Source organism: Canis lupus, chromosome 12 (genome assembly GCF_003254725.2).
Source record: "Canis lupus dingo isolate Sandy chromosome 12, ASM325472v2, whole genome shotgun sequence".
Lineage (NCBI taxonomy): Eukaryota > Metazoa > Chordata > Mammalia > Carnivora > Canidae > Canis > Canis lupus.
In genome coordinates this window covers 72497813-72750880 of record NC_064254.1, presented here as the reverse complement: position 1 = coordinate 72750880, position 253068 = coordinate 72497813, and the positions used below count along the sequence as shown (strand labels likewise).

Here is a 253068-nt window from a genome sequence, read left to right as displayed (position 1 = left end):
AAAAAAAAAAAAACAGGTTGTGTCATTTTTTGCTTGTATTTATGAGCAAGAAATTTATCTGGAAAAGATGACCTTTGGTCAGCTCATTCCATGATGGCCAACCCATCTTATGAAGAAGGTTTTTGGAATTTATTTAGTCCACCCAGCTTGCCTTACAGGGTGGGTTACCTTTAAATCACCACTTTTAACTTTAAACCATCTCAGTCTTGTTAACAAATGTGAATGGAATATCTTATAATTTCTCATCTTTGCTAAGCAGTTGGAAATGGCTGTTTTGGAAAAATGTTCAAAATAAAATTACAAAAGCAAATAACCCTTTAAATGGGCTTTGTCCAGAAGTCAGCAGGAAGAATCTTTATAAACTCTTTGAGTATTAAATCTGAGGGGCGCCTGGGTGGCTCAGCGGTTGAGCGTCTGCCTTCATCCCAGGGCCTGATCCTGGAGTCCCGGGATTGAGTCCCATGTCAGGCTCCCTGCGTGGGGCCTGCTTCTCCCTCTGCCTGTGTCTCTGCCTCTCTCTCTCTCTCTCCCTCTCTCTCTCTCTCATGAATAAAGTCCTACAAAAAGTCTCAACTCTTGATCTCAGCTCAGGTATTGATCTCAGAGTTGTGAGGTGAGCCCTGTGTTGGGCTCCCTACTGGTCATGGATCCTACTTTAAAAAGAAACTCAAGACCTAAATTTTGATAGAGCTAAAGTAGTTTCTGTTTTAGAACTATTGAATACATTTTATCTCCCTATAATGTTGGAGAGGTTTTCTTGGTAGGGAACAAGTCAGATACAGCGTAGCCTAGGGGGTGTTACTGGTTTTGTGGCCTATTAACAACAGTGGGGTTTTCCTATTGGCCTTCTGTTAATTTAATTAAAATTATCAAAACCCTAAGAGATACATACTTTAAAATTTGCTGAGGAGTCCATTGATATGTCACCTGCGAGCCTGTGAGCCGGAGGCCCAGGAGAGGTGATGTGTGAGGCCCTATCTCCAGGGACAGGAGATTTCTGTCCCAGCTCAGCATTCTCCCAGCAAATTAGACATGCCCACACTTGGGGGGGGGGGGCGGGGGGGAGCAAGGGGGTGGGTGCAACCTGCTTTACTCAGTGCACCAATTCAAATGCTAATCTCACCCAGAAGTCCCCTCAACGCCCCAAAATAATATTTAGCTGGGCATCCTTTGGTCAAGTTGACATAAAATTGATCATCACAATTTTATAAACTTTTTTAATTAAAGATTTTATTTATTTATTCATGAGAGAGAGGCAGAGATACAGGCAGAAGGAGAAGCAGGCTCCATGCAGGGAGCCTGACGTGGGACTCAATCCCTGGTCTCCAGGGTCAGGCCCTGGGCTGAAGGTGGCGCTAAACTGCTGAGCTACCCGGCTGACCAGTATTTTTTTTTTTTTTTTTTTTTTAAGATTTTATTTATTTATTCATGAGAAATAGGAGAAACAGGCTCCATGCAGGGAGGCCGATGTGAGACTTGATCCCAGGACTCCAGGATCACGCCCTGGGCCCAAGGCAGGCACTAAACCGCTGAGCCACCTGGGGAATCCCTAAATTTGGTATTTTAAAATATTTGTTTCAAAGGATGTTCCATTGATTTGGGGATTCAACTTTTCCACAATTTAAAATTATCTAAATTTGTCTCGAATTTTCTATTGGGTCCCCACCTCCAAAGATATCTAGGGAAGTTTCACAATTTCATGATGTCTTCTTTTCAGCCTCAGGTATGGATTATAGTAACCTAGTATTTCTCCAGACCTTGAGTGTGGTCTCATTTGAAGGCCTGTGTTTGCAGGAGGCTGGAGTCAATTCGGCCTTGTCCAGGACACACTAGCTTGTGGGTCCTTTCAGCGCTAACTCTGACTCTAGTTGGGGCGGCTTTTATAGATTATTTAACCACAATTGCTCTCCTGAAAAAGGGAGCCTTTTAGCACTTTGGTAGATTAGAGGTTTAATTTCTAGTTAGCCTTTAAGTTTCTGGTGGAGAAGCCGCTATTACATCAAGACTTCCTTTCCTATGAATGTCAGATCTACATTTCTGCCTGCTGCACAGAGTGAAAGGGATTGAGAATCTGGTAACACTAGAGATTGTTGTAACTCTGGATGTGTTAATGTAACTTGATTTACACACCCTGAATTGGAATGTGGTGCATATGTTTGTCTTTGCCTTAATAACCAGAGCAGAAATAGGCTTCTGAAGTCTGCTCCATGGAACTCCCCTGTGGGGTTGTGCTGGCTCAGAGCTGAGCCTGTGACTGGCAGGTGCCACTCAGGCCTCCGTGTGTCATACACACACGTTTTCTGCTTGAATTGCAGAAAGAAAAAACAGGCTCTGGGACCAACTGCAAGACAACTTGAGATAAGGAGGTAGGTAAGACAGTGTCCTTATGACCAAATGTCTTGACGATCACCCTGATAGTTTTTTCCCTTCCTTTCTGTACCTAATACTAGAAGCGCCCTTCAGGACCAAGAGCATTTATTAACTTGCTTTCTGACTCGAGGTCTGCATTCCCTCTACTTGTGACTTTCGGTGTATGACAGATGGGATCGCCTGTATCAGAATTATGTAGACACTGGATCAAAAAAAATTATGTAGACACTGACTGGTTAAAAACTAATTCCTGGGCACATCTCAGATGTATTGTCCTAGTCTCTGAGCTGGGCCCTAAAAATCTCATACCCAGGTGATGCATACACAATTTTTAAAAACTCCCTTAATTCTTCCTCAGGTTCAATCAGAGAAACAACAAGGACACAATGTGAAGACACATTATTGTAAGGTTTGGCCTGGTGTGATTAAGAGGAGCTGGATCTGGTCTAGGTGCTGGAGCCTAAGGTCCACAGTGTGGGCTGTTGGGAAGGGATAATGGGTGTGAAGTGGGGCACAGGGGGGCAGCCTGGGCCCTGTGAATGGGGGCCAGGAGAACACTTGTGCCAGCCTCACTACCTCCAGATAGCCCATGTCAGTGACTGGGACAAGGGACTGGGACAAGGGACTGGGCCAAACCCTCACCAGGCCTGGAGGGAGGCAGGCAGGAGCTGAAGATGCTTGAGCCCAGGCACCGCCCATAACCCTCGGGTGGGCATGAAAGCAAGATGGCTGGTGCCTCCTCCCCTTACCTGCCAGCCCCCGCCCCCCAGACTTCCCAGCAGCTGGCCACCCCTAGACTTGGGAAGGAGCTTCAGCTTCCTTCCCACATTATTGCTTCTGCAGGGGAGGTACTGCTGGGGGAGCCTGAAGGCAAAGTGAGTTGGAGGTTCAGAAACCTTGTTCCTGCTTCCTGCTAGTTAGCTCGTTTTCCACCAGGAGAGGATATGAAAATGGTTTGAAGAGGGGATGCCTGGGTGGCTCAGTGGTTGGGTGCATCTGCCTTCGGCTCAGGGCGTGATCCGGGGTCCCGGGATCGAGTCCTGCATCGGGCTCCCTGCATGGAGCCTGCTTCTCCCTCTGCCTGTGTCTCTGCTTCTCTTTCTATGGGTCTCAGGAATAAATAAATAAAATCTTTTAAAAAAATGGTCTGAAGGGAAGTTTTCACCCACGGGGTCACTAGGGTTTGTCTGTTAATATCCTGGGGCTGTTTTCTGGCTCCCAGCGTGTGTGCATGTCGGTGGTGGCAGGCGTGGGTATGTCCAGGGAGGGGAGAGGCCCCGCCTGCCCAGGCCATGGTCACCGTCTGTGAGTGGGTGCTTCACGAGCACACGTTGTCCTCTATCCTACAGCACGAGGTTAGCTGGCCATGTGGTTCTTGGGTCGGCCTCTGGGAGCTCAGAACACAACATGGTGGGGCATCCCGGTGGTGCAGGCGAGTGAGCGCCCGACTCTTGGTTTCGGCTCAGGTCGGATCTCAGAGTCCAGAGATCGAGCCCCAAGTTGGGCTCTGCACTGAGTGGGGCATCGCTTAAGACTATCCCTAACCCTTCCCACCCCTGCCCCGTGTTCTCTCTCTCTCTGTCTCTCTGTCTCTGTCTCTGTCTCTCTCTCTCATGACTAAATAAATCTTCAAAACAGCCCGGGCTGTGGATTGCACGGCTGCCCCAGGACCATTCGGTCTCCCATCACTGGCCTGAGTTCGGGGCGGTGCCTAGAGCCCCTTCCCCTCCGCTGCCTAGTGTGGGGACGGAAGAGACTGTCCTCCCCCCCACCCCCCCCGTAGGCTCTGCGCCTCTGGGCCTCTTCCCCGACAGGCAGGCTGCCTCTAGGCAGGACCAGGGGGTCGGGCACCCATAAGAGGGGCAGACAGTACCCCATCGGGGCTGGCTTAGAAGTTGGGGGATGTGGGGGGCGATCTCCTACCGCTCGGCCCTCCGCAGACCTGCAGCGGGAGCTGCCCCGGACAGCACTGCGGGAAGCCCCGGGAGAGGGGCCTGTGGCCCCGGGAAGGGCCTGACCCGGTGCCTCGCGGAGGGTGCGCCCTCGGGGCCGCCAGGTGGCGGCGTTGGCCTCCCGGTCCAGCCACCGGCGGGAAGGCCTGGTCCCGGAGGAGACGCAGGCTGGGGCCGCCGGCCCCGCCCCGGCCCTGCACCGACTGTCCTGGCCCTAACTGTAAATCCCCTTTCCCACCCGGAAGGAGGCCCGCTGTCTGGCGCTCTGAATCCCAGATCGTCCTCATATCAAAGTGGACAGGACGGGACAAACCCAGCAAAGCTGGTAGTAATCTGTACCAAAAAATTAGCCAACAGTGATCTGTGCTGGGGACTCTGGGTGTGTGTATGGGGTGGGGTAACGAGGTGGGGGAGAAAGAGAAAGCGGGGAGGACGGTTGTGGTTTGGAGAGAGAAAAATCTCAACACAGAATTTCTTTGGAAACAGAAACTTATGAGGTTTTTCCGGACAACTGAGTGGCGGCAGAAATGAGATTAAGCTCCGCACGCATTTATTCTACTGGGTCTCCCTCTGGGTTTTCTTTTGTCTTCTGCTACCAACAAGTCCTCTTGTTTCTTGTACTTCGGTAAATTCCTCTCAAATTAACCTTGATGTTACGAAAACCTAAGGACTCAAGTCTATAAATGTCACTGAGATTCTTCGTTGAGGATTTTGTAGAGATGCTGACGAATGTATCCACGAATCATGAAGCTTAATCTCTCATCGATGAAGTTGAGGCCAGCAGGCACACTGCTTGCTTCCGGTGGCCTTCAGCTAAACCCCAAGAACATGCGGGAGAAGACTTGCTTTTTCTCTTTTTAATTTAAATTCAAGTTAGTTAGCAGACAGTGCAGCAGAGGCTTCGGGAGCAGGATCCAGGGGGTCATCACCACTGACCCACCCGGTGCTCACCCAGGTGCCTCCGCGGCGCCATCCCCCCCACCCCTGAGTCCTCTTGGGGCTTTGCCTCCCCAGAGACTTGCTTTTCTCACACACAGCTCGATGCCTTTGGCTCAGAAGGGGACGGCCCAGACTGCTTTCATTCCACTGCCGGGCGGTAAATGTACTTGTGTCTCCCGGGTCATTCTGCCTTTTTCCATTTTTGCTCAAAATAGAAATCAAATAAATCCAAGGCAAACCTACCCTACTTGGAGATGAAAGTTAAGTGTGTCATTATAGCGACCGTATTTCCTACACCAAAGTTTGACACGTGCCTAATACAGGGTGTGACCAAACATTTGAATTTAAGGCTCTCTCTGAAATATTAGCAGTTAGGAGTCCCTATTTAATTTTTCTTTCTAAATATTTATTTTTAATGATTTCAAGAGCTATAACTGGACTCCGATTTCATTTACGTTCTTGACTTTGTCAATTTGGCAGTTTTCATTTGTTGTCAGAACCGATTGTTGAGAAGCACAGGAGAGGCCGGGAAGGTGAGGACACTGCCGACCCATCTGCGTCGGTGTCGCTGCCCTTCCTTTCGTTCACAATTTTAAGAAGACTCATCTACGAACCAAGGTGTTGCTTAGCTTCTCAAGAAGCCAACCTTCTGGACGGACCCAGCTCTGCTCTCCTGCTTCCTGGGAGCGCTGCTGTTCGTGCGTTCCCTGGAATCCGGCCAGGCGGCGTGCTTCTGGACTCCGGGCCTGAAAGCCTTACATGTCATGAAGTATTCCTTGGTGGTGGTTTCCCTGTGAAACTCCTCAGAAAGAACGTCTCCTGAAAGCCATCTACGACTCTAGCAAGGCCAGCGTCTGAGGGAAGATGCTAGAAAGGCACAGAGGACAAGAAGAGGGCCAGGGATGACCTGCGTAGAGCTGAGGAGTTGGCGTATTTGCAATAGTCCCTTCTGTGGGGTCTCCAAGGAGTACAAATCGGCGTTGGGGCCAGATTGACATGTTATAAGAGCACAGACACTAAAGTATAATTTTTCCAAGAAATCCAAATTTGCCTATTTATGTTGTGTATTTAGAGGTGGTATCGGGCTATTTGTTCAGACATGCCCTGTGCTCCATCTACCCAGTATTTTGACAGTATTTTCCCAGTTCCTCCCATGTCCCAGGCACTTTCCTGTCCTGGGGATATCGCTGTAAATAGAGACACGAAGTCCCTGCTCTCTTGAGGTAGTTAGCAAATTGCCAGCACACCTCAGGTGTCTACACAACAGAAGTGTGAGGCAATGGAGTGGGCTTACGGAGGGCTTATAATGGGGTACGGAGGTGCTGACATGCGAGCTGAGACTTGATAACAAGAACACACCAGGGATTTGGGGGTCCTAGGGGTGAGCTTACAACACACATCTGTTCCCTAAATAGGAACCATCTCTGTGCCCGGCCCTGGGGTCCAGCCCTCAACAGAACGGACCCCAATCCTCCTCTCAAGAAGCTTGTGTTACCATGGGGAGAGTGAGACAACCACAACCAACACAAGACGAAGTGTATCCTCCCGAGTCACGGTGATGAGCGAGAGGGAGAAAGACAGAGGCAAGGGGCGACTTGTGGGGTGGGGCCGGGTAGTTCAGGTGTCTGGGAAAGGACCCTCCTTTCTCCAGCTGAACAGAAGTGGGACTATGCTTCTGGTTCTTTTTGGGAAGGAAATGTGGCCTAGTGATCCTTGCGTCGTCCCTCAAAAGGGGACTGAAGTCCTGACGCTGAAACCTGCCCTTCCGTCGACCTCTTGCTTCTCTTTAAGGAAGGGCCATGAGCACAGCCTGTCTGGGCTCCTCGACTAGCAGCGGTCTTGCTGGTGGGGACATGCGGCGCATCTGGGTAGGAAACCTTGTTACAACAGGGGGGATCTTTTAGTTTCAATCCTTTCTATAACCAACGATTGGGAAATGGTTAGGCCGCTTAGGAGCGACTCAGGACATGGGATACTAACCTGCCATTAAAAGTGCTTCCCACGAAGTCCTTGTGAGTAACTTGGCAAAACATTAGGGTGGAAAACTAACCGAAAAGCAGCAGAATACAGCATCATGCGCCACACGACGGGTCTGTGAGAAAATGAATATCATAACACGGAAGACAAGGCATCCCAATCAGTACAGCAAGGTGGCCAGGTGTGTGTGGTTTCCTTTTGTAGACCTCCTTAATGGACTTCTATTATCTATTTATTTTTAATTTTAGGAGAAAGCTTTGTAATTTAGGATTCTGGTTTAATAATCCCTCTTCCCCTTATTCTTTTTGTAAAGGAATCTCTGTGCCGAATGTGGGGCTCAATCTCAAGACCTCAAGATTGAGTCACATGTTCCATGGACTGAGCCAGCCAGGCGCCCCACTCCTCTTCCCTTTTTGCCAAAATTCTCAAGATATTTTATTGTAATTGTAGATGCAATACAGTAAACAACTTAATAGAAAAAAAATCTAAGTGGCAACATAGAGTTAGAAAAAAAGTCAGTTTGACAGAATATTTCGCTTTTAACCAGCCATGAAAACATTGTCTCCTAATTAGTAAAAAATAAAGACTATATTTCCATGAGTACTGTCTCCACAAGCCACAAATATTTTTAGGCAGCGTATGGGACGAGGTTGGGAAAGTGGCTGAGCCCAGCTCAGCTGTGTACATGTGTGAACCCTGCTGGACAGCTCGGTGGTGGACCGGCCGGAAGAACAGTCTGATTTATCTGTCAGATGATGAAACTGAAACCCTAGGGTTTTTATTGTATTTTTTAAAGATTTTATTTATTTATTTATTCATTCATTCATTCATTCATTCATTCAGAGAGGGAGCGACAGTGCACACGTGCCCATGAAGAGGGGCAGAGGGAGAGGGAGAGGGAGAGAGAATGAATCCAGGTGGACTCTGTGGGTCTTGACTCCATGACCCGGGATCATGACCTGTGGGGAGCCCGATGCAGGACTCGATCTTGGGACCTCGGGATCCCGGCCTGAGCTGAAGGTGGATGCTCAACCACTGAGCCACCTGGGCCCCCCAAAACCCTGGCTTTTTAGAGAGATGTGAACAAAATCTCAGTTGTCTGGAGAAAACCACAGAAAATTATGACTTCCCTTGGGCTTCATGAAGGTCAAAGGAATTTTAATCTTTATGCACATTACAAAATTCTAATAAGGCAAATAAATGATACTGAAGGGTATAGAATTTCCCTCAAAAAAAGATTGTGGGCAGGGAAAGTGACCAATGCTTTTTTTACTCCTTGGAAGCTCCTTGTAGTGTCACGTATTCCTTCTTACATTTTTCACAGCTTGCAGGGAGACATTTATCAGTCAAAACTTATCAGGAAGTTTGGTGTAAGTTTAGAGACACTTTTACATTCTCTTATCCCTTTAATAAATTTAAATTGCCCCATGTCCCTCATAATTTCCAATAAGAAAAATACTTTTCAAATTTTACAGTAGAGAACACCTAAGTAGCTGTTCAGTGGCTCAAAATTTATAGAGTTAGGCCATCCTGACACTCAGCCCCTCTTCTTCTGAACGTGCCATGGCTGTGGGCATGGGTGCTTGTGTCTGTCCTGAGTTCAGAAATTTCCCAGAGGGCAATATCTTATATTTGTTCATCATCTGAAGTGACTGCATGCTTTGGTTTATTATGAAGTACAAGCTATTTTTTTCCCTTGAATTCCTCTGCTGCTTCATCCATTCATCCATGAATTTTATTATGGAACATTTCAAGTGCACACAAAAGAAGTTGAGAGACCAGCACCGTGAACCCTAGGTTCCCCTCACCTACTTCCAAAGCTCGGCATGGCCAGCCTATGTCATCCCTCCCACCCCCCGATTACTCTGAAGCAAATCTCAGAAACTCTATAAACTTCATGTGTAAATATTTCAGCCGTGGAAGATAATGACTATATATTAAAACATAGTCACAGTATCACAATCAAACCTTTGAAAATTCACCATGATTCTTCAATCAAATATCCACTGTATTCAAATTTCCTCAATTATCTCATAAATGTCTTTTTACAGTTCATGCAAGTCTGGAGTAAAATAAATCTCTCTTTCTCATCCCCTTGAAATTTAATCGTCAAAAAGGCCAGGTGGCTTGTCCTGTAGACTTCCCTGCTTATTGCACATTACTGATTGAATTTCTGAAGTTTCTATAAATGTCTTTTCTTGTAAATTGGTAGATTTAGAAACTTGGTCCGATTCAGTTCACTTTTCCACTAGCAGAGCAATAGACACTTGTATGAGTCTTACAATTGCTTAGATGAGCAAATTGGATCTGTTTCTATTAAACTATTGCACAAGGGCACCTGGGCCTCTAGTCGCTTTTCCAGGCAATTTTGGCAGAAATGGTTCAGCAAGGTTCCCGGGCGACTCAGGAGACCTGGTCTCTTAGTAGGGTCTGGGCTCAGCAGAGGAAGGGGAACACTCAAAAGCCCAGGGTCAAAGGGGCCTTCACAGAAACAAGATGAGTGTACGTGCTCCCAATATCGGACTGGAAGACCTGCTCTCTGCAGCTGCTGATTCTACTCGGCTTTCTGGAAGCGCCGTGGGGAACGGACACCCGGCTTTTCACTACCTTTGTTATAACAAGCCTGGTTCTTTTGTGATACGACACATACCTCAAAGTATTACTGATTTTTTAGTTTATGCCATTATAAGGTATCCTTCCGTTTTTACAAAAGCCAAAGCCGTTTTTAGATCATAGGTTCCAGGCTCAGATGGCCTCCCCCTCAGGCAGGACGAAAGCCCCTTTGCACGTGGGGGAGTGTGGAGGGAGATCCCTTTGCATGTGGGGGAGGGTGGGGGGAAGGCCCATTTGCACATGGGGGAGGGTGGGGGGAAGGCCCCTTTGCACATGGGGGTGGTGGGAGGAGGCCCCTTTGCACGTGGGGGAGTGTGGGGGGAGATCCCTTTGCACGTGGGGGAGGGTGGGGGGAAGGCCCCTTTGCACGTGGGGGAGGGTGGGGGGAAGGCCCCTTTGCACGTGGGGGAGGGTGGGGGGAAGGCCCCTTTGCATGTGGGGTGCTGGGGGGAGGCCCCTTTGCAGGGATGGGGACCCTCGGCCTGCCAGTCCCTCGGGCTGCACACGAAGAGCCTCACAAGGTCTCGGCTCCTTCTTCCCAGCGCTGCCTTTCCTTCCACGGTGTTTGCTTTTTGTCCTTAACCGTGGATTGTCCTGTCTTGTTACACTGCGCATGTTAATTATGACATGTCACCTGCCTTCTCAGCACAGCCTCCAGCCGATGTGACCAACCTGCTCCTGTCAGTTCGGCCTTTGCTTCTGGGCGACTCTCGGCTCTTTTGTTGGCCCCTAAGGCGTAATAGTAATAAGGGCCTGCTGGTCTCATCTCTGCCATTATCTTCGTTATCCCTGTGTTGGGACTATTTTGGGAGGGTGCCTCAGGGACAGCTGTGGGACACATTTAACCTGCCAGCTGGAATGTCTTGCCAAATGCCCCGCATGTTCCAGCTTCTGTACGTGGCTCTGCCTGGGCACGAAGGGTGACAGGGTGAGTGTGACCGGCCCGTCTGCGGGGAGGCTCAGGTGGTCCCCATTCCCTTTTAGAAACTTCGGAGGCAAAGATATTCGTAGTGAGGGCTCCTCACCCTCCAGTGCCACGCCCGCTCCTGTGGCCTTAAAAGGAGAGGACTTGGGAGCTGCTGGCCTGAGTCAGACTGCGGCGCTTGTCTCCGAGAGCGGTGCCAGGGGAAGGGCTCCTGGGGGCCGCAGGTGTCCTCCCGGAGCCCGGCCTCAAAATAGCCTGGCTGGCCTGAGCTTCCCCGAATAGCTCGCCGCAAATCAATCACCCCCAATCGACGCGAAGCCGCTGAAAACCTATTTATATTTTATGTCTGTGCCGCCCTGAGGAGCAGCTGAATTCAAACTATCGTTCTGGAGGCATTTTGTTCTTCGGCCTCGGTTTCCCAAAACTAAAGCTGTGTTTAAAGGTTAGGGCCCTGGGACGACGCGGAATGTCCCGAGTCACATCAACTCATGGATGTGCCGCGGAGGGTCGGGCTGATTGTCACCGACACCTCCCGGTGCAGGGGCCCGCACCCATGAGGCAGCAGGGTCCGGGCACAAACTAAGCATCTTGCCTTTAGGACTAGATTCCATCTCAAAGAATTGTCCGGAAAAGGAAAAGCCTGTTTATCCCGATTTCCTTCATGACTACAGTCCAAAATCAGCTTCTGTAGGGAGGACATTCCGTGCAAATGTGGCCAAAGGCCTGGGCTGGGCCACGGGACCTCTCTGTCCACCACACTACGGCTGTGACAGATGCATGTGGCAGGAGGCCAAATGAGGGAGGATGCAAGGAAAGGCACAGGCTGCAAGGGATCTGACGTGAACGTCCAGCCAGAGGGCCAGAGCTCGGCGCACTCCGCAGCCTGCGCGGCTTGGACGCCAAGGGGAGCTCAGGGCGCCTCTGAGCTTGTGGGCAGGAGTGGGGTGCAGGCAGTGGTTTGTGGTATCTAACAGATCCTGGACGCTCACATGAAATAGGGCCCAAGAGCTGGGGAGAGCAGTGGAGCTAGGCCCTTGGGGACCCCTCAGCTTGGCGCTGAGCTCGGCCCCTCACACGCCAGCCCCTCACACGCTAGCCAGAGTGACCCCGGGACCCGCTGGGCCGGCCAAGCCCACGCTGGCTGCTGCGTCCCCCTTTTCCAGCAGCACCGTGCTGCGCCTCATGCCCCAGAGACTCCCATGGGGTTGCCGTCGAAGGCTCTGGAGTCCAGGCCCATCGCGTCCCAGCTGTATGGGCGAAGTATTGGCCGTGGACGAACTGTTGTCCCCACCTGTGAAATGAGCGCCCCCTGAGCCTGAGTCCTTCCTCAGAGCCTGGCCGCAGCACACACCCACCCGCAGGTCTGCAGCCGCCGGAGCAGGGCTTCGCTGCCAGCCCTGCGCCCACCCCACCCCGACCTGCCCCGACTCTCCTACGGACCCTTCCAGTCAGTGGGTCCTGGCTCAGGAGCACTTGGGGAAGCCGCCCCTGGCCTCCCCCTTCCCTCCCCGCCCCCACCTCACTTCGCTCTCTCGTTCTGCGCAGATGCTCTGTAGCCAGTGACTGCGTGGTCGTGGGCCTCTGGTGGCCCAGAGGGCGGGGACCTCACCCTCTTTGCACTCCTGCCCTAGATCCATGGCTACCATTATTGCTTCATAAATATATAGTTAATGACGTCGATCTAGTGGGGTTTTCTGGATAGTCTTGTTTTTTGCTTATTATTTATTTATTTATTCACGAGAGACACACAGAGAGAGAGAGAGAGACGCAGAGACACAGGCAGAGGGAGAAGCAGGCTCCCTGCCGGAGCCCGACGCAGGACTCGATCCCGGGACCCACGATCACGCTCTGAGCCAAAGCCAGACGCTCAACGCTGAGCCCCCCGGGCGTCCCTGGATAAAGCTTCGGCTGGCAACTATAAATGTCTTCGACTCTTGAAGAATTCATTGTTACTAAATCCAGTTCTGTAGGAAAACCTTACCCAACACAGGGCGGATCAGAGGGGGCGGGGAGGAAAAGATAAAAAGAATTCTTGATGGTAGAAAGTTTGAGGAACCACTGAGCTAGCATCTCCTCCCATCCCAGCGGGAGCTTGATCTCCAAATTAAGCATTCGCTTCTGAGCTTAGGGGGCAGCAGCTGCCACAGAGGTTAGGATACGGGGCCTCGCAGCTGACCAGTGCCCTTCCTGAATCAGCAGCCCCTCTGCCAGCCGAGGGCCCCTGCTGGCTTTCTCTGAGCTGGCCGGCAGCCCCTGGCCGCTCCCTAAGGTCTCTTGGGGTCAAGTTGCTGCCTACGGCCTTGAGATCTGGGAACAGCTCTTCTCACCTTCTGCCTCTGTTTAGCAGTTAAAATCCCCTACGTGCAAAATGGAGTAAATGACCCAGTAAGATGTGGTAACTATTCTCAGACCCCAAAACTTTATTTTATAGTTGGTATTTAATAACTTTGTATTTGAACTAAAATTATAAAATCCAGGCATCCCCTTTGGGGGGTTTTATATTATGAATTCAATATTAAGAGTTATAGGGCTATTCAAATGGTTGATTCCATTGAATAAGTTGTGAGAGGTTGTATTTTCCAAGAATTGGTCTATTTCATCTAAATTGTCAAATTTATGTGTGTGGAGTTGTCCATAGTGTTCCCCTATGACCCACTTGATGTCTGATCTCTTTAGTGATTATTTCATTTCATTCCTGATATTGATCGTTTGTGTCTTCTCTCTTCCTCTCTGTTTTGCTAAAGATCTGGCAATTTTATTGATCATTTCAAAGAATAACTTTCTGTTTTAACGTTTTTTTCTAGTGTTTTAAACTTCATTGATTTCTGCTCTTTATTATTTTCTTCTTTCTGCTTGCTTTGTGTTTATTTTACTCTTTTCTAGGTTCTGAAAATGGGAGCTTAGATTATTGATTTGAGACATACAGAAGGTGTTCTCCAACCATATTAGACTCAAACTAGAAATCAATAACAGAAAAAAGAAAAAAAAACAGGGAAATCTCAAAGATGAAGCCTCAAGGAGGAAAAAACAAATACATTGATCTAAATAGAAATGATGTACAGCATATCGTATTTATGTGCATGTTTCTAATTCTTCTAAATTTGTTGAGGTTTCTTTCTTTCTTTCTTTCTTTCTTTCTTTCTTTCTTTCTTTCTTTCTTTCTTTCTTTCTTTCTTCTTTCTCTTTCTTTCTTTCCTTTTTCCTCTAAGATATCTTGGTATATCTTACATGGGCACTTGAAAAGAACATTTATTCTCTTGTTGATATAAATATTGGTGAAAACGTATTGGTTGGTTTACAGTCATTGAGTGAGGGACGTTCTGGGTGGACTAACCCTTTTATCATTATATAATGACTTATTTGGGCTCTGGTAATTTTCTTTGCTCTGAAGTCTACTTTGATAGTAATAAAACCACTTCTGCTTTCCTTTGATTAATATTTGCACAATATAATATATATGTGTTTCAACCTTTATACTTTCTGCCTACTTCATTATATTTGAAGTACTTGTAAACAGCATAATGTGGGGTCACGCTTTTTAATCCTCTCTACTAATCTTTCTTCTAACTGGAGTGTTTAGACTATTTACCAAGTAATTAAATTGTTGATGTTAGGGTTTAAGTTGCCGGTTTATTTTTTATTTTCCACTTGTTCTGTCTTTTTGTCTCATTCTTTTCTTTTTTCTTACCGTTGTGTTGATTACCTTTTTTTTAGAATTCCATTTTGATTAATCTATTTTGATTTTTAAATTAAGTGTGTCTCTTTGTATAGTTTTTCTATTTGTTACATTATTTACATAATGATCCAAGATTCCTTCTTTTCTTCATTCTTATCTGTTTAGAGAACTTCCCTTAGCCATTACTTTAGGGTAGGTCAGCTGGCAACAAATTCTCCTAACGGTGCTTCCTCTGAGCTTGTCTTTATTTTCCCTTTATATTTTCTCTGGATATGTGATTCTTCGCTGACAGTCGCGAACTTTCAGAACTTGAAAAATATGCTGCTTCCTTGAGTTACGGTGAGAAATCTACTCTCATTTGAACTGTTTTCCCCTCGAGATAAGGTGTCATTTCTATTCCTGCTTTTAATATTTTTCCCTTGCCTTTAATTTTCAGAAGTTGAATTATGATGTGTCTTGATGTGGATTTCTTTGGGGTTATCCTGTCTGGGGTTCACTTAACTTTTTGAATCTATAAATTTATATATCTCTTGCTAAATTTGGGAAATAGCCATCATCATTGTCATCATCATCTTAATCATTATTTAGTACTTTTATGTCCCACTCTCTTTCTTGTCTCTCTTTGACACTCTAATAATATGAATGTTAGATCTTTGGGTATGGTCCTACAGGTCCCTGAGGGCTTTTTTTTAAAAAAAACTTTATTTTCTTTCTGTTGTTCAGATTGGATAATTTCTATTTTTCTATCTTCTTGTTCAATGATTCTTTCCTCTATCCCCTCCATTCTGCTCTTGGGTCCATCCATTGAATTTTTTATTTCTTTTTTTTTTTTAAAGATTTTATTTGTTTATTCATGAGAGAGAGAGAGGCAGAGACACAGGCAGAGGGAGAAGCAGGCTCCATGCAGGGAGCCCGATGTGGGACTTGATCCCAGGATTCCAGGATCACGCCCCGGGGCCAAAGGCAGGCGTTAAACCGCTGAGCCACCCAGGGATCCCGAATTTTTTATTTCTTTAGTGTATTTTTTTAGTTCTAAAATTTCCATTTGATTCTTCTTATATCTTCTATTTTTTCCCTGAAATTTTGTATTTTTTCCATTTTTTCAGTGCATTTATATTGCTTCCCGAAGTATCTTTATGATGATTTAAAAATAACTTTCAGATGACTATAACATCTCTGTCAGTGCTAGAAACAAATCTATATTGTTTCATTATCTCACCAACATGTGATATTGTCACACTTAAAAAAAAAAAAGCCATTCTGCCAAGTGTGTAGTGGTAACACACTGTGGTTTTATTTTATAATTTTTTTTAAAGATTTTATTTATTTATTCATAAGAGACACACACAGAGAGAGGCAGAGATGCAGGCAGAGGGAGAAGCAGGCTCCATGCAGGGAGCCTGATGCGGGACTCCATCCCCACTCAGGATCACGCCCCAGGGCTGAAGGCAGGCGCTAAACCGCCACCCAGGGATTCTCTACACTATGGTTTTAATTTGCATTTTATTAATGACTAATAATGTTGAAAATCTTTTGTTTATTTTTTATAATAAGTTGTTTATTTTCTTCTCATTGCATTTTCATTTATTTTTTAAAATCTCCCTAGCATCTAGAACAATCCTTGGCATGGCATATGGGGTCCTGTATAACTTCATCTTCCGGTTGAATATTGCCTTGATGGCTTCACTCATGATTGAAAAAGTATTATAACATCACAGTAGATCTCCTTCATATTCCCACTCCCAAATCTATACCCCTATTTACACCTGTCACTCTATTCCATCCTAATATAACTGGAGAAGTGTCTCTCCTCCTAACAAAGGTCAATTCTTTTACGGGAGCTCTTGATCCCATTCCTCCCACATTGTCTAGGACTTCTTTCCTTCCACTAAGAACTACTGATCTTTCATTAGCACTTGACCAGTCTTACCAGGAAACTAATGTGCTTTTGTATCTCCCATCACAAGGCAACAAGCGAACTTCCCTTGCCCCCTAATTCCCTTCCAGCTACCGTTTCCTTACTCTGATCCTCTTTATACTCAAATTTCCCAAAAATATTTTCTTTTTTTTTTTTTTTTTTTTAAATTTTTTTTTAATTTTTATTTATTTATGATAGTCACAGAGAGAGAGAGAGAGAGGCAGAGACACAGGCAGAAGGAGAAGCAGGCTCCATGCGCCGGGAGCCCGACGTGGGATTTGATCCAGGGTCTCCAGGATCGCGCCCTGGGCCAAAGGCAGGCGCCAAACCACTGCGCCACCCAGGGATCCCCCAAAAATATTTTCTATAAATGCTGCTCTCACGTCTTCCTTTTCTGTCCCTTCTTTCCTGCCCTCTGAGCCACTGAAGTGTTCTTGTCAAGGCATCACTGACTTACTTGGGCAAAATCTAATGAAGAATTCTCTTGCTTGACCACGGCCTTCTGTTTGGAGGCAGCCTCTTGTCTTAGCTTTGGTGATGCCATATTCCTTTGTGTTTTTCCTGTTTCACTGGCTGCTCCTATGTGCCTTCTCCTTTTCTCTCCGACTTCTAGTTGTAGATGTTTCTCGGGGCCATAAGGCTACTCGAAGAAAGTTGGAAATCCTTGGTTTTTGTGATATAATTTCTAAGATTATATTACACTGCATGAAGATATCTTTTCATTGAAAAGAAGTCCATGATTATATGATGTATTAAAATTCTATTAACCATTCACATGCAGCACGATTCTCCCCAGAACTCACTGTGTGCTGTGGGCCTATTAGTCCGCTGGCCTCTCCAGCCACCCCATGTCTCCCGGCCCCTGGCTGCCCAGCCTTGTCTCTGTGCCCAGATGAAACGTATTCGTGCTGTTAGAAAAGCTTCCCTCAGCTCTGCAGGCATCAGCTTCTATCTCTCTCAGCTACCCTGTCCAAGTATTCTTTTTCACAGCAAACTGATTATTGTGTTCCTAGTCATTAGCACCATCTGCAATTATTTCTTCATCCCACTTGAGGATAATCAGCCTCTGCCATTAGATGAAACCCTTTGGAGGCAGCAACTCTGTCCCAGTGTTTGGAACAAACAGAGCACACAAGAGCAGGGCAGTAACAGCTCTGTGAAGCCAGCATTTATGAACAAAGTCATATGTACACACACAGAGGCTTCGTGGATACATACTCATGAATACAGGCAATCCTCACTTCCCATTGATGCTGCATTTGTGCATTTGCCTGCTTGCTAAAATTTACTTGTGAGCCCATGGCGACAAGTGGACCTGGGCGGAGGTGGGGAGAGTGAGTCACCGTGTGCGTGCTCCCAGCTGACATTCTGTCTTCCTGATTTAGCTCTCACTCTTAAGAGGGACCCTTTCGGCCACCTAGATAGTGCCACATTTTCGTGCTTTTTATTTCTGATTTTCCCATTTAAAGTGGCCCTCAGCCTAGTGCTGAAGTGCCATCGAGGGGTCCTAAGTATAGAGGCTGTAATGTGCCTCATGGAGAAAATATGTGTGTAGATGGTTCGTCCAGGCCTGAGTCAGAGGTCTGCTGGCCATGAGCTCAACGTTCACAAGTCAACGATAAATATTAAATAAGCTGTCTTGAACAGCAATGCACCTAAAACAGGGTGATAGATCGATGGGTTGTTGAAAATACTGTGACCACAGGATCACAGGAAACTAGACCCGGTATTTCTTCTGGGAACAATGATTTACTCTTCACTAATTCAGTGTTTGTGGTGACTTTATAGAACATAATTACTGCAAACAACAAGCCTTGATGGTAAAAACATGTATATATTTCTCTAGTTTGCTTCCCTCGATTATCGGTTGAGAGAGAAGATGGAAAAAAAATATAGAGAGGTACCTGGGAGGCTCAATCGGTTAAGTCTGCCTTTGGTTCAGGCCATGGTCTCAGGGTCCTGGGATCAAATCCCATATCAGGCTCTCTGCTCAGTGAGGAGTCTGCTTCTCCCTCTCCCTCCGCCTGCTGTTCCACCTGCTTGTGCTCTCTCTCTCTCAAATAAATAAATAAAATCTTAAAAAATATATATATATACACATGTGTGTATGTTTGTATTTTGTCTGTCTTCTATGAATTGACTGGTTTTTTGTTCATTTTTCTATTAATTGTCTTATTCCTACCAATATAAATAATTTATCTATTATGCATATTAATTATTTCTTACATACTTTGCACACACTTTATTTTAGTTGCCACTCTTTAAACTTATGTGGTCTTTTCACACAAAGAAGTCTCAAATGTTTAAATGTTCAAATCTGCCAGTCTCTTCCTTTGTGGCTTCTGGGTTGGTTTTTTCATAGGATGACCCTCTTCAACCTATATTAATAAAATAGACTTCTCTACCTTCTCCTGTTTTTGAAGGAAGGGAGCCTTCCTTGCCACGGCGCGGGGGCCTCAGCCCAGGTCCGCCCCGGCCCCCCTGCTGGACAGTCAGCCCTCCGGCAATGCCCACCTGGAGCTCTGTGATCGCCAGTCGGCGGCCTCGCCTGTAAGCGTCTGGATCTGGGCTCACACGATGGCTGCACCTGCCGCAGACATACCTGGAGGTGAGGCCTTGGGTGGGATAAGAGAGGTCGGACAGAGCGGTGCGTGTGGGGACGTGGGGGCAGGGGCCCTCTCGGGAGCCTCCTCGGAAGTGCCCCCGCGGCCTCTCCAGGTTGGCAACTGGGTGTGAGCAGCGCGGCAGGTGGACACGGACGAGCTCCCAGGAGGGGCCCGGGCCCCAATGGGCGACGAGAGGCAGGGCTGCAGAGGCAAGGCCAGCGGCCTGCAGGCCGAACCCCCCAAACACATGGGCCGTCCAACCCCGACGGCGCCCCGTTCTGTCTCGCGGAGCAGGAACCCGGCGCTCAGCGCCCTGAGGTTCCTCCCCGAAGTCACACGAGCCGGAGGGCAGACGAGGCTGGGTCAGACCCCAAAGCCCGAGGTTACAGACCATTTCGCTCCTGCAGCCCCACCTCTGACGTCAGGTGCCGGTGTCACTGCCGCTGTGCTGCCTCAGTTAACCCACCTGTGCCTCAGTTTCCACATCTGTAAAACAATGGGGATAAAGCTGTTGTCTGTCCCATAAGGATGAGCGAATTAGTAAACATGCTTAAAACTATACCTGACGGGCACTAAGCGCCCACTATCACCAGCCGCGATTGTTACTATATTGCAAGGGTTGAGGGTTAACTCTACCTTTCTGGGTTTATCAGCTGTTGCTTATTGATGGTTTAGGATAACTTTTGGTTTCCAGGATTTTTTTCACCTCAGCATCTTTATTCACATTATGTATTAGGAAGTTTTATTTATTTAATTACTATTACTTTAAATATTTTATTTTTTTATTTTTATTTTTTTAATTTTTTAAAATTTATTTATGATAGTGACACAGAGAGAGAGAGAGGCAGAGACATAGGCAGAGGGAGAAGCAGGCTCCATGCACCGAGAGCCCGACGTGGGATTTGATCCTGGGTTTCCAGGGTCGTGCCCTGGGCCAAAGGCAGGCGCTAAACCACTGCGCCACCCAGGGATCCCTACTTTAAATATTTTATTTATCTATCCATGAGAGACGACACAGAGAGGCAGAGACACAGGCAGAGGGAGAAGCAGGCTCCACGCCGGGAGCCCGATGTGGGACTCAATCCCAGGACCCCGGGGTCACGTCCTGAGCTGAAGGCAGACGCTCAACCGCTGAGCCACCCAGGTGTCCCTATTAGGACATTTTAGATTACAGGGTATAGAGAAACCCAGCTTAAACAACAGAGGGACATCCAGCAAGGCTTGATCCAGCCTCGGTTTCCCATCGCCTCCGTTTTGCCCTCTGTGTGCAGCCCACGGCCCCACCTGGCTTGCAGGCTGCCCCGGGACGGGTCACTGTGCCCAGAACGACGTCATAGACTGGCTGCCTTCAGCTGAGGTGGGCCCCGGCTGAGGCGGGGTCAATTTTACCCAAGTGCGTGGCCCAGGAAGGAGCAGTTGTCGACAGGAGAGCCAGGGCGCTGTGGCCAGCAGGTGGGGACAGTTGGTGCCGGGTTTGTTCTGCTCCTGGTCACCCCACCGGGCAGCCCCTCTCCACGCCTCTGTGCCAAGCTTCTCCCCTCGACCCCCACCCAGCCAAAACCTGCTCATCACTTTAGGTCCGTCCCAGACCCCGACGCGCTTGGCCCTCTGCATGGCTTCAGCGCACGTGTCCTGAAGGCTGAGATTCCTGCCTCCAAAAACTTCTGATATTGCCAGCAAAACACATTTTCTGTCTTCAGAACCTGTTCGCACTTCCCTCATGGGCCTTGCCTCCTGCCTCCCTTCTGTGCTTGTCCTGATCTCTTCATTAGGCCGGACGATGCCCCACGTGAGGCCGGGGTTTTTCTCCCTTTTCTTTCCTGGTGTGAGGGGACCAGATGCATGTTTGGTGACTTACCGAACAAATGAATGAAGGACTGAATGAAAAATGAACAGAATGAGAACAGCCCTGCAGATCCTGCATGGGTTTAAAGTGCAGGAAAAGAGGTGAGAGATGCAACACCCCGGGGCCCGGAAGAGGCGGCTGAAGGCACGGCCACGGAGCAGCCGGCCGCGAGCGCGTGGCTGCCGAGCTGAGGCTGCGGGAGCTGCAAGGCGCATCAGGGACAGTGGGTGCGGGGCCCAGGCTCCATTTTCAAGAAGCTGGGCCTCATTCCGAAGGCTTTGTGAGGCTGAGCACCCATCTTCTGTAGGAGAATGAGGAGTGCAATTCGTGAATTTGGCCAATCCCCCAGCAGCTGGCAGGGGCCGGGAGCAGGGTGGGCTCTAACAAACAGGGTGGTGGTGGGGAGGGGTGGGTGGCCTGGAGGGGCTCAGACAGCAGAACAGAAACCGTGGCCATGGGCAGGGTGTGGAGGAGGAGGGGGGTCCCATCTCTCGGAGGTCCAGGATGCCTGGACCCCAGGCACTCACGCTCAGCTCCGCTGTTTCTCTCTGTGCCCCCCGCCCACCCCCTGTACTCTGGACAGACGCACCCAAGGTGGAGCCTGAAGCCCCAGGCAGGCGGTGGGTGGGCCCCCGCAAGTCCCACGGCCAGCCGCATCTACCGAGGCTTGGGGTCTCCAGGGACGCGAGCTTTGGGAGGCCTCCTCCCCTCAGGAGCCATCTGTGGGTAGAGCAGAGACTAGGGGAGGGCAGCTGTCCTGTCACAGGCTGAGGGGCAGAGGTGCCTCCGTAGCTGGCCGCCAGACGGGAGCGCGGGGGGCAGGCCCGGCAGGCCCGGCGCAGTGGTGCCCTGCCTGGGGCGGCCGTCCACAGCCCGTAGGACCCAGGCCTCCCAGGGCCCCGTGGGGGGGCCAGCAGCGCCCCCTCTACAGATGAGGACACTGAGGCACGAAGCAGGTAACCTGCTCACATCCACCTGGAGCTTTCCCTGCAGGTTAGAGACCAGGGCATGGCGACCACGGCGAGCCTGCATGCACACGTGGTGCGCTCCCCCGTGACAGGGGACGGAGAATCCGAGTGGAGGCCTCACGGGTCCTGATCGGGACCAGGGGACAGATGGCCCCGGGAGGGAGCTCTGCGTGTCCTCGCCTCTGACCCGGCGTCGAGGCGTCGCCGGAAAATGACCATATCCTCGGGCTGGGGACAGAATAAGCGGGAGGCCCAGCGGGTCCCTCAGCTTGCACTCAGCGGCTGGCCGGGCTCGGAGCAGGCCCGGATGCAGGGTGCAGGGAGGACGCAGGAGCCACCCCAGGCGGCTGCACGTCATTAGAGCACAGCGGAGTGGGCCGTGGGCCGAACCAGCAGGGCGCTGACTCCCACGGAGGACGCCGCGACGGCTCGGCCGCAGGAGACACGCGTCCTGAGGTTGGAGCAACTCCGCGCGGGAGGGGCGTCCTCGTCTACGCAGGGTCACAGTAGGTCACGTGGCCCAGTCCCCACTCCACACACTCGTTCGGGCGCCGGAGCGGACGGGGGCCCTGACTTTCGGCACAGGGTGACCGACGTCATCTGCATCTCGGTGCCCAGCAGGCAGACAGGACGTGAGGTCGTGGAAGACGCCCCCCGGCGAGCCCGGCCTGTGCGACAAGGCGGCAGGGGAGCCCATGGAGATCCGCGTTTCCCCAGTGATCACAGCTGAGGGCCGCCGTCGGCGTAGAGGGGGCTGCTTGCCAGTGTGGACACCCCGGGCCTGAGGGGCGCCTGCTTGTCCTCGGGCGCACACACTGCGCGGGGCCCTTCTCTGCCCTCGTGGGCCCGGCTGCCCGGCCTCCGGGGACCGCGGGCACCTGCCCGGAAGGGGCCCCTGTCTGAGCCCCGGCGCAGGGGCCCGGGCTCCCAACGAGGTCCGAGGACCACGCCTCTGTCTGCCAAGGGAGGCCACGCACTCAGGGTCCGAGGGCTGGTGACAGCTGGTGACACTATCACTCGCACCTGCCTGGCCCTGCTCACGGCTGTCGTGAGTCCCTAACCGCGAGGGAGCGCACACCTGTGAGCAGAGTCACTGAACCTGAGCCACGCCTGTGGCTTCCCCGTCTCGCCGCCAGGAGGAGTGGGCGACTGGGCTCATCTCCAGCAGCCGCGGCACCTTGACACACACAGGTGCATCAGGCGTGTGCCGCCGGGCCGGTCAGCCCGCGCAGTGGCTCCACACGGCAAGCACGTCACTGTCACGGCTGCGTGCGTGGCTTCCCGCACGGCCCAGGCTCCGGGTGGCCCGGGAGGCGGCAGCCAAGCTGGTAGCCAAAGGCCTCCCTGCGGCAGGAGGCGGGCTGGCGTCCGGAATCCTGTGCTGAGTGGGGGCGAGACGCAGCTCCTCACGTGTGGGCTGCTCCTCCGTCCGCGTGGGGCCCTCAGGCACAGGCTCCCGGGGGAGGAAGACGGCGACCCCGAGGGGACAGGGCTGCTCGTCCGAGTCATGAACGGGTCACGCAGTCCGTCTCCTTCCGGGAGAGGGATGGCCTTGGCCCTCACAGCGGGGAGGCCAGGAGCCTCTGCACCTGTACCACTGCCGCAACGTGCGTGGACGCTCATGCCTGAGCCCCTGGTGCAAGGCCTCCCGGCAATGGCCTCGGGCCTCCTTCCCCTCCCACTGCTGTGGGGCCCACGCAGCGAGGACAAGCAGCCCGCCGGCAGCCGTGCGGCCCGTGGGGGGTCTGAGAGGCAGGGTGGGCGGCCACCCGACTGTAGGGACTTGGGCCAACTGTGACCACGCGGTGTCAGCCGTGGAATCAGGGCCCCGGCCTGGCCCGTGGGTGGCGGGACCCGGAGCAGAGTCAGCCTCCGGCCCGGGCCCCGCAGGGCCTCCGAGGTATGTCCACGCAGCGGAGCTCCCCCCCAGATGGAGGTGGGGGGTCAAGTGTGACCAACTGCACCGTCAGGTCCTCGGGGTCAGTGGTCACCACTTGCAAAAGCAAGCGTTCTGTGGACGTGACCCCTCAGCGTGCACGTGGCAGGCGGCGACATCCCGACGGCAAGGACCCACCTGAATTTCCCGCTTACATGCGGGCCCTGGCGGCAGTGCGCCCTCCCGGGGCGCCGTGTGCGGGGAAGGAGGCCAGCAGCCTGGGTGTCGCCTGCTGGGCCTCGGGACGAGCTGCAGCGAATATAATCCCCAGCTTTGTTCTGCTCGGTGGCTGTTTGCCTGACAGATGTCCAGCCTGTGTCGGCCCCGCCGGCTCCTCTTACTGGAAGAGACCTGCTCGGCTGATTGATCTCTGCACGTCCGCGTGGCCTGAGCGCCGGGCCCGGGCCCCCCGGGAGCCCCCACCCTGGGCCAGGGCTCCGGACGGGGGGCCGCGGGGAGCTCAGTGGAAACCGGCCGCGGTGGCCACTCTTTCCCCAGGATTTTAGCAAGTGTAACAGAACCGGGGAGACAGTGTGTCCCTATTTCTGATCAGAAGATACTGTCGCCCCTCTAAGCAGCGAAGGCTCTCTCTCTGGTTCTCGGATTGTTCACAATAATAAAATTTAGGCATAAAATCTGAGGCTAACGCGACCTATAAAACCTGGAAGCAGAGTCTGGCTTCTTGCGCGTGTGCTCAGACAAGCGCCCGGGAGTCAGGGGGCGGCCTCCATGCACCTGCACTCCGAGCAAACAGACTTGGAAACTGAAAGTACTACCCCAACCTGCTGAGGCCAAAGTACAGACAGTGTGTGTCTCGTTAAACTTTTGATATATATTGATGTCAATATTGATATCTGCCCAGTGATATTTTTTGAGAAAAAAATATGACCTGGAAAATACAAGTTTATCTAGAAAGGCTAGAAAATACATGTAGGGGGATCCCAGGGGGGCTCAGCGGCATGACCCCAGGGTCCCAGGATCGAGTCCCCATCGGGGTCCCATCATGGAGCCTGCTTCTCCCTCTGCCTGGGTCTCTGCCTCTCTCTCTCTATGTGTGTTTCTCATGAATAAATAATAAAAAAATAAAATCTTTAAAAAGAAAAAGGAAAATGCATGTAGTAAGAAAAAAAGCCATGCAATATACTAACCAAAGAGAACCACTTTTAACCTTTTCTTATAGGTTCCTCTCGACATTTTCTACACACACGCACATGCACATACACACACGCACACATGTGCGTGCACACACACGGCTTCTGGCAACACGCATCGCCATTTTCCGGAGGGTACAGTGCCTTTCCAGCCGTGTACGGATGAACCTCCTGCTCCCCGAGCTGGAACTGGTTCTTGGAGGGATGAAGCCAGATGCCCGTTGGAAGACGTTGAGGTGGGTTGAAAGGGACGATATTGTGTTTATATGACTGAATATTTTTTAATATATTTAGAAAACCAAAGTGGGATCAAGCCCTACACACCATTTGAGACTTTTTTGATTCCAAGTGACCAAAATCCTAATTCAACTGGACCCAAGCAGTAATAGGATTTATTAGCTAAACATCCAGAGGTAGGGGTCCCTTCACCGAGTGGTTGGAATGAATTGGCTCCTAGTCATTTCTCCATGCTGCCGCCTGGACGGCAGGCCCCACTGCCCGCCTCCTCCCCTGAGGGTGCCGGCAAAGTGGCCACATCAGCACAGATACCATCTGGGGTACTAGACAGATCTGAATAAGGGGTCCTTCTGAGGAGATAAGAAGGCCCTTTCACAGAAGCCTTGGGACACTTTCTTATTTCCTGTGACTGGGTGTGGTGCCCACCCTTGCGGCTGGTTGGCAGGGCCGTGCCTCCTGGTTCAAGGGGCCAGTCCAGATGATGAGTCAAGCCATCCAAACACAGCTCAAATGGAAAAGGGATGGTTCTCAAAAGCAAATTTGGATGATATTCCTAGATAAAAAAAGAATAAATCACGGATAGCAAACATTTTCTTTTATACTTTCTTTTAAATTTCTAAATTTTATTGAATGCTACATCATGAACTACTCACTTTGTGTGAACAAGTGAACGTCCAGCATATTTTTAAAAAGATTGTATTTATTTCTTAGAGAGAGTGTGACTGGGGAGGAGCAGGGGGAGGGAGTCTCCAGCAGGATCCCCCCTCGCCGCACCCCCGAGCATGGAGCCGGACGGAGGCTGTAGCGCCTAAGCCCAAGATCACGACCTGAGCCCGAATCGAGTCAGCCGCTTGGCCGACTAAGCCACCGAGGCTCAGAGATTTGTGTTTTATGGGTGCGCGGCGGCTCCGCCTATTACCAAGGCCGTTCAGTGAACCGCATCAGATCATTCCCGTTGTTACACCCGTTGGTGTAAGACGCTGAAGTGAGCCTCTGGGCACTCCTGCTGGGAGCTTCCATTTACTGATTTTATAAAGTTTTGTTCTGCACCTACCACGGGTCAGTCTCTCTTCTGGGCGCTGGGGATTCACTAGTGAGTGAAAGAGGCAAGATTGTCCCTTCATACGCTTTATGTTTTAACTGGTGGTGACAAGCGATGAGGTAGGTGTGTCAGGGTGCCAAGTGCCAGGAGAGCGTGGACGAGGCAGGGGAAGCGAGTGCGAGAGCAGAGGTTCTCCTAGTCCTCCTCCTGGTGCACCCCTGGGTTGTCCCCCCCGGGCCACGCCGGGCCCACGCTGGGGGGCCTGTGAACGTGTCCGTTGTCCCGGGGCCAGAAGGGCACTGCCAAGGAGCCTTTGGTGCTGACTGAGGTCGGGACGTCAGATGCCGGTGTTAGCCACCCGCCAGGACCCACCTGCTCCTCGCGGCCAGGCGGACCTGTGCCCCAGGGTCCCTGAATCCCCAGGTGACTCAAACACGGAACTGGGATGACCTGACGGTGCAGGTGTCGGGGAGCTGGAGGAGGCGCCTGCCGCTGGTGGCGGGGGGGCAGCGGCACAGGGCCTGGAGGCCCCGGGAGGCCCGGCCGCACCAACCACCTGTCACCTCGAGGAGCTCCCGTCCACGGAGCTGGGCCAGCTGCCAGGGCGTGGCGGGCAGAGCTCAGGCCACAGCATCACAGAGCGGAACGGCCCAGAATGAGTTTCGAGTCACAGGTCAGCTTTCCACAAGCTTCCACCCACTCCCTGGGCGAGGACTGCAACACCTGTACCAAGACCGCTGTCCTCAGCCTCTTCCCGGGAAGGTGGACAAAGAGTCCATTAGTCACTCACCTGTCGGGGCAACGCTGAGTCTCAATGAGTGCGAGCAAAATCCCATCCAAATAGTCTGCAACCTGAGAAAAACTTTTATTTATTTATTTATTTTTTTTTAGAAAAACTTTTAAAATAACTAGAGGGGAAGAGAAGGGGAAAAAATAATTAATACGTGCAAGCATATGTATAGACCAGAAGGAAGAAAATGCAAAGCTTTGATAGTTCTTCTTCTTCTGTGATTTATCTTTAGGACACACTTAACTTTAGTGATTTCCTTTTTTAAGAGGCATTGAATAATTGATGGAAAACATGTCTCATGAAGTATTGTGTATCCATGAAAAAGCTGACAATGAAGGATGTCCACTGGGTACTACTGAGCGAGCAAAGCAGGGTTCAGGAGAGAGATAAAATGGTTGTGCACACAACAGGCCATGCATAGAGCCGTTCTCATATTTGTGTGAGATCATATGAGCATGGAAACACGCAGAAGAATAAGGGGTTCACAAGGTTTCACACACGCACGTCCCCTGCTGATGAATTCTTTCATCATTTATAGGTCTAAAAATGTATTTATTTTGCCTTTGCTTCTGAAAAATGTTCTCATGAGGCAAAGGATTCTAGGTCGACAATGTTTTATTTGAAATTCTTAAAATTATTTTTAAGGTTTTATCTATTCGTTTGAGAGAGAGAGGTAGAGAGAGAACATGCATATGCAGGGGGAGGGGTAGAGGCTGAGGGAGAAGCAGGCTCCCCATTGAGCAGGGAGCCCGATGCAGGACTCGATCCCAGGACCCCGGGAAAGCCGACACTCAACCACGGAGCCCCCCAAGTATCCCGAGGTTGACAATGATATTGCAAAACTTTAAAGATGTTGGCCAACCGTCTTCTGGCTCACATTGTTCCTGATAGGAAGCCGCCTGCCATCCTTTCTTCCTCTGTACATGATGGGTCATTCTTGACCGTCTTTAAGATTACCTCTTTAAAAAATAAAATAAAATAAAATAAAATAAAATAAAATAAAATAAAATAAAATAAAAAAGTATAAAAAAAGATTACCTCTTTATAATCGGTTTTAAGCAATTTATGATGGAGCCGTGGTGCGGTTCATACTTCCAGTCTGGGATTTGTCGAGTTGCATGCATTTGTGGCCTATAGTTTTCATCAGATTTGGGAAAGTTTTCTATAGCTCATCGATACACTACTCATTTAAAAAATTAACAGACTTTATTTTTTAGAACAATATTAGATTTGCAGAAAAACTGAGCAGATAGTACAGAAAGCTCCCGCATTACTTCCCCTCCCCCTGCCACCACCACCCACTCAGTTTCCCCTATTATTAACATTTGGAATTAGTGTGCGTATTTGTTACAGTTAATGAAGCAATATTGATATATTATCATTAACTAAAGTCCATAATTTACATTAAGGTTAGCTCTTTGTGTTGCACATTCTGTTTTTTTTTTTTAAGATTTTATTTATTTATTTATGAGAGACACAGAGAGAAAGGCAGAGACCCAGGCAGAGGGAGAAGCAGGCTCCCTGCGGGGAGGCCGACGTGGGACTCGATCCTGGGACCCCGGGGTCACGGCCTGGGCTGAAGGCGGCGCTAAACGGCCGAGTCCCCTGGACTGGGGTTTTGACAAGTTCGTAACGGTCACGTGTCTTCCATTCCGAGATCATGCAGAGTAGCTTCGACGCCCTGAAATCCTGCGCTCCGGGCCCTGCCTGGTGTCTCCGTCCCCTGGGAGCGTGGCAACCACATCTTTTCAGGGTCTCTGGTTTCACATTTCCCAGAATATCCCATGGCTGGCATCACAGGGCACACGGGCTTCAGTTTGGCTTCTTTCACTCAGTTAATGCTTCTCCGTGTCTTTTTGTCCCGTGACAGCTCATTTCTTGTCAGCACCAAGCACTATTCCGGGCCTGGGTGTGTCCCAGCGGGTTCACCATCCACCGACTGAAGGGCATCCTGGGTGCCTCCAGTTTAAGGTAATACGGATAAGGGGCCATAAAGATTTGTGTGCAGGTGTTTGTATGGACGTAGTTTTCAACTCAATTGGGTAAATACCCAGGAGTTCATATGTGAGAGTATATGGAAAGACTCTGTTTAGCTTTGTAAGAAACTTCCAAAGTGGCTAATCCATTTTGCACTCCCACCGCCAAAAATGACAGTTCTTGTTCTATACCCTCACCAGCATTTGGTATTGTCAAAAAATTTTTTTAGCTATTCTCATAGGTGTGTACTGTCATTTTAGGATTGCAATCCCCAAAACGTATGATGTTGAACATCTTCTCATATACTTAGTTGACATCTATATATATCTACTTTGGTAAAGTGTGTTTTCAAAACTTTTGCCTATTTTTAAATCAGGTTCTTTGAATGTTTCAGATACAAGCCCTTTATCAGATGTGTGTTTTGCAAACACTTTTTTCCAATCCATAACCTGATTTTTTATTCTTTTGATAGTGTTTTTCAAAGAGTAGGAGTTTTTATTTTTAATAAGGTCTTACTCATCCATTTTTTTCTTTCATTGGTCACAATTTCAGTGAAATATCTAAAAACCCACTGCTAACCTCAAAGCCACTTGGATTTACTCCGCATCATCTTCTAGAAGCTATATAGTTCAATGTTTTACATTTATTCTTCAACTCATTTTGAGTTAATTTTGTGAAAGTCTAATGTCTGTGTCCAGATTTATTTTTTCAGAATAATTTTCTTTTTCTATATTTTTTCATGTTCCATTTGCCCTCAACTCTTGATGGGTTTCTTTCCATGATGAGGTGACCCGAACATTCATTTCCAAGGAGTCCAGATCTCCGGTGAGTCTGTCTTCCTTGCATTACTCGGTTTTCCACTAACCTTTGGATCCAGACATCACCTCTGCGGCTCCACAGCAGCAGTCGGGTTTCCCTCTTGTAGCTGGAGTCTCACCAGACCACGACCTGCCCCTTTCTCTGCCTAGTGATTCAATGGCAGGAGGAGCACAAAAGGACCAGGTGGCAGCTTCAATTTCCAATTCATTATAATTAATATATCTTCTCTTGAGAACTAAAACATTTAAACCAGCACAGAACAAAATTACGGGGACACAAAGCAGAAGGACTCACATGAGTCATTAGGACATTGGTGACAGAGACCATGGTTCCCGTCGATCTTTTGATTCCTGGACTCTGGTTATGGCAGGGAGAGTATTGGCTGCTCGTTCAAAGGATGTGCTGTATCCTGTAGGAGACTACTCAGATTAAAACACTTAGTGGGTGGTTTTTTTTTAAGATTTTATTTATTTATCCATGAGAGACACAGAGAGAGAAAGAGGCAGAGACACAGGCAGAGGGAGAAGCAGGCTCTCTGCAGGGAGGCTGACGTGGGACTCGATCCCAGGACCCCAGGATCATGCCCTGGGCTGAGGGTGGCACTAAACCACTGAGCCACCCAGGGATCCCCATTAGTGGGTGTTTTAAACTGAATAGGGTTGTAAGTGAGTCAGGCCATCATCTAACACAGCAGGTGCTTCTGCGCGCTGGGTGCCGTGGGCGACACGAGCGTGGTACCTGGGCTCCCCGTGTGTGTCCAAGCTTCACAAGTAAAGAGACCACGTCCTGGCCAGATTCCAGCCAGCTCCAGCTTCCCTGGGCACTCCAAGGCCCCTGGCCCTGGGCCGCCTTCGGGACTGCTTGGAGGTCTTTCCCAAACAAAGAGCTCCTCAGTTTTAAGGTGATGACAGGTTTGGCAGTGGCAGGCAGCACAGGAGGAGATGCTCAAAGCTTCCCCAGGGGTCTTCTGTGGCTCCTCTAGCCAACAGCCCTGCCTGGAGGGTCTGCCGGGAGAGCAGGCACTGGCCGGCTGGCCGATGGCAGGGTTCCGTTCCCTGAGCCACTCCGGGACACTGTGCTGAAGCCATAGATTCATTTCACATCGGAGACGTTTCCTCCAGGTCTCACTCTGTCCCCCCCTTTTGCCTCAAGCCTAAAGGCCTCTTCCTGTCAGTTTGCCGTGAGATTTCTCAACTAGAAAACAATCAATTGATGCAGCTACGAAAGCTCTCAGTGGTTTTGCAGTAGGAGTATTATTTTTTTTAAAAGATCTTATTTATTTATTCATGAGAGAGACACACAGAGAGGCAGACACAGGCGGAAAGAGAAGCAGGCTCCACGCAAGGAGCCCGACGCGGGACTCGATCTTGGGACTCCAGGGTCATGCCCTGGGCTGAAGGCAGGTGCTCAACCGCTGAGCCCCCCAGGGGCCCCTGCAGTTAGATTATTAATTTGCTTGCAGGCTGTACTGTGTCTACGGCTCCTGGCCACGTGTGTGAATAGTCATATGAGGACGCACATGCACACATGCACACAACACACAAACACATGTGCACGTGCACACATGCAGCACGCACACTCAGGCACACGTGCTCACATACAAACACACGCACAAGCATGTACACATATGTGCACACACACACACACACACACAGAGGTCATGTTCCTTGCTCCCGGCCACCTTGCCCTGCCATGTCCTGCCCCTGCACCTCATAGGACGGAGAGGGAGCTGGTGGAAAAGGGACGACCAAATGTGCTTTCATTCCCAAGCCCAGTCAGGATTCAATTTCTCCAGTTTCTTCTCTAATCTTACAACTTCTCAGAAAGAGAGATTGGTTTTAACTTTATAGGGTGCCTCCTAGTTAAAGCTCTGGCCCTACGGGTGCCCATCCCCGTTGAAGGATGTAGGGAGCACCGCAGAAGAGGAGCCCAGACAACTTTCACCAATGATACGAGACCTCCCCAGGCCAGCCCAGGCAAAAGTCCTGAGCACGTGGCCTTTGATGGCGGCAAGCAGCAGGGGAGACGACGGCTGGAGACCCCGCTCAGAGGGCTGGTGGCTGCAAGCGCCACTGAGCGTTGGCCAGCAGCACCTCGTCCGGCGGTGCCGTCAGAGAACACCCTTCTCAAGACTCGAGAAAATGAGGCTGATAAACAACACACGCGATGCCCTGACCAAAAGGGTGGGGAAAGGGGAGGGGGATGGGATTCTGTTCTTTAGTTTGTGAACAAAGAAACCAATTCTGGCAATTTACACCAAGATATATGGTAAGGCTGCGAGGAGCTCCAGGAATTCATGGGAGGTTTTGAAAATAGCAAGAAGCAAGACCGCCGTGGGGGAAGCCAGGAGCCGCAGGCACAGGCAGCAGCAGGAGGGGCAGGATCGGGGCATTTGCGCAGGGGCCCTTCCAGCATTCCTGTAAGTCGGGGACCAAGGGACAGAGAGAGCTGAAGGACGCCTGCTTAGCCACTGTCCCCCTCTGACGCTGGAGGGCTCTGATGGCCCCGTCCTCCCCCTGAGGGCGGGCAGGCTGTCCAAAGATTATTAATTTACTGTGTTAGTGAAAGACAACTACCCAATGTCACATCCTAGCAAAGGACGTACAGTTCCTAGCAGTGCATGTCCACTTGGGGACCCTCCACTTAGAAAGACGGTGACCTCGGGAAGATGGAGGTGCCATGATTACATTGCCCTTGCTGTCGGGGTAAGAGGGGCTTCTCGATACCGTCTCTAATTCTGCTCCAGATGAGAAGTCGCGAGGAGGAAGTGCTCTGACGGTGGGTCCCACGAATCAGTGCTGGTGGCCCTGACGTTTCTGAGGTCTCCACGCACGAGCCTCTGAGGGCAGGAGAAAGGGCAAACCATCTAAGTCCAGCCTCCCTCACCGCCTCTCAGCGGCATCTCCTTTCTTCCGAGTTTTGCCGTCTTTCATCCAGCTGATGTGTGGCTGCTTCGGAGGACAGTCACTCCGGGGAGACCCAAGTGTCGGGGAGCGGGTCGCAGACCAACATGAGGCCGGACCCCCGAAAGCCTGGTGGAAGAGAAAATACAGCAGGATGGTGTCCCCTGCGCCGCCGGGGTCATGCAGGTCACAGGCAAAGAGGCAGCCTTCAGGTGTGCGGGTCCCGGGGAAGCAGGACAACGGTCGCCCGGGAGCGGGAGGGGTCAGCCTCAGCCCTGCAGCCAGGTGACCCTCGGGGGGAGGTGGTGACCCAGAAGCCTCAGCAGCAGCTCCCATGCTGCGTCCTGTGCCCTTCCCGCTTCCGGCGACCTGTTCTCTCTGTTGTCATTTGCTTCCCTTCCTGTTCTCGGCGGCCAGCTCCGTGTGTCGCGTGGTCCAGCCCATGCAGGGAACTGGCTGTCGCCGGCCTCTGGCCAACCCCGGCCTCTGGCTTTCAGGCTCAAGGGCCTGCAGGGGCCGGAGACAGGAGAGCATCGGGCCCTGCAGGGGCTCCTCTGCGTGGTCTTCGGGGTGTCCAGACCGTAGCACGGGGAGCGGGGGGCTAGGGAGTGACTGCCAGGGCTGGGGAGAGACACAGAGACAGAGACAGAGAGACACAGAGACAGACACAGAGAGACAGAGAAACAGACACAGACAGACACAGAGACAGACACAGAGACAGAGACAGAGAGACAGAGAGACAGACACAGAGACAGACAGAGACAGAGACACAGAGACAGAGACAGAGAGATGGACACAGAGAGACAGAAACAGACACAGAGATAAAGACAGAGAGACAGAGACAGAGAGATGGACACAGAGACAGAGACAGAAAGAGAGACACAGAGACAGACACAGAGACACAGAGAAACAGACACAGACAGACACAGAGACAGACACAGAGACAGAGACAGAGAGACAGAGAGACAGACACAGAGACAGACAGAGACAGAGACACAGAGACAGAGACAGAGAGATGGACACAGAGAGACAGAAACAGACACAGAGATAAAGACAGAGAGACAGAGACAGAGAGATGGACACAGAGACAGAGACAGAAAGAGAGACACAGAGACAGACACAGAGACACAGAGAGACACAGAGACAGACACAGAGAGACAGACACAGAGACAGAGACAGAGACAGAGACACAGAGAGACAGAGACAGACGCCCATCTCGGGAGAGGTGGAGGCAGAGGGGTGCAGGGAGGAAGGCGAAGGAAGAGGAGAGGCGACAATGTTTGCTGAAGAGCAACCTTCCCCCTTTCACCGCCTCTGTGAGTCGGTCCGCACTGTCCTGCTGAAGCGGATGTAAGACTTCTCTCATTTTATGGATGAGGACGCGGATGCTCAGGGTGGTTCAGGGGCTTGTCTGGCTCCAAACCGCTAATTCCTTATTCTTGGAGAAGTTGCAGGAGAAACTTAAAAGGAGGAGAGTGAGAGGCAAAGACCTACGACACAGTTTTCCAAAGACGGACGCAGCCGTGCAGAAGGTGCAGAGAGGCTGTGTGTCCCTAAATTAACTAGAATAAGTCGACGGGCACGTGTGACTTAGGCCACGGGGGCAAGTATATTGACTTCCCTGGGAGGGAGGGGAGAAGGCGGCTTGGGTGCGGTGGAAAGAGCTCCGTGTCTGTGTGTATCGGGTCGCGCAGCGGGGTCTGGAGGGGGACGGAGGGCACAGCAGGGCTTGCTGGGGTGGAAGAGAGTCCCCCAGAGTGCGTCATGGAGGCCTGGCCAGGACCCCAGCCTGAGCAGCGCAGGCAGCGGGCAGGCCGAGCTCCGCGAGCACACAGGGAACCGAAATGGGCGACAGGGGCCCGGGGAGGAGGCATCCCCCCCTCGGGGAAGCTGGGAGGGCGGAGGGGGCAACAGGAGCAACAGGGGCTTCATCAGCAGGGCTGTGGGCAGGGCTCGGGCCCATCAGCACCGGGACTGGCTGCCCCATCGGGGCAAGAGACATGCCAGTGGACGAGTGAGGCCTCGGAGGAGCTGCTGAGCTGGGTGTGCCCGCTGGTCAGGGGTCAGAGGAGGACGGAGGCAGGAGAGCCGCACAGGGGGTCCTGCCGTCAGATGCCGCTTCCAGTTCTGACACTGTAAGGGAAGAGGGGGGCGCAGGCCCGCAGCTCCGTGGCGGAGACCGGGGGCTTCCAGTAGGAGCGCTGAGGCCTTGCCCTGTGGCGCAGGGAAGGCGCGCTGCGGGCTCTCCTGGTTTGCTCTGCAAACAGCCCTCAGAGCTGCTCACCAGCCTGCTACAGTAACGCCACGTAACAAGTCGCCCCCGTGCTTGCTGCCTCGCAGCGATCGCGTCGTCCCACCGGGTCTGTGGTTCCCTAGGCCAGCCCTGGTTCGGGCCGTGGCTAGACTGCGTCTCATCTGGGGACGAAGCAAGCGCTTCCGATGGGGTGAGGGCAGCGGCGAGGGAGCTCAGAGCAGAGACACGCGGTGCTTTCCTGGCTGCCTCCCGCCGCTGCAAGCCCGTGGGCAGGCAACCCAACATTAGCGGACGTGGAGTGTGCCCCTCCCACCACGGGAGCCCTGGGTGTGAGCGTTCACTGAGCACCTCGTCTTACAGGTAAGAAAACACGGGGCTCAGGGTGGATTCGTTCATCAGCAGCTCTCTTGCCCCTGTGGTGAGTCACCTCCAGTAGGAGCACCGTAGGCCCAATGGCGGGCAGGGGGCAAATATAGGATTTCTTGGTCTGTTCAGTTGCAGATACGCGTCATATGACCCTGAGCCAGTTTAAGCAGAAGTTGAACACAGGGCAGGGGCACTTCCGGAAGTACTGACTCAGAGCTCAGCACCTTGTCTCCAGCCTGCGCCTCCAAGATTGCCTGGCGTTGCCCACAATCTGCACCAGCAAAACAGACGTCTGGGCTCCACTTTCCACCCCTGGAGCCACGGGGGGAAGACCAGGTGCCTTTAGTGAAGACTAACAGGTGGAAGGAAGAGACATTTGCTACATCCTTGGGTATTTAATGTCTAAATACCAACCTTTCAGAGAAAAGTTGGCTTCCTACTCTTCCATCAAATTGAAGGGGGTTCGAGCTGATGCTGACGGACACAGCATCACAATTTTTGATGATACATTATCATGTGGTTTTTGACACATAACTCTGGAGGAGCCCGAATCGTTGAGTACTGTTGCTACAGAAACACTCTGTATATGAACAGTTTCCTCAAAAATTCCATCTCTAAAAATGAGAGCTAGGAAGAGAACTGATGCTGGGAACCCCCTATTGCTTTAGAAAGAAGTATCAGGCCCCCAAGGACAAACCAACTGGAAAACCCCAGCCTCAAGCACGGTACTAAGGAAGGCATTTTAATAGAAGTTCTTTTTGATGGTATTCATCAAAATGTATGACATTTATGCTATTTGGATCAATTATGTAGTACTAGTAAATATGACGATGACTTCATCCAGAGTGAATTCACTTTTTAAGCTGAAGTATGGTTTACACACAAGGTCGTATTAGTTTCGGGTGTACAACGCGGGGACCTGACGGATCTGTGCGCGACTCCGCGCTCGCCACCTGCTACAGCGTTACTGACTATATTCCCTACACTGTGCTTTCATCTTCCACCTGGAAGTTTGTGTTTCTTTTTTTTAAAAAATATTTTATTTATTTATTTATGATAGTCACAGAGAGAGAGAGAGAGAGAGAGAGAGAGGCAGAGACACAGGAGGAGGGAGAAGCAGGCTCCATGCCGGGGGCCCGATGTGGGACTCGATCCCGGGACTCCAGGATCGCTCCCTGGTCCAAAGGCAGGTGCTAAAGCGCTGAGCCACCCAAGGGTCCCCGAAGTTTGTGCTTCTTGATCCCCTCCCTGCTTCACCCCTTCCCCTGTCTCTGGCAGCATTTTGCACATCTACACTGTTGTGCAACCGCCAGTTCCATTTCCAAAATGTTCTCATCACCTCCCAAAAGTCCCTGGATAACACCGACTTTTCTCAAACATCAACTTTTATTTTATACTTTTTTTTTCATCACAGAAAATAGGAGGGGGTGATCAATAAAACAAATAAACTTGTAAGCCCTGAAAGTTTATTACTTTAGGATAAAACGGTATTAGGGAGGGATTGAGAATATGAATTCAAGCATAGAGAAAAGCAATGGGACATTCTCCTGGATTTCAAATATTTTCTTTAGAATCCATTAGATCCGTTTAAAATAGTGATACAACAGTTTTACTTCTAAATGTAAGTTTTTACCATAGACCAGAAAATTTTTAAGTGTAAACTTTTTTTTAAAAGGAATTTATTTAAGTGGGGAGTCTGATGAGGACTCGATCCCAGGACCCTGAGGTCATGACCTGAGCTGAAGTCAGATGCTTCACCGACTGAGCACCCAGGTGCCCCACAATTTAAAATTGTGAAGGGGTTCACAATTTTAAAAAATCTTTTAAAAACTTTTACACAAAAAGCTTTATTTCATGCTGTTCTGTAGGATTTAGGAAGTCTCATGGCCTGGGAGCACCTTCCCTGCCCTCGGCTGAATCCTGGCACGTGACACCCATTCATTCTCTAGCTAAACCCCCCCTTCCTGAGCACCTGTGGCCCATGCTCCGGCTGTGGTTGCCCCTATAGGAAAGGGACACTGGAAATTAGATGTAAAAACTCCATTGAGACTGAAAAGGATGTTGCCACATTCAATGGCGAGAGGAGGGGAGCTGGGGCTGGGCAGCCAGCAGAGGAGCCAGTGTCTTCGCCCTCGTCTGCCTTGGAGCTGCCGCCTGGTGTGGGGGAGGGGTGCAGGGGAAGCAGCAGCTGCAGGTGACGCGTGACTCCTGGACCCAGCACTGAGGGTGCAGGCAAGGTCGCTAGCGGAGAGGAGGGGAGTGTGGCTTTAATCAAGTTCGAAAAGGCCTGCTAAGCTTTGCGGAAGCTGTGGGACGGAGGGAGCCCCCCAGCCTAGCAAGGACGAGCTCCGGGACACGGTGGGACCTGAAGTGGGGTCTCAGAAAACTGGATCCCTGGATGGAGAAGCAGGTGCAACCCTGGGGATCACCCGCTAGCATGGCAGGAAGCAGAGCAGGGGAGGTGAATGGCCCTGCAGGGGGAAGTCACTAGGTCACCCACACTTACAATGTTTGGGGGGCGTGTTACATAAGATTTTTCTATGAGTTTTACTTCTTAAAATGACTTTGTGGAAAGGAGTTTGCTGCACTGCAATTATTTCCAGAGGTTCCAGGAAAAGGAGAGAAAGAATATACTTTGGGTGATCTCACAGAAGTTACCAGAGCCTTCCTGTCCCTGCAGGTACTCTTGGGCCGGATGGGCACCCAGCAGGCCGCGGGGTTTGACGGGGGCGGGGGGTTGCCCCCTCAGCTGGCCCGGCCAAGGCGCAGCACTAGGTGGGGTGGCCTGGTCTGCGGGTATAGACGTCATGCGGGCAAGCAGCCCCGGAACCAGCCTCCCAGGACTCTCTGGGCGGGCCCCGGCGCTTGTTCAGCCACGAGGGGGATCTTAGAGGACTTACGAGCTCCTCTGCATGTAGCAGCCAGAAGCGGAGCATCTGCCTGGCCCAATGGTGAGCAAAGTCTGGAAATGGAGACTCTCCGGGTGGCTGTGCCACGCGTGATGCTCTGTGGGGCCGTCCAGAGTCTTGGGCAGTGACTTCGTCTGTGTGGGCCGTGCTGTGCCCGAGTGAGCACACGCGTGTGTCCACATCCGGACAATGAAAGAGCAGACTTGGGGTCTGACAGACGTGGGTGTGAACTGTGGCTTGGAACCCTAGACTCACTTCTCGTTAGCTGCATCGTTTGGGGCCAAGTGGCAGCTTCTCAAACCCGTGAAAGGGTTTGCAAGCTCGCCCTGCTCAGGCCCACTGCACGCAGATCTGAGGCGCTCTGTGGACGCGGGAAGACGCTCGGGAGCCTTCCAGGGGCCCCCGTAAGCAGCACCCTCCTCCCTGCTGGGACCTTCAAGGAGATGAGACCCTGTCTGGTCCCTGGGCCACCGCGTGCAACGTCTCTGGGAACCTCCTCCTCGTGCAGGAGGACACGAGCCCCCGCGTTTCCGCGGCTTCCCCCTGCAGGCTGCCGAACCCGGGTCTTAACCGACACCCTCATTCGAGGGGCTTGTTGTGAAGAACAAACGACATAACAGTAGGAAGGTGCCAAGCGCACGTGGCTTTCCCAGCGCCCCTCGGAGGGTCGCTAACCGTGGAGGAGGGGACGACCATGTCGGGGCGCAGCCACCCCTAGTTCTTTTTTTCTGTGGGAGGCACGTGGGCCTGCTCAGCCCCCCGCGGGGTTTCCAAGAACGACGAGGGGTGCTGGGCCGGTGCTGCGGCTGGGGAAGGGGCGGCCTTCACGCGGGCACCATCCCCCCAGACGAGGGAACCGGCTCCCCTGGGGCTGCCCTGCCCTCCTGTCGCTGCAGATTGCAGAATTCACTCAGACATGGTCATGACGGAGGAGAAAAACAAAACAGATGAGGCAAACCGTGGGGAGGTGATGGGAAACTCCAGGGCCAAGTATCTGCTGTTCTTCCTCCCAAGTTGTCAGACGAAGTTCTTTTCCCGACCGTCTTTTGAAAAACCATGAGAAGGACTTCCCTGAATTACAAGGATTTGGGGCAAAATCCCTATTTGATACGTGAAGTCCGCCGTGACTCCGAGGCCCAGCGTGGGCACCGAGGGCTCCTACGCACGTTCTCGCTCGGCTCCCTGAAACCCTCGGCCAGCAGGCTGCTCACGCGCCCACGCCCCTTGTCACCGAGGGCACTTGCAGGGCCTCGTCTGGGGCCCAGGCTTCGGAGCCCCGAGCTCGGCAGCAGGCCCCGCAGCGGCCACAGGGCGGGACACAAACAGGCCCGTCAGGCGATGACCTCAAAACGGCCATAAGCTCCGGGCGTCCGGGCGCGGGCACCACAGGAGGCGACTTCCAGCCCACCCGGACCGGCTGCCGGAGGTCGGACCAGCCCCGAAGCCCAGGAACAAATCCCACCCGGTCGGGGGGACAATCCTCTCAAGGTGCCGTTGGGTCCTGGTGGCTGGTCCCCTGGTGAGAATGTTTGCGTCCGTGTTCATCAGGGCGACTGGTCTGCAACCCTCCCCTCTGGCGGGGTCCTGGCCGGGCTGGGGAGCAAGGTGACGCTGGGCTCCGAGAACTAGTCTCGAAGTTTTCCTTCCATTTCTGTTTTTTGAAACAGCTTCAGCGGAACAGGTGTTACTTCCTCTGTGTTTGCTAGAGCTCCCCTGCGAAGCCGTCCGGCCCTGGACTCTTGTTTGTTGGGAGGTTTTCGGGTTTTTGTTTTGTTTTGTTTTGTTTTTTGTTTTTTGTTTTTTTTTTCTGCTTCAATCTCCTTGCTGGTTGTGGGGTCTGTTCACATTTTCTATTTCTTCCGGTTCCAATTTTGGTAGTTTATGCGTCTCCAGGAAGACGTCCAGCGCTTCCCGGAGGCATAACCTGTTGTCAGGTGGTTACTCGTAACGTGTTCTTGGAACTGCTTTTATTTCTTCTATGTTGGTTGTGATTCCTCCTCTTTCATTCATGATTTTATTTATTTGGGTCCTTCTTCTTTTCTTTTTGGTAAGTCTGGGCCAGGAGTTTATCGACGTTTTTAATTCTTTCACAGAACCAGCATCTAGTCTCATGGATCTGTTCTACTGTTGTTCTGGTTTCCGTTTCATTGATTTCTGCTCGAATCTTTATTATTTCTCTCCTCCCACTGGGTTTAAGCTTTATTTGATGTTCTTTCTCCAGCTCCTTTAGGGGTGAGTTTAGCTCATGTATTTGAGACTTTTCTTGTTTCTTGAGAAAGGCTTGTGCTGTGGTGTACTTCCCTCTAAGGTCTGTCTTTTTGTGTCCTGAAGGTTTTGAACAGTTGTGTTTTCATTTTCATTTGTTTCCATGAACTTTTAAAATTCTTCTTTAATTTCCTGGTTGACCCACTCATTCTTTAGCAGGATGCTCTTTAGCTTCCATGTATTTGAGTTCTTTCCAAATTTCCTCATGTAACTGAGTTCCAGTTTCAAAGCCTGCGGTCTGAAAATACACAGGGGATGATCCCAATCTTTTGGTGTCAGTTGAGACCTGATTTGTGACCAAGTATGTGGTCTCTTCTGGAGAATGTTCCGTGTGCACTAGAGAAGAACGTGTATTCTGTTGCTTTAGGATGGAATGTCCTGTGTATATCTGTGAAGTCCGTGTGGTCCAGGGTGGCATCCAGAGCCTTGTTTCTCCTTGTTGACCTTCGGTCTAGATGACCTGTCCTTTGCTGTGGGCCTCTACTACCATTATGTTATTACTGATGTATTTCTTTAATTTTGTTATTAATTGGCTTATATATTTGGCTGCTCCCATGTTAGGGGCATAAATATGTATAATTGTTAGGTCTTCTTGTTGGATAGACCCTTTAGTATGATATAGTGTCTCTCGTCATCTCTTTGGTTTAAAACCTAATTTTTCTGGTGTAAGGATTGCCACCCCAGCTTTCTTTTGATGTCTGTTAGCATGATACATGCTTTCGCACCCTCTCACTTTCAATCTGGAGGTGTCTTTGCATCTAAAATGAGTCTCTTGCAGACAGCATATCGACAGGTCTTGCTTTTTTTTTTAATCTAATCTGATACCCTGTGTGTAAATGAGCATTTAGCCCATTTACACTCAGAGTACTGATTAAAAGATAGGAATTCAGCACCACTGCATCACCTGTAAAGTCACTGTTTCTGTGCATCGTCCCTGTCCCTGTCTGGTCTATCTTACTTTTGGGCTCTCTGTTCGCTTAAAGGATCCTTCTTAACACTTCTTGTAGGGCTGGTTTGGTGATCACAAATTCTTTTAGTTTCTGTTCGTCCTGGAAACTTTTTATCTCTCCTCCTATTCTGAAAGACATCCTAGTTGGATAAAGTACACTTGGCTGTGTATTTCCTCGTGTAGCACCCGGAATATACCACGTCAGCCTTTTCTGACCTGCCAGGTTTCTGTGGATGGATCTGCTGCCAGTCTAAGGTTTCTATCCCTGTAGGTTATGGACCTCTTGTCCCGAGCTGCTTTTAGGATTTTCTCTTTGTCTCTGAGATTAGGAAGTTTCACTATTATATGTCGGGGTGTTGACCTATTTTTATTGATTTTGAGGGAGGTTCTCTGAGCCTCCTGGAGTTGGATGCCCGCTTCCTTCCCCAGATTCGGCAAGTTCTCAGCTATAATTTACTCCAACATATCTTCTGCCTCCTTCTTCTTGGATCCCAATTATTCTAATATTGTTTTGTGTTTGGTATCACTTACCTCTCAAATCCTCCCCTGGTGATCCAGTGGCTGTTTATCTCTCTTTTTCTCAGCTTTTTATTATCCATCATTCTGTCTTCCATAGCATTAATTCTCTCTTCTGTCTCATTTATCCTAGCAGTTAGAGCCTCCATTTTTTATTGCATGTCAGTAACAGCCTTTTTAATTTCAACTTGATTAGATTTTAGTTCTTTAATTTCTCCAGAAAGGGATTCTCTAATGTCTTCTACACTTTTTCAAGCTCAGCTACTATCTTTATACTTACTGTTCTGAACTCTAGTTCTGATATCTTACTTATACCCATACTAAGTTCCTGGCAGTCAGTATTACCTCAAGTTCTTTTTTTTTGAGGTCAATTTTTCTGTCTTGTCATTCTGTGCATAGAAGAATAGAATGCTAAAATGGCAACAGCCACCTCAGAGAAATATACAAAATAAAACAATCAGAAGAGACCCAAAACTGGGAGAAAAAAAAATATAATCAGACAGGTTAACAGAATAGAGCAATACACTGGAACCTGTGTGGATTTTAGTCTGTTTGTTAGAAAACAAGATCCCAACATTACAAAGAAAGAAAAACTTCTATATGTACAAAAATAAAATTAAACACAGTAAAAGCATAAAATGTAAACGTAAAAATGAAAATTGAAAGAAAGAGTACAAACAGGTGCATAGAACAGAGCAATACACTGTGTCTTGAGCGTAGTTTGGTCAGTTTGTTAGAAGAAACCACATCTGGAAACTGTAAAGGAAGAACAATTCATGTATATACAAACATGAAAGTGATACAATGGAAGGATGGAATGTAACTATAAAAATAAAACTTAAAAAAGATTCTAAAAAAAAGTCGGTAAAATAGGAACTTGGTTGAAAGAGGAAAGAGGAAAATATTAAAATTGGAAGAAGTGGGGGAACGGGCGCGGGACCGTCGGGCCTCCAAACCCTGCAGGGCGCACCGGCCCCTGGGTCACCGCTCCTGGGGGCAAGGGCGCCCCCGAAGGGCCCCGCGGAGGGAGGGGTGGGGGAGGAGGGGGAGGGCGGAGGGGGCGGGGTGTGGGGGGGCGGGGGCGCTCCCGGCTGGCGGCTTGCAGCTGCGCCCCCCGCCCCCCTGCGATGCGCGGCAGCCCCTCGGGTCCCGCCAGACCCTCGCCGAGCAGGGCCCCAGGGACGTCCGAGGTGGCTCCGCCGCGCCCCCGTCCCCGCGGCCCGGTCCCTGCGCCCCCCCCCCCCCCGACCCCCGAGCCCTCGCGGCTGCCACCGCCACCGCCACAGGCTGGTGTCCCCGGCCCGGGGTTCGGCCCTACCCCGCCCCCGGCTCCCGCCCCCGCAGCACAGTGAACAGAGAAGGGTTTGCTGTGGGAACTGTCCGGGGCGCTTGGTGCGGGCGGAGCTGGGGTGACCCCGGCTGGGCCTGCGGAGGGGCTTGAGGCCGGGGCTGACTTTCCACGTGCTCCCGCCCACGGCTACTCCCGCCCACGGCTACTCCCGCCCACGGCTACTCCGGCGCCCAGCTGCTCTCGCGCCCAGCTACTCCCACAGGCAGCTACTCCCATGCACAGCTACTCCTGCACCCAGCTACTCCTGCACATGGCTGCTCCCGCACCCAGCTTCTCCCGCACCCAGCTGCTCCTGCACCCAGCTACTCCTGCACATGGCTGCTCCCACACCCAGCTGCTCCTGCACCCAGCTACTCCTGCACATGGCTGCTCCCACACCCAGCTGCTCCCGCACCCAGCTGCTCCTGCACCCAGCTACTCCCACGTGCAGCTACTTCCCCCACTACTCCCTCAGGTGGTGACCGGAATGAGCAGGGACACCAAGTAGGACCTCCTTTCAAGACTTTCCCATGAGTCATTGTTCCATGAAGAGGCCAAACCGCAAGAATCACGTCAAGCATCAAATCATCCACGAACCATCTCCCGGGCGCCGGTGTGCAGGCTGTCGTGCAGGCTGTCGTGCCCCGCGGCCACGGGCACCCTCCGGCGGCTCCGAGCGCTGCTGACCTTGCCACCCACATGGCCGCTGTGCCCGCCGCTCGGCCGTGGAGCCCGACAACATGCAAGGCCCTGGGGCACCTGCAGCCACGGGGGGAGGACCCGGCCGGGCTCTGGGGAAGCCATGTCCCAGCTGGAAAGGCCCCTGGACGGTCACCCGGGGCCATACTCGCCGTGGGGCCGCTCATGAGCGCTCCTGCCCCGGGGCCACGGGACCCACAGGTGCAGGGAGGCACAGGCTGCTCGGGCCGCGGGGCTGCAGGCGAGAGTCGTCAGCCCCCGGTGGTGGCTTCTCCCGGGCAAGCAGGCGGGGGCTGCAGGCACTGAGCCCACGGGGCGTCAGGGAGCCGCCAGGGCCCAGTTCTCACATCTGACACGTCCACGGTCACACTGGTTTGGTGTGGAAACCTGACGCTACAGCTTTGGTTTTTAACCTCCTGTGGGCACCCCTGAAAGGCTTCAGGGATTGAGGGAAAGGGCCTCAAAAGCTCATTGACGCAGCTCCCTGCCTCCTGGCCGGCCACACCTAGAAGGTTCCAGGAGCCCTGGCCTGCGAGGCCCCCGAGCACCCAGCGGCTGCGGGCGGGAGCACAGTGACACAGGTTCACCTGCAGCCACCGGGCCGACCAGCATGTCCTCCCCGTGTTCCCCGCCTGGCGTGGAGTGTGGGCCAGGAGCCGCCACTTGTGCTGCGCGGGTGGACAAGGCCCGGTGCTGCCCAGCATGCAGGCCGTGCGTGTGCCACCGGGCCACAGGCACCAGGTGAGCATGCACACACATGTGCCCACAGGTTGGCCCATGTGTGACCCACTCCCCTCCCACCTGTGCACCGCCTGCGGCTCCCAACGCTTGTGCCGACATGACGTGACGGTCCCTTAAACTCCCTTACGTTCCTTTGCTCACTTACATTTTTCTGCTTCAGTTAAAAAAAAGTGACGAGCGTTCTGGGCGCTGAGGGGAGTATCGGCATTTCAGGGGAGGTGACGTGGCACACGCGTGTGACGGTCCAAGCCGGCCGCGTTCATCACCGGGCAATTGACCATGACCGACAGCACTTATACAGGACGCACAGAGTCACCCCCAAAACAAAGCCAAGGGCCTATGTTATTCTAAAAGCACGCCGCCGTGACGTCTGTCCCCCGTGGTGTGTTCCTCAGCTCACGGCCTCTCAGCAGGGCGGCGGGCGAGCTCATTACCGGCTGCGTCGAGCTCTGTCGTCGAATTCTCTGTGACACGTAAATGGCCTTACTTTGGAGTTCACCTTTTTGTTTCTTTTTTCTTGCAGGATTTCTGAGGGCTGCGCTGCGCCAGGCGCCGAGGGGACTCCCCGGGGGTGGCAGCCCACAGAGCGGCGGGCCCGGGGAGAGGACACCCGTGAGGACACCGCCACACAGGCCACGCTGACCCGGCACCCCCCGCCCAGCGCCCCGGCCTGCTGTGGCTCCCACCCCCGGGACGGTCCTGCGTCGCCCTGGCCCTGGCCCGCGGCACCCACCTCCCCGGTCCCAGCTCCCTGCAGGCCCCATGCCAGCCTCTTGGAGCCGCGGGCAGGCCTGGGAGACCAGCTACCCCGCCAGGCCCTCGCTGCCCAGTGCCGGGCACCCCGGGACAGGGTCAGGGACAGGCCCTGGGCTCGGGAGGGGGGCGGCGTGAGCTTGAGTGGGGAGCCCGGCAGGTCGCTCTGCAGATGACCCGGGACGAACGATGGCCTTGGGCCCCCGCCCTTCCGTCGGGCCAGGGGACCGCTCCACCGTCCTCCAAACTCCCCAAGGGGCCAAGGCTGCTTCTCTCAGGGCGCTAGGCCTCCCCTCAGCCTGGAGCCCCCCTCCACTCCCATCTCTGGGGCTCCTCCTGTGCCACCTGTGTCCCCCTGGCTCGCCCCCGGTCCCATGCTCCTTGGCCACATCTGCTTACTGGGCTCTTTGCTTTGCAGATGCACTGTTGCTGCAAAGCTCTTCTTCCTCGGAGACCCCGGGACAGTTCCTGGTTCCCCCCGGGTCACGAGCCAGGCCCGGAGACGTCCACTGCGGTCGCCCACACAGCTTGCCTCCTGCCAGCACGGGGACGACGAAGGGACACGAAGCTCAGGGAGAAGGCGGACTGGCTCCTCGTGGGCCCCCATCTCCTCGTGGGCCCCCATCTCCTCGTGGGCCCGAGGCGGGCGCTGAGCTGCAGACAGCGGCGGGGGAGGGGCACGTGCACCGCGGCCCACCGGGTGGGTGGGAGCCGGGTGCTTCAGCACCGCGAGGACCCCTCTCCCACCTCTGCGTCTTGCAGCCACCGCAGGGGAGAGGGGGACGGCCCCCGTGGCCACTGCGGGAACGTGGCGGGAGCGGCCGCGGTGGGTACACCGGAGGGCCAGGCCCTGGGGAGGCCGTGGGCCTCGTGGCTGGGCAGCCGTGGCTGTGAATTTTGGATTTGTCTGATTATTCAATGACGAATATGCCAATGCCCCGTCCTCCTTCCAGGCCCCCCGCGGACATTTGTTGAGCACCTACTACGTGTTAGGTGTTACACGTTGTCGTTTTAGAAAACACTTGAGCATTTCTTAGGCTGCCCGACCATCCCATTCGTCACCTCCCAGGCCTCCCGGGGGCTTTGCTTTCGGTCTTAGCATTTGGCCACACACCCCAGGGCCCCTCAGCTGCGGGGGCTCGGACACGCGCACCCCCGGGTTGTGGTTAGGGCAGCGGGCGCAGTGCCTACTGCCTGAAGAAGCCACGTGCCGTTCGTGCAGGGACACGCCAGCTTCTCCTCGTTGCCTGCCTCTTGGTATAAGGGACTCGACGGCTTCGTATAAATAGCTATGTGTGTAAGAGCTCAGCACGACGACGCGTAGCCAGCTCCGTGCTCCCTCCTTACTCTCCTTGGATTTGCAGCCTCTCGACACCCGTCTCCATCCACCCCAGGCCCTGAGTCCCTGGGAGGCTCCCAGGAGCCTGGGAGGCAGCTGGGACTCAGTGTTTCCAGGCCAACTCGTTCTTTCCCCAGACGCAGGTGGGAGAAAGGACACCAGCTTCAACACCCGACTGGCACCAGTTTGGAGCCGGGTGAAGTCAGCATTTCCCTGGGGCTCCACAAACCACACGTAGTGAGGGCCCTGGAATAGGACGTCCTCAGGCCCGTGGGCACGCAGGTCCTCGGCCCTGAGCTCAGGAAAAGACGGGGTGACTGTTTCTCCCTTTTTTCGTGTGTGGTGTGTATGAAAACAGAACCGTCTTCCTCCATCTCCATCCAGAGGCTGACAGTTGGGAGAAAATTAGCCTCCAGCCGCTCTCCATTTCTTCCCGTGCACGAGGAATCCCGAGCAGCCCCGGAGAGCTCCACTCTCCTGGGACATGGTGTCTCCAAATATATTCTCATTAGTGGGAGGGTTTCAGGGCAAGGGTAGCGTGGAGAGAGCCACACCCCCCTCTGCGATGATGGAACAAGTAGAGGATTAGGTTCTGGCACATTCTGTGGCTCCGGGCTCAGGGCCACGGTGCCCAACACGTTATGGGAGTGAGAGGGAAGGCCCAGACTCCTGGGGAGCAGACAGGTGAGTAGGAACACCCAGGACCCTCTGATGATGGCAATGCTCGGTGCTGTCACCAGAACAGGGACCTTGGGGGCTATTCAGACTGTGCCTGGCGCTTCCATGGCCCCTGGCGCATGACAGGTGCGCATGACAGGTGCCCCCGGGAGCGGCCTCATGGGGCAGGTGCACTCACGTACCTTTGTTTCACGCGCGTCCCCAGACTTCAGCACTGGCTTCCCTCCTCTGGGACGCCTGCTCCCAGCTCCCGCTCTGTCTGTTGAAGCCGAGGCCCAGAGGCAGAACTCAGAGAGGCGTCCCCTCTGCGAGCCGGAGGGCATCTGTCCTCACGGCTCTGCGTGCTGCCCCAGTGCCGCCACTACCGCTCCACACAAGGGGTCTGCATGGTAAAACCGCCTCAAATCCCGGTCAGGAAGCCCCTGGATGCTCCAGGGACACGTCCCGCACAGACTTCCCGCGGGCCCCCAGCCGCGGACTGTTGCCTGGCGTCTCCCCTGCGTGTCCCACCTGGATTCCTGCCTTGTTCGGGGATATGGGAGCCCTGCACGCTCCTGCAGCGGCTGCGGGCAACTGTCCTCGCAGGAGAGACGGAGCGGGCAAGCGCCAGGGCCCCGAGGCAGGAGAGCGGCGGGGCTGCTGGGTGGGGCCTCCAGGTGGGCCAGGGACCCCCCTCCTCTGCTCCTTGGACGGTGCACACAGACCCTGCGGCTCTGCTGGCCGTGAACACACTCACCTGCCCGAGGCTGTTCGACTCCGCCTGAGCCTGAGGGGTCCTTCCGGGCAGTGTCCGCGTCCCACGGGGCACTGCCGGCAGGGCTACCCTGCGAGAGCAGCCTCACCGTGTCCCTCTTGCGTGTCCACAGCCGTGTGGGTCTCACTGTCCCCGGAGGCCTGGAGCCCTTGGTGGAGTGGTTCCCTGACTGGGTGCTTCTGGTGCATCCCGGCCTCGCGGACCGTGCCAGCTTCCCCGGCCCCAGGGCCCGCCCGGGTCTGAGCAGGACCCACAGCCCCGAGGGGCTCAGGCCCCCAGCACCTTGCCTGTCGGACACTCACGACAGTGTCCGACCCGAGCAGGTGCCCCTGCGGCTCCCAGCGTCCAGGGGCGTCTGTGGCCCCCGGCTGCTCCCGGGGTAGGTCAGGGACCCCGCAGGCTCCTGGGCTCCCCTCTGGGTGCTGCCCTGGCCCAGGCCTCTCCACTCTGCTTCTCGGCCCCACACGAATCTGCGGACACGTTTGCGTCCCCAGCTCCTGGGTGGCGTGACCTGCTCTGACTTCATCTTCTGTGTCTGGCTCACGGTTTCCCTCGTGCCCCGTGACTGGCTGTGATGGAGTGACTCCGCCCAGAGCTCCGGGGACGCTGCCACCGAGGCCCCCGCTCCTGCAGGACCCACCTGACCCCCCTCCTGACCCCCCACATGACCTCCCACCTGACCCCCCCGCCAGGAGCCCCCGCGGTCTCCACTCCTGCGGCTGGTGACCCCGCTCAGCCCCAGGCAGACGCCTTAGCAGTCGGGACGCTCGCGCTCCAGCCGCGGTTCACCCCGGGTTCCCGTGTCGCTGCTACCACGCCGCCCCAGTCCGGGTGCAGCCCTCGTGTGGCTCCTGGGCGGCGGGGTGGGGCCCGGCCGGGAGGGCCCAGGCGCCAGGTGGAGGCTCACAGCTGTGGGCAGTTCCTGCTCCAGAGGCCCCAGGCCCGGGTCGTGCACGCAGACACCTGGCCTCAGGAAGGAGGCAGGCCGGCCCTCGCCCCAGAACGGCCACGGGGAGAAGGGCTGGGAGGCCGTGCGCGGCCTGGCCCTGGGCAGTGAGGAGCGTCGCCTCTGACCCCCTCCCATGGGGTCCGGACACTTCACGACCCCTGCCCCCGGGAGCACAGAGCCATCTCCTCCGCTCCAGGGAGGCGCGGGAGCTCGTGGGGACTCGGGGGAGCCCGGGGACACAGGCCAGAGAACCTGGCCCAGCAGAGGGCCCCCCTGCACCTCGAGGAAGCCCGGGCGGCCACTGCCCACCCGGCCATGCCTCCAAGGCGCCGGCACCCGTGCGGACCTCTGTGCGGGGCTCCAGGTGGGCCGGGCCGTGCTGGACACCCTGACTCGCACCCGCTCCCTCGGCTGGGCGTGGGGCTCTGCATGGGCAGCCGAGGCGTCGCCCTGACCAGTGGCCTCGTGAGTGGATGGGGTCCTGGCAGCGGGGACAGAGACCGGGCGGGTGCCTCGGTCCCCCTGGGCTGAGGCCTGGCGCAGCCGACACGCAGAGGGAGCCCAGACTGGCCTCCAAGGCCCAGAGCAGCCGCCCTGGAAGGTCCCGGGGCCCCCGGGCTGGTACCCAGAGATGACACAGGGCCACCGCTGCTCCCGCGCCGACCCCACAAGCGATGGGGCTGCAGCGGCTTGTACACGGCGCCCCGCTCCGTGGTCCCCGTCCCACTCTGAAGCCCGTGGCAGTGCCCGCTGCCTCCCCGCCAAGCCCTGCTGGGTCCAGGCCGCAGCCCCAGCCCTGGGAGCTGCCTGGAGCCCAGAGCCGGGCCAGGGCAGAGGCCCCACACGACGGGGAGCCACATGTGCTTCGCCTTCCCGGGGGGTCGACTGCACCCCCGAGCTCCCGGGGAGCAACGGGCCGGGTGCAGCCTTCGGCCTGAGGGTCTCCGGGTCTAGCCCCGTGAGCCCAGCGAAAGGCCGGAGGGACTCCGGGTCCTGGGGGTCAGACCCTGGCTGGGGTTGGGGGCCTGTTCCTCCGCAGTTTCCCAGCAAGCCGAGAGGCTTCGCGGAGGTTCCTCAGGGAACAGGCTGGGCCCCGGGGACACCCCCGGTTTGGTCTTGAGCCTGCTGACCCGGCCCGGCCACGGCTGCCCTTTCCCAGCCCCGAAGGCCGCCAGCCCCTCCTCGCCCTCCGGGCTATGCGGCCCCCGACTCCCGCAGCAACACAGGCCCTTTCCTTTGAAGGGGCCCCACGCAGTCCGCGGACAATTGAGGAAAGGTGTGACTCGCAGCCACTCCCACCTGTGCGGCTCCGGAGGCCAGGCCGGGCTGCTTCAAAGCCGAGGGCCCGCAGCGGGGGCGGCACCCCGACGCCTCTGCCGCACAGCCCGGCCTCCCTGAGCGGCGAGTCCTGGGGTGCAGCCGTTTGCAGGCGCCTCTGCTGCTAGGCCGTGGCCTCACGGCCTGTCTGGTTATTCGGCCTGAGAGCCCGGGGTCTCTGCTCCGTGGCCGGGGGCGTCTGCCGGCTGCACCCCGGGGGTGGGGCTCCGTAGCTCATGCCACAGCCTCATCCGGGAGGCGCCAGGGACCCGGGTCGGAGCTGGCGGCCCTGGGGGGCGGGAGGGACCCCGTGCTCTGGGGCCAGGGGCCTGCTGTGTCCGCGGCCGCGGTCGGTGCAAATTGCCCGTGGAGAGGCCCAGAGAAGAGCCAGCAGGTGGGCTGGGTTTTCTGTGCGACCCATCGCCACCGCCTGGGGGTCCTGGGCCCCCCGCGCACGTGGACGCCCACATCGCCGCTGTGACTGCCGGCCTGGCAGGGGGAGGCAGGGGGAGGCGGGGAGGAGACGCCCGGGCTGTGGAGGTGGGGACGGAGGGAACCCCGTCTGCCCAGCGGGGGCACTGCCCTGTGGTGGCTGGGGGCTGGCCTGGGGCTCCGCGGCCACGCAGGTGTGCAGGGCCTGGCGCCCGGAGGAGGCCGGCGAGCCCGAGGCAAGTTCACGACCGTGCGCCCGGCCTGTCCCACCTCGTCCACTTGCCCGTCGGCCGCTGAGAGCTGCGAGGACAGAGACCTCAAGCCTTTGCGGTTTCTCCCAGAGGCCAGTGGGATGGGCAAGGGGCCGGACTCCCCTAGAGCGGGCCTCGTGGCCCGGGGGGCGGCATGGGGGGCGGCATAGGGAACGGGGCAGGTGTGAGGGAGGGCGGGCCCCCCGAGACGTCCCGCTGTGCTAGGGGCGCGGCGCCAGCAGGACCCAACCTCCCCAGCGGGGTCCGCGGCTGCAGATGCAGGGGGGCCGGTACTGGTCTCCCCGGTGCCGCATGTTGTCCTGCCGCCTGGGGTTTGCACCGCGTCTTTCACGAGCCAGGGTGAAAGCCGCCGCCGCTGCACGTCGTCTGGGGTTCTCAGATGGGGCCCCTGGACACAGCACCTGCGGGTTCTAGAAATGCAGCTTCCCGGGCCCACCTGGTCCTGAACCCCGGGCGGGGCCCGGCGCCCACGGTCCTGTGCACGGTCTGAGATCCGCCAGCAGGGTCTCGGCATCTTACCCGCCCCTCTTGGAAGGAAAGAAAACGTGGCCGAAGGAGGGCTGAAGTCAGCAATCGCTGAAACACAGGTTCGGGTCACAGACAGTCCCCTTGCTCTGAGCCGAAGGCACCAGCCAGGTCTTGTCAGAAAGCAAGCGGCCCAGGCGGCCAGGGGCCCGGCGCTCGCGTTCTCCGTCACCCCCCCTCTGCTGAGAGCCTGACCCCCCGCCCGAGGCCCGAAGCCCCCCGGCTTGGCCTGAGGAGCCTCGGGGGCACCTCGCTTCCCAGAGTGGGGGCTGTTTGTGGTGCCCAGAGGACCCAGAGGTGGGCAGTGAGGACGTCACCTGGGGAAGGACGTTGGAGGCCCTGGTGGGAGGCGACGAGGGACACTGGGCCCTGCCCTGCTCCGTCTTCCCTCAGGGCAAGCAGGGCTGGGGGTGGTGCCCGCAGGAGGGGCACCTGCTCCGTGCAGAGCCCCGTGTCCTCTCTGCCTCCTCCAGGCCCCCCGCCCCCGCCCCCTCCGGAAGAGGGGGGGACCCCGTGTCCCCTAAAGTAACGGGGTCTCCTGCAGCGGACGGGGGATCGCGGTGGTTCCGAGGGGCTGGGCTCAGCCTGAGCTGAGCAGAGAAGGGGAGGCAGGTGATGTGGCAGCCGCTGGGCAGCCCCGGTGCCTCCTGCACAAGCCCCGAATGCACACTTGGCGTCAGCAGCAGCTGTCCAGAGATGCCATTAGTGCACGCGTACGGCACACAGCCACGGGCGCACAGGCACAGGTTCACACGCACATTAAGCTCACTGAATTGGCACTTTAACAGCCTAAAGCATTCTCACAATTCCTGAGTTTGAGGATCTGCCGGAAGGGTGGGAGGCGAGCAGAGAACACCGAGGCCCCCGTCGAGGGGCCGCACCGCCCTCATCCCGAGATCGCGGCAACACACCGAACCTCTGGTGCAATACGGTGCTTTGGGCACGAGAGCAGTAGCCGCGCCTCTGCCGGAGTCAGCGAGGTGACCGAGGTGGACGCCGGCCCGCGGGGCCGGCTCCTGGGGCCCCCAGCTGTTTTTTTTTTTTTTTTTTTTTTTTTATCCCCCAGCTGTTTTTGCACCCCGGAGCGGCCGCGGCCTGCAGAGGGCCCTGCTCCTGTCCTCGGGGCAGCAGCTCAGCTGACAAAGCAAGGACTGCGACTCGCCTGTGGTTCCCGGTGCCACTGAGCTGTGCTCCTGCACTGGGGGCTCCACGCGGGGCTCCCTGGGGAAGGAAGAGCCTCGTGCTGCTTGAGGGACTGTTAACCCGCTGCACGGACGTCCTCGCACGGGCCTCCCGTGGCTTGGGTCCTCCTTCCGAGCCGAGGAGACAGGCCCAGGGAGGACGAGTTCCTGGCCGACGGTCACACAGCCAGTCTGCAAGCCGGCCTGTGCAGCGGTCCTGTCGCTGGCCTTCCACGTCCTGACTGTGCTCATCCCGGCGGGTCAGCGCCAGGCTGCTCCCCCACCCGGGCCCTGGCGGGAAGACTGCTCAGAAAGCCGCAGTGGCTGGGGCCCGGGGAGGGGGCAGTGCAGCCCCGGGGCCTGGGCCATCCGAGGGAACCCTGCCGCCCTGGGAGACGTCCCTGCGGTGGCCTCGACGGCCCGGCACCAAGAACGGAGGGAGGACGTGGGTGAGAGGAGTGGTGGGAGGGCGCCCGGCCAGGAAGGACCCAGCACGTGGCCAGCAGGGCTAATGGGGCCACAGCCAGGCCGGTGGGACGAGGCTGCAGAGCGTGTATGCAGGGCCACCAGGCCGTGGCTCCTGTGCCCAAGGCCAGCCCTGCCACCCGCCCTGCGCAGTCCGGCCGAGTCGCCCGCCCCCTTCAGGGGGCACCTCCCGGCGGGAGCTGGGGTCTGCGGGCCATTCCTCCTGGTTGGTCCCATTCTTCGCTCTCCTGAGTCTCTTCCAGATGCCCGGTTTGTGTTCCCTGCACCTCCGGGCCGGCCGCACCCGTCAGCATGTGGGGCTGGGCGGAGGGCACGGGGTCCTGCGGGCGAGGCAGGGGGGCCCCAGCACGCGCTGCAACATCGCAGTGTGTTTGCCCCCCGCAGGGGCCGACCTGCTTCCCAGCGCGCGTGTGAACAGCTGTGCCCCCCCGCGGCCAGCAGCCGAGTCCATCGCCCTGGACGGAGCACAGCTGGGGGGTCGTGCAAGGTGGCGAGGCCTTGTCTCCCTGGGACCGTGACGTGGCACAAGCAGGCTGCCTGCCGGCAACTGAACACAGAAATGGGTGGGGGCATGGGGCACAGGGCACGGGCGTGCAAGGTCTGGGGGCCCGGACACAGCGCCCGGCGCTAGATGGTCAGCGGGTCTGTGCTTGGAAGGCGGCAGGGCCCACCGCCGGGGCTGGGGCCATGGAGCCTGCTGGTGCAGGGACCAGGCGGCCGGGGGGCTCCCGGCAGGGCTCAGTGGGGAGGACACGCGGGGGAGGACATGCGGGGGAGGACATGAGGGGGAGGGAACCACCGCGGCATCCCTACCCCTCAGCCATGGAGTCCAGGAAGCCACAGGAGGGAAGGGCTGGAGCCTGTCCTGGGAGGCTGCCCGGCTGTGGGCACCTGTGCGGCTGCTTGATGCGTGTGCGTGCACGTGTGTGCATCTCTGTGCACACCTGTGCGTGCTGCAGGGGCACGGAGGATGCCCAGGTCACACCGTGGGGTCCCGGGCTCCCCCATGAAGGCACAGAGGCCGTCAGCCTTGGCACAGGGCAAGGCTGGGATGGGTGGCCTGGGCTGCTCCCCGCCCCGCCCCTTACTTCCCCCTCCCACCCCCTCCCGCCCTCAGATCCCCGCACCAGGGGGCCCGTCCTGCTCCAGGTCCTAGGCCCAGTCAGACCCCGATGCCACCTGCGAGAGCTCAGTGGCGCTGAACAGCTGAGCAGCAGGTGCACCGAGGCCCGAGGAGGTTTACGTCGTAAGGAGGAGGGACCCAAGGCTGGGGTTCCGAGCGGCATCTCCCCGGGAACTGACCCTCAGGGAGACAAGGCTGCCACCTCCAAGGCGCAGCCCCCGCCCAGTGTCCCCCACGCAGGGCGGCCGGGCAGCGGGTCCGCGGGGAGGAGCCACTGCACAGGCCCAGGAAGCCGCCCACGGTTCGGTTCAATCTCCAATGAACCAACCAGGCCCGGGCCCACAGGTCCTGCCCTGGGGGTGCGTGGGGGGCGCGGGAGGGGCTGCCCCAGGGCACGAGCAAGCAGGGGTCTGCGGTCCGGGGCCTTCGGGTGTGATTCTGTGAAGGACAAAGTGGGGCCTGCGTGGCGGGCGAGGGGCCGTCCGTGTTGCCCCCACAGGCCCAGGAGCGTCCAGCGCCCAGGGGCGGGGGGTCCCCTCCCGGGCCCACAGGACGCCGGGGTCTGGGTGCCCCTCGCCCTCCGCAGGGACCCTGGGGACCATGTGTCAGGGCCGCAGGGTGCAGAAGGAGGGGAAGCCCGGGGCTTGGGTGGTGGAGGGCAAGGGGCCCCCCAGAGGCACTGCCCACCTTTCTTGCAGTGGAGCACCCCGATCCCTTCTGGCACACTCGTGGCTGTTGGGTCCTGATAAATGGAGTCTCTCCTTCCAGGGGATTCCTAGCGGGCCTTATTTCTGATTTTATACAGCCCCCCAAATTCTCTTACATGTTTGCACATTTCCTTCAGCTGTGTCCCTAGGGGTTTCGTGTGGTTCTGACACTGACACCAAGTCAGCTCCGGGGCCTCAACCCCCCGGGGAGGCAGTGGCACCGCGTGGCTTTCAGGTTGGGACACACCGTCGTGCCATTAAGGACGTGTTTATCAATCACTGTTTCACTGGGGGCATTTTAAAAAGAGAATGAACGTTGAATCCATCCAGTGTTTTGTCAGCATCTGTGGAGATGATCGTGTTCTTCCTTTTTGTTCTATTAAACGGTGGTTTACATCAGTAGGTCTGATATTGGGCTAGTCCTGCTCCACTGGAAAAAAACGCTTGGTCACAGTATATGCTCCTTTCCGCACACTGCCAGGTTAGATTTCCACCATTACTTATATATTAGATCAATCGATGCTCTTCTATTTACTGATTTCTTTGTTGTCAAAGTTCTGCTTGCTTCACTGAAACACACTGGAAGTTGAATCAGTATGTTGCACCCTGACACGCGGGACACGGAGTGTCAGTTACACCCCAAAAATAACCGAGGGGAGCTTTCTGCTTCCGTGCTTGGAACAGACGGGGAAGCGGCGCAGCCAGAACCGTACCCACGTGAGCTGGAAATGGGTCTTTGATGTGTGTCTGTTGGAAATGAAAAGATAAATGATACTGAGGGAGAAATTTATATTTTAATAGCAGGAGTTGTGTTTTTGGTAAAATTCCAAGTTTGATTGGCTCCCGGCACGTTTGTTGGTTAATTTGGAAGTTGTTTGGAGGCCAGATTTTAATTCTATTTAAAAAGCATTATTTTATGCTCATAAAATGTAATTTAATAAACAACAAAGAGTTTGCTGTATGAAGCTCAGGTTCCTACAAGACAAGGAAGGACTCCCTGCTGGACAAGCACCAGGAGGGCACTGCACATGGACACACACGCGTGCATGTGGACACCCAGAGGGAACGCAGGCGGACACACACGTGCACGTGTCCATGCCCAGATGGACATGCAGGTGCATATGAATGGGGCCCCAGAGAAGCTGGTGCGATTGGAGTTTGCAGGAGGGTTTGGGAGGACAGACCGCAGGTCACCCCAGGTGTGGGGAGGGGTGAGGGCCACTGCAGAGCTCAGGGTAAAGTGACCGTACGGGGGGAGTGGGGGACACTGAGACCACAGCAGTGACACTGGCCTCCGTGACTGAAGGGACTTTCTAAAATTAGCCACAAATGAGCCCTTAAGACCCTTAAAGGGGACTCCATGAAGTCCGGGGGCGGGGGGAGCAGTGGTGACTCGGGGCCTTCTTGCTTCCAGGCAGGAAGGGCCGTGGGAGGGCGTGGTGAGCTGCTCACTGTGACCCAAAGGGCAGCTCCCCCTCAGCCACGAGATCCCCAGGGACCCCAGGAATCCGCGCCTGAGGCCCAGAGGGCAGGGGGCTCCAGAGCCTGCAGGGGTGCAGCGGCGCCCCCAGACACACGCGCCGCCCTGGCCCAGAGGGAAGGCCCCGAGTCACAGCCCCACGGAAGCTGCTGCCGGGCCCAGGGGACAAGTGGGCTGCCCCTGCGCTGGGTCCAGTTCCCAGGACGCAACAAAGGTTTTGTCTCGCCCCAGACCTCTCACCCCTCGGCAGGTGACCGATGCCTCAGTGGAGGGGACACCTGCCTGCTTTGCGGACGGTCACCCAGGCAGGAAGCGGAGGACTCAGGAGGGCGCCTGCCCCGGGAGCCTCCAGGTGCAGGGAAAGCCCGACGGGCCCTGCCTGGTCAGCTCAACTCCCTGGGGCACCTGCTCACAGGACAGGAGAAGACCGGGCGGGGGGGGGGTGGGGGGGTGGGGGGGAGAGGGAGGAGGGGCGGGGGAGGGCAAGAAGGGGCAGGAAGGGGCGAGGGAGGGGCGGGAAGCGGCAGGAGAGCGGGAGAAGGGAAGAGGGGAACCTGCCTCTCAGTCCCGCCCCCGCCCTGCCCACCCCCCTCCTCTCCAGCCCCGCCCCGCCCCTTCCCAGGCCTCCCTCCCCTTCCCTCCCCTCCCCTCCCCTCCCCCAGGCCCCCTCCCCCACCACCATTCCGGAGCACAGATAAAAGAGAAACCTGAGCAGGGAATGTTTGTGGTGCCACCGCCAATCAAGGACTCTGTTGCCACGGTAACGGGGACACTTCATCAGCTCGGGAGCAGATGGTCAGTGAGCAACAGGCAGCATATGCTCCGTAAGCCCTGACACGGGCACAGATGGAGGGTGGGCAGGGCTCTCGGCGACGTGTCCCCTCTGCCTCTCGCTGGCTCTGTGCAGGCCGCCAGCGGTGGTGGGGCGCGGGGCCTGGCTCAGGGCTGCACCCGGGGGGCGCACATGCCGCTGCTCCTCGGGGTCCCCACGGGGTGGGGGGTGCATGGGCCGCTGCTCCTCGGGGGCCCCACCCGGGGGGCGCACAGGCTGTTTGCTCCTCAGGGTCCGCCCGGAGGGGGGGCACAGGCCACAGCTCCTGGGGCCCCCAATGAGCAGCCCTGCCGCCATCGGGCTGTCTGCGGCTCCCACCTCGTTTCCGTGGCTTTTCCAGAAGAAATCCAACATGTGGAGCATTTTCCAGGCGGGGGCAGAGATGGGCCCAGGGAGGAGAGGCGAGGGCTGAAATGCGACTCACACCAGGGCCACCGGCTCGCACGGGGCCCAGTGATGCTCCTCCCGCGCCCACAAGCCCATTTTAGTCCCTGCATCTGGCTTGGCCCCGTGAAGTGAGGTCGGATCTCAGGCTCCGCCGAGGCGCACAGACCAGCCCACGCTGGTGCACAGTCCGCAGCCGCGCAACTGAAGGTCCCAGAGACACCCTGGGTTCCCGGCCGGCCACCGGGTTGAGGGCTGGGGTCGCACGGTCACTGGGCACAGGGAGGCACCGTGTGTGGCCTGGGCGGGGAGCCCCACCACCAGGCAGGCGGGCACACTCCCCCCCCCCCCCCCCCCCCCCGTGCACAGGCGCGGAGCCGGGCCTGTGGCTCATCTCTGCGGGTCTGCAGGTTGGGCACATGTCTCACCCGCTGCGAGTGTGCGCAGAGCAGCGCCCACCGGCCCGGCCGCCCGGCTGCTGGGTGTGCCCGATGGTCCAGGGCTCGCTAACTCACTGTTCGCTGGCGTGGCTCTCAGGGCCTGTCCCTGGAGGGGACGTCCTGGGCAGCTTCCTCCCGAGTGGCCCGGGGAGGCCCCGGCGATGCCCCCAAGCTGCTTCCAGGTCAGACACCGCCAGCGACCTGCCAGCAGGAAGTGATCAGAAAGGTCAGGGTAGTTGTCCTTTCCAGGGCAAATTGGGAGACAACCTCAGTCTGTTTAAAAACAAAGGCCAATGGGCAGCCCCGGTGGCTCAGCGGTTTAGCGCCTGCCTTCGTCCCAGGTGGGATCCTGGAGACCCGGGATCGAGTCCCATGTCGGGCTCCCTGCGTGGAGCCTGCTTCCCCCTCTGCCTGGGTCTCTGCCTCTCTCTCTGTGTTTCTCATGGATAAATAAATAAAATCTTACAAAACAAAGCAAAAACAAAGGCCGGCCTCCTCCGGAGGCTGCCCCGGGCCACCTGCCAGGTGTGCACAAGGTGCTGGGGGCAGAGGCCACGTCTGTGCTCCCCTGGATTTACCAGCACGGAACAGCTCACAGGAGCCGACAGTCCCTCTGGGTGTTGTCCCTGAGGCTACTTACGTTATAACGTCCACGTCCGCATCCCTCCTGGTTAAGCCAGAACCAGAGGAACAGTCCAGGGAACAGGCCTCGACTCTCCGCGGGTCTGCAGGGGTCTTCGAGGAAGCGGGTGTGCCCCAGGAAATCGTCTGGATGAAAGCAGCGGCTGTGGCATTCGGTGGGTGGTGGCGAGCGGGCTGGGACGCCCCATGACCCTGGGGCCTCGCTGCGACACCACGAGGGCAGGACGATGGGTGGGGCTTCCGGGGGTCTCCCGCCCTCTGTGGTCTGCAGGAAGCCCACCTCCTGCACCCACGGGCAGGGTGACAGTGTGGACGGCACTCGGGGACCACCGCGGTGGGGACGGAGGGCACAGAACACCGCTTCTCTCCACGTGCACTTTGAGAATCAAAGGCAGGAACTCCCTGGCCCTACGCGTGCCAAGCGAGTCAACTGTGTCCCGGGCTGACGGGCCTTCTGAGGCCCTACAGGAAGGGCTACGGGTTCCAAGGTGTGTGTGGAGGACGTTTGTATTTCTGCTCGTCTCCACTGCTCTCGGTCTTGAGGGCCAGGCAGGGTGGGCCTGGGGCGATGGCCTCTGAGGAGCCCTTCTGTCACTTAAGAGCTGAGTGTCCCAGACACCCCTCCCCTCCAAGCTGCGCCACCACCGCCTGGGAGCCCTCCAGGGAAGCAGGACCCAGGCGTGAGGCCCAGAACTGGGCGGTCACAGAGGCTGCTGGCACAGGACACCCTGAGCGCCCCCCCACCGTCCAAGTCGTCTGGATGACCGTGCGAACGGACAGAAGGCTGCTGTGCCCGGGGTCTGTGGAGGCGCCGTGGGGCTTCCGCTCCCAGGTCTGGGGATGGCACCTGGCTGGCTAACCGCCTTCCCGCGGCTCAGAACACCTTTATGTTGTAATCTTTGTTCTCTCTTTTGGGCTTTGGAATTTTCAGTGACTATTATAGGTCTGGGGTGAGTCAGGAGCATACAGTAGGTGCTCAGGAAACAATGACCAAATTCCGTCCTTGGTGCTGATCACGTAAGACCAGAAGGTGGGGGGGCCTTTCTTTGCGCCAGAGCAACCACACATTTTTCTTTGGTTTCCTAGCAAACGCCACAGCCCTGACTGCAGGTGCCCGAACCGGTCACCGTGGCTGTGACGAGCCAGGGCCTGCCCCACGAGGCCCCCACGCGGCCCCCACGTGGCGCGCAGTCGTTGCTCAATCAGCGCGAGTGAGCGGAGCCACGACTCAGGGGTCCCAGGAGCCCCGGGAAGACGGCCCGACTACTGGGGGCCCCGGCGTTGGAAAGGCTAAGCTCGAGGGGGGTCAGACCACACAACACGGGCACAGATTCCTGCGTAAGGGCATCGGGCGGGACGTGGCCGCCGGGAGGGATGGTCTGCGCCCGCCCCGCTGGCCAGACACCGCCGGGCCCTCCTGGGGCGCAGGTTGGCGGCCGCTGGGCACGTCCCTCCCGGCTGCAGGAGTCTTCGCAGGAGGCCAAGTGCTGGCGGGCCCGGGTCTGGCGGCCACGAGGGACGGTCCCTGGGTGCCCCTGGTCGCGCCGCGCCCCGGGCCACACGCTCCTTCCCGCGATGCGCAGGGCCTCCGGGGGGGCCCACGCCCGCTCCCGGTCTGTGCCGCCCCAGATCCTGGCGCCCCAGGAGGCCGCCTCTCCCTCGGCCCCCGCGGGCCCTGCACACGATCCCCCTGGGAGTCTCCCTCTGGGCGATCGCCGGCCACCCGTGTGGGTGCTGCCCGCGGGAAGGCCGCACAGCTGGGGTGCTGCTGCTGGGGGCCGCCGTGCAAGAGCCCAGGGTGCTAGGGCTCCCCATGGCCTCCAGGCTACTGGGAGCCCCGGGCCACACAGAGCCCCCGGCCTCCCCCGTCGCCCCCGCACAAGTCCTGACGGACAAGGGGCCCAGCGGCCAGTGAGCGTCCCAGCGCCCAGTTCCTGGGGCCCCAGGGCTGTTAGCTGAGCACCGCGGGGGGTGACCTCTCCCACCCCACTTCGGGGTGCGGGACACGCGGCCACCCCTCACTGCCCTCGGCAAGGGATCTGGGGTGTTCCCGGGAGGGGGTGTGTGTGTTCCCGGGACAGGGGGTGTTCCTGGGATCGGGGTGCAGTGCGCTGGGGCTCGTCACCTGCTCTGCGAGGGCGGGTGGAGCTTATTTCCGTGGCTGACTCTCCTAACGTCCCCTCAACAAGTGCCGGGCTTTCCCAATGTGGGTACGCGGGGGGCTGTGGCTTGAAGCACTCGGTCCAATAAATAGATCGGCGGCTTAATGTACTAGAATTATTTTGCTTTTCCCATATTTTAAAGCTACAGGCACCGAGACAAGGGAGCGTGTGTCTCAAGCCATTTTGCGGGAACTTGGGGATTGAAGGCTGACCGGACACGGGACACCGGATGCCAGGGGCCGCCTGGGCACCAGGAGCAGAGCTCAGGTCCGTGTCATGCAGAATGGGGCAAGAAGACAAGGTGCACCAACTGCTAGCGAGAAAACAGAGTCCCCATGTGTTCCTAGAAGACATTCCTGGTCCCTGTTGGGTTCTATTAAAAGCTTGTAGGGGGATCCCTGGGTGGCGCAGCGGTTTAGCGTCTGTCTTCGGCCCAGGGCGTGATCCTGGAGACCCAGGATCGAATCCCACGTCGGGCTCCCGGTGCATGGAGCCTGCTTCTCCCTCTGCCTGTGTCTCTGCCTCTCTCTCTCTCTCTCTCTGTGTGACTATCATAAATAAATAAAAATTAAAAATAAAAAATAAAAAAATAAAAGCTTGTAGGGTTGTTGCCCCCCACACGGACCCTCCACTGGAGGGCGAAGGGCACTGAGGGCACAGAGACGTATGTGCCTGAACGTGAAGCTGAGGCCAGTGTGCCCTTGGGGGTCCCGCAGGGTCGTGGGGACCGAGACACGGTCAGGAGCATCAGGTGCCACAGGGCCTCTGACCTCTGCCTCTCCAGGCCTCCGGAAGGGGCTCCTGGGGACACCACACGCAAGTGAAGACCAATCTGTTTCCCGCGGCTGCGTCTGGTCTCCAGTGGGGTGCCCGGGGAGCCACACCCAATGCGCCGCAGGGTCAGGGACCGGGCGTGCTCTAGGGGCTGCCATGGGCCCGTGGTGATGGGCACGGGGAGGGTGTCCGCCTGCCCGGCTTGTGGGGGGCCCTGTCCCCGGGCACAGGGCTGGCCAGCCCACCGGGAGCTGCTGGGGACAGTGGAAACACCACTACCTGCTTCATCATCTACTTCCATTTTATTTACAGGACATCGGGGGATGAAAGCTGCACTGAGGAGCCTGACGCATGTGCGGGCAGCTACGGAGCCGTGCAGGAGCAGCGGCGGCGACTTGGGTTCCCAGGGGACTCAGTGAGGCCCCTATGTGGAGACCCTGGTGCCGGGCCCAGGGAGCGGGGGCTGGCCTTCGCGGGCCGCCGGAGGCCTCTCCCGGGGCAGGACGCTGACGGAGGTGCAAGCAGAGGGCAGGACAAAGGAGCGGGTCTCCACTGTCGCGGCCACAGCAGACGAGCCACTGATACGTGGCAGAGACCACAAGCGTGAGTCACAGGTCAGCATCAACACAAAAGGGGAGCAGAGCCGAGGACACTGTCGGCATGCTGGCCGCCTCCTTCGTGCACAGACGTGAGCACGGGAGATGGGGCCGCGCGTCCCAGTCTTGCACAAGCCACCAGGCCGGCGCCGCTTGCTCCAGATCTCACTCCGTCCCTGGCACAAACAGTATGCCACCCATCGTGCCCGTTCCCCAGGCGGCACTTCCGAGCCACCTGAACGAGGAACAGGCCCCTGTGCTGCGCCCCGACAGCCCCGAGAACTTTCCCAAGGGCCTGCCTGGACCGCCCAGAAAATAACTTGCTAAAACTTGCACAAGGGACACAAGGGCAGCGGCTCGAAGACACGGGGTCTGAGGGCAGGCGGGCAAGCCCAGGCCAGGCTGCGGCCCCCAGGAGCTGCCGCGGCCCGGCTGACACTGGGCCATCGTTTCTCGCTCTCTGCACAGGTGTCCACGTTAGCTGACGGTCAGAAGGTGGGATGGTCCACACAGCCGTGCGTCTGGGCAGGGCAGGCACTGTCTTGCTCGCCCTGGGCTCCGCCTGGTGGCCTGCTTTCCGGGGCCGTCCCTGCCCCGCTGCTGTGTCCTCCTCCCGCAGGCGGGCATCAGTTGGACCACCTGCAACACAAGTGTCGTGTGAGCGTCCCTGCCAAGTGCCTCCTGCACGCCAGCTCACAGCGGGGGGGGGGGGGGGGGGGTCAGGGGGCGGGGGTGGACCAGTCTCCCATCCCCAGGAGGGCAGGAGCGGCCGGGGTGTGCGTGCCTGTGCGCATGTGCGGCCCATTTGTGGGAGAGGAGACTGTGTGTCCCATGGGTGTCCCCCGCCTGATTCCACAATGAGCTGAGGGCACACCCTGAACTGAATGGAGGATGGTGGGTCGCTGCTGATCGTCACAGGTGCAGCCACGAAGCCCTGTCCTGACGCCACCGACCGACCGTGTGCCCCCCCCCCATGCACTCACTCACGTGGCCCCGAGTGCTGGCGCCCTCCACATTCTGGGGTCGTTCCCGCTCCCAGGACCCAGGGCACCGTGCTCCTGGCCTCTCCAGGCCTGCTGCGTGGTCTTGCCGAGATCGCCCCTTCTCACAAGTGGTGTGCAGGGCCTCAGCACGGCAGCATGTGCTCCCTGTGGGCCTGCACGGTGCAGGATGCTGCATGTGCACCCCTCCCTGACCCGGGGGGACTGACACAACCCTCAGGGGTGCCGTCCCACAGGCCGCGGGGCAGGAGCAGAGCCATGGCGAGCACTGGCTCCATGACGTCACACCCCAAGGTGCAGACACGGGCAGGCAGGGGCCTGGGTGGCGCCCGTCCCCCCCCGCCCCCGCCTCGTCCCTCGGGTTGTGGCCATCCCTGCTGAGGACACTGGCCTTGGCCCGTCGCCGGCCAGGCCCCTGCCCCCTTCTCCAGGCGTACTCCTCCGAGTAAGGAGCTGGGTCACCGTGCCCCTCGGGAGCCCTCGGGGGCGGCTCCACCCCCCACGCTGTCTTATTTCATTTACCATAATACCCCTGGGTCCACCCCTGCTGCTGCCAGTGGAGACCCTTTGTGTTACGGCTGAGCATCCTCCCTGCGAACACGTACCACACCCTCCTCACCGTTCATCTGTGGCGGGCAGCACTTGGGTTCTTTCCAGAACTTGGCTACTGTCCGTACTGCGGTGACCATGGGGATGCACACGTCTTTCTCAAATAGTGTTCCTGTTTTGTGTAAGCACCCAGGAAGAGAACTACTGGATCATATGACATTCCTATTTTTATTTTTTGGGGGGACCTCCATACTGTTTCCCACAGTGGCTGCACCAAATCACATCCCCCCAACACCGCACGAGGGTTCCTTCTAATTCCCATCCGTGCCATCACTTGTTACCTCTTGCCTTTTGGATTTTACCCATTCTAACAGATACAAGGTGATACCTCATCGTGGTTCTGATTGTATTTCCAGATGATTGGTGATGCTGAGCATCTGTTCATGTATCTGTTGGCCATTTGTATGTCTTCTTTGGGAAAGTGTCTAATTCAGGTCCTCTGCTCAGTTTTAAATTAGATTATTTGGAGGTTTTTTGGTGTTGAGTTGTGTAAGTTCTTTGTACATTTTGGATATGAGTATCAGATAGATCATTTGCAAATATCTTCTACTCAATAGGTTGCCTTTTTGTTTTGTTGATGGTTTTCTTCACTGTACAAAATCTTATTTTGGTGTAGTCTCAATTGTTTATTTTTGCTTTTATTTCCCTTGCCTGAGGACACCTATTTAGAAAAACATTTCTATGGCTGATATTGAAGAGATTACTGCCTAGGTTTTCTTCTATAAGTTTGATGGTTTCAGGTCTCACAGGTCTTTAGTCCATTTTCAGTTTATTTTTGTGTATGGTGTAAGAAAGTGGTCCAGTTTCATCCTTTTACAAGTGACCAGTTTTCCTAATGCCATTTATTGAAAAGACTTTTTCTCATTGTATTTTTCCCTTTGTCATAGATTAACTGGCCATATAACTGTGCGTTTATTTCTGGGCTATTTTGTTCCATCGATCCATCTGTCCATTTTTGTGCCACGGTCATACTATTCTGATTATTATACCTTTGTAGTATATCTGGAAATCTGGGGTTGTGATACCTCCAACATTGCACCTCTTTCTCAAGATTGCTTTGGCTATTCAGGATCTTTTGTGGTTCTGTACAAATTTTAATACTATTTTTTCTAGTTGTGTAAAAAAATGCTATTGGTATTTTAATAGGGAAAATTGAACCTGTAGACCTTAAAGCGGTATTAATTCTTCCAATCCATGAGCACAGCATATCATTCCATTTGTTTGTATCTTCTTCAATTTCTTTCATTAGTGTTTTATAGTTTTCAGAGTGTAGGTCTTTCAACCCCTTCATTAAAACCATTTATTCCTAGACATTTTATTCTTCTGGATGCAATTGTAAATAGAACTTTTTTCTTGATTTCTCTTTTTTTCTATTTCATTATTACTGTATGCAACAGAATTTTGTACGTTCATTTTGTGTTCTGCAACTTTACTGAATTTACTTACTAGGTCAGAAAGTTTTTGGTGGAATCTTTAGGTTTTTCTATGTAGAACACGTGGTCTGCAAATACTGACAGTTTTACTACTTCCTTACCAAAGTGTATGCCTTTTATTTCTTTCTGTTGTCTAATTGTTGTGGCTAGGATTTCTAGTACTTTGTTGAATAAAAGTTGCAAAACCAGACATCCTGTCTTGATGTTAGGAGAAAAGCTCTGTTTTCACCACTGAGTATGACGTTAGCAGTGGGTTTGTCACATATGGACTTTATTATGGTGATGTTCCCTAAAGACTCACTTTGTTGAGTTTTTATCATGAAGAGATGTTGAATGTTGTCAAAAGTTTTTCTCTGCATCTAGTGAGAAGATCATATGATTTTTGTTTTGTTAATGTGATACATTGTGTGTTTACTGATTTGTGGATATTGAACCATCTTTGCATCCCTGAAATAAATCCCATTTGACTGTGCTGAATGATACTTTTTTTTTAAAGATTTTATTTATTCATGAGACACAGAGAGAGAGAGAGAGAGAGAGAGAGGCAGAGACACAGGCATCAGGCTCCCTGCAGGGAGCCCAATGCAGGACTCGATCCCAGGACCCCGGGATCACGCCCTGGGCCGAGGGCGGACGCTCAACCACTGAGCCCCCCAGCTGTCCCTAAATGATCCTTTTAACATATTGTTAAGTTCAGTTTGCTAATATCTTGTTGAGAATTTTTTCATCTAGGAAAACTGGCCTACAGTTTACAGTTCATCAGGAATACTGGCCTACAGTTTTCTTTTTTTGTAATGTCTTTGTCTGGTTTTGGTATAAGGATAATGGTATAAGGATAATGCTGGACTCATAAAAATGTATTTGAAACCTTTTATTTTATTTTTCGAATAGTTTGAGAAAAATAGTCATTAACTCTTCTTTAAATGAGTGATAGAATGCATCTCTGGATTCCGTCAATTCACCTGGTCCTGCACTTTTGTTTAAAGGGGGTTTTTTGATTACCAATTCAATTTTGTTACTAGTAACTGGTCTGTTCAGATTTTCTTTCTTACTGATTCAATTTGGAAGATTTATGTTTCTAGGAATGTAACCATTTCTTGTAGGTTGTTCAATATGTTGGCATAAAAAATTTTAATACTATTCTCTTATAACTCGTATTTTTGTGGTGTCAGTTATTACTTCTACTTCATTTCTGATTTTATTTGGATCCTCTCCTTTTCTTGATAAATCTGGCCAAAGGTTATCTCTTAAGAACCAGCTCTCAGTTTCACTGATCTTTTCTGGAGTTTATTTTTAGTCTCTATTTATTTTCACTCTGATCTTTATTATTTCTTTCCTTCTCCTAAGTCCAGAATTTCTTCTTTTTCTAGTTCCTTTAGGTGTTAGGTTAGCCTGATTTTCCTTGTTTCTTGATGTGGGTCTGTATTGCTATAAGTTCCCCTCTCAGAATTGCTTGTGCAACATCCCAAAAACTTAGGACCATTATGTTTCATTTTCATTTGTCTCCATGTATTTTTTTATTTCCTTTTTGATTTTTTGTTGACCCACTGGTTGCTTAGTATCATATTGTTTAACCTCCACATGTTTGTTTTTGTCCAGTTTTTTCCCCTTGTCATCGACATCTAGTTTCATACCACTGTGGGTGGAAAAGATGCTTGACATGATTTTTAATCTTTTAAAATTTATTGAGACTTGTTCTATGGCCTAACATGCGATTTATCCTGGAGAATGTTCCATTGGCACTTGAAAATAATGTGTATTTTGCTTTTGGATGAAATGTTCTGTTTTATCTGTGAAGTCCATCTGGTCTAATGTGCCATTCAAAGAAAGGTTTCCTTATTGATTTTCTGCCTGGATGATCTATCCATGATGTGAGTGGGGTGTTAAAGCCCCCTACCATTATTGTAGTACTGTCCACTTCTCCTCTCACGTGTTAGTATGTGGTTTATGTATTTAGGTGCTCTAATGTTCACCATATAACTATTTACAATTGTTATACCCTCTTGTTGAATTGATCCCTTTATCGTTATGTAATGCCCTTCCTTTGTTTGTTACAGTCCTTGTTTTAAAGTTAATTTTTCCCAAGTACTGCTACCTCAATTTTTTTTTTCACTTTCATTCTCATGGAATATCTTTATCCGTCTCTTCACTTTCAGTCTGCATGTGTCTTTAGATGGAAGGGAGTCCTTGTAGGCAGCATATAGATGGGTCTTGTTTTTATCCATTCCATCACTTTGTGTCTTTTAATAGGAGAATTTAGACCATTTACATTAAAAACTTATTTATACATTATGTACTCATTGCCATTTTGTTGTTTTCAGGTTGTTTTTGCAGTGTTTTCCTGGTTCTTCTCTTGCTCTACTTGTGACTGATGACTTTCTTTACTGTTAGTCTTGTTTTTATCTTCACTTTTTGTATATCTATTATAAATTTTTGGTTTGTAGTTACCACAAGGTTCACATATACCATCCTCAGTATATAGGAGTTTATATTACATTGGTTACTTATATCCAAATACATTCTAAAAGAACTTTATTTTTACTCCTCCTCCAGGCTTTATGTGTATGTTGTCATATTTTATATCTCTTTGTGAGTCCCCTTTCCTTTCATAATTTTCTCACTTCTAATCAGAACTGTTTCTTTTCCACTTAAAGAAGTCCCTTTAACATTTCCTGTAAGGCCAGTTTAGTAGTGATGGACTCCTTTAACTTGTTTGTCTGGGAAACTCTCTCTCTTCTTCTATTCTGAATGACAGTCTTGTTGGATAAAGTATTTTTGGTTGCAGTTTTTTTTTTTTTTTTTTTTTTAACTTTTAACACTTTGACTATAGCATGCCACTCCCTTCTGGTTTGCAAAGTTTCTACTTAAAATCAGCCAACAGTCTTATGGGGTTTCCCTAGTATGTAACTAGTTTCTTCCATTGCTGCTTTTAAAACTCCCCTTATTTTTAACCTTTACCATATTATTTATTGTGTGTTGTAGTGGGCCTCTTTGGATACATTCTATTTGGAACTCTGTGATTCCTGAACCTTGATGTCTGCTTCCTTCCCCAGGTTAGGGCAGTTTTCAATTATTTCTTTAACTTCTCTGACCCTTGTTTTAAAAAATAAATTTATTTTTTATTGGTGTTCAATTTGCCCACATATAGCATAACACCCAGTGCTCATCCCATCAAGTGCCCCCCTCAGTGCCCATCACCCAGTCACTCCCACCCCCTGCCCACCTCCCTCCCTATCACCCCTAGTTCGTTTCCCAGAGTTAGGAGTCTCTCATGTTCCATCTCCCTTTCTGATATTTCCCACTCATTTTTTTCTCCTTTCCCTTTTATTCCCTTTCACTATTTTTTATATTCCCCAAATGAAAGAGACCATAAAATGTTTGTCCTTCTCCGATTGACTTATTTCACTCAGCATAATACCCTCCAGTTCCATCCACGTCGAAGCAAATGGTGGGTATTTGTCATTTCTAATGACTAATATTGTACACATAGACCACAGCTTCTTTATCCATTCGTCTTTCGATGGACACTGAGGCTCCTTCCAATAGTTTGGCTATTGTTCTCTGACCCTTTCTTACTGTCTTTCCTTCTAGACTCCTATAATGAAAATATTTGTTTGATGTTGTTCCAAAAGATCTTTTAAGCTATCCTCATTTAAAAATTTTCTTTCTGTTCAACTTGGGTGCTTTCCATTTCCCTTATCTTCCAGATTGCTGATCTGTTCTGCATCTTCCAATCTGCAGCCGATTCCCACTAGTATGTTTTTCATTTCAGTTACTGTATTCTTCAACTGTTTTTTTTTTTTCTATCTCTTGTTGAAGTTCTCACTGAGTTCATCCACTGTTTTGTACAGTCCAGTGAGCATCTTTAAGCCATTACTCTGAACTCTTTATTGGGTATATTGCTTATCTCTTTACATGTGCAATCTACTTATGTCTGTGAATCTAAAGTGAATCTCTCATAGAGAACCTATGTCAGATTTTTAAAAAATCTCTTCTGCCAAACTCTTTTGACTAGAGAGTTTAATAAATTTAAAATTCAATAGCATACACAAACTCTGCTCTGAGGTTTCTCAAAAAATTTAAAATAAAGCTACCTTATGACCCAGCACTACACTACTAGATGTTTATCCAAAGGATATAAACATAGCGATTTGAAGGGGCACTTGCACCCCAATGTTCATAGCAGCAGTGTCCATAATAGCCAAACTGTGGAGAAGCCCACATGTCCATTGACAAACTGAAGGTCCCTGGAGCGGAGAGGGGATGGTGGATGGGTTAACTGGGTGATGGGCATTAAGGTGGGCACTTGATGTAATGAGCACTGGGTGTTATATGTAACTGTTGAATCACTGAATTTTACCTCTGAAACTAATAATACATTCTATGTTAATTAAATTGAATTTAAATAAAAAAATTTAAAAAGTCCCAAAACTCTGCTCTTAAGTCTTCAGCTCCATGCTGACCTGTTACTGAAGTCACAATTTGCATTTTTTATACACTGTATGCCCAATAACATATAATAAAAATTGAATTTTTATGTGTTTGTCTTTCAAATCATGTAGAAAATAAAAGGTGTAATAATAGACCAAAATTGCAATATTGGCTTTGTAAGTACACATGCATTTATCTTGTGTGTCCTTTCATTTTATCCTGAAGGTTACCCTTTAGTACCTTTTGCATGGCAGGTCTTATGGTAATGACTTCCTTTACTTTATGTTTATCAGAGAATGTCCTTATTTCCCCTTCATTTTTTTCATCCACAAGTTTTTATTTTTATTCAACTATAAGCAAACAGCAAAACTAACACAACATTCCATTTCAGATTGGCTTTTCTTACACAGATGAAGAGTGACCAGGTTAAGAGGCACAGACTTCAGGATTTCTGACCCCTTCTCACCCAGCCCTGCAGCTCATCTAGAAGGCCACACCTTACCCACAAAGTGACTCCCTATTGCTTTTACCAGTACTGACGAGACCCCGCCCCCCACCTGCCTGTAACCAGTCTGAGAGGTACCAGCTCTCTACAGTGGTCTCGGGAAGAGACATAGCCATGAAAACACGATGCACAAGTGCTGTCACATGCACAATTCTGGTCTCAAGCTCACAAGGGCAGAGGCAATTAATCTTTTTTTTTTTTTTTAATGGCCCTTAAAGATCCTTTGATGTCCTGCTCCATTACTGCAGATCTAGTCTTTTTACCTGAATTTTTTCTTTAAATTCTTGGTCGCTATTCTTATGTTAACAATTTGATGACCACATCCTAGTACCAAAATATACCCCCAAATGGAGTTCAAATTTTATCAAAACATAAACTGGGGTGTGACCATCTAGGGTTGTAAAGAACAGGCATAAGGAAAAGTCTTATCTCATTATCTCATTAATGCTCAGGCCTCGCCTGTGAGAATGGGTATCAGTTGAGGACACTGCTTGAGATTTCTGGGACAGCCTCTGTCTCCTGGCATTCACCTTCTGCCCAGATAGCTGCTCAGAGTTTGGGCACACAGTCGTCCCATTCAGCCTGATAACACATGCCAGTCACCAGGGACCTGAGCTTGTACTTTTTGCAGAAAGAAGCCATTTTGAATTTGCCATGGTGGTCTCCAGGTCAGTTGCTGAGAATGCACTCTCATGCTTCAGTGACCCATTCTGCTCATAAAGCAACCTTGGGAGGCCCAGGGCCAACATAACTGGAGAGAACTGTGCTGCTGCTGCTATCGTTGACCTTCATGTTGACCACCAGGAAATGAGGCCATTCCCTGTATTTGGGGTCCTGCCTGATGGGAGCATCCAGATCTGCCGTGACCTGGATCAAGGCCATCCCATGCAACACTGGTGGGCTGGTTCTTAACCTGGGTGGGCAGCAGCACTTTGCCCAGTTCATTGACCTCTGCCCCAGTGTATTTGCTCTGCAGCAGATGCTGTGACTGCTCGTTCATTTCCTGCAGGCTCAAAGGCCCGACCACTTGCTGAGGTCCACCAGCATCATGGGGCTGAGTTGGGCATTCCCCAGGGCAGTCACAGGAGGTAAGGTACAGGGCTGTAGCACCAACTCTGAGTGATCCACAAACTGTCTCCCTCATTTTTGAAGGACAGTTTGGCCAGATATTGAACTTTCAGTAGGAAGTTTTTTTTCTTTCAGCACTTTGTATCAACCCACTGCCTTCTGGCCAATGAGGTTTTGGATAATAAGTTTATTGAAGATCTGTTGTATCTCGAGTAACTTCTCTCTTGCTGCTTTCAAGATTCTGTCTTTATCTCTGGCCCTTGATAGTTTGATTATGATGTATTTTGGTGTGGGTTGAATTTTTTCTATTTAGTTTGTTGAGCTTCCTGGATTTGTAGGTTCATGTCTCTCATCAAATTCAGCAAGTATTCAGCCATCATTTCCTCAGATATTCTTTTTACCTTTATCTTCTCATTCTGAGACTCACAATGCATATGTTGGTTTGCTTGCTGGTACTATGCAAGTCCCTAAAACTCTGTTCACTTTTCTCGGTTCACCATTCTTTTTGTTTCTCAGGCTTAATAACTTCAATTGCCCCATCTTCTAGTTCACGATTCTTTCTCTGCCCACTCAAAGCTGCTTTTGAACCCCTCTAGAAAATATTTCATTTCAGTCATTATACCTTTCAGCTCCAGAAACCTTTTCAATTTTTATAATCTTTGTATCTCTTGATTTTCTCAGTTTGTTCCTTGTTTTCTTCTGTTTATGTCTTTAGATCTTTGAGCATCTTTAAGTCTTATCTATTAAATATGACATCTGGGCTTCCTCAGGGACAGTTTCTGTCCTCTTACTTTGTCCCTCTGAATGGGCCATGCTTACATATTTCTTTGTATGCCTTATGATTTTTGTTGTTGCTGCAAACTGGACATTATAAAAATTGAATCATACTGTTCTACCTCTGGAAATCAGATTCTCCCCATCTCCTAGTGTTTGCGGTTTATTGTTGTCTCTGCTGGAGATCAGCCTGAGGGGAAAGCCTCAGGTCTTCTCACATCTTTTCTGAGCCTCCACCATTCCCTGGCCAAGCATGGTGGTTTTTTAAAGTCCCCTGCATGTGCAGTTGTTTTTGAATGTCCTGATTCTTAAGTGTCTGGCTCCCAAAAAAGCAAGAAGTTGGGGGAAGGATGCCCATTCACATGTGCTGCCCCATTCAATGCTATGAAAGATATGTCAACCAGTGGAGGTTGGAACAATGGTGGCCAGACTCTCTGCTTGCATCTCAGCAATCAAAAACAGCAACCACTACACAGAAGCCTGGTATTTAGACAAGGTCCTCATTGTTCACCCTGGCTCCAGCAAGGTACCCTCGGAATGTGTGCATGGCTGTCTGCCATGGGGCTGGAGGATGGGCAGCCAAAAATGATGGAAATTAACCACAATTTACCAGCCACACTATCCCCAGGGAACTGCAAGCCTTCAGGCTCCAGACTGTTCCAAAAAGGCTCCTTTAGACAGCTTCTGGCAGTACAATTGTTGTGCAGGTGGAGAGATGGATTTCTAGTGCTTACTATGCCCTATCTACACTGATGGCTGCCCTCTCACTAATTTTTTAATGTAGTACTGTTATTATGCTTTCTAGAAGTGATTTTGATTACCTTAATAAATATTTAGAATAGTGGATTAAATTCCAAGTGAAATATTTTTGCTTTTTATTTTTTCTGTTGTTGATTTCTGGTTATTTTCTTGTGTATTGAAAATATAGCATTGTGATTTCTACTTTTCACTAAATTGGTTGGGATTTACTTTGGAGCCAAATACATGGTTAGATTTTTGAACTGTCCATTTGTGGAAAATAAGGTAAACAAAATTACATATACTGCTCTGTATATTTCTATCAGAATAAACTTGTTAGTGGACTTGTTCAAGTATATGTCACTATTTCTGGTCTATTTGATCTGCTCATTTCTGAACAGTCCCTATCCCTGGGTCTATTTCTCCTTGCATTTTGCCTAATGACATCGGTGCACAAAGAGTATGACAGACGTTTACATATCTATCATTTATTCATCCAACCATCCACCCACCCATCCATCATCAAATCTACCTTCATCCAGCATATATCCCTATATTTTACACACATATAAACTTATTATTCTAAAAACATCAAGATTTATTTCAATTCTATCCCCTCTTTATAACAAGATACAAAACTTTTAAGTTTACTTTTTCTTTTTATCTTATTTTAGGCAAAGTTTGCCTTTTCTTTTCTTTTTAACTTATTCCCCAGAACCAGTCCTCACTTTCCTTGTGATGATCTGGGATTTTAGTCAATTGTGTTTGCATATTTGCTTTCTTACAGTTAATAACTGTTTAGCAATAACCACATTTTATTAATTTCTTTGTTCAATACTGTTTCTTATAGCCCACGAATTCATGTTTGATGAAGTGTTCCTTTTGCTAGAGTATACCTATTTTCTTTTGTAAAGGATCTGTGAGTCAGACTTTTCGGATTCGTGAAAATGTGTTAATTTTTCCTCTTATGCTAGAATGCTAATTTGGCTGACTATAGGTTTCTGGACTCAAAATTATTTTTCTACAAAGGAAAACAAAGGAATAATGTGATTTCTGGAGAGGGTTCTGTGAGGTGGGAGAATGTAGCTGATGCTCAACAGTAAGGGGGGCCTGTATCTTGAAGCAGTGATGGGGGGCTGAGTACAGCTGCGCCTTGTCTCAGGCTGAGAGCATGGCCTGTCTGTCCATATGAGTAGGTGAGAAAATAGATACTACCTCTGTTATTATGGATTTGTCCACTTCTCCTGGTATTTGGTTATGAATCTAGATGGTGCATAGATGCTTGGGGGGGGGAGAACAAATGTGGCTACAGGAATGTACAGAAAGCAAAGCTGTCAGCTGTGAGTATGATGAAGAGGAAGTGCTGGAAGGCTAGTGATGGTGGGGGTATGCAGCACCTGGACAGCAGGAAACAATGGAAGATGACCAAGCACTCACCGAGGTCAGGGAGCATGAATTTAAGTTGAAACTAGTAAGCTTGACTGTGGGTCTTTCTCTAGCCATATCCCAAATGCATAGGATTGAGTTTAACTTGGGCTTGTGGTTTTACCTCATAAACATAATAAAATGAGAAAGGCAGAGTAGTCAAGAGTATATAAATGAAGTCACTTTGATAGTGACCATGGAAGATAGTTAAGGGAGGACAAGAAGGGGTATGGGGTTCAATGAACGACGTTGGACCAATGGACTGGGAGTTCCTGATCAGATCAAAGGATCACCTGGACCTGTACTGAGCTGTGTGGTTGGAGTGTTTGAAACTGAAGTTGTGGAGCAGTTGAGCCACTGGGAATGATAAGGTCAAGGTGGAAGACCACATTGCTGGGACAGCAGGTCAAGGATTTGGTATCAGGGAAGGACTATCTACAACCGATTAAAATCACCAAAATTATAAGATTCATGGTGGGAAGAGTGCTAGGGAGCCAGGAGCCAAAATCTTGAAGAATCTGAAGGACAATGGCAGGGTAGGTGGTGGTAGCGTCAGATGACAGGAGATTTAAAGTTTGTGGTTTTAGTATTTTCCCAAAATGGCCAGAGCAATACATTTAGTCTCCTATGCTCTTGTGGAGGCCCCCTCCTTCATGTTCACCTGAATTTGGACAGGCCTTTTTGGCTGCCTTGATGAACAGAATAGAGCAGCAGAGCTCATGAATGACTCATGAAGCTCGGTTACAAATGGTGACATGGCTTCTGCCTGGGTCTTTAGCTCTTGGGTATCCAATTACCACACTGGAAAGAAGCCCAAACTAGTCCCTGGGGACCAATGGAGAGGCTCATGTGGAGAGAAACTGAGGCCCCAGGCTAAGAGGTATAGCATAAGCCAAAGATGTGAATGAATAGAACTTTGTAGGACTTTGTGTTTCCCAGCTGGGGCCCAGGCACAGTGGAGCAGAGCCAAGCTGTGAGCATACAAGATGGATGTTTCATTCCACCAAGGCTTGTGATGGTTCACCAGGTCGTGCTGCTTACTACTAGAACAAACTGGAAGCACGAATGAGGAACGCGAACGTATAGGAGTAACAGCTACGTTAAGGGACTGCCAGGTCTGCCAGAGAAAGGTAAACAGCCAGACAAGAGCTGTTGAAGGCAGAGGGGGCTTCACTGTCCATACATATGCAGCTTCAGAAGTCACAGTGAGAGGGAGACTATGATGGCAGCAGTGGCCATATTAGGAAGAGTGTGAATTCCAGATATTTTTGTGTGTTTTTTTTTGTGGCTCCATACATCGTTGTTCCCAACAGACTTTTGTCAGGACTTGGGGAAATGGAGAAATCAAGGATGATGCCTAGGTTTCTTTCTTTCTTTTTTTTTTTTTAATATTTTATTTATGAGAGAGAGAGAGAGAGAGAGAGGCAGAGACACAGGCAGAGGGAGAAGCAGGCTCCATGCAGGGAGCCCGACGTGGGACTTGATCCCAGGACTCCAGGATCACACCCTGAGCTGAAGGCAGATGCTCAACCGCTGAGTCACCCAGGGGTCCCGATGCCTAGTTCTATGTGAATAATGATTTCCAAAATGAGGAAGCCAGGAAGAAGGAAATGGTAAAAATACCTGCCATGTACATGAACATCAAAGATTTAATACCCACAAAATGAAAAAAGGCCAAATCAATATAAAAAATCATCAAAGAAAAATTTGGCCAAGGATATAAATAAGTAGTTATTAACAAAGAGAATTACAAATGACCAAGAAGTATATGAAAAAAAATAAGCTTCACGGATACTCAGAAATGCATACTAAATTTGTATTGTGTTTTTTCTGACCACAGATGGCAAAAATTAAAAGGACCAAAAACCTGCATACACCGAGGAAGTGGATTGGCCGGCTCTCTTGTGCGTAGTGAGAGCTAACCAGTGAGAGGAGTAGAGGAGATGGCGACTCCAGGTTAGAAGGCGATGTGACAACACCCAGCAACTCCACAGCTCTCAGTCTGCACAAGCAGGCAGTTCCAATCTTATACGTTGTCTATGGAGCCCATCAGGACTTCTGGTCAAAAGAATTAGCTCTTGGGTATCCAATTACCACACTGGACCCCTCTCAAATTACTTTTTCCCTTGATTATAAAAACATATTTTCTAACAAAACAGAAATGCAGGAAATGACCAGTCTTTTTAAATTTCTTCCCCACCTCAAAGATAACCACTGTTACTCAGTCTGATGCTTACATATCTGTTTCATACACATCTCAATTCTAGGCTCGCTTTTGTTGTTGTTATTGTTGTTCTTTGACCAGCTTTATTGAGGTATGATTGACAAACAAAAACCTGAATATATTTATATATTTCTTTAAGTTCAACTGCTTTAGATTTCACATACAAGTGGTATCATTCAATATTTGTCTGTGTCTGGCTTGTTTCACTTAGCATAGCGTCCTCTAAGACCATCCACATAGTCACAAATGGCAGGATTTCCTTCTTTTTTATGGCTACAATCTGTGTATATGTACCACAATTTATCTGTTCATCTGTTCATGACACTTAGGTTGTTTCTACATTGGCTACTGTGAATAATGCTGCAGTGAACAGCAGCATTTCTTTGAGATACCGATTTCCTTTCCTTTGGATACATATATCAGAAGTAGGCCTGCTGGACCATACGATATTTCATTTTTAATTTTTGAGGAACCGCCATACTGTTTTCGACAGTGGCTCTAACCATTTACTTTCCATCCATGGTACACGAGGGTTCCTTGTTCTCCACATCTTTACCAATGCTCCTTGTCTCTTGTCTCTTTGATGATGGCCATTCTAACAGGTATGAAGTAATATCTCACTGTGGTTTTGATTTGCATTTCCCTGATGATGAGTAATGTTGAGCATCTTTTCATGTACCTGTTGGCTATCTGTATGCCTTCTTTGGAGAAATGTGTATTCAGTTCCTTTGCCTCTTTTTCAATTGGGTTTTTTTTTTTTTTTTTTTTTTTTTTACTATTGAGTAGTAGTTATAATAGTTGAGTTATAATAGCTCCTTATATATTTTAGATATTAACCTCTTATCAGATATATGGTTTACAAATATTTTCTCCCGTTCTATAGATTGCCTTTTCATTTTGTTCAGTGTTTCTCTTCCTATGCAGAAGCTTTTTAAGTTTGATGTAGTCCCACTTATATATTTGTTTTTCTTGCCTATGCTTTTGATGTCATCCAAAAAATTATTTACAAGACCGATGTCAAGGAGGTTATTCCCTATATTTTCTTCCAGGAGTTTTACAATCTTAGGTCTTATGTTTATGTTTTTAATCCATTTTCGTGTAAGGTAAGGGTCCAATTTCATTCTTATGCATGTGGATGTTCAGTTTCCCAACATCATTTATTGAAGAGACTGTTCCTTTCTCCATTGTGTATTCTTGGAATTCCTGTCGAAGATTAGTTGACCATACATATGAGATTTTATTTCTGGGCTCTCTATTCTGTTCCATTGACCTATGAGTCTATTTTGAGGCAAATGTCACATTATTGTGATTACTTGAGCTTTATAATACAGTTTGAAATCAAGAAATGTGACGGCTTTAGCTTTGTTGTTCTTAAGATTGTTTTGGCTTTTTGGTGGGATATTCTGTGGTTCTATACAAATTTTAGGATTGTTTCATTTCTGTGAAAAATGCCATTAACATTTTAATAGGGATTGTACTGAGTCTGTGGACTGCTTTGGGTAATATGGACATTTTAACAATATTAATTCTTCCAATCTATGAACACAAAATATCTTTCCATTCATTTGTATCTTCAGTTTCTTTCATCAGTTTCGTAGTTTTCATTAGATGGCTCTTTCACCTCTTTGGTTAAATTTATTTCTAAAAATTTTGTTTTAAGGCTACTATAATTCTTTCCTTAATTTCTCTTTTGGATAGTCTGTTGTTAGTGTATAGAAATGCAACAGATTTTTTCATATCAATCTTGTATCTTACAACTTTACTGAATTAATTTAATAGTCTCAACAATTCTTTGATGGAGTCTAGGATTTTCTATATAGATGACATCATCAAACAGATCTAACTGCCTCCTTTTTAATTTGGATGTCTTTTATTTCTTTTTCTTGCCTAATTGTTCTGGATAGAATTTCCAGTACTAGGCTGCACAGAAGCAGTGAGAGTGGACATCTTTTTTTTGGCGTTGCTTTTAAGATTTGTTTATTTATTCATGAGAGACACAGAGAGAGAGGTGCAGAGACACAGGCAGAGGGAGAAGCAGGCTCCCTGCGGGGAGCCCCATGTGGGACTCGTTCCCAGGACCCCGGGGTCACGCCCTGGGCCAAAGGCAGACACTCAACCACTGACCCATCCAGGTGTCCTGAGAATGGACATCTTGCTCTTGTCCCTGATCCTAGAGAAAGAGCTTTCAACATTTCACCACTGTATATGAGGCTAGTTATGGGTTGGTCATATGCAGCCTTTGTTGAGATACACTCTCTTTACACTTACTTTGTTGAGAGCTTTTACATGAAAGGATGAAAAAGTTTGTAAACCTATAAAGAAAACAATACAACTGAAGGGAGAAGTAGACAGCAGTATGACAATAGCAGAGGAATCTAATACCCTACTTTCAACAATGGGTGTATCATCCAAACAGCAAATTAATAAAGACAGACTGAACTTGAATTGCACTTTAGACCAGATGGACCTGACACACATCTGTAATAAGAGAAAAATATACACTCTTCTCAAGCATACAAGAATATTCCTCAGGATAGATAATATATTAGGCTATAAAAACAAGTCTTAAAAATTTAACAAGATTGAGAGTTAGAGTGAACCCTGGGTGGTTCAGTTGGTTAAGTGTCCAACTCTTGATTTTGACCCAGGTCATGATCTCAGGGTTGACATGGAGCCCCACATTGGGCTCTGCATTGGGTGTGGAACCTGCTTAAGATTCACTCTCTTTTTCCCTCTGACCATCCCCCCTCCAATTTAACAAGATTGGAATCATGTCAGGTATAGTTTCTGATCACAATGGTGTGAAACTAGAAACCAATAAGAGGGAGACAAGTGGAAAATTCACAAATCTACAGAAATTGAACAACACATTTGTGAACAACCAAGAGGCCAAGGAAGATATCAGAAGGTATCTTGATACAGACAAAAACAGAATACAACCTACAAAAACTAATGGATGCAAAAATAATATGTTGCAACCAAAGCAGTTCTAAGAGAGATGTTTATAACAGTAAATGCCTGTTAGAAAAAAGAAACATCTCAAATAAACAACCTAACTTTACACCTCAAAGAACTAGAAAAAGAACATACTAAGCCCAAAGATAGCAGAAAGAAGGAAATAACAAAGCTTAAAAGAAAAATAAAAAATGAGACAAGAATGACAATAAAAAAGATAAATGAAACTAAACTGGTTTTTGAAAACATATACAAAATTGACAAACCTTTAGAGACTGCCCAAGAGAAAAAGACAGATGGCTCAAATAAAACAAAGCAGAAGAAATTAAAACTGATACTAAAGAAGTGACTACTATAGACACTTACATGCCAACAACTGGACAACCTAAGAGAAATGGACAAATTCCCAGAGAAGTACAACCTACCAAGACTGAATAAATATGAGACAGATAATCTGAACAGATCAATGAGAAAGGAGATTGAATCAGTAATGAAAAACCTTCCAACAAATGAAAATCCAGGACCAGATGGTTTCACTAGAGAATTCTACCAAACATTTAAAAAAGAATTAATGCCAATCCTCAAACTCTTCCAAAAAAACGAACTAGAAGGAACACTTCCAAACTCATTTTATGAGGCCAGCACACGCTGACATCAAAACCAGTCAAGGACACTATAAGAAAACTACAGGCCAAACACCCTGATGAACAATGATGCAAAAACTACAAAATACTACCAAACCAAATTCAATAGAACATTAAAAGGATCATACAGCACAATCAGTGGTATTATCCCTCGGAAGCAAGGATGGTTCAGCATATGCAAGTCAATCAACATGATACACATGTTAACAGAATGAAGGATAAAAAAAAAAAAAATCACATGACCATATCAATCGATGCAGAAATGGCATTTGACAAAATTCAACATCCTTTTTCTTCCCAAAGATCCCACTATATTAGATCGTGAAGTGTCCTCCAAATAAAGAAATGTGAAATTATATTTAATTATGAGTGATAAATATAGTTTTATTTTCATTTTTAAATTAATTCATGGACATTTTATCAGCAGACTAGGCTGCAGGGTAACTAACTTACATGACAACAAGATCACAGGAACTTCCTGCACTGGCTTTCCAAACATGAGAGAGACCGTACAAACCCAATGATGTGCTGAAGCTTGCTAATGACCACAAACACTTTACTGACAAGTTAGAGTTCAGATATTATAAAGGGGGAAAACAATTTTCATGGGGGTCTGCTCTTTTAGTCTAAGGGATGAGAAATTTATTTCAAAGTTATAAAAATAAGCAGTAAAGAAATGAAATTTCTAGAAGCAACCGTGGTCTCAAATGACCAGAAACGAAAGGAAGAGAATGTTAATATTCAGACAGGAAACTCCGTAAGTGGAAGGAGACAAATCTATTTCTAACGATGGGAAATCAGGTTGAGGTCCTACAAGACTCACAGGGGGAAGGAACGAGATATGCAAATGTCCTTCAGAAGGACTTGTAGGAAGTGGTGAGGATGTTTCAAATTAAGACCTGCAAGTAGAGCAGCTGGAGACCGTATCCCTGTTTTGGCAAATACTAGATGGGATTCTAAGGTCAGACAAAGCCAGGAGCTCCGCACACTTGAGCTGTCAGGGTAATTCATCAAACGCAGTATACGGACTGGACTGCGAATACGCTCAGGGCTCGTTTGGTTTTTACAGACAGCAACAATGGGCGTGTCTTCCAGGCACACGTGTGAGCCCTCTCTGAGCGTGTGCGGAGCCTCCAGAGCCAGGGCGTGTGGTGCGAACAGGCCGCTAACGCAGGGTCTGCCTTCTACCCTCTAAATATAGATTTCTTTCCATAGTCAATACCCCAGAAGTTGAGCTCAGTACAATTACAATTCTTGAAATTTCAATTGTCTAAGAATTCTTCCAAGAGCTTGGATGTATCCGGAACATTTTTTAAAGACAAGAGCCGTTCAGTGCTCACCGTTAGTGGCATCATAAACTGAGCTTCCTGCCACTGAGCTACGGCCTCTGCCCCGCACGCCCCTGCAGGCCGGCCTGAGGCTGTCTGTGGGCTGGGACCCAGGCCTGCCTCTCACGCTCTGCTGTCAGGAGCTCGGAGCGGGAGCTCGGCAAAAGTAAAACGGAAAGGAAGGTCGGGCAGGAACAGCCCGTGGGCCACACGCACGCCTCGAGGACTCCCAGGCAGGGCCAGGCCCCCCACGCAGAGCTGGCTCTCCCGCCAGGAAGGCCACAAGAAGGCTGTTACCTCTTTTTCTGTGTTTGTAACTAGAAACAATTCTTGGACTATCATACAGCCACGGGGCACCACGTCTGCAATCCTTACAATCTTTGCAATCCAGTGTTAAGTTTTTTCAAAAGCAGGATGTAGTAAGATTCCAACTCACTGAAGAAAAATCAACTGTCCCTCATAAACACAGATGAAGAGATTAGGGGGAAGATGCTTACAAGCGTTCGGGGCACAGAATCAAGGACAACCTCTGAAAATAAGTCAACAGAGCATTCTATATGGTATGAGGGAGAAGTCACCAGAAAGGATGTTCTTCTTTTTCACGAGGCGAGGTCTGGACCTCACAGGGACGAGGCTGCAATGCTGCTCTGGGTGCCTCGCTCCTAAGAGGGGCGTACGGGGCGGTCAGGCTGGACTGCGCACCTCCTGCTCTCCACGCTTGCTCTGAAGGAGGCAAACTCGCCTGCACACCAAGTGAGCCGGGCCCCATGCCAGGAGTCAACATCTGAATTCTTTTAAAGTTTAGCAACTGATATGAAAGATTTATGTTATAAAGGCAGATGCTCTACTTCCATGTTCGATAAAGCCGATTTATTCTGAGGACAGAGGTGTGCACTTACCCAGAGGAGGAGGAGTATCTTCTCCAGTGGTCAGGCTCATACTGTCTACTTCCTGCACCAAACACATATGAAAACCAAAACTAAGTCAATCATGTTTCTGTAACACTCGAACAGAAAACACCGCACTTTCTCAGTCGTGTAAAACGACATGCTGAGTTGTATTTGGGGGGCAGCACTGTATTTTCTTTTCTGCTGTGGCCACTGTCACAGAAGCCTGTTGCACAATTATTTCCATTAGAGTAGGAAGCAATTAATTACGAGGTGGCTCTTCCGGTACGAGGAAGCAGCGTCCAAACTGCTGCTCTGACGCCAGTGCAACCCCGCCGGGTGCCCAGTGTCTGCTGCCAGTGCAGACGGCTCCCGAGGGCGCCCCCCACCCCACCCCGTGTGGCTCTTCCACAGCTCAGGGCAGAGCGCCCGGCCCGGGGCCCTGGCCACACGTCACCTTCCACCATCAGGAGTGTTGGGAAGAGCCAAAGGGAGCCAGCCCGCCAGGAAACAAGGCGGTGGTGACTTCACATTCCCAGGGTAACACTTTTCCTACAACGCTTCCCATGCCCTGCGGGAGGCGGGAGGCGGGAGGAGGGCAGGGGCTCTGGCCAGCGCTGGGAGGAGCCGGTCACAGCAAGGCCACCATGGGGTTTGCAGCCCCACCGTGTTATCACAGATGATCAGAGACACTTTTACAACAGCCCGGCCTCATCAGGGTTACACCAACAGTGGAAATCTGAAGAAATCACAAGCAAATGCGATTTGCTACTGCCTGTGGAATTTAACACATCACTTCTCACCAACAGCAAGGAAGAGGTTAAAGTGCTCTCACTTCAGCTGCTTTGAAGTCCCCGCCCTCCCCGGCCCCTGCCGGGAGGCCAGGAGGTCTCACCTCTGCTCCAGGGGTCCCCTCCCAACTCCCAGGCCAGGAAGCAAAAGCTTCACAGAGTGGGGGCCTCGGGCTCTCCCAGCCAGCGGGGCCCCTGCTCCCCCCTCCCCTCCCCTCACAGGGGTTCAGCACACTCATTCTGAGGCAGTTGTAGTTTTACTTCAGCGTCTGGTCTGCCCAACAGGATCCAGAATATCACACGAACTCAGCTGATAAAGCAGCAGAAGCAGCAGGGTGCGAGAGGGTGGACTTCGTTTTAAAAGAAGTTTTACTGTGGGTAAAATGCTACCAAATAGCATCACATGGTGCAGAGAAATCGCCCTGAAAGAGGAGTCAATGGATGCAGCAAACGTCATTGTTGCCTTATTTTAAGAAATTGTCACAGTCATCACAGCCTTCGGCGTCGAGGCAAGACCCTCCACCAGCAAGACAGTTACAACTCGCTGAAAGCTCATATGCTGCTTAGCACTGTTTTAAACAATAAAAATATTACAACTTAATTGTACCTTAAGTACAATTTTTACCTTAAGAAAAAGAAAGAAAGAAAGAAAGAAAGAAAGAAAGAAAGAAAGAAAGAGAAAGAAAGAAAGAAAGAAAGAAAGAAAGAAAGAAAGAAAGAAAGAAAGAAAGAAAGAAAGAAAGAAAGAAAAGAAAGAAAGAAAGAAAGAAAGAAAGAAAGAAAGAAAGAAAGAAAAGAAAGAAAGAAAAGAAAGAAAGAAAGAAAGAAAGAAAAGAAAGAAAGAAAGAAAGAAAGAAAGAAAGAAAGAAAGAAAGAAAGAAAGAAAGAAAGAAAGAAAAGAGTCTTGTCTGTCAACTGCGCCCAGGAAGTCCTGACAATGTTCTCTCTAGACGACTTATGTGTCTCTAAAAAGTACCAAAGGGCAGGTCAAAGGCAGACACCCCCCAGCAAACAGTCTGTGGCTGACTGGAGACGCCGTCATTCTCTCAGTGGTGAAACCGAGGAAGTGACCACCTGACCTTAACCAGTGCCCCGTCCAATAAAGGACGTTATATGTGTGTGAACACGCATCTACCCAGAACCATCTGGAATCCAAACACCCTGGTACCACCAGTGCAATTCCTGTGGACGTTTCTCCACGTGAGCTAAGACACGCTGTCCTTGCTCAACTACTGTCCTGCCAGAGACCTGATCTCTCACGCCTCATGCCCGGACTCTTCTTTTTTTAGTTTTCTGAGCACAGGAGGGGACGTTATGTCAGCTCAGGTGGGCGACACAGTGGCTCAGCAGGCCGGTGTGTTCCGCTGTGCCCGCCGCAGTGCCCCGGAGCCCCAGTGACTGTGCTCCTGAAGCATCCTCGTCCCCAGGTTCTCCAGTCTGCTGCTGGCTCAGCCCTCACTCGACCGTCTCACCTTCGACCTGAGGCCTCCCAGGGCATGGTTTCAGCCCCCGCCCACCCCCGGCACCACCATCCCCTGGCTTCCGTGTGACCACCGTGGTCCCAGCCCTGAGCAGGGATTCCCTGCAAACCCCGGCCCCCGCGAGGCAGCCTCAGGCTCTGGCTGCTGCGTCTGATTCCCTGGTTTCTACAGAACCAGAACAGAAGCGGTACAATGTGCTCGTCTGGGCCTAGCACCCGGTCGGACAAACATCCCTGAGCCTTCCAAATGTTCCCTGAAGTTCAGGATGGTCACGTGCGTGGGGGATGCCGGGAGGGGGAAGCCCCATCTGCGTGGCGTTCACAACGGCACCCCGGAGGCCGTGGGATCCGCTCAGGCCCTAAGAGGGGAACCCGGGGCAGCAGGCTCCCTCCCTCCCTCCCTCCCTCCCTCCTTCCGTCCAGGGAAGAGGACAATCGTGAAGACACCCTCCAACAACTACTGCTCTGAGCGGCTCGACTTCAGGGGCCCAGGAAGGCCACTCACCCGGCTTCCTGCAACCTCACGCCTTGCTGCCCAGGCTGGATGCTGAGGACATGGCGGGGAGCACCACGCAAAGAGCGTCTGCAGGGACGCCGCTCATCAGAGGGCAGCCTGGAAGCGTACACGCGTGGGGGCTGCGTGTCGCACGGCACACGTCACTGCCACGGGCCAGGGGTGAACGTGCTCACGTCGCCGCAGACACACAGTCGCTTTGCACCTGTGCCCAGCCTTTGCCTACAGCCCCATCGCCCTGACTTGGTGCTGTTGCATCTTCCCTGACTTCCTGGAAACAAGCCAGGACGGAGGCCACGTGGGGGGAACACGGAGCAGGGACAGGTGGCTCTGGGGACGCCCGGCAGCCCAAGCCGCCCAAACATGCCCAGCACACCTCCGCTCGCCCCGCTCTCCCACGCTAGGAGGGGCTGGGCCAGCTCCGTGAGCCTGCCTGGGACAGGACGGACAGACAGGGCCGCGCCCCCAGTCCGCTCCAAACCCGCCAGGCACTTACGCCCCACGCAGTCTTGTGCCTGAATTCAAACCTTGTCACTATTGCAGAGAGGAGCCTAGCGCTAAGGGGGGCAGACTCGGGCCCCGGGGGGCAGTCTGGTGACCAAGGGACGTCTGTCCAGGAAGGACCTGGAGCCAACCCCAGGGCTCTGAGCAGTGCTGCGCGGCCCTGGAGCGCCTGCCCTCCGCCGCCTGCCCTCCGCCGCCTGCCCAACTCCCTTCCTGTGAGCCTCCCTCCTCAGGCCTCAGCCTACACGCCCTGTTTCAGGAGGACCCTCTGGATCCCTCTGTGAAGACTGCAGGGTGTGTGGGAGCAGGGTGGTCGGGGGGATGCTCAGGCCCCGTGCGGGAGGAAGGCTCCTGCCCCTTCCCACACAGCTCTACGCAGAGGTGCACAGGCCCCACAGGCAGGACCCCACAGCGCGGAGCCCCCAGGCCAGGGCTGTACCTGCTGCACGGATGTACCCCCAGGGCTCAGCGGGCTGCTGTCCACGAGGGTCAGCACCAAGCAGGCCGAACGCCCCCCATGTGGACGCGAGCCCACGGCAGGGGCGTCACGGTCGGAGTCTAGGCAACCTGACGAGAGCCTCGTGTTCCTGGGGGCCCCTGTCTGCAGGTCAGCTCAATCGACTGCACTACCTTCTAAATTAAAAGCAACCTCAAACACGCCTGACACGGAGACAGCATCCCCGATGGCACTCACGCTGCGCTGGCAGCCACACCCGGCGGTCTGGGTGGGGTCCCGCATGGCCATCCCGGAGGAGATGGGGGGAGCGTGGGGCGCTGCCGCCCTCACTGGGCCGACTATCTCAGAGCCCCATGTGTTAGCAGGTGGCAGGACGGGCGAGGTGGGCTCTGCACGTCACACCAGGGCAAAGCACAGCAGCTGTGACCCTTACTCGACTTCTCTGTCCCCAGGGATGAGCGTTTCAGGGGTGCTCAGTGTGAGCTTTGGTCTACCCTGAGCTAATGGCGGACCCCCAATTTCTGCCAGAAGAAGAGGCAACCCCCGGAGACAGTCTCCGATTCCCCTGAGCGGCCTCATGAGGGCAGAGGTGCAGGGCCCGCCGCACAGCAGGCAGGAGACGACGCAGACTAGGATGGGAGGGTCCACTTTGGAGCTCGCTAGAAGCCACCTTCAGTGAAGTCTGTTGCAAGGATAAAACCGTACGCCTCAGGTAATACGAAGTCCCCACAGCTACGCGTTGAACACCCTAAGGAACTCTGAACCTAAATACCAGTGAGGTGTTCCTGTGTATTTAAAATGTAAGTTGCTGCGTATGAAACTCCGCTTCACACACGGAAACCAGACACCTGTGCTACCCAGGGAGCAAGCCAAGGACGCGTTTTACTTCCTCAATCACCCAGGAGGGTCTTGTTTATAAACCAGAATGTAGAAGACGTCACAATGCTCTGTCTTCACTGGAAAGACGCGTGTGCCCGCAACGGTCACAAGAGCCCTGCTCTGAGATGATAAAGAACAGAGTCCTGACGCATAAACCAGGCGGCAGGAGCAGAGGGACACCAGCACCGGGCTTGGAGATCGCTGGTCTCCTTCACAAAGCAACCACGTGGGAGTATCAGGATGTTCAGTGTTTGCTTACGTGTCAAGGTGACCCGCTGCCCCAGCAGCAGCCCGTCGCCAGCCCCCCAGGAGCACCCCGTGGCCTCTTACCTGGTCCCGAGTCCCTCCAGTGCTGTCCTGGGTCTGCCCGGCTGCAGCCAGAGCTCGTCCTGTGGGAGCCAGATCCCTGCCTCCCCCAGCGGCCTGTGGGGACACGTCGGCACGTTAGGAGGTGGCCATAGGCCTCACCCCAGATGACACGTGATCTCTCAGAGCAGCGAGGCGGCACCAGGTCTGCGCTTCTCAAAATTCTGGTCCTTAAAGCACAGGGGAAACCCTTGAAAAATGTGGACTGAGGGGCCCCGGCTGGGATGGGGGCGGGGGCTGTGTGCATTTGAGCATGTCCTCCAGAAGACCCCATCCCCCAGGAGACCCTGTGTAGGCGACAGACCAGGAGACTGGCCGACGCTGGGCCAGAACTAGGGTGCTCTAGGCCACCCCAAAGCAGGGCCCTTGGTCGGTCATCGGTTCATCACCAGCAGTGCTCAGGCTCCGGGCGGGCAGGGGGTCCCAGGGGCTCAGGGGCTCAGGGGGGTGCCAGGGGCTCCAGTGGGTGGGGTGTCCCAGGGGCTGCAGGGGGCTCAGGGGGGGCAGGTGGGGGTCCCAGTGGCTCAGGTGGCAGGGGGTGCAGGGGGTTCAGGTGGGGGTCCCAGTGGCTCAGGTGGCGGGGGGTGCAGGGGGTTCAGGGGTTCAGGTGGGGGTCCCAGTGGCTCAGGTGGCAGGGGGTGCAGGGGTTCAGGGGGCAGGTGGGGGTCCCAGTGGCTTAGGGGGGCAGGGGGTGCAGGGGGCTCTGGGCAGGCAGGGGGTCCCAGGGGCTCTGGGCAGGTGGGGAGTTCCAGGGGCTCAGGGGGGTGCCGGGGGCTCTGGGTGCATAGGAGGATCTCAGGGGGTGCAAGGGGGCTCAGGGGGTCAGGTAGGGGTCCCAGTGGTTCAGGGGGAAGGGGGTGCAGGGGGCTCCGGGCAGGTGGTGGGTCCCGGGGCTCGGCCTCCCCGCACTGTCCAAACACCCGACCACCCAGCGTTCCCGAGCTCCGACACCTCCTACCACAGGCCGCGACCAGAACGCTGCACATCTGAGCTGCAAGGTCCCCAGTCCTGACCCCGCACAGCTGGCAGGACAAAGGGAACGGGCTGACAAGTGGGCAGGACAAGGGGGGTCTGTGACTCCCGGGAAACGGAAGGAAGCCCCTCTCTGACCCCACACTCTCCTTCCAGCACCTGGTGGTGACCTCGCGACCCGGCAGCCCTCAGAACGAGCCCCCGCGGGTGGCCGGGGGCAGGAACCAGGAGGGCTCTCTCTCTCCCAGGGAGGAGGGGCTGCGGGTGACAGGCACAGGCCCTAAGGGAGGGGGACGTGAAAGAACTGGACTCATCAGCATGAGGACGGACCCAGCCAGCTTCTCTGCCGCCGGTGGGTGAGACACGCTGCTGCCCACACCGGCCGGCGGCACAGTCGAGGGAGCCAGCAGCATAGCTCCCCGTCCCTGCTGCGGGGGCTCAGGTGACCCGTTGGGGACACTTCCCTGGAGGTGACCACAGCCGCCTGCAGCCCCCACGCTAGCTGCTCTACCTTAAGGAGCAACGTGCGTGAAATGAGAACAGAAGCACTTCCGAGCTCAACTAACTAGGCCCCCGCACACGGCGGTGGGGCAGGCCTGGGCCACCAGGGTACACGGCCCACGGGAGCCCCGCCCCACGGGAGACGGTCACCTGGGAGCCCCATCCCATGGCAGCCCTGGCCCATGGGAGCCCCGGCCCACGGCGGCCCCTTCCCGAGGATGAAAGCCTGGAAACACCGGGAGCGCCCCTCCTGCCCGCGCCTGCGGCGTCTGTGGCCTCCGTGGCCCGAGGCCGGTCCCCGCGGCCTCCGCCGGCTTCCATGGGGCTGCGTGCATCCGGGACAGGGCAGCTCCCCGTGGCCGCGGTGGTTCACGGTGCAGGGCCCGGCCCGCTCGGCCCTCCGCGGCCTCTCCCGGGGTCGGGGTCGGGGACGGGGACCGCGCCTCCACCTGCCGCTCACCTGCGGGCCGAGCACCTCCCGCCCCCGCGCCTGCGCCCCGTGGTGCCCACCTGGCTGGTGCGAGCGCCAGTGCTGCCGGCTCACGATGCGCCTGTTCTCCTTTGCGCACGCCTTGCACACGACCGACTTGAGCGCGTGGAACCTGGTGAGCCGGGACCTCTGCAAGCAGAGCAGACGCGTGAGCAGCGCGGGCCGTGGGGACATGGAGCCCCGGCCGCGCACGGCCTCCGCGCCCCGCCCCAGCCCTTCCCTGGGTTCAGCGCTCGCCCCAAAAGGGCGTGGTTCCCTGGCAACGCCCAGGCCACCACAGCCCTTCCTGGGCGTGACCCCTTGGGAGAAGCAGCTGTGGGCGAGGGACGGCCTGCCTCGGTGCGAGCTCACGGCTGACACGTGGCCCCATCGGCCTCACCCCTTTCAAGCCGCACCTGTGAGCCCGCGGTCACCTTGCATGTGGCTGTGACTGAGACATGGGACCACCGCGTGGGGTGTGCACCGCTGACCCTTTACTATTCCATGCCTGGGCATGAGCGCCACCTGAGCACCACCCTCCCTCGTGACCCTGCGGCCACCTGCACACGGCACCAGCTGCTCCTGAATCCCCGGGACACCCCGGGATGTGCTGGGCCGAGGAGCAGGGATTGCAGCACGCCTCTGAAGGTTTGCATCCGACGTGACGCTCCTGTGCTCTGTCCCCACCTGGTGGGTGCCCTCGGGCCGCAGGGTCTCTCGCACACCTGCAGCTGTCCCCACACGCTCCCAGAGCCGGGCACAAGCCCCCGGAGACCTCCCAGGGTCACGACGGCAGCCACGGCCCCTGCAGACTGGAGCCTGTAGGGAGTATTGTCAAGTAAAAGCGGCCGTGACTCCTACTGAGTTGGTCTGACGTCTGCCAAGGCAGCTCTGGGGCCGCAGTCCCCTCAATTCGAGAAGGGTGGAGAGGGCCGGGGGGACTGGACGGTGCTCCTCGCCATCGCTCAGCAGCTGGGCACTCGAGCCGGGTGGCAGGACTTGGGGGACGCCAGGAGATACGCTAGGCCTCCCCGTCCGTGCCTCTGCCTCCCTGCAGGTACTGCAGCCCTCCCTCGGAACTGTGGTGACCTCAGCCACGTCGCCAGCTGTCAGCGTTAACTGTGCTAAATTCCAAAGCCTGGGGACACGTGCGCCCTGCGCTGCGACAGCCAGCCCCACGCGTGGCCGCGGGCTCTGGGCACCTCAAACCCCTGGTTCCCGAGCAGGAAAACGCTGTGCACTCACGTTGTGCTCCACGAGAGCCTCCACCGCGTACCCCTTCTCCGACTGCAGGTACTTCTGATGAAAGAGCTTCCCGTCGAATACGTTCCAGGGCATGAAGTCACTCGTCCTCCAGGGGAAGCCGCACGCGCTGTTGACCAGGACCAGGGTGGTGAGGCCGCGCACCAGCAGGGAGCCCAGCTGCACCGCTCGGGAGTCAATGTAGTCAAGCTGCGGGGCGCAGACAGAGAACGGGGAGTCACACACGTGGGGACGCACACCCTGCGCCTCGGCGCTGTGCCCAGCAGCCCCTGGGAGCCCCGCGGGTCACGGGAGCAGCACGTGCACACCCGGACACCCGCCAGGCCTGTGGACACACACGGGCCCCGAGCCACAGTCACAGCAGGTCAGCGCGGCACGGCCAGGGCAAGCCGCAAGGCGCGTGCTGCGGGTGTGCGCACCTCTGAAAACCTAACAGCGCAGCAGAGGAAGAGGATCCAAGGTGCCATCGGAGACAGTGGTGGGTCACACTGCGTTCTACAAAACCACGCTCAGCCGTTCAATTACAAGCACTGATCCCTCGGAGGGTTGCTGAACGGATGACTTTCTATGAATTAAGGTCGTACGGATGTAGAATATTTGTTGTCAAACACACACTCTCGCTGTGCCGTGGTGAGTGCCAGCGGCCGCTCGCGCTCCCGGGGTCCTCGCCGGCAACCGCACGCACAGACTCGTACCCAGCAAGTGGCCACAGGCCTGGGTCAATGAGGTCAGCTGCCGTGCATCCGCGTCTGGCTGACCCGGGCTGCTCAGATACACCGTGGCTACCCGGACGTCACTGCGCGTCCAGTACAGGTCACAGCCAACCTAAACCGTGACCAAAGTCATGGACGTCCTACCCCTCACAGGTCACCGAAGGGAAACTGATCATCGTCTGAAGAAAGTTTCCATGAACTGCGATTACCCCAGAGTTAACCTAAGGTTTAACCAAAGTGTAAAACTACAACTTTTTAAACTGTCCTAAAAAGAGCGAGCACAGAGGGGTCTGGTCACGGCGGACGTGCTGGGCCCTGTGCTCGGCGGGCGCCTCCAGCAGGGGCAGCAACAGGGACAGGCTGCCGTCCCGTGTTCAGGGCACACGCCATGGGGCCATCGAGGGCCACGCTGCCCCCGCCAGGAGCCAGGAGCTGTGAGTGGCAGCGGAGTTTAACTGAACTGCAATCAAACACTGTTTGTCAGATGCCCTGGGCACACGGCACCGGGCAGGCACGCTCCAGAACGTCCTCGTCCTTGCACACTGCGAGCAGCCCCCTCCCCTGCCCCACCGTGGGCCGGCGCCCTGGCTCCCGGGCCCAGGGACGGCTCAGTCAGACCAGCCAGTGGGACAGGGGCCCTGACACGGAAGGGGCGGCTTTCCTCCTCGCACCCGGGCGTCTCTGAGGGCGCGGATCGTCCCCGATGGCGTCAGCTCTTGCTCGTGTTGGCGTTCGTCCTCCCGGACCTGCCTTACAGTAAGTCATGGATGAGGTGCCAGGGCCCCACGTGCCAACCGTGCAACCAGTGCCCCCGCCGGCCTCCCCCGGAAGGCAAGCACCACCCAGGCCCCCACACTCTCCAGGCCGGGGAGCTCCCCAGGACGCCGCCGGCTCTGGCTCCTGCGGGTGACGCCCCGGGTGAGGCTGCTCGTGCCCCGAGCGCTGCCCGACCCTGGGGCCGCCGTGTGGGCTGCGCGGGCAATGCTGGGATCCCGCGCACGGCTTGGGGGACTCCGGGCACCTTTACACGGGGAGTCTGCTCAAGTTAGGTCCTTTCAGAGATCTTCTGCCTGTCAATGTGGAGATTTTGTACGACTTATTTTTCGCTATTTCATGCCTTTTCTTTGACGTTAGTGTAAACATAAAATATCAGGGGTTACTTTTATTTGCTACCGTTTTATCGAATACGTGTGGGTTGTGTGTACTGACCGTGTGTAGCACCCGCTGAGTTTGGTCACCAGTGCGAAGGCCTGCTCTGTAGATACGACCTTCCGTCCACAGTCATGCCCTCCGTCAGAGATGATAAAGTTCATTGATTTCTTCCAGACCCTGTACCTTCTACTTTCTTCCTCGGCCTGCCCTTCTGGCCAGAGCTCCCAGCCTCACCGGGGTGCTGGACGGAGGTACCCCGACTCACTCCCTCTAGAGGCGAAGCTCTCAGGACCTCGCCATTACCTACGCTCTCTGCTGGAGATCTTAATCTTTCCGACGTGAAGGAAGCGCCTTCCAGCCTGAGTTTACTGAGTTTTCATCATGAGCAGGTAGTGAATTAAACCACGTACTTTTTCTGCATCCATTAACAAAAACATACGCTTTTTCTTATTGTTATGGGTAATCACACTGGTTTTCAGAGGCTGAATCGACTTTGTACCAAGTTTACATATTGCCACATTCGATCTGCTAATATTTCGTCTGGAAGTTCTGAATTTATTCTCATGCAACAGGATGGCCTGTAACTTTCACGTGGCCTCAGTCTTTGGTACCAGGCTCTGCTGGATCGACAGCCCTGACGCTGCCTCTTCCCCAGGTTTGGGGGTGCTCGCCGGGAGCTATCGGGGTCTGTGGCTTCCCTCAGAGGCGACGTCTTCAGTAGATTCAGAACCATTTAGATTCTCTACCCTCTCAGTTCAGTCATGTTATGTTATAGTTTTCAAGGAATATATTTATTTTACCTAATATCCTAAATGTATTGGTATAGTGTGTTCCTAATATCCTCTCATATCTTTTTTTTTTTTTTAAAGATTTTTATGGATTTGCAAGAGAGAGAACGGGGGTGGGGAGGGCATAGAATCCCAAGCGGACTCCACGCGGAGCGCAGGGTGCGACGTGGGGCTCGATCCCACCACCCTGAGATCAGGACCTGGGCCAAATCCAAGAGTAGCGGCTCCACTGACGACCCCTTTAGTGCCCACGTGACTACAAGGACGCCCCCTTTCATTCCTCATAGGGGCCACTTGTGTTTTCTCCTCCCCTTTATGGATTCTTGCTCAGCTATCGAACCCCCTTTGGGTCTGATCTGCTCATTTCAGGTTGAGAGACATCCACTCACAGGCTCTCGACGTCTCTTCTTTTCAAACACATTCATTTAATGCTATAAATTTACTTCTAAAAATGACCTTTGGCTTCATCTGTTAATTTCAATATTACTATTTTCACTGTCATTTGAATTGTCTCATAACGTCGACTGTGACTTTCTATTTGCACCCATGAGTCACAAATATACTATTTAACTTTCAAGTAATTGGGAGAGTTGGTTTTTGTTGTTGCTGGTTTCCAGCTCATTTGTACTGTGGTCCGAAGGCAGAGGGACGGCCTGAGCGTGCGGCTGGGACACCACGAGCACCGCAGGGTGCAGGCCAGCCATCCGCGTGCGCACGCCGTCCGGCAACTCTGGGAGCAGCTCTCTGCCCACGAGGTCTGCCCCGACGCTGGCCCTTAGGATGCCCCTCCGCTTGCTCCATGCTCTGCAGCGCCCAGATGGGTTGCAGCAGGACTCAACACGGTCTCCGTAAAGGGCCAAGACGGGATCGCTCTAGGCTCTGCTGCCTCGTACTATCTCTGTTGAACGTTCTTCTGTTAGAAACAACACTTTAAAGATGTAAAAACCGTTCTTGGCTGCAGGCCGATCTGGCCCACAGGGCCAGGGTGCTGAGCCCTGTTTTCGGGTCTGCCTCCGAGGTGTTTCTCTTCGTGGTCCCGCCAGTCTTCGTCTCGAGTGGTTTTGGAGCTGCCCATGCTGAGTCACGACGCGCTCCTGGTACCGAGCAGCTAAGTCCCCGCTCACCACACCAGTCTCTCCGGCTGACGGCACAGCTCACCCGTGCCCTCACCTACCAGCGTCTGGGTGTCCGTCCCTCCATCTCAGCTGTCTATCTGCTGGGCACTACACGGCTGGTTTGGGATTTTCGCTTTGCAGTGAGGACAGGTCACAGGAAGCTGCTGAGATCGTATGGAAGGCCCCATGGACGCAGCGTCGTTCCCCGTAGTGCTAACCCCCTCCCTTCCAAAGGACGGCACAGGACAGGCAACAGGCCCTTCCACAGGGGCAGACGTGGTGGGGTGTGTGCTATGCGACGCCTGCGGCACGTGCAGTTGTGGGCAGCACCGTCCCATACAGAGCTGCTCCACCACCGCAAAGCCTTTCCTTGTGCAGACTGGAGTCATCTGCCCCGCCCCAGCTCCCACCCTCCAGCCGTGGCATTCCGAGAGCAAGGCCGCGGGGGGAGCGGCTTCCTCCCTCCGCACAACCCCGAGGTGCGCTCACGCGGCTGCGTGTGTCAAGCCCCCCCACCCCGCAGTGTGGATGGGCCAGCTGGTTTGAGCGTTTGCCTATTTAAGGACATTTTTCTTGTTTCCGGCTCTTGCCGTCACATGTGCAGCTGCTGAGAATGCTCACCTCCGGGTTCAGGGGGAGCAGGTAGGTCTTCGTTTCTGTGGGACAAATGCCAAGAGGGGGCTGGGGTGCCGGGGCACGGGGTAAGGGCGCACTCAGCCGCTCAAGACCTGCGCACCCACCCGGAGCGGTCCCCCTCGCGGAGGAGACGGGCTGCGAGGATGCCGTGCGCCGTCTGGCTGCTCTGACACCCGCACGCTGGCCCCTCGCCCCTCGTGGTGGCGCCAGTGAACGCCGCAGGGCTGCCCACCTGCTTCCAGGCCAACACCTTTCCCAGTGAAATGTCTGTCTGTTGCCCACGTTCTGAGCGGACGGTTTGGTTTTCACTACTGAGTTTTGAGGCTCCTCGTGTTTTCTCCTCACAGGACCTTTGTCAGACGTGTGTTGACAAATATTTCCTCCCATTCCGAAGCTTGTCATTCCTTATTTTTACAGACCAAAGGTTTTTAATTTTGATGAAGTCCAACTTAATAATTTTCTTTTATGTATCATGCTTTTGATGTGAAACCTAAGAATTCTTTACCCAGGCCCAGATTCCTAAGTTTTCTGTGTTTTGCCCGAGTTCTGTATGACACATTCTGCATGTAGCTCAGTCTTCTACTCGACTTAATCTTTTGCACGAGTGGGGAGGTGAAGGTCATGACTCCTATTTTGTCCGTGGTTGTGCAACTGCCCCAGCACCACCTGTTCACAAGACGTCTGTGCTTCGCCAACGCCAGGCGGGTGGCAGGGCCTGTGTGGCCCGCTTGGGTCTCCGACGCGCAGCCACTCCAGGTCTTGACGGGTGTAGTCCCGGAACAAGCTCTGTTACCAGCTATGTTCCTCCCGCGTTGTTATTCTTTTCAGAACCGTTTTGGCTGCATCTTAGTTCTTTTGCTCTTCCATAGAAGTCTTAGAATAATCTTGTCGTATCAATAACAACAAAAGCCTTGCTGGGATTTTGCTAGGAACTGTCCACCAGCTCGGGTAGAAGGGACGCTCTGCGGGACCGACGTCCGTGAGGACGGCGTGTCCGCCTGGCTGGGAACGTAAGCCGCCTCTGACTGCTTCCGCCAGCATTTCGTGCTTCTCAGCACACAGACACTGTCCACGTCTGTGAGGAACAAGCTAAGTGCTGTTACCCTTTACATTTTAGTATACAGAGACGCAAGCGTGGTCTGTCTGTTCTGTGCCAATCTTCAGCCTGAGATCTTGCTGAACTCACCAAGTGTTCTGATAGATTCCTTGGGATTCTGTGTGCAGAGTCGTGCCGTCTGCAAAGTGGGACCGTTCTGTCCCAGGTGATCTGGATGCCTCTTATCCCTTTCCCACCTCAGGGCACAGGCCACACGCGCGGGCTCCGTGCTTATGCTCCACGGGCGGCGCGAGGGCACATCGGGCCTTAGTCCCGGGGGGCCGCCCGCGGTGCTGACTGGCGTGCGTCATGTCGGCTGCAGGGAACTGTAGATATTCTCCGTCGAGCTGGAAAGGGTCCCCTCCCCTCTTCCTACTCTGCTGGGGTTTTATCACAAATGGCTCTTGAATTCTGTGAAATGGTTTTTCTGAATACTTGATATGATCATGTGATTTTCCTCAGTAGCCGAGGACAGAATTACACAGATATTTGAATTCTGAATCAGCCATGCATCCCGGCAATAAACCACCCCACTTGCTCATGGTATATACTTCTCTTTACACATTGCTTGGTATGACCTACTAACGTTTTGTGAAGGATTTCTGTATGTTCGTGAGGGACACTGGCCTGACGTGTTTTTTTTTTTTTTGTTTTTTTTTTTAATTCATTTATCTGGTTTTGGAATCAGGGTAGTACTGGCCTCGCTGGGAAGTATTCCATCTTCTCATACTTTCTGGAAGACAAGGCATAGAACTGGTATTAATTCTTTGAATGCTAAAAAAAATTTAAAATAATTTTTAAAAATTCTTTGAATGCTGATAGGTGGATCCAGTGAAACCAACTGGGCTACAGATGTATTTTGGAGAGAGTTTTAAAAACTATGAACGAGATCCCCTGAGCGGTCATCTGGCTGTGTAGACTATTAGATAATGGGTGGGCTGCAGCCGTTGTGCTCTGGGGGCTCTGGTCCACTAAGGCTCCCCTGCTCGATCTGTGTGCAAGGCTGCCTGGGGCATTCCGCTAACCCTTCTGCTCGCGACGGCCTGTGTGACACCTGGTCTACTCCTGACCGTGGCCAGTTATGTTTTCTCCTTTCTTACCAGGCAGAGTCTGGAGCAAAGGTGACTCCCAACGCTCGGCTGATCTTCCTGGGCTTGTTTTCTATAATCTTGACTTAGTTATTCTTTATGACTCTTTTAGCCATCTGATACTTTAAGATTTATTAAAAAAAATTTTTTTTTAGGTTTTCTATTTGTCTTTAGCAGGAAAATGCATCCAGACTACCTCCGTCTCCCACTCTGGAAGGCAGCTCCAGCACTTGGTCTCTACCAGGATTCTCAATACTTTCATTATCATGAACAATTTTGGCAGCCTGGAAAAAAAAACCTACAGATCTGTCCCAGAGTAACATTAGATACAAACAATAAAATAATAAGCTTATAAGACAATTAATCATAAAGAACTATAGTTTTAAAAATAACATAAATTTACAATGTAAGAATTTACCCATTTCTTTGTATATCTTTATTTTTATTTATTTATTAAGATTTTATCCAATCACTTGGAGGGAGACAGTGAGCGAGTGCGCACAAGCAGTGGGGGCAGAGGGAGAGGGAGAAGCAGACTCCCCGGCGGAGCAGGGAGCCCCTCGTGGAACTCGATCCCAGGACCCTGGCTGGGATTGCGACCTGAGCTGAAGGCAGATGCTTCACCAAGGAGCCCCCCGGCGCCCCTCTGTATTATCTCTAGATAATAAGAGAGAGCAGCGGGTATAGTGACTAATCTGGGCACAAGGACGACGGCAAAGGACACACACTGGTTTCTACAACTATAACGAGACATGGGATCCTCCAAGATTCCTACGGGTGACACCGATGCAGCTGCTGCTATTATTACTGTGATTTGTTGACTCTGTCTTAAAGGAAATGAGGAATTTCAGTTAGAAGTTGGTGAAAATAAAGATGTATTTTTTTCCTGCTATCCCATGCACAACAGCAATTCTGGGCATGACGAAAATAAACACGCGGCGCCAGGTGAGCACTTTAAATAGATGGGCCACGAGTCCTTATGTTAACGCCGTCTTTGCCGGAAGGCTGGCAAAGCGTGCTGAGGATAATTCCACCGACAGACGTGGGCATTTTTGGAACCTCTACTACAGTTTTCATTATCAGGCACTAAAAATAAATTCTAAACCAAGAAAAACACATTAAATCAGAAATAAAGTCACAGTCCTGAAGGGCTGGGGGTGCTGATAATTTCTCAATCACTTCCCTTTGGACCCCCCACTTTGCGGTCAACTGCTCCATTCTTGGGGCTTCTCCGCAGCCCTTGGGGGCGTGCAGGGTCAGGGAAGGCCACATGAGCCCCGAGAGATGTGCACCCCGTGGGCCATACTCCAGGGGGACACGTCCTTGTCCCCCCTCGGGTGTCCGAGTGCCCGTGCCTGCACCCGGCCGGCCCTCAGCCCAGGGGCAGCCCTCCCGCCTCGCCCCCCCACCCAGGCCCCGCCGTGAGGAGGCCCCACTCTCCAGAACCTGCTCCAGTGCAAGTCCAGCTCGCCCGCCCTCATCCTTGTCCTCCTGCCTGCCCCCCGCCCGGGCGCCCTGCCCCTGGGGCCGTGTTCCCGGCTAGCTCCCTGCCGTCCTGAGGGGGCTGTTCTCAGGGGCCCCCATGGACAGCCTGACGCTAACGTCCTCCTCCCAACGTGGGCACGTCTCCCACATCCATCTCCAGCGCCAACACTCCCCATGCTCAGACGTGCAGGCCCCATGACCCACACACACCTCATATGTGACCGTGTGCCGACCAAGGCCCTCGTGTCTCCCTGGGACCCCCGACCAGGACACAGCATGCTCGCGCCTGGGTCCTTCCCTGGGCCCTGCCCAGCCCGCCTCCCGGACGCTTCTCACGGTCCTGTCTAGCCGCACCCCATGCTTGGCCCCTCGCCTCTACCTGTTGAGACCGCACATGAGGACCCAGGGCTTCCTGTCCCTTTGCTGCCCGAAGCCCTGACCACACCCCCGGGGAGCCCCAGCTGTGAGCAGAGCCACCTTTTCAGTCTCTAAGCTGCACAATGAACCCAACCAATTTCTTTGCTCCCCCCAAGGCCTTCCTGTCCTGACCCTACTCTCCCCTCCGATCCATCAAATTCCAGCCCGGAGGCACAGGCCCTCCCGCCCCAGGCCGCTGCTCACCTGTCCCGTGCCTGCTGGACCCACCCTCCCGGGATGGCCGCCTTCCTCTCCTGCACCCCCAGGCCCGGTCTGGCAGTGAGTGCATGAGATTGCTGCTCCAATACCAGAACGTGCTAGACGCTGCTGCTGCCCTGCAGATGGATGGGTGGAGGGCTCTGTATTAGGAAACGGCTTGACTCCACTCCAGAACACGGTGCTTATGGGCAAGGACAGGATCACTGCCCTCCCGTGCGCGTGTCTGTGACACGGGCGAGCTGTGACCCCACGCGGGCCAGAGGCCACGGCAGCCCAGCCTGGGCACAACCTTGGCCCGGGGTGCTCGCTGGTCCAAGCCAGGACGCAGGCCCCAGCACAGCTAACGCTGCAGCACAGCTCAGGAGGGCCCTATGCCACAGCCGCCGCAGGAGAGCCAGAGCGGGTGTCCCCGTGCCAGCCAAGGGTCGGGGGGAGATCACCCGCCTCCTGAGGCCTCCATGGTTGTCTGGGCCCAGGGAGTCAGGGCAGTGGACGAGCTGCCCGAGCGAGGCTACCGTGCGGGCCCCGCCCTCCAGGAGCTCCAGCCTAACACGACGAAGGCGGCTTCTCTGCCCCGACATGACCGACTGCGGTCCCCCCAAAGCCCTCCTCCATCAGCCTAGAGGCCGTGTCGCCCTGTGCCACGCCAGGATGGTGATGGATAACACGGCAGCGTCCGCACGTCCCCGGGCACTGCGTGGGGAACCAGAGTCTGCTCCTGTGAAATAACCAACCTCAGGTGACAGCGTTCGCTCCAGAGATTAGGATGTGCTGAACTGAGTCGGGCTTCTCCTTACACTGGGTCACATCTGTATCCAGGCCACAGTGCACAGACTCGTACACGTGGGGCTCCGGGCACGGGCCCTGACTATGGCAGCGCCCCGCAAACAGCACTGAAGGCCCACGCCGGACGCCCCTGCAGACAAACACAACGGCCACCCGGCCACATGGACGTGCTACCCCAGGGGAGTTGGCGTCGGCGGGCCTGGGGCTCCGGCTTGTTTGCAGCCGTCCTGACACCCGCTCACACTAACAAGAAGACAATTTCTCTATTTCTCCTGAGGTCTCACATGAAGGCCCCACAGCAGAGAAGCACAGCTGACTGAAGGCCGGGCCAGCCTGCTGGGAACTCAGGAGCCTGAGGAACCAGGACGGGAAGAGCACAGCCTGCGAGGGTCCCCAGGGCACGGCTCCCCGCACCCACCCCAGGGACCCCTGCAGACCCCCCACGTCTTCACCCCCCACTGAGCCATGGGGCACCCACCCCAGGGACCCCTGCAGACCCTGCACATCCTCACCCCCCCACTGAGCCACAGGCACCCAACCCAGGGACCCCTGCAGACCCTCCACGTCCTCACCCCCCAATGAGCCACAGGGCACCCACCCCAGGAACCCCTGCAGACCCTCCACGTCCTCACCCCCGCCACTGAGCCACAGGCACCCCCCCAGGGACCCCTGCAGACCCTGCACATCTTCACCCCCCCCCCCCACTGAGCCACAGGCACCCACCCCAGGGACCCCTGCAGACCCCCACGTCCTCACCCCCCGCACTGAGCCCCGGGGCACCCACCCCAGGGAACTGCTCCCCCGCCTCCACTCCTACATCATTGCACATCACGGTGGCACATCCACCTCTGCAGCGACATGGTCAGACCCGCAACCACCTGAGAGGATACAATCTACTCACAACTGTACAATTACAGAAAGAACCAGGTTCACAAGAACCGTAACACACTAGTGTTTGCGAGAAACAAGAGGAGGCAACACTGGAGGATCAGCTGTACTTCCACTGCTCTCCTTCACCGGCTGCACCTCTGCTCGCCCAGGACATCCCCCATCAGCACACACCAGCAACAGGGGCTACAGTCAGTTCTGGGTTCTGACTTTCTGACATCCTGCCCCTGAGAACTTCAGGCTCAGATGTGCCACAGGCAGCACGTGTCGGAGCAAGAGCGAGGGGTAGGCCCTGGGTCAGGAGGGAGAAGGCACAGACCGCCCCCACCCAGGCAGCGTGAGCTGTAGCTGAGGGCACGCCACGGCCCGGGGGACACACTGCGGGGCACCCCTGTCCTGTGGGGGCAGCAGGGGCAGCAGGAGACAGGCAACAGGACAAGCACGTCTCAGGGACCCCATCCCTCCACCCCGGCACACTGCTGCCAAGCTGTGCAATGCGGTTTGGAAAAGGAAGGTTAAGATGCAAAGTATGTCGGGCCCCTGGTGGCTCAGGGGTTGAGCATCTGCTTTCAGCTCAGGGCGTGACCCCAGGGTCCTGAGATCGAGTCCTGAGTTGGGCTCCCCGCAGGGAGCCTGCTTCTCCCTCTGCCTGTGTCTCTGCCTCTCAGGAATAAATAAAATTAAAAAAAAAAAAAAAAAAAGGACACAAAGTATATCCTAAGATTTGTTTCCATTGTAGAAAAATACATTTTATTTGAAGACTGATTCATGAAGACAAAGCACTCCTACAAGCCGACACAGAAGTACAGCGACGGGTGCAAGTACTAAGCAAATCAGCATCCAAATACCGTCAATGCACAGATTCCATAAAAGTAATAAAGGACTCAGCTTTCACCCCAAATAAGTGAGAAGATATTTCAATTCATGGAAACAAAACTCACTGAGCACCCGCTGAACTGAAAACAGAGAAGACCCGGGTGGAGTGAAGCCGAGTGTGCAGTCCTGAGGGGCTGCGGCCCAGGGGTGCGAGGATAGCGCGAACCCCAGGACCAGGACAGGGACCCTCAGGCAGAAGGAAGCGACAGGCCCTGCAGCAGATCTGGTGACATTGGTGAGGCGTCACCGGGCACACAGACAGCCGCCCCGCGCAGGTATCGCAGGTGAGCACAGGTCCTTCCAGCAGGAAAGGAATCCCTCGGCACAGGGTGTGCAGGAAGCCGGGAGGCCAGGTCTGGGCAGCGCCAGCCTGTCGGGGGGCTTCGGGAGGGACGGAGGACACGGAAGGCCAGGCCATGGCCCAGCGTGACACCCCTGAGCATCTGTCCTGGGCCACTGCCCCAGGTGCAAGCGACCTGCAGAGGGGAGGCCAGAGGCCAGTCTCAACATCCCGGGGAGGGGTTCCCAGGAGAAGTGCCACGACAGTGCGGCCAGGGGCAAGCGGACAGTGAGGACAGCAGAGTGGGGCGCCTGTCTGCCAACAGGTTCAGTTCTGAAGCTCCAGTGCCGTGCGGGGCCCCAGGATGCACACACGGGGCCTCTACACCGAGGCCGTCCCACCTGCGGCTGCTGCGGCTGCCAGGGTCCTGCGGCGCCGACAGACGCTGCGAGGGGGGCACGCGAGGCTGTGCAGCAAGCAGCGTCTCTGCAGGGGACTCCTGCGTCCGCCCCCTCAGCGGCAGCTTAGCTGTGGGGCATCCATGCAGCCAGGTGGATCATTTGGGCCCTTTCGCACCGTGACACCGGGAGCCAGAGATGTCCCGAGCGACGCACATGTCCTCACTCGAACGACGCCTGGAAGGACGGCTGTGGCCACTGAGGATCTGTGCTTCCCTCGGGGCTCCGCAGACCAGAGAAACGGCTCATCTCCGGCCGGGACGGCAGTGCAGGAAAGGCACCGGGTTGGCCAGCATCACGAGAGCCCCCTCCTGCTCCTCCACAAACGTGCCTGCGTCCCGGAGCTCACAGCCTCCAAAGTGTGCCCGGGGGACATGCAGTGTGACCGCAGGGCCAAGGGGCCGAGGGCCCAGGAGGTGACAGGTCAGCTCCCCGTGACCGGCTGCCGGAGCTGGGAGGGCACCTCCCCGCAGCCCCCAAGACCTGGTCAGCCGACCCTCGGAGGAGCCCATCTGGGTCCTGTGGGCACGAGGGTACCTGCTTGCCGCCACGTATCTAATCTGTCCAGGGAGTCTTCACCTTCTGTACTTGCGTCAACTTTAAGTTTCAATAGATTTGGGCGGCCCATGTGGCTTAGCACCGCCTCGGCCCAGGGAGTGACCCTGGGGACCCGGGATCGAGTCCCACGTCGGGTTCCCTGCATGGAGCCTGCTTTTCCCTCTGCCTGAGTCTCTGCCTCTCTGTCTCTCATGAATAAATAAATACAATCTTTAAAAAAATAAATAAAAAGTAAAAGCTTCAATAGATTCTACTTTTTTTTCTTAAGATGGTATTTATTTATTCACGAGAGACACGGAGAGAGAGAGGCAGAGACCCAGGCAGAGGGAGAAGCAGGCTCCCTGCGGGGAGCCCGATGTGGCACTTGATCCCGGGACCCTGGGGTCATGTCCTGAGCCGAGGGTGGACGCTCAACTGCTGAGCCCCGCAGGGACCCCTGACTAAAGATCTTTTAATGGAAGATTTCTACAGTTGCTTTTACCCAGGAGGTTGTTTGGGGAGACGACAGGAAGCATGACCACGCAGCAGCGCCCCGGCCCAGGCCAACGCCCTGAGCACAGCCTGAGTCCGCAGCCTGCCTGCACCGCCTCCAAGGTCCCGCTCGTCCTGCCTCCAGCAGACGACAGTGTCTTCAGACCTCAAACGTACCGAGCATCTGACACTTCTACAGCATCCAGCTGTGACGCGGAGGACCAACAATGAACAAGCCTCCATCGCTGACGCCCCAGCTCCCAAACCCCAAACCCAGACTTCAGCACAGGTGGGCTGGACTCCAGAGCAGACTCCAGAGCAGAATGCATCCTCACCAGCCCCGTCAGGGGGCCTCAGCCACGACACCCACCTTCATCTCTCTCACAACGTAACAGAACTTTTCTTTCTCTCTAAAGAATGGTATAAAAATTACTGCAGGGATGCCTGGGGGGCTCAGCAGCTGAGCATCTGCCTTCAGCCCAGGGCGTGACCCCAGGGTCCCGGAATCGAGTCCTGCATCGGGCTCCCCGCAGGGAGCCTGCTTTTCCCTCTGCCCATGTCTCTGCCTCTCTGTGTCTCTCATGAATAAATACTATCTTTAAAAAAATTACTGTAAAATATTTATAATCTTTCTAAAAAAACCAACAGCCTACTTTGCAAGGTATAGTGCCGTCCTCATGCCTGAGTGTGTTCTGGGCCCAGCACAGAGACCAGCAGCGTGCTCTCAGTCCTCAAGAAACGCCATGCAGTTACCTTCCTCCTCAAAGGAAAGCCCGCAGAAGCGCTAGATGAGTCTTGGAGGTGAAGGGTGGCTGTTCCAGCTGATACCACCGAGGCCCCAGCAGGGGAGGGACGCAGAGTGTGGTGAGGAGCAGCAACGACAGGACATCAGGAGAACGTTGCGCTCAGTGCAGGTGCCCAGGGGGCTGAGTGTCCAGAACAAGCGAGGTCGTCCTAAAGTCAGGTCCTGCCCAAGGCCCCCGGGGGATATGTCACCCAGGAGCTGCTACCGGCATGGGCGCCGTGGCCCGGAGCACGCATGCAGTTCACCCATCTGAGACGCCGTGTCCACAAGGACCCAGCCGTGCCCTGTGTGTGCGCGGTGCCGCTGGCACTGGGACGAGGGGCACGGCGCGCTGACACCAGCACAGCAGGTGCGCCCATAGCAGATCTCAAGTCCTCCCTGTGGCACTGGAAGAGACACTGACAACACAGCACCCTCTGCTAAGACCCCAAGAACCCACCCCAAGCTGCTGAGCGAGGGGCTTCCCAGGTCGCTTGCTCGGCGAGACTCTGCCTACTGCCTAGCAGAGTGTCCCTCCTCACTCTGCGGACACCCCAACCTCGTCCTGTCCACATCCTTAACCCCGGGTGCCCACGGGGCTGCACTAGCCAAGTGTGTACAGTACGGTGCACACGCCGGGTCCCGGGCACCGGCAGGGGACGGTCACAGCAGGTCCCCGGCAGGCCTGCCCTCTGTGCGTGGGCACAGCAAATGCCCCTGCACCTTCCTAATTACAGGTGATACCACTTCCCTTCTTCCCTTCTTCTCTCCCGTGACTGCCACAGGTTCAGTTCCTGTACTCCTCACCCCGAGAGCAGCCTCGTGTCTGTGAATGAACGCGTGTGTGCACGTAACACCAGCTGCCGTCTCCACGCGGAAAATCCCATCACGCGGATTATTAATGAATGTCACTCTGTACACCATTTTAAAGCTCTATTTGACCTGCTGGGACAAGAAAAATAATGCTGGTGCGAACCTAACAGGGCATTTGAAGATTCCCATGAGCACCAGTGGGCAGGGGCACCAGGCCCTGCAGCCGTGTAGGTCCACAGCCTGTGGTGAAGACAAGGGTGGGGGACCAAAGGCACAGCTAAGCCCCTGACGACTGCCCCTGGGCAGTGGGAGCGGAGTGAGACCCGGGGGGCCGTGCCCCGCCACCTCACGGCAGCTCCACAACCAACCCAATCCCAGGGCAGCCACGAGGCCTCTGAAATCCGTGTTTCCAGGCTCACCGCTGGTAAAACAAACCCGACCCACCCCTCCTCCTGAGACACTCGCCGCAGGGGCCCTCCGGGGGTCCCTCCCTGGAGCTGCCCAGTTACAGTCCCTCCAGGGAACCCATGTCAGTCACAGCTGCCGCAGATCTCGCTTCTGCTGGAGAAGCTCAAACAACGGGGAAGGTTCCGGCCAGCCTGGCAAGCGCAGGGCCTGGGGGAGAGGACCCCACGCAGCGGGCACTCTCCCCGCAGGTGCCCCCGCCCAGAAAAGACCCCCTGGTGGGTGTTGAGAGCCGACTCCACCTCGGCTCTGCCCAAGACAAGGCAGTGGTGGGACCACGCACGCGAGTCCAACCGAGAGCACCCACACGGTATTTACAAGGGGGAAGTCAGGCTCTGCTGTTTGTTCCTAAGAACTTGTTCAAGGTCATGCAACTAGCAGGGAGGGAGCCAGAATCAGCATCGACTCCAGTTTGTCCTACCGCCCACACGCACCAGGCAGATGGCACGACCTCCAAGTCCCCTTCCCTTCTGCCTGCTTGGCTGCCTGTTTAATTCTACCAGGAGGGGAGATGAAAGCAGCAGGCCAGTGGCAGCAGGACAGCCGTCTGGGAGGAAGGCCACGCAGCTGGGGCTACAATCTAGTGTTAAGAATCGTATTAACCTACTAATAACTGAAAGTTCACTTTTTAAAATTGTGTTTTGCCAAAAGGAGGGACAGCCATCAGCTAACATCATCCCCAGTGGTGAAAAGCTGAGAGCTTTTCCTCTGAGACTGGAAACAAGACGAGGATGTCCACTCTCGCCGCCTTTATTCAACACAGGACTGCAAGTCCCAGCCACAGCAACCAGCCCAGGGAAAGCAACACAAGCATCCACATGGAAAGGAACGAGTAAAACTCACTATCTTCAAATAACAAGATACTATACATAGGAAATCCTTAAGACGCCACCAAAAGATGGTTAGAACTAATCAATGTATTCAATAAAGCTGCAGGATACGACGTCAATACACGACATCTGTGCCATTTCTATACAGTAATAAGGAGCTATCAGAAAGAAAAATTAGGAGAATAGTCCTATTTACAACCGCATCAAAAAGAATAAGATCCCCGGGAATAAATACAACCAGGGAGGTGAAAACCTGCTCTCTGAAAACTATAAACCACTGATCAAAGAACATGAAGATGATGTGAACAAATGGAAAGACAGTCGCGCTCATGGGTTGGAAGAACAAATACTGATAAAATGTTCATACTATCCAACAAAACGCCCCACGAGCAGGTGCGCTACGATCACAGAGCTGGAGGTGTCATGTCCCCAATTCCACGCTGTATTACAGGGCTACGGCCACCAAAGCAGTAGGTACTGGCATAACAACAGACACAAATCAACGGAACGGAGTAGAGAGGTCAAAAGTAAGCCTATGCATACGTGGCCACTTACCTCTCACACTTATTACGAAGGGCCATCGCTAAAAAGACAAAAGGTAAGTGCTGGCGAGGATGTGGAGAAAGGGGAACCCGTGTGCACTGCTGGTGGCAATGCAGGCTGGTGCAGCCTCTCTGGCGAACAGCGTGGAGGCTCCTCAAAAACCCAACATGGAACTTCCCCACATTCCAGCACGCAGCTTCCCGGGATAAATCACTGTCGTGAGGAGGTACGTGCAGCCCATGCTCACTGCAGCATCACTCACAGCAGACGACAGGCTATGCAGACAACCCGATGTCCGTCACCTGGTGAGTACACTAAGGCAGTGTGGCGTATATTCCCGACGCGGCATTATTCAGCTATAAAAAAAGTGAAATCTTAAAAAAAAAAAAAAAAGCAAAATCTTGCCATTAGTGGGAACGTGGATGGACCTTGAGGACATTATGCTAAGTAAAATAAGTCCGAGAAAGACAAATACTGTGATTTCACGTCTCTGTGCAATCTTCTACACAGAGAACGGTGGTCACTGGGGGCAGGGACGGCTAAAGTGGGTGAAGGTCAAAAGGGACGTCCAGTGACGGCACTAGTAAGCGGCGGGCATCACGTCCAGCGTGCAGACCACGGTTAGCAATACTGTGCTGCGTATCTGAACATTGCTGAGAGCATAAATATAAAAAGTTCTCATCACAAGAAAAAAATTCTGTAACTCCATGCTGACGTATACTAAGCAGACTTGCTGCGTGACCACTGCACAACGTACACAAACACCGCTGCACATAACGTGTCAATTACAGCTCAGAGAAAAAGAATACATAAAGCTTCTAATAACCCAAAATTCACTTGTTAAAATTGTGTCTTGCCAAAAGGAGGAAAAAATATCCACTTTTAAAAATAACTTTCTTGAATACAATGTAACAAAACTGCTAACACACAAAACCTGGCACCATCCCTTTAGTTGGACAACTGGGAGGAGCAGTTTATGGGGTAAACCCGCATGCAGGAGTTGGGACATTAGGTCAGAAGTTATTTGTAAATGAAATGTATTAGTTTTTATCCCCTGGAAAGACAAGTGAAAACTAATTCAATTAACTAGAATCTATGGATAAAACTCCTTACTGTTACCCAATGGCATTTATAAAGCAAAGTCTTAAGTTTCCACCAACGACTGACCTGACCTTGGGTTTTCCCCTAAGAAACATCTGCTGGATCTCACAGGCTGTGGCCGCAGAAGAGCAGGTGGGGTTGGCTGCCAACGGCCAGGTTGTGAAATGAAAGGAATACCCTCCACCTTCCCCCCCCTCGTGGCAACATGCAAATAAAAGCAGCACAGGTGCGTGACCTGCACTACGCAACACTCCACAGCAGCGCCGGGAGAGGACACAGGCGGGCGCGGTGACTGGAGTCTGGGGGACCAGGCCTACAGACGGCAGACAGGACAGGGCGCGTACGGGCCAGACACTAACACCAGAGAAAGGCGTCCTAGTTTCCTAACATCAGCAAGGTACTAAGGGATCAAACCAACGACGGCCTTCATGTTGCCACAATACTGACACGGGATTAACAACGACACATTTCTCAGCGCTGGAATGAGGTGGCTCTTGTGAGCAGTGACCCAGTGTGACCAAGGTCTAGAGGCCGCCTCCACGGACGCAGGACGCCGTCTGTTCACAGCTCTGCTTGAACGTCCCTAACCCCGCAGGACTCGGCATCATAAAAGCAGCGTGATTAAATACGCCTTTTGATCTCGTCTGTGGAACACCAACCAAAACTTTAAAAAACACAACAGAAGAAAAGGCGGGCAAGAGCACGGACCCTCTGGTCAGGCAGGGGGTCTCCAGAACGGACAATCAGGCCCGTACCTGTAGGTCGACGAGCTGCACCGTGGACTTTCCTTGGAGGCACAAGGCCTGAGCAATGAAAGCATGCAGATCCTCCAGGCAAAGAGTGTCCACCTGAGAGGGAGAGAAAAGGAGAGGCAGTGTCAGCTCCGGGGAGAACGGACACTCTGCACGAGGCCCTGCAGCGGGTAGATGCCGGGGTCGGCAGGGACTCTTCACGCACAGCCCACGGTACACAATGCCCGGGGCCACGCTGCAGAGTGGCAGAGGCACTCCGCAGCAAGGCAGAAGTTCTGCAACGCCTCAGAGGGGCCACGAGCCACCGCCAAGCCGGAGTCTTAGAGCAACACAGGGGATGGTTCCAGCCACCAGGTCCCAGAGCTGGCGATGTAGGGGTTTGCAGCATGAGCTGGGGTGACCAAGGCCGGGATCAACCACCCCGCCAGCCCTGGCAACGCCTGCATACTCAGATACCAGTTTAATGGAAACAGGACCCTACATATGAACCCCTCCAATCTTCCATGGAGTCAAGGGGTCCCACCAAAATGTGAGCAAGAATGAGGAGGGCAGGGATTGGGAGACAGATGAGGAAACTCTGGTCTCAAGAATCAGGGATCCCTGGGTGGCGCAGCGGTTTAGCGCCTGCCTTTGGCCCAGGGCGTGATCCTGGAGACCCAGGATCGAATCCCACATCGGGCTCCCGGTGCATGGAGCCTGCTTCTCCCTCTGCCTGTGTCTCTGCCTCTCTCTCTCTCTCTCTCTGTGACTATCATAAATTAAAAAAAAAAAAAAAAAAGAATCGACGGCAATGAGGGCAGGGCCTAGGCACCACCTGCCCCCGGGTTCTGGGGCGGTGACCTCGCCAGCTCAGCCACCACTCTCTCAACCAGAGGGAAGCAGCACAGCGCTCCTGCTCACGGGCCCACCGCCAAAGTAACAATATGAGAACTTCTTTCCAGACAGGAATGTGTTCTGCGGCAAGTAAAGGCTTGAAGGGAGCAAATCAGGATGACGACCACAGACCCACTGGTGAGAATGTCAATTCTTCCTCGTGATAAAAAGGCTAGTGTTTATTCCTGATAGAAACGACCCCACCATAAACCAGAAAGACAGTTCCTGGGGACTCCTACTCTCCCACTGGCCTCTCCTGGAGAAGCCAATATTCCGGGAGTCACTCACCTTGGCCCCACGGAAGGCACCGGCCCCGTCACTACCCTGCCCTGCTCCATCCTCCAGGACTTGTTGCCTCTGTGTAAATGACAGCTGTGGCTAACAAAAAATCCACAGACGTGTAGTGCTTAGGACCAAGAAGAAAGCTCCCAGTCTACGGAAGCAAGACCAAGCAGAGAACACAGGTTTTTACTCCATAAACCCCCATCGCTCTCCACTGAGACTGGGCTGGAATGTAATTCTGCTTCTCCCCATGAGCAGCTTTTGAAGAAGGCTGATCTTAAAACACCAACTTAGGAGAAAAGAGAAGTATGCCGTGTGCCACAGCTTTCCCTGGTAACCAAGGTAGTTAACAGATCTCGACCACCAGAGTCTTGGTAACACCAGACGTTTTAGGATTTCACATAATGCATATGACCACTTAAAGCACTTGCTCTACTCCAGGTTAGGGAGACCACGTACCCTTGCTACAATGTAAACTCACCCTTCCAGACAAGGCTCTCAGGTAAGCCTTTAAATACAAAGTGGTGGTGGTGTCGCGGACTTGGAGGGTACGAGAGCATTTCGTTTCTCTACGGGTTCTGAATCCCACGTCACACAAACATCTTATCCATGGAAAGACAGTATTTTTATAAATTTATCTTTTAAGCCTTATGAAACCCTACGAGATTAACCCGGTGAATAATGCTACAGTTCCATCTTAATCTCAGAGCTGCCACTGATGTGGCGATTCGTTATTTTTTGGTTTCAAGAAGCTCCAATTTAAATATGCTCTTTAAGTCAAAGTAACATCATATGTCTGCCTCACGCTGACCCACACTAGAGAGATCTGTATTTAAAGGTCATCAAAAAAAATAAAGGTCATCATTAGTACTTTCAGAAAGAAGGTAAAGGTGGAAATTTCCCTCCTGACGCGTCTCTGCTTAAGGGTCACAGAGATACAGGAGATGTGAAGCTCCTGTTCTGTGCGGTGGACTTTTCCTGCTGGACACGGATTTCCATGACGGTCACCTGCACGAGTATGAACAGGTTCAACCACCCACGTCTCTTACGGGAAAGAGGAAGTCAAATGTGTGTCCACGGAGTGACCGTCCACACGCACACAGACGGAATCAACAAGCAAAGACACTTATGTTTCTGGATGAGAGAGCTCAGCTCCCCACACAGCCCCACCTCGGCTGTGGACTAAGACATGCCGGACAGAAAACATTAATTCGTATGTGCTTGCATTATTTAGCAAATAAGATTTTTTAAAAAGTGGTTTTACACTTAAAAATCCACCCTCTACTCATTTATATTGCTAAGTCTGGTATCAAAACCTCCTCAAAACAGTAGAGCAAAAACTAAAGTTTACATTGGTGCATGTGACACCAATAATGAAGCAGTGAAATCTCGGAGTTGTTGAACCATACCACATTGTCACAGAATGCAAAATCCACAACTAGCGACACACTGGCAGAGCCAAAAGAAAACAACAATCTAGGAAAGAAAAAGGAAAATCAGTATTGAGCTCCCTTGAAGTGGACTCTGGAACAAGAGTGAGATTCTTTTTTTTTTTTTAAGATTTTATTTATTTATTTCATGAGAGACACAGGCAGAGGGAGAAGCAGCCTCCATGCAGGGAGCCCGATATGGGACTTGATCCCAGGACTCCAGGATCACATCCTGGGCTGAAGGCAGGAGCTTAACAGCTAAGCCACCCAGGGATCCCCCAAGAGTGAGATTCTTAAAGACAATCAATAATTCATAAAGTAAATTCGGGTCTGAGAAACAGTCACATAAGTCTCTCTAATCCAGGCAAATGAAAATGTGATGTTTGTGTCAGAGAAGACCCAGGTCAAGCATGTGTGGAGGCCAGAGTAGAAGCCAAGACAGCTCAACGGCATCGAGGACAAGAGGTCTAAGTGGATAAAGAAAGCCGTGATGGCAAAGGACTTTGTTTTCATTGTGGTTGTGACAAATTGTGAGACAAAATCATTTCAAAATAATACAGCCAGGGACGCCCGGGTGGCTCAGGCGTTGAGCATCTGCCTCTGGCTCAGGGCATGACCCCGGGGTCCTGGGATCGAGTCCTGCATCAGGCCCCCCTGCAGGGAGCCTGCTTCTCTGGATAAATTTGTAAATATAAGATTAATGACTTCAGGGCAGCCCAGTGGCTCAGCGGTTTAGCGCTGCCTTCAGCCCAGGGCTGCCTGCCTTCTTGCCACGACACGGGGCCGCCGACAGGCCCAGTCTCCCTCACGGTGACAGCTGCAGGAGAGGCACGTTGTGCCCAGGTGCTGGGAAGCAAGAGCAAAGTGAGTGCAGGCTCCCCTACCTGCAGGGCCTCCCATGCCTTGACCCTTGTGTGCATCACCAGCCTCCGCCAGGGCCTCGGGCACGTGCGCCCACAGGGAAGCCGTGTTCTCATGAGATGACAGCAAGGGACGAGGTGACATGGGGATGCGCCGCGGCCAGCCCAGAGCCCTGCAGCCCACAGATTCATGGGAAGTGGACGGGAGTGAGGGCCGGGGTTACCTGCACGAACAGGTAGGTCAGCAGGCAGCACAGTGCCCTAAATGGGTTCTCCACCGCCTGCAGCTCTTCTCTGGACGACGAAAGGTCGAAACAGCCGAGCAGGGCCTCCACGCGCCGGGCTTGTGTCCCTGGCTCTTGGTTCAGCCACAGTAATTTCAAATTAGGTGTTCCTCCTAAACGAAAACACACACAGCCCATTTACCATGATCCCTTGCAGCAGTGACGTCAAACATGCTTCTTGGAGGAATATGGTAAAAGGATGAAAGACACTGCTGTCTTTTCTTCCCAACACCCCTGGGCTTTAAGGGTAAAAGGATGGAGAGTTCACACGAACAGCCCTTCTGGTGAACAGAAACACACCTCCCAAGGCCAGCATATGTCCTTTCTTGAAGGGCTGTGTTTTGAGGGAAACTGGGACTTTTCTCCTACGGGTGCAGCATCCTGCGGTGTTAACAACACTCTTCAGAGCACGTGTACAAGGTCCTGTGTGACTGTGGGAAAGCACTCAGCCACCAGGGAACACTGGTGCACACACCAATGTACCCTCTTTGCTTGCCCCCTTCTTCCCCGCAACCAGCAGGTTCACACCTTGGTGCAGAGACTGTGAAAAAGGCATTTTCCCGGGTTCTGCAAGCACAAAGTCTGCTGTGCCAGGTGTGATGCCAGTGGTCTGCACTCAACAGCCCGGCGGCTTGGATGCAGGGCATCTGTGCACCCATGCTTTGGAAAGCACGTCCAGAAGACTTAAAAGAAATTCCTAAAATACGATTCATTTCTGTCTTCTATATATATATATGCTAAAATTATTAAAGTTTAAAAAACACACAAAGCAAACCTTACTCATTTACTTAAAATCACAACACATGCCCCGTGAGTCTGGAGGAGGAACAACAGAGGCTCTGCTGGTCCCTGCAGAGACGGGCACAGGTCCCGGGCCGAGCCGGGTCCTGCTCCGGGCAGCAGGGTCACGAACATTCAACACCACGCCTTGAGAGCCGGAATGGCTGAGGCCTAAATGTCCCACAGGTCTACTACAGAAACAAACCTATAACCAAATGGTGTCAGAACTAAAGGACTCAAAGAAGCGGCTCTCCTCGTTTCCCTTACATTTCTCACAGTGCCATGTAATATTCTCGGCCAGGTTATCTCTCACCACCGAAGATGAAACAACCCAGCAAAAGTCACCTGCTTTCTGAAACGTATGAAGTGTTTTCTTCATCAAAAAACTTCTTCATTATTTATTTTGGAGAGAAATAAACATCACTTTTCTCTTGAAAGAAAGAATATAGTGAAGACAACCGGCAAAAAACAATCTATGGCTCCAGTTCATAAGACAGAGATTTCATTCCAATATAATCACAAGGGTCAGCCATGACTTCTTCAAAACATACTTTTCAGAAAAATAATCATCTTGCAGGGTCAGCAAACTATAGCCCATGGGCCAAGTCCAGCTCACTGCCTGCTCTTCTGGCCCATACACTAAGAATGGTTTTTATATGTTTAAATGATTGAAAAAAAAAAATCTAAAGAAAAATAGTATTTCACAACATGGGAAAATTATGTGAAAGGCTAATTTCAATGTCCCTAAATAGAATGTCCCCACAATAGCACAACACTCATCGTGTTTCGTCTGTGGCTGCCCGCGCAGTCTGAGCACAGGGCTGAGCCGCTGCAGCAGAGACCACGCTGCCCCCAAAGCCAAAAATAGAGAAGTCGGCCAAGACCTGATCAAAGGTAAGTGATGAATGTCACATTATCACAGTTATTTCCATTTACTCAAGTAGTCGAAAAACATTTTTTCTGATTCTAAAAGTCAGTCACCGTAAAACAAACAAACAAAAACCCCAGGAAAAGAAAGCGTAAGAAAAGAAAAACATTCATAAGCCCACCACCCGATACAGCCGTATTTTAAAGTACAGCTTCCAGTCCTTTTCTCAATGCATATAAAACATTTGTGCACACAGCTGAGAGGCCAAGTCCCCATGAGAGTGGGGGATGGACAGTGAAGCTGCACCTTGCATTTCATTCGCTCACACACAGAGGCTAATACGAAAAGAACGAGACCCAAGAGGTGTACTGAAGGCCAAGTACGGTGGCAGCAAGAAGCACGAGAGGTCCCGACTGGTGACTCTCCGGTGGACATTACTCCCAGTCTTGGTGTCATCTGGGGATTTGTTAGAATTGCACATTCTAGGAGGACCTGGGTGGCTCAGACCCAGTGGGCTGGGCATCTCACTCTTGGTTCTAGCTCAGGTCATGGCTTCATGGGTTGTGGGACCGAGCTCTGCATGGAGAGCTCCAACATTCTCTCCCTCTGTCCTCCCTGCCCCCACTGCTCACGCTCAGGTGTGTGTGTTTACATGCACCCTCCCTCTCTCTCAAATAAATAAACAAATCTTTAAAAACAAAACAAAACAAAAAAAGAATTGCAAATTCCTGGTCCCCACACCAGGCTTACTACTCTAATTGCAGGGGCCAGGAAGCAGCACCTGTGGGAACCCCCTCCAGGTGGTCTAGAAACAGGTCTGAATACCACTCAGTATCCTTCTGCAAAACAGCTAGGAATCATTTACACAGACAAGAATAATTCAGCAAAAACAAATTGGTTCTTGAGGTCTAATGATAAAATAGATTACAGAAAACCACCAGTTTGAAAAACCATGTCCTCATAAATCTACTATCAGAGAATTTTAATCCTAAATTCAATCAAGAATTTATTTAGTCGAGAACTAGGTACTGAACACCCGTTTGCATATTAACATAGGAGACAAGACAAGATCCTCTCCAGAGACCGAGGATCCTGGTCTTCAGTGCAAGCCAACAGACTCTGGGGTGCTGTCAATTTATGTCACATGCAGGACTTGCTGGCTGCACAGGGACCTCTGAGGATCCCACCTAATGGCCTTCCTAAGTACCGTCCACAGAGATCCACTTCTCAGTTGGCAGATTTCATCATCTTAAGCCACAGGGTGTGAATTTGTTTGAAGGATCATTTAGATTAGTTCTCTTCTCCAGCCTCCACTTTAGCTCAAAACCATTTGGCGTTTTCCTCATGGATCAGAAGGGTTTTTATTAAGTCAAACTCTTGGCATTTTTGCATCACGATGCATGTAAGCACACACGGAGTGAGCCACTCGTGTAAGGGGTCTGTAACCAAAGCAGCGCCAAGGACAACGCCCGCCGGAGCCCAGAACCTGTCTCTGCGATCGCTGCGTGCTTCCAGAGCTTATTAGAGCATTTTAGGGAGCGGCCTTTAAAACCAACTAAAATGATGATGGATAGTCACATGTTCTCTTAATTCAAACCATGAAGAAAACTGGAATAATCCCTCTTCATATTATTTTTGGAAAGATACAATAAGATGGAAATTACATACATAATAAAACATTTCTGAAAAATTATTCCGGGTATCCTTTAAAAATAGCTCTTGCTCTAAAAACAGATGTCAATTTATCTTTGTTTTTTTTCTTTTTTGATAAATACCTTTTTAGGTTTGAATATGTTACTGGCTGAGGAAATAGGGAAATATTCCCTATAGTAACTCTCCTCACCTTCCCTCCCAATACAATTCCATTTTTAAGAAAATTATTTAGCAGCGCTCACGCCCTTATTAGGAAAACTACAGGCCTCCATGATGGGAACGGCAGTGGCACAAGAGCATCTGACACAAAAATGGAATATCAAAGTTTTGGAAAAACACTTGTTCTGTGAAACAATGACAGGGAACCCTAAAAATAAACCCTCAGCACGGTCACCTTCTTTAACCTGCCTGCCTGTAGGACACTACCCCCCACCCATGGATTCTCGACTTTCCTCCGGTACTAAGAGCTCGCAGGAAGAAAGGACTTCAGCTGGTCTTCAGGTGAGCCTTGTTTTTCCTTCCCTCCCATTACAGGTTTTAAGGTAACACTCATGAAGAGACACCTTATTTTTCCAGCTGAAATAACCTTCCTTTATCTTTATCTTCCTTTCCATCAAAACATACTTTCCGTAGTAGGAGGAAGGCAAGAGCTGATTTCAAGCAGAATATCGAGCATCCAACCCTGTTAATGCGGCAGATACTTGCTGAGCGCGCCCGGGTACTGGGACCTGGGGATCAGGCCACAAGCACTCAGCCCCCCGTGGCCCCAGGGCCAGGCCGCTCTGGGTGTCCTGCTGTCAGACCCCGACCAGGAGACCGGTCCATCCATGCAACACTCATCCCTCTGCCGCTTTAGAACGTCATCACACAAATACCCCCCTGTGGGCCCAGGGATGAATTGCATATGTGCAATTCTGGAAAAATGTTTCCACAGAGGCCCCATTATTGGGCTTGCATCACATGCTGCACAAATCAGTGACTTATTTAAACCAAAGCTGTCTGTACCTGGAATGTTCATCTGCAGAGGCCTGACGAGGTCCGGGTGCCTCAGTGGGTTCCCAGAGTACACGAACCACTCCTTGACGGTGGGGCAGGTGCCGGCGCCATCTGAGTAAAGACAGCTGGATTAGTGGATGCACGCGAGTACCAACATTCGTCACCAGGCTTACAGGATAACATCCAAGGCCACCAACAGGGACCTCGGGCATCCGGGAGTGGGCCCCCTACCCTCCGGTCTCACTTCAACAAGAGCAATGACCTCTGGGGTGGGGGAGCTGGCAGGATGACCTGGGAAATACACCTGGGGCAGAGATCACCACCCAGATGGCTCCTACGAAGTCCTCCCCTCCTGGGGCCCCACACTGCTCCACACAGCATCTAGGGAGAAGGACAGCCCTTTCTCGTCTTCAATCCACTCCTCTGTGTGACTCTCAAGACTATTATTACATTAGGTAATTCAAAAAGCTAGTAGCAATCATCTACAACAAAGCCACTTCTATAGGTTAATTGCTATTGAAAATTCAGTCTGTCTTCCGTTCTCCCATAAGCGAAGGTGGAAGGTGGCTTTCCTGCACGATGTGCTCACCTAGCTCGGGGCCACCAGGCTGTTGTCTCTGCAGGACCCCAACCCCTGCCTCCCCTCCCCCAGGGCCCTCAAGGCTGTCCCCTGGCCCCTGGGGACCTGGCTTCCTACCTCACCTGGGCCCAGCCCTGCTCAGACCATCTTCACTCACCCCATCCCACGCCCTCTCCGTGTCAATGCAGGCTGTGTAGTTTTTGCTTTTTGACAATGAAAATTTGACCAGGCTGCTGGTCCTAATTGAGATCCCGCAAGAGCAGCCCATGGCGCCAGCATGTGAGTTCAGACTGGGAGCCCACAGAGCTCCCTAGCCCCCCACTGCCGCACACCATTTGCCCCAGGACTCTCCCCGAGACCTGCGCAGGGACCTGGAGGGCTCCTGAGTCTGCGGCTGGCCCCCCCCCCCCCCCCCCCCCCCCGGGAACCTGGCTTGTGGCTCACGCCCTGCTCCTCAGCAGGAATTCCGTGCATCCTGAAACTCCCCATGCCTTCTCTCACCTCCTTGGCCCAGACCTGCTTCCCTCTACCCACCCTGGCCCGCGCCCCCCAACCCAGACGTCTGTGCCATCGACCGCGGCTCTCTGGCCGACACCACACCTGCCTACTTGCTCCCCTCACTGGCCCCCCGACTGAGCTCCTGGTCCAGAACGGAGACCTCTTCACGGCCTCAGTCCCCAGCACAAGGCCGGCTAACTCTAAGCTTAACAAATACATTCAACTTACCCAAATTTCACACATACAAAAAGAAAAAGGAAAAAAAGGAAATTCTGAGCAGTATTCTTATAGCTGTTCACCAACCTCCCCCCCCCCCCCCCCCCGCCGGATGTAATCCTCTTGGCCTAGGTATTCATTACACTAAAAAAGTCAACGGAGTGAATGGTATTTTAAGTTGCTCATTCTGAAAGGAAAGACCTCTCTCACCCGAAGTCAGACCTCGTGAGGTTCAGTACCTCACTCCAGTCAGCCAGCCATCTCCTTGGGAGATTACTGAAACGTTTATAAAACCACACTTTATCCCATCTTTCATCTGGAACTGTTCTAAACCTTCAAACACCGGAGCTTAGGGCTGGCTTCTCAGAGCTTTACTTCTGTCATGTAGGAAGGTGGCAGCGTCATGATAGGCACCGGTACCGTTTATTAGACAGCAGGTGGATCTCCAATAAGACCTAGAGAGTGGACGCCTGGGGGTCAGCGGTGCGGCACCTGCCTCAGGCCCAGGGCGTGACCCCGGGGTCCCGGGATCGTGTCCCCACTGGGCCCCCAGCATGGAGCCTGCTTCTCCCTCTGCCTATGTCTCTGCCTCTCTCTGTGTCTCTCATGAGAAAATAAATAAAATCTTAAAAAAAAAAAAAAGAAAGAATATGAAGAGAAAACACATAAGAAAAAGAAAAAAATTATTTAAACAATATCTAGTTGCAAAGTTTATTCCATAGGTCCTTTTGTTTCTGCTTTTCAATTAGTGTAAACATCTTCCTCCTGTCTTCCTCGGGGCACGTATGCCTCTGGGCTGACAGCACAGGCGGGAAAGGCAGGACGAGCGAGCGGGCAGGTGGGGATGTGTCAACATCTACAAAGATTAATAAGCTTTACAGTCTGGATAATGACTTTTCCAAACGTAACTATTCAGATGATAGCATTTTCACTTTTAATCCAAATTACTGCTCCTACAGACACAGTTAAACTCCCCAGTCCTTCCAAAATCCAGGGCTAGACGCAACCTGTTACCTGAGATCTTAAACAGGTATTACTGAAAAATCCTAGAGTTCGGCCTATTCTCTGGGGTACCACATAATTTCAAAGGTTTTTCTATAAACCTCCTTAAAGAAAACAGAGGCAATAAACTCTTTAGACATTGGACTGAGCAAGTTTTTTTGGATTTGTCTCCTGAGGCAACAAAAGCAAAGGCAACAAAAGCAAAAATGAACCACTGGGACTTCATCAAACTAAAAAGCCTCTCCCCAGTGAAGGCAACAGTCAACAAAGCCAAAAGGCAACCTACTGAATGAAAGAAAATATTTATAAGTGATGTATCCAACAAGGCGTCAGTATCCAAAATATATAAAGAATTTATGCAACTCAACACTAAAAAACCAAACAATCTGATTTAAAAGTGGGCAGAGGAACTGAATGGAGATTTTTTCCAAAGAAGACTTACACATGTTCAACAGACACATGAAAATATGCTCATCATCAGTCATCACCAGGGAAATGCAAACCAAGCCACCATGAGAGGTCACCTCACACCAGTCAGAATGCCTAAAATCAACACAGGACAACTGGATGCAGAGAAAAGGGAGCCCTGTGCGCTGCTGGTGGGAACGCAAGCTGGTGCAGCCACTCTGGAAAACAGTATGGAGGTTCCTCAAGAAGTTAAAAATACAACTACCATGTGATACAGTAATTTCATTTCTGGGCATTTACCCAAAGAAAATGAAAACACAAATTTGAAAAGACATACGCACCCTTAGGTTTGTTGCAGCTCTACCTACAATAGCCACGATGTGGAAGCAGCCCGTGTCCATCGACTGATGAATGGATAGAGCTGGTGTATACACACACATACACACACACATACACACACGGCCATAAAAAAGAACAAAATTTTGCAACAACGTGGATGGACCTAGAGGGCCCCATGCTAAGTAAAATAATCAAGACAAAGACAAATACCTTATAATTTCACTTATATGTAGAATCTAAAAACAAAACAAGTGAACAAACAGAAACAGACTCATAAATACAGAGAAGAAAGTGGTGGTTGCCAGAGACAGGGGGATGGGGTGACGGATGAAATCAGGGAAGGGGATTAAGAGGAAACGGGGATGAAAGTACAGCATACGGAGCACAGTAATACTGGACTAATTTTGTATGATGATAGACGGTGACCACACTTAATAGGCTGAGTATTTTGTAATTCATACAAATGTTGAGTCACCGTGTTGTACACCTAAAACGAATATAATATTGCATGTCAAGCATAATTCAATTAAAACTTTAAAAAATTAAAAATAAAACTCTGCCTAAATAAGAAAAACAAAATTTCAGAGGTTTTAATCTGGCATGCACTTTGAAACTATAGCAGAAATGTTTGCAACAATTTGGTCTGACTGAATTAGAATGAAATAATCTTCTTAAGTGCCTAAAAATCAAGAAAAAGAGAAGAGGAAAATTGAGTTGGCAATGCCTAAAAGGAAAGGCTGATTTTCTCACTCAAACTTTCAGTTTGTTAGGCTCTATGTTCAAAGGGGTAAAGAAGTTAAGAAAAGTGCTTTGCTAGTTTAACTCCCTTCAAGCGGTGACATTTTATACAGAAAATGGAAAACGGACATAATCAAACGTGGTCTTCTGCTATTCCCAGAGGACACACACAGACACACCGACCCACTCTGTACAGTCTTCTACGTGTAACGAGGACACTTTCCCTGCGAGCAGAGCTGTGAAATGTGCACACGTGCAGGCCCTTGCCCACGGAGACGCCACGTAGCTCATGCTGGCCACTGTCACCTGGCCTGCAGGGGCGGCAGCAGGCAAGGGGGAATGACGAGAAGCAGTCAATCACCACCTCTCAATTACTGGGATTTTCAAGGTGAACAACCAACCTCAGGCTTTTCTAGAAAAATATCTGTCCTTACAGGTCTGTAATATTTTTATGCTGCTGGTATAATTTATATGTGGCCTTAGTCCTGAAAAAAATTTAAAAATTCCCCACACATACTTTTTTACACATACCTAGGATTTTCATGAGCTGATGGCCCGTCGGTGCTTTGTGAAGGCGCCATCCACCTGGACCGCCCCATGCCACCCACCAGCCTCCTGCAGCCGCGTGTTCCCACAGTGTCACTGGGGCAGCAGGAGGACAGCATGCCCTGGCCCAGCCGCGGACAGCCGCCTGTGTGCACGGCCCTTCCCCTGCCCTGCTGACTGCACAGACGTAAAGGAGAACAGGGCAGGCTCTGCCTTTGGCATCCTCCTAGTTTCTTTTCTATTTCCTGAAATTTACAAGGCTTCACAGTGACCTAAGCTAAGACTTTCACTAGGAGACAAAGTTAGAATCACTAGGAGACAAAGTTAGAATCTGAAGTAAATTAATCGTCATGAAGGCAGAGTGGGCTGTGGGTAGCACGACCGCAGGGTCTCTCCCCATTTCGGGGCCTTCCAAATAGCACACATTCAACTAGACAAAGTATGTGTAGGGGTGCTGCCGGCCAACCCGCCAACATCGCCAGCCAGACCAGCTCTCCATTGCACCCATCATCAGGGACTGAAGCACCAGCGTTCAAGTCAGTGCTTATGCCTTCTGCCTTAGACCTCCGGTGTCTGAGCCCTGAGGGGCAGGGGTGCAGCCGCTACAGTTAGAGGCCCCATGGACGCAGTCTAATGAAGCTTGAGGCAAGCCCTGAAGGGATCATGTACGTTGACTGCCTGACAGAACACAAGGCAAGGCCCTTCAGAAGTCCACCAGCAGCCCCAGGCCCAGCAGTGATGAGCTGATGGACTGAGTGGGCTAGGACTGTGCTGTGCAGAAATTCAAGGACCTAAAGGCAAGCATGAAGACCTGGGGCCGGGGGAGGAAGACAAAAAAAAAAAAAAAAAAAACAGCTGAAAAACACAGTATGTGAAATGGACATTTCACTGGATGGGTTAGTAGCAGATTAGATGCTGCAGAAGAAAGGCTCAGTAAACTTGAAATAAGAGCAACAGGAACTACCCAAATTGCAGCAGAGAAAAGAGGCAGAAAAGCAAGACTTGGAGTGTAATGGGCATCGTGAACAACAAATCAAGCCTGCAGCTGGGGGTCCAGAGTGAGAGCAGAAGCAAGAGACCCAGGAGACAGCGCTTGGTGAAATCACATTCCTTGTTTTCCCCAAATTTGAGAGGAAATGTAAACCCACTGATCCAAGAAGCTCAAGAATCCCAAGCAGATTAAACGCAGTGTATCATTCCCAAGCTTGGCTTCAACAAACTGCTGAAAACCAGTGCTTCGCAAAACCTGATGGCCAGCCAGAGGGTAGCATCCTTGTTGCAGGCGGAGAACAACAGTCAGAGGGGCCACGACACCAGAGACAAGTAACAGCATCTTCATAGCACCTGAGATTCCATATACAGCAGAATTACGCATCTGAATAAAGATATTGTCAGGAAATAAAATAAGCACCCTAAGAGATGTAAAAGCAAGTTCTCTAAAGAAAGATGATACTAAAGGACACGTGGATCTCCACAAAGGGATGGAGAGCGCCGTCTCTTCAAATCGATGCACTTGAAAGACTTCTCATCTGTAACCTCCTCTAAAAGCCACTGACTGTTTAGGATAAGGGTTGGACAATGGTAAGATAGCCAATGGGCCACATCTGACTTGGGTTCTTTCAGTCCGAAAGCTGTAATGCTTTTCACATTAAATGACTGGAAAATTATTAAACAAAGAATATTGTGACACAGGAAGAATATATAAAATTCAAATTTTGTGACATAGGAAAAGTAGATTAATCTTTATTGAAACACAGCTGTACTTCTCAGGGGACAGACGGTCACGTCTGCACACAGCAGCAAAGCTGTGTCTGTTACAGGACTAGAGGGGGCTCTCAAAGCCTAAAATATTTATCACACCTGGCCCTTCACAGAAAACGTTTGCCAGCCACTGGTTTAAAGCAAACACAAGAATCATATTATAGGGTTTTAAAGGTATGCATAATCTCAAAAGACTGCACACTACGTGTAACGACCAAACATTTATATAACATTCCTGCAAAAACCAAGATTCAAGGGGATCCCTGGATGGCGCAGCGGTTTGGCGCCTGCCTTTGGCCCAGGGCGCGATCCTGGAGACCCGGGATCGAATCCCACGTCAGGCTCCCAGTGCATGGAGCCTGCTTCTCCCTCTGCCTGTGTCTCTGCCTCTCTCTTTCTCTCTGTGTGACTATCATAAATAAATTAAAAAAAAAAAAAAAAACAAGATTCAAGAGACCAAGGATGAACTAGTGCAAATAGGAGACGGGGCCAGAGGGCAGCAGAAAGGGGCCGCATGAGAGAACGCCTTCCGGGGATGGACCACTTCTGCATCTGGACACAGAACAGAACACACACAACTCAAGGCCTGCAGTCTAGTTAATAAGGCTGCAGCAATGTTAATCTCCTGGCTCTGATACCATCTGTGAGGGAACCTGGGACAAGGGTACATCAAAGTCTGTTACTATTTTTGCCAACCCCCTTGAGTGTATGATTATTTCAAAATAAGTTTTAAAATATACAGGAGACATAAAGCAACAATAGCAAAAATGATGGGAAGACAAAAGTTGGCAGCTGTGAGGTTTTCACATCACATACAATGTGGTTGTAAGAGAAGGCAAACTGTGAAGCTTAAATGTACGTTATTAACCGTCAAGTAACCACTAAGAAAACCACAGCAAAACAGGTAAATCTAATAATCCAAAAGAGGACATAAAACAAAATACTAAAAATTATTTGATTAGTCCAGAAGAAGTCAGAAAGGGAGAAAATAAGGGAAAAAGACAGCAAAGGGCAAAATGCAAGACTTAAACCCAATCATGTCAATAATTACACTGAATATAAATGATCTAAAGACTCTCATTAAAAAGAAAAATTACCAGAGGCCCTGGGTGGCTCAGCCAGTTAAGTGTCTGACTCTGGGTGTCAGCTCCAGTCTTGATCTCAAGGTTGTGAGTTCAAGCCCCACAGTGGAGGCTTGAGGGGGAGAAAAATTAAAAGATAAATGAAAGAAAGAAAAGAAAGACTGTCAAACCAGATATGCTACTTAAAAGAGATGTACATGAAGTATAAAGAAACAGTTTAAAAGCTAAAGGACAGAAAAGATATGCCATGCACACCATGATCCTAAGAAAACCAAAGTGTGGGCAGCCCTGGTGGCCCAGCGGTTTAGCGCCGCCTTCGGCCCAGGGCCTGATCCTGGAGACCCGGGGTCGAGTCCCAAGTCGGGCTCCCTGCATGGAGCCTGCTTCTCCCTCTGCCTCTCTCTCTCTCTCTGAGTAAATAAATAAAATCTTTAAAAAAAAAAAAAAAAGAAAGAAAGAAAGAAAGAAAACCAGAGTGCATATATTAATGCCAAACTTCTAGATGAGGACTATCATCAGCTTTCTCTTTAAAGAGAAATTTCATCACATGAAAAGGGTCAATTCATTACGAGACAGAACCACTTCACTGTGTACGCACCTAACGGTGGAACTTCAGACACACATGCAGCAAAGCTCACAGAGCTGAGGGAATAAATGAAAGCGTCCAGCACAGCGCCTGCAGATTCCCACATTCCTCTCTCTGGAACTCAGGCCGCGTCAAATGGAAATCGGGGGAAAACCTGACAGCCCTATGTACCCTGCCGCCGTGCTGGAGTCAGCAGCAGCTGTAAACGTCCATCAGATTCAGGGACACGCGGGATCACGAGCTGAGGCACGCAAGCAGCGCGGAGTATGCCTCCTCACCACCACAAGCAAACCTGCAACAGCAGCATTTTCTCTTCTTACACCCTAAGAATGTAAACGTCACACAGAAAGCCAAAAAATTGAAAAAGAGAAAAGTAAAGATCAATCATGAAGACAAGTTCAATTTCAGTAATTTTTCCTGTTACGGTGGTTAAGTAATCAGGTTACCAACGGGGTTGCAGATAAATTGCATTAACAAAGTATGCAACTTAAGATAGTAAAGTTTATATATTTGAATCTCATTTAATAAAGTACTCTAAAAACAATTCCAGGCAAATATTCTACAACGTGAAAATGTTTTCATGAGTAAGAGATCTTTTTTAATCATTAGAATCAATGTGAAATCACTTATGCTGGGACGCCTGGGGGGCTCAGCGGTTGAGCGTCTGCCTTCAGCCCAGCAAGTGACTCGGGGCCCTGGGATCCAGTCCCCACTGGGCTCCCCGCAGGGAGCCTGCTTCTCCCTCTGCCTGTGTCTCTGTCTCTCATGAGAAAATAAATAAAATCTTAAAAAAAAAATAAAACACTCATGTTAAGAAAGAATATGAAGAGAAAACACACAAGAAAATAGAAAAAAATTTAAACAATATCTGGTCGCAAAGTTTATTCCATAGGTCCTTTGGTTTCTGCATTTCATTTAGTGTAAACACCTTCCTCCTGTCTTCCTCGGGGCACGTACACCCCTGGGCTGACAGCACACGCGGGAAAGGCAGGACGAGCGGGCAGGCGGGGATCTCACAGAACCTGGGTTCCAAGAACCCTGCCAGCACAGAGTAAAGGCAGCACGGTAACCCGATGATCCCTCAGCCCCCGCAGGGCTACGGACGTGCCCACTCTCCGGACTAATGCAGTCACAGGGATGGAGTTTAGGCCGAAGGACCACACACACCCAATCCCCAGGACCTTACTGCTTCCATCTCCAGTGAGACCAGTGTCCTGGGAGGCCTGTCTCGGGTGAGCAAGACCTCAGAGGAGGGAACTACCTGGGTGACACGTCACTAGTCCCTACTATGAAGTGCTCCTTCCCACGCCCAATGCCCCCAACGCCTCTGAAAAGAAGCAATAGGGGGCTAATTAATTGTCTACCTGGCACCAAGGCCGCCGCAACTGTCCTGCTCTCACCACTGACAGTCCTCTCCCTACACTCTTGCTACTACTGTACCAGTAAAACAGAGATGGGAAAAACCTAAATACTCTAAAGGAAAACTGTTTATACTTTAAAATACGATGTACTAGATTTTATGGAATTATTTTATGAAAATCACATTTTGAAGAATAAGTAGACATTGTCTTCTAATAATAAACATGCCCTACACCCCTGCAGGAGGAAAGCATTTTCAAATTTTTTAAAAACACAAATCCTTTTAGGGAATAAAATATAACATTTTATAAAAACAATGCACTCTTCTTGTAATGAATACTGATCAACTGTTTGCTAATTAGAGATGTCCCACGGCGTTTACCCTTAACGTCCTACAGATGTGAGTGGTCTTCTCAATTACAGATTTTACAGAGAAACACAACCCTTTTTAATTGTATCCATGTCCTAAAAGAATGCATTCTCCTTCATTTGGCCTGTTTCTCAGAATCCCAGTCCAAACAGCACTGCTGCTGAGAGAGCAGCCCGCTCACCTCCGCCGTCCCCCAGCAGGAGGGAGTAAACGCGCTGCCGCACCGGGCGGTAGACGAAAGCCTGGCTGGGCAGGGCTTGGTCGAGGGCGTCCTCCAGCGTGTTACTGCATTCAATCTCCCCGCTGCTCATGATGTTGTACACCAGGTAGCTCTCGGCCTGGACGTGATCTGCTCTAGCAACCTGTTCAAAATTCAAACACAGATGCTTTCTCCGTGACAACAAAACAGTTACCTTCAAAGAGAAAAAAATCAACACCTTTCTCTCCCAAGCCAGTGTTTCCAGGCTCTCAGAAATGGGGTGACTGCCCCTCAGACTCCCGACACTGGGTTGGCATCTGCCGCCTCTCCTCGCTTCCAGGCGCCACCCCATCCATTCCTCCGCCGCCACCTCGCCCAGACTTACCGTGTGGACCTCCACGGCATCTCAGCCTCTTGCCAACGGACGACAAGCACCACTAGCAAAGGCTCTAACTGAATCTAGCCCGAGTCTGCCCTCTCCCTGACATCCCGTCAGGTCACTACCCTCCTCAGACCACCTGAATGACGACCCTAACATTCAAGGCTCCAGTGGCCTCCTCCCATTACACCAGTCCACCTCCTAGAAACCAGTCACAGTGGAGCACCTTCGTGCTTTCTCAAGAACACCTGACTCTTCTCCATCCTCACGTGGGCTCCACTTCAAGTGTCACCCTGTCTTCTGCTCCCAATCCCACTCACCTCCCCCGGCCTATGGGGCTCATCCCTCATCTACCCTATAGCAGTTCTCTTGTCTCATCTCCCCCAGTAAGCCAAACTCCCTGGGATCAGAAACTGTGTCACAGTCACTCACCTGTTCAGTAATTCCTATCGGACCAAAACCGTGTGCTGCACACCCCCCGATGAGACTCAGCTGCATCCCACTTTCCCATTAAAAAAGGAGCTAAGATCAGAAGGCCTGTAACAGCCTCCATACAAGTCTTTTCCCTGAACATTCTTATTACTGCAGGAATCGATTTACCTAGATCACCACTCAAAATTCAAATCCAAACAGTCTGCACAAAAGGCATATATTAAAATGTGGTGTTAGGACAACCTGGAATGCCGAAAACTCTGAGAACCGTTGTTCTATTTGTGTTTACTTTTAAGTAGTTCTAGTTACTTTGACTCATTTTTGTAGAATTGAGTCTTCCTGTCTCCATTCCTCCCTCTCTCCAGATATACACCAGGTCTACCCTCACAGAACTATCCTGAGGACTACATGGGTCGATGCAAATGGTTAACGAGAGCTCGGCACATGATCCAGGGTCACCACTGTCACGAGGCTACACACATATAAGTTGTCTATCTCCTTGCTGAAATTTCTTGAAATCAAGCTGGCAGACAAGCCGGCAACTTTAAGGTCAGGAAGGTTAAAAAATACTTGTAAAAAGATCTTAAAGGGTTGTCATTTGATACTCTAATGGAAGACCACTGGCAACGACCTACTTCTCCATGTGCCCCTTTTGATACTAAATCTATCAGAAACACTATAGTTACAACTTCTATGATCCTTTTGAGCCAAAATAGCTTCTGACTTATTTTCCTATTCCCTCTTCCATTTCTGAGTCTTTTTTTCATTTTAAGAGAGATGGTGTTTTAACAAATATATCTAGGAAGTTGTAATAAATTATATTCACCCTACCAAGAAAACTTCAGTTCTGGCAACTGTACAGAATTTAAGATGTAACATTCCTTCCTGGGTGTATATGGGGTTTTTCAGATAAGTTTTCTACAATTGCAATTTTAATTCACTAATTAGATCAGAATCATCTAATAAGTACCTTCTACCTCTGCCCTTAACTGCAGATCTATACAGCACTCCACACTTGGAAAACCTTAACACAGTCACCTCATCCAAACATTCTAATGTAATAATTCTGCTTATTCAACATTATGGAAACCATATAGAATTTACTCTCAAAATGTAACTGATTTTCTAAAATATCCTGCTATGGACAAAACATAGATATCTGGCTGTGGTATGTGCCCAGGATAACTGCTGTGCACTACAGCCTTCTACCTAAGGGTTTCTGGGACGGTGTGGGGTTGAAATACATGTTGGAATTGGGGTTACCCATCTGATAGGACTAGAAGACTTCACTGCAAACAAATTTTAAGGAAAAATGGAAAGGGAACTGAAGACACTTCACAATTGTTTTCAGAGCCATCATCAACTCTAGTCAACGGGAGAGCTGTCGTGTAGACGACATGCGATCTACCCCTTCCAGATGGCCGACCTCCCCTGCAGACAGGCCTCCCACCACACTCCTCCCTCTTCCTCACCCATGGCTCTTCCACTGCCAAACTCCCTGAAGGAGCAATCACTCCCCACTCCGGCCTTTGCCCCTGAGGTACTCCTCAAACCCTGGCCATCTGACCTCCACCAGGCCCCTGTGGACAATGGCTCTCTCAGGAACCAAACCCTACTAAGTGCCTCCTAGCCCCAATTCTACTTTACTCTGCAGCACCTGACACTCCTGGTTATTACTCTCCTCATTCTTGAAACTTGCCTCCTTGGGTTTCTGCGGGGGGTCACGGTGCCTCATTCCCCTCCCTCTCAGTGCATTTTTCCTAAAGCTCCCTCCTACACAGTCTTCTCCTTGGAGGGTTTCCATCACCACGTACAGTAGGATGACTTCCAGAGGACGGTCTCCTGCCCAGTAATGGAAACCAAGGCTCATTTTCTAAGCATAACATGGGTCTTCCCTAGCTATCTGCTGTCAAACCATTCCCCGCCCATCCTTAGGTCAAGGCAACATCCACCCCAGATAGCAGGAGGACCTTTACCTCCGTAGCAAGACTTACTTTTGGACGTTTCTTCCTCCCCACTTGCACTGCCACTGTCCTAATTCTAGCTCTTTTGTCCCCCCACCTTGGCTCCTGCAACAGCCACATGAGTCCATTCTCTGCAGGATAACCAATGTTCAAGAAATACCTGATCACATCCCACCCCTGCTTAAAGATATCCAATACCTCCTCACTGTGTATAAAAACCAAGTCCTGGCCACCTGGGGGGCTCAGTTGGTTGGGCATCTGCCTCTGGTTCAGGCCATGGTCTCAGGGTCCAGGGACTGAGTCCCACATCAGGCTCCCTGCTCAGCGAGGAGTCTGCTTCTCCCTCTCCCTCTGCCTACAACTCTGTTTTCTTGTGCCCTCTCTCTGTCAAATAAATAAATAACTTTTTTAAAAATTTAAAAATTAAAAATAAATAATAAAAACTAAGTCCTAAATTCTTTCATGATACACACGCTGCTGCCCTCTGTGACCTGACCAATCTGTCAGAACCTCTGCAGGAAACTGGAGGAGATGGTCAGGGTGTCCAGCACAGGAGGGAAGGCCAAGGATGGGCCCTGTTGGTGTGGCGAATGCAAGTCAGGGCTGTGAAGGGCCCAAGCCCAGAGTGGACGTGGGCAAGGCCACACACAGCCGGGAAATGGGTGTGAGCTGGGAACCAGCAGGGGCCAGGTCACGACAGAAAAAGCAGAGGGCCCAGAGTGGTGCTGTGCACGGTGGTGGCTGATGCTGCCTGGTGCTTATCAGCAGTCCTAGGCAGCTGAAAGCAGAACCTCCCCCCCTCCCCCGCCCCCCGGAGGCAGTGAGGCACCCTGCATGCTCCACTTTTGCTCTGTGCGCCTTTCCCCGTCCTGTCCCTCAGCAAGCTGTTACGGGGCCTCCAGGGTCCACATCACGCACCACCTCTGGAGCCAGGCACACGGTCTGGGAGTGGGGTGGCTCCTGACAAATTCCTCCAAGCTCATGTTCTTTTTCTTCTATGAAGCACTTAAAGATGCTTCCAGGTAGGATAATTTTAACCCCTTAATATTTTTTCACCTGTAACTCTCTTAATCTATATATCACATCCTACTTTTAACTGTAATTTCTTATGTTAGTAAATTAGCTTATCTGTTATCATGTATGCAATAGAGAAAGAGGCGAAAGACTTTTCAAGACAGGAGAACCCATGTCATCGTGCAGGAGGGAGGAAGAAGTCGCTAAAGAAGAGGCCCCAAAGATACACGAGAAAGGGAATACCACCTTCAAGATTCGGTGAGCAACTATTGTGAGACACAGTGTGCAGGAAAAAGGGGCTCAGCAGTGACCAAAACAAATAAGATTGTGTCCTCACAGCACCGTCCCCAGCAGGACATCCCCGTGAGACGTGCGCCACCACAGGCACTACACCATGGATGGTCAGGGGCCATCTCTGAGCGGGTGACCAGCCAACTGTGACAGAAAAGACTCGCATAGGGGCAGGGGAGGCTTCCAGGGGGCAGGAGAGTACCTCTGGGGCCATGACAGACAAGGGACTGGCCACCTGGAGAGGTGGCAGTGGTGAGGGCATGGCAGGCCACAGCCTGCCTAAGGCGACTGTCTCTATTCCTGGGAGAGCTATGGAACACAACAAAGGGCATTAGTTCTGCACGCAACATGACAAGTGGATTGGAAGGGGCAAAAAGTCTATGCAGAAGAGTGGTCAGAGATTCCTGAGTAATCCAGAAAAGAGCTTACACTAGGGCGGTGGGACTAACTGAACAGGTACAAATAATAAGACAAGGAGAGGACAGTCATAAAACACGGAGAGAGAATTCCCAGGTTTGTACCTTGCATGACTGGATGGAAGATGGGGACACTGTCAGGAGCACCTGAGGCGTGTGGGGACCCACCCAGCACAGAACCTCACACGTAACGGGGCTTATAAACAGGAGCCCTCCATAAAAACCTCCCAAGGCTCTGCATCTCTTTCAGGATGAAGGCCCCCCTGCTGCTGGGGCACAGAAATCTTTGCAGTCTGCCTCACTCCACATTTTCCAACCTCTCTCCCAGGTCTCCCCTCAGACCCCATGCTTCAGCCTCCTGCTCTACCACAAGCCCCAAGCAACAACAATTTGCCTGTTACAAACTGCAGCTCCCGTGAAGGTCTGGCGGACTTTAGCTCTCCAGGAACTCCTCCCTGTGTGTAACCCTCACTGCTCACTCTCTTCCAATTCTGAGAGCTCTCTTCCACAACAGGCATGCAGAGTATCAAACACACTTTATAATGTGAACTCCCAGGGCACTAGGTCATACTTCCTAACACACTGCCAGGGGTCCTATTGTGTCCCCACGGTGCCTTAACTGCGACAGTCAATAAATATTCACTGGCAAATCCATAATGGGTAGATTTTCAATCATGATACCCAGGTTGGGGTGGGCACATCTACATACCTTTAGTATGTCAGGGTCTGAAACCAGGGTTACTTGTTTGACTTCAGGCTCCATATTCACGAGGTCTTCTTTAATTGCAGGGTTTGTACACATGAGTGCTTCTAGCTTAAATTCAGGGTCTGCCCCTGGAGGTAATTTTTGCTTGATTTCAGGGTCTGTGCACATGGGAACTCCTTGCTTGGATTCAGGATCTATATAAATGGGAATTCCTTGCTTGGATTTAGAATCTGTACACATGGGGACTCCTTGCTTAAATTCAGGATCTGTATACATGGGGATTCCTTGCTTAAATTCAGGGTCTGTATACATGGGGACTCCTTGCTTGGATTCAGGGTCTGTGCACATGGAGACTCCTTGCCTGGATTCAGGGTCTGTGCACATAGGAACTCCTTGCCTGGATTCAGGGTCTGTGCACACAGGAACTCCTTGCCTGGATTCAGGGTCTGTGCACATAGGAACTCCTTGCCTGGATTCAGGAGGTGTACACATGGGGACTTCTTGCTTGGATTCAGGTTCTGTGCACATGGGAACTTCTTGCTTGGATTCAGGGTCTGTGCACATGGGAACTTCTTGCTTGGATTCAGGGTCTGTGCACATGGGAACTTCTTGCTTGGATTCAGGAGGGGTACACATGGGAATTCCTTGATTGGATTTAGGAGGTGTACACATGGGAAATCCCTGGTTGGATTCAGGATCTGTAAATCCCTGGTTGGATTCAGGATCTGTACACATGGGAAGTCCTTGCTGGGATCCATAGTCTATACACATTGGAACTCCTTGCTTGCATTCAGGGTCTGAACTCATCGATACCACCTGCTTGCCCAAAGATATTAAACTCTTGGGTTTTTGGAAAAACCATGGAGATTTCTGTCCTGGCAAAAGATATGATGCCACACCCTTATAAAAAAGAGCTTTGTTTGGTCCCAAAGGTAACATGTCTTCTAGCTTTTTCTCACCTTGATGCGAGTGAAGAACTTTAGATATATGGTCTGCAACAGCTAAGATAATGTTACCTTTTTTGTCAAAATTCTCCTTTACAGAGGTATAGGAAGACAAGCACTTGTACCGAAAGCTCTCAAACATGCCCTCTGGGATTATGTCATTGCCAAGTAGGCAGGCCAGAAGAGGAAGGTCTGCCACGTTGATATTCAGACTCTCACAGAGCTTCTTTCTACAGAGCATGACAGTACTGAGACTCTCCAGGCAGAGATCACCAATTGAAAAGTAGGGACAAGTATCATAAATCAAGTAGTCAGTGTCTTCTCCAAGAATCCCAAGACAGTTATTCTGGAAGCCGTAAGATGCCACCTCATAGTCGGCCTCCTGTAAGGAACACAGAGTTTCCTGACCCAAGGCCTTCAAAGCAAATCGTGTAAAGATGGCCAGCCCCGATGGGATGAAGAACATGTTTCTGCCCGGTTGCTCCTTGTGCGATTTGATATAATGGAAAATCCTGGAAATTTCCCTATTGTTCTTGAGTCTTCGTTTTACCCATTCATCTCTCTTCTCCTGCTCCACCATGCCATCAAAGAAGAATATCAACTTGATGCCAACAGTGGTAAAAGTCTTAACAAAATCCCGCAAAGAAGAAAAATATTCCCGCCACTGGCCACCGCAGATCCAAGATTCAGGAGTATACCAGTATCTGAGACAACACATGGCATCAACCACTATGGTCGGCGTACAGCCGGGGTGCTGGTTTCGGTGGTGCTCCGCCAATTCTTTGAAGTTCACTACTGTACATATATGTGGGCAGGTGCTGCCCACGAACCCCTGCAAACCTCTCACGCCCATAACTGAACTCCTGGAAAGGATCTGGAAAGAAAAATAAATTAGTAATTATGGCAGGACCACTAGATATACAACACCTCTTAAAGAAGACACAAGACAAGATTCAACATTCACTCTCTACTTTCAAAACACTCCGGTAACTAAGATACGGAGCATGGCCTACTGGTTAGGAGCCTGAACAGTGTTGAAGACGAAGAGGTACTTTACCAAAGTGCGAGTCACTGGAGCCCGCCTTCACGAGGGCCGCTCAGTGTAGTAATCTGCTAAGATTTGTATTTAGACTATTATTCAAGGATTTCTCAACCAAATTAAAAAACAAGGCTAATAGTTTTCAAAGAAGTAATATTTCCCATCTAGGAACTCAGGTAGGATTAATTTTGAAAACCTAAAACCCATATAGATACATGCAATGTCTATGTTTCTCAAAATAATTTTGCTGAGTGAAAGAAGCCAGACCAAACAGGCATACACACCAAAGAGCCCATTTGTATGAAATTCTGGTTCACGGAGGAGGGTTAATCTGTAGCAGCAGAGAGCGGGCAGTGAGATCTGGTGCGGGGCAGGCAGCAGGAGGGACTTACACAATGGAAACTTCTGGGGTGATGTATATGTTCACTACTTAATTGTGATAATGATTTTGATGGAGGAAACAAAGGCAGAAGAGAAATTATTAAACGTCCTTACCACCTACAGCCCACGGACACGTCCTTGAAACAGGCAGAGGGACCTTCCTCTCGGAGCTCAGCTGCCTGGATGTTAATACTCTGCTGAGGGCAACTGGCAATCTAGCCCGACCCCCAGGACCCTGGTGAGTCTACTCTAACATAAAAAAATTCCTTTAGAAACTTCCTTTATGGGAACCCTGGGTGGCGCAGCGGTTTAGCGCCTGCCTTTGGCCCAGGGCGCGATCCTGGAGACCCGGGATCGAGTCCCACATCAGGCTCCCGGTGCATGGAGCCTGCTTTTCCCTCTGCCTATGTCTCTGCCTCTCTCTCTCTCTCTCTCTCTGTGACTATCATAAATAAATAAAAATTTAAAAAAATTAAAAAAAAAAAAGAAACTTCCTTTATCTCTAAACCCCCCAAGATTTGAAGGGTCTCAGGACTCAGGTTTTATTAGGTGGTAATAAATGACCTCTTCCCAACAATAGCTAGCCCCTCAAGGTCCTGGAAACCTTGCTTCCAAAACTGAGAGACTTACACTCTCCCTAACCGCCTCTCAAGTATAATGGGCCACCTCTCATGGCCCCACTACAGCTCTTTCTGCCCACGGTCCTGTCCCTGCGCTTTAATAAAACCACCTTTTTGTACCAACGATGTCTCAAGAATTCTTTCTTGGCTGTTGGCTTCAAACCCTAATGTTCTTAACTAAATCTATATGGCGCCCAAGGTGGGGCTTTGAGTCCAGAGTCACATCCGGACTCTGCACCGTGGTGCAAACTGGGTACTTCCTCTCCTCTTCCTTTACTCTCATACCAGGGGCCCGAGGAGGAGTATGGTCTTACTGGAACACTTTCACGCTGATGGTGCGGCGATCCTCTAGCCATGGCTCCTCTATGGGGACAAAGCCTGCCTTTGGGCTAGAAGTTAGTTCCCCGGCCGGGATGGTAATAAGACCCAGAAACTTGATGCTCTCTCTGTACTCCTGTCCTTCTACAGAGTAGTCTGTCTTGGGCACGGGACAGCCACCAAGCCAGCAGGATGGTGTGAGGTTCCCTCCTGACGGATCTAATGCGACCCCCTCCACATGCTCGGTTTAGCTCCTTCAGGCCGCGGGACCTCCACTGGGAGCCAGCCGAAACCAGTACCCGATGGAATTAAAACCCAGCCAGGGACCAATTCTTAGGGAAGTTGGCTATAAAGACTACATGTGTTGGAATGTCGCTTAGACCATGACGGATTTCTCTCTACCGTTTTCTGTTGATGTCCTCTGCTAACTACGTAAGCTACAAAATTGGGTAATTTCCCGTCTTAAAACTTCCCTAGTGTTTTCCATGGTTAAAACGGGCAATAACACAGCCTTCAGGGCATGGGACGACACAGCAGTGTGTCAGTCCATCCCCCAGGCACCATGGCAGCCTAGGATGCGACAGGGAGGGAGAGGGATGCCGACATCCTCCTTCATGGTAGGCAGGATGGTGATCGTTGGGATTCTGAGGGATGCTCCAGTCACTCTGGACACATGGAAACTCTGACATATCCTGCAAGGGACGCCACCTGGGAGTCGAGGGATTGTGGTGATAGACCCCCCCTCCTTCTCTGGGGGCTTGGCCTCAGCAGGACTCTTCCTTGGGATGCCTTTTAACCACTGGAAACAATTAGGATTGCCAAGTTTAGGAAAGGACCGATGACCTGTAACACGACTTGGCCTCGGGAGGATCTGTCGTCAGATCTCTGTGGGCAACAGGGCAGAATGGGTTTGCCCAAACGTGTCTGGCTAAACTCCCTCCCGACACACTGGATAATTATCTCAGGAGGCCTCCTCCCAGTAAACTCCTGGAGGCAACAGGCCATCCTGTTTCCATTCCAGATGAAGGGGACTCCCACACTGTCTCTCCTCCTAACAGATGTGGGGGCTGCTCCCTCATTCACGTCCCAGGTTCAGGGCTGTAACTGGAGCCAACTGTGGTTGGTCTACCTCGGGATGGGGGCTGTAAGGAATATTCCGGCAGCTGCCCAAACTCCCGGTCTTCTCTGGCCTGGCATGGACTGCCTACTCCCCCTTATCGGCAGGAAAGTACGGAGCTGAGGAGCTCTAGAACCAGGAACCCTTTCTCTGCCTTCTGGCAGCACCGGGCCTCCTCTGCCTCCCCCTCACCCCCCGTTCCCGCAGCAGCCCCCGGTGTGGCCTGCATAGCTGGCTTCTAGTCCATCCTCGGTCCTTCGCCCCTCACTGTCCAGCAGCAAGAAGAGCACCCCCCGGACTTAACACTGCCCATGTCAGAATTCCCCACCAGTGTCTCAGGTAAAAACTGACAATGGGGAGGATTCAGGTGGAAATAATTTGGTCTTTAAACTAACTGTTGGTTTAATCAAGATAGACGTGTCTTTAAAGTTATCAGCACTAAATGTGAAACTTATTCTACTGAGGTTTGCTGAAGATCAAATAAGCTCATGTGATCTCTGTTGCATTTTGTTAGTAAAAAGATGACTAAAAATATGGTTAATTGTCTCAAAGTCTTCATGGGTAATTATTAAGATACCTTTCAAAGTCTTTGGTAACCTGAAACCTTAAAGTTTTGCTTAGATGGTAAGTGGGATTAAAGTCTTTGGACATCTAGGTCTTTTCCAAATGGGATAAGGTGCTGGAGCATTGATTACTGGACGTCAGTTTGTGCTTTTGACGTCTTACTGCAAAGGAACTAAGGATGCTGGAATCTGCCGGTAAACATGCTTTGTGCTTAACCTGTTCATAAAATTTGGCGCCTGAGAGTTCTGGTGTGACAGTTCACAACAGGTCACAACTGGTTACTATTTAGTTTTCACTGGAGACCAAGGTTTCTTTTTTTTTTTTTTTTTAAGATTTTATTTATTTATTCATGAAAGACACAAAGAGAAAAAGAGAGAGGGGGGCAGAGACACAGGCAGAGGGAGAAGCAGGCTCCATGCAGGGAGCCCGATGTGGGACTCGATCCCGGGTCTCCAGGATCAGGCCCTGGGCTCAAGACAGGCACTAAACCGCTGAGCCACCCAGGGATCCCCTAGACCAAAGTTTCTAAGAGTTAAAATTCTGCTAAATGTAATTAAGACTGATGGGAATAAGGGAAGCAGCTCTGTGTATAAGAAAGATATAAGAAATGGGAATGTATTTTTGTTGAAGTAAAAGAAAGCAATTTTGTCCTAAATCAGACTGACTGGAAAGAAATGGGTATGGGATGGTGTGGGATAAATTCTGAATGCAAAGGAAAGTTGAGGAAGGTTTGTGAAGGGAAATCCGTGGAAAGGAATTTTAGGTGTGGTCAGGATGGGCTAAGGCTGAAGTGAATGGATTTTAAAGTATAAGGGTTAGAAGACTGAAAGTCAGCTTTCTCTCTGCTCAAAAAGACAAGTTCTCTTGAATTGTTGGTCTACTCTTGATAAGAAAACGTAAATAGTTGTTTTCTCTTTGCCTGCCCAGAAAAACCAGTTTCTACATTTTGCCTTTATCGGGTCTTTAACATCACTAACCCTATTTAGGCATGTGCTTTAAAACTTTCCAAGGTTTTAACGGACTTCTCCAAGATTTAAATCGTAAACAAAGTTTCAGTTTACTAATCAGGCTTGTGTGTTTGGTATGCTACCTTCAGGTATAAGGTGATCACTTGATAGGCTGGCTATTGAAGTGTTAGGGGTCACAGAAATAACTGTTTCCTAGTCAGCGGCATCATAATGAGCTCAGATCATTAACAAGGCCCATTTCTGAGTTTTTGTCATTTCTAATTGTTCTTATTCTCTTGCAAAATGAGTTTCATCTTCAAGAAGATCCACTAAAAGGATTTTTAGGACAAATTACAGGTATTCAATATCTTTAAGATCATAAAACTGAAATGGGTAAGAATTTCCAGAACTAAGTAAAGCTGCATTCAAACTGAACAACAGGGACTCCCGGGTGGCTCAGGGTGCTCAGGGTGCTCAGGATGGTTGAGCATCTGCCTTTGGCTCAGGGCGTGACCCCAGGGTCCTAGGATCGAGTCCATAGGGCTCCCCGCAGGGAGCCTGCTTCTCCCTCTGCCTGTGTCTCTGCCTCTGTGTCTTTCATGAATAAATAAATAAAATATTAAAACAAAAGCCTGAACAAGAATCAATAACATGGGACTAAATGACCTAAAAGATGATTAAGAGTTATGACTCTTATTTGAAACACCGCTGGTTTTCTCATGTTTGCTCTCCCGGGTTAAGGAAACCTTCTCTTAAGATTACTATGACTATAGAAATGTGATAAAGCATGCATTTATGAACAAATTGAAGCATTTAACTTTTCTCTCTACCTGGACCCCCTGAAATTCAACAGGTCTCGGTGAGCATTCCTTCTTCCATGGCGACCATGGTCAGCTGCATAACTTTACTAAGAACCTGTTCTCCTTGTAACAGGACACCCTCGGAAACACTGGTTATTTTACCAAGGCTTTGACTGGAATATCGTATCTGAGAGAGACAAGCATAGACTCGGATATGACCAGACGGCCATCAGGAACTGAGGTGGACTTTATGAAACCTGGAGCCATAAAGCCGCATGGAACTATTGGCCTGATACCTGGTTACAGAGTTCCCTGAAGCCTCATCAGGTGAGTAGAGAATGTCACTTCCCGGCAGGTACAGGAACCCCAGGATACCTTGGGGACCTCGTGAAGAGCAATCTGCTCACGTCTGCAGGTACTGCAGGGTCTGGTGGCAAGTACTGGGCTTGGCCTCTGGCGTGGAGAAGCTACTAAAAGTTCAGCCTACAGATTCCTTATGAAAGTTCCAGCAAAGCAGATTCTAAAGGATCTATATGATCAATCATTATTCTTGCTGAGCTTTATGTAAATAATTAGGCCAAATTTGTTAAAACTGGATTTATTTTTCAAATAAAGTAGTCCTGATTTGGCTATCTCTGGAAATTAGGGTTATTTTAGAGAGAAAAATTATGTTTCAATAGCCCATCTTTGTGGATATCAAATCCTAGTTGTCTTTGAATGATGTTTGCCTGAGCCACACAACTGGAGGTAAACTTCAGAAAAACTGCTACAATAGCTCATATAGACAATCTCCCTGCTTGTTATTCTTTTGGGATCCTAAGAGGACCCCACGGGCATATGCTTATTTGAACAGCTGAAAAGTGGGATTGATTCCCCCACAATTCTATAACCCAGCTAGCACCCCAACTGATTCCCTGTGGCTGGGGTGACACCATCACTCCTAAAAAGCCAGGGCGTACTTCAGTCTATGGGGTAAACTATGGGCTTATGGAGATAGCAGATGGTCCCACTTTCTTTATGATTGGACTGGATAATGCACTTGGGACAAGTGTCCTTATCTCCTGAGTCAAGTCATCTCAGTCATCTCTCACTTGCCAGCGATTCCTTATAATTAGGACATTGTTATGGCTGGACCTCAAACAAAGAGGGCTTCCTGATGGTTTCAGCCCTCAAAGTGATTATTTATCCCAGAAGCCACCTCTATTAATGTACAATTCCAGGCAAAGGATTTAGCCAAGCACATAGCAGCCCTCCAGGTAAAAAGAGCCTCAAAGCTCACTCCGGAACAATCCCTGACTGTAATGACTTCACATCAGGTCCAAAGTGTCATGTCTTAGAGACCAAAGACCACCAACAGATGACAGATGACAGGAGGCCGACTTATTAAATATCAGGCTATACTTATAGATATGCCTGAAATATACTTAAAATCTGTCAAACTTTAGGGACTCCTGGGTGGCTCAGCGGTTGAGCATCTGCCTTTGGCCCAGGGCGTGATCCTGGAGTCCCGGGATTGGGTCCCACATCGGGCTCCCAGCAGGGAGCCTATTTCTCCCTCTGCCTGTGTCTCTGCCTCTCTCTGTGTGTGTCTGTCATGACTCAATAAATAAAATCTTAAAAAAAAAAAAAAAAAAAAACTGTCAAACTTTAACCCAGCTACCCTTCTGTGTGGACCTGAGCATCATACTTCCATAGAACACAACTGTTCAGAGTGCTCTATTAATCTTGTGTATTCTAGTCGACCAGATGTAAAAGCTTCCCCTATCAAAACTGCAGATGACAGCTGGTTTACTGATGGCAACAGTGTTGTCATGGAAAAGGGAGCGAGAAAAGCTGGGTATGCTATAGAGCTCACTCGTGCTTTGCAATTGCCAAAGCCTTAAAAATTAATATTTGTACTGACTCCAAATATGCTTTCCTAGTCCTACATGCCCACAGAGCAATTTGGAAGAAAGGGAATTAACATCAAGCCATAGCTCTCCAATCAAATATGAGCCAGATTACTACTCTTCTTGAGGCCCAATACCTATCTAAGGAGGTAGCTGTAATTCAAAGGACATCAGAGGATAAGACCTTAGAACCTAAAGGAAACCATTCAGTAGACTGTGCAGCCAAGCAGTCAGAGCAAAATAAACAAATATTAAGTATTTTATCAGTCTTAACTCCAATGAAGTCCCTAAGTCCAGTTTAGTCGGACCAAGAAATGCACAAGACTGGCTTGTTAGTAATGAGAAAAAAACTCTGTACCCAATGGAAGGTAATACAGGGTTTATACCAGGGTAGTGATTTGGGTAAAAAGGCCACAGGAGGTGACAAAAAACTTTGCTAAGAGAAATTGTCCCTAGATTTGGACTCTCTTGGTCCCTACAAAGTGACAACAGACCATCTTTTATTACATAAATTCAAAAAATGGCCCTCCAAAACCAAATTGTCCTTAATACCTTGACTGCAGTTCAAGGAGGCCATGGTCAAGGCCCTAAGTGATCCTCTACAAAACAGCATGGCATTAGATGTGTTAACTGCTACACAAGGTGGAGTGTGTGCTGGCCTAACAACAGAGCGCTGTATATACGGTCCAGATTACCACAAAAGATTTCTGGGTTTCTGACATGAATTCTCAAATTCGTGCTTTAAACAATCTCTTTCTTTCCTTTAATGATTGGTTAAACTCCTGGACTGGTAAAGGATTTTTGTCAACTATCAAAGGACTCTTATTTGGGCTTCTTTTTCTCTTTGTTATTCTAATCACGTTTTGCTCTTTTCTCCATGTCTCCACTTGGTGCCAAGACACCTTCACTGCCCTAACTTCAAGCCAAAGAATGATCTTTTCCACTGGGGAAGATCCACACGTGCGGTCTCCCGTGGACTCAGCTGCCTCTGCTGTCCTAACTCCTATGTAGGTAAGCCCCAACTGACCCAAGGTGACCCACAGGCAGGGACATCTCTACACCCCTACTCAGCAGGAGGAGGTTACAAAAGATGAGAACTTCCACCCTTCAGCAACCTTAAAGATTTAAGGGTCAAAATTGTTCACAGGGGAATGATGAGGGAAACAAAGGTAGAAGAGAAATTATTAAACGTCCTTACCACCTACAGCCCATTGACACGTCCTTGAAACAGGCAGAGGGACCTTCCTCTAGGAGCTCAGGTGCCCGGATGTTAGTACTCTGCTGAGGGCAACTGGCAATCTTAGCCCGATCCCCAGGATCCTGTGAGTCTACTCTAACATACAAAAATTCCTTTCGAAGGGGATCCCTGGGTGGCGCAGCGGTTTAGCGCCTGCCTTTGGCCCAGGGCGTGATCCTGGAGACCAGGGATCGAGTCCCACGTTGGGCTCCCTGCATGGAGCCTGCTTTTCCCTCTGCCTATGTCTCTGCCCCTCTCTCTCTCTCTCTCTCTCTCTGTGTGTGTGTGTGTGTGTGTGTGTCTATCATGAATAAATAAAATCTTTAAAAAAAATAAAAAAATAAAAAATAAATTCCTTTAGAAACTTCTTTTATCTCTACCCCCACCCCCCAAGCATATGACCCACTGATAGACATCTGAAGGGTCTCATGACTCAGGTTTTATTAGACAGTAGCCCCCCATGGTCCTGGAAACCTTGCTTCCAAATTCCTTAGAGATTCACGCTCTCCCTAACCCCTCCCAACTTGAAAGTATATAAATAATGGGCCACCCCTCACGACCCCAGTGCAGCTCTTTCTGCCCACAGTCCTGTCCCCCGTGCCTTAATAAAACTACCTTTTTGCACCAAAGACATCTCAAGAATTCTTTCTTGGTCCTTGGCTTTGAACTGTAATGCTCTTTCCTACAGCAGTCTGACAGGTGAACATATGCAAAACCTTGTCAAACGGTACACTGTAAAAACTGCAGTTTACTGTATATCAAGTACACCTGAATAAAGGTGTCAAGAAGAAAAATACATAAACATTCACAATGCCATATTTTTATGACATGTGAGTTGGTAACTGACTTTGAATGGATAACTGCCCACTCTGAAATGCAAATACAAAATAGTTGAAAGAGAACTCAAAATCTGGGGGAAACCTAAGCAAAGTACTTTATACAATAAGTAAGATATCCTATATATAATAAAAGGCGTAATACAAGACATTTTTCTAGTAGCTGATAACATCTGTTGTTGGTCAGAAAAAATTCCATGATGACATCTTTGATCTTAACGGCCTATGATTTTCCCTTTGGTTTTCTGTAAGACTCATCAGGCTTGGGACGCCTGGGTGGCTCAGTGGTTGAGTGTCTGCCTTTGGCCCGGGGCATGACCCCGGGTCCTGGGATCGAGTCCCCACATCGGGCTCCCTGCAGGGAGCCTGCTTCTCCTTCTGCCTGGGTCTCTGCCTCTCTCTGTCTCGAATGAATGAATGAATGAGTAAATAATCAGAAAGACACATCAGGCTTCGCTTCCAGTGATAAAACAAACAAAAAAGTCCCTCTTAGACAGCTACAGGAGAACCCAGGACGCCTCTCCAGGCTCGGGACGGGGGACGCATCCGTCACAGAGGGCTCCTGCTTCGTGGTGCGCTCGCTTCCTACGATACAGCACTCAACACCTGGTCTCCAGTCTTTAAAACAACTTTGACAGGCAAAAACTATAAGCTCCACCTCACAAATGCAGACACTGTTGAGGAAGGGTACCCTTACACAGGACTCTCTGTTAATGGACAACTGGCCCCTGAAAAACCTGAAGTTATCTGTTTAATAGCCATTAATATTAAAAAATATATAAACATGGAGTGGACATAAATTTCACACATTTATGTTGAACTTTAGAGAACTCCTGCTTGGTAAGTTACTAAGTACAAGGGAACACACAATCCAGATTCCCCAAAGCACCGTAGAGCATCACGAGCAGAGCGTTTAGCCTGGCACCACTACCAAGTAGGAGTTTTTGAAGCAGAAACTGGACTTCCTAACATGATCGTCCCAACCACAACGTGGCTTTACAGCCCGGGCCTCGGCGTGGACCCTACGTTACTGTGTTTGAAGCCGGGTGGGTTTTCTGTGGCACAGGCCGGGAAACAGGACGCGGGGGCGCAAACGAGGGTGGGTCCAACCGGCAAAGGCAGCCCCGCTCAGGCTTCACAACTCCAGGCCGCCACTCCCGCGCGGCCTTCGCGCTTCACGGACCAACGGACCAGAGGCAAACCTTACAGACTTGGGCTCTAGCTCTCTGGGGAGGAGACCCCGCGGCTTTCGTGGGGTGCCCCGTGGGTGCCAGCGCCTGGCCAGCGCGACCTCCTGGTGAGTCACACGTGAAGATAAAGCTGGAGCGAAACAAACCTGCCTCCAGCCGCAGCTCCCCCAGACGTGGGCTCCCATTTGTGCGGCAGCTCCGCCACATTTGGGTTGGCTGCCTTCCCTCACCGATAAAAAGGGATTTTTGTTTCAAGCATTTTTCTACTAAAACTGCAAGTGACAACATTGAGTTGCTCAAAACACTCTCCTCTTTATTTTGGGAGAAGTCAGGCTCAGCCTCTGCTTTGATTTTATTCAAATGTTTTCCTCCTTTCCCACCCAGCAGTGAAAAGCTCACTATTGTAATTAAACATGTACTGGTTTTTCCTCTTTCACACTGCCAATTTCTCACATTTTGAATCACAAATTACCTCAGGAATGTTACGTTACAATGTGCTCTTCTATGGCATTTACAAAGAAAAATTTGGATAAGCAAAGACCTGGGAACTTGTGACACCGGGGGACGCCTTCCTCCCCCTTCCGGCGCTCCCGCGCGGCACCCACCCCTCAATGCACCCAGTGTGGTGTGAAAGGAAACGCCTAAAAAAATAAGTTATGTGGATATTAACTTTTTGAATCATTTTAAGGTCTCCAAAATACTGCTAAGAACATATACAGTTAACCCTCAAACAAGATGGTTTGAACTCTGGGTCCCCTCACATGTGGATTTCCCTCCACAGGGTGTAGTACTGTCAGCGTATTATCCCTCCTTGTGAGGTGGCAGCGTTTTCCTTTCCCCCGCTGACTCTATCGTAAGAACACGGTACACAATACACGTAACACACGGACTTAACCGACTGTTACCAGTAATGCTTTCAGTCAACAGGAGGCTAGGAGTCCGTTAGTTCTCGAGGGGTCAGAAGTTATTAGTGGATTTCTGGCTGTGTCTCCTAACCTCTGTGCTGTTGAAGGGTCAACCTTACTGAGGTTTTTCATTCTTTAAAGGTAGTTTCAAAGATGACTGCAAATATGTAGATACATATAAATGCATATATGCAATTTTCATTATTTAGATAGTTGTTGCTTATAGAAAGAAAACAGATGTCCCTTAGGGAGGAGTGTGGGAATGGCTTCCATTAGTGTGGGCCTCCTCGGGGCAAATGGCACCATCCGTCACATCCCCAATACCCAGCACTCTGTAGGGCACGCCAGGGGCCCAGCAAGTACTTGTGAATGAATGAATGAATGAATGAATGAATACACGAAGGCATTGATGGGCAGGGGTATAAGGAAAAATCAGGAACTAACAAGTTTACAGACTCTGATTGCAGCAAAGAAAGAGCAGGAAGGAGGGTCACTGCCCTCAGGTAGCTGACAGACTGGCTTGGGAAACAAAGCATCCAGGGCCCTGACTCCAGGAACAGCTTCCTCTGCACAGCTGGACCAACCCCAACACACTGGGCTACCGGAAAATGAGAAAGTAGAGAAAAGAGGAAGAGAAGTCCAGAAGTTCCTTGGTTCACAATCTTTCACCTGATGAACACTCAGAGAGATGAAGAGTGCTGTGCCTCAGCACAGACATTTCAACTTGTCTGCCACCTAGGGAAGGGGCCACAGTCCCTCTGGAGACAGGGACAAATGGACTTACAGCCCACGGATGGCGTGGGGAGGGCAGTTCCTGGGCAGAGAGCAGTGTTCGCAGGACAATCAGGAGCAACAGCACTGGCCCCCTGAAAGCACGCCCAGCACGCAACAGTGTCAAAGCCTCATTTCCAAAGGCTAACAGACAACCCACGCAATGTAAATGAACGCGGGCACCCCCAGGATGGGAAGCTGGCAAAGGGCACTCAAGAGCTGAAGCTGACTCACATAAGCTATTTCCAGTTGCAGACAAATCAGATTAAAGTCCTACAGAGCAGGGGCCCCTGTGGCTGTAGGGCTCAGTGGTTGACTGACTGCCTTCAGCTCAGGGTGTGATCCTGGGGTCCTGGGATCGAGTCCCACTTCGGGCTCCCTGCAGGGAGCCTGCTTCTCCCTCTGCCTGTGTCTCTGCCTCTCTCTGTCTCATGAATAAATAAAATCTTAAAAAAAAAAAAAAAAGTCCTACAGAGCAATGAAATTAAAACCTTTGGGTTTATTTTCATCAGACAGAAATAATTTGTATCTCTACAAGACAAAAACCTACAAATTAACATGTACCATCAGCGTCTGCGCTCTAATCAAGAGGAACCAGCAAAGGCAGCGAGCTAACTTGGTGAGAAGACTGAACAGCTGGTGGTGACTCTGTTGAACAGTGGCCCATGTGACAGCGACAAAACAAAAACATGCAGTCCTCTTTTTCCCTGGCTTCATGTCCAAATCTTAGATAATGTCTCTTCCACTGGAACATGCTGGCGGGGCCTGGGCCCTCAGCGAGGTCCTCCCGTGGCCTCCTCCACGGCATCTCTGCCTCCCCACGCACCTTCCTACAAAACACAAACATACGGGAACCCCTTCAACACAGCAAACCCCACGAAATGAATACGGACCCCACCCCAGCACACAGGACAGGGTTGGCCCAGTGTGTACTGAGTATGAATGCACACACCAGGTGAATATGTGAAGCAGGCATGGCTGCCCCCTGGCTCGGTCTCCAGGCTTCAGAGGACCTCCACCCACGATGCTCTCCTGGACCAGATTTCAACCAGGCTCTTCTGGGCCCTCCTCTCGACTAGGCCCAACCTCGGGCTTCCACGTACGTCCTGGCTGAGTCTGTTTGGAGAAAACCCCAACTCCTGATGGATGTTCCCTCCCCCTCAAGATCTGATCAAATGCCTCGTCCCCTTGTTTCTCATGGACCCCTTGCTTCTGCTGGCAGGCTACGCATGCAGTGTCTGCTGTGTTCAGAGCTGAACCCTGGTGCTCTCCCCTCGTGCCACAGACTTAAGTCTCCTTACTGTTTCAGCGAGCGTGGGAACACTTCTTCTTCAACACTACAGCTCTAGGCTTATTCAAGTGAGAAACGGAAAGCCTATAGCTGTGGTGATGGATGTTGTGTAGGTACGGATGCCCCGACTCGGGATGTCCTGGAGGGCCCCCCAGCAGTCAGGCCGTGACATTGGCACCGAGATTCAGAAAACTGGTGCCTGGCTGGTGCAGACACGCTGTAGTTAGTAGGGGGACATCTCTTAGCTGTGTCCTAGGGAGAAGGGACACAATGCTAGGCAGTACAACACTGTTAATAAAAGGAAAGGCTTGAGGGAGGTCAAATTCTAATCTCCACTTAATAGCAGTAAAATAGTGAGCAAGTTATTCTATAAACTTCATTTTTTGTACCCGTAAAATGAGGTTTATAAGACCTACTTCATAAATTGTGATACAATTTCATTTACATTACAAATTTATTCATAAAACATACCATCGGTTGCCTGGAGTTTGGTAAAATCAGTCCAGGACCAATCAAAATTCTTAGATTACCTCAAAATCTAAAACAAAGCCATATAAGTTTTAGTGAGGTTTTATGGTAATTACGATTTTTACAAGCTAGTTTGCTTTAGTATAAGGAATATATTTATTTGTAAAAATTTGTTTCTAATTTTAAAAGTAGCCATACTCTGCAGAAAATTCAGAGACAACACAAATGGAAAAAAAAAAAAAAAAAAACTACCCATAGTCTCATCTTCCAAATAAAACATCTACAATTTTAGAGTATATATTTCTAGCCTTTACTATGATTCAGCGCTTTATAAAGTTAGGATACTTTTTTGAAATATACTTTTGTGTCTTAATTTATGTGTGTTAATCCTCTCTTGTGGTGTTATTTGTCATGGATGCATAACGCCATAAACGTGTGTCATAGCTGCGTACATAAATCTCTAAGTACGTCCTGAGCTCTTCCTTGGGACAAATCTCAGAGAGGAAGCTGCCGAGTCAGAGCAAAAGCATACGGCGGTCCTTTTTCCTTCAACAGGACGTGTGTGGCCTATAGCTACCATCCCCGAGTGCTGAGGTCTCCTCTCGCAGGGGCCCAGCTCGGAACCCAGCCCACGGGGACCCCTCGGGCGGAGCGTGGCCGAGGCAAGGCCGCGGGGTGCAGCCAGATCCAGGAGCCGGCGGGCGTCCCGAGTGGGCGCAGCGGAGGGCGGAGAGACGGCGGCCACGAGGGGGCACAGGGCTCGCGGGGAAGGAAGGCTCCTTCAGGCGCGGAGGTGCCGACGTCATCAGTAAACGGATGTTTTGAAGGCGCTTGACACCTGTTCCGCGAAGGCCTTTAACCTGCAGCATATTTACGTCCGGAGTGGGCTCCTCGTGCCCGCAAGCTGGGACAGAGCAACCGCCCAGCTCCCAGTCCGGCCAGGAAGGCGGCCGCAGGGAAGAGGGGTGAGGAGAGGAAGCTGCAGCAGGGCCAGGAGCGAAGGGCTGGGCCACGCACACGCGATGCACCTCACCCCGGGGAAGCGTGTCGGGCCCAGGCCCCACGCACGGCCGTCTCTGAAGGGTGCCCTGACTGCGCGTGGAGGGTGGATGGTGTCAGGACTGGAGGGGGCGGCGGCTCGGGGGTGCAGCTGGGGGGGCCTGGCTCGTCCTGGCTGCACCTTGGCCAGCACTACTCTGGAAAACCCCAGGGGGGCGGAGACCTAATCCCATAGCAAAGACAAGGGAGGCAGGGACCCTCTTGTGGCCGCCACCCACCCACCCAAGGGGAGAGTTCAAAATGCCTATTTTTGCTCTGTAAATACTCCTCGAACGTCTTCCATGCTCCAGGCCCTGTGCTGGCAGCTGTGGACACAGCCACCACCAAGACCAAGTCCTGCTGAGACATGCGCCTGAGAGCGGGCGTGAAAGGCACGGAGTGTGTCAGGGAGGAAAGCCTGGCTGTGTGTACACGTGTCAAAACGCACCATACTGCACACACCCCGCGGCAGCCTCTCCGGGCCCATGGGCCACGAGAGCTTGCTCAGACTCATGGAAGGCATGCCTGCTGCGCCAGCAAGGGAAGCCAGAGAGCTGGCGCCGGGCAGCACCCGCGTGTGTGCTACCCTCGGCACCTGCGTGAGGTCACACAGGGACAGCAAAGCCGGGACTGGACCCCACCTGCCTCTCTTTCACTAGGGCCACACCCCCACCTAACGGCTGCATCTGAGTGATCCGCCTGCCGGCTCCAGTGCCAGGAAGACTGGCCTTCCTGAAGGTTCTCCTGGTCCCAAAAGTACGGCCAGAATCGTGAGGATTGAAGGGCCACCCCGGGACCCACGGCAGCTCGACAGAACCCTTCAAGGACAAGTGCACAAAGTTGAAAACCAGTGTCACCCACCGGAGACAACGATGTATGTGTGCCTGCAAAAATGTACGCTTCATTTATCCCGAATCCCACATACATTCATGATGAGTTAAGCTACCACAGATCATTCATAAGAGGCTTCTTCGGGCTTTTATTTATCATCTATGGACTATTTTTTATTCAGTACTAACAATGAGCTCCTACATCTACGATAGAGAAAAATATGGGAAGGCTATCTGAGGCCAGCACACGTATGCCCACAGCAGTAGGAACTGCCCAGGGCTGACCAGGAGATAGCAAAAGACACGAAATATCTAAACGGATAACAGGGCAACAGCTGTCCAGGCCTCAACAAATCCTATGGTTTACATCACAACATGACAAACTATGTTTAAAATGTTTACCTGAAATCGTTAAAGAATGTGTACACTACATCCTGCACGTTCTATTAAGCGTGGAAGTAATATATTGTAGAAAGACTGCTGTCGAGGAGGGATCCCTGGGTGGCGCAGCGGTTTGGCGCCTGCCTTTGGCCCAGGGCGCGATCCTGGAGACCCGGGATCGAATCCCACATCGGGCTCCCGGTGCATGGAGCCTGCTTCTCCCTCTGCCTGTGTCTCTGCCTCTCTCTCTCTGTGTGTGACTATCATAAATAAATAAAGATTTAAAAAAAAAAAAAAAAAAAAGAAAGACTGCTGTCGAGGAGGGAGATTTTTGGTGCTTAACGGGCAAAAACCCAAAACTAAACTATCCAGAAAACTCCGCTGTTTCAAAAAACACTTACTTCCTCTAATTCTGGTGAGCAGTGGTTTTATTACAAATGACTGTCCGATCACTTACTACCATGTGCTAAAGCACGATGGGAACCTCACGTGCCCACGTAGCCACTGCAGCCAGGCAGGCCGAAGGGTGTGGTAACTTAGTCCACACTAAGTCCACGTGCTACAGTAAAAGTAGTGGGTTCCCACTTACTGAGTAATATCTGTTTATAAGGAAAAGGGTGCTCAGGAGCTAGTTTTTTTGGTTGCCAACGGCTCTGATATACTGTCTGAAGACAAATCATTTCATCCCTTTGTATATCATTGATCCCCTTTCTGGCAAAATGTAGATAATGATTTACCTCTCGGTTTGGTAGATTTTAAACTGCTACTATGAAATCCTCAAAAATATTCTATCTAAATAACTTAGACCTTAAATAACATGTTTTTAGTCTCTGAAAATTTTTCCAAAAGAACATCTTATAAAGAAACAAACATCTGAAAGCAAATTAAAGTAAAAAGTTATTCGTACTTCTAAAGAGTCATAAAAGTAATTGGCAGTATCAGGGTTGCCGCGTCCTCAGACTAATAAAGCAAGCATGCTCTTCCTACGCACGGCTCTAACTTCTGTGGAGATAGGAGTTGTTTTCATGACCTCAATTAAGTAGGCTTTCCTTCTCACCGTTAACTTTTTCCAGCCCAGCAGTGGGATAAATCAATACACGCCTGTGGCAAAGGTCCCCCCAAATGCTCTCAGAGGGCGAAGTAAAGCCAGGCTAAGTGGGAACGGGGTCGGCCCCACTCACGCCGGCTTTCTCTCCGAGCCTTGACCACAAGCACACACACAAAGGACACGAGTCAAGATGGAAAGGTGGTCCGAGCTGGGGGGCCTCCAACCCACGCCCTTAGGAAGAATACAAAATCCTCCGCATCAGACCTGAGGTCTCTCCCAGGGCCCTGCAAGGGGCCGGAGAGGGAGGGACCCCAACGCCTGATCTTCGTTAGCTTTATGGTCAATCTACCCCATAAATGACGCTCAGAGTGAAGTTCAGGGACAGGGTAGGAGCTCAGGTGTCACCTACTGCAGTCCTGTCAGTCTGCAGAGGAGAAAACACGGGGCAAGAGGATTAGAGAGCTCCGCGTGTCTGTGGAGGCAACACGGAGGAGTGAGCTGTCAGACGGTCCAGAAAGTCTGTACGGAGAGGCCTCGCGAGGGGCCTGGACGGGCTTGGCCAGCTGCCGTGCTGTCAGCGCGTCTCGCCAGCACTGGCCCAGCACAGGTGGAGTTGTGACAGCGCAGGAATGACAAGGTCGGGGAGCCTGGGGTGGCAGGGGTGCCAGGAGACAGGTCACGGATCAGAGGCGGGCAGAGAGCAAAGACCAAACAGCAGGCTGCCCCGTGGGATGCAGCTGCAGGCGAGGCCGCTTCCCAAGCATCTCCCACCCTCCCAATTCCAGACCCCTGTGTCTTTCCCATCAAACTCCCCCCAAGTTCTCTCCACTACCATTTCCAGGTATTCAGCTCCAAAACCTCTTCCCACGCGACTGCAAAAGCCCCACTATCCTGACCCACAGCTTCAGCACTCGTCATCCCCCCAGATGGGCCCTAACCCTGAGATCCGACCACATCACCCTGTTCCCAAATTCCCCACGGTTCCTGCCATGTCCTATCTCCAAGCAATGTCTTTTCCCAGCTCCCCCCACACCCCACAGGAACGAGGGGCCTCTCTACAACTGCACCCAAGCCTCCACCTGCACCCTGACTCCCCCCTCCCCGCCTCTCCCCTCCCCCCACCTCCAGCCTTCACCTCTCACCTCTCTGCAATTCCGCTCAGGCCCCTCCTGCACACCGACTCCCCCCTCCCCCTGCCTCTCCCCTCCCCCACCTCCAGCCTTCACCTCTCACCTCTCTGCAATTCCGCTCAGGCCCCTCCTGCACCCCGACTCCCCCCTCCCCCTGCCTCTCCCCTCCCCCACCTCCAGCCTTCACCTCTCACCTCTCTGCAATTCCGCTCAGGCCCCTCCTGCACCCCGACTCCCCCTCCCCCCGCCTCTCCCCTTCCCCCCCTCCAGCCTTCACCTCTCACCTCTCTGCAATTCCGCTCGGGCCCCTCGTGCACCCCGACTCCCCCCTCCCCCCGCCTCTCCCGTCCCCCACCTCCAGCCTTCACCTCTCACCTCTCTGCAATTCCGCTCAGGCCCCTCCTGCACCCCGACTCCCCCCTCCCCCCGCCTCTCCCCTCCCCCACCTCCAGCCTTCACCTCTCACCTCTCTGCAATTCCGCTCAGGCCCCTCCTGCACCCCGACTCCCCCCTCCCCCTGTCTCTCCCCTCCCCCCCCTCCAGCCTTCACCTCTCACCTCTCTGCAATTCCGCTCGGTCCCCTCGTGCACCCCGACTCCCCCCTCCCCCCGCCTCTCCCCTCCCCCTCCTCCAGCCTTCACCTCTCACCTCTCTGCAATTCCGCTCAGGCCCCTCCTGCACCCCGACTCCCCCCTCCCCCTGCCTCTCCCCTCCCCCACCTCCAGCCTTCACCTCTCACCTCTCTGCAATTCCGCTCAGGCCCCTCCTGCACCCCGACTCCCCCTCCCCCCGCCTCTCCCCTTCCCCCCCTCCAGCCTTCACCTCTCACCTCTCTGCAATTCCGCTCGGGCCCCTCGTGCACGCCGACTCCCCCCTCCCCACCGTCGCCTGGTCCAAGCTCAACGCCGCCAGCGAACCCGTCCTCTCTCAGGAAAGCCCAGGGGAGGCTGGGGGGAGGCGCCCAAGCCGGAGCCGGAGCCGCGGGCGCAGGGGTCAGAGGTCAGCTGCGCGGCGGGGCAGCCCGGGGCGCGGCCCCGGAGGGGGAGGGGCGGGGGAGGGGAGGGCGCCGCCGCGGGGGGCCGGGCGGCCGGGGAGCGAGGCGAGGACAGGGGCGGAAGGGGCGGGAGGGACAGCGCGGCGCGCCCCGGGGTCGCGGAGCCGGGCGGGCGGCGCAGGCCTACCTAGAGATGCGCCAGCACAGCCACGGACGCGCCGCTCCGCCCTCGGCCAGCCGCAGCCCGCCGCGCACTTCCGCTTCCGCCCGGCAGCTTCCGCTCGCGGGACCGCCCCCGCGGGGGCGGGGCCTGCGCGGGGGGCGGGGCAGCGAGCTGCGCAGGCGCCGCGCCCGTTGCCTCGGCAACAGCGCGTGCTTCCGAGGTCGGGGTCGCGCGGGCCCGGGGCCTCCCGCGGGCGTCGGCGGGGCAGCGCTGCCTGCTGGCGGGCGGCTGGAGGCCGGCTGCCCGGGCCCGCCCCCCGGAGCCCCCGCGCCCCCGGAGCCCCCGGAGCCCCCGGAGCCCCCGGAGCCCCCGGCGCCCGCGGCTCTTCTGGTGCGAGCCCCCCCGCCCCCGGCCTCCCCTGGGCCTGCTCCCCGGCCGGGCGTGTCGCCCTCCGCCTCCCGGGCTGCACCGCCGAGCGCTCGGGCTGCAGCCCTGCGAACGCAGGGGGCGCGGAGGGGGGCCCGGCCGGTGCCCTGCAGCCCCGAGTGCCCGGCGAGCAGGTCACCTGCCTGCACGCGCCGCCCTGACCTCTGCGACCACCTTAGGACCAGCAAGGGGGCGCCCGGGGGCTCAGGGCGTGACCCCGGGTCAGCATCGGGCTCCCTGCATGGGCCTGCTTCTCCCTCGGCCTGTGTCTCTGCCTCTCTCTCTCTCTCTGTGTCTCATGAATAAATAAATAAAATCTTAAAAAATAATAATAATAAGACCAGGAAGGCTCACGCTCGGGACACGCACCCTTAGGCCCCGATGTCAGCAGCCCCTCCCCGAGCTGGGGGCCACCCTTTGCTCTACCTACAGTGGAGACACTGTCTTGGTAGCCAGGTATGATGGCAGGAGAATAGCCTTTAAACCAATCTAACTTATTTTTAAGTAAATCACTGACAAACTAAAATTATTAATGATGCCAATTTATCTAAGCTGCATCTCAGGACCTGCCCCACGTAGCCTATCTCAGCAGAGCTGCTGCAAGCCCTGCGGACCCAGAGGCTTCCGTTGAAGGGAACCGACCCAACGCTGTTCCCGTCAGAATCCCTTACAGAACAGGACAGATCAAGCCATCAAGAACCATTACCCAGCCGAAGTGACAGCACATCCGCGTACGAAGTTTCGGAAGGAGTCTCTCCACTCAGCCTACAAAGCTTTCCTCTCCTGTTGATCTTTTCTCAAAAAAGGTAAAATGAGGGGATCCCTGGGTGGCTCAGCGGTTTAGCGCCTGCCTTTGGCCCAGGGCGCGATCCCGGAGACCCGGGATGGAATCCCACGTCGGGCTCCCTGCATGGAGCCTGCTTCTCCCTCCTGTGTCTCTGCCTCTCTCTCTCTCTATGTCTATCATGAATAAATAAATAAATCTTAAAAAAAAAAAAAAGGTAAAATGAACAGTGCTCAGCACCCGCTACTGGTTGGGTGGCACACCAAGAAGGAGGTACAGTCTCTAGTCAAGGAGCACACATTGCGGCAGGGAAGGAAAACCAACATTTAATACTAGGAAACAAGTGAGACAGTAAAGGTCTGTAATGTGGATGAAGAAGGCAGCTAGGAGCTAACATGTAAACAGCTGGAAGGAAGTGGGATCTCAGAACTGGAAGAGAAAGGTCTTGCAGGCAGAGGTGCACCCCAGAAAGGGACGGGGTCGGATTTGAGGGGGTGCAGAGGGCAAGCAGGGACTCCTCTCCATGTGCAGAGCCAGACAGGACGCAGGGGGCAGCGGCCAACAAAAGCCCTCACTGGGCGCTCCTGCAAGGCCCACCGCTTGGCAGTCTTATCCACCTCATAGAGCTTCTAATAAGCTTCTCTGCCTCCTTCCTAAATGTACACATATGACCAAGGGTCAACAGGCATCTGAGAAAGACAGACAGAAAAAAAGGAGAAAACAAAGTAGGAAGAAGAAAAATACAAGAAACATTATTGTCTGCAGTCTCTGAAGATAATAGATCCATGAAAGAGACACAGAGGAGTATATGAAAGAACATCCCAAACAGAAGAGCCCTTGAAAATTATACAAGAAATGATAAATTTACAATATTTAAAGTTAGAATATAAATCTGATATCTCTCATATATTAGAACAAAAAGAATAAGAAGTGGAGAAAGAGAAAACAAGAAAATTAGAAGATTAAAGTTTGACATGGGGACACCTGAGGGGCTCAGCAGTTTAGCGCTGTCTTCAGCCCAGGGCGTGACCCCGGGGGGTCTTGGGATCGAGTCCCGCGTCGGGCTCCCTGCATGGAGCCTGCTTCTCACTCTGCCTGTGTCTCTGCCTCTCTCTCTGTGTCTCTCATGAATAAGTAAATAAAATCTTTGAAAAAATAAAATCTGGGGAAAAAATTTGACATGTGAAAAATGGCAATTACAGGAAAAGGAACAGAGAAAATGAAGAGGAAATTCCTCAAGAGGTAATTCAAGAAAACTTCCTGTACCTAAGAGACATGTTCTCCCAGCACAACGAACCTGCAATGATCTACACCAAGGCACATCACGAAATTTCAAGACAGCAGGGATAAAGAAAAGATCTTTAAACATTTCCATTGGGAAAAATGAAAAGGTCACATGTAAAGTTTAGGAAATCAGAAGGGCATAGGAATCCTCAAGGAATTTAGGAAGCTGAAATTCAATGGAGATTTAACTTCAAAATTCTGAAGAAAATAATTCTAACATGGAATTCTAATCTCAATCAAAATATTAGTTAAGTGTGAGGATAGAATAAAGACATATTGAGGTATGTGACTTAAAAATACTATCTCCCAAATACTTTATTCAGAAACCTGCTGAGGGATACTCTTCAAAATTAAGAAGTCAAGAAAGAGTAACATTTAGGACTTGGGTAGCGGAGAACCCACATGAAGAGAGGAGCAGAGTCCTAGCTAGAGACCGTGTATGTTGGAGCAGGCGGCCGGCCTCCCAGAGACGCAGTGCCAGGAGGGTGAGCCCTTGGAACACCTGATGTGTCTGAATATTTTAAAAGATCTTTGGAGTTCAGTGATGGTAAGCAATAGGTACACTGAAAAGTCAATAAGCAAATAAATTAGGCAATTATTGAATCCAGTAAAGACAAAAAAACTATACAAAAAAGAAAATGTAATCACAGCATATGCCTCAGCAATGAATAATTACATATTTTAATAAGGTAAATAAGGAATGATAATTTAATATAAAAGGATGCCATAATTACTTTTTGGAAAAAAAAGGGGCTGGGCGGTGAACTTCTATGAGTTCATAGAAATCCAGTGAAAGAGCTAAATCTTCATCCGCTGGATCTGGGACGTCCATAGACAATATACACAAGTGAAAAAGAGACATAGCATTAGAGACTTTTTAAATAAATAGACGAGTAAGGATGCCTGGGTGGCTCAGTCAGTTAAGCATCCACCTTCAGCTCAGGGCCTAATCCCATGGTCCTGGGATTGGGCTCCCTGCTCAGTGGGGAGTTGGCTTCTCCATCTCCCCCTACCTGTCCCCACCCCACTGGTGCTTTCTCCTGCCATCTCTCTCTCTCTCTCTCTCTCTCTCTCTCTGTCAAATAAATAAAGTCTTTAAAAAGAAATATGAGAGGATCCCTGGGTGGCGCAGCGGTTTGGCGCCTGCCTTTGGCCCAGGGCGCGATCCTGGAGACCCAGGATCGAATCCCACGTCGGGCTCCCGGTGCATGGAGCCTGCTTCTCCCTCTGCCTGTGTCTCTGCCTCTCTCTCTCTCTCTGTGACTATCATAAATAAATAAAAATTAAAAAAAAAAGAAATATGAGAGTAAATTTCAAAAAAATAGCTAAGAGTTAAGTTAGAGGAAGGAATTAAAAGTGGGAATGTTTGGTGTGGGCAATTGTTTTTTTTTTTTTTTTCTTTTTACAAATCTAGAAATACCATTTGAATTTTAAAATCTGTATTCCTTTGATAAAAGGAAAAAATTTTAACTTCAAGTTTTAAAAAGTTAAGTAACCTGTACAAGTGGTAGTAAGTGGCACAATTATTGCCCAAATTCACACCTGTCTAAATTCTATAAGCCTCTAAAAAATTTTTTTTACAACTATAGCGCACGAAGTGAAGGGAAGGAGAAATCAAAGATTCCTCTGCAGGCCTCTTTCCCAGGACACTAGAAGAGAAGGCGTGCGGAGATACCAGCGGAGTACAGAGAAGGAGCTGTGTGGGACTATTCGCGGCCTTTCCCCACCTCCTGCTTGACACCACACTTTTCCTAGGCCCTATTGCCCTATTGTGCACATCACACGTCAGCTTCAGAGGTGCCTGGGGGTGCAGTCAGTAAGCACCCAACTCTTGGTTTAGGTTCAGGTCCTGCTCTCAGGGTCCTGTGAGATGGAGCCGCGTAGGGCTCAGTGCTGAGTGCCCAGATTCTCTCTCCGTCCTGCCCCTCTCCGTAATGGAAGAAGGAAAGAAAGAGGGGAAAGAAAGAAGAAAGAAAGAGAAAGAAAGAAAGAAGAAAGAAAGAAAGAAAGAAAGAAAGAAAGAAAGAAAGAAAGAAAGAAAAGTAAAGAAAGAAGAAAGAAAGAAAAGGAAGGAAGGAAGGAAGGAAGGAAGGAAGGAAGGAAGGAAGGAAGGAAGGAAGGAAAAGAGAAAGAAGAAAACAGTTTGGGGGAGAATCTAAAACTGGGAGGGCAGATTTAGGTAAAAGAGAAAAACAGGAAGGGAAGGAAGAAAAAAAACTGAACATACAGAGAAGGGAGTGAAGGGGGGAGAGTAAAACGTTGAAGAGAAAGACTTCATTCACATCAACTGTGAGAAAGAGAAGAAACATGGAGCATGAGATGAGTATGGGAATGATGGGATTAGGGCCCCTTGGTCTTGATAACAAACAGCCTTCAAAATTTATTTGAAGTTACTTTTAATTCTATTTGTAATTTCTTCGAATGCAACGACCACATGGGTTGGTGCAGTTCCATTTGAATAAGAGTTCACCACCCAAAAATTGGGAAAGAAAAAAGCCACAACCCTAACGACACGCTGACCTCCGCGTGGTTGATCACCCTAAATACTACCCGAGGGTTTACTGCAGACACCAAATGGCCACAGGAAGAGAACGTGCCTCTTCCTGCACTGGCCGCCGTGGGGTTAGGGGCGACTCCGGGGCCTGGCAGCCCCCATGCCGTCGTGGAAGGGCGCTAGCCCAACGTCTCAGCCACCAGTGTGGGGACAGTGGAGCAGAAGGACGGGGCACCTGGTGCCTGGACAACGTGGTTGAGCCAGAACCTACTAACGGGGCTGCTCCACCTCCCGACTCGGATGACGTCCCTGCCTTGTGGGCAAGAGGGCTGAATTCGGATTTCCTGTTACTTGCTGCTGGAAGTATCCTGTTTCAGCTCCTGCCCATGAAGGGGTAATTCCTACAGAACTTGTCCTTCCACTTTAAACAACTAGAAAACTAGACAAAATACTTGCAATGACTATTTTCAGACAGTGGACAGCAGGAAGTGGAGGATGGAGGTTCCTGAAGGAAGGAAAACAAGCCCAGTGACTGCCCTGATTTTCTGCCGAGATCAGCAAAGAAAATCAGTGAGACAAAAGATCAAAGAAGCTGATGAGCCTGTAGCCATATTGACCACAATAAAGGCAGAGATCACCCAGCCTGGACGGAAGGTGCCACCACAGATTTACTTACGCTCGAGGGTTAACCGGAGACTGTCCGAGCAACGAGCAACGGTAGAGGACGCGGACAGATTCCTTGAGCCAAAGAAATTACCGGGGCTGACTGGAGAAGACATAGAAAATCTGAGTAACCCTATTTATTAAGTCATATATTTATTTGTTAAATTGAATGTCCAAGTGAAAACCTTCCAACAAAGAAAATTCCAGACCCACGTAGCCTCAGCGGTGAATTCTGTCAAACATTCAGGGAAGACCTATGAATCCTATACAAACCCTTTCTGAAAATAATAGACTTTTCTGCTCACTGAGGCCGGTCTAACTTGACTTTGGACCTCCAGCCCCAAAGACAGGTGAGTGCGTGAACGAATCAGGGAGTAAACGCCCGCTGTGTGCTTCGGGCAAGTGGGTCTGATGGTGGCCCAGCTGTGAACAGGGATTTCCATAAGCCAGTCACGGTTTTCCCATTTGCCTTGACTGTGGCTGGCTCAGTGGTGACCCTATCACCTCGCTGGAGCCACCGAGAAGTGAAGGTGGTGGTGGGTCATTCCTAACACACTCACACCGGGCCCTGCAATCAGCCGTATTCCTTGCCTCAAGGAACCCACTAACATAAACAGGAACAGTTCCAATTACCATTAAAAGGAAGCACCAGGTTTTGACTGTTCCTAAAAAAATCCAGACTCACCAACACGCCCCTACATCCCTTCCAGCGGTGACCAGCGTACATTTTGAAAACACTCCAGCCATTAGATATTAGTGACAATGACTGATAAACACAGCCACGGCCCTGTTCCCATTTGCCTAAACGAAGACTGTATTTTTCAGGCGAACCTTGATGGCCTGCCAGTGCCGTCCCCGTTCTGTGCCCTGGGAAGGTGGCACAGGAGAACGACTAATGATTTAATGGTGTGCAGGGGGGAAAGCGTTGAAAAGCAAGGAATGCTCTCAAGAAAGCATGCCTTACATTTTGAATTAAGAAATGTGCTGATTTGAAGGTGAAAAGACATTTGCCTAAATTTGTCCCCTCTTTTTTTCCTCCAATACTTAGGCTGTTTATTGGGGTCCCTTTCTCTCCAGCCCATTTGCTGGAGTAGGGCTTTGCAAAGCCGGTCTCCTAGCAGCCGAGTGCAGAAGGCCCATTCGTATTACAATGGACGGGAAGGAAAGAAAGAGCCTGGTCTGTTTAAACTGCCTCTGTCTTCATTCACAGCCTGATGTCCGCCTGCATTGTGACACCCACAATGGCACTAAAGGACTCATTGTGGCCGAAAACAAATCAAAACAGAATAAGGGACGCTAAGATAAAAGAGTCATGCAGCAAAATTGCTTAAAAAATCTAAGTCTTACATCTGAGATTTATGTTACCTTTTGGCTGTGTGGCCTATTGACCGGTGTTTATAATAACCACTAGAGTTTAATAAACAAAAAGATAAATGGGGACTTCATGTACATTTTTAAGGGCGCTTCCACAGAAAGGGTGGGTTTGCTGGGTTGGGTTGGACGCTGTTTAATAATTATCGTTCTTTGTTTGCACAACATTTGGGGAGCCACACTCCGCACTCTGTGTTTATTTTCCTCCTGATCAACATGCCCGAGCTATGCCCATGTGGCCCAACAGCGTCCCCCACACAGTGGCTCCCACCCACCCCCCGCCCCCTGCCCGAACCAACATCAGATGTTGCGAGAACCCACGCCCAGTTCAGCAGGCAACAGGTGGAAGGTTGAATAGCTTCACACGTTTTTCGGGAGAGGGGGTGGGGAGAAAGAGAGAAAAAAAGGGAGGGCGGGAGGGCAGGCTTTTGGGAGCCGATTTAAGGATTAGATCAGATGTTATTGCTAGTGAAAAATTAAACAGCCCGGTGCTCTGGGGAGTGCAGATTAATATATTTAGTGACTGTGCGCACAAAGGCTGCTCATTGTGGCCACGTCTGAATGCCTGTGAATAGGATGGAACATATGCGGCCTGTCACCGCAGGTGCCCACATCTGTTCTTCCCCGGGCAGATGCTCACAGAAAAGGGGAGGTGGGAGGCCGGGGAAGGACAGCGGCCTCGAAGGCCTCGCCTGGCCCAGGGCTGCGCGGTCCGGCGGGGACTCCGTGGGGCGGGCGCGGCCGCGGTTCCGGGGGACTCGGTTTCGGGGGGGGGGGGAGCCCAAAGCCCCCGGCCCCGCCCCCGCCGGCGCGTGATCGACGGGCCGCCCCGGGCACGCGGCGACAGGTGCCCGAGACCTCCCCGGGCGGGGCGCGTCCTGGAGAGCAGTCCGGGGGGGCCGGCCGAGGGGCGCCCCTCGACGCCTCTTCTTCCCTCCTCATTGTCTGCGAAGCCCCGGGCCGCGGCGTGCAGGTGCGGGCGCTCGTGCAGGTGACGGAGCCGCCGGGTGCGAGGGCGCGCAGGGCCCCCCCCAGCCCCCGGCGCGTCCCCGCCGCCCACCTGGGCCCCGTGAGGTCCGGGCCCGCGCGCGCGCCGCCGCCGCCGCCGCCGCCTCCGGGAAGCCCTCGGGCGCTGCGCCCCGCCCGGTCCCCGCGCGCTCAGCGGCGGCCGAGCTCCGAGGGGCGGCTGGGGCGGGCGCGCGGCGGCGGAGCAGCTGCGCGGTCATCCGATCCCGGACAAAGGCGCGCCCGCCGGTGCCGCGCCAGGTAAACACGCGCTTTGTCATGGAGATGAGCGCGGGGCGGCCGAGCAGATGATCCGCGGGTCCGGGCGCGGCGGCCGCGGCCGGCCGGGGGAGGGGCGCGCGCGGGGGTGGGGACCCGTCATCTGCGCCGGGGCCGCCAGCTGAGCACGCGACTCGCCCTTTCTCATGCAAATCAGCACATGCCTTTGCAACTCGCTGCAGACCTGCGGCCTCCGCCGCCGCCCCCGCCGCCGCCCCCGCCCCGGAGGTGGGGTGTCCCCCGGGCGCCGCACCCCGACAACCAGCCACGTGGGCCCGGGCAGCCCTCGCTTCCGCGCCCGGCCGCAGCCCCCGTTAGGACACAAAGGTCACGCGACACGCCGTGACCCTGCCCCGCGGGAAGGCCGGGCCCGTCCGCCGGGTGCGCTCTGAGCGGCGGGGCCTGCGCCTGCAGGGGAGACCTCGGGAAGCTGCCAGAGCGCGCCCCCCGCGCCCCGCGCCGGCCGGGGCCAGCTCCGGTGAGGGCGCCGCGGCCAAGGAGGTGGGAGGAGGCCGCGGGGGGCCTCCCGGGGTCGCTTCCCTGCGGCCACAGGCCAGCGCCCCGGCTCTGGGTGTGGGCTCTGCCCGCTTGCCCGCGGCGGGAGGCTGGCTCGGGTCACAGGTGTCTCCCCGCTAGACACCCACCATGGCTGCGTCAGGTCTCCAAGGTCTCCACCAGTCTGCAGAGCCGGGGCGGCCTGCGGGCGCCTCCGGGGTGCGGTCACCCAAGACGGGAACATCTGTGGGAGCCACCCCGGGCGCAGAGGTTCCACCCGAGGGGCCTCGGGGACTCCCAGCCAGCTGCTCCAGCCCCCCCATCTTAGCCACTCCAGGATTCCAGAACTGCCCGGGGAGGTGCGGGCAGCCACTCGCACAGGGGCCCGGGGCCAGGGGCACAGTCAGCGGTGCCCTCATCGCCTTGCTGGGCACCGAGAATAAGCTTCCCAAGTGAGGCTTATGGAGCAGGGTGCTAGGTAGGATGTGCAGGTGGGGGCGTGGTACTGACTAGGCGCCCTGGTTTCGGCCTCCGCCCCTTGTTCTTCAGGTAACCTGGCATGTTTGATCAACACCAGATTTGCTGCCTGGAAGGTTTTTTTTTTTTTATTTTTTATTTTGTTGTTCAGAACAAGGACCTTAATTCTTCTCAGCAATAAGGGAACCTCTCTGTTGGGTATACAGTATTCAGTGGGTCTAAGAAAACACAAACACCACTCCAGTCTCCAGACTTGTTTACACAGAAAACTGAACCCGTGGCTAGCTGGGAGTCTGGAGCCTATTCTGGGCATTGTGTTTTGCAATCTGCCCAGACCCTCCTCCCTCGACCCACTGCCACGGGCACACTCACACCTTGGGCACAGAACCTTTCTCTGGGCGAAAGGGGACTGAAACAGGCTTGGGTGACCGCAGTATTTGGTCACACCACCACTGAGGACTGGGGTGTTTAATTTTATAAACTGATGGCTGTGAGCTTTAACTCCCAAGTGGCCTAATGAAATGGCGGGGAAGATAGGCAGGGTCCCCAGTAAACAGCGCTCAGCTGTGGCTGTCGTGGCCCTGGTCCCAATCACACAACCTGAGCCTACCTGGGCCACTGGCGTTCTTCCTGCTACGAGCTGAGCGTGCCTGGCAAAAACAAACCACCACCACCAGGCGGCAAATCTCTCTGTCCTCTCCTGCGCCTGATGGATTGGGCACCTTCTAAGCCCTAATGAGCCTCACTTTGTACAGTAAATTTGCTGAGAAATCAAAAAGTATTTAAAAGAAAGTTTCCTCCTTTTTCCTAATGAGCAAGGTGAGGATTTATGGTGTGCAGGGAGGAGGGAATCTGGCTGCTAGGGCCAATGTGGAGGCAAGCCTTTTAACATACTCTAGCTTAAGCTCCCTCCTGCATTTAGGGGGTTCAGAGCGCTTGGTTGCGGGAGTATAGAGACATGCAGTTAGGGAGTGAAAAAACGCCATTTGGTTCGGAGCAGATGGCTGGCTAGGGGGCTGATGGCGTCTAAAGGCGTGTCATCCCCCTTCAGCCTGAATCCCTAAGGGCTCCCCTTGTCTTCCCAATCAATGAAAATTAAAGTGCAAAGAAAGGATGAATAGTTGGACCTCGAGTCTCGCCTTTGTTCATCTCAGCTACTGGTGTGTAGGAGTTAAACTACAACAGGCCCCCACAGAAACACAGAAGTTAAACAGTCTCCCGTTAGCTCAGCTTTGAAAGGGAGAGGGGGAGAGGGACCAGCGTGAGGTGGGGGAGAGGGAGAGAGGGAGAGAGGGAAGGAGGAGGAGGAGAGGAGGAGAAGATGAGGAGGAGGAGGAGGGAGGAGGAGGAGGAGGAGAGAGGAGGAAGAAGAAAAAAGAGGAAAGAACAGGAGGAGGAGGAAGGAGAAGAAAAGGGCTTTCTGCTTGATTTCCCCAATACAGAATCGCGTGGCATAAATTAAGTTGGAAAAGAATGAACGCTTTGGGCAGGATTCTGATGGATTTTACGATGCCTTTCAGTTCCGCTTTGCCGCTGTAATCGAGAAATCTGTGCCACGTCAATTTAACAAATACTTGATACTGAGGGGGGTTTGTTAAAGATTTGGGGCAAGTCTTTTTCCCCCAAGGTTTAAGCCCTTGCGCGTGGAACTTTTTATTTCCAGTTTTCTAAACAGGCATTCAAATGAGACTGTTTCACACTTCCATTTTCTAATTAAAAGGTTCCTGAAATTTCATTTCTTACTGAAATCTACTCTCGTCTCCGAGGCACAGAGGATTTAGAGCTCACATTCCTTTCTTCTTTTGTGGCTCCCCGGCTCCTGGCACCCTCTCACCTCCCCCCACCCCCTCTCTCCCCCCACCTCTCTCTCTCACTCACACACACACACACACACACACACACACCAGCTTCTATGCTGTAGAGAGCAAAGTTCTCAGAAATTAGCTTTCAGAGGAAACATGGATGTAGTGAAAAAAGGATGCTGACACTAGGTGGCAAGATTAAATTAGGATTCACGCTGCCCCGGCCCTGTGGGGATGCAGCCCGTCCTAAAGGGCGGCCACACTGGGATCGCCACCGTCCCGGGGGTGCAGTATCTTTGAAGTCTCCATTTGTTCTCAGCCAAGCAGTAGGGGTTCTGGTGGAGTCCGAGCCTGCCTTTCTCACCTCACCCTTACATGCGAGCTACTTCCCACCAATCCCTTGCTTCCCTACGAGGCAGGCGGCGGTGGAAAACCTAACGTGCACAGATCTGTCAGCCGGGAAACTTTACAGGTATTTGAAAGCCCAAGAAGCAAGGTTCTTGCCGCCTAACAGCCAGAGGGACGGCCACGGTTGACCGCACCAAGCGGTTTTTAGATTGCTGTCCGCACTTGGTAGTCTCCCTCTTCCGGGCATCGCTCCATAGATACCCTGACCTCCACACCCGCCGCAGTGCAAGTCACATCTGCCGGGACAGTGCGGTGCCCACCAAGGAGGTGGCCGTGGCACACCTGCAGCGAGGCCACTGTGGCCAGGCACCTGCGGCCGTGCCCCAAGCAGCCACACTGACTCCAACATTCACACCTCCCAGCAGAATGGAGCTGCTGCCCTAGGTGCCGCGGAGGCTGAGCAGGAGCACCCGGGCAGGGACGAGACCGTGGAGTGTGCCCGGCACAGGCACAGGCACAGGCACCGAGCGGGATGCCGGAGTAGGGCTCTGCGCCCCACCTCACTCCTGCGCGGAGCTCGGAAGCATGAGAGCAATTTGGATAACTCATTGTGTGATACGTGTGTCCTCGGCCCTCCCAATAAACTCATTTCCCTTTAAAAAAATGAAAACAAAAGTTCTAGTGTCTGACGGACGTGTAAAAACCTAATAAGGTGATGGTTGTGTAAAGATTTCGGGCCGGGGGGGCCGGGCCGGAGGGCCTTTGGAACATGTGCCGGACATTGTTGCAGAGGCCGCGGCGCGCGCGGAGGGGAGCTCTTTCTCTCGGCATTGTGCGGGGAGCAGGTGCGGTCTGCATTACCATACAGCTGAGCGCACAAAGAGCCACTGATTCAGGCCTGCACAATAACAGAGTGCCTTAATGACAGCCACGCGAGCGACACACACCAAACTCACTTTTTACCCGGCGGAGGGGGGAATGCCCAGGAGACAGGGCTGGGCGCCCGGGAGAGGTGGCGGTGGCCCAGACCTGCTCCGGGAAGGGCGCGCGCGCGGGGTGGGGCGGGCGGCCCGGGTTGGGGCGCCAGGGTCTCCCCGCCGGCGGTGGGGGGCGCCCCCCAGGCCCCGCCCGCGCCCCGCGGCCTCCGGCCGGCGCAGGGACACGCGGGCGCGCGGACGCGGGGGTCCCGGGGGCGCCGCGCCCCTCCCCGGCCGGCCCCGCCGCGGCTCTGCGCTCCCGGGCGCACGGGCGCCGGCCCCGGCCAGACCTCCCCAAACTTCCCGAAACTGCCGCGGCGCGCGCCCCCCGCCGCGCCCCCGCGGCACGGCCGCCCCGGAGAGGGCGCGACCCCGCGGCCCCCCGCCCCGGGACGCGGGCGCGCGGGGGGCCGGCGGGGACGGCGCGGCCCCGGACACGTCCCCGGGCCGCTCCCGGCGCGCGGCCCCCGGCGGGGCGGGAGGAGCGGCGCCGCCCCCGCGCGCCCCCGCGCGCCCCCGCGTGTCCCCGGCGCCTCGGCGAGCCTGCCCGGCGGCACGGCCAGGGCCCGGGCGGCGGCCCCCGCCTCGGGAGCGGAGCCGGTCCTCGCGGCGAGCGTTTCGCAGGAATGTAAATGAGCGCGTTTTGTGTGGTGCGGGGCGGGGGCGGGGGCGGGGGCGGGGCGGGGCGGGGGCGGGAGGGCCGGGCGCGGAGCGGTGGGGGCGGGGAGGAGGTTGCACATTTTACAGCTCACTGACCATTTGGCGATCCATTGAGAGGAGGGTTTGGAAAAGTGGCTCCTTTGTGACAGCGCTCGCCAGATTGGGGGGCTGCGCATTTGCATCTCATTAGCCATGCGGGCGGCCGGCGGGATATAAGGGCGGCCGGCGCCGGGAGCGCAGACCTCGGCGCGCACCCGCGGACGCGGCCGGCCCAGCGCGCACCGACGCGCCGCCGTGGCGCAGCGCCTCCCCGCCGCCCGCCGCCCGCCGCCCCGCGCTCGGACCCGCGCTCGGACCCCGCGCCGCGGGCGTGGATGGCACCGGCTGGGCTCCCCGGGAAGACGCGCGCGTCCGCGGGGGCGCAGGGGACCCGAGTGCGGGGCGCAGCCGGCGCCGCCGAGTGAGCCGGGCCGGGCCGCAGGGCGCGCTCCGCGGGGCCCCGGGGCCGCCGCCTCGCCCGCGGGACCTCCAGCCGCCGCTCGCCCCGGGCCGCAGGAAGCCTCGGCGGCGCGCCGGGAGTCACGCTGAACACCGGGACGCCTCCCCGCCCCGTGCTGTGTTTTTATTTTCGTTCAAAGAAGCTCGGGTCCAAACCAGGAAGCAGAGGACCCTCACCTACCGGCGGAGTGGAAGGAGGAGGAGGAAAACCGAAAGTTGCCGCGGCACCGCCCCCCGCCTCCTCGCCCGCGCATCCCGGAGAGCGCGTCCCCCGCGCTGGGCGGCTCCGACCCCGCAGCCTCCGCGGCACGGGAGCTCCCGGGGGTCCGCGCGCCCGGCCCCGGCCCGCCCGACCCAGCCCGCGCGGGGCGCACGGCCGCCATGGGTCGCTGCGCCCTCGCCCTGGCCGTGCTGTCGGCCCTGCTGTGCCAGGTGAGCGCGGGCGGGGGGCGCACGGGGCGGGGGGCGCACGGGGCGGGGGCGCGGCTGTCAGGCCCCCGCGCGCCCTCACGCGCCCTCACGCGCCCTCACGCGCCCCGCCCGCCCGCAGGCCTGCAGCTCCGGGGTGTTCGAGCTCAAGCTGCAGGAGTTCGTCAACAAGAAGGGGCTGCTGGGGAACCGCAACTGCTGCCGCGGGGGCGCGGGGCCGCCGCCGTGCGCCTGCAGGACCTTCTTCCGCGTGTGCCTCAAGCACTACCAGGCCAGCGTGTCCCCCGAGCCGCCCTGCACCTACGGCAGCGCCGTCACGCCCGTGCTGGGCGTCGACTCCTTCAGCCTGCCCGACGGCGCGGGCGCAGACCCCGCCTTCACCAACCCCATCCGCTTCCCCTTCGGCTTCACCTGGCCGGTGAGCGCGGCACCTGCGGCACCTGCGGCCCGGGCGGGGGGAGGAGCCCCTCCGGGACAGCTCCCGGTCCCTGCCCCCCGCGCCTCACCGGGTGTAGCCCCGACCCCTGGGTGTAGCCCCCCCCCGCGTGTAGGCCCTGGCCCCCTGGGTGTAGCCTCCCCCCCCCCGCCCCCCCTGCGTGTAGCGACCCGGCACCCTGGGTATAGCCCCCAGCCCCCTGGATGTAGCGACCACAGCACCCTGGGTGTAGCCCCAGCCCCTGTGTGTAGCCCCCGGCCCCCTGGGTGTAGCCATGGGTGTAGCCCCCTGGATGTAGCCCATGGCCCCTGGGTATCACCCTCCAGCCCCCTGGGTGTAGCCCCCCGGCCCACCCCAGACTGATGACAACCCCCTAGCCACTGACTCCTGCACGACCTTCTGTCCTTTCCTTTCCTTTTCTTTCTGTTCTTTTCTTTCTTTCGACCTGATATCCTGTGCTAACAGGCTGAAAAAACAGTCAGGAAACCACTCTTTGAAAACCTTTTCCATTTCCTTAAGGAAAGTGAAAACAGGCCCTCGCCCGCCGCCCTGTGCACGCAGATCTGCAGGGAGGCCGTCACTCCCTTGGTCCTCCGTCCCCAGTGGCTCATTTTAGGTTTTTAACATTTCTGCTTACTCCTGTGTCTCCTCCTCTTTCTTCCAGGGCACCTTTTCTCTGATCATTGAAGCTCTCCACACAGATTCTCCCGATGACCTCACAACAGGTAAAAACAAACCCCAAACTCCCAAACCGAGTAAAACGCATTCCTGTTGGTACATATTTGATTTCATAAGTCCCCCAGAAACGAGCTCCGACGCCTTTCACTCTGCAAACTCGCGCGTGAGGCTCAGGATGGAGGCTCTTTGGCCTCCTCCCCTCGTATGACGCATCGGTTCCAGCCCCCCACCTCGCGCCCCAGGCCTCTGGGTTCTTGCTCAGGACCCACGGGAGCATCCTCTTCCCACAGAAAACCCAGAAAGACTCATCAGCCGCCTGGCCACGCAGAGGCACCTGACCGTGGGTGAGGAGTGGTCTCAGGACCTGCACAGCAGCGGCCGAACCGACCTCAAGTATTCCTACCGCTTCGTGTGTGATGAGCATTACTACGGGGAGGGCTGCTCCGTCTTCTGTCGCCCCCGAGACGACGCCTTTGGCCACTTCACCTGCGGGGAGAGAGGGGAGAAGGTCTGCAACCCTGGCTGGAAAGGCCAGTATTGCACTGAACGTGAGTTCTGCTTCCCCCTCGATCGATCCGTCGTCCAGGCCAGAGCTCCCAGGGCCTGGGGGCGTGCTCTGAGCCGGTGGCATCCTGGGGCTCGAGCACCGGGGTGAAGCCCTGGTGGGGAGACTGAGGCCAGAGAGCTGGAGAAACTTGCCAGGACCTCACAGCTAGCCGGTGGCAGGGCTGGGGTCAATGCAGACGTTGTAACTTCCGCTATGGGAAGCTGCCTTTCTTAATCAGGGAGGATTTGGGAGACAGGGCCAGGGGTCAGGAAGTGAGCCTGAGGGAGAGGGAGGGGAGGAAGGAAGGGAGGATCACAGGGAAGAGTGTGGGGGGGTGGCCATGCTTTCAACCGGTTCTTGCTGTCAAGTGTCTCATTGGAAAAGAGCTTCAGTTTTCTCTGTGGGGTTGGGGTGCTTGGCCTGTTTGCAGAGCGAGGCGTTTGCACACGTTCTGCGTGCTGCACACACAACGTTAAGGGCACATTCGGTCGTGGGGCCTGTGGACAGGAGAGACTGTGTCTGCAAGGGCTGTGTGGGGAGGTGCTCGCGCAGCGCCTCGCCTGGGGCAGAAATGCCTTCACAAGAACCGAGTAGGCCCGCCTGCCCCTGCTTCGGGGGGCTCCAGGCAGGCCCGGTGGCTGCGGGGGTTGCAGGAAGCCAGGCTGTAGGCAGCGGGAGGCCCGTGAGGTCTCCACCGGGTCCTGGGCCTGGTTCTGGTTTGCAGGCCTCTTTCACCCAGGTGTCGGGTTTCCCTGTTGCCAGGGGTGGAGCGGTCCGGAGCTCCCCGGAAACCTCCAGCTTGTTCCCTGCCCTGCCCTGGGGCAGGTGAACCTCCAGGCCCTCTGCGGAGGCCCCTCTTGGCCTGGGGGCGCGGTGCCTCGGTGTGGATGGCGCCTGGGGCCAGGCGGGTCCTCACAGCCAGCCTCATTGTTTTGAGCCCCGCCTGGGCCTGAGCTGGCTCGGGGTCGGACGGACTTGCGAGCAGCTCGCTGCTGAGTTCCCTAACCCGGGAAGGAAGCCGGCCCTCCCTCCCCGCGCCCCGACCTGCGGCCTTGCAGCCTTGCAGCCCCGCTTCCCTCCTTCCTGGGCTTCGCCGCGGGGTAGCCATAAACTTAAACTTTTTTCTTCTTATTCAAACACTGGAGTCTCTCCCCGCCCCCAGCTAGCGCGTGCCGTCGATTAGATCTCTCCGGGGATAGGCGGCAGGAACGCACGCCGACTCCCATTGGTGGAAGGGCGCGCGCACTCGCGTGTGTGTGTGTGTGTGTGTGTGTGTGTGTGTGTGTGTCTGCGTGCGCGCGCGTGTGCGTGCATGTGTGTGTGTGTACACGCCGGGTGGGGGGCGAGGGGCGGGGGAGGCGGTATTGTTGCACTGGGGCAGCTGCCGGGGGAGCAGAGACAATAGAGCAGCTGTCTTGCCCTGGTACTCTGCATACCAGCTGTCCACCCTTATCTACACACACACTTTCTGGGTATTAAGAGGTGGAGCTTTGTGCATAGAATTGGGAAGTGGGGGAGGAGGAGGGGGAAGGACTTCTGACCCTCTCAGAAGAAAAGGGGATGGGGTGGGGGTGGGGGCTTCCGTGCTCTTTTGTCCTGGAGCCACTGTGTTAAGCAGAATGCTCGTCCCGGGGCCGCGTGAGGTCCGCAGCCGCTGGGCAGGAGCTCAGGCTCCCCCGGACGGAGACGCCCTCAGGCGGGCCTGCCCGTGGAGCTGCGCGGCTTCCGTCCCCAGCGCGTGTGGCCGTGGCCCCCGCCGTTGGGGAGGCACGGGGTGGGGCGTGACGCGGTGTGTCCTCTCTCCTTGCAGCAATCTGCTTGCCGGGGTGCGACGAGCAGCACGGGTTTTGTGACAAGCCAGGGGAGTGCAAGTAAGTTTGCAGAAGTGCCTGTTCCCTCTGCTGGTCGTCCTTTCCCGCTGGTCTACCTGTAAAGTGGCTCTAGGTGATTGTTCGAAACACCCTGGTGCGGTGACGGACCGAGGGGCCGGAGGTGGCCTGCGGGTGGTTCTCCTCCTCGGTAAACACCGAGGAACGGTAGCGTCCCGGGCTGTCAGGCATCCGAGCTCCTCCGCGGTCACGGGAACGTAGAGACAGCAGTTTGCAAGGAGGTGACATAGGGAGTGAGTCCAGTCCAGCGACTCTGCGGCTCCTCGGCCTGTTAGGACCACCGGGGAGTCTGGAAATGCTGTCCCGGCAGCCCTCGTAGCAGAGGGCAGGCCTGAGGCTCGGGTGGTTGCAGAGCTCCCTCGGAGAGTCCCGTGGTTCCCCCCCCCCCCCCCGGCCCCCCGAGAGCCAGCGGTGCTGATGCTGCGGGAAGGCGGCGTCTCCAGGGTGGCTGCTGTGTGACCGTGAGCCCGGGGACGCCGGCGCCCGCCTGACCGTCCTGCTGTCCTCCTAGGTGCAGGGTGGGTTGGCAGAGCCGGTACTGTGACCAGTGTATCCGCTACCCCGGCTGTCTCCACGGCACCTGCCAGCAGCCCTGGCAGTGCAACTGTCAGGAGGGCTGGGGGGGCCTCTTCTGCAACCAGGGTGAGCCCCCATCGCCTTCCAGAGCCCCGGGCTTCCCTGGCTCTCCTGTGGGGAAGGTGCGGGCTCTCTGAGCCTGACCCGGGCCTCCCCGGCCCCCTCCTGTCTCCGCCCCTCGCAGACCTGAACTACTGCACCCACCACAGGCCCTGCAGGAATGGGGCCACCTGTACCAACACCGGGCAGGGAAGCTACACCTGCTCCTGCCGGCCCGGGTACTCGGGGGCCAACTGCGAGACGGAGATCGACGAGTGTGGCACCAGCCCCTGCAGGAACGGAGGCAGCTGCACGGTGAGTCCGGCCGCGGCGGGTGCTCCCTCGAGCGGGGCCGTGCGTTGGGCCGGAGCGCGCGGGGTCCTCGGGGCGGCGTGTGACAGCTCTGTCTCCTCCGCGACACAGGATCTGGAGAACGGCTACTCTTGCACCTGCCCACCCGGCTTCTACGGCCGAATCTGCGAGCTAAGCGCCATGGCATGTGCGGACGGCCCCTGCTTCAACGGGGGACGGTGCTCGGACAACCCCGAGGGAGGGTACACCTGCCGCTGCCCTGTGGGCTTCTCCGGCTTTAACTGTGAGAAGAAGGTGGATTCCTGCCGGTCTTCACCCTGTTCTAATGGTAGGAGGGCAGCCCCAGCCGCTCTGAGACTTTGTCAAGCGGTCAACACTGATGATAACGCATTAGAAAGCACGTGCGTTTAATTTCAAAGCAAGCGCATCATTTTGCAAGCTACCCTCCGTTATGGAGCCTTTCAACTAAGCAGTCAGAAACTCTCCACAGTTACCTTGAGTCTGGAAATGCTCAGGGAGCAAGGAAGGCAGGCAGGAGTGTGGATTCTCACGTTCTGCGGGGAAAGCCTGAGGCCGAGAGGTGAGATGACTTGTCAAGGTCATGCAGCACCTCGGGTGCCTGAGTCGGGCCCGTGGCAGCCCGGCCGCTGGTTGTGGAGGGAAGCCCGGCTCGCCGCTCGCTCAGCAAAGCCGCGTCTGCGTGCGGAGCCGGCCCGGGCGGGTGGGGGCGGAGGGCGGGCGGGCCTGGCGGGCGGCCGGGGCGCGGGCACGTCGCTGTCGCCCTGCCCTCCACGCGTGCGGCCGGGGGCGGCCCCCCGGGGCTTCTGTGCGCGGAGCCCAGGAACCTGGGCGGTTGGCTTCTAGAGGCAGAGTAGCTGGGGGGTTAGCGACTGGGCTCTGGAAGGGCGAGGCCTGTCCCACGCCGCCGCCCGCCGTGGCTCTCCGTGGCCAAGCCCGCTCTTGTCACTGACCGTGGAGCCGCCGTCCGCCTCAGGCTCCACTGCCTCACCTGCACACGGGGGCCTGGTGGGTGTTGTGGAGGTGGGTGCAGCCACGCAGCCGAGGCATCGGCCCGCTGCCCGAGGACGCCGGCTGGCTCGGGGTTCGCCGAGCGGGACCAGACCCTCCCGCCGCCTCGCGCCTCCGGGCTGGGACATGGGGGCACACGCACGGCAGACCCTTCAGCCTGTGTCCTGTGTTCCAGGTGCCCAGTGCGTGGCCCTCGGTGACGCTTACCTGTGCCGCTGCCCGGCCGGCTTCTCGGGGAGGCAGTGCGAGGACAACGTGGACGACTGCGCCTCCTCCCCGTGTGCCAACGGGGGCACCTGCCGCGACGGCGTGAATGAGTACTCCTGCACCTGCCCCCCGGGCTACACGGGCAGGAACTGCAGCGCCCCGGTCAGCCGGTGTGAGCACGCGCCCTGCCACAACGGGGCCACCTGCCACGAGAGGGACCGGCGCTACCTGTGCGAGTGCGCCCGGGGCTACGGGGGCCCCAACTGCCAGTTCCTGCTGCCCGAGCCGCCGCCGGGCCCGGTGGTGGTGGATCTCACCGAGAAGTTTGTGGAGGGCCAGGCCGGGCCCTTCCCCTGGGTGGCCGTCTGCGCGGGCGTGGTGCTCGTCCTCATGCTGCTGCTGGGCTGCGCCGCCGTCGTGGTCTGCGTGCGGCTCAGGCTGCAGAAGGACCGGCCCCCGGCCGAGGCGTGCCGTGGGGAGACGGAGACCATGAACAACCTGGCCAACTGCCAGCGCGAGAAGGACATCTCGGTCAGCGTCATCGGGGCCACGCAGATCAAGAACACCAACAAGAAGGTGGACTTCCACGGGGACCACGGGGCCGACAAGAACGGCCTCAAGGCCCGCTACCCCGCAGTGGACTATAACCTGGTGCAGGACCTCAAGGGCGACGCTGCTGCTGCCGCCGCCGCCCCCGCCAGGGACGCTCACAGCAAGCCTGACACCAAGTGCCAGCCCCAGGGCCCCGCCGGGGAGGAGAAGAGCGCCCCGCCGCTCAGGGGGTGCGTGCCGGGGCCGGGAGGGGTGCTGCGGGCGGGCAGCCGGGCCCCGTGCGGAGCTGGTTTCACCCGCTCTCTCTCGTGCTTCCCTTGTAGCGGAGACGCCTCCGATAGGAAAAGGCCAGACTCGGTGTATTCCACTTCGAAAGACACCAAGTACCAGTCGGTGTACGTCATATCGGAGGAGAAAGACGAGTGTGTCATAGCCACTGAGGTCGGTGCGGCGGGTCTCGGGCCTGGGCGCGGGCGGGACCTGCGGGGCCGCGGGACTAACCTCCTCTGTCTTGTGGGCCCTGCAGGTGTGAAATGGAAGTGATATGGCAAAAATCCCGTTTCTCTTAAAAATAAATAAAATTCCAAGGATATATGCCCCAGTGGATGCTGCTTGAAAGAGGAAGGGAGACCCACGGACTGCTGCTGAGAACCGACTGGACGGAGCGGGTTCTCCCCGGAGGTCGGCCGGGGGCGCGGGCTCAGCTCGGCGGCGTCCGGGGGGCCTGTTGCACTGCCTTCTGGGACGTTCCATTGCACTATGGACAGTTGCTTTTTAAAAAAATATATATTTAAATGAATGGACTTAATTACTACATAAGAAGCATGCACTGCCTGAAGTGTATATTTTGGATTCTTATGAGCCAGTCTTTTCTTGAATTAGAATCACAAACACTGCCTTTATCGTCCTTTTTGATACTAAAATGTGTTTTTTCTAGGTGGAAAAAAAATGTGTGTTATTGTTTGGACTTGTAAAAATATTTTTCATGATATCTGTAAAGCTTGAGTATTTTGTGATGTTCATTTTTTATAATTTAAATTTTGGTAAATATGTACAAAGGCACTTCGGGTCTATGTGACTATATTTTTTTGTATATAAATGTATTTATGGAATATTGTGCAAATGTTATTTGAGTTTTTTACTGTTTTGTTAATGAAGAAAATCCTTTTTAAAATATTTTTCCAAAATAAATATTATGAATGACAGTGAGAGGTGTATTTACTCCGCGCTCCCTGGAGCAGACCCGAGCTCGCTCCCCGAGGACAGAAATGGCCTCTGATTGTCTATTTTTAACATCTTTGCCCGGTTTCCCGGGTGGATGGGAAGCAGCTCTGCTGGCTCCCCTGCCGGCCCAGGAGCACGGGCTGGGTCCTCGCCGGGGAGCCCACGGGGGCCAGGGTGGCCGTCCCAGGCTCCCTGGGCTATCGCAGGGCATGTAGCTCGGCGTGGGTGGGGGGCCCGGGGGCCTCAGAGCCGGCCACCTCCTTTCTGGGCCTTATTTTTTTTAAAGGACTGGAGCAAAGCCTCATTTGGGATCGAGCACCCCGGAGGCCCTTTGCATCACCTGGCAGCGCCCTTCGTCTTAGCGCAGCACTACTCATCTGCTTGTTTGCAGGCTACGTCCCATCAGCTCGGAAGAGTCCGTCGCCTTCGGACTCAACAGTTGCGGGGGACAGAGAGCGGGACGATGGCAGCTGGTTCCCAAGGGCCAAGTACCAGGACGAGTGCAAGGATGGGCGGCGGGTCTCTCTGCAGCTACGGGCACGGACAGAGCAGGCCGTGGCTCGGGGTCTGCAAGGCCGGGGGCAGCGTCCCCCCTCCCCCCCCAGGGCAGCCTGGCTCCAGGGCCCTGTTCCCTCCTTCATGGTCGGAAACTCCACTGCTTACTGGGGCGGGTCTCGGAGGCTTAATAGACGCCCCCACTGGTGCGGCTCCCAAGGCCCGGTGCCCACGGCCGCTCCCAGAGACAAGTCCAAGGGGGGCCGGGGCCCAGGTGCCCGGGGGAGACCCACGCTGACCCGCCCCTGCCTTGTCCCACAGAGCTTGCTGCCCAGACCGAAGCTGTGGGGCCTTCCGGGCAGGGGAGGAAGGCCCGCGAGCGACCCTGTCCACACCCCCATGCCGACTGGTACAGTGTGGGGACCCCCGCCTGGTACTTCTGGATCCTGCACGACCCCGTCCTTCCTGACCCCTCGGGCCTCTGACAGGCCAGGGCCCCCGTGGAGGGATTTCTCCGCAGCAGGGCCAGCGTGTGACGGGCCCACCCAGCCTCTGAACCTCCGGGCACAGCACCCACCCCCCGGCCCCCGCCAGCTCCCGGGCAGAGCCGCGTGCTGCTCTCTACACTCAGGACCTGGAGCGCGGAGGCCTGTGGCCGTCTACACTGGCCGGGTGGGCTCACTGGCTCCCCCGTACCCTCCGGGCAGCTCAGGGAAGCTCCCCCGAACCAGGGTGACAGGAGGGGGCGGGGTTCTGAGCGACGGCTCCCTGGGCCCTGTGGCTCTCACACAGGTGACCCCAACGGCTCGTCGCCCCGACGCTCACAGCACACGGGGGGCGAGGCGGTCGTCGGTGTCGCCCGTGGTCGGGAACCAGGGTGGCGCCGGAGCAGAGAGCGCGGCCGTGGGCGTGGGGGGTCTGCGAGCCTGGCGGGGGCACCCTTCGTCTGCGAGGGTGGGCATCAGAGTGACGGGTGCAGGCCCCGACCCCGAGGAGGAGGAGGCCAGACCCTCCCGGTGCCAACGCGCAGGAGCGACCACCCGTGACCATCCTCAGCGCTTCTGCGAGTCCACACCCAGGCCCACACCAGAGCCCGAGCGGGGAGCCTCACCGAGTCCCTGGGACACTGGAGGGTGGGGCCCGGGCACCCTCCTCGCCGGAGGCCACGCTGCACAGGCCTCCCCAGGACCGGGAAGCACGAGTCCCGCGGGGAGGGCGGCCCTCATTGTTCTGCGAGCCCTCCTGCCCCTTCCTTCCTGTTCACGCCGGGCACTCGCGGACCCAGGCCGAGGCGCCGGCTCCGTCCCCACACGGCTGCCGGGACCTGTGTCCCGATCTGCTGCAGGTGACGCCAGCCCTGAGCGCTCGGGTGTCAGCAAGTGTCAAATTAGAGGCTTTCTTGTTAGAGATTTCATTCATTTATTGAGAGAGAGAGAGAGAGAGAGAGAGAACGAGCAGGGGGCGGGGCGGAGGGAGGAGCAGGCCCCCCTGAACCCAGAGCCCGACCTAGGACCCGGAATCACGACCTGGGCTGAACTGACGGTGCCCCCAGGTGCCCCATAAATGTCAGATTAAGACGTGAGTCTCAGAAGGGACTGGGAGCCTCACCCAGCAGAGCCCTGGGGCCCCACAGCCTCCAGCTCAAGGTCTCCAGCCTGCGGTGTAGACATTTCACCTGCCGCCCGCCGGCCAGCGCTCCCGAAGTCAGGAGGAAGGAGGCCGAGGTGCTCTGGGCTGACACTGGCGGCCCCGGAGGAGCAGGCCTCGGTGTGCACAGCCCTGAGCCCGCAGGACGGAGAGGGGCAGGGGCACCCGCGGAGCAGGACGGGGCCGGGGGCTGCGGGGATGCCCAGGGCACATGGCGGGCGGGTCCCGCGAGCCCGTCTGCTTCCTACGGGGCTCGGGCTGCCAGGACCCTGCCCGCGACAGGAGGGGCCTGTGTCCTGAGTCGGGGCGGCCGGGGGTTTCCCAGACACCCTGGGGGCCCCCACCCGGGGGACCCGCTGCTCCTGGTCCAAGGACCTGAACGTTTGCGGCTCAGACCGACCTGCCAACAACGAACTCCCCGACGTGCGCCACGCGGAGTCCCGCTGCAGGAGGCCCGCTGTGTCCCGCTCCCCCTGCCCGCGTTTGACCCACTTGGAGTGTTTCCGCACGTGGCCGTGTGGATGCTGTGCTCCCAGACGCCCGCACGGGAATCACCGATCGTGTCTCGTTTTCCTCCCTTACGGCTGATGCTTAGAAGTGGAACCGTATCCCCCACGGAACAAGCTTGTAAGGCCGCGTATCGTCTATTTATAAATTCCCACTGGAAGAATGTGTGATCCCAGCAGCTGCTCTTCGGAAACAACACGCATTGGGGTTTTAGAAGCCCTCGACCGACAGTGATGCCCCGTGCGGGCGGGTTATCTCCGTCTTGGGTTGGTAAGACGGTGCCCTGTAGGCTCACAGCTGGGCCCGCGAGGAGAGCCCGTGCCCCAGCCCGTCCCTTCTCGCGCCCGGCCGCCGGGTGGGCTGGCGTCAGCAGCTGCACGGTCCACAAGCTCCCGACGGACGTGTCCTCACCACGGCCGAGCTTCGGCTCTGCTCTCGCCGCTGCTGCTGCTGCTGCTCAGAACCTCATGGGTGGGCCGAGGGCCTCCCCCGGGGACAGGGACTGTCGGCCCCAGGGCTCGCTCAGGCTCGGTCGCTCTCAGTTCAGAGAGGCCGCCCCCAGGTGCCCACGGCCTCCCGGCGTCCGCGTCCAGCTCCCCGGGGGCTGCACGGGGCCTCGCGCTGGGCGCCTCCTGCCCCCGTGCCACCTCTTGGATGCTCTCCTGCATGGGGGCTGCTCCGTAGGATGCTCAGGGCTGGGGGGTCTGGAGCACAGGTCCGAGCCGCGGAGGACAGAGGACGTGGCCTGTGGGGACTCTCCAGTGGGATCCAGGAGAGCCGCGTGTCCTCTGCTGCCCCCCGTGTCTGGGGGTGATGGGCGGGACTCTCTGGGGACACCTGGGGCAGCAGGTGCGGGTGGATCACCCGACGTCTGACCAATGGCAGCAACCGTGAGGGTCACGAGGACTGGCCTCCTCACCTGCTCCCCCCCGGCCGTCCTGGTTGTCAGAGGCGAACTCTGAGCAAGGACGTGCAGCTTCTGACGTGCGTACAAACCAGAAGTGCGTCCCGGTGACGACTCTGTTGCTTTTGTCCTCGAGGGGCCGCCTGGCCCTGGCGGCCAGCTCCCGCCCCCCATCGAGGTGTCCATACACCTGCCTGCAGAGACCATCTGGCGCGGGGAGAGGTGTTCTCCCTGAATCCTTTTCACTTTAACTCAATTTACACCCGAGCACATGTGCTCACGGGTCCCGGGGGCACGGCTGGCGGCAGCTGTGCAAGTCCTGAACACCTGACCTGGGGCGCCGTGTTCACAGGCCGCGCGGCGGTGGGGCTGGTGCCCTTGCGTCCAGGCTTCCCGGGCTCCCCGCCAGTGGGCTGACAGGTCACGGCCTCACCTTTGCTCTGTGCTGCTCGGGGTCTGCTGGTGCCACAGGAAGCCCCGCGGCCGGCCACCCCGTGGGCCTGCACGGTGCCAAGCCCCGTCTCCTCCAGACGGAGGGCGGGGACCCGGCGGCGTGGGGTCTGGTGAGTGGAGGGCCGGGCCAGGGCTGGCAGAGGCCGGCGACCCGGTGATGGAGACTCCAGCAGGCGGCCGGGTAGGCCGGACAAGGCCCGCCGGCTCCCCACGTCCTCCTGAAGCCCAGCGGGGCTGCGGGGCACAGAGGTCACCCCCAAGGCTGCCCACAGCTCACATGCACCTGCGGGACCCGCCACACTGCTGGCCCCGGGGTGTGCGACACAGGGGGGAGGCCTCGCCCACGTCCTGAGCGCTTTGCCCCAGACTGAACGCCTGCACTCAGGCTGCGTCCCTCCGACACGAATGCGGGCAAGTGTGCGCAACCACCCAGCTCATTAGGAGACACTCTACAGCCTGGCGCCCGGGCGACTCCTCAGGTGCGCCTCTGACTCTTGGCGGCGGCTCGGGTCCTGCTCTCAGGCCTGGGATGAGCCCGTGGGGCTCCCCGCTCAGCGGGGCCTCGGCCTCTCCCTAGGTCCCCGCCCCATGCAGCTCGAGCTCGCTCCCTCGCTCTCTGAGACATAAAAAGATAAAAATAAATCAGAAGCTGAAGTCCACCTTATGGTTCCAATGGTCAGATGACACGACCCAATTAACCTGTTAGGACCGACGGCCTTCAGGTGTCGTGCTCCAGGCGCTCCACGAGGGGAAAAGCATCGTTACCGGGAGGGAGCGGGAGCAGGTGCTCTGCCCGCGAGCACTCGGGGTCCACAGCCAGGGCCCCACCGTTGGCCTCTCCTGTTGCGCGGCATCGGGGGTGGGCCCCGCGGGGAGGGGGTCCCCAGAGCGGCCCCCGGGGCCCAGCCCAGCCCTTCTGCAGAGCCTCTGTACCTGCAGTTTTGCATCTCCGTGGAGACGGGATTCCCTTCCATCAAGGGGGACTGAGGGGTGTGCCTGCCGCGCGCCCTGCACCCCGTGCCCCGTCCCGATGGCTCTCCCCCTGCTGTCCGGGGGCCCCGTGTGCTGTCGCAGCCCTTCTGGAGTCGCCCGAAGCGCTCAGGCAGACGGAGGCGCCGCCCCGAGCCCGGGCAGGAGGAGGCTGCAGACCACGTCCTCCACGTCGAGTCCTCAAGTCTTGCTGGCCCAGGCAGGTGCGTTCTGCAGGTGAGCTTCTGGGCCGGCACTAGGCCCTGACGCAGGAGCAGGGGAGTGAGCCGGAAGGTAAGGCCGGAGCTGTGGGGTCGCAGGGACAGTTCCGGAGCTTCTCCGAGGCTCAGGTCGGAAGGCAGGGGCCGCTGCCAGCCTCGGTTGCCGCCGCAGGCGTGCGCAGTGGGGCGCGACCTTTACGGGGCATCTCCCTGTGTGCACCAGGGCACCTCGGGCCGGGCCTCCTGGAGGTGGAGACCTTGCCCATGACCCAACCTCACGTGCAGGCCCGGCGGGTGCAGAGCTGCCTGGATGGACAGACCACGGCGAGCCCCAGCCCGAGACCCCCGAGGCCCACCGAGCGCCCGGTGCGACTGCAGGCCCGCTCCGCCCTCCGCGGCGTCCGGCCCCGGGGACACGTGACCTCCCACACCTTCACCGGCTCACTTGCGTCTACTGCGGCGGTGAAGCTGCCAAATCAGCCGGAGACACATTCAGAGCAAGGTGGGTGGTGCGGCTTGTGCACGTCCCCGCCCGGGGGGCCCCCAGCAGCGAGGGGGACGCGGGGAGCCTCCGTGGCCCCGGGTCGGCCTCTGGACCAGGACAGTGGGGAGGGAAAGCTAGTCTGAGTCTCCTGATGGCTGCTCGGGGCGTCCGTCCCCTTCCCTGGCCGGACCCTGGGCCGCCCGGCGCCGTGTGGCCTCCGCGTGTCCCCGTCACCCCGAGCGCAGGGTCTTCACGTGGTGGCTGAGCCGATGTCGCCCGACAGAGGCCGTTCTTCCCGTACGCCAGGGGTCCTCCGGAGAGTCCTCGTCCACCCTAACGGTGGGGCGAAGGGCGTCATGGGGCGGACGACAGACACTGCTGCGCTCCAGGACGTTACCTGCGGGTGACCGCCGGGTGGGGGTCCGGCTGACGGGGGGCCTCGTGGGGCCTTTGTCTCCAGCAACAGTTGGGGGTAGTCAACTGTGTGCTCCAGAACCCAGAGCGTTTCTGCAGGAAAAATGCTCAGTTCTTTCCAAAATGCCATGAGAACTTTAATGATGGGAATAAATAACAGGTGCTGGGAGCAGCTGCTACTGATTCATGAATCTTCTTCTTTTAAATGTTTTCTGTGGGGGAACCAAGGGCTTTCAGAAGCATTTTGCTCTGAAATATTCAAGGAATGTTTCCTGCTTTTTCTTATTACAGCAGCAGTTTCAGGATGTTTAAGCTGAATCATGAGGCCTGCGGCGGTGGGAAGTCAGGGAGGCATCGGTCGGAGGCCCTGACCTCGCGCAGTTGCTTTGAGTCGGCGTTCGGTTCCCCGCCGGCATCGCTTCCGGGGATGGAGCCTTCTCTTCCACAGACTGAGGCCAGCGGCCCCTGGGGAGCGGTCCTGGCGCCGGGCCTCGCGGCGGGCACCTGCCGCCCGGTGTGCGCGGGGGGACCGTCGTGGCCCACGTCCCAGAGCGTCCCGGGCCCACGCTGGCCTCAGGCTTGTGCCGGGGGATGAGCGGCGCCCACGTGAGCGGGGCCCTGGGGCGTCGTGCTGCCTGGACGTGAGCCGTGGGAAGGCTCGTGTCGCTGGGCGGGGACCTCGTGACCCGAGGGCCCCATGGCCCCAGCAGCTCAGACTTGAGCTGCCCCGGCCCAGCCTGTGCCCTGGGTCCCGCCGGGTGGGCTCCGCACGAGCCCCGGGACTGACGTGACAAGCCTGTTTGCTTGGCGCCTTGCGCTCGGTCTCCACGGCAGGACCTCAGCAAGGACCCCACTTGGCGCTGCGAGGTCCCCTGGAGGCAACGCCCGGGTGGGGGCCGAAGGGTCCAGGGTGGCTCCCGTGGAGGGGGTCCCTGCCCCTTCCCTCCCGGCCAGGGGCCTTGTCAGCCTCCCCCCCCGCCGGAGCACAGCTTGGCCTCCGTGCTGCGTAGACCACAACTCCCGGCCGGTTTGACTTTGGACCCGAGCTCGTGAGAGTCGGTCCCTGGCAGCGAAAGGGAAGCTCCGGTTCCCTGGGGCTGGGCAGCTGTGAGGACCCCGTGTCGGGTGGGTCACACGGCCTTGGCTCTGGGGACTTGCTTGGGCCCTGACGTCCCCGCAGGGCAACCCCTCGGGTGGGGCGGGGGCACCTGTCCTGTGGCTCCGGGGCTCAGAGCCGCCAGCCCGGGGGTGGCCGGTGCCGCAGGCTCCTGCAGGGCGCGGTTTGCATGTTCTTATCTTGGGTGCGGCTGCTTCCCTCAGAACTAAGTGGAAGTCCCTCTGCTGCTTGGGGACCGCATGGGGACGGCATGGGGACCGCATGGGGACGGCATGGAGGCGGCATGGGGACGGCATGGGGGCGGCATGGGTGTCCTAGAGCTGCCAAAACAAGTGACCTCAAACTGCGTGGGTCTGAACAACCGAAATGTGCTCTCCCCTGCGCTGGGGCCGCTGACCCGAGAGGCCTGCCCTGCCGTGGGGGCTCTGAGGGCCCCTTGGCTCCCCCCAGCTCCGCCCGGCGGCCACGGTTCTGGGTGTCCCTGGGTCCTGGGTGTCCCACCATCTCCGCGGCCCCTTCTCACACGGTCTCTCTGGTCACTAGGACCCGGGTCGCGGGACACGGGGACTGTCCGGTCTCAATCATCTGCAAGGATCCTCCTTCCAAGCAGGGCCCGCCTGGATGTGGGGTTGGCAGGACACCTCCAGCCTCCCACGGGCGCGTGCCTTGCTCTCAGCCGCTGGACTCCGAGCCGCGCGGCTGCCGCTCGTTTCTCTGCGGCGGGTATTATCCGAGAACCCACTTGTCCCGAGTGCGCAGGGGGTGCAAGCGAGGTGGAAGCAGCGCGTCTGTAAAGGGGAGCCCGGCAGACACTCCAGGACCGTCGCGTGAGTGCATGTGGGAGAGAATGTTCTGGACGGGACGCCAGGGGCTGTAGGAGCTGCGGGAACCCCTGGAGGTTCCACAATGCAAGAGAATTAAATCATGTCAGCGCAAAAGGCAGAATGGACGCGCCACTGGTCCCCGTTTCCCGGGTGGTCTGCTGAGCGCCGGCTGGGAGCCACGGCCCCGCTGCCCTCGCCCTGCCCCCCTCAGGACCGGGGCGGAAAGAAAGTTACTTTTCCTTTGGTCTAGAAAAGTCCATCCCACAGTTTCACCATCCCTTCCTGACAAATAGGATTTTAAATCCCTTTATCTGGAGACAAACAGAAAGTGTGTGTTTGTGGCGAATAATTTGAGCTGATATTCTTGCCAGCTGTTAAGGGACACATGCAAAAAAAAAAAAAAAAAAAAAAGGCAGTGACATCTGGTCAGCATTGACGTTTTGTGACAAAAGTATTTTTTCCTGGGGGATGTTTTCCAAGAAACCACATCTCAGAGCCGCTGCGGCCCCCAGCCCCCAACCTTTGACCTCCTTGAAAAACAGAGAAAGCGACTGTATCGACCGAAGCAACCGTAGAGCACGCTGCAGGCCGGGCGACGGCCCAGGCGGGGATCGGGGGGTGGGGGGCGCACCCCGGCTTCTTGCCCCCACTGCCGGAGGCCAGGCCAGGCTGCGGACGCCCCTCCTCTGGGAGCCGGGCCGTGGGAGCGTCCCTCCTGCCCTCGCTGCCCAGAGGCCTCTCCCGGCGGCATCAGCCCGCTGTGGGTGCTCATGCACCGGCTTCAGGCCCAGCCCCGGGTGGCGCTCGGGGACCCCGGGGAGGGCCCAGGGCACAGCCCAGCACGAGTCCCGAGGTCCAGCCAGAGGAGCCGAGGCCAAGCCTGCTTCCCCGGGCTCCCCATGCACCCAGCTCCTTCGCCGGCCTCCGCTGCGGGTCCCTGCGGGGTCACCCCCGGATGTGCCGGTTGCACCTCTGGAGCTGCGGGGCCAGGGGGGCTCTGTCCACGGCGGCCCCAGGACACCTCCTGCCGCTGCCCCGGGGTCCTTGCACAACACTCGCATGCCTGTTGGGTGGATGGTACCAGGCTCGGATGGAAACGTGTGCACAAAAGCTCTTTGCAGGGGTCAGCACGGGGCAGGAAAACTGCCGGCCGTCCCTGGGATCCCCGGAGTGCAGAGAAACACCAATCCCTACACAAACTGCTTCCAAAGTCCTGATGCGGGGGGTGGGGGGAGCGTGATGGTTCAGGAGAACAGCCCCACGCACTTTGCTCAGAGGATGAGAACAGCCACGCTGCTCCGGTTTTGATGGTCCGGGGCGTCCTGGCTGGGGGGGGCCTCCCCGGGGGCCAGGTGGGCCCGTGACCCTCGTTCCCCCGGCGCCCCAGCTCCCACCCTGCGAAGCCCGCAGCAGCTCGTCCCCTCTGTCCACGGTGAAGCACGTTGTCTTCTCCTTTCAGGGGTGGGTCCCCCTACATCGTCCCCAGTCAGCCCCAAGGAGTACAGGTCGTCCCCTGGGCGTGGGACGGGGGTTGCACGATGTGGTTCAGGTGATGGGAAAACCCCAGTCCTTCCTCACGACGAGTTAAGGGGAGAGAATAGACTAGAAACCGGAGTTTCAGGGCAGGAGGAGCCGACCCGGCGTGAGGGCGGAAGCCTGGGGACGTTAGTGACCGGCTGGGCCCAGAGGAGGCCGGGCTGCTCCGAGCCCGCACGCAGGGTTTATGACCGTCCACCCCTGAGTGTGCTTCGCTTTTAAAAGATTTATTTATTCTAGAGAGCGAGCGAGCGAGAGCGAGGGGGAGAGCGCAAGCACAGGGAGGGCAGAGGAAGAGCAGAGGCCCCGCCGAGCAGGGCGCCGCCCGCAGACTCGATCCCAGGACCCGGATCAAGACGCAGACGCCCCTCTGCCTGGCCGCCCTGGTTTTTGACAGACACCGACGGGCTGCTGCGGGTCACCGTGCCGGGCGCCAGCCGAGCGCTTGGCACCTGAGTCCCTTGGTCCTCCAGCAGGTCCGCGAGGTTCAGGGCTCGAGGTGTGAACGTTGTCGGCCCAAAGCTCCTGGGGCGCCGGGTGGCTCCGGGGGCAGCCGTGGACCCTTCGCTCGGGTCCAGGCCACGATCCGGGGTCGTGAGGTCCGGCCCCGTGGGGCTCCCCGCTCACTCGCCCTGCCCTTCCCCCTGCTCATGGGTGCGCCCTCTCTAATGCAGACAAAACACATAAATAGAAGTTTATTTCTATTTTTTATGCCCCCCTCGCAGCCCATCCGTAGGAATGCCCCGTGTGTGCGGGGCCAGGACGGGGTCCCCCCTCCCGAGAAGCCACGTGATCGTGGGGCCTCAGAGCCCCTGAGTGGCCGGCAGCGGGCAGGAGGCTCGGCGTGGGGGCCCGGCGGTCCCGCGGGCCTGGGGCTGCCTGGGTGGGTGCCGCCTGCGCACCTCGCGCTGAGGGAACCTGCTGGGAGCCCCTCGTCACGCAAGCCCCACGCTCTTCCTTCCTCGGCCCGGTTGGAGAGACGCACGGACCAGGTGCCTTCCCGAGCCGGCTGACCTTGTACCTGCTGCTGCGTGCGGACCCCGCCCGGGCTCACCCAGGACAACCCGGCAGCTGGGGCGGGACCCCCGGCACCGGGGACAAAGGCACACGTCACCTAAGCGGCAGCTGTCGCTCGCCTGGTTTTTCCGTGGAAACCCCGCACGCGCGTCTTCTCTCTGTCTCGGCAAAGCCGGGGTGCTCACGTCCACAAAGCCTTAGGGGAGGGGGACAGACGGAGATGGAACACCGGAAAAATGTTTTTCAGGACGCATTTTCAAGATTTGAGTTAGGGAATGTCTAGAAAAGGGTACGGAACAAGTGTTTGCATGTTTCTGGGTCATTTCATGGAATGACATCGCTTTGAAATACGGTGAAGCAGAGCGATACGGGTCAACGCGCGGCTGCCGCGGGCCGGCGGTCGGCCCACCACGGAGCCCGGGCGTCAGCGGCACGTCCAGAACGGGTCCCGGCGAATCCGGGTTGTCACAGCCTGAGCCCCGTATCCCGGGTGTCACGAAGCCTCTTTCTGTTCTTGAAAGTCTTGGTTACGCTCAGCCCTCGACCAGAGGAGCTCTCCTAACGGGGGGTGCGGGTGCCTCTCGGCGTCAGGGGCCGGCGTCCTCCGCTGGGACGGGGCGCGAGCTCCCGTGCCCTCCAGCTAAATACAGAAGATCTTAAAAAAAGACCATCACTGCTTAATACTCCAAGTAGCGTTTCACTGGTTTGGAAAAGTCTCACCAGTGTGGCGACGGCGCGGCCAAAGCCCTCGCTCCCTCCCGCCCACGCGGTCACGGAGTCCGAGAGCGTGAGCGCGGTTTTACCCTGGACACACGTTGCCAGATGCCACGTCTCTGCCCCGACAAACCGAAGCAACGGGATCCCGGGCAGAGCGAGAATGTCCGTCTTAGCGCCGCGATGGCGGTTCTGTGATCCCTGTGACCGTGCCGTCCGCCCTCGAGCGCACGTGGCCCCGTCCACGGGAGTCGCGACTTTCCTCTCACCTTTGCCTGGAGCACCGGGTGCTTTGCTGGCGAGCGTGTGGTGTCGTACACAACGAGCCGCCCCTTAGCCGTGCGAGGCCCCTCGACCACGCGATGCTCCAGCTTTTCCTCTCCGAGGGCCCCTCTCATTTTCTGCACGGAGCCTGTGTGCACTTCCGCTTTGATCGGTTTTACTGTCGCGCGGATCAAAGGCAGACGCCAGTGCCCAGGAGAGCAGCTGTCGAGTGTTGGGTGACCAGAGCGCCGGCTGATCCGGCCGGTCCCAGCCCAGTCAGGCTTCGGCCGATCCGTGCAGGCCGCAGAGGCCTCGGGTCCCAGGGCAGCCCCCGCTTCCCAGGGGCCCCTCCTGAGTGACTGGGGCGTGGCTCGCAGGCACTGGTGGCCCGTCGGGGCCTCGGCTGGTTGAGGCCACAAGTAGACCATCTTTCTTCCGTCCCGCCCCCGGGGGCCCCAGGAAGGGGAGGAGGGTGAACCTCGGGCACCCAGAGCTCACACCAGGCCGCTGAGGACGCGGAGCTTTGGGGAACCTCCTGCCCCCGGAGCATCGAGAGCTGCGTCGATGGACACCCTGCGGCGACGGGACGCGGCCTGCCAGGCCCTGCTGTGTCTCCGCTCTGCGCTCACCGGGGTTCGGCCCGGACTCCAGGGACCCGAGTGTCCCTTCCAGGGTGACAGGACACGTCCTGTATGCTCGGGGGCGGGAGGGGGGAGCACACCCCCCGGGGGTTCATTATCTTGTTCCTGAAACTTCAAAGGCCAAGTCTGGACTTTGCATGGTTCAGACAAATCGTCTAGGGATTTAATTTCATTTTTGTGCCGAGTAATTGAAAGATTTCCAGCAATAGCTGCGTGTGAAGAAAGACACTAAACACGAACCAGGTGATTGGCTTACAAAGGCAGTTTTCGATGCAGGGCTTCAGAGGAAGAAAAGGGGTTTTTCCCCTAGGATTTTCCGGTCTTTTTGCAAGCGGCAAACGGAGCCAGCCCTAGTGACGCGCCAGGTGGAATCATGGGTCACTTCCCTGGGTGGTGGCCGGCTTCCCCCCGGCGGGTACGCGGCCTCGGGAGCACGGGCGCGCCTTGGTCTCGTGACATTCCTGCCGAGCCTGGCCCCGGGTTAGGAGCTTATGTCCCTCAGGTCTCGGCCCTGCAGCTCAAGGGCCCGGGAGCTCACGGGCAGGGCCGGACGGTGGCCTGGGGGCGGCCCGGGGGTGGGCACACCTGCCTGCCGCGACCTCGTCGGCCGGGTCACCTGGGTCAGGTCGTGCCACGTCTCCGGGCCCGATTCCCTGCCCTGTGTGCGCGGGTCCCCAGGCAGACCGGAAGCTCGCGTCCAACCCTTCTCGGCAATTGCGCGTCCACCGAGTCCACCTTTACCGTCGTTCAGGCCTCAGAGCGAGTCCCGAGCACTAAGCAAGCTTCCAGGCAGGTGTGGGGACACCAGGCACGGACGCGTCCCGGCGGCTGCCGGTGGTCGCCCCACGGCTTCTGCCACTGTGGGCGCACTCGGCTCGGTGGTCCCGGTTCGTCCCGCAGGACACGGGGGTGCTGACGGGTCCACGTGAGCCCGGGCCGCGGCGGCTCCAGAGCAGGTGCGCGTGGGCAGGTGGGCCGTCCCCCTGCTGGCCGCCACCCGTGGCCCCTGCCCTTGTCCCCGAGCGGCTCGGGGCTGGATGGGCCGGACTCAGGAGCCGCTCCGCGCACTTGTCTCCGCTGATTCTGAAGATAGATCTTCGGGGCAGCAACGGACCAAAAAGGAAAGGCTATTTTGATTTGGTCACTTCTTGGCGTGAGGTTTTATTTTTGCCGCATTGTGGTGAACCGGGCCTAGCGGCGTGTGTGCTCGCTGGGCCCCCGAGGCCCAACTGTGCCCTGGACACGCGGACGGATGGGAGCAGCTGAGTGCGCAGCCCAGGGGGCTGAATCACCACAAGCAAGCACACCACGGTCAGTTGTTGGAAGCCAAGATGTGCAAAGGTGACTAAAGAGGGACTGTGGCTCCAGCGAGGGACCCGGGGGAGGGCGGGTGACACATCACACACGTGTGTAGGTGCAGAGAGGTGGAAGGAAGGGGGAGGGGGAGGGGAGGGGGAGGGGAGCGGGGGAGGGGGAGGGGGTAGGACAGGAGGGGTGACGACTGCTCTCACCCTCTCCTCCCTGCGCCACGTGGGCGGCGGGTCCAGAGCACTGTGGTCAGCGGTTGGGCTCACAGCATCGTCCCTCACGTGGTCCCCATGGTGGTCGGGGACGTCATCTGTCCTGGGTCTGTCACTCTGTCACTCTCCCCCGCGGCGTGGGCGGCTGTTCCACCAGGACCCCTGACCCCAGAGCACAGGCCTCCCCCCTGCCCGGGGTGGGAGCAGCGTGTGGGCACCGAGGGGGTCGACTGCAGTCTGTGCCACGGAGGGAGCTCGCTGGCGCTCCGGGTGGGCTGGTGCATCTTCTCCGGGTGGAGGGTCCGTGGACGTCCCTCTGCCGTCCACCTCGTCGCATCCATGGCCCCTGCCCTGCCGTGGAGCTCCCCCCCCCCCCACAGCCTAGGACCTGGGATCAAGCCCCAGGGGACAGAGCACAGAAGACGCGGCTCAGGAAGGATGTGGAGCGAGTGCCAGCCGTCGGGGGATCCTCCACGGAGCCGTGTGGCCTTCGGAGAACCATGGCCGTCCTGCTTCGAGTGTCGCCTCCCCTAGTGATCGCAGAGGAGGCGGGGGGACGTGGCAGGGGTGCGCAGGAGCCCAAGCAGCTTCTGGATATTACGATGCGGCACACGCTGTTCCTCGTGGAGACGGAGAGGAGGGCAGAGGCCGGGCAGGCTGGGGCGCGGGCCGGTGGTTGGCGGGGTCCACTGGGCGCCGGCGCTGGGGAGGCACGAGCACCTTCGTGTCACGTGTGACCACATGTAGGAACGAGGGCCCCAGAGACCCCCGTCTCCCGTGCACGGGGTGAACCTGCCACAGGCCTGCTCTGTGGCCCCCTCACTCGGGCCCGTCCCCCAGGAGGGGACAGATCCCAGCCGCCGCCGCCCTTGGCAGTTGTGTGCCCGCCTGGGTCGCTGGGACGCGGTGCGGCCTGGACACGGCAGGCTGGTGACATTTGGTCACTGAGAGGGAAGCGGGAGGCGGGAGGCCGGGCGGGGGACATGGGCGGGGGACACGGTGGGGACACGATGGGGGATGCGGGCGGGGACACCAGCGGGCCAGGGCGCCTGCGCACTCCCGGAAGAAGCTGCGGCGTCCAGGCCTCAGGACAGACTCATGTGGAGAGGGCAGCGCGCGCGTCCTCTGGTCACTCGGTGTCGCCGAGCGGGTCGGCCCTGGACCGAAGCCGCTGTGGCTGGAGGGTGGCCTGTGTGGGGCCCCGGGCGCCCCTGCGGCCAGGACGGGTCCCTCCCGGTGCCCCGGGGGTGTCAGCGCCCCTCAGAGCCTGACCTGTGTCCGCTCCCTGGTGGCAGGTGCGCGACCCCGGTCCCAGCCGGTGCGTGGGAGCTCGAATCTGGATGCTTCGCAGAGAACCTTCTGCTACAGCTTGTGCCACTTCCTGGGACGAACTGAGGCTGAGACCTCTTGTGTTTATCTTGATCCGATGTCACCGATGCCCCCCGGGGCGGCTCGCGGTGGCCGGCGTGGCGGGGGGCGGCCCTCGCAGGGAGCAGCGGCTCCACAGCCGCCGACGGCAGAGATCCGGGCCTCTGACCCGGCACTTGAGCCTCAGGGGCTCTCCGTCAGCGGCGCGTCTGCCTCGAGGGAGCGGCGTCCCCGTCCGGAGTGTGCGCTATGCAGGGCCGCGCTGCAGACCCAGGGTGACCGTGCTCGGGGCCGCCTGCCTCCTGCCCCCCAACATCCCTGCCCAGGACCTCGCCCTGGAACCTGGGAGACCTCGGCTGTCACGCCGCGTGTGACCGTCAGCGCAAGTCCCGTTTGTTGCCCGAGGCTCTGCAAACACGGTAATGACCCGTCGTCACGGCAGAGCCACGGGACGGCAGGGGCTTAGGGGCGCACGGGGAGCAGCGCTGAAGAGACGACCTGAGGCCGCGAGGCCGCCCGGAGGGCACAGATGGGGGGCGGGGGGAGCTCGGCCAGGCCTCTGGAAGCCGCACGCGTGGCCGCCGGCGCTCCGTGGGGACGAGTCCGAGGGGTCCACACGCCCGCGGGGGAGGCCGCCCCGTGCCGACAGGAGGGGCTCGGCTGCCGTGGGCCTGGCACCCCTCGGGCCCTGGTGGGGCCTTCCTCACGGAGCCGCTCACGGAGGGAAGGCCGCTCCTCCCCGGGCGCCCGAGCGCTGACGGCCGGGCCTGCACCTTGAACCCCCGCTGGCGCTGCGCGTGGGGACGGCCCCCAGTTGGCGACGGCTGTGCCCCCAGCACCGCACGGCAGCCGAAGCTTCCCCGGTGGCGCGTCCCCGGGCACAAGGGCGACCAGGAGCCCCTGCGCACGGCCCCGCGGCCCAGGCGGGCGCCCTCGGGTTCATCTCCCCGCTCTGGCTCCAGGGGATCACTTGGCCTGCGGGGCCGTGGGGCCGCGGGGCACGGGGCTGGGCTGGAAGCAGAGAGCACGTCCCCAGAGCGGCGGAGCCTACGGTCCCCGCGACCCGGAAGGCCAGCGACCGGAGAGCCGTGACCACACGGTGCGCACCGGCTTGTCGTGTGGTCAGCCCGGTCCTCACGTCACAGAAGTCACCGGGGGTGGCCCCGCGTGCGCCTGAGACCCCGCTTCCTCCGACGAGCCCGCTGGCCCGCGCCACCGTGGGGGCAGGTGCATGACGTACGCGTGACTCATTCTGTTTGGAACCAAAGGGTGAGCGTTGGTGGCGCCTGGACACGCATCCCCACTGCGGCCGAGGGCCACGCGGCCAGGGCGAGGGTGCGGGCGGAGTCCGCGGGGAACACGGCCCCCAGCTCCCAGGGCCGCTTCTCTCTTCCCTGAGCTCTCAGGCTGCAGGGGCCACTCGCGGACTGGACGGCGCTTTGGGAGACGTGGCCTCGGATCGTGGGTGTCGGAGCACAGGGCCCGTGGTCCTGGGAGGAGCCGGGAGGATTTTTAATGAACAAAAAGTCATAGAAATGCAAGCACCGGGGTCTCGGGGACGCCAAAGCCTTTCTTCCCGTGAAGCAAAGGCCACGTGCTCTTGAGAAATTAACTCTGTGCCTCAGTTTCTCATTTCAGCATTTGTTTACAAAGCAGGCTCCTTCCCGGCCCGTGGAAGGCACCGCGGGGCGGTGAGGCTTCCCGCAGCGCAGGCCGTGGAGGCGTGGGCATGTCGAGGGGGCCCTGGCGCCCGCCGCCACGCGTGGGCCCCGTGTCCTGGCTGCGCGCTGCTGACCTTGGAATTGCGACTCCCCGGGCTTTGGTTTCCAAAGTAACAAGTGCCCGGCAGGAGCTCAAAAAAGGTTAAGAATGAGATTCCTTGTCTTTAGATGACTTGTAACGACCGTAAGGGGACGCGGGCTCCGGGCGCACAGGCCGGCGGGGGCGGGTGGTCGGGGGGCCCGGGGACCCGCACGGGCTGAGCGGCCTCCTCCCCGGGCTGGAGCGTCCCTCGGCAGCCGGGCGGGCTCCTGGGTGGACGGCTCGGGGCGCGGAGGCCGCTGCTCCCCTCGGGGCGAAACAAGGACTCAGAGTGTCCCTTAGGAATCCGTCCCGGGCGACTCGTCCCGGGCGGGAAGGGAAGGCCGAGGGAAGAGCGTTGCTCCCGCCGCGGGGCCCGAGCCTCGGCCCAGCGCCGCCCTCGCCCAGGTGGTCCCGTGAGCGTGGCGCGCCGGGGGGCTCCCGGGGACACCTGCGCTAAGTCCCTCCCAATTTGGATGTAAAATTCTGTGTTCGCCGCGAGGGGTGCGGGGTGCGGGGTGCGGGCCTTCCCACCTGGTCCCCAGCACGGGGCAGGCAGCGGCACGACCGCCTCCGGGCTGCGCCATGGCCCTCGACCTGTTGGCCGACAGGGAGCGGCCCGGCCAGGGCAGCGAGGGCCCCTGAGGCTGTCCCGTGGGCTCGGGCGACCCCCCACCCCACTCCTGCCAGGCCGCGGGCCCAGCCACAGGCCGACTCGCCCGGGGGAACGGCGGGGAGTGGGGCCCCCGGGGCGCTGGAGCGGACGGCCCGTCCCCGACGGCAGGTGGCGAGTGGGGGGGGCAGTGGCCTAGGACAGAGCCGTCCCCGCCTGCACCTCTGACCCGCCTGCGGCTCCCGGAGAGGAGAATGGAGGCCGGTGTGAGGAGGCCCAGGAGGCTGGGGGGAGGTTCCGTGAGGGGAGGACCGTGCGGGCTGAGGGGGAGGCACGTGAGCTCCCACCACACGCAGGACGGGGCGCGGGGCTGTGGGTCGGGGGTGGGAGGCTCCTGGGAGCTGGGAGAGCTGGGCTGCTTCCTGTGAACCCCAGGGGCTAAGACCCGCCCCTCAGGCTCCCGGCGAGGCCCCCTCAGGCTCCGGGTGAGGCTCCCCTCAGGCTCCGGGTGAGGCTCCCTCAGGCTCCGGGTGAGGCTCCCTCAGGCTCCCAGCGAGGCCCCCTCAGGCTCCAGGCGAGGCCCCCTCAGGCTCCGGGCGAGGCTCCCTCAGGCTCCGGGCGAGGCTCCCTCAGGCTCCGGGTGAGGCCCCTCAGGCTCCGGGTGAGGCCCCCTCAGGCTCCGGGCGAGGCTCCCTCAGGCTCCGGGTGAGGCTCCCTCAGGCTCCGGGCGAGGCCTCGTCCCGGCTCTCCACGCCTCGGGCTGCCCCTGCTGCTACCTCACCGCCCCTGACTGGGGGGAGCTCTGCTCTGATCGGCCCCGGAGTCCGGCCGTGTCCACGGGAGACCAGGACGTCAGCCTGCCCTTGAATTTGCGTCTCAGTGGCTGTGACCCCAAAGGAACCAGCAGCTGTGCTTCCCTGTACGGCCCTGTGACCCCGTGCGGCCCTGTGTGACGCTGTGTGACCCCGCGTGGCCCTGTGTGACCCTGTGTGACCCCGCGTGGCCCTGTGTGACCCTGTGAACCCCACACGGCACCTTGGGCCCTGTGGACCCCGCATGGCCCTGCGTGACCCTGTGGACCCCACACAACCCTGTTGACCCCACGCAGCTGTGACCTTGTGTGACCCTGCACAGCTGTGGACCCCGTGGACCCCGCAGGGCCCCACCCCGCGTCCAGGCCCGAGAGGGGCTCCCCGGCCGTGGTCTCTGTGGCTGTCAGGCCCGAGAGAGCGGCTGTGCTTCCGGCCGCGTGGGGCAGGGGTGACGCGGCCCACGGGCCGGCTGCTCCGGGGCGGGAGGTGGCCCGGCGCAGCTGTGGGTGCCCCCTCCGTGGAGCCCCGCGCCGACCCCGCTAGTGCGTGCGTGAACGCGCCCTCAGGGCGGGGGGCAGCGGCCGCAGGGGACCCGCGGGCCGAGCCCCCGACACCGCCTGCTCTTGGCTTCGCATCCTCGTGAGGCCGGCGCCCTGGCCTCCCCCTCCGTGGCCGTGGCCGCAGCCCGCCGTCCGCCGCAGGCCGCCCTGTCCTTCGCTGCTTCTGCTTGGAGCTGCAGAGCGACGTACGAAGGCCCGACGTCACCCTGTGGGCCCGCAGCCCTGAGACCCGGCGGAGCAGAGGTCGGGCCCGGGCTCGTCTGTGCCGTGCCCCGTGCTTGGGGACGCGGCGGTGGGCCGGCGCCGTGACCCCGGGGTGGCTCCAGGCCCGCAGGCGGTGCGGGGACCACGGGGCGGCCGCCGACGGCGGGGTGACAGGGTCCACGCCCCAGCCCTGTCCTGACCCCCGCCCCTTTGTGCCGCTGCCCAGGGCTGCGCGGTGGGGCGCGGGGTGAGGCTGGCGCGGTCACGGCCCCGGGTCCCTGCATCACACGCAGCGGCCGGTCGCGGAACGGGGGCGGCCGCGGGACGTCGGTGCCAGCGCCCAGACACCGTCACTGGGTTCTGCTCCCCGTGCACCCAGCGAGCCCCGAAGCACCCGGTGGGCGACCTCACGCGCGGGCTCCACCCCCAGGGAGCAGGTGGGCCTCCACCCGCGGGAAAGCCGTCCCGTCGGCGACCCTCTGTGTCCGCAGACACGGGCTCACGCGGGACGGGCATCGCAGGCGTGCAGGGAGCTGGGGACAAGCGCCTGCGGGACCAGAGCCCTCCTGGCGGGCGGCAGCGTGAGTGTCGGGGGCCTGGTGCTGACGCTCGTTCCGCGTGGCTGTGACAGGCTGAGGCTCTGGCCACCTGCTGGTGAACAGGAGACCCTGGATGGTCCCACGCACTGGCTGTCGCCGGGGGGGTCGCAGGCCCGCCACCACGCAGGCGGCTTCCTCCCACCCGTGCTGGGCTCCGGCGGGCGGGACCCCGGGGGACACACTGCCCCTGGGAGTGGCTCCCCAGGACGGGGCCGCGCGGGCTCAGCCCACGCCACAGGACACCACGGTCTGTGTCAGGCTCCTGCGCTTTCCCGCGTCGCCGGCTGTGAGTTCCCGGTGTCGTGTGCGTTTCTGTTGTGTGACCCCAAAGGCTTTGGGGAACACGCCAGGCCGGGTGCAGTCAGGGCCCCTCCCGCCGTCTGGGGCGCCCACGTGGGGCGAGTCGGGAGCTCCTCCAGAGGCACCCGCCATCGCAACGGGGGGGTGACCGCGGCATCTCCGTGGGTTCGGCACAAGCATAAAGGAATGAGTTGTTCATGTCCTGCCAGGGACACACTGGGCCTTCGACCAGCATCCTCCCCTTTTTACAAACTGCCGGTTATTTGCCAACAGGAACACCCGGCATTACTAGAGGGGCCTCTGGACGGCATAGTGAGGGCCGCAAGGATGTTCTCACCGGTTCAGATTTGGGGGTGCTCAGGATGCGATGGCAAAGGGAGCCTGTGGGCTTTCGGCCCTGGGCCCCGAACCAAAACGGCCACAGAGGGGGGGGCCGAGCGTCTCTGCTGCAGGTGCCCCGGGGGGGGCTTGGGGCGGGGGCCGTGAGCTCGGCCCACCCACCCGGGCATGATGGGGGGGAGTCGGGGAGGCTGGCGCTCGGCCGACCCTCGAGGCGGGGCTCCGAGGGTCTGACTGCAGGCAGGGCCGCGAGGGCAGCGGCACACGCTGGGACCCGGGACCCGGCACCCAAGGACCCAGGGCTGTGCATCGCCTCCCCAAGTCCCCGCCGAGGCCCCGCCCGCGCGGCTGCGACAGAAGGGCGAGGGGAGGTGACAGCTTGGGGCGCTCCGAGCGCCGGCCGCCAGGCCGCACCCCATCGGCAGAGGCGCTCACAGATCAGACACATAAATAACGGGCCCACGCACACATTTATCGCCGCGCGTCGCGGCGGCCCCGGGACCCGAGGGAGACAATGCGGCCTTTGAAGCGTCGTAGGGGGAGGCCCGTGAGCGGGGGACGCTGCCCTGTCCGCAGCGTCGCCCTCGGAGCCCGCGATGCCCACGGTGCCCCGGGCGGCCGGCCGCGGCCACGAGCTCCCCGGCTTCCTCCGGCGCGGGCCTCCCCAGCAGACGGCCCTCCCTCCCAATCTGCTTCCCCTGCCGGGCTTAATTGCATGTCCTGATGCGCAGGAAAGGGGTTAATGGCATCGCCCAGTGACACAATATCTTGGATTACAGACAGCCAGGCAGCAAAGGCCGGCAGCATGGTAACGAGGCCGGCGCCGTGGGAACAGGCGGGGCGGACAATGACGGATTGACAGCGAGCGCGGCCGGCCCACCTTGGGGAGAAACCGTACCCCACAGCATGCGGGTAAGTGAGAAATAGTAGCAGATGCTGCAGGAGAAGCAGCAACAGATGCCTTCTGGCCGCGGCCCGCCAGCCAACCAGCGCCGCGGGAGCAGGAGCATCCCGGGCCCGCCCCCGCCTTTGTCGGGCGAGGCAGCAAATACAAATATTGCGGAGGAATTAAACACAGCAGATGGTGGCAGCGGGATTTGATGAGATCAGGGTCAGGTAGAGGCACATTTGGTGGCAGCATTCATCACACGTTCCTTTGGGGGATCGGCGCGGGCCGTGCGCTGACCACCTCGGCCTCCCTTTCAGCGGCCTCGCCCCTCGCGGCGGCGCGGGCGGATTTAGCAGACTCTGGAGGCAGCATATGCTGAATATTTTGTTAATTCAATTTGTGTTTAAATAATCGACGTCGGTCGATCCCAAACGTGAGGTTTTTTAAAGCCTCTGACGCTCGGGCTGACACGTGGCCTGCGCCCTGTTGTGTGAAGCTGGTCGTTCTCACCACGGGCAGGGGCTTGCCTCTCGTCCCCGCGCTGGGGCCACCTCCTCGGTCCCGCCGCCGTGGCGGGGTCATGGCACAGGCTGGGGACGTGAGGAGCCTCCGTGGCCTGTCACCAACGGGCCCGCTGGAAGGAGCCCGGGCCGGACGTGCCCCTGGAAGGGCGGAGAGGCCCGCAGCTGGGGGGGACCCTCCGCAGCCGCTCGTCCCCACGGAGCTGCTTCCCTGACGCGGGCTCCTCCCTCCGTCCCCCGCGCACGGCCACGGGCTCGTGTCTGATCTCCGACAGGAGGGTTCCCTCCTTGAGGAACCATCATCTAGGCATGAGTTTCCCTGTGAAAACACAACGTCCCACCTCCAAGCAGCAGCCGGTGCCCCCGATGCCCGTGGAGGACGGCGGCGCCCCGACCGCAGGGAGGCCTGGCCGCGCACCTGCCGGCTTCTCCGCACACGCGCGTCGTCTGCTTGAGGCCGCGGATCACACGCGGGGCTGCATCCCGTGGCCTCGGCTCCGCGCGTCTCCGCCCTCGAGGCACTACCTGCCCCGCGCGACCTGCCTTTAACTCACATGGCTTTTCAAACGTTTTTGTCCTTTTAATGTTTATTTGAATGTTTGAAACGGCGAAACTGCTTTCTGGATAAAGCTGGCACGAACTTGTTTTGAAAATATTTTCTTTGCTAGCGCTCGGCTTATCTCCCGAGGCTGATTTTCCAGGGCTAGAAAATGGGATACATGTAGGAGCGTGCAAACAATGGTCCGCCTTTATTTCTGCTCGTCAAGGCGACACACACGCACGGCGGATGCTTTGGACGGGTTCCAGAGCGCTCTGGAGACCTGGGCCCGGGGCTGGGCGCCCGAGGAGCGCGTCTCCGGGCCGGCGGCTGCGGGAGCTGGCCCTGTCTGGACCCCCCCACGTGGACGCAGGGCCGGGCCTCCCTCGGCTCCGCGGCTCCCAGCAGAGGGACCCGGGGGCCTCGCACCCGCGCTCCCTCCCCTCGCCGCCCTCTGCCCCGGCGCCAGGCCGCCCTCAGGGCGGGAACTCGCGGGGCCTACACAGGCCCCGGGGCCGTCAGCGTGGGCTCTCGGCCTGGGCCAGGCTCTGGCGCCGCTGGCCTCTCCTAAGGGATCCCGCCTCCCGGCCACCCCCCCTGTTTGGCTCAAGGGAACCGCGCGGGGAGGTGGAGGCACCTGGAGCCGAGGCAGGCGCCCCGAGTGTGGCCGCGGCGTCCCAGGTCCTCCGTGCGGGTCGGCGGTGCTTCCCCGTGTGTCTGTGGCGACGTTGGACATGGACGCCGTGGTCCTTGCCGGGGTCGCTCCACGCGGCCCTGTGACCAGAGCGCGACCCTGTTTCCTGGGGCTTCAGCGGGGCACGGGGCTCCACGTGGCCTGAACCGACCTCAGAAAGGAGCACAGACCGCAAGGCCTCACCCCGGCGTCGGGCGGCTCTGGGGGGACACCCAGCGCCGTCGGGCTCACCGGGAACACTGACCTCCGCTGTCGTCGTTGGAACTCGCTCGGGGACGCAGCCCCTGGTTTCCTCTGCCGCCGTCTCGGGTCCTGCGGAAGCTGCCGAAGGCCTCTGGTGCCGGGGAGCTCCACGGGGAGCCACTCCTGGGTGGGGCCACAAGGCGTCTACCCACAGTCAGCGCCGGGAGGCCGCGTGGGCCCGGGGGCTCGGGCCCGGTGGACGCGACCGCCCCTCTTGCAGCCGGGTCCTGGTGCTTCCTGTGCCCTGAAGGCAGGAGCTGGGCCGCAAGCCTGGTGGGGTCACAGGTGGACGTGGACTCGAGCCCCTGGGGGCGGAGCAGAAGACATGCCGGTTTCCGAGAGACTCTCCTTTCTTAGGAGAAGCGAGACTTTTTAGTTTGAATTCCCAACTGTGCAGGGGTCCTTGCGTGGCTCAGGGGCTGGGCATCTGCCTTCGGCTTAGGGCAAGACCCCAGGGTCCTGGGATCGAGTCCCCCATCAGGCTCCCTGGATGGAGCCTGCTTCTCCCTCTGCCTGTGTCTCTGCCTCTCTCTGGGTCTCTCATGAATAAATAAAATCTTAAAGAATAAGATAAAATTCCCAAATGTGCAATTCATTTAATTTTAGCAGGACAGACGTCGTACATTAAGGAAACGTCGGCTGTCTGGAGAGGAGGGCTCGGTGCTGAGCACGATGGCTGTGCTGCCGATGCTGTAGGTGATCAGTGAACACATTTCGAACCGTCAGCCGCCAGCTGCGAGCCACTGTGCCCTCACGTCCCCGTCCTCCTCCCAGGGCCTCCTGTCCGCGCCGCAGCCCAGCGGCCTCCCCCATCTGTTGGCGCTTCCTGACGCGGTGCTGGGCCCGGGCCATGTCGCCCCGCAGGTCTGGACGCCTGGACTCTCCCCACAGCCAGCGCCGGCGCCCACGGCCTCCAGGATGCCTCAGCCTCGTGGGTGTTGGGGCAGGTGTGCTCCTTCTCGCCCTGCGGCGGCCTGAGAGGCGCTGTGGGGGCCGCGGGGACCCAGGCGGGAGACCCCAGGACGGGAGTGCTGGCCTGTGGGGTGGGGACGGTGGCCTTGCCCCAGGGCGGTCATCCTCCTCCTCTCCTCCTCTCCCTCCTCCTCCTCTCTTCCCCCTCCTCCCCCTCCTCCACCTCCTCCCCTCCTCCTCCATCTCCTCCTCCTCCATCTCCTCCTCTCCTCCTCCTCCTCCTCCTCCCCCTCCTCCACCTCCTCCCCTCCTCCTCCATCTCCTCCTCCTCCTCCTCTCCTCTCCCTCCTCCCTCCTCCTCTCCTCCTCCTCCCCTCCTCCACCTCCTCCTCCTCTCCTCCTCCTCCCTCCTCCTCTCCTCCTCCTCCTCCCCTCCTCCACCTCCTCCTCCTCTCCTCCTCCTCCCCTCCTCCTCTCCTCCTCTCCTCCTCCACCTCCCCTCCTCCACCTCCTCCTCCTCCTCTCTTCCTCTCCTCCTCCTCCCCCCCTTCTCCTCCTCCTCTCCTCCTCCTCCTCCCCTCCTCTACCTCCTCCTCCTCCTCCTCTCCTCCTCCACCTCCCCTCCTCCACCTCCCCTCCTCCACCTCCTCCTCCTTCACCTCCCCTCCTCCACTTCCTCCTCCTCCACCTCCCCTCCTCCACCTCCTCCTCCTCCTCCTCTCCTTCTCCACCTCCTCCCCTCCTCCTCCTCCCCCCCTCAACCTCCCCTCCTCCACCTCCCCTCCTCCACCTCTTCCTCCTCCTCCATCTCCCCTCCTCCACCTCCTCCTCCCTTCCTCTCCTCCTCTCCTCCTCCACTTCCCCTCCTCCACCTCCCCTCCTCCACCTCCTCCTCCTCCACCTCCCCTCCTCCACCTCCTCCTCCTCCACCTCCCCTCCTCCACCTCCTCCTCTCCTCCTCCTCCCCTCCTCCTCTCCTCCTCTCCTCCTCCTCCTCTCCTCCTCCTCTCCTTCTCCACCTCCTCCCCTCCTCCTCCTCCCCTCCGCCACCTCCCCTCCTCCACCTCCTCCTCCTCCACCTCCCCTCCTCCACCTCCTCCTCCTCCTCTCTCCTCTCCTCCTCCCCTCCTCCACCTCCTCCTCCTCCACCTCCTCCTCCTCCCCCTCCTCCCCTCCTCCTCCTCCTCCTCCTCCTCCTCCTCATCCCAGCTCCGCCCAGCTGGGGTGGCTCAGGTTTGCCTCTGGGCAGGCGTGCACGTCTTGGGTTTGCAGAGATGCTCAGAGAGGAAGTCCTCGTCCCCTGCTTCTCAGAAACTTCACCGGCGCGACGTGGTGACTTTTCTGAGGTTGTTGGCGTTGGAGGTAGATGCCCGCGGCTCATCAGGTTTCATTTCTCTGCATCTGACGGGAAGGCCTTTGTTTTAATTTCCCCGTCGAGGGGCCAGTTAATCCGAGTCCCCCGGCGCGGGCCCAGCTGTCAGCGGCCCTGAGGCTGAAAGGCCCCTGGCGGCCCTGGCGGCTGTGAATGGGCCGCTAATCAGCCTGGGAGAGGCCGCGCACTCCGAGGCCCGGCCTTTCTTCCCTGCGCTCTGTGATTTCACACCTTTTATGGCAAGCGGCTTCGGAGCCTTTACCTATCTGAGGAATGTTTCAATTAACATTTCTTCTCCTCAAGAGAGACCAGGGCCTTTGGTTTCCCACAAAAGGTCGGCTTCACTTTCCCCGATAACAAACGTGCTCGGTCCAGGCCTTTAGCTGAAGGGCTATTATTTGGCATTGACGACTGAGGCCAGTCACCCTCCCCTAATCAATAGCTGATCGGGGCCCCGCGGGGGAGTCTCTGCTCTAAATCCCCCGCTCTTCAAAACGAAACGGTCCCCTCTCATTAAAAAAAAATGCCTTGGTTGGATTTTAAATCCATCTAATGGGCAGTGTTTAAAAAGAGGAGGAAAGAAAAGATAAATACGGAAAACAGCGGAGACAAAACTCCGGATGGGGTCGGGAGCTGCTGCGTTCTGCGGATCTCGTTGCTTCCAAGCGCGCGTTTTTACTGCCCCACGCTTGGGTCGAATGTTTTATCAATTGATTAAATATTTTAATGGAGTTGTCATCACTTCGAATAAAACCGCACATTATTATATCGTTCACAGATTTCAAACCTCCTCTGAGACCCTTGTGAAAGCGGGGATTTAATCACAGCATCTAGTCTGGACCGGTGAGATTTAGCAAAAGGTTTGACGAGCTCTGTTGGAAAATTAGCCGAATTAACGTTAGTGGGATTTTTATCTTCAGTGTGGAGGGTTTTGGGCCAGTCATGTGACCCTCCAACCACAGTAAGAGCCGGCTGGGGGGCACGGGGGTCGCACCCGGACACGTGGCCTGCGGGGAAGCAGAAGGTCCTGGAGGACCCGAGCCCTCCACGTGGCTGCACCCCCCAGGGCTGCCCCCACTGCCCAGACCTGAGGGCGGGGGGCCCGGGGCACGACCCCCAGGGCACGACCCCCCCCCCCGCTGCCCAGCCCTCAGGGTGGGGGGCCCGGGGCATGACCCCTGCTGCCCAGAACTGAAGGCGGGCCCCCCAGGCCGGGTGGCTGTGGGGATGGGGGGGCCGCTGAGGCTGGGTGGCTGCGGCCGTGGACCCCTCGGGAGGGAGCTGCGTCTGCATCGGGAAGACCCGCTCCCGCGGCACCTGCCAGCCCCGAGGTGTCCGCCCTCCATCCCGACGACCCCGCGCCCCCGGCTGTGCTCAACACACCAGGCGGGCGGCTGTGCCCCGCGGGGGGGCCCGACGGGCAGCCGACCCGGATTCCCTGCTGACAGTGTCCCCTCAGCCCAAGTCCACCGGGCGCTGCTTCCCCGGGAGCACCTCGAGCCTCACCTCCAGCCCCGCGCCTCTGGGCCCGGCGCCCCCTCGGCCACGGGACCCACGGAGAGGAGGCCCCGCACCACGGGGGTGGCCGACCTCGGGCACAGCCCCCCAGGCCTGCAGCCCGGGTCAGCACGGCCCTCGGAGACGTGGGCAGCAGCAGGGCCACTGGCTCCAGCCCGAGCACGGCCACCTCCTGTGTTGTGGACCCCGAGAGGCCCTCTCCTGTGGTGTAGGCCCTGAGAGGCCATGTCCTGTGGTGTAGACCCTGGGAGGCCATGTCCTGTGGTGTGGACCCCGAGAGGCCATGTCCTGTGGTGTAGATCCTGAGAGGTCATGTCCTGTGGTGTGGACCCTGAGAGGCCCTCTCCTGTGGTGTAGACCCTGAGAGGCCCTCTCCTGTGGTGTAGACCCCGAGAGGCCCTCTCCTGTGGTGTAGACCCTGAGAGGCCCTCTCCTGTGGTGTGGACCCTGAGAGGCCCTCTCCTGTGGTGTAGACCCTGAGAGGCCATGTCCTGTGGTGTAGACCCCGAGAGGCCCTCTCCTGTGGTGTGGACCCTGACAGGCCCTCTCCTGTGGTGTAGACCCTGAGAGGCCATGTCCTGTGGTGTAGACCCCGAGAGGCCCTCTCCTGTGGTGTGGACCCTGACAGGCCCTCTCCTGTGGTGTGGACCCCAGGAGGCCCTCTCTGTAGACCCAGCAGCACTCTGCAGGGTGCTGTGACACAGGCTTCCCTTGCCTGGTGTGGACGCCGCACAGGAGCGTTTTGGAGTGGCGAGGCCGGGGCGGGAAGGCGGGTGGTGTCACTACCAGTCTCCGTCTACCTACGGTCTGGATATGCCCGACCCGGGTGTGCTTACCTCCCACGGTGTGAACGGCGTGGCCGCGGGTCATCGTGAGCCTGTTGTTGCTCCTCCTGTGTGGCGGCATTTCCGGGGTGGGACGCCTGGTGGTTCCTGCACCAGCAGGCACGTGGGTGCAGTGAGCACACACCTGGGACCCATTTCCGCACCTTGGCGGCGGGTGAGCGGTGGACGGGAGCAGCCGCGTCCCCAGAGCAGCTGTGTCCCCGGGGCTCAGCGCTCCGCTGCTCTGGACAAGCCCATGTCCCCGGCATGTTTGCGTCCTCCCGGTTCTGCGCATGCGGCGTCCTGGACCGCGAGTGTCGGTGATCATAGGAGGCCGACGCGTGCTCAGGGCGCCCGTGCGTGTGCCGGGGCCGTGCGTGCAGGGCTGGCCAGGGCCCCTCGGGCACGCCAGAGGCGCCGGTGCTGGTCCAGGGCCGGAGCTCACCCCCCCGGGCTGCTCCCTCCTCCCGGGTCCCATCATCCCATGTGACCAGGTCCCCGCCGGCCCGTGTCCCGTCTTCCGCGCATGCTGCCTCGGCCTCCCCTTCGAAGCTCTTCCTCCCGAGCTGTGCTCCGCCTCTTACCTGAACTTGCTGTGACTGCTGCGTGCCCCGCTTTGAATTTTTCCAGCGCCCTGCACACGTGTTGCCCGTGCATGTGCGTGCCCATAAACACACTGGCTGCACACGTATGCACACGAGTGCACATCTCCCCACAGTCCCTTCTGCTCCCTGAAATCAGAGCACAGTGGACACGCGTCCACGCCGGCCCTCCGGGACTGTGCCCAGGCTGCAGCGCGTGCGCAGTCGGACGGAGGAAGGGGCTGCTGGCTGCCTGCTGACCGTGGCCGGAAGGCCGTGCTCCCGCAAGGAGCACCGCGCGTCTCCTCGGGCCTCCTGGAGCACAAGCGGCCCAGCACAGCCTGGAGACTCAGGCCACGGGAGGGGGCCCGTCCGGCTGCTGCGGGCCGGGGCTGTGCTGTGCCGCGGCAGGGGCGGCGGGAGCCGAGGCAGCTGCTCCGTGGAGCCCACCCGTGGCGCCGCTGGAGAAAGCTTCTAAAGCGTTGTAAATTGTAAATTGAAAAAAATAAAAAATAAAAAAAATAAAAAAAAATAAAGCGTTGTAAGAAAAGGAAGTGTCTTCGGGAATCTTCCTGAGGACCTGACTGCGCCGTGGGCTGGACGCCGTGGAGGGCCCGGAGCGGGCTGTGTGCTGGCGCCAGGGGCACGCGGCAGGACAGACGTGACGGCGGTCCCACGGGGCCCAACGCAGCAGGCCTGTCCTTTAGAATTTACCAAACACGTCCCACGAGAGCTGCACGTCTGGTGCCAAGCGTCGCGAGAACCGCAGGCCACCTTGGGAAGGACCCCCTCGCGGGCCCCGGTCGGCAGCAGCGGGCACACAGCTGGCTCGTGTGGGGCCGGGGGTGGGGACGCCCGATGGCAGGCAGAAGCTCACCCGGGTCTGGCGAGCGGCCCGGAGGTGGAGGGCCCGTGTTCACGCCTCGACTCGCGGCCCTGGTATTGGCGTCCGCCGACGGGACGGGCCGAGGCCCCGCGGCCCAGGAGCCCCGCAGTGGACCAGATGGGAGCCAGGCGCCGTCCTACCTCCCAGCCGCGACCCTGTGACCCGGGCAGGTGGCACCGCGCTTCCTGCCCTCCTCACGCGCCAAGCCGGGCCCAGGTGGGTGTGAGGCCGTTCCCACCCTGCACGCCCCGCCCGCGGGGCAAGGAGCCACCCGTCCATGCTGGAACCAGGTGCATCGCTCGCGGGCCTGACTTTCTGGTAGACGGTGGCAGATGGGGAGACACGGGTTGGGAGACTCAGGCTCCACCTCAAAAATTTGATAAAAGACCCAATTCAGAAAAACCCATATGTTCAGGGTCCATTCATTTAAGGAGACAGAGAACTGTGTAGAAGATGGTGTAGCCCAGTGGGGTCCCAGCGGGGTGAGCACAGGCCCCTCAGGCTGCCCGTCCCCCCCGGCTGCCCTCCCATGCCCCCTAGGTGCCCCTGGCTGCTCCCCCGCCCCCCATGCCCCCGAGGTGCCCAGGTGCAGCGCCGGGGCAGGAGGCTCCCGGGGCAGGAGGCTGGGGCAAGGCCTCTGCGGAGGGAGCGGCCGGGGCTCCAAGAGGCCGTTTGGCAGCCTCTCTCTCCTCGCTGCCGATTCCTCCCGAAGGTGTTGATTTTGGAGGCCGCGCTTTTGCAGCCTGGAGCTTCGCTAATCTCAGCCCTTCCCCGCAGAGAACATTCCTGCGGGCTGACGGCATTCCGCGGGACGGTGGCAGCTGGGGGCGCACCTGAGGCGGGGGCACCCAGACGGGCCTCCACGGGGGCCTCCTCTGCAGCAGCGCCCGAGCCCAGCTCCGCGTCCATGGCCGTCGGGGGTCAGTGCCTGAGGCCGCGGGCTGGGGGCTCCCGGTGCGGAGCCAGGGGCTTCGTGCCCGCTCCTGAGTCACAGCCCCGGAGCGTCGGCGGAGGCCGTGGTGCGGCGCCCCCGGGCCAGCGCTCAGGCCGGGACAGGCCAGGCGAGGGCGAGTGCCGGAGCTGTGTACCTGCCTCCCGCTCGGCAGGAATTCAGGGCTGTGGGCCAGGGCCCGGAATGCAGGGCAGAGGGGAGGGGGGCGCCCGAGCAGGCTGCGCCACCCAGGAGCGTGCGGGGACCTGCGCCGAGCCTGCGCCCGGAGCCCGAGGGCAGGGCCGGCGAGCACGAGCGCCAGAACTTCCAGTGACCCGAGAGACAGGCGGCGGCCTGCCCGTCCACGCGCCACGGCGCTGGCTCCTCCCGAGCGCGGACAGGGGACCCGGAAAGGAGACCCCGTGCCCACCCCGCCTCCCCCAGGAGCTCGCTTCGACCTCTCCCTTCGGTCCCCAAGGCACGGTGGCCTCCGGGTCTGCCTGGAACCCAGCGGGCCGGGGCTGGGCGCGGCGGGGACCGAGTGCGGGGCCACCTGGGGCCCGGGGACGGCGCAGACGGCCGCCAATAGGCCCGCACGCACGTGCTCTGGAGGCACAGGTCTGCGCGTCCGTGGGCTCGGCACCCTGGGGGGCAGGCTGGCGGCCCCTTGCTCGGGCGCGCTGCCCACCGACTGGACGCCGTGTGTCCCTGAGACCCCTGGGGAGCGGCCCCGAGGGTGTCCCCCGAGTGGAGTCATGGTCACTGAAGAACATGCAGAGTGAACTGGAGAGGGCTCGAGAGGCGCCCGAGGTTCCCGCGGAGCCAGTGAGGCCCAGGGCGAGAGCGGCAGGAGTCCTGGGGGCAAGGACAGGGGCCGAGGCTGGGCCTCGGGTGGGGCGCAGGGGTGCGGCCGGCGCGCGTCCTGAGCATCCTCAGCCCGAGGGCAGGTGAGGAACAGGTGCGGGTCCTGGGGCCTTGCTGGCGTTCAGCAGTGTGGCTGGACCAGGAGCCCTGGCGAGGGCGGTGCGGCGACCCGTGCGGTGACCACGGCGGCCCCGGCGGCCTCCTGGGGCTGGGAGCTGGCCGTGGACCCTCCTCTTGTCGTTGCTCATGGAGCTCAGCCCTCCTGGGGTCACGAAGCCACTCAGACAGGCGGTGCCCGGGGAGCAGGGCCGGCCGCAGGGTCGGGCACATGGGAGAGGAGCCCTGGCCTCCGTGCGGGCCAAGGTGACGTGCTGGGAGGGCGCAGGACCCCCCACCGGCCTCAGGAGGTGCTGGAGGCTCACCTGGGCCAGGTGAGCACTGGGCCTCGCGAGGAGACCTGTACGTCCCCCTCATCTTAGGCTTCCGGCCTCATAGGAGCCCCGGGGCTGGGCGTAGACCATCTCCTCGCCGACAGGCTGTGCTTTACATCTGAGGTGTTCCTGTCCCGCCCGGAGCGGGGAGGAGCGTGCGTCACTCACGTCGCCCCGGAACAGCCCGAGGTGCGGGCCGTCTTGATAGCAGGTCCCTGCCTTCGGGTGTCCCTCCCTGTGTGCCCCGTCGATTCCAACGGGCCCGTCAGAGAAGCCCCCGGGACCCCTTCCCTCTGGAACCTGCGTATCTCACAAGCGAGAGCCCGGCAGAGCCGACTGTCCTGGCTGCGCCGTCGGGGCTCTGCAGGAGCCCGAGGATGGAGGGACGAGCCACCCTCCCTGGGCCTCCGCGGTGGGACTCGCGGGAAGCAGCTTGCTCCTGCCCACGGACAGGGAGGGAGACCCTCCCGCAGAACAGGACCTGTGAGCCCTGGGTCGGGGCGGACAGAGAGGCCGGGGACAGGGGGCAGGGACCCGGCCGGCCCAGACTCAGGTCCCCCCGCCCGGTTGGGCCCGAGGGTCAGCTGCTCTTCCTGCTGAAGTCGTTAACCCGTTGAAATCGGGAGGTGAGGCCGCAGCCGCCGCGGGCGTTAGTGGGGCTGCTTGGGGCTGGTTACGTGGCTCGGGACGCCCAGGCCGGGGATGTGTTAGGGCTGTGGCCCAGCCCGACTGCTCCAGGGCGCTGCGGCTCGGCTCACAGGCCTCCCGGACGGCGGCCCCCACCTGGCCCTGTGCACGCTTTCCCGCCGCTGCGTCCCCGGGGCACGGGCACCGGCCCACACTCACCCCACGCTCACCCCACACTCACGGGGGAGCTCTGGGCGCCCGCGGGCCCCGCCCACTCCTCTGGGCACGTGGCGGGTACAGGCTCCTGCGGCCTCACGACAACCTTGCAGGGAGACGCTGTTCGTATCCATCTTGAGGAAGGGCGGCCAAGGCCCAAAGACGTCAGCTCCATCTCTCAGGTCACCCCGCTGGCGCATGTGGAGATCCGGGACTCACATCCAGATGGCCGGAGCCGCCAGCCACCGCAATGCTCCCGGGGCTCCCTGCCTAAGACCATCGGCTGGGACATCTGGTGGGGCGAGGACATCGCGGGGAACGCCACTTCCTAGCGTGGAGCCTTCTGGTGGAATGAGGGTAATGACGAGCACGGCGGCCGTCACGTGGCCGGGGCTCCGATGCAGCTGCGCCCCGCGGTCCCGCAGCCCGGCCGCCCGTGTGCCCCAGCAAAGCCCGCGGAGCACCCAGGACCCCCGCGCCCCTGCAGAGGCCGGGCTCACGTACTTGGCCTGTTTCCCAGCCGGGCCTCTGCTCTAGCACAGCTCTTGCCCTGTGTCCCCAGGGCCGACGGTCAAAGTAGGCAGGTGTGCCCTCAACACAGACACGCACAGCGCCCACAGGGGGTGACGCTCAAGCCCCGAGTGAGGCCCGCACCCATGGGATGACTGTGCCGAGCGCCCACCATGGCACGTAGGGCGCCGCTGCAGCCACCCCGGCGGGGGCCCTGCACCACCCCGCGGCCCCCTGAGGCCTGTGTGGGGCTGGCGGCCGGGAGCTGCACGCTTGGAGGTGGTGTCGCTGTCCTGTCGCCTGAGGTGCCGCATGTTCAGCCTCAGTTTGCCCCAAACATTAACCAAATCCCACGTCTCCAAGGGAGAGACTGGGTTTCAATGTTTCCACCTTCCCACCAAGAACAAAAGCCAGAGGAACCCCAAATGGAGGCTATGCCCCACGGGGCGGGCCGGGCCCGGGTGCATTTCACTTTGTCTTCAGTGTGGCCCGGGATTCCGCGGAAGAAGTGATGTGTTTGATTCCGACGCCAGCAGCAGCCAAGCTCCTTACAGGAGGAGGAGGAGGGACCTGTCACCAGGGACCGGCCTGTGGGTTGGGAGCCGCTGGGGAGAAGAATGCGCCTGCCTGCTCCCCTGCCCCAGCCGCTGAGCAGAGGCTGCGGGGCCTGCAGCCTGGGAGGAAGGCGGCAGCGCCTTGGTTGCTCCAAGGCCGGGCCGGGGCGCCCCTGACGACCCAGGAGGGGAGGCCCGGGGTGAGGGGTGCGACGCCTGGCGAGGAGCCCTCACGTGGGGGGCCTCCCTCACCCGCTGGTCCAGCCGCAGAGAGCTGGGCCACAGAGACCCAGGACCTGGGCAGCAGCCTGTATGGGTGGGTCTCGTGTCCCTCCCTGTCCCCCATGTTCCCTCCTGTGTCCCCCGTCCCCCCATATCTCCCCGTATCCCCTGTCCCCTGTCCCTCCCTGTGCCCCCACCCCCATCAGCAGGTCGGAACCACTTCCCAGCATGGTCCTGCGGCCTCCACCGGGCCTCCTGCATCCTGCACAGGTGCCCCTCGCGCCCGGGCCTGGGCCGCTGAGCCCGCTGAGCCCGCTGAGCCCGCTGAGCCCCGTGGAGGTCCCAACCCCGACAGCGCTCCCGAGCACCTGCGGACGGCGGGCCGTGCTGCAGGGCTTGGTGCACTGGCCTCATCCTTGCACGGTGCAAGCGGCATCCTCACAGCTCCTCTCCCTCAAGGCTGGGCCGCAGCAGTGCCACGGGGCAGGGGTCAACCCGGGTCACGGCAGCGGAGAACGGCGTCTGCCCAGGAAGGAGCGGCCGAGGGTGCGGGTTGGCCTCCAGGTCAGCCTCTGGGTCGGTTTCTGGGCAGGCGGCAGGTGCACGCGGCCACCCACCTGCTCTCCCCCCACGCACTGCACCCGCCCACCCGCGGCTTGGTCCTCGTGGCCTCCTTGGGCGAGGACGGTGACCATGAACCTTCTGGGGTCACCCGGGCACGGCAGGCTGCAGGTGCGGCTGCCCGGGGCTCTCTGCGCCTCGACTTGGCGGCCTTGGCGTCTGTGCCCTGGGGTCCCCTCCCGCGCCCACAGCGACGCCTCGTTCAGATGCCCGTCGCCCCATCGGGGCCCCGGGAAGGCTGCTCCCCGCCTGCAGGTGTGGGGCTGTGTGGGCCCAGGGCTCCCCATCTGCAGGGGTGGAGCTGTGGGGGGGCGGGGGGGCGGCTCCCACGGCGCTTGCGCCTTCCTTTCCTATGGAGGCTGCAGGGCGGGGGCTTGGGTGCTGCTGGGGGTGCCAGGTGGCCTTTGGGCCAGAGGCGGGGCGCAGCCTCGGCCTCCGCAGCAGGGGTGCAGTCCTGACCTCGGTGCCCCGACGGCCCTGCAGGCTCCGGGACCGCCCGGCGGGAACCGGCCCGAGGGTTGCTCTGCCCTCTGCAGATCCAGGCCATCAGAGGTGACTTTGAGCCCAGCACCCAGGGCAGCACCGGGGGCCCTGCAGCTGACGGCGGCCCGCGGAGGGAGTCCACCGGTCCCGGGAGCCGATGGCCTTCCGGGGCGAGCCAGGAGGGGACCCCGACCTGGGCTTTGCCTGCAGGGCAACAGGTGCCCCAGGGCGAGGCTGGGTGGGCTGCAGGCAGGCTTGGCGGGAGCGCACACCCGCTGCACGACGGCAGGACACCTCGCAGAGCACCTGTCACCCGCTCAGCTTCAGGTTAGGAACCTAATAGCCGAGGCCAGGGATGATCACGGTCAAGGAGAGGCCCACTGAAGGTGGAGTTTTGACTGAATTTCTGTCTAAGTTTAACGGTTCCGTCTTCATCTAGTTTTCTATTCCATCTGGGTTTGATAACTGACGGTCCATGTTGATAAAGATGCTGTTGATTTTGAGGTTTTAAAGTTGGTCCATATATAGCTATTCCAAGTTTTCTCTTGGAATTTAAAAAACATATACCTAATGAGCAACAACAATAAAAATAGTTTTCTGAGGGCAGCCCGGGGGGTTTGGCGCCGCCTTTGGCCCAGGGCATGATCCTGGGTCCCGGGATCGAGTCCCACATCGGGCTCCCTGCATGGAGCCTGCTTCTCCCTCTGCCTATGTCTCTGCCTCTCTCTCTGGGTCTCTCATGAATAAATAAATAAAATCTTCAAAAAAAAAATAGTTTTCCGAGAGTGATAGGAGGTCATGGCCTCCACACAGTGCTGTGTCAGTGCAAGAATGTGTTCACCCTGTGAGCTGCACTTAACACTGTGGAAGAGCAGACGTAAAAGAAGCCTCTAGGAACACTCGTTGTCCATATGGATGAGTGTCGTTCATTAAAAGGGTGCTTTCAGAGGGTTCTGGAAGGAGGGTGCAGGAGGGCAGGGAACCTGTCTCCCCACCCGGACGGCGTGTACGCAGGCACAGGCTGCTGGGCCCAAGTCAGCGCCCAGCATGGGAGCAGCCCCTGCAGACGGCCGTGCCCGTGTCCCGGGGCAGCTCGCACACAGCCCGTGGGAGCTGTGGACACTGTCCTCGGGCGGTGGAGCTCCGTGCTCTGCTGCACAGGCGCGGACACCGAGGCGGGCAGCCCCCCCCCCATTTGTTGGCAGCCCATCTCCATTTGGCCGAAGCAGCAATGGGACGTCAGGCTCCAGCTCCCGTTTCCTCCCTGGACCTTTTGCCTTTTCCCCTTTTGGAAGTGGGGCATCGACAACTGAGACCTTAGGAAACAACTGCGTGTGTGGGGAAAAGTAGAAGTACCCACACCTGCCCGTGAGGAGACTCCGGAGGAGCAAGTCACAGTGTCACACGGAGACGTCGGGCTCGTCCTCAGGCTGGTCCTCAGCACAGATGCAGCCTGCAAAAAACCAAAGCAAAAGCAAACAACAAAAACAAAGGGCAAATTCTGGGGCAGGGGGAGAATCTGATTTTCAGAGATAGAGCATCATTCAATTCAAATGTCTATGTTCAGAAAAAAATCAAAGAATATACAAAGAAACAGGAAAGTATGGCCCGTTCAAAGGAAAAAAGTAGAACGAAAACTCTCTCTGGGGACGCCCGGGTGGCTCAGTGGTTTAGCACCTGCCTTTGGCCCAGACTGTGATCCTGGAGACCCGGGATCGAGTCGCCCGTCGGGCTCCCTGCGTGGAGCCTGCTTCTCCCTCTGCCTGTGTTTCTGCCTCTCTCTCTCTCTCTGTGTCTCTCATGAATAAATAAATAAAATCTTAAAAAAAAAACTGTCTCTGAAAAACGTTCTAATGACAGACACCCTGACAAAGACTTTATTTATTTTTTCAGCATACAGTGTTTTATGGGCGTCAGGTGTACAACACAGTGACCCAGCCTGGCCACACAGCACCTGCTGCTCGTCCAGACAGGTGCCTCCTTCATCCCTGCCCCCTCCGTCCCCCACCCCCACCCTCACCCGCCACACTCTGGTGACCAGCAGCGTGTTCTTTGTAGCTGGGAGTCCGTTTCTTGGTTGGTCTCTCCCTCTCCTCACCTATGCTCACTTGTTTCTTAAATTCCACATGTGAGTGAAGTCGTACAGGGTCTGTCGTTCTCTGATGACTCGCGTTGATCAGCGTCGTACCCTCGGGCCCCACCCGCGTTACTGCAAACGGCAACAGTTCATTCCTTCTGATGGCTCAGGACCATCGACGTGTGTACAGGCCACGTCTCCTCTACCCACCCGTCTGTCCGTAGACACGCGGGCTGCTTCCCTGCCTGGGCCGCTGTGCATAGTGCTGCCCTGGACATCGGGGTACACATGCCCCTTTGAATCGGCGTTTTGTATCCTTTTTTTTTAATAAATTTATTTTTTATTGGTGTTCAATTTGCCAACATATAGAATAACACCCAGTGCTCATCCCGCCAAGTGCCCCCCTCAGTGCCCGTCACCCAGTCACCCCCACCCCTTGCCCTCCTCCCCTTCCACCACCCCTAGTTCCTTTCCCAGAGTTAGGAGTCTCTCATGTCCTATCTCCCCTTCTGATATTTCCCACTCAGTTTTTCTCCTTTCCCCTTTATTCCCTTTCACTATTATTTATATTCCCCAAACGAATGAGACCATATGTTTGTCCTTCTCCAATGGACTTACTCACTCAGCATCATACCCTCCAGTTCCGTATCCTTTGGGTAAACAGCCAGCAGTGCGACTTCTGGATCAGAGGTCACGGAGTTGTTCTATGTCTGGCTTCGGAAGGACGTCCACACCGTTTCCCAGAGAGGTAGTTTGTGTGTTGACCGCTCTGCATTCCTACTAACCGTCCCAAAGGGCCCCCTTCTCTGAGTACTCATCAGCACCTGTTGTTTCTTGGGTTTGTTTTAGTCATTCTGACAAGGGTGGAGCCTTCATCCCCCAGTTCCGATTTGCATTTCCTTGATGACAAGCGATGCTGAGCATCTCTCCGTGCGTCTGTGGGCCGTCTGCGTCTTCTTTGGAGAAATAATCTGTTTATATCTTCTGTCCATTTTTTTAACTGGGTTATTTGGGTTTGGGGGCGTTGAGTTGTATCAGTTCTTTATATATTTTGGGTAATGCCCCTTTGTTGGATGTTATAATTTGCTTGTATCTTCTCTCATTAGGTAGGTTGCCTTTTAGTTTCATTGATTATTTCCTTCACTGTGTGAAAGCTTTTTATGTAAATGTAGCCTGAATAGTAATTTTTGCTTCTGTTTCCCTCACCTCAGGAGACATGTCTAGTGAGAAGTTCCTACAGTAGATGTCAGAGAGGTTAAACTTCAAGGATTTTTATGGTTTCAGGTCTCACATTTAGGTCTTTAACCCATTTTCAATTTATTATTATTTTTTTATTTTTTTAGGTAATTTATTTTTTCCCAAAATTTAATTTAAATTCCAGTTAGTTAACATATAACTAACTGTTTCAGGAGTAGAATTTAGTAATTTATCACTTATGTATAACACTCAGCACTCATCACAAGTGCCCTTCTAGTCATCACCCATTTAACCCATCTTTAATTTATTTTTGTGTATGGTGAAAGAAAACGGTCCGGTTTAGGTTTATTCCTAGGTATCTTATGGTTTTCAGTGCAGTTGTAAATGGGATTGACTCCTTCATTTCTCTTTCTTCAGTCTCATTGTTAGTGTATAGAAATGCCCCTGACTTCTGGGCATTGATTTTGTATCCTGCCACGCTACCGAATTGCTGTCTGAGTTCTAGCGATCTTGGGGTGGAGTCTTTTGGGTTTTCTATGTAGAGTATCATGTCATCTGCAAAGAGTGGGGGTTTGACTTCTTTGCCAATTTGAACGCCTTTTATTTCTTTTTTGTTGCCTGATTGCTGAGGCTAGGACTCCTAGGACTATGTTGAACAGCAGTGGTGGGAGTGGACATCCCTGTCGTGTTCCAGATCTTAGGGGAAAGGCTCCCAGTGCTGCCCCATTGAGAATGATATTTGCTGTGGGCTTTTCGTAGATGGCTTTTAAGATGTTGAGGAATGTTCCCGCTATCCCTACACTCTGACGAGTTTGATCAGCAATGGATGCTGTATTTTGTCAAATACTTTCTCTGCATCTACTGAGAGGATCCTATGATTTTTTTGTCTTTTCTTTTACTAATATGACATATCACATTGATTGATTTGCAGATATCGAACCACCCTTGAAGCCCAGGAATAAGTCCCACTCGGTCGTGGTGAATAATCCTCTTCATGTGCTGTTGGGTCCTGTTGGCTGGTATCTTGGTGAGAATGTTTGCATCCGTGTTCATCAGGGATATTGGTCTGTAATTCTCCTTTCTGGTGGGATCTTCGCCTGGTTGGGGAACAAGGTGATGCTGGCCTCATAGAACTAGTTTAGAAGTTTTCTTTCCATTTCTATTTTTCGAAACAGCTTCAGTAGAATAGGTATTACTTCTTCTGTAAATGTTTGATAGAATTCCCCTGGGAAGCCATCTGGCCCCGGACTCTTGTTTCTTAGGAGGTTTTTGATGACTGCTTCAATGTCCTCACTAGTTATTGGTCTGTTTAGGTTTTCTATTTTTTTTTTTTTTTTTTTGCTGTTCTAGTTTTGGTAATTTATAAGTTTCCAGGAATGCATCCGTTTCTTCCAGATTGCATAATTTGTTGGCATATAGTTGCTTATAATACAGTCTTAAAATTGTTTGTATTTCCTTGGTGTGGTTATAGCCCTTCCTCTCTCATTCGTGATTTTATTAATTTGAGTCTTTTCTCATTTCTTTTTACTAAGTCTGGCCAGGGGTTTATCTATCTTATTAATTCTTTCAAAGAACCAGCTCCTAGTTTTGTTGATCTGTTCTACTGTTGTTCTGGTTTCTATTTCATTGATTTCTCCTCGAATCTTTATTATTTCTCTTCTGCTTGGTTTAGGCTTTGTTTGCTGTTCTCTCTCCAGTTTCTTTAGGTGTAAGGTCAGCTTGTGTATTTGAGATTTTTCTAATTTTGGGGGGAGAGGCTTATATTGAAATGTACTTCCTCTTAGGACTGCCTTTGCTACAGGCTAAAGATTTTGAACAGTTGTGCTTTCATTTTCATTAGTTTGCATGAATCTTTTTAATTCTTCTCTAATTTCCTGGTTGACCCACTCATTTTTTTGTAGGATGCTCTTTAACCTCCAAGTGTTTGAGTTCATTCCAAATTTTTTGTGCTTGAGTTCTAGTTTCAAAGCATTATGGTTGGAAAATATGCAGGGAATAGTCCCAATCTTTTGGTGTCAGTTGAGACCTGATTTGTGAGTTATTTTTAGTTTCTATATAATTTATTTCTGCTCTAATCTTTATTATTTTCTTCTTTTTGCTGGTTTTAGGTTTTGTTTCTTATTCTTTTTTGTAGATTCTTTAGGTGTAAGGTTAGGTTGTCTGTTTGAGACTTTTCTTACCTCTTGAGATACGCCTGTATTTCTAGAAACTTTCCTCTTAGAACCATGTTTGCTGCATCCCAAAGGTTTTGGACGGTTGTGTTTTCATATTCACTTTTTCCATGTACTTTTAAATTTCTTTTTTGATCTCCTGGTTGACCCTTTCATTGCTTAGTAACATGTTATTTAACCTCCATGTATTTGTGGTGTTTTCAGATTTTTTGTGTGTGTGGTTGACTTCAAGTTTCATAGTGTTGTCGTCAGAAAAGGTGCATGGTATGAATTTGGTCTTCTCAAATTTGTTGAGGCTTGTTTCATGGCCTAAGATGTGACCTATTCTGGAAAAAGTTCCCTGTGCACTTGAAAAGAATGTGCATTCTGCTGTTTTAGAATGGAATGTTCTGAATATATCTATTAAATCCATCTGGTCCAGTGTGTCATTCAAAACCCTTGTTTCCTTGTTAGATGATCTGTCTATTGATGCAAGTGGTATGTTAAAGTCCCCTATTATTATTGTAATCCTATCAATTATTTCCTTTATGTTTGTTGTTAACTGTTTTATGTCTTTGGGTGCTCCCAAGTTTGGTGCACAAATATTTACAATTGTTATATTTTCTATTTTCTTGTTTAATTGTCCTCTTTGTTATTAGATAGTGTCCTTTTTTTTTTTTTTTTTTTTGGTTCTTGTCCCAGTCTTTGCTTTAAAGTTTACTTTGCTGCTATGAACATTGGGGTGCAGGTGTCCTGTCATTTCACTACATCTGTGTCTTTGGGGTAAATATGCAGAAGTGCATTTGCTGGGTCAGTAAAATATTTTAAAAATTCTATCCAACTCTACCAAAGTCTTGAAGTCCCCTGCTGCAGACAAGGCATTAGGAAGGAAAGCCTTGGGATGCCCGGGTGGCTCAGCGGTTTAGCGCCTGCCTTTGGTCCAAGGGTGTGATCCTGGAGACCCAGGATTGAGTCCCACATCGGGCTCCCTGCATGGAGCCTGTTTCTCCCTCTGCCTGTGTCTCTGCCTCTCTCTCTCTCTCTGTCTCTTATGAATAAATAAATAAAATCTTAAAAAAAAAAAAAAAGGAAGGAAAGCCTTCAGATACACTGCTGGTCTGGCAATGAGGTACCAGAGGTCAATGTCCTTATCTGAGCAGTTTACATGACATAGCAGCTTTGCCTCTGCAAATTGATTTTGTTGAAATAAAACCATCAGTGTATAAAGAAAAAAAATCTAGAAAAACCAGATATATGAATATCTACATATTATTGACAATGACATAAAATGAGAAACAACTTTTATGTCCATCAATAGAGGAATGAATGAACAGATTGCAATATGTAAAGTCTATAAACTATTATGAAGCTGTACAAATAATTAAATTTATTCTATGAATCTAGAAAGATATTCATGATAAACTCATAACTTTAAAAATGACTTAATGTTCATAGTGAAATCCCATTTCTTTAGATCATCTCTCATTTCTTTCATCAATATTTTGTAGTGTTCCACACACAAATCTTAAGTGTTTTGTTAGGTTTATACCAAACAATTTCATATTTTTGAGCAATTTTAAATGCCATTATATTTAAAATTTGTGTCTATATGCTCATTACTATCAAAAAGGAAATACAATTGACTTTGATATGTTTATTTTGTATCCTTGCTGAACTCACAGTTCTAGAAGCTTGTTTATTTTTGTAGATTCCTTGGAATTTGCCACATTGACAATCATGTCGTCTGCAAATAGGGATGATTTCGTTTCTTCCTTATATCTGTATGCCTTTCATTTCTCTTTCCTACCTTATTGCGTGGGTTAGACTTTCAGCGCTATGTTGAATAAGAGTGGTGAGACAAGACGTTCTTGCCTTGTTCCCAGTCTTAGGGGAAAGCATCAGCTTTTAATCATTAAGCATGATGTTAGCTGTAGGGTTTTATAAATGTACTTTATATAGTTCAGGAAGTTCCACTCCTATTTCCATAAAATTAAAAAAAAATCATAAGTGACCGTTGAATTTTGTCAAATGCATTTTCTGCAACAACTTATATGGTCACGTGGTTTTAGTCTGCTCATGTGGTGGATTTACATGATTAATTTTTAAATATTGAACTGGCCTTGTATTTCAAGTATGAATAAATCACTCTCAGTTATCTTTTTTTTATATATTGTGGAAATCTGTAAGCTAATGTTTGTTAAGGATTTTTGCATGTATTGTCATGATAAATATTGGTTTGGAATTCCTTTTTTGATGCTCTCTTTGACTGGTTTTGACTGGTATCAGAGTAACACTGGTTTCATTAAATCAACTGGGAAGTGTTCTTTTCTATTTCCTAGAAGAGACTGTGTAGAATTGGTGTTAATTATTCTTTAAACATTTGGTGGAGGGACGCCTGAGTGGCTCAGTGATTGAGCATCTGCCTTTGGCTCAGGCTGTGACCCCGGGGTCCTGGGATCGAGTCCCACATTGGGCTCTCCGTGGGGAGCCTGCCTCTCCCTCTGCCTGTGTCTCTGCCTCTCTCTCCGAGTGTCTCTCATGAGTAAATAGATAAAATATTTTAAAAAGATAAACATTTGGTGGAATTTTTCAGTGAAACGATCTGGCCTGGAAATTGTTCTTTGGGGAGTTTTAAAATTACAAAGTCAACATCCTTAAGAGTTAAAGGGTTATTCAAATGATCTCTTTTATATTGGGTGAATTATGGTAGCTTGCATTTTTGGAGGAACTGGCCCATTTTGTCTACATTGGTAAATTTATGTGTGTAGTGTTGTTCATGGTAGTCCCTTATCCTTTTGATGTCTGCAGGATTTGTAGTGATATCCTCTATTTTATTAAAGATATTGATAATTTGTGTTTTTTCAGTCTCGGTGGAAGTCTGTCAATTTCTTTGACCTTTTCTTTTGTTGTCTTTTCTTTGTTTTTAAAGATTTTATTTATTTATTCATGAGAGACACACAGAGAGAGAGAGAGAGAGAGAGAGGCAGAGACACAGGCAGAGGGAGAAGCAGCCTCCCTGCAGGGAGCCGGATATGGGACTCGATTCCGGGTCTCCAGGATCACACCCTGGGCCGAAGGCGGCACTAAACCGCTGAGCAACCCGGGCTGCCCTCTCCGACCTTTTCAAAGAAATAGTTTTTCATTTCATTGATTTTCTCTATTTTTGTTTTCAGTTTTTTTTTAATATTTAATTTTTATTTATTTATGATAGTCACAGAGCGAGAGAGAGAGAGAGGCAGAGACACAGGCAGAGGGAGAAGCATGCTCCATGCACCGGGAACCCGACGTGGGACTCGATTCCGGGTCTCCAGGATCGCGCCCTGGGCCAAAGGCAGGCGCCAAACCGCTGCGCCACCCAGGGATCCCTGTTTTCAGTTTTATTGATTTATGCATATTTCCTTCCTTCTGCTTACTTTGAGCTTATTTTGGTTTTCTTTTTCCTGTTTCTTGAGCTGGAGCTTAGATTATTGATTTGTGACCTTTTCTATTTTTGATATACACATTTTGTGCTATAAATCTCCCTCTCAACATTGCTTTAGCTGTGCCCCACAGACTTTGACATACTGTATTTTCTTTCAGTTCATTGTATTTTTAAAATTCCCTCTTCGTTCATGATTTCTTCTCTCTGAGAGGATGAGACAGCAGAGAGCATTCTTACCAAAGTGCCATTCTGCGCGGATGTGCTCAGACCTGACTACGGCCTGCGGTAAGTCACAACACCAGACTGGAATGGGTCCAACCCTCTAACAGAGGGGCTTGAGGAGCCTTCTCATCTGAAGAGATTCTATGTCTATGATGACAAATATCAGGTGAAAATGATGAAATAATTTTTTTTTCAAGCCCAACGCAGGGCTTGAACTTAGGACCCTTAGATCAAGACCTGAGCTGAAACCAAGAGTCAGACGCTTAGCTGACTGAGCCACCAGGTGCCTTAGGACTAAATCACTCTATTGATAAATCACGTCCAATCACTGAGTACCTTAAGCATGGGTACGTGTGCATCACATGCATGCGAGGGACAGGTCCCGTGTGACTCTGTGTCAGCCCGATCTCACCAGGGCCTCAGTGTGGCAGAGTGAATGTGTGGCCTGGGCTCACCTGGGTCACTTGGCTTTGCAGTGAAGCTCTTCCCCACAGTCCAGTTCACAGTCCCTAGTGGCCACTCACATCCAACTGAAACCCCAGATCCCGCAGTATCTACAACTGCTGAGTCCAGAGAAAGGCAGGGACTGCCCTGGACCTTGGTTCTGCGGCTCTGGCGCTACGCTCACACTCTGACGCACAGATCTGCTGTGTGCCTGCGAGCGCCAGCTGATCGGAACAGTTTCCAGGGTTTTGGGTTAGAAAATTTCTGAAGTTGGTGTCATTGGAAAAGATTCCACCTTTATTCTCATGGTTCTGTGGGCACCCCCCTGCCACCCCCCATGCCCCCGGGGTTAAGTGGCACAGAGGCCTCCCCTCATTCCATGCCAGTTGGCCAATCTCCCTACAGGTCCCTTTTTGAGTCGTGGGCTTGTGTGTTTGGAGCATCAGTGAGGAAGCTGGTTCACACGGGTGGGGACACGTGAGGCACGGGGAGGTTGCCCTGCAGAAGCAGGATGACCTCAGGTAGGCCAGCAGCATTGCTGTATTTTCTATGCAAGAAGGACTATTAAGCCATAAAGTAGCATTTTTTTTCCTTTGTCTAGGATAAAAAGGCAAGTTTGTAATGATTTGGGGAGGTGAGGGGAGGAGTAGGAATAAATAGAACGTGAGGTGATTAAGAACTAACAGATGACCCCGCTTTTCCTCCTCCCTCAGTGGGATTTAGCAAAAGGCCCCATGATAGTTTGTTGCAATGTATCTGATTGAAGCCTTCTAGAATTTCTGAGACATTCTTTTTGGTTGATTTTGTATCTTCCTCTCTCTTTTTAAAATAAAAAGCAACAAAGAGTAAATCTGTGTTAGGAAAGCTGGAGAGCTGGAGGGGTCTGTACCATTGCTTTGGCCTCCGAAGCAGGATGCAGTGCGTTTGGGAGAACGCGGGAGACCGGAGGCCGGGGGTGCCAGGCACACACGGGGAGCCGGGACTCAGCCCCGACCTCGAGGCCACCTGGGGCCTGAGGTCTGCAGAGCTGCATCTGCAATTTTTGATTCAAAATGGGAAAGAACGGAGTAAAATGAACCTTTCTAAATCTTGGCAGGTTCCGGTCAGGGCTTCCCATCTTTGTTCCCGGGTTGGAATCGACTCCGACAGCTCCCCTCCAGGGACAATTTCTGGGTTCATCTGCTGCTTCGGGGTCTCTCCACAGCCTCCGAGCTGCTCTCGGCGCGCGTGTGCCCTGGGCCAGCAGTAGGTAGAGGCCATGATCTGGGCGCAGGGGAGAAAGCCGTGCGGACCTTTGCGCCCCAAGTGGCCCAGGGTGCTGCAGTCCTTGGCCAGCTGTGTGGGCAGGGCTGCGGGGCTGAGGGGGACCCTTGGGGAGCCTTGGGGTTGGCTCTGATGCAGAGCAGCTGCTGAGGCTTGGAGGGCCTGTGGCTGGGCCTGCGTGGCGGGGAGTGTGGCCACGGGCTGTGCAGGGCTCGGGAAGGACCCGGTGCTGCTCTGGGGCCGATGCGGGCAGGTGGCAGGTGTCCCATGTGGTTCTGTGACCCCTGAGCTTTCCCTGAAAATCAGCTCCTGGCTGCACTGTTCTCGCTCAGTATGGCTGAGGTCCTCTGTGGAATTATTTGGCACCGTGCCCGCAGGTTTTCTCCGTCCAGGCAGAGGGGCGTACATCTAACCCCGAAACACTGTTCTTTGAACCTGGCTGCAATTCATGCTGAGTTGCCGGGTCCACCAGCGGGGTCCTTGCGGGGTCCTTGCAGGGTCGGGTGAGTGCTGGGCCGGCTCGGGCAGGCCAGCCTTTCCACCTGGGCTCCTGCCGCCCCACAGGTGTGTTGGGCTGGCGCCCAAGACAGGCACTCTGGCAGCTCCTCACTGGGCCTGAGCCCAGGAGCCGGCCGGGCAGCCTGGCCACCCCAGAGCACCTTCAGGCGCGGGCTCCTGCCCGGTGTCTGCTTCACCCCCAGGTCCCCACCAGAGCGGGGTCTGACTGCAACAGAAGCTCCTCGTGCGGCCGGACCTGCTCCCTGGGGTTCAAAGCTGTCCTCACGCCCGGGCACGGCCGGGGGTCCTGCTCGGCCGATGGGGCCGTCTGAGGGACAGCGCCCCCGCCTGAGCCTGTAGTGGGGTGGCCAGCCCTCCAGGGCCTGGACCCGACTCGCTCCTGCTGCTACTCAAGAAAAAAACACCCAATGCTCAAGACAAGGCTGCTCCCATGAGGCGTGGCGTCCAAGCGAAGCGCACGTGGGGACGGGGTTCGGCAGGACTGGGCTTCCCGGGGGCCGGACGTGCAGCCTCCGAGGGGACAGTGTCCCTGGCCCGCTGGGATGGGATCTGAGCGCACCTGTGGCTTTGTTGCTTGAAGCCTCCGGCCAAGCCAAGGACAGTCGGCGTTTCCTTGCTTGGCTCGGGAGGAGGGGCTGCTTTGCCCTCACCGTGCACACGGAGGGTCAGCGTCCCAGGGGCCGGGGCACCCCGAGCCCGATGCCTCTGGCCGGTGTCTACCTGGGGCCGCTGTGTGGACGTGGGGCTCCCTGTGGGCGCCTGGTTTCCCCTGCCCTGGGAAAAGCTTGTCCCCCAGCACTTTCCGGCTGTGGAGCCTGGACAAGTACCTCATCTCTTTAGGTCTCAGACTCCTCGTTGATAAAATAGGGTATCGGGCACCCCTGTGTTAAAGAGGTGACACCTCTGTGTGGGGTATGTTAGTCACTCAGCGAATCGTGGCCAAGGAAGGAGCACCTCAGCCCCCGGGTGGTGCAGAGCTGGGGCCCTGGGTACCAGTGTGGGGGGACCATCGTGTCCTGGTGCCACCCCAGGTCTCCGAGGTCAGCGTGCAGGGATGTGGCTGGAGCGCAGACCCCACAGGCAGGGGCGGGGACAGGTGCAGCTGGGGTGATGCAGGACAGAGGCTAGACGGCCGTGGACGAGCAGGTGGGAGGCCAGGCCGGGGGCCCCTGCAAGACACTGGACAGGGGAGGGACACACGGACTCAAGGCCGGAGGTTACAGAGAAAGCCCAGATGGCCCCAGCGAGGGTTCGTGTGGGAATCTGGCGGGCACGGAGAGCGGCCCAACTGTGCTTCTGTGTTGTCCTCCAGGCGAGCACCTGCCGGGTCACCCAGAATAGACCATCATGGATTCGGGGAACCCTGGATGCAAACTGTCACCGAGGTGTGGGGCAGCCCTGCGTCGTCCCGGAACTGTCCCTTGTGAGCTCCACGAGCAGGCGAGAGTTGGACCGAGACGGTGGCCAGGACGGCCGTGTGGTCCTGGTCTCCGCTGCCTGTCTGCCGGGAGCCCAGCCACGGCACTCGCGGGGGGCACGCACGTCCATGCGTCGGGGTCCCTGCTCCTGGCCGTGTCCTGCGGACGGCCTCTGGCTTACCTGTGCGTGTCCTGCCTGCAAACCGGGCAAAGTCCAGAAGGCGGCACCTGCTGCTGTGACCGTTGGCACCTGGCGCCTGCTGGGATGTGGCCCTGTGCAAACCCACCGGCGTCGAGGGGGCAAGGGACGTGCGGCCTGGTCACGGAGGCCAGGACGCCTGGCGGGCTCTCAGGGCAGGGCCGAGCGCTTTTCGAGGGTGCGGGTCCCCCTGTTACGGGTGTGGGTCCGGGAGGCGCTGGCTGGAGGGGGCACTCGGCAGCTACAGCCCCCACACCCGTGTGCCCCGTGTGCAGCTGCCTGCCGCGGAGCACCTGTGTGCCGAGCCGCCGGGCTCCCGGAGCAGCCGGTGTGTCTCGCCTCAGCGTTAAGGCAGGGGTTTCCCAGGGGATCGGCGGCCTGACAGATAAGGCCTGGCCTTTCACACCTGGGCATGTGGCCGGGGTTCAGCTCGAGGTCCCCAGGGAATCGCACTGTGGGCTGGCTCCCCGGCAGGCCCAGCCCTGTATGGCTCGCCCGTGCCGGGCCCCGGAAAGTCCTCCCCACAGCCCTCGCCCCCTCCCTGTGCGAGCTCGTCTCCCCTCCCCTCTGCCCGGCCGCGCCCGGGGTTCACAGGTAGGGCTCCCTGGCCCCGGGTGGGGGGTGTGACCACGGTGGAGCACGTCCTGGGCTGGCGAGGGCCCAGGCTGCCTCTCCGGGCGATGCAGGGTGGAGCCGCTCGTGTAGACACACGTGTTTGGTGGGGAGGGTAGCAGCGAGTCTGCCCAGACACCAGGCTTGACTCTGCCTGTGGCCACAGGTGTAGCTCAGAAACAGCTGCCCGGGGGGGGGCGGTGGTGATGGGCAGAGGCGGTCGGGGCTCCACCCTGCGCGGCCCACGGTCCCCAACCGCAGCAGAGGCCGCCTCCCGGCGCTGAATGTCTCCACCTGGTGCCGTGTCCAGAGCCAACCCCAGCTGTTTGGGGCTCTGCGAGGAGGCCGCCTTAGGGCGGCGGGGAGGGGGTCTTGTGCACGGGGGCGGGGGAGGCGGTGCTGGTCCTCTGGGGGAGGCTGCGGAGACCCGTGGAGGGCTGAGTAGGTGAGAGCCTGCGAACAGGTGGTGGGGTGGGTGCGGCGGGTCAGTGCGTCATGGGGGCTACATGGCTGAGCCTACGGGGTGACACGGCAGCTGCACGTGTCCCCCTAATCCTCACTACTGCTGTCCAGGGAACGGATGTCCACCGTCACCCGTCCAGCGCGTCTCCCAGAAGACTGGCCGGACCGTTCTGGGCACGCGGGCCGGGTCGGTGCCTCCACGCGAACCACGATGGCACGCCCCTCACCGCACGAGGCTGTGAAACCCCGGGGGCCGGGCCCCTGTGGGGACCTTCACCACGAAGGCGTTTGACATAGGGTCATTATGTGTCGATCCTAATACAAGGGTCACGTGTGGGGTCTCTGTCCTTCCCCTCCACTGTGTACCTACTGAACACCTGCAGTGTGCAAGGCTCATGGAGGGAACCTAAACTAAGTCACGTCCGGCTCTTGAGCTCAGGTGGCCCGCAGCCGAGGACATGAGACACGGACAACAGAGGGCGTAGGGAGGGGGGCCCAGAGGTCAGAGCGAGGCTTGGGGGAGACGTGCTTCCTTCCTGTAGGTCCGGGGTGGCCCACAGATGAGGCGGCCCTCCGCCCTCCGGGGGATGGGCTTGTTGGGGAGATGCCCCTCTTTGTGGGGTCCTATCGGAGACCCGGGTCCTGGGGCAAGTATCCCACCTGGAAGGGAGGAGCCGGGTGGAGCCCCCACCCCTGGCCCTCCTCCCGGTCCCATGACGGAGGCTGAGTTCACCACATCCCCTGGGAGGCGAGGGCCATCTGGGTGACTAAGTTCTCATAGATGTCTCGGAGCAGTGTAGCCCGTCACCATGACTTGGGCCAAACCCCTGCAGTGTGGAGACTCAGAACAGCCTTCTACCCACACACATCCCCTTGTCCCTGCCGCCCAACCCGGGGAGGGTTGGTTTGGGCTCCTGGCCTTGGGGCTCTGAGCAGGTCAGCGGCCAATGCACTGGAGAGTCCACCCCAATGTCCAGATGTGTCATATGTTGTCACCTCCTGGGAGGGCAAACAGCCTGGAGAGTGTGTTTAGTGGGTGGTGTGGGCCGTGTCCGCGGTGCACTGACACCAAGTCCTGGGGAAACCACTGTGCTCGGGCCTCAGCGTGAGACCAGCAGACGGCTCTGGGCCTCCTGTTCAGTGCTCCCCCAACGTCTTGTTCCTCCAGAAGCCCGGGTTCCTGCTGCCGTCTTCCAGGAGAGGAGACGGCACGCAGAGGTGCGGGTGCACAAGGGTTGGTCCTGGAATCCCGCACTAGCGGGACAGGAGGAGGCCCAGAGCAGGGCGAGTGAAGTCCTCCAGCCTGGGGAAGAGCAACGGGTCCCTCTGGTCCCGGCGGCTGAGTCCCGCCTGCTGGTGACCAAGGACATGTTTAACAAGATCCTCTAGGCTTTATGGAGACCTCGTCTCACCTGAATTCTACACAAGAGTTTCTGGGGGCACGAAGTTACTGGTGTAATTTGTTTTATGCAGAAGAGGGCTCAGAGAGGGGGGGTTAGAAATGTGACATCTTCTAGAAAATCCTCAATTTTGCCAACACTTACTAAGCGCCTGTTGTGCTGTAGCACAAGGAGCAAAGCCGGGGGATCCTGAGCTGACCATGGGCGGTGAGGACGCGGCCAGGAGCGCGCGTGATTAAGTGTGATCCCTGCATAGTGTCCCCCCGAGGGTGGGGAAGCCCAGGGAGGGAGGAAGGCAAATCGGCCAAGGCTTCCTGGAGGAGGTGCTCAGAGGACGGATGATGTCTCTTCTAAAAGGCTGAGCCATGTATTCCTCCTCATTTGCCGCAAACTGAGAATTCCATTTCCCAAACTGCTGACAATGTAGATACATCGTAATCACCCCTTAGTTCCTCTGTGAGTATTAGGGGAGAGGTGATTACTTATTTCACTTTTATTGATTAGTATGTGAAGACAAAGACCTAAAAAAGGCGAGTAACCTGCCCGTTGTCCCAGCAGCAGTAAGTTCTGGAAATAAGTCTCCTCCTGCTCGCCACATGCTCCCGCTCTCGGTCGTTCCTCTGCCAGAGACAAAGGCAAACGCCAACTGCAGTTCACCCAGCGTCACGAAAGCCGCCGCGTCTCAGGGAGGTGGTGGCCGCCCCACCCGCGTCCTGGCCCCCGCGGCCCGTCTCTGAGCCGCGGCGCCACTGTCTGGCTCTGATTATTCTCTGTGTTTACTGCAGACAAAACCTGCCTCACGTCCCCGTGTGAATGAGCCCGCGCACAATGGAGCCTGTTGCTCTGTCTCGGGAAATGCTGGCAGGCGTGTGGCTCTGGGGGCTGTCACTCTGGTCTTGTCCTCTCCTTTCTTCCCCTGTTCTCTGGAAACCAAGTGGAAATGAGAGAGGCGTTCCTTGGCTGTTGGAGTGGGGCTATGTCTGTCTTGACAGGGGCATCCCCGGGCAAGGGTCTCGTGCGCTTCCAGAAAGGGGGTGAGAGGAGGAGCCGCACCATCTAAGTCCTTTCCAGTCTCTGGTAGCCGCTCACAAATGGAGCTGGTTGGTAGTAGGAAGAGCGCTGTGATTTCCAAAAGAGCGCCATCGTTTATTGTGCATCACGTATATGGATTATAATACAGAAATCTAGCTGGGACCGGGAACATGACACACAATAGCAATATTTTGGATTTTAATTATATCTTTCATCTAATAATTGAAACATTAATAAGTCATTTGTTTTTGTCACATGCTCCGAGATAAATAGCATCACCATCATGACCACCATCATCGTCATCACCTCCATCACCATCAACACAATCACCATCATCTCCTTCACCATCATCACCATCATCACCATCATCTCCATCATCATCATCACCATCATCATCACCACCACCATAACCACCACCACCACCATCACCACCATCATCACCATCACCACTGTCAACACCATCACCATCATCTCCATCACCACCACCACTGCCACCATCATCTCCACCACCATCATCACCATCATCACCACCACCATCAACACCACTACCGTCACCACCATCACCACCATCATCACCACCATCATCACCACCATCATCACCATCACCATCATCACCATCATTGCTTTTATCATTAAAAGATCTCCATGAAGATCCTGAGAGCACAATATCCTCTGACCTGAAAAATACAGAGAGAGCTGCACAGAGGCGCTTACCTGCTGTGATTGAACAGTAACGTGGATCAGGCATGCATGTGGCCCACACATTTTTAGGGCGTGAAGAGAACTATAGAAACGAAATAGGGATAGAGAAAGTGGAGTAAGTTTAAGAAAAAAAAGTCTTGTTTATAAAGAGCAAAGTACACAAATCCTAAGTGCATGACTCTGCAGTTCCACCCACGGAGCACAGCAGGGTCCCCAGCACCCAGTTTCCGGGAGGCCGTCCTCCCTCCAGTTCTTCCCTCCGTCCTTGAATAGCCTGACTTCTTACCTTTAGATTAATCTTTCCTGATTTTGATAAATTGTGATCATGAAATATAGGATTAGACTCAGTACTTATTTTGCGTGTGTGGTTTCTTTTCCTCCTCGTCACGTTCGTAAGGTTTCTGCTTGTTGGCACACGCTGTCCTGTGCTCCCGCTGCAGACACACCACGAGCCTCTGGGTGGTTTCCAGTTCCGCACCATTAAAGTAGCCCTCCGGGGAGCATTCCTGTGCATGCTGTTTGGGGAGCAGACGGGACGCATCCATCGAGGTGGAGTCGCGAGAGCATCAGGGAGGCGCCTACTGCGTGTTCAGGGTTTGTGGATGCCGGCGTGGAGTCCCCACACGTGGTGCCGCCCACTGTCCCACACGGGGATGATGGTGGGGAGGGGGAGCTGCAGCTTCCCGACAGCCTCACCAACACGTGCTGCCGGAGGAGCCCTGGAAGATGCGGCAACGGTAGCGTGGGGTATTACCCTAACCCCCGGAGGACTTTTCTGCAAGGACGCAGCGGCAGATTCTTGGGCGCGTGAGCACCGGGAAGGGCAGCTCCTCGGGCAGGGACTGAGCATCTGGCGCGGTTGTGAGCACCTCGCACCCGGACCGCGTTGCCCAATCTAGAAAAGCAAGAACTACTTCTCGGTGTCTCAGCGCACCTCTTTGCTCTCCCAGCCTGACCGGGGGACCCAGGTCTGAGCCCCAGGGAGGTCTCCTGCAGGACCCTCCGAGCGGGGAGGCCGCGTGGCTGTCTACGTTCAGGGGGGTATCGGCCGCCCGTGCAGAATGGTCTGGAAGCCTCCGGCCTGAGCCTTTCTGTCTCTGTCCCTGACGAGGAAGACGTGCCCCGGAGGCCCCGGACGTGGCTGAGGAGTCGGCGCACCACCGGCCCAGGTGCCCATGGACCGCAGGCACGTGCCTCCCGCATGGGCCTGGAGCACCGTCAGCGAAGGCTGCCGACCGGGCCAGGGAGCAGACCGGGCTGCCAGGAGTTCCATGGCCGCCCCGCGAGCAGCGGTGACCCCGGCTGGGAGGCTGTGGCCCGGTGCCCTTGGCTCGGCCTGCACCCCGCCGCCGGCTTCCTGTGCCCACTGGCCTCCGCCTTCCCTCCAAGCCGGCTCGGGTCAGCCTCCGGAGAGCCCGGCTCAGCGGGATCTGGGGCTGGGGCTGTGCCCTGGGGTCGCCCACAGGCACTCGGGTCTTGCCCGCAGTGTGCTGGGTGCTGGGTGCTCCTGCATTTCCCGGGTCGGTGTCCACGGGGTCTGCTAGTCACCAGGGCCGGGGCAGCGGAGGCCTGAGGACATGGGGTCTGTAGCTTGGCCCAGGCCCCTCTGCGACCCCGCGGGCCGCATGACCAAGTGTCTCACGTCCCTGGAGGGGCTCCTGCTGCTCAGGGCATCGCGCTCCATGGCCTCCCCGTGGGCGGCTGCGCATCAGCTGCTTGCTGCTCAGTCTGCCCGATCCGAGCTCTCGCCTCCTGACTCCCAGCTTCTCCGGTTGCTCTTGGGGTTCCTGGGGTCATCTGTGGACACCCCAACCGCGCCGGTGACCGGGAACACGTCAGCAGCTTGTCCCAGCCACTAACTCCTGTGCCGTTTGCCCGGTGACTTGGCGGCCAACGGGCTGATGGAGCAGCGTCCGGGCGCTTCTCCCTCCGTGGGCTCAGGTGTAGTCATCGTTTTCGGGGCTTTTCACCTTAAACATCCGCATTGCCCGATAGCAGGTGCCCCGACGCCACTTAGGTCACCCTCGCCCTCTGTCCGCGGTCCCGGACGTTCCTTTCCTTTCAGTGTTTGCCTTTTGCTTGGAGTTTGTTTGGAGCCGGAAGCGCGGGCAGGGACCCGGAGCAGCGCACCTGCCACCACCTGTGGGTGCCTCGCCACGCGCTCGGGGCCTGGAGCCCGGCTCCTCCTCGGGGTTCTCCTCCCAAGCCCAGGCTGCAGCGGTGGCCCAGCCGCTGCCCTGGCCAGTGCTCCAGGGCCTCCCGTCCTTGCTTCCTCCTGAGGAGGAGCATCTCTTAACTGGCGGGTGCTCCTCGCCGTGCGTGGACTTCCGCGCCCTCCCCACTCGTCGTCTGCCGACCGTGTTCTTCCTTTACTGTTTCCTTCCTTGGCTGCTCCTCCCTCTTTATTTCATAAATTGATCCAGTTTCTTTTTAGTGCTTTTCTTCTATGGCTCTTAGTCACTCAGCACATTTCCCCCCCCAGTTTTTACCTTTATATTATTAAAACAAACACATACATTTATTTCTTCCTAAAACTTTCTAAAAGCAGCTAAGTATCTAAATTCTCCTGCAAGAGAAAACAACACATTAATGTAACTATCATTCCGTCCCTGCCTGTTTGTCTGCTCTGGTCCTTGCTTGTCTCACTGTCTGCAGTCATACTTCAGATCATGGTCTTAAAAATCTTATTTTTTTTTAAATTTATTTTAAAACTTTTTAGGGACGCCTGGGTGGCTCAGCGGTGGAGCGTCTGCTTTGGGCTCAGGCCGTGACCCCGGGGTCCTGGATCGAGTCCCACATCGGGCTCCCTGCATGGGGCCTGCTTCTCCCTCTGCCTGCGTCTCTGCCTTTGTCTGTCTTTCATGAATAAATAAATAAAATATTTTTAAAAAAAGGAAAAAGAAAACTTTAAAAAGACAATACACGTTTTAGGCCACAGTACATTTTATCGATTTATTTGTTAATGCTATTTTCCATATTCCACGCTTCCTGTTGGGTTCACTTTCCTCCTGGTTTGTGTGCATCGTCTGGTGCCCACGTGAGGAGAGCCCTGGGTGCTGGCCCTGGCCCCGGGGTGCCCGACCTCCCCCCGGGTGACGGCGAGGCCAGACACCACCTCCTGCATCCTGCACTCTCCTCCTTGGGCACTTTGGAAATACTACTCGTTCTTCCTCGCGCATTCAGGGATGCAGATAATAATCTGGGTTTTTCTTCCTTTAGAAAACTGTTGGTTTTTTTTTCCGTAGCTTTGAAGATTTCTTCTGTCCGCGGTGTGTTTCCCTGATTGACGCTGCTCCGTATCTGATGGGCGCTGAGGGCCGACGTGTCCTCATTGTTGGGAGGTTCTCGGGACTTACTCCTTCACGTACCGACTTCCCTGCACCGTCTCCATCTTCGCCCTCGGAGCCTCAGTGAACATATGTGTCTCATCTCCCTCTCGTGTGTTTTACTGTTTACACTGCCTCCCGGCCTATTTTTACAGCTCATTTATTCACTTCTGTTAGCTCCCATCTAAAATTCAAAATGTAAATGGATTTCTAAATTCCAACAATTACATTCTTAGTTTCCAATATTTCCATCTGGTTCCTGCTGCAGCTGCCCTCCTGCTCCCCGGGAGGCGGGAGGCGGGGGCCGCCCTGGGCGCCAGGCTCAGGCCCTCCCAGGGGCGGAACCCCCAGGACCCAGGACCCCAGCGCCCTGGACGCCCAGCTCCTGCTCCCGCCCACAGTCTGCCCCTCCCGCCCCTCGCCTCCCGCCCCTCCTGCCCCTCACCTCCAGCCCTTCCCGCCCCTCCCCTCCCACCCTCCCAACCCTCTCCTCAGGGGGCCAGGCCTCTCCTGGCGCTGCTGCGTCCCGCGTCCCGCTCCAGCACCTCTGGCCGAGGGACGGATGAGGCCGGCGCAGCCTACACCTGCCTGCGTACCTAAAACTGGAGGCATTTCTAGCCTTTGGGATAGAGCCAGCAAGCATAGCCTCTAAGCAGGGGAATGTCTTCTTTAAGAACCGCTCTCCTGACAGGCGAAAGCTGTGTCCTGGAGGAAGTGCTCCCAGGAGCCCTGCCATGGAGACTAACGGTCTGCTAGTTTACATATCTCTTCCGGGTGTAAATTCATATATTTATGTTTTATAAATTGCCTGTAAAATTCCCTGTTCTCAAATGACGGTCTTCCTTTGGAAGGAGGTGAGATCCGCTGAGGAATGACGGACCCTCGATGCGTGTTTGTGGGGGATCCTGCCTCGGTTTTACGTGTCTTGATATTTTACTTTACTGTGTATCGTCCATTTTAACGTAATAATTCTGGCAGTTTCGTTTGCTTAATGGGCTTCATAGCAACAGGTCAAGGAACCATAGTGTGTGCCTCAGTGGAACCGCATGTGGCGCTTCCCCCGGGGCCAAGCGCTAAAACCTGCTCAGTGAAGGAGCGAGACGCACCTGGGAGAGGCCGCCGACTCACGACCCCCGGGCGGCCGACCTAGCTCTGCATCAGCCGCGTCCCTACCCGAGTCTGCAGCTCCAGTACGCGCCCAACGAGAGCTCCCGACAGTCCGCCCCAGGCCCGACCTGTGTCGTGTGTCGTGTGCCGGCCACCAGGGTCACCGTGTTCAGCAAGGCGGTCTCTGGACCCGTCCCCACCCCGCGCAGCACATCCCCGGGGTCGCTCCTGGCCACAGGGCCCGAGCACCTCACGCCGCCGCACTGGGGGCTTCGGAGGTCCATCCCTCTGGGCGCCCCCGACCCTCGGGGAGAAGGCGCAGGCCCGGACAGCACCAGGGGCCCGGCGACCCGTGGGTGGGTGCAGGGTCTGCCGTCCTCGGGCCCACCCGCCGGCTTCCCGATGCCGCTGCAGACGGGGGCTCCCGAGTGCTGCTGGTGTGTGTGGGCCCCGGGGTCCATCCAGGACACGTGGTCAGCACGAGGGCTGCGACGTGGAGGGCTGCCCGGATGCAGGCCCCAGGGCACCCCGGCAGCCTCGAGCTGGGCACGGCCGGCTGGACGGGCAACATCACAGAGGGCCCCACGTGCAAGGGCCCTCATCCTGATAGGAAGCAAATAGGGGGTCTGACCGGTGGTCGGGGACACCTGGGGAGGCCGCGCCCGTGGGCCTGGCGTCACCAGGACAGAGAGCCAGTCAGCGGGCTGGCCAGGCAGAGCGGGGGGGGGGGGGGGGGGGGAGGGGGGAGGCGGGCGTGGAGGGAGGCAGCGCAGGTTCTGCGTCACTCACATCCGTGGCCACGGATTTGGTCCCCAGGGTAACTACTATCGGCCCCAAGGAGACCCAGTGGCTGCGGCAAGAGCTGAGGCTGCTTGGAAGTGCTGCCCGTGTCTTTAATGGCGAGGAACGTGGGGAGGGTGGTGGCCCGGGGCACCTGCAGCTTGCCCCGACATCGTGACCCCATCTGTGCTGCGCCACACCGTCCGCGGCCCCCACCGGGGCACCTGCAAACCTCTGTGGATGCCGAGCGCCCGCACGGGGCCAAGAAGCCTGCACGGCGAAGGGAGCTGTGACGCCTGCCCCTTGGCGGAGCACAGCCCGGCACCTCCTCTGCTTCCCGGAGGGGACGTGCGGGACGAACAGTCCCCCCCCCCCCGGCCCGGCAATGCCCACCGCCCTGCCTGGGGAGGTGACCTAAGGTTCCAAGAATGGTCGGTGTACAGCATCCACCAGGCCGGGCCACACTGCCCGGTTCACTCGGGCGCCGGTCTAGATGTTGCCACCGAGCTATTACCTGGATGAGATGAACGTTTGAGCCAGTCCGCTGTGAGTGAAGCAGATAAGCCTGCATAAAGTGGGTGGGCCGCATCCAAGCAGTTGAAGGCCTGCAAAGAGAAAGAATTTTCCTGGAAAAGAAGCAATTCTACTTCAAGACTGCGACACAGAAATCCCGCCTGGGCTTCCAGCCCGCTGGCCTGTTCTGCAAAATTCAGACGTGTCAGTCCCAACAACTGCCTGAGCCAATTCTTTACGATAATCTCTCTGTATGTACACACGTGGACTACGTCGCGCTGCCTCTCCAGAGACCCTGGGTGGTACGGCTCCACCCTCCGTACGGGTCGGGCCTCCGGCGCTCGATGTCAGCAGAAACCATGACCCTCTTTGCCCGATGCCAGGTCCTGTACAGCAAGCAGGCACCGGTTCTGACTCCTCAACATGGTGCTGCATGGTCTGCACGGTGTGGATGGAACCGGGCAAGGGAAAAACAGTAGGATGTACGGAGGCACCCCGTCCTGCAGCGGGAGCTGGGCCCGTCCACCCCGTCCTGTAGCAGGAGCTGGGCCCATCCACCCCGTCCCTGCAGTGGGAGCTGGGCCCGTCCACCCCGTCCCTGCAGCGGGAGCTGGCCCTGTTCACACCATCCCTGTGGTGGGGTCCAGGCCCTGTCCCCCTTGTCCCTGCAGCGGGAGCCTGGCCCTGTCCACCCCATCCCTGCAGTGGGAGCTGGGCCCATCCCCTCCATCCCTGCAGTGGGAGCCTGGCCCCATCCACCCCATCCCTGCAGCAGGAGCCGGGGCCCCTCCCCTCTGTCCCTGCAGCAGGAGCCGGGCCCCGTCCACCCCGTCCCTGCAGCAGCAGCTGGGCCCATGCCCCTCATCCCTGCAGCGGGAGCCTGGGCCTGTCCGCCCTGTCTGTGCAGCGGGAGTTGGGCCCCGTCCACCCCGTCCCTGCAGCAGAACCTGGGCCTGTCCACCCCGTCCCTGAGCAGAAGCCTGCATGGCGGCCTCATGGCCTCTACCACGTTCAGTGAGGCTGTTCTGACCCTTAGCTCCTTGGCAATGGGCTAGGGGGCCATGGGGTGACACTTGTGCTGCTGGCACCAGGCCATGTGGAGGAGGGCCTCCATCGCTGCCGCCTCCTTGCCTTTGTCCCCGGGGCTCCAGATGGCTCGCAAGGTCCACACGTAGCACCTGCATCACAGAAGCATCAGGGCTTACTCTCTCCCTTGAACCTGAGCTGTCAGCCCTGGCTCGCAAGACGGATCCTGTAGGCAGACGCCACTGGCCCTCTGAGCCTCCGTTGTCCCCGTGTGGTCCTGCCCCGCTGCCGAGGGGAGGAGCAGGGGAGGCCGGAGGTGACCTTGGAAACTGCCCTGCAAGGCGGGTTGGGTTGGGACCTTAGCCCACGTTCCTCCCGGTCAGGGCAAACATTCCCCGCCTTCCCCGCCGGCCGTAATTAGCCGCGGGGCCTGTGATCAGCGTAATGGCTGTTTACGGCCAAGGCGGCCTGGCTCTCCCCGCCCCTGGGGCCCTGCAGCGTGGCGGCCCAGGCCCTTCCGGTGGGGAACCCTCAGGCTCCGTCCTTCCGCGGTCCCCAGGCCCGTGTGCTTCAGCAGGTCGGGTTTGCCCCCCGGGGGCACCGGCCTCAACAGCGCCCCGACGGCTCAGCGCGTCCCAATCTTCGTCGCCAGGAGAAACAGATCTCGCTGGGCGGGCTCCTTTATTTATTTATTTTTTTTTTTTTAATTTTTTAAATTTATTTATGATAGGCACACAGTGAGAGAGAGAGAGGCAGAGACACAGGCAGAGGGAGAAGCAGGCTCCATGCACCAGGAGCCCGATGTGGGATTCGATCCTGGGTCTCCAGGATCGCGCCCTGGGCCAAAGGCAGGCGCCAAACTGCTGCGCCACCCAGGGATCCCCCGGGTGGGCTCCTTTAGAGCAAGGTCCATAGCTTCTGGGCCACAGGCCGCCAGGCACCTGCCACCCGGGCACCCATGGCCCGCCTGGGGCACCTGAGCCTTGGGACGTGGCAGGAGCACCCTAGGACCCTGTGAGTGGAGGCTGGGCCCAGGCAGGGGGGCTGGAGCTGCGCCGAGGCCGGGGGCCGTGCCCACTTGCCGGGGAGTCCCTCAGGCTCACCCTGCGGCCAGCTGCCCCGGGCTAAGGCTGACTCAGAGCCCTCCTGCCCCGTGGCCAGGGTCCCTCGTGTCCAGCCCCGGGGACAGCTGAACTCTGGCCCTGGCCCGGCATCCCGCCAGCCCGGTGGCAGCTGCCCCTGCCCGCAGACACGTGCTGCAGACACCTGCTCCACATGTCTGGGGCCCCGCGGGGGACGACTCCAGCCCCGGAGCCAGAGCAGCCCCTGCGGAGGCACCGGGCAGGACCGCGAGCTGCGGCGCAGCCACGACTACGGCTGCGGGGCCTGGGCCCGGGGGCGCGGCCTGGACTCACGGGCCCTCCGTCCCCGGCCGGAAGGGGGTCCTGGGACTCCCCGGGCCAGCGGGCGGCGGGGGGATGGCCCTTGGGGTCCCAGCCCCTCTGCTGTAGGCCCCGGCGCCGCGCCCGGAGCAGCGGGGGCCCCTTTCTGCCTACGTGGAGCTGCCGTCTTGGGCTTCTTCAAATGTTGCGACAAATCGACATGTTTTTTTTGTTTTTTTTTTTGTAACAAATTCTAATGTCTCTGTGTGACCTGGTATTTTGCAAACTGAGTGACGTGTCCAGGTGGGCGGCTCAGAAGCAGGTGGAGGTTTGGGTGGGGGGCCCCTGGGTGGTGTCCAGACTCCCAGGGCGTGGAGGCCACGTGGCCCCTCCAGGCCGCTCTGACCCTCAGCAGCCCCCCTGCACCGACCAGCCGCTGAGGGGACCCCGAGACGTGGGCAGAGCAGGGCCTGGGCCCCAGCATCCTGCGCGAGAGTCGGGGCCCTGCTCAAAGCTTTGCGCCTTGTGAGAAGTAGCTGTGGGAGCAGCGGCCCCTCCAGCCTGGAGTCCGTGGGCTCAGGCCTCAGGGCGCGTGGAGGCCGAGATCTCCAGACCCCGAAGGCAGCTGGACTCTGCTGGCCCAACATCAGCCGGTCACCTGGGCTCAGCTCGCGTGTCGAGCCCTGGCTGGGGGGGTGCGGGTTGGCGAGGACCTGGCAGCTCTGGTCAGGATCCACTTGGGGGCGGGGGTCGCGGGGTCACCAGCTGGGCGCAGGGTCGGGGGGTGGCGGGCAGGCTGCCACTTTGGCCTCTTCCGTCCAGGGAAACATTCACATAAACAGTGTCATCGCGGCTCTTGCTCCTCCTGGATAATATTTGCTTTACCTTTTATCACTCTGTAGTTACTTTGCTGTCACGATTCCGTGCACGACGTTTGACGGTAGACACTTCCCGGCCGCCGCGGCCAGTTTCTCTCGGTGTTGGGCTGAGCACGGCCTTGTGGCGTGGAGGCGGGTGCTGGCCCTGCAGCCAGACATCAGAGGCCCACGGGGCGCCCCGAGGCTTCCAGTGATCCTCCGACGACCTGGGACATCCGGGCCAAGAGGACGCCTGCTCCTGGGCAGCGGGGTCAAGGGTGCGCGGCACCCGCCGAGGCCCCTGAGCCCCGCGTTCGGGCCGGAGGAGTCGCCCAGGCACCGGGCCCCTCGCTGGGTGTTTGGGCACGAGGGTCGGCCCTTCCCCCAGGACCTGTGCCCCAGAGGCAGACCCCCCAGGCCTGGGCCAGACCGGCCTTCCTGCCCACGCTTTCAGGTCACCAGGTAGGGTCTGGCTGGGTGACCCCTTCCACTGGGCAAGGTGAGGGCACAGGCAGGGCTGGCGGCGAGCGGGCGGGAGGCCAGGCCGCGGTGGCAAGGGTCCCCCAACTGCCAGGCACCGACGTGTGTGTGCAAACGAGGCACACGGAGAGCGGACGTGTCCTGGAGAGATGACCCGGGGGCGCCACAGGGTGGGCAAGAGCCTGGGACCCCCTACATACAGACCCCGCCTCGCTGCTCTCCACCTGCCCCCCCTACAGTCAGACCCCAAAGCTCTCCCACCCTGCCCCACCCCTACAGTGAGAGGCTCTCCTGCTCCACCCCACAGCCCCTCCTCAGTCCCCACTGGGCCGCCCCCTCCTGCCCACACTCCTGCAGCTGCCATCAGCACCCCCACCCCATCCCACGAGGACCCACCTCACCCCTGGCTGCTCCTCAGACGTCTCTGCCTCCTTATTCGGCTCAAGGCACCTGTTTGGAGACCGCCAAGCTCACCAGGTGCCCAGCTCCCGCCTGACGCCCACCCCAGCCCCAGTACCTAAACTCTGGGGTCTGAGGAACTGCCTGCTCGCCCGCCCTGAGCTTGTCCAAATCGGACTGTTGCTTCTAGAATCTTCCTCAAGCCTGCCGGTCAGCGTGGCTCAGATGGAAGCCTTGGGGCCACCTCCGTGCATCTCCCTGGGCACGAGCCCGGAGCCGGCCCGCAGGTGTGACTGTGAGGAGGGTCAGTGGACCTGACACCACCCGCCCCGGGGCCGAACCCCCCCACGTGCCCGCATCTGCCCGCCACCCTGTCAGGCTCTCACACTGCCTGCCTCCTGCGCCGGGCTCTGCTGCCCGCTGTCCCTGCCCTGTCTCGGGTCACACTGTCCATCAGCACACGGAGGACCCCTCCCCGGCCAGCCTCCCACCGTCTGTCCCTGGTGCTCATCCGCAGGCCCGCCCATGCACCTGTGTACTGGCTGTCTCCCCAGGGCGCCCCGTGGTGCTCCCCACCTGGGTGGGAGTGGGGTGCGGGGCCAGGTGGACTGGGCCCCGAAGGCTGCCTTCCCCCGTGTCCTGGGCCCAGGCCTCTGGTTCTCTGAGGACGCCGGGCGCAGCCCTGGGGAATGGCCAGTGAGCTGGGAAGCAAACCCTGGAGCTGCACGGAGGCCACGTCGGGGGTGGGGGGCTGCAGAGAACCGGCGGCCCGAGCGGGGCGGCAGGAGGCTGCATGGAAGGGACGGCTGGGTACCCGCTGGCTCCCCTGTGCTATGGCTGAGGGCTCCTGGCGACCCGTGTGGCCCCCCGGTGCCCGAGGCCACAGGGAGGGCCGCCTCCCACCTCCCCAACAGGTCAGAAGCCCGGGGTGGCCGCTCATTCCTTCACCGGACGCTGCAGGGCTGGCGCTGGCTCGGGCTGTGGGTCCTGACGGGGCGCCACCGCCTTCCCTGATCCGTGTGTGGACGAGGCCCTGTGATTTAACAATCATTCTTCAAAGGTTCATTGATTCCCCACGTTTAAGAAATTTTTATGATTTCTACGTGAAACGGTGTTTTCAGGTGGCACAGGCTGGACGGTGAGGTCTCTTCGCGGGCGGCTAGCCCCGTCTGGGTCTTCGCTCGGCCCACCCTCTGCGCTCACGGGAGTTTGGGTGGAGCCAGGGCGCAGGTGGGTGGGAGCCCCCGGGCCAGGAGGGCTCTGGGGTCAGGAGAGGCTTCTGCAGACGCAGCGGTCGGCGATGCACCTGCCCATCCGGGGTTGCTGCAGGCGCCGTGCTGTCCCCCCAGTGGAGGCGGAAAATGGGAAGAGCCTGACGTGAGGTGGGGAGCAGGGCGCGGGGGTGTCTGAACCTCAGAAGAGGCCGTAAACACTGGTTTCTGAGACTTACGGTGGCTTTCCAGGGCGACAGAGACACCGGCATGATGAAACCGGAGGCTCGGCACCTGCTGTCCTCGCCCCACCCCCTGCCCCCGGCTCTGCTCTGGGGCCTGGAGCTGGACCCACAGCACCATCGCGCCCTGGTCCCCGGGAGGCCACCGTGGTGACAATGTGACTGTGCTGCTGCAGACCCTCCACCACCTAAGGCTTCCCTAGAACCCTCCCGGGAAGCACAACTCACCTGGACGCCCGTGTGCAAGGGCACTGGGGCCTCTGCACACCCCGGCCCCTTTACACCACTGGCCGCCGTCCAGGGAGGGGGCCTGTGGGGGCCAGAGGGGAGCAGAACCTGCCCGTGAAACGTGCGGGAGCTTGGCGTCATTGCGCAGAAAGGACGGTTTCCTTTAAGGGTCAGGGGCCGTCGTCCCGGGAGCCGAGGCAGATGGTCGGGTGGCGGGTGACCCCGGGCAGGAGGGGACACGGGGCACCCATGCCGCTCTCAGCCCGCAGGAAGGCCTCGCAAGTGCCGGCAAAGAGACGCAGGAGCAGGTGCGGTGCTGCGGGGACCCTGGCCCCGACGTCCTGCCCGGTGCCGTCCTCCCTGCGCAGGAGCCGCCCACTTACACTGCCTCTGCTGCCCTTGAATGGTTTTCCCTTGGAGAAAATCATAAAATAATAAATAAGGTCTTAATTTTTTCCTGTTTAGTGAAAATGAGGAAAGCTTGCGGTGACCGCTCAGGGCAAACCGAGCCAGGAGGGAGTCGGGCACGCGCGAGGCCCAGACACAGCGAGTGGGTCCACTTCCTACCAGTTTTATCTGGTTTAGCGATTTCGAGGGAAGTGAGCAGGTGAGAAGGAGAGTTCACAGGTTGAAGAATTCTCTGGGGTCGGGGAAAATAAGAGGGTGCGTACTCCAACCTCGTGTTTATCTGGTGGTTTCCCGCATGAGCCGCTGTTTCTTTAACATCTGAACGAGGACTGTTTTGACGTGAAAAGATTCCTTTGATTTGTATTTGGTACATCGTGGCCACAAACCTGTGTGTTTTTTGTATGATGAGTAACTGTGGGGTGCTGGGATGGGTCCTCCTGGGCCTCTCCACCCGTGGGCCCACGACCACCCACCGGCCCCACCTCCGTCCATGGGCCCCACCTCCATCCGTGGACCCCACCTCCATCCGTGGGCCCCACCTCCATCCGTGGGCCCCACCTCCATCCATGGGCCTCACCTCCATCCGTGGGCCCCACCTCCATCCATGGGCCCCACCTCCATCCGTGGGCCCCACCTCCATCTGTGGGGCCCACCTCCATCCGTGGGCCTCACCTCCATCCGTGGGCCTCACCTCCATCCGTGGGGCCTCACCTCCATCCGTGGGCCTCACCTCCATCCGTGGGCCCCGCCTCCATCCGTGGGCCCCGCCTCCATCTGTGGGGCCCACCTCCATCCGTGGGCCCCACCTCCATCCATGGGCCCCACCTCCATCCGTGGGCCCCACCTCCATCTGTGGGGCCCACCTCCATCCGTGGGCCTCACCTCCATCCGTGGGCCTCACCTCCATCCGTGGGCCCCACCTCCATCCGTGGGCCCCACCTCCATCCGTGGGCCTCACCTCCATCCGTGGGGCCTCACCTCCATCCGTGGGCCTCACCTCCATCCGTGGGCCCCGCCTCCATCCGTGGGCCCCGCCTCCATCCGTGGGCCTCACCTCCATCCGTGGGCCCCACCTCCATCCGTGGGCCTCACCTCCATCCGTGGGGCCTCACCTCCATCCATGGGCCCCACCTCCATCTGTGGGCCCCACCTCCATCTGTGGGGCCCACCTCCATCCGTGGGCCTCACCTCCATCCGTGGGCCTCACCTCCATCTGTGGGCCCCACCTCCATCTGTGGGCCTCGCCTCCATCCATGGGCCCCACCTCTATCCGTGGGCCTCACCTCCTCCTACGGGGCCCACCTCCCCCTGTGGGCTCACCTCCAGCTGCAGTGGCTGGGACCCTCTGGGTGCGCCCTGACTTACTGTGGGCGTCACCGGGAAGCAGGGGTCAGAGTGGTAACAAGGCTGCTGCACCCTTGGAAAGTCTGTGTCCCCGAGTCCTCGTGGGCCCCCCTCCTGCGTCTGGGCAGCTTGTGATGGACGCTCCTGCCTGCAGCAGGCCCCGGTCGGTCTGTGGTTGGGAGGAGGGTGCCGCCTGGAGCAGGAGCGGCCCTGCTCTCTGGGGGCTTTGGCCGACAAGCCGGCGGGGGACAAGCTGGCGGGGGGACACCTGCCCGTTGGCCAATCACACCCGCCAGCAGCTCTCCCCAGACGCCCTGCCCGCTCCCTCCTTGGGCAGCACGGCCGGTGGCTGAATTCCTCACAGGCCTGGGCCCGTCTCCCGAGGAGGATTGTGACGCCCGCTCGGCCGGGCCGCGGGGTTGGGGGAGCTTTGTACCCGCTGCCCGCCTAGCGCAGGGGACGCGCCGGGAGCCCGACGGGGAGAGCGGCCGCCTGATCGCACAAACGACCGCCTCTGTTTGCTCGAGAAAAACCAAGTAGGAGGCCTTGAAACCTGTTGTTCTCAGCACTTTAGTCGCGTAAAGACAGAGACGTTACAACTGTCTTCACCCCCCCAGGCCCGCGGCCAGGTCCCACCTGCCCACCTCGGTCGGTGCTTGCACGCCTGGGCGGGAGCTCGAGCAGCGTCCGCCCCGGGAGGAGCCGCAGAGGGAGCAGGATTTCCCCCTTTATGGGATTTTCTAAATGCCTTTATTAGCCCCCTTGGCTTAGCAGCAGCCTAGGAGGAGTGAGGACTTGGGGGCCTAGCGGAGAGGCCGGGGAGCGGGGTGGGTCCTCCGCTGCAGCCTGGCCCCCCTGGGCGCTCGCCCCAGGACCCCTGCACCAGGAAGCCCGCCCCCCCCCCCCCGCAGCCCGCCTCCCAGCAGAGCAGCCTCCCCGCCACCGCCAACCCGTGGGCCCCAGGCTCCGAGGGGACCGGGCCTCCTCGCTGGGCCCCCCACTCCCAGCAGCACAAGGAGAATCTGCCCCGAAGGGAAGGAGCCCAGCATCGCTGTGGTTGGAAACTCATTCCTGTTTATTTTTAGTTTCTCTTTCCCCTCAGAGCAGGAACTTGCCTTCCTAAACCGTCGGAAAGCAATACGGAAACTCAGAGGCCCTTAGAAACAGAGATACAGGATCTCTGAAGGTCACCTCCCATTTTACCAAATCATCCCTCCCGGAGCGTCAAGCCGCCCCACCCTCCGGGGTGTTCTCTGCTCCGGGGCCCGGGGTGCCGGCGCCCTGACCCGACGTCGCCTCCCTTCGGACCCACCTTTCTCCCGCTCCCACCTCCTCAGATTGCTTCCCGGACAGCGAGCCCTCCGCTCCGCAGCTGCAGTCCGAGCCGGCGGCGCCCTTGGCCTGGGCCTGGGTGTCGGGGCCCCCCAGCTCCCCGCTCAGCCGGGCCGCCGCTTCCCAGCACACGCTGCGTTGGCAGCCCCAGGCGGGTGCTGGGACCTGGGCCTCCCCGTCCTGGGCGGGAGGTGAGACGAGGGGAACAGCTGGGGTGTTTCCAAGCCGCCCGTCCCGGGGTCGTGCCGGGAAGCCAGCCCCGCAGGGGGGTCTCGGGCAGGAACAGGGGGCGTTTCCCGCTGCGCCCCCGGAGACCCCAGCCTGGCATGACATTCCCTTTAACCCGGAGACCTGAGCTGTGGGTCGCCCGCCGAGGACGACGCCGAGGCCTGGGCCCCTCCCCCGTCTCCTCGGACAGGAGGGCGCACGGGGACCTGGGACAGGCTGCGCACCCACCACCCCTGAAGATGCAGGGGCGGGACACAGGGGCGGGGCAGGTGTGGCCCGGGCTGGACGCGGTTCCTCGGAGGAGGGGAGGCCGTCTGCCCCCCACCCCCCACCCCCCGCCGCCTCCCAGCCGCTCCGGGGCCTGTGGCAGCAGCAGCCGCAGTCGCATGGCCTGTGTGGACAGGTGTGGGGCCGGGCTCGTGTGCTCGCTGCCCCCCAGCCCCTCTTCTCCCCTCAGGACGGACATGGGGTGCGCCCCCCGACGGCACCGTCACAGTGCTGCCAGGGGGTCGGCGCTCGGGCCCCCAGGCCCACGCTCCCGAGGGGCCGGATCCCGCCTGGCCGCCCAGCGAGCAGCCCCACTCTATGCAGCCCCCGCCCCGGGGTGACACTGTGCATGACCGCTTCCCTGCACACCTGACCCAAGTTCTTGATGGGTGGGGCCAAACAGGCCGGGGGCCAGCGGTGTGGACGACGGTGGAGCTGGAGGCCCTAGAGCCTCAGCTGAAGTGAGGGCCGCCTGGGTGGGGAGGCCAGGCCTTCCACCCCGGGTGACCCCACGTGACCCCACAGGACCCCGCAGGACCCCCTGGGCTCCCCAGGCCGCTGCCTGGGCTGTGAAGGAGCGAAGCAGTGTCCTGCCTCAGCTTGGACGCCGCCGCCCTTTGGTTGGCATTCCACTTTCAAACTCACATTTCCTATATTCTTACCCAGCTAATTTATTTTATTTAAAAAAACGTAAACGGAGTAAACGGAGGGACACAACAAGCCTTCCCCTCACTTTGGGGTGGCTGGAGCAGGGCCTTCCCGGGTCCGCTGGCCCGCCTTCCGGTAACCACGCTGGGAAACCAAGCGTCGGTGCCAAAACCAGCCTCAGGACCGACAGCAAATGCGGAGTCAGGGGTCGGGCGGGAGGGAGGCCTTGGTGGTCGGGGCCCGGGTGAGGAGTGTGTGGAGACGGTCGGGGCGGGACGGAAGGTCCGCAGGGGCGGGGGGCCTGGCTGAGCCCCTGGCCTGGAGGCTGCAGGGCAGACGGTGCGGGGCTCCAGGCCCCCGGCCACAGCCCTCGGACGGTGAAGTGACCGGTCCCTGGGGTGATGTGGCCGTGAGGGCCTCTCGCTCCTGGGCGACCAGTCGGGGAAATGAGCTTCCGAGCTCACAGCAAACGGCATCAGTAGGCGGCCGGCGGCGACAGCACAGGATGGGCTCCCCCCGGTGCGCGGCTGGGGCCCAAAGCACAGGTGAGGACCCGCGTATGCGTGTGCACGTGTGTGAGCAGCTCTGGTGTGCCCGCGTGTGTGTGTGCACAGTCCCGGGTGAGGCTCAGTGAGGCGCCAGGCGTGGGGGGCGCGGGCGGCCCAGGGTCCCGGGCTTGGGGCAGGACAGTCGAGCCTCCGTCTGCCGTGTTCCCCTCCGCTCCAAACTCAGCATGTCTGGGGTCCTCAAGGCCCCGAGGGCTGCCTGCGGGGGAAGGTCCACTGGGCGGAGTTGGGGGTGATTTCCACCCGGGAAGGGCGGGTGGGCGGGTCATGGCCCCAGAGCCTTGGTGGGCTTCCTGCGGCTCCTTCGTGGTCCAGGGTGGGAAGGTGGGGAGAGGGTGGGGAGGAGGAGGGGAGAGGGGGGAGGAGGGCGGGGAGGAGCTCCTGGACAGGGGATGAGGGGAGGAGGGGGGAGGAGAGGAGGAGGGCAGGGAAGAGGAGGAAGGAGGAGGGGAGAGGGGAGAGGGGGGAGGAGGCCCGGGAGGAGCTCCTGGACAGGGGTGGGGTGAGGAGGGCGGGAGGTGGGAGGAGAGGAGGAAGGTGGGGAGGGGGCGGGGAGGGGGCGGGGAGGGGGCGGGGAGGAGTAGGGGAGGAATGGGGGAGGGCCCGCGTGGGTACCCCCCTCCCAGCCTCAACCCAGAGTGTGAACCCCCCCACCCCGCCCTGGCCTCCTGGGACCCCGGCACCCGGGCAGCACACGGTGGCCTCAGGGCCCTTGTCCGCCCAGTGCCCCGGGGCCTTGGTACCAGGATGGGGACCTGGGCCGTGCCTCATCCCAGCCGCAGGCTCCCAGCCCGGACAGTCCCAGGCTCTCCTGGAGACCAAATTGGTGAAGTGCGGCCACCGCCACGGATCACCACAGATTTAGCGTCTTGGAGACACGGATCCGGCGGTGACTGTGCAGGACGCGGACCGTCATGACCCAAGAGCACGAGCGTGTATCACTGTGTGCACGTGTGTGCGGGGTGGGTCCCGCGGGGAGATGCCCACTGTGTGCTGCCTGCAGACCGGGCTGGTCCCCTGGAGCCCGCGGGCGTGCGTGTGTGTGCACGTGCGTGTGCCACGTGAGCGGGCCTGGGCGTGCATGTGCCCAGTGGATGGAGCGCTCGAGGCGACGGCCACCTCCCCCTTCAGGCTCCTGAGGGACGTTGTGTCGAACACGAAAGTCTGTGAAAGCAGAGGAGGTGCAGGGGTGCAGGGCCGCCCTCCGGGAGGGCAGGGTGAGGCTACGGCAGCCACAGCCGGTGCCGAGGTCCCTGGGGAAGGCCCCCGGGGCGGGTACCAGGCAGCAGAGCCTATTCGTGGTCCTAACGCGACCTTAGGCCGTGCGTGTGCTGACCTGGGGCGGCCGCCTGCAGAGGCGCAGCACGACGTCCGGTACCAGACGTACGTGTGGCCTCCAGGTGTGCACGTAGGTGTACACGGTGTATGCGTAGACGTGTGCGTGTGACACTCACGGGATGGAGTCCTAATTGTCAGGGTCACAGAAGGCAGACACTGGGTCGGAATCCGCAGGACCGCAGGTCCCCTGTTGGACCAGAATCAGGAGGGAAGGGAGCGACGGGAGGGGGTGCGGTACGGGGTCTGGGGACAGACTGAGCCCAGAGGGAGGAGCGCGGTCGGCGCAGGGGAGACCCGGGTTCATGGCTCTGAGGTCTCAGGGGTCAGGGGGCACAGCAGTGCCTCCAGAGGGTCGTCGTGAGGATGGTGTGCGGGGCCGTGTGTGGGGTCTGCGGTGTCACCCGGTGCGGCCACCAGCCCTGGGGCGTCCTGAGGGGCCACGCGGCTACGTAGCCAGTGTCTCCTACTCAGCCGCACCCCAGGCAAGGTCCCAGCACCGTGGCCACGTGGTGTGTGGCCCCCAAGGTGACAGGTGGGACCAGGGCCCAGGGTGGCCGCCCTCCTGCCCACGGGGGATGAGCCTCTCCTTGGCGTCCCCTGCTGCGTTCCCCTGGTGGGACAGCAGTCACTGCGCTCCCGCCTCGGCCTGCGGCACCCGCCCCCGGGAGGAGGCTGTGCCCGGCCGTCCCCCAGCTGTCCCCGGCTGCACGTGCTCCCTGCGGCCCGCTCTGCCCCCCGCCCCCTGCGGGCTCTGGGACGGTCCTTGGTTCGCCGTCCTCTGCACATGCCAAGGGCGTTTCTGCAGTGTCACCCGCGTGCAGGCGGTCGCCGTGGTGGCAGCGCCCTCGTCCTAAATCAGAGCCTCCGGAGCCCGTCCGTGCACCCGGCCTGGGGTCCGGGGCAGAGGGGCTTCTGCGCGGCTCGGAGGCCGCCGGGTGCTCTCCGGCCGGTGGCGGGTTCGGGCACGCGCTCCCGGTGCCGCCGCGCGGGGCTGAGCTCCTGGCGTGTGTCTGGCCGCCGCCTCCTGGTCACTGCCCGGCCCGGGGCAGAGCCCGTTGACACTGACCAGAGCCCAGTGTGACTGAGTGACCCCGGGCACCCCGGGCACTGCGATTTGTCAGCTCGGGGAATTAATCTGTGGAAGGACGAGCGGAGGCAGGGGTCAGGCGGTAGGAGGCCGGCGGGCTGCGCGCTCAGCTCTCCGCGGGGGGCTAATGAGGACCCAGGCCGCCAGACTCCCTGCGCCCGGCTGCCTGTTGCAGGCCGGTGCGTCCTCTCTCTGCGAGGGGCCCGGGGACGCCTACGTGCCCAACGTCGGGGTCTCGCCTCTTACCGGAGGCCCGTGCAGGGAGGGCCCCCCAGGGCGCTTCTCCTGGTCACTTTTGTCCTGGAAAATTCCAGTAACAAAAATCCAGATACAAAAACCGCAGAGGGTGAGGGAGGAGGGTCTCCTCATGGAGGCCCCGGGTCGCGGTGAGCACGGCGGGTGCACCCCTGGGCTCGGGCCCGTGCTGAGGGGACCTGCCGCCCTTGCCCCGTGGCCTCCGGGTTGGAGCAGCGGCCTGGCTCGGGGTGCAGGACCCGCAGGGGTGCGGGGAACCGCGGTGTTTCTGGAGGCCCAGCTCGGGGCGAGGGAGCTCCTGCCGGCATCGTAAGCGCTTAGGGCGGACGTGCTTCTGCCTCCTGCACACGCTCGGTCCCGGGGTGCGGACTGGCCCTCAGCCCCCACCCAGCCGGGAACGAGTCGGCGGCAGGAAACTGGAGGGAAGCCCCACAGTGGGCAGCGTCGGGCACCTGCTCCTGCCGCCGCTGAGCACCTTCTGGGCTGTGTGCACGGCTGCGAGCACGTCGGCGACGCTGCGGACACACGGACACGCGGACAGACCATGTGGCAAGGGCCGCTGCGGCCGGGCACCCACTGCACACTCGGTTACACATAAGAACACGTGTGCACGTGACACGTACACACATGGACGTGATTTGGGGTTTTCCGTGGACGCTGTCTGTCCAGGTAAACGTCCAACATGTGTTTCTCGGAGGGTTTGGGAAAGCTGGAGTTTCTGGTTGATTTTTCACTTTCAGGAAAAGCCTGAGTCCCCGAGCTCCGACCAGTCACCATCACCACGTGGCGACTGTCGACGTGTGCCTCCCACCGACTGGGGGTTTGGTTAGTCGGACGACGGATAGTTCCTGCCCTGCAACTGGGGGGCACGAGCAAGAGTCCCTCCCCCTGTGCCAGGCGCGCGGGGCCGGCCTGCGAGCCCCAGGCCGTGTGTCCCCCGGCGGCCAGAGCCCCCCAGCCACCGCCGGCCCCATCCACTGCTGCCAAAACTCGTGTGCTCCGTCCTAAATCTGTTGGTGATTCTTGTTAATTCTGTGATGTGTTTCCGTGGCTTGCAAATCGGCCAGGTCTGAAAAGAGAAAGAACTCATGCCCTTATGAAGATTGAGTTCAATGTTTTGGAAGGATTTAATAAACTCGAATTGCTTAAAACATTGCTTCCGAATTTGCCGTGGGTAAGACACCTGCTAAAAGATCGGTGAGCCCCCCGCCCCTGTCCCGGCCCCGTCCCGGGCCTGCCGCGGCGTCCGTCGCGGCCATGGCGGGCACAGTCAGGTGCCGGCGGCTGGGAGCAGCCCCGAGGGTCATCGTGGGGAGCATCTGTTTTTTGTTTGTGGCCTCAATACCGTGCACTGAAATTTTGTCCTCTGCCAACTGAAAAACTGTGCCAGGTCGTGCTTGCTGTTTGTGCTCCGCTCCCAGCTGGCTGGCCAAGCTGCCCAGGCTCCCCGCAGGTCCGAGCACCTTCGCTGCGCAGGCGCGAGGCAGCAACGGGAGCGAGTCAGAAGGATTCGGGGAGTGCCACGAATCGGGGGAGCCGGTCGCGGAGGGGCCCGGAAATGAGGTGAAGCTAAAACTCTGCACCGGACAAGCAGACGGACCACTGAAGGGCCTTGCGATGCCCCTACCCCGTGACCAGTAAGGCCACGCGGGGTGCTGGGGTGCTCTCGGCCATGCGCCCGGGGAACCTGCCACGCAGAACCACGTGGCGTTGCTGTCCGGTCTGACTCGTCCGAGTCCGCTCGCCAAGCGACGCCTGAGCACACAGGGAACACCCCGGATGTGGGGCCCCGGCGGGACCTCTGAAGGCAGCGTCCAGGGTCGCCATGAGCCCGCCAACAGCGCATCGACCGTGCGGATGTACCGGGAAACCTCGCCTGCTCGTGAAGCTGCGAGCCAGGAGGACCGTGCCACAGCTGTCCTAACCGGAAATGGTGACTCCTACTCTGGTGGGAAGGATCTGAGGAATTTCATGGATATTCCCCTGGCGAAATAGAGGAGGAAGCCAAGAATGGGGCCGTTTTACCGACGGACTTTGTAGGCCGTTTTCTAGCTTTTCCTAAGCCTCGGGTGCGTGGTGAATGGTGCAGCCACGGGAATCTCCATCACCGTTCCCAGGCTCCTCGGCCTTGTGTGTGCTTCCGACGGGGCAACATTTCACACTCCTTTTACTCACGTGGGCCAAAGTCCAGAAGGATGTTCCTCGTACACGTCCCCCAAGGTGATGGGCCAAGCCGAGGCAGCCGGGGAGCTCACGTTTGGGAAGACGTCTCCAGCCAGAGAAGCCCGTGCTCCGGGGCTCGTTACTGAAGCTCCCGATGGCACTTTTCAGAAAGAGGTTTGGACCGGGCTGGAGGGATACTCAAAGCTCCCCCGAAGTGCCTTTTGCATATTTCAAAACAGAGCATCGGAAATCTCGAGAAAGCAGAGCTACGCGCTGTGAACGCGGAGGAAAGCGGCGTCCTCCGGGAAAGGCGGCTGTGAGTCGAGCGCACGCGTGCAGGCGGGAGCTCCCCGAGAGCCGGGGTGTGGAGCCTGTTCCAGGAGGGCGAGGCGTCCCCAAGGAAGGGCTGTGCTATCACTGCGGGTTTCTCGTACTTGAACTAAAGCTGCGCCTTTTGTTCAGGGCTAAAAAAAATAGAACTAGAAGATCGATGAGGAGATGACGAACACGGAGATGGCTCACACTTGACTTCCACTCCTTGCTTAGCTTTAAAGAAAGATGAACTGGAAATTTGTGGGTAAAGCAAGAAAGATGCCAGGAACCCTGGCCTGGGACCCGCACCTACAGAGAGGCCTCTGCGGAGTCCAGGGCCGGGCAGGGAAGCTGTGGCTCCGAGGCTGAGGCTCCCGCGTCACGCGTGGCTTAGTGCCCGACCCCCCGCAGGGCCTCCACGCGGCTCGAGGCCAAGTCCGTTCTCAGGGCTCCACATACTTTCTCACATGCTGGGTGGGGTTGGTGTGAACGTGCTCCTCACTTTCCTGCTCTGTGGTGCAGACGTTACCAGGCCTCGTGATGGGACGGCATGCCTGGACTCAAGCCAGTGTAGACGGTTTGTAGGTGACGCTGGATTCCAGGTGCATGTAAACCGTGAGATCGGGGAGGCCGCACGTGCTGACCCCGGCCGTGCGGGGCCCCGTGGGCCGCATCCTGCCCTCCTGAGCTCTTGCTGGAGCACCAGCCCCGACGCTGGCTTCCTTCATCTCATCCTCTGCGGAGGACGGGGTGGACGTCCCTCCTCGGGCCCCGTAGGCGATGCCTCCTCCTCCCGTCCTCGTGGCCTCTCTCCTGGGGGGCCGCAGCCCCGGATCGCCGGGTGCTAGGGAGGGGACCTCGGCGAGGTGCTGGGGACGGGGATCTGAGCGGCTTTTTGTTGGGTGTTGGGAGCAGTGTCCTGTGGAAGCAGCATCTGGCAGCAGCCTGCGGGGTCGCCCCCGTCAAAACACAACGGGTGGAGGGCGCGCACCTGCCGGTGACAGTGGCGGCGTCGGTGCGGCAGGAGCCCCTCGCCCCACGTCTGCGTGGGAGTGGGAGTGATGGATGCCTGCTGCCCCGCTAACAAAGGGTCAGCGTCGCTTTCCGTTCCAAGCAAACGGGGGTCTGGAAAACAAATGGCCCAGGCCCGATAATCAATCATCCATTTAATCAATTAAGAGTGCAACTAATGAAAGCGGGCTGGGCGTCGGGGGCGCTGCCCATTAAGGAGCAGGTGAGGAGCGGGCAGGTGCAGCGGCACGTCGCCCGCTGCCGGGGTCTGCGAGTGGCCCGAGGGGCGAGGGTCCAGGCCGCGGCTCCGCTGATTTAATGAGCTCGGTTGGAGCGGGCTGAGCGGGAGGCTGCCGCCGGGGACGGCCCAGCGACCCTCCCCAGGAGGACGTCCACGGCCCGCCCCGCGCGCCCCCACGCTTGCTCCGCTCACAGGCCCTCCTGCACGTCCACTCACGTCAAGACCGTGAAACCGTCGTGGAGGGACGCCCGGGGGCTGCGCGGCTCAGGGCGTGACCCGGGGCCCGGGGTCAGCCCCGTGTTGGGGTCCCCGCTCGGGTGGGGGCCTGCTTCTCCCTCCGCCTCCGCCTGCCGCCCCTGCTTGTGCGCTCTCTCGCTCTCGCTCTCTCTCAAATAAGTAAAATCTTAAATAGCAATAACAGTTTGGGGGCATCATTTATATTGTCTCCCCTTTTGTTTCCAAGTCCTGGAGAACGAACGGAGTTTGATTTTGCAAACGGTCTCTGCCCTTCGGGATCAAGATGATTCTTCGAGCATTTGTCGGCCAACTCCGAGCCGGGGCGCAGGGCGGGGTGGGCGACGGCGCCCGTGGGCGGGTGACCTCGCGGGAGTGCTGGGCGCCAGCCGCAGGCCCGTCTCTATCGGCCTCGTTCTTGCAGGTTTGTTTTGAGGCCCCTATAGGGTGACAGACGCCCGTGTCCTTTGCAAACCCTGAATCTGGACACACACGAGACTATTATTATTATTATCATCGATAATCGGTCTTCTTTCCATTTGATACAATATAAATAAACATGGTTTTAATTTTTAAAGGGAAAACACTTTTTATAGGCTCTGAGCTATTTCTCTCTTAAAATTAGTGAGTGTGAGACCTTTTAATTTTTTTCCTAAAGCTTCTCCTTCCTCCCTGGGGCCCGAGGCTGCAGCCTCTGGGGTTTTCAGAGGCTTCAGGGGGACAGTTCGTTGTCGTGGCTTGTCCAGCTTCCTGGGGCGCCCGCAGTCCCTGGCTCGTCGTCCTGTCCCCCTCCCCGCCCCTCCTCCACCGCAGGGACCCCACGAGGGCCCACCTGCTCCACGCAGCGTGCTCCAGGCAGCCTGGATTCCCTGCCGGGTTCGGGGGGGCGGGGACGCGGATGCTGAGGGGAGCTGACCTGTCGGCGTCCGGGGAGCACTGAGCTCCCCACGGCCCTCAGCGGGGGAGGAGGGTCTGTGCTCCTGGGACGTCTGTACTCTCGCCCCCATAAGTGCCTGCACCCGCCTGGTTGCCGTGCGTGTGTCCACACTCGGGGGGTGCCAGCACGTGGACGGCCAGGTGAGCCTGCGGGGTGGGTGGAGGGGCCCCGTCCCAGCCTCGCCCCTGCTACAGGGGTTTGGGCCCGATGCCTTCACGGCTGCCCGGTGAGGCTGCAGGGGGTGGGGGTGGGGGATGCGCGTCACCTGCCTCGGGGCTCCTGGCAGGGCCCGTCTGACGGCCGCGGGCCTGGGCTCAGGACAGAGAAGGGCGCCTGCGAGGCCGGAGCCCGGAAGCGAGCACACGGCGCGCGTGCAGGGGGCTCTGCTAGCGGGGCCTGGGAGCAGGTGTGCGAGCCGCTGCGGCCCTGGCGTGGGGTCGGCCGGGGTGAGCCCCCGGTTGTGGGGTCCTTGGGGGCCTGGCCCAGCGGGGGGAACCCCTGGCGGTGCCACCGAGGGCTCCAGGGAGGGCAGTTTAATCCTTGCTGCGGAACAGTTTCATGTTTTACTGACGTGGAAGCGATTCCCGCGCGAACTGGCGCGGAGAGGAGGCCCCTTCGGATGGGGCCTTGCGGGTGGAGGAGGGGCTCAGGGGAGACGGGATGGCATTCTGCCCGAGGGAGGCCGGGGCGGAGGCCTGAGGCCAGGAGGGCTCGGCTGCGCGGCAGCGGGAGCGTCGTGGGGTCGTGGGGCCGGGGCTGCTGCTGCTGGGACGGGGACGCTTCCCCCGCGCGGCCGCCCCCACGGACCCCGCCATCCGGCTGCTTCCAAGGGCTGCAGGCTTGAGGAGGGGACGTGTGCCCGAACGTGGGGCCCACGGAGGTCAAGCCTCCGGGATTTCCACGTGCCATCCTGGGCCCGCAAAGTCACCTCGACCACATGGAAGCTCCCCAGGTGAGGACTTACCCCCGGGCGGCTCTCGGTGCAGTCACGAGGGTCCTGAGGAGTGGAGCGGGGGGCGTTGGAGAGCAGGGGGGGACAGTGACAGCCAAAGCAGCAGGTGCAGAGATGCTCTGTGGGGGCGAGGGAAGGGGCCGGGGGCGCCCCCGCGTGGACCGGCTCGCCCGCACCCGGACTGGGAGCCCAGGAGACCCCTGCGCACGTGCGACCTGAGGGCCGGCGAGGCGAGCATGGCTGTTGTGGACGGTTTGTGGGAGCGGCGGTGGGAGGTGATGCCCCGTCGGTGCCGACGTAGCCGCAGGGGGGCCCGGACTCACGCCGCCGTGTTTGCTCACATCCGGGGGACGCGATTTGCACCCACGGCCACGGGCAACCGCTGCATGAGCCAGACGTCGGCTGTGGGGCGCCGCGGCTCCGGGCCGGGCCCGTGCTGGCAAACGTGGGCCCGGGAGGGACAATGAGGGTGTTTGACACGGCTCACGGGGGACATGATTAAGGCCCTAACTCATTTTTAATTTGGAGAATTAAGTCGAATTACTGACCTCCTTGATCCTCCTCGTGTCTGGGCTGACGGGTCGCATACAACCGAGCTTGATCTTGATCAGAAGTGACCGCCCGACTCGGACGGGCCATCAGCCCTGCGCAGGCCTCGGCAGGCCCGGCCGCTCCCCTGCCCCGCGCTCCCCTCCCGGCTCCCGGCTCCCCGCCCACAGCAGGCCTCCCTCCGGGCCGGGGACCCCCCGCCGTCACTCCCCCACCCCCCCACCCCCCACCCCGGGTCGGGCCCCGGTCACTCGGCCCCGTTCCGACTGCACTGCTGACGGGCCCGGGGCAGCCTCGGGCGGGGGCCGGGGTTGGGCCTGGCGCGGAGGCGGAGGGGTGCACAGGCTGACGTGCAGGGCCTGCTCGGGGGTCGAGGCGGGGGGCGGCGCAGACACGTGTGCGAGTGCTCACGCTCGCTGACAACGCCCGGCGGGGCTGCAGGACACGGGGCAGGGCACAGAGCAGGGCGGCGTGGAGGCGCTAGGACGCGGGGGGCACGGCGCCCTCACCCCCGGGGCGTGGACGCTGGCACGCGCGTGTGCACTCTGCGCCCGTGACCCCCATGACCCTGGGGGAGGGATGCAGGGATGCGGGAGGCGGTGCCGGGCGGGCCACGGGGACACAGTGTGCGGGTTCGGGGCCTCGCTGTGGGGTCACGGCTGCGGGTGAGGACGTGCCCTGGGCCCATCGCCCCTCACACCTGCGCAGACGTCACCCCCCTCTTCCTTCTGGGTTTGCTGGAGGATCAGTGAGCAAAGTGTGGGCTGGGGAGGAAGTGGAGCCGACAGGGGTCCCTGGGGCTGCGGTGACCTTCCCGCTTCAAGGTCACGGTGAACAGGGCCTCGGGGCCTGACTTCCGGGGAATCGGATTTCTCTCCAGAACCCGGGCCCCACAGGACACTCTCGTGTCAGCTTCCCTCACCCCTGCCGCCCGGGCGGGGGACGCAGGGCGGCCCGGGCAGGGTCACGTGGGCCCCCCGCTGCAGCCCGGAGGCCGCGGGCCGGCGGCCAGGCCCCAGGTGCCCGGGGCAGAGCTGCTGACTCATGCTGGATAATGAGGGCGCCGCGCGTCGGGCGGCCGCCGGGCCTAATGGGAAGCTGCTCGCGGAGAGAGCACAGCGGGGTCCGGGCCGGTCCTGCCAGCCAGCGGGGCCTCGGCCTCTGAAGCGGGCGGGGGGCGGGGGGGCCACACCCCGCGGCCCCGGGGCCAGGGGCAGCCTGCAGGCGAGCAGCACCCACGTCCGTCCTGCAGAACGGGTGCTCCTCACGGGCGCCAGGCCCCCGGGGGGGGGTGCGGTTGTAGCTGGAGGGGGAGGGGGTACTGGGGACACCCCCGGCCCGGCCCCCCTCTGCCCTGCAAACCAGGAGCCCGGAGCACCTCCCAGCTGAGGCCCCCAAGCATCGTGGGCTGGGCTGACCCGGTAGGGAGGTCTGTGTCCGGG

At 56.2% G+C, this 253068-nt stretch overlaps 4 protein-coding genes, 3 long non-coding RNA genes and 2 pseudogenes across 20 annotated transcripts; 4 read left to right on the top strand and 5 right to left on the bottom strand.

Moving 5' to 3' along the window:
- The first annotated feature begins 18806 nt into the window (after nt 1-18806).
- On the top strand, nt 18807-29612 carry LOC125752310 (uncharacterized). The gene is made up of 3 exons (XR_007401511.1): nt 18807-18978; nt 24907-25113; nt 28817-29612. It is a non-coding gene; the product is annotated as an uncharacterized LOC125752310 (long non-coding RNA).
- Nucleotides 29613-54478: 24866 nt separating this feature from the next.
- Nucleotides 54479-58207, bottom strand: LOC112658645 (uncharacterized). Its single transcript, XR_003135856.3, has 4 exons — nt 57378-58207; nt 56911-57075; nt 55171-55937; nt 54479-54921 (listed from the first exon to the last, which is right to left on the bottom strand). It is a non-coding gene; the product is annotated as an uncharacterized LOC112658645 (long non-coding RNA).
- Nucleotides 58208-62187: 3980 nt separating this feature from the next.
- Nucleotides 62188-152972, bottom strand: FAM120B (family with sequence similarity 120B). 13 transcript variants are annotated; one of them, XR_003135852.3, is made up of 14 exons: nt 152870-152963; nt 146455-146618; nt 146067-146332; nt 131948-133762; nt 126725-126905; nt 117068-117169; nt 112702-112874; nt 109036-109128; nt 90701-90907; nt 89497-89605; nt 87478-87570; nt 82535-82586; nt 64121-64222; nt 63003-63139 (listed from the first exon to the last, which is right to left on the bottom strand). XR_003135852.3 is itself a non-coding variant. In XM_025444851.3 (13 exons), exons 3-13 carry the CDS (start codon nt 146217-146219, stop codon nt 63127-63129), a joined length of 2991 nt encoding a protein of 996 aa, XP_025300636.1. In that variant the 5' UTR covers nt 146220-146332; nt 146455-146618; nt 152870-152963; the 3' UTR covers nt 62188-63126. The 13 variants fall into 13 exon arrangements, 12 of the variants coding, with proteins under 12 accessions (XP_025300636.1, XP_035553902.2, XP_035553904.2 ...); XM_025444851.3 differs by lacking the exon at nt 64121-64222 and having other exon boundaries at nt 62188-63139; XM_025444856.3 differs by lacking the exons at nt 63003-63139; nt 64121-64222 and adding an exon at nt 77457-82443.
- On the bottom strand, nt 64229-77310 carry LOC112658643 (phosphatidylethanolamine-binding protein 1-like; annotated as a pseudogene).
- Nucleotides 152973-153169: 197 nt separating the features above from the next.
- Nucleotides 153170-159930, top strand: LOC112658644 (uncharacterized). Of its 2 annotated transcripts, none has more exons than XR_003135855.3 (3): nt 153170-153235; nt 153824-154077; nt 159545-159930. It is a non-coding gene; the product is annotated as an uncharacterized LOC112658644 (long non-coding RNA). The 2 variants fall into 2 exon arrangements; XR_003135854.3 differs by lacking the exon at nt 153170-153235 and adding an exon at nt 153354-153727.
- An 875-nt stretch (nt 159931-160805) lies between these two features.
- LOC112658495 (collagen alpha-1(I) chain-like) lies at nt 160806-166791 on the bottom strand. The gene is made up of 6 exons (XM_025444718.1): nt 166590-166791; nt 166193-166470; nt 165303-165853; nt 164496-164643; nt 161573-161783; nt 160806-161254 (listed from the first exon to the last, which is right to left on the bottom strand). The coding sequence occupies exons 1-6, from the start codon at nt 166789-166791 to the stop codon at nt 160806-160808; spliced, it is 1839 nt and encodes a 612-aa protein (XP_025300503.1).
- On the top strand, nt 166417-174307 carry DLL1 (delta like canonical Notch ligand 1). Its single transcript, XM_025444748.3, has 11 exons — nt 166417-166840; nt 166959-167255; nt 167938-167998; nt 168242-168499; nt 170309-170369; nt 170899-171029; nt 171148-171317; nt 171426-171642; nt 172519-173332; nt 173426-173543; nt 173629-174307. The coding sequence occupies exons 1-11, from the start codon at nt 166790-166792 to the stop codon at nt 173632-173634; spliced, it is 2184 nt and encodes a 727-aa protein (XP_025300533.1). The 5' UTR covers nt 166417-166789; the 3' UTR covers nt 173635-174307.
- A 1335-nt stretch (nt 174308-175642) lies between these two features.
- Nucleotides 175643-179186, bottom strand: LOC125752250 (myristoylated alanine-rich C-kinase substrate-like). Its single transcript, XM_049092293.1, has 6 exons — nt 179161-179186; nt 178207-178566; nt 177895-178073; nt 177387-177648; nt 176497-176600; nt 175643-175767 (listed from the first exon to the last, which is right to left on the bottom strand). Exons 1-6 carry the CDS (start codon nt 179184-179186, stop codon nt 175643-175645), a joined length of 1056 nt encoding a protein of 351 aa, XP_048948250.1.
- A 67529-nt stretch (nt 179187-246715) lies between these two features.
- On the top strand, nt 246716-248481 carry LOC112658580 (enoyl-CoA delta isomerase 2-like; annotated as a pseudogene).
- Nucleotides 248482-253068: the final 4587 nt, after the last annotated feature.

Excerpts from the sequence above, each read along its gene's own strand:
- FAM120B (XM_035698009.2), bottom strand. The coding sequence starts at position 146,219 with ATGAAGCCAGGGAAAAAGAGGACTGCATGTTTTTGTTTTGTCGCTGTC. Across the intron at positions 126,906-131,947 it reads CAGACCCTGACATACTAAAG|GTTGCTAGAGCAGATCACGT; the intron begins GTATGTAGATGT and ends AATTTTGAACAG. Across the intron at positions 89,606-90,700 it reads AGGCTCTCGTGGAGCACAAC|AGGTCCCGGCTCACCAGGTT; the intron begins GTGAGTGCACAG and ends CTCTGCTTGCAG.
- DLL1 (XM_025444748.3), top strand. The coding sequence starts at position 166,790 with ATGGGTCGCTGCGCCCTCGCCCTGGCCGTGCTGTCGGCCCTGCTGTGC. Across the intron at positions 166,841-166,958 it reads TGTCGGCCCTGCTGTGCCAG|GCCTGCAGCTCCGGGGTGTT; the intron begins GTGAGCGCGGGC and ends GCCCGCCCGCAG. Across the intron at positions 171,643-172,518 it reads GTCTTCACCCTGTTCTAATG|GTGCCCAGTGCGTGGCCCTC; the intron begins GTAGGAGGGCAG and ends CCTGTGTTCCAG.
- LOC112658495 (XM_025444718.1), bottom strand. The coding sequence starts at position 166,791 with ATGGCGGCCGTGCGCCCCGCGCGGGCTGGGTCGGGCGGGCCGGGGCCG. Across the intron at positions 166,471-166,589 it reads CTCCTCCTTCCACTCCGCCG|GCTTCCTGCGGCCCGGGGCG; the intron begins GTAGGTGAGGGT and ends CGCGCCGCCGAG. Across the intron at positions 164,644-165,302 it reads GCGCGCCCTTCCCGGAGCAG|GTGCCTGGCCACAGTGGCCT; the intron begins GTCTGGGCCACC and ends GCACGGCCGCAG.
- LOC125752250 (XM_049092293.1), bottom strand. The coding sequence starts at position 179,186 with ATGCCGCGCAACAGGAGAGGCCAACG. Across the intron at positions 178,567-179,160 it reads CGCAACAGGAGAGGCCAACG|CCCCGCTGGGCTTCAGGAGG; the intron begins GTGGGGCCCTGG and ends TGTGCCCCGCAG. Across the intron at positions 175,768-176,496 it reads CGCTGGCCGGCGGGCGGCAG|ACGAAGGGTGCCCCCGCCAG; the intron begins GTGAAATGTCTA and ends CCACCCTCGCAG.